The 280,861-nt window shown below is 44.7% G+C and overlaps 5 protein-coding genes and 1 long non-coding RNA gene across 11 annotated transcripts; 4 read left to right on the plus strand and 2 right to left on the minus strand.

Moving 5' to 3' along the window:
- Positions 1–9,498: 9,498 nt before the first annotated feature.
- On the plus strand, positions 9,499–145,557 carry BMP1 (bone morphogenetic protein 1). 2 transcript variants are annotated; one of them, XM_072978866.2, is made up of 20 exons: positions 9,499–9,898; positions 76,631–76,744; positions 81,381–81,539; positions 82,881–82,998; positions 86,286–86,464; positions 88,136–88,241; positions 102,417–102,541; positions 111,491–111,606; positions 118,057–118,159; positions 119,208–119,324; positions 121,292–121,437; positions 122,698–122,893; positions 123,696–123,821; positions 124,753–124,913; positions 125,721–125,901; positions 139,757–139,882; positions 141,321–141,448; positions 142,418–142,631; positions 143,506–143,756; positions 144,789–145,557. In XM_072978866.2, the coding sequence occupies exons 1-20, from the start codon at positions 9,757–9,759 to the stop codon at positions 144,921–144,923; spliced, it is 2,943 nt and encodes a 980-aa protein (XP_072834967.2). In that variant the 5' UTR covers positions 9,499–9,756; the 3' UTR covers positions 144,924–145,557. The 2 variants fall into 2 exon arrangements, with proteins under 2 accessions (XP_072834967.2, XP_072834968.2); XM_072978867.2 differs by lacking the exons at positions 139,757–139,882; positions 141,321–141,448; positions 142,418–142,631; positions 143,506–143,756; positions 144,789–145,557 and adding an exon at positions 138,474–138,941.
- Positions 131,857–135,184, plus strand: LOC144584156 (uncharacterized). Its single transcript, XR_013538243.1, has 2 exons — positions 131,857–131,942; positions 134,950–135,184. It is a non-coding gene; the product is annotated as an uncharacterized LOC144584156 (long non-coding RNA).
- Positions 145,558–159,062: 13,505 nt separating the features above from the next.
- On the minus strand, positions 159,063–203,121 carry PHYHIP (phytanoyl-CoA 2-hydroxylase interacting protein). 3 transcript variants are annotated; one of them, XM_020780300.3, is made up of 5 exons: positions 202,797–203,121; positions 171,702–171,885; positions 166,691–166,865; positions 164,183–164,300; positions 159,063–162,826 (listed from the first exon to the last, which is right to left on the minus strand). In XM_020780300.3, the coding sequence occupies exons 2-5, from the start codon at positions 171,864–171,866 to the stop codon at positions 162,289–162,291; spliced, it is 996 nt and encodes a 331-aa protein (XP_020635959.1). In that variant the 5' UTR covers positions 171,867–171,885; positions 202,797–203,121; the 3' UTR covers positions 159,063–162,288. The 3 variants fall into 3 exon arrangements, with proteins under 3 accessions (XP_020635959.1, XP_072835470.2, XP_020635958.3); XM_072979369.2 differs by lacking the exon at positions 202,797–203,121 and adding an exon at positions 201,414–201,650; XM_020780299.3 differs by lacking the exon at positions 202,797–203,121 and adding an exon at positions 199,892–200,813.
- An 8,340-nt stretch (positions 203,122–211,461) lies between these two features.
- POLR3D (RNA polymerase III subunit D) lies at positions 211,462–225,023 on the plus strand. The gene is made up of 9 exons (XM_020780304.3): positions 211,462–211,601; positions 213,312–213,486; positions 217,057–217,100; positions 218,353–218,504; positions 219,631–219,755; positions 221,454–221,622; positions 222,654–222,916; positions 223,539–223,691; positions 224,406–225,023. The coding sequence occupies exons 2-9, from the start codon at positions 213,322–213,324 to the stop codon at positions 224,526–224,528; spliced, it is 1,194 nt and encodes a 397-aa protein (XP_020635963.2). The 5' UTR covers positions 211,462–211,601; positions 213,312–213,321; the 3' UTR covers positions 224,529–225,023.
- Positions 225,024–227,162: 2,139 nt separating this feature from the next.
- On the minus strand, positions 227,163–238,186 carry LOC110072171 (outer mitochondrial transmembrane helix translocase). Of its 2 annotated transcripts, XM_020780301.3 has the most exons (10): positions 237,945–238,186; positions 235,808–236,013; positions 235,112–235,210; positions 234,288–234,408; positions 233,122–233,322; positions 232,659–232,765; positions 231,973–232,062; positions 230,093–230,143; positions 228,932–229,110; positions 227,163–227,918 (listed from the first exon to the last, which is right to left on the minus strand). In XM_020780301.3, exons 2-10 carry the CDS (start codon positions 235,979–235,981, stop codon positions 227,792–227,794), a joined length of 1,149 nt encoding a protein of 382 aa, XP_020635960.3. In that variant the 5' UTR covers positions 235,982–236,013; positions 237,945–238,186; the 3' UTR covers positions 227,163–227,791. The 2 variants fall into 2 exon arrangements, with proteins under 2 accessions (XP_020635960.3, XP_078235789.1); XM_078379663.1 differs by lacking the exon at positions 237,945–238,186 and having other exon boundaries at positions 235,808–236,392.
- A 3,069-nt stretch (positions 238,187–241,255) lies between these two features.
- Positions 241,256–271,105, plus strand: PIWIL2 (piwi like RNA-mediated gene silencing 2). Of its 2 annotated transcripts, none has more exons than XM_072978882.2 (24): positions 241,256–241,394; positions 242,980–243,175; positions 244,145–244,211; positions 244,336–244,474; positions 245,410–245,592; positions 246,889–246,999; positions 247,260–247,377; positions 248,833–248,957; positions 250,969–251,049; positions 252,267–252,380; positions 253,396–253,584; positions 253,945–254,029; positions 254,435–254,524; positions 254,908–255,048; positions 257,361–257,474; positions 258,953–259,141; positions 260,753–260,854; positions 262,688–262,807; positions 263,557–263,645; positions 264,482–264,587; positions 265,346–265,599; positions 266,895–267,002; positions 268,050–268,215; positions 270,939–271,105. In XM_072978882.2, exons 2-23 carry the CDS (start codon positions 242,984–242,986, stop codon positions 268,204–268,206), a joined length of 2,874 nt encoding a protein of 957 aa, XP_072834983.2. In that variant the 5' UTR covers positions 241,256–241,394; positions 242,980–242,983; the 3' UTR covers positions 268,207–268,215; positions 270,939–271,105. The 2 variants fall into 2 exon arrangements, with proteins under 2 accessions (XP_072834983.2, XP_072834982.2); XM_072978881.2 differs by having other exon boundaries at positions 241,266–241,394; positions 242,977–243,175.
- Positions 271,106–280,861: the final 9,756 nt, after the last annotated feature.

Genomic DNA, 280,861 nt, shown 5'->3' on the forward strand with positions numbered 1-280,861 from the left:
AATATCAGGAAGATGTAATTAAGTAGAATATCGTTGGCAATGGCCTTCTAACCATAGATGACTGTATATACTGAGAAGTTATGGGTGGGGTTTGGGAGGGGTGGAGTGTCTGCCGCTGGTACAGATTTTAGTCACTTTAACATTGAAACTTCTGCCTCACTGAATTCAGGGTTTAATGTACTTGAAGCCGTTTCCATTCTTACTTTAAAACATGTGTTTTATTTATGTCTTTTATGGATTATTGTGAAAGTATCTTTTCCCATCTTATCATGGAATCTAAAATTGATTTCCGTTCCAGTTGCATTTCCAAATGAATTGGAAAGTGTGTGTGTGTCTGTGTGTGCGCGTGTGCACACGTGCGCATGTGTGTGCCCATTTCCTGGGCTCGTAAGAAAGAGTTCCCACAGGGAGACAGCAGCAGCGTTATGACTTTCCAACGTGATTACTTGCAATGTTGAATTAGCCCTTTCCCTTTTTTTTCCATTCCCTTTCACACGTTTCATGAAAAAAAATGCACTTATTGAAACACTCCTGGATGTATGATGAATTGCTGGAGGGGGTGAAGTTGGGCGAAATAGCCTCCTGTGCCATTCTGTTGTGCAAAAAAAAAAAAAAATCCCATCGACGATGTAACTGGTGGCAGAAGCTCACCCTTGGTTCTCAAGAGAGGATAAGAAGAAATGGACGAAGGCTTTCTTTATGCAGAAGCCTAGGAGCACAGCTGATCAAAAACTAGTGCTTTATGCATGTGTTGTTATCACTAGGGTTTGTGCAGAAATTGCATGTGTTTAATTGAGGTGAATGAAGTCCAACACCAGTGCTTCTTAAATTGCAACCTTTTCTCCAGGTGTAACTTCATTTCAAATGAAAGAATACTGCCACCTTGCCAAAGCAGTGCCCCAATTCACTGCTTCCTATTCGTAGTATTAATAGCTGTTGTACCTAGAACCTAATGTGGTGTTTCTGCCAGGTGCTTTTTCTTCATTTGGAAAAGTTAGGTTGGTGTATTGAATCCTCTTCTGAGTGACTGCCCTGCATCCCTAAGACTGGACATCCTTAAAGAATTATTTCTCAATAAGAACTAACTGGAGGAAAACGTCATGTTGGCTTAATATCAATTCATGTCGCTCTGTTATCTAGTTCATGTCATTCCTCTGCTGGTTGTGTTGGGTTTTTTTGTCGTTTTTTTTTTTAAGCAAGTAACTTGTGTTACCATTGAAAATCAAGATGGAAAAAATAGCTATTATGGCTGGCTAGTAACAAGACTGTGTCTTTTTATTGTTTATAAGGGTATGTGCTTATTCCAGGGTTGCTATTAAAAAAAGAAAAAAGAAAATCCATTTGTACCCACATATGTGATATTGCACAAAGAACACCGATACCAACAATTTGTCTTCATTCCTGTGTACTCTTTATCTGTAACAACGACTTTGTAGAATTGTTATTTCTGTAGACCTTGTTACGATGTACCAAACTTTGTAGATTCTGTGAAATGTTATTTTAACAGATATCACCAGAGTCTTTAATAGCAAAATCATTGATATTCACTTAAAAATCATTATCTTAGGAGTTTCTTTAAACCCAGATAGAAGCTCTGAACACTAATGAGTGGTGTTAATTTTCCCTGGGGGTGTTCCATGGGGACGTTACTGTATTATGACTTGATGTTGCTGCGTAGACTTTGAGACTTTAACAACATTTGGGAGGGTTTTGTTGTTTAGCCTACGTTTTCTTGCATAGTGTGAAATCTATAAAGCTTGGTTAACCTGTATATAGATAGCTCATTGTTTACTAGTCACAGTGTATCTAGAATTGCCTGTAATATTTTAGCTTCTTATTGAATGTGAGTGATGGTAGGAACATATAATTTTTGTACATTATATTTACTGAGATGTTGCCTTTTTTATTTTACAAATACTTTGGAATTCAGATGTGTTTTTGCTTCCGTGAGAATTAATTTGGAAAGGTTTTTAAAACGACATTCCACTGATTTAAATCTTTGCTTGAGGTTGACTTCAATAAATTGTTCTGAATGTTCCAATTATGTGACTTAGAGTGTCCACTATCTTTCTGGCATAATGGGTTTTTTGAGAATAGTCATTTATTCCTCCTAACAACCCAAGTGTTGGTTAGCGCTTTTCTTGTGACAAATGAGATAAAATGGCGGGACATCACTTGCCATGCTTGGCGTATTTGGAGTCCAAAAGATGGAACGACAAAGAAAAACCTTGAGCGCAGAGAGTTCAGAAAGGTGACGCAGATGATCAAGTGCTACACTGGGGCATCTAATAGCTCTCAACCTATACTGTACATAATCAATCCCTGGCTCAATTTGGGGAGGCTTTGGCATGCTCAGCTGCCAGATGTCTTATCTGTTAAAATGTCTAAAGCCAAAGTTTGGCCTCCCAGAATCTTAGGGGAGGGAGTGTTAGTTTCTGTTGTAGGAAGGAGGCGAGGAGACCTTTTATCCCAATTTCTGACTCTCCTGTCCCTCCCAATGCAAGAAAGCCTGAAAAGGAGACGATGAAGGGGAAAGTGGATTTCCAGGAAGGGGAAGGGTAACAGCCGCCTTGATAAGAAGATGGAGATTTGGATGGGATGTATCTAGAAGAAAGTCCTGAGGTAAATAATGGGATGCTGTGTGCTCCGGGCATCCTTGGCATCTCTGTTTGTTAGCAGCTCCTGCTAACAGAGAATGTGGAAGTGGTGAGGTCTGAGGGTGGCAATTTTAAAGAAAATTTGTGAATGAGCTCTGTCTGCAGTGTGATGTTTTGAGAGAATGAATGGAACTGTGAGTCGGAAGAGAATGTCCTGTGGCGTTTGGTATCCTGGGGAAGGGATGGAAATTGGTAATAACTGGAGGTCCTTAGCAGGACCACTAAAGAGCTAAAGGGAGAGTCTCTGAAGAAGCCAATGGACATTTGACTGGGAATCCCCTCCTGAGAGACCAGTAAAGTGGAGGAAGCAAAAAAAAAAAAAAAGGATAAGTACACCTAGGGATACCTTTTAAGCAGAATGAGAGACGGAAAGGGTGATTAGTAGAAGAAGCTATTACTTAGGTGGGTGTACTGGGAAGACTAGGAATTGGGGTGGAGGGAGGCAAATGACATAAAATATACAGTAATTCAGGCTTTGGAGAACAATTGCATCCGATGGTCACCTAAGGGAAACCAGGGAGGGGACGTATGTGTGAGAATTTGATTCTCCCTTGCCCCATATTATAATTGGGGTTTGTCCCCGAGTAATACCTTGCCAACAAAGGTCCGCAAAGTCAAAGCTATGGTAGCGAAGTATGGAAGTGAGAGCTGGACCATAAAGAAGGCTGACCTCCGAAGAAGTGATGCTTTTGAACTGTGGTGCAGGAGGAGGCTCTTGAGAGACCCCTGGACTGCATGGAGAACAAACCTATCCATTCTGAAGGAAATCAACCCTGAATGCTCACTGGAAGGACAGATCCTGAAGCTGAGGCTCTAAGATTTTGGCCATCTTATGAGAAGACTCCCTGGAAAAGATCCTGATGTTGAGAAAGAGTGAAGGCAAGAGGAGAAGGGGACGAGAGAGGATGAGATGGTTGGACAGTGTCACCAAAGCAACCAACATGACTTTGACCCAACTCCAATGGGAGGCAGTGGAAGACAGGAAGGCCTGGCGTGCTCTGGTCCATGGGGTCACAAAGAGTCGGACATGACTTAACAGCAAAGCAACAACAATAAGGTAAAGGTAAATGTTCCCCTTGACATTTAGTCTAGTTGTGTCCGACTCTAGGGGGTGGTGCTCATCCCCGTCTCCAAGCCATAGAGCCAGCATTTGTCCGAAGACAATTTCCTTGGTCATGTGGCCAGCACGACTAGACATGGACCACTGTTACCTTCCCACCGATGTGGTACCTGTTCATCTACTGAAATTTGAATGCTTTTGAACTGCTAGGTTGGCAGGAGCCTAGACTCTGAGTGGAAACGCATGTCTGTAGGTGAAAGGGGGGGGATTCTATTTCAAGACAATTAATTGATAGTTTAAACTAAGGTGCAATTGTTAATATGGAATATGTGTGAGAAGTGTTCAGAATGGAAATATAAATTCACATAGAAAATCTGGCAAATTTTGGAATGTGAACATGATGACTTATAAAGCTAAGCTCTTCCTCATATAAAAATTAGTCAAAAGAGTAGAATGTCGTGCCTTTGTATCTACTGACCTTTAAAACAAAGCACCAGTCAAAGCAAGATTTTTATGGCTTTGTTGTTATGTGCTGTCAAGTCGCCTCTGAGTTATGGTCACTCTATGAATGAGAATCAACATTGCCCATAGCTGGCAATGTTGGCATGGAGGAGATGAGGGAGGGGAATGGAGCATTCACACTAGAATGCATATATGACATTTACTTCGAACATTTCAGACTGAGGGGGCATTCTTGCAAATTCCTACATGGAGGCATAGTAATATTTTTATTCCTAAATGTATTCCTAAACATTCATCTCCCACCCAAATTAGTGGGACCAGGACACTGGGTGGTTATACAGTATGAAATCAACCAATCCTGTAGCCCCCCCCCCACACACACACACACAGAGACATATGCAAAGAATAGGAATAAGCCAACAAAGCCTAAAACAAAACAAACAATATCTCAAGAGATCCACCAGACTACCGGCTTATAGAATATGAGGATCACAAAAACTGGGTGCATGCTTTCTAATGTTGTAAGTCACCTTGGGTCCTCCTGAGGAGAAAGGCAGGGAATGGATGGATGGATGGATGGATGGATGGATGGATGGATGGATGGATGGATGGATGAATGAATGAATGAATGAATGAATGAATGAATGAATGAATGAATGAATGAATGAATGAATGAATGAATGGTTGGTTCCTGCTTTCTAGGGATAATTGCAAAGTAGAAAATCACAATGTTATTGTGTGGATTATTTTGTTGCCGTAGATGAGCAATAGCCATCACTCTGACTTCTCCCTCCCCAGAAGAAAACAGAGAAAACCACCAAAGAAGCTATGCTTTCGAATTGTGGTGCTGGAGGAGACTCTTGAGAATCCCCCGGAATGCAAAGAGAACAAACCTATCCATTCTGAAGGAAATCCAGCCTGAGTGCTCACTGGAAGGACAGATCCTGAAGCTGAGGCTCCAATCCTCTGGCCATCTCATGAGAAGAGAAGACTCCCTGGAAAAGACCCTGATGTTGGGAAAGTGTGAAGGCAAGAGGAGAAGGGGACGACAGAGGACGAGATGGATGGACAGTGTCATCAAAGCGACCAACATGAATTTGACCCAACTCTGGGAGGCAGTGGAAGACAGGAGGGCCTGCCGTGCTCTAGTCCATGGGGTCACGAAGAGTCGGACATGACTTAACGACTAAGCAACAGCAGTCTTGACATTGTGTGTTGTTTACTGCTCCACCTAAAATGACACAATTCAACCTGTAGGTGTCACCCGCCATCAAGCTACAGATACGACTCATATTCTCATGGGGCAAATATATTATCTCCCATTGAAATATCTAAACTTGTACCTAGTGTAGGATACGAAAATTGTATCTCTGCTTTCTCTCTCTCTGTCTTCCCAGCCTTGTGCTATCACTCACATCCCCTTTGGCTAGTGTTAAGAGACTCTTGATTCATTTTATACAGGCCAGATATTTCCTGCCCCACAAATGCTGCAGGAGCTTAACTTATCTTTCCTGCACACCTCCTCAATTTAAAGGCAGAATGTCCCTGCTCCACCACGTCCCCCGATCTCGAAACTCTTCAAAAGCTGAAGTTCAATGGACCCATGAGATCTTCCAAAGTGATCACTGTCTTTATGTTTTTGAGTTACAGTGAACCTTTCAAGGGAAAAGTATGGACATTAATCTCTTTCCGCTCAAAGAAGTGAAAACGATGTCCTTCCCTGGCCATAAAATGGTCCAACGTAGACTTATTTATCGCCATTGGTATTGTTTTAATTTACTATCTGACTATCTAATTTAATATCTGGTATGGTTTTCTAAATGCCTGCTTATCACCCTTCCTTTCAACATCTATAACATCTCCCAACTTTTTTCCAAATTTCCCCCAAAATTATTGTCAAGCTTTTCCAAACACACAACTTTGTGCCTTTCCATTCTTCTTTCCTTTACACACATCTATTGATGAGATGTATTATTTATTTTATTATTTGATATATTTGATTTCTATCCTGCCCATCTAGACTAAAGGTCTACTCTGGGTGGTTGATTCTTAGATTCCTAAAGCATTTATGTATTGTTACAATTAATAACCATTAAAATACTATGAAACAAAAAATTCTCTGGAAAATAAGGCTGGAATAAGTAATGACAAACCCATTGCTAAAATAAAATGGGTAAAAACCAAAACAGGCTGCTGGGTAAATGACAGGCAAGTGAAAAGAGGAGAGAAACACAACAGGATTAAGAAGATTTTTAAAAAGAATTCAAGAAAACAGTAGATAGCTATTCACATTAGTTTAACATCATAAATATGAGTATTATTAAGGAAATTTTTTATCTCCCTCTGGAATTTCAAACTTTTTAAGTTATTATTAATTTAATACCTCTTCTGTGCATCAGAGTTTGGTGGCTTTCCTCTCAGACTCAGCTTAGGGTGGTGGCCTAAACAGGTTTTTGTGTGCCTACAAAAACTGAATATCTTCCCAATACAGAAGTAGAATGGTCGTTCATGAGCAGTTTTCTTTCTTTCTTTCTTTCTTTCTTTCTTTCTTTCTTTCTTTCTTTCTTTCTTTCTTTCTTTCTTGCTTGCTTGCTTGCTTGCTTGCTTGCTTGCTTGCTTGCTTGCTTGCTTGCTTGCTTGCTTCCTTCCTTCCTTCCTTCCTTCCTTCCTTCCTTCCTTCCTTCCTTCTTTTTTCAGGAGCATTTATGATTTATATTTATTTACTAACAAAATGCACAATTCCCTCCTATGCTTGAGCTATAGAGAAATAACCACGATGACCGGTCAAATGTATCTTGCACTTAAAAGAAGCCACGGGAGCAGGAGCAACAAGTGCTTAAGAAACAGATCCTAGAATCATAGAATGGTCGGAGGGTTGGAAGGGACTTTAGAGGTCTTCTAGTCCAACCCCCTGCCCAAGACGGGAGACCTCCTACCATCCTGGACAGATGGCTGTCCAATCTTTTCTTGAAAACCTCCTTGTTGATGGGGCACCCACAACATTAGGAGGCAACATCGGGGGGTGGGGGGTGGCCATACAGTAGTTTTGATTATTCCAGTAAACAGCTTTGGACATTTCTACATTAGGACTGCTGGTTCCTATCTGGCAATGCAAATGCGGCTTCTAGGTGAGCAGTGAGCATGATCACCCAATGACTACTAAGTTGTTAACACCTTGTAAGATATTGCTGGCTAGGTTATTGTTGTTACATGCTGTCAGGTCACTCCTGACTTAGGGCGACCTCTTAAATGAGCCATCTCCAAAACGTCCTGAACAGTCCTGATCAACTCTTGCAAAAGAAAGCCTGTGGCTTCCTAGAGAGTCAATCCACCTCACATTGCATCTTCCTCTTTCCTTGCTCCCTTTCCCATTGCTGCTTATGAGCTAGTAAGAAATGCAGCCACGGAAATTTGACGGTAGTCCACATTGTGGAATGTGTCGTTCACATATAAGTTTATTGTGTAATAAACATCTCTAGGAAGGTAAATGTCTGTATAAATGGAAACCCCTTCTTTCATGTTGGGATGGGGTGAGTACTGCCCTACAGAAAACATTCGCCTCCCATTTCCGACCCATAGTGCCAGCAGTTCTCAACTTCTTGCCCCCCAGATGTTTTACACTCCAACTCCCAGAAGCCTCACTCAGCCGAGCTAAGGGCCAGGAATTCTGGGAGCTGAAGTCCAAAAACAGCTGGAAAAGTTGAGAATTGGAGCTTTCTGCTACTGGAATGCTCTCTTTCCACCCGACTTTTATAATGTTTTTTTCGTGTAGCCCGGCGTCTTTCCTCTTGCGTCTCCTTCACCATGTTTATGTGAAGGAGACCCTGATGTTTGTAATTTCCGTGAGACCTTGCTTCCCCCCCCCCCGCCCACGGAAAACGTTTGGGGGCGGCAGGAGTTTATTCGCCTTTTCAAAAGAAGGTTTTCTGCAACGTGTAGGCAGGGCAAACGGCCAAATCCTGATGATGCTCTTTCCCCCAGAAGTCAACGGCGCTTCGCGCGACTCCGGGCCTGACCGGCCGCTTCCTTGGCCACGTCAGGACGTCCTCCGCGAGCACGGTGGGCAGCCTGGAGGGGGGTCGACACGTGTGTACCCCGCCGTGCGAAGGCGAAGCACGGCGGATCCAGCGTTGAAGGGGGGCGCCTGCAAAGCTTAACTCGGACGTGGGTTCCTGTGAGCACCTCCTTGGGCAGGAGTTATTTTAAAGATTTCTAGGGGGGAGGGGACATCTCTCTCCCCCCCCCCAAAATTAACAGAATCCTCTGGGGGATTTTCTCACCCTTCTTCCCCCCCCCCCTTTCTGGGGCATTCCCCCTCCCCATCCCATGCCAGTCCCCTTCTTGGTTCATAGCAATCCAGTCTTTGCGCACCCCCCCCCAACCAAGCCATCTCCGGGGATCCAGATGTTCCCAACCTCTGCATGCAACCCACATCCGGAAAGGGGGCGGGGGAGACAGCGAGACTGCACCGGCTCAGTTTTTTTCCCTCCAGACAACTCGGGGGTCTGGAATCCGTTCCCCTCTCCCTATTTTTCCCCCTTCCTTTTTTGGGTGGAGGGGGTGGCTGGGGGGGCAACGAGCCCTTGGCGGCCCCCCCCAGGACCTGTGCAGGTATCCCCCCTCTTTTTCCCCCCGAAGGCAACCCTCAGCTTGACGATGCCCGGAGATCTTCATGCTTCTCTTCCCCCCCCCCGCTTCCCCCATATTTTTTCCTGAAAAGGTTCCAGGCTGAGCGAAATAGGCTCAGTTCTGTCCTAAAATGCCCTTTCCTGCCTCCTGCCCGTTCGCCAAACTCCCCCCCCCCGCCAACCAGTCAGCAAGAAGAGTTCGTCAAGGCTTCTCTCTACAGAACCCCACGGGGGTGGGGATGAAGGATGGAGTGGGGCAGCATAGAGAGATGGGGGTCCACTATGGGGTGGGGGACAGGCTTTGTTTACATCCCCCATTTCTTGACGGGCAGAAAACTTTGGGGGAGAAGCTCTGATCATCTCTTGCCCAGGCTTCCTACCACCGCCATCTCTTCCTTCCTTCCTTCCTTCCCTCCCTCCCACCCCCCCTTAAAAAAAATCCAGCCCTCCCAAAGGCGATCGCCTTCCCAGCCAACAAAAGCGTGGCGGGGGGGGGGAAGAGAGAGAGAGAGAGAGAGAGAGAGAGAGAGAGAGAGAGAGAGAGAGAGAGAGGAGGCGATGGGTCGCATCTTCCTGCGGGTGTAAAGCTGCCCGGTCTCGGCCTCCTCCCTCCCAGCCTCCCGGAGCCCCCACCCCCGCGGGCTGCCTCCCCCTCCCCGGCTGGCCCCGTTCCTGGAGCTGCGCTGCCATCGGGGGCTGGATCAAGGGGGCTGAACTCCGGCGCTTGAACCCGCCTCCGCCAGATCTCATTTCCCTACAAGAAAAAAAAAAGGAGAGAGAGAGAGAGAGAGAGAGAGAGAGAGAGAGGAGGGGGGGAACCTCCCATCTCTTTCCATTCCTCTTCCCCCCCTCCCCTTTCCCACTCCTGAATTTTTTTTTTTAATTTTTTTTCCCTTTCCCAAACCCTCTTTCCCAGCGCCGTGGGAGCCCTTTCCCGGGACTTGCCAGCATGCCTGCATCCAGGGGGGGACTGCTCTTCCTTTCCTTCCTGGTTTTGGGGCAAACCATGGATTTTACGGATTACAGCTATGTCCTGGAAGAAGAGGAAGAAGACCCCGATCCCATTGACTATAAGGACCCTTGCAAAGCGGGTAAGCTTCGGGGTGCGGAAGAGCTGGCGGAGCGAGCGCCCCCCCCCCACACCTCTGGCCGGCGGTAGGGGACGGACCCCCCCCCCCTTGTCCTCTTGCTAAAAGCTTCTGCCTTTCTGATCCATGGCGAGCGCTCTCCTCCTCCTCCTCCTCCTCGTTACGGAGGGTCACCGAAGGAGAATCGGGGTGGGTGGGGAGGCTCTTTTGTGTGCCTGGAAACCGCTTCGTGGCGCCGGTGGGGGGGGGGAGAAGGGCAAAGGGGGGGGGGGCTTGGTAGAAACCTGGGTCCTGCATTTTGCCCAGCTGGCAGCGAAGCTCGCAGACAAAAGAAAAGAGAAAGTTTTTTTTCCTTGCCTTCTCCCTCCGCTCTCCCTCCCCCCCCAATCACCCCCCCCCCCGATCCCCGCCACCAAGTTCTTTCTCTTCTCTGGGCTTTGAAACAACTCTTGGACTTCAAAAGTTCAGACCGAGAAGGAGAACGGAGCTGTAAAAGTAAAGGACTTGTGGAACAGTCTTTCTCTCTCTCCCCCCCCCCCGCCCTTTCAATCTCTCTTTTTCTTTCTTGCCCCCCCCCCCTCCAAATCACCGCTTCCCCAATCACGGCAAGACCATTTGCTGCGGCTTTCCCTTGAGCCATTATTCTTGTTCCGTGCCTTTTTCTTTTTCCCTGGCCGGTAACCACGTCGCCTGTGGTTAGAGCGGGTCTTTGTGTGCTGGGGGTGATGGCAGGACCGGAGGCCTTAATGTGTGTGTGGGTGTATGTGTGTGTGTGTATGTCCGCCAGAGGGGTTGTTTATGGGTTGCAGGAAAGTAAACAGATGCTCTAGCGGAGAGGAGGGCCAGAAAAGCGGCCGGCCAGCGGTGCGCACCCTCGAGAGCAGCATCTGGTTTGTGCCCGCAAGGTGCCTGAGGGCTGAAGCGAGACCTTTTCACCTCTCCTCTCCTCACCTCACGCGTCCTCTTTCTCAGCAAAGCCCCTGCCCTTACAGCCTCTCACAGGGTGGGAGCTGTCAAAAAGAGGAAGGAAGGAAGGAAGGAAGGAAGGAAGGAAGGAAGGAAGGAAGGAAGGAAGGAAGGAAGGAAGGAAGGAAGGAAGGAAGGAAGGAAGGAAGGAAGGAAGGAAGGAAGGAAGGAAGGAAGGAAAGGTCCTTTGCCGCCGTCCCCTCCCCATCCCCAGGATTGCTAGAGATGACACACTGTGGATCACCTGTAAAGCCCAGCAACGTTAAAACCATTAATATGTGTATGTGTGTGTGTGTTGTACTTAAGCATGCATGTGTTGTAGAACACCTCCAGATGGCAGTTTCCCTTGCTTTCTGTCCCGTGGTTTGGCATGACCAGTCTCGTTCCCCCGGCCATATGGAAACCTTGGTGTGACACATGAAGCTAGGCGGGTTCCGACCTTCTGCCTATGTGTAGGGTCAGGGCAGGGCAGGGCAGGGGGTCAACGTTTTGAAATGCATTGTCTGATCCTCCAGGCCACGTCCTTCGGACCTTCTGTGGCCAAAGGCCCTGGATCACCTTCGTTAGCCCCCCCCCCCAAGGGTGTAATTCGATTGAACCTGAGGTCTGCTGAACAGCATTTTAATGCTCCTCCCGAGACAATCAGCGCTAGGAGTCTCAATGACTTCTGACAGTGCCAGCTTGGCCACGGCCGAAGCAGGGAACAGCCTCCGAGGCTTTTGCTTTTCTCTGCCCCTTCTCCCACTTCATTCACACAAACAGCAGAAGAGAAGGAAGGGTGGAAGAGGACGGGGCCCAGTGTTGAGGAAATAGTGGCAGAGCATCTGTCCTGGAGAACACAGGTTTTTGTGGGTGGTTGGCAATGTACTGTCAGCAGAGTATGGAGGGCCCGTAGCCACTGGCTAAAAATGCCTCTGATATAAGTAGAACACACCCTACCAGTCTGTGATCAATTACTCACCCCCCACTCCTTTTGACACTTCTAATGCGGATGCTTAAATGATGGTAGACAGCAATACGTGATGATCTTGAGAGCATATTCCGGGATGAGTTGCAGATAAGTAATCAGATGCCGGGTAACAGCCAGGAAGTTGCTAGGATGCTAACTCCTCCTTAAACTTATCTGATAGTCAAAATGACAATTGTTCTGTTCATACAACAAAAACATGCCATGTTTAAGGAGCCAAACGAATTCTCTAGTATACCCAACCTATTCTTATTTATTACAACTCTGTGTCTTAATTCCCATTACGACGGGCAGGCAACCAGGCTTTGTCACTTTATAGAGAGGTGCTCTCCCCACCCCGACCCCAGCACTGGGAGAGTGAGAGTGTCAGTGGAGACTGGGCTGAATCCCGCTGCGCCCCTAATATATGGGTTAAAGTTTGTAGTAGGGATTTGCAGAAAACCAGGCTGTTGATTTTCTTCCTTTCCTTGTGCACAGAAGTCCTGTTTTAATCTGAAACTGTTCCGTCTCCTGCGTTTGGGGTTGCTACGTGCTGTGAAGTTGCTTCTCAATGATAGCAACCCTAGTAGGGTTTTCAAGGTATGCGGGTGTGACAAACCCAGACCTACTGGGATCTATCACACAGTTACTAAGCTGCCACCAACCATTCCCTATAATAAGTCACACAGACCAGGGATGGATTTTTAAACAACAAAAGAATAAGGTTTATTTTAAATACAAACAGGGTAAATAAAACAATCAGGTGAATAAAATAAAGTAACGTGGCTTATTCTCACACACACAAGCATACAGTTTGGTTCACCTAGAACCTTTAACTTAAAGCACAGACCCTGAACCCATCAGTTCTGGCTAACCAACAGACCCCTGAACCTTTCAGGCTGGTACTCTGACACACAGTAGTACCCTGTCAGACACCCAGACTCCCACAACAGCTTCTTCTTCCCCAGCTGCTGCTTCGTCCCAACCCAGTGTCTCACAGTCTGTCTCAGCATCACCATCTTCACCACACAGGCATCACTTATTTATACAGTACAGCCCCTCCTCCTGATGTCCCGCCTTCCACTCCCCATAGGATGGAACTTTCCCTCCAAACCCATGACAGACAGGTAACATCAGTGCTGTTATGTAACACCTCCCCTCTTTATAAGTTGTTTTGTAGGGGGAAAGCTAAAAGTGCTTTTCACCAAAAAAACAACCTGCATAAAATACACAACAACATTTATACATACCATATAATACTTACATATACTTACACTCCAAGTTAACCATAGCAAATATGCATTTAAACATTTTACCATATACAGTACATCAATTTACCTTTATTAATACCAACCAAATTCAAAACCAGGTACATTTTAACTTTTTGTTTTCCTTATATACATATAGTCCATGTTCTTTCGCCGTCTTCAGTCTTCAGGTCTTCTTGATAAGGCGTCAGCAACACAGTTCACTGACCCTCTGACCACCTTCACTTCAAAGTCATAGTCCTGTAAGTTCAAAGCCCACCTCATAAGTTTGCTATTGTGGGTTTTCATTGTCTTTAACCATTGCAATGGTGAATGGTCAGTACACAGAATAAAATGTCTTCCCCAGATGTAAGGCTTGGCCTTCTGGATCGCGTAGACTATGGCCAAACACTCCTTCTCCACGGTTGCCAAATGTCTCTCACCTTTTTGAAGTTTCCTACTCAGGTAGGACACTGGATGCTGGTCACCATTCTCATCCTCCTGGCACAGAACTGCTCCTACGCCGCTGTTAGACGCATCGGTGTAGATGATGAACTCCCGGTCGAAGTCTGGAGCACGCAGGACAGGATAGTTGATTAACGCCTCCTTCAACCTCTGGAACGCCGCCTCACAGTCACTGGTCCACGGGATGCGGTCATCAGCCTTCTTCCTCGTCAGATCGGTCAGCGGAGCCGCAATCTCGCTAAACCTCGGGATGAACTTTCTGTAGTAGCCCACCAACCCAAGAAATGATTTGACTTTTTTCTTGGTGTTGGGTCTAGGCCAATCACGAACAGCTTCTATTTTGGCCTCCAGGGGTTTTATCACTCCTCCCCCTACCATGTGACCCAAGTATTTTATTTCTGGGCTACCCAGCTGACACTTGCTGGCCTTTACTGTTAGCCCTGCTGCACTTAACCTCTGCAGCACTAACTCCAGGTGTATCAGGTGATCTTCCCAGGTATTACTGAAGATCCCTATGTCGTCAATGTAGGCCACTGTAAAGTCACTGAGCCCTGCCAAGGTCTGGTCCATCAGCCTTTGGAATGTGGCTGGTGCATTTCTGAGACCAAAGCTCAGGACTCGAAATTCATAGAGACCAAAAGGGCTGCAAAAGGCAGTTTTTTCTTGATCCCTGGGATCAATTCTTAATTGCCAATATCCCTTTACCAGGTCCAATGATGAGATGAACCGACAACCCCCTATGGTTTCAATCAGGTTGTCTAGCCTGGGCATTGGGTAGGCATCAGGAGTGGTTACACGGTTTAATTTCCTGTAATCGACACAAAACCTAATGCTCCCATCAGGCTTGTCCACAAGGACTATTGGAGAGGACCAAGGACTAGAAGAGGGGACGATTATGTTCTCCCTCAGCATCTCGTCCAGCTCCTTCCGCACCTTGTCCCTATAGGGTCCCGTTACTCGGTATGGGGATACTGCCTGCGGGGGTGCATCCCCTGTGTGGATCCGATGCATCACTCCCTTCACTATCCCCGGCTTGTTAGAAAACACCTGCTGATATTTACTAAGCAGCATTTTTAGTTCTTGCTGCTGGTCTTGGGTGAGTGCAGGACTGATCTTAACCTCCTCTGGGTTGTATTTTACTTCCCCTCTACCCTCCCAGAAGGGTAATTCAGCTTCCTCACTCTCAGCTGCTTTTATCGCGAATAAAACCCTCTGTTCCCCTCTGTAGTAGGGTTTTAGGGCATTCACGTGAACCACCCTCCTTGCTTGGTTCTCCTCCTGCTCTATTAGGTAGTTCAGGTCTGACATCTTGGAAATGACCCTATATGGTCCTGCCCATTTGAGCTGCAGCTTATTCTCTCTGCAGGGCCTAAGCCAAAGCACCTCCTCCCCTGGGTCAAAGTGCCTCTCTCTAGCTTTGCGGTCATACCATGTTTTCTGTTTGATCTTCTGCGCTTGCAGGTTTTCTGCTGCCAGCTCTAGATTTCGCTTTAGGTCATTCATCAAGGTGTCTATGTAAGTCACAACGTCTTGTGGGTCATCCTGGGTGATCTGCTCCCAATTTTGTTTGATCAAATCAAGGGGCCCTTTCACCCTTCTCCCAAATAAAAGTTCGAATGGACTGAACCCGGTACTGGCTTGTGGCACCGATCGATAAGCAAACAAAAGGGATTGCAGCTTCTGGTCCCAATTGTTTGGATTCTCTGCCAAGTAAGCCCTTATCATGCGCATCAGAGTCCCATTGAACTTCTCAGTTAACCCATTACTTTCTGGATGATAGGCAGTGGTTTCCTTGTGCTTAATTCCACAGATTTGCCATAAGCGTTTCATGAGCTTTGACGTGAACGATGTGCCCAAATCTGTGATTATCTCTGAGGCAAATCCCATCCTGGACATGTACCCCACCAAAGCATCGGCCACTGTGTTAGTTTCAATGTTAGTCAGGGGTATGGCTTCAGGATACCTTGTGGCATGGTCCACAATTGTTAGGATGAACCTGTTCCCCCTCTTTGTGGCCTTGGGCAAAGGTCCCACAATATCCACCCCTATGCATTTGAACGGAGTGTCTACCACAGGCAAAGGGCACAACTTTGCTTTGGTCCTGTCGCGGTTATTCCCCTGCCTTTGACACACATCACATTGTTTACAGAACTCCCTGATCTGCTTCCCTATGTCAGGCCAGTAGAAATTCTGTGTGATTCTCTGCTGTGTTTTGTTCACTCCTAAGTGTGCAGCAAACATGTCAGAGTGACCCCTTTGTAAGATCATGGGGCGATACTTTTCAGGTACCACCAGTTGACTTCTGATCCCATCTCCCCCTTTTGAGATGTTCCTCAAGGTCTCTCTATATAAAATCCCCTTTTTCTCCAGAAATCTCACTGGGGTTTCAGGTGTTAGCTGGGCGTCAGTCACCTGTTCAAAACACTTTTGGAGAGTGGCGTCTGCCTTTTGCTCCTGTCCAAATCTGCTGTCTGTGGTTAAGGTTTCCACCACAGCTTCTGAACTCCCCTCTGCTTCAGTCTCTGGCTCATCATTACCCCCCTGAACTGTCCCTGTGGTGGCTTGTGAACGTGTAATCACTAGCACCCGTTTCACATGTTCAGCCAGGTCATTTCCCACGAGCACGGCTGCTGGCAGAGTCGATGAAATCGCTATCCGCCAATCTCCCCTCCAGCCTTGAAAGTTGACAGGTACCTCTGCTATTGGCAGAGAGATTACCTGCCCCTCAATCCCTGCTACCTTTATGCTCTCATTTGGGATTATAAACTCCCTAGGGATGATATCTGGATGGCATAGGGTTACTTGGGAACAAGTGTCCCGCAGCCCCCTATACTGACGGTCAAGTATTCCTACGTCCACCCCTGCTGTCTCAAACAACTGAGAATCTGTTTTTATCAGCAAGCAGCGCTTTACCTCCAGAAGAGGACCATTTTCCTCAGCCTGATCAGCAGAGGCAGCTGTCCCAGACTGAGTAGCCATGGCAACAGGCTCCCTCTGTGACACTGAGCCTTGCTCTTTCTGGACACAGAACACAGCTTTTGGCTTGGTCCCACTAGAATTCTGAGGCACCATTCCTTTTAGCTGCTTTAATTTTTCACACTCTGAGATTAGATGACCCTTTCCCTGACAGAAATAACATTTTCTAGTGTATTTGGATTCTCTCTCCTCTTGTTTCGGTTTTCCCTCCAAATTCTGAGGGCTTGGTTTCATGCCTGAGGGCTTCCCTTCACCATGGGCCCCTCCCCCTTGCTGGCTTTTCCCTGGTCCCTGAGAGTACTTGCTGTAGGTTTCTTTGGGTTTACGTACAGATTTCCCCTCACCCAAGGGCTTTCTTATTTGGGAGATAAAATCTGCGATCTCTGCGGCTGCTGCCACAGATTTCGGTTTCCTTTCCCTCACCTGGAATTTCAATTCCCCCTGCAGGACTGAATAGAACTGTTCCAGGGCTATCAAGTCTTTAAGCTGCTCATAGGTCTCTATTCCCTCCTGCGATAGCCATTTCTCAAGCAGCCTCACCAATTGGGCCCCCACTTGGGTAAAAGTCTGTTCTGGCTTCTTGGTGAGGGACCTGAACCTTTGTCTCAGCTGCTCTGCATTTATCCCATGTCTTGCAAACACCAGTTTTTTAAACTCTGCGAAATCTTTCATCCGTTCCTCAGGCATCTCGGCATAAACCTCAGCCAGGCTACCACTGATTAAAGACCGCATGATGGTCATCTTCTCAGTTTCCCTCACTGAGAAGTCCACAAACGCTCTTTCCACTAAGGAAAAGAACACCTCGGGACAATCTCCCTTGTGGTACACAGGGAATTTCTTCAGGTCAGCCTTAGACAATTGGCCTCCCTCAGAATCCCTATTATTATTATTGTTCTGGTTCATCAGTTCCAGTTTTCTTAATTCAAACGCCATTTTCTCTCTCTCCAATGCCAATTCAAATTGTCTCTGTTTCTCCCTTTCCTCTCTTCTTTCTCTCTCTAATCTTTCCTCCATTTCCCTCACCCTCAGTTCATGCTGTTGGGCTAGGAGTATTTTTCTGAGTTCTGGGTCCTGCTCTCCTGTGCTGTCACCTTGCACTGAGCCAAATTCATCCTCAGAACCTTGGTCAATCTGGGGGTCTTTCACCTCACTCATGTCTGCTACTTGGCTTCGAGTCAAGGGCATACCCCCCCTCAGAACAGGCTGCTTTAAAAAGTCAAGCCTCAAAATAAAACGACCACTTTTTTTTTTTTTTTTTCTTCTTGCCTCAGAACCAGCTTTTTCTAGGCTGCTGTTCTTCAGCACTAAAGTTGCAACAGTATCGAGTCAGAGCCTACCCCCCTCTGCTGGGCCTCTCAGCTGGCAAGCTAGCTCGCTGTTGCTACGCAGTTTTTCCTCAGCGTTTTCCCGCCAAAACTAGGCTGCCTCAGAGCACCTTAATCTAAGTCTCCCCAGTTGGCACGTTCTTCTACTAGCGCACCTCCCCGTGAGGTACACCTAGAAGATTACCTACGCGCCTCAGACTGTCCCTGACTAGACCCCCCTTGCTCTGGGCACACCTGCCAAGGCTTTGCTGGACCGCTGGACAACTGGACCAGTCGTATCCCACACGCTGGACACCAATCAATGTGACAAACCCAGACCTACTGGGATCTATCACACAGTTACTAAGCTGCCACCAACCATTCCCTATAATAAGTCACACAGACCAGGGATGGATTTTTAAACAACAAAAGAATAAGGTTTATTTTAAATACAAACAGGGTAAATAAAACAATCAGGTGAATAAAATAAAGTAACGTGGCTTATTCTCACACACACAAGCATACAGTTTGGTTCACCTAGAACCTTTAACTTAAAGCACAGACCCTGAACCCATCAGTTCTGGCTAACCAACAGACCCCTGAACCTTTCAGGCTGGTACTCTGACACACAGTAGTACCCTGTCAGACACCCAGACTCCCACAACAGCTTCTTCTTCCCCAGCTGCTGCTTCGTCCCAACCCAGTGTCTCACAGTCTGTCTCAGCATCACCATCTTCACCACACAGGCATCACTTATTTATACAGTACAGCCCCTCCTCCTGATGTCCCGCCTTCCACTCCCCATAGGATGGAACTTTCCCTCCAAACCCATGACAGACAGGTAACATCAGTGCTGTTATGTAACAGCGGGATGTTCAAGGAGGGGGTTTACAATGGCTATCCCCTCCATGCCCCCAGGGCCAAGCAGATTTCCAAGGAGATCTGACACCAGCTCTCCCGAGTCCTAGTCTGAGTTTCTGTCTACTATACCATGTTGGGCCACCTCATTTGGAAGCCAAATTTTAACTGAATACCAAAAAAACCCTTCTTAACTGTGAGAGCAGTATGGCGATGAGGGAGGCAGTGAGCGCCATTCAAGGGAAAATTGGACCGCCCTTTGTCAGGTCTGCTTTGATTTGGGTTCCTTCCTTGACCAGGGGTTGGACTTGATGGCCTTCTAAGCATCTTCTACTTCCCTTGTTTTATGATTCTATGTGGTTGGACTGATATAATTTCCACTACAATGTAGAATACCACACATGAATGCCACCCACACGAGCTTTGGCAGAACAGCATTCCTTGGTTAAAAGTGTTGTTGTTGTTGTTGTTGTTGTTGTTGTTGTTGTTGTTGTTGTTGTTGTTGTTGTTGTTGTTGTTGTTGTTGTTGTTGTTGTTGTTGTTGTTGTTGTTGTTGTTAACCTCTTGAGGGATTGCTTTCCAAGCTGTATCAACATTAATTTGAAGCTGAACCAGCGCTTAAAAAGAAAAATGGTTTATGGCGCCATTTCTGTATACTGAACTGGAATAAACCATATCCTACTGTATGTGCTTATTACTACTGTAATACAATCCATGTAATACAATCCTTGTAATACGAGGATTTGGTGGAGAGAGTGCCTGAAGAACTATGGGTGGAAGCTCATTACATTGTACAGGAGGCAGCAACAAAAATCGTCCCAAAAGAAAAGAAAATGCAGGAAAGTCCAACAAGGCCTTACAAAATAGCAGAGAAGAGAAGGGAAACAAAATGTAAGGGAGATAGGGAAAGTTAAAGAAAACTGAATGCAGACTTCCAAAGAATAGCAAGAAGAGACAAGAGGGCCTTCTTAAATGAACAGTGCAAAGATATAGAGGAAAATAATAGGAAGGGAAAAACTGGAGATCTGTTCAAGAAAACTGGAGCTATTAAAGGAACATTTTGTGCAAAGATGGACATGATAAAGGACAAAAATGGGAGGGACCTAACAGAAGCAGAAGACATCAAGAAGAGGTGGCAAGAATATACAGAGGAATTATACCAGAAAGATATGGATGTCCCAGACAACCCAGATAGTGTGGTTGCTGACCTTGAGCCAGACATCCTGGAGAGCGAAGTCAAGTGGGTCTTAGAAAGCATGGCTAACAACAAGGCCGGTGGAACTGATGGCATTCCAGCTGAACTATTTAAAATCTTAAAAGATGATGCTGTTAAGGTGCTACACTCAATATGCCAGCAAGTTTGGAAAACTCAGCAGTGGCCAGAGGATTGGAACAGATCAGTCTACATCCCAATCCCAAAGAAGGGCAGTGCCAAAGAATGCTCCAACTACCGTACAATTGCACTCAATTCACAGCTAGCAAGGTTATGCTCAAAATCCTCCAAGGTAGGCTTCAGCATGATGTGGACCGAGAACTCCCAGAAAGTACAAGCTGGATTCCGAAAGGGCAGAGGAACTTGAGACCAAATTGCTAATATGCGCTGGATTATGGAGAAAGCCAGAGAGTTCCAGAAAAACATCTACTTCTTCCTCATTGACTATGCAAAAGCCTTTGACTGTGTGGACCACAGCAAACTATGGCAAGTCCTTAAAGAAATGGGAATGCCTGACCACCTTATATGCCTCCTGAGAAACCTATATGTGGGGCAGGAAGCAACAGTTAGAACTGGGTCCCATCACCTCCTGGCAAATAGAAGGGGAAGATATGGAGGCAGTGACCGATTTTACTTTCTTGGGCTCCATGATCACTGCAGATGGTGACAGCAGCCATGAAATTAAAATATGCCTGCTTCTTGGGATCAAAGTGATGACAAACCTAGACAGCATCTTAAAAAGCGGACATCACCTTGCCGACATAGGTCCGCATCATCAAAGCTATGGTTTTTCCAGTAGTGATGTATGGAAGTGAGAGCTGGACCATAAAGAAAGCTGACCGCCAAAGAATTGATGCTTTTGAATTGTGGTGCTGGAGGAGACTCTTGAGAGTCCCCTGGACTGCAAGGAGATCAAACCTATCCATTCTGAAGGAAATCAACCCTGAGTGCTCACTGGAAGGACAGATCCTGAAGCTGAGGTTCCAAGACTCCCTGGAAAAGACCCTGATGCTGTGAAGGCAAAAGGAGAAGGGGACGACAGAGGACAAGGTGGTTGGACAGTGTCGTTGAAGCGACCAACATGAATTTGACACAACTTCGGGAGGCCGTGGAAGACAGGAGGGCCTGGCGTGCTCTGGTCCATGGGGGTCATGAAGAGTCGGTCACGACTGAATGACTAAACAACAACTAAGAATCTGAAGATTGCCATCTACTGCTAGAAACCTGAGTCTTTAATAACAACTTCTTCAACTACAGTATTAAGTTTCTAGCCCTCATAGTAAACGAAGCATGTGAAGCTTAAAAGTATGTTACGATTTATTTCCAATCTTGGCAACCAGAATCCAAATGAAAGCTTCTAGGTTTAAAGCATTGCCCTTTGACATTGCCCTTTTAAGCTCATGTCCTTATTTTAAGGGTGTGAGTCATCATGATTTTGATTTATGTCAAGCATGTAAACGTGGCACTTTCCTGGGTTATCCTCCTTGAAGGCCAGGTTGCCAGGTTGCAGTGTAATCAGAGGTTGCTTATTCACCAGTCAAAACGTAAGAGCATATTTGCGGGGGGTGGGGGGAGTGCAAGGCTATCGTCAAGTTAGGATTGTCATTTCAGTTTATTTCAAACCAAGCCTAGCATTTTTACTGATTCATCCCTGAAACCTGTGTTAGCTTAATTGCATATATACTAGGTGAAATATTCGTGGCAGTGAACGTTTATAGGAATGATTTTACATTATTGGTAGACATAATTAGAGTATTGTATAGTGTTGACTTGATGTTGCGAAGTATCTAGACACACACTCCCTCACATTCCGGGATAGACATAATGAGAGAGATGTAGAATGCATATGAAGTAACAAACTGAATCCGTCACAGATTTGTCATCACACTACATTTGAACGCAACAGAACAGTTTATCTCCTGTATTTTAGAAAAAAATCATAGACACCCATAAACTTCCTACTGACAAGATCATACATAATTCATTAACATCCTCTTTCCTTTGAAAAGTTTTCTTTCAGTCCTTCAAAGAAACACTTTGCAATGACTTTGCCGGACTGCCGTTCCCATTTTGCTGGCTGCGAAATTCTGGGAATTGTAGTTTTAAAATAAAAAACCAAAAGCTTTTCCCCCTGCTATACCAATGAATTCTTACTATAGTTTCCTGGTATAGTTCCTCCTGCCCTCCTTTTAACCCTTTCTTGAGAAATAGTCCAGGTGGTAGAGAAGGTGTTGAATTCCCCACACCTGAACCCCTGTTTGTGCAAGTAGCTGAGATTTCAGTCTGCTTTCGTAATAGTGGCATTTGATATGTGTGTTGAAAAGACGGGGGTCTTCATTTTTTAAAAGGGAGTGATGAAATATAATAAAGTGTGCTGGCAGAGCACTTTTAAAGCATCGTCAGTTTTGTTTCAGCCACATGGGCACACTGGGCAAAGTCAGCTTCCTTAATGAGTACAGGGCTGTGCGAACTTGGAAGCTCTAAGCATGCGGTAATACAATACATATATATATCCAGCACATCCCTTTCTTTAAACAGGATGCAGGCATGCATCACGGCCCATCTCTGACACTCAATTCTAGCTGCAGATCTATCACCGAGTGTCCAGGTGGCTTTTCAAAACCATTGCTAGAAATTCTACCTTCCTTGACGCATCCACTTGCGATTGTGAACAGCCGTCTCCTGCTGGCTGATCTGCATAGACATCATCATCATCTGAGAATTGCAGGGCTGGTTGGGACCCTATGGATCATTAAGCCAACCTCTGTCAAGAAGGTACAGTAGGAGCATCAAACTCCCAACTTCTGGTTCTGCAGCCAGAGACCTAAACCACTGAATAGCAGTCCAGTTGAGTTGTAATCATACTTTTAACAATCACAGATCAATACTGAGCTGAACGCAGTTTCTTGGCTGGGTTTCTGTGCCAGCATTGCCAGGAGAAGAGGCTCCTCTTCTCCTGGCAATGCTGGCACAGAAACCCAGCTAGTTTCTGCAAACGACCGCTAGTTATTGAAGGTCTTGCCTCTCCACCTCTTCTTCCATGCTGTAACAATTCGATTTCCCCAGGCAGTTATGATTTACCAAGAGAACAAGATTGCTCACAGTCTCTTAAAACACCTGTATTCTCCTGCACAGCCAGCCAGAATAGAAATGGAAAAGGTAGGAATTGCAAAGTTTTGCTTAATCAATGGGAGGTGGTTCGTTAGGATATATTGGGCACAGCCCCCGTGGGCAAGGGTTCCCCTCCCCACAGCCAAACCCTCTGACCTGTGTCTTTACCCGCTGGGTGGCTGGAAAGAAGGACAGAGGCTATGCTTTTGCCTTGTGACAATATGAACCAACACAAAAGGCTATTTTTTTCAGTTCATTTAGATATTAAATGGTAAGGAGTTGTATTGTATTATTGCAAGAGAAGGGGAAAGGAATTAAAATTAAGATTACCTGGCTTTGCTTCACCCTCCATTGTCCAGCATGCTCTGTCAGCCCTGGCACTATTATTAGATTAGGCATCCTTCAGTCTCAAGAGACTATGGTAGCGTGCTCTGTATGGAGGACTTGGAACAGCGTCTAGTGTGGCTGAGAAGGCCAATTTGAGAGTGACCATCCCTTCCACACTGAAGACAAATCCAATCTGTCCCCTGTCCAGCTCCCTGGTTTTGCTGGTTTCGGGACTGCCTCTTTGCCTCGGCCTGCTGGACAAGGGTCTCTTCAAATTGGGAGAGGCCATGATGCACCGCCTGCCTCTAGAGGCACTCAGAGGTCAAGGTTTCCCATCTGTTGAGGTCCATTCCTAAGGCCTTCAGATCCTGCTTGCGGAGATCCTTGTATCGCAGCTGTGGTCTCCCTCTGGGGCGATTTCCCTGCACTAATTCTCCATCCAGGAGATCTTTTGGAATCCAACCATCAGCCATCCTCACGACGTGCCCAAGCCAACGTAGACATCGCTGTTTCAGTAATGTATACATGCTACTCTGCCCTCAAGATGGAATCTATGGTTCTCATATTTTTTTCCCTCACAAAAACCCTGTGAAGCAAGTTAGACTGAGAGGAAGTGTCTGTCCCAGAATCATCAGTGAAACCCATGTCTTGGTAGGAACTTGAACCCAAGTCTTTTCCAATGCTAGTACAGTACCCTGACCCCTACACCACAGGAATGCCCTCTTTTATTTACATCTGCTTTAAATCAAGCATGCGAGATGACTTCTACTTCCATTTTTTTCTGAGTGGAATTCACGCACAAGGTTCCTTCATCATTATTACATGCTTCGGTGTCATCAAAAAAATAATCCCTTTTGGTAAGGTTGCCTGTATTCCAAGTCTAGAATTTGAACGCAGATCCCCTGAGTTCTGCCCCAGTGCTCTCACAGCAATAGGGCACAAACGTCAGGAATGTGTGTGTGTGTGTGTGTCTAAATGTGAAGCCTTCCCTGTTCCTGGTGTTCCCTGTGTAAATGTTTGCAGAGAGGACCTCAAGTAAGAATCAATTTTTCCTTTTTTCCACCAGCTTTGCCTGGCCTTTGCCTTAGGCTTTCCTCCTGTCAGACATAAATCACTCCTAGGTTGGTGAAAGGTTTCCCTGATTCTGGTTACAGCTGCAAAGATCTGCCCTCCCGCCCAGCTTCTGGCTGGCCTCAGACCCACCAGCCGGCTGTTTACGGTGGCAACAGGCGGTTTTGCTCCAGAAAAGCAACACAGCTTGAGGTCGGACCGGCTTTACCCTTAGAAATCCCACATTGCCGCCATGCCCTCGCCCTGGACGGAAACGAGAGTCAGGGTGGAGAAGGGAAGGGAGGTTGTCTTGGGTCAGCAAAAATTATCTCTGCTGTCAGAAGGACTCTCCCCATCCATGAGTGGGAACCACCCAAGTTCCTATAAAAGACCATCTGGCGGGATGAGCCAGCAGGTCCTGTACATGAAGCCACTTGGGCGGCTGTGGGTTGGATCCTGGCATCCGCTCAAAACAAACTCAGCCGAAGAGAGCACTGCCCAGCTTGAAAGCTGTTGCATGAGACCAGCCCAGGTAGTTTGTGAGTTTGGAAAAAAGAGATTTGAAAAATTTTTTACTGCCCCCAGCATGACAAGTACTGTAGTTGACAAGAGTGTCCACACAAAAAAGTGTACACTTTCAGGTGTCTGTTTCACACTTTACATTTTTGCATTACCCACTCAGAGACACATTAAAAGTGTAGTTTGTAAAGAGGAATTCATTCATTCATTCATTTAATAGGCCACCTTTCTCCTGATAAGAGGCTTCAAGGTGAATCACAATATGAAAAAGAATAGATTCAAAAATCTAGAAAGTTAAACATTACAAAACAATTAAACTATATGCAAACTAAAATACAATTGAATAATTAAAAGCCACTTAACTTTAAAAAAAGGCATTCAGGGACTGATTGTTAAATGCCAGCCTGAAAAGATGGGTCTTTAGCTTGGTGGAAGGGTAGAAGGGAGGTGGGCCCGCTTGATCTCCCAAGGGAGAGCCTCCCATAACCTGGGAGCTGCCACCGAGAAGGCCCTGTCGTGTCTCCCCATCTGCTGCGCCCGCGCTGGCCATGGGACAGAGAGGAGGGCCTCCTCCGATGATCTTAAATGCTGAGAAGGGAGGAACTTGGGGAGATCTTCCTGACTGTGGCTGTGAGCTGTCAGCTATATTCCAAATATATATAATGTTATTTGCAGTCTATAATTCAGAGAGGGAGGTGCTGGGAAAGGGTTCATTTGGGCCCGTCTTTCTGGCACAGGAGAGACAGAAGCACAAGAGAGTAAGCAGCTTCTCAGAGCCAGTTGTCCATCAAAGGCACACTTGGACAAAATCATTTTCATTTTCTAAAAGAAAGGAGGAAAACGTAGATGTCTCTTTATACTACCCTAAAGCCCTGATGCAAAAAGACAGTGACTTTCCACGGATGTCACCCACTTGGCTTTTGTAGAGGGCACATCGCTTTCTGGCAATTACGTTTATATGCCATTTTTGTTTGTTTCTTATCTGCCGTTCATCTTCCCAGCTCAAGGGAATAGACATCATTTCCCCTGTCCTGTTTTATCTGCACAGCAATTATGTGAAACAGACTATAGTAGTGACCAGCCTAGGGTCACCTGGTGAGTTTCATGGCTGTGAAGTTTATACCGAAACACACAGTCTTTAGGGCATCTGGCAATCCTGTTTGTTTCAGGTTTTATCCCTCCAAAATATCAATTTTGAATGGGACTGAAAGATCTAGAAATGCACACATGCACGCACAAAGGTATACATATATATATTGTATGAATTCTACATATGGAAGATAAATATTACATTGTAACGGCCAAAATCCTGTTGGGTAGGTTCCACCTGCATAACAGGAACTCTGTCACTGGCGGTAGCAGATTGCCCCTGTTTAAAGATTTCCTTTTGAGATGAAGATGACTTTGGTGTATTGTATGCAAACTGTATGCACCCTGAAAGTACAAAAGGGAGCCTTTAATCAGGGGCAAGGTGCCGCTGCCATCATTCCGGTTATGCAGACAGAGATGCACAACAGGATTTCAGCCATTATGTTTCTGTTCAAAGCAGCTCAAATTGATTTATATTTTTAATCGATGTTTTAAATTTAAATTGGGGGTAAAGATTTAATTAAACCGTTTCTCTGTTGAAAATAAAATGTACATTTAATATGTACCAGCATATTATGGTCTACAGATATAGGCTTCAACCCAACACAGAATTAAGCTTGACTAAGCCCATTGATTTCATTGGGCTTAAAGCGCACGTAATCCTGTGCTGGGCTGGGGCCATAATCCATTAAAACTGAATCATGAATGTCTGTCAGATGCACTGGTTTTAAGGCTGCTTTTCTGTGCTTAAAAAAAAGAAGAAGCAACAGCTAAGGAACAAAATATCTGGCCGCTGAGAATCAGCTCTGTAAATGAGACGGCGGCCAGCATCATTCTGATTATTTATGCATCCACCAAAGGAATCACAGAAGTTGCCATGGCTATTTGACAAGGTGCTGGTTGCGCAGCAGTCATGAAACTCATTGCATGCTCTCCTGCGTCCAGCTAAACTTACCCACAAACCGATGGATGATCTTGTCCTCAAGAAAGGGGGATCTCTGAGGACCAAAGGTGGGGAACCACTGGTATAGGCAAATTACCTCCCATCTCAGGGAGAAACATGGAAGTCACCACCTCTGAGTGGGATAAGAGGAAAGGTGAGGTAGAAGTGACCGATCAGAAAGAAACACAAGGAAATGCAAGAAACTTGGCCGAAGGAAGATGTCTTCTACTTCTACCCTTGGTTCCAAGATCTCACTGGTCATCGCCTCTTATGGGTTACCCAAAAAATCAGGAAAAGTGGGTTGTCATCCATGAAACCTCGCCCTGTAGTAAATGTATGAGTTTTAAAGGTCCTACGGGAGGTTTTGCTTTGGTTATGCCTATTGAAACAGACAGACATGGCTCCCTCTTTGGAAAGGGCCTCAAAACATAGGAGAATTAGCATTGAAATGTTTAGCATCGGGGGCTTGGGGGCACTCCACAATTTCTCCACTGCTCACAAAGGTAGAATACTTACATGCATAGATTTGCTCCCACCTCTATCCAGGTATATCCTTGGGCCGACTGAGAACCGAGGGAGGGGTGCGCATGCCCTATGGGCACATGCTGAAATTGCTCTTATCTCATATCTGCTGAGAAGCAGGCTTAGTCAGTGTTTGGACAGAGCTTTGCATGTGGAAAGCCCTACTAAGCACTAACCAAACACATGTCCCCAGAATGTGTGTACTTACATTGTCCTTGGGAGATTAATGTGTTTGGTTAAGCAACAGAAATGAAATCCCACACATTCCCTGGAGATCCAGAAGGAAAAGAAGCCAGGTGTAAATCAGCGCTGTCCATTTACTGTACCTAGTTTCACATGGAGCTGTGCAAAACATGAGGGAAAACCGAATGGAATCAATTGCAAATAAATAAATAAATAAATAAATAAATAAATTGTATCCTGTTCTGCATTACAGGAATGGCTTGGGAAATCTTCTGATCTTTGACTCTTTATGCTAGATCTTTTCTTCTTCTTTTCTTTTTCTTTCTTTCTTTCTTTCTTTCTTTCTTTCTTTCTTTCTTTCTTTCTTTCTTTCTTTCTTTCTTTCTTTCTTTCTTTCTTTCTTTCTTTCTTTCTTTCTTTTTCATTATTCCTGTGATCTCTCTTCTCCTCTCCTCCCATCCTCTCCCTCCGTCCCTTCTTTTTGGGGAGGAAGGTTGATGACTTTGGGAAATATGGTAGGCATGACTGAAAATATATTCCCGACAAGATCTGGAGGGCATCAGGCTGTTGAAGTTTCTCCTAGGAGAGATACGATCGTTGTGCTCTCAAGAAATAGGATTGCAATGATTAAACCAATACAAAGATAACCACTCTGTGCTGTTGGATGCTTGCTGCCTATCTGAAGTCCCAACTGGACCAAATCCATTCTAGATTATGAGGCCATGTGCCACGATCCTTTTCCATCACTTTGGATCCTAGTCCTTTGGATAATCAAGCTGTGGTTATTCCTTGTTAACTAATCAAGATGACCTACCGAGCAGATGCAGGATATGGGGCCCGCTCAGCGTTTTGTGGTGCTCTGCTTCGCGAAAAGTTTGGAACCATTTTCACAACCCTTTCGTGAGATGATAAACGGTCTCTGGCCGGCTTCTCCACCAGGGATGATCTGCCTGTGACCTTTTGCCAGGCTAGTCGCAATGAGAGACGCACATTTTGAGGCCAAAATTCTGTTGTGCGTTTCTGCCAGCCGAAGGACGAGGACAAGGGAAGTAACTGCCAGAGGCAAATTAGCACTAAGAAATGGGTCACCTCTTGGAGTCTTGACTGTGCACCAAACCACTCAACTTACACCAGGAGGAATCAAAGTGCTGACTTGTTAATTACCAGTAATTTGCTGGTGTAAGTAACACCATAGCCTTTTTGCTGGAATGCTTATGCCCTGGGATTTGGCCTGTGTTTTCCTCCTGGCCATTAATGTGTACCAGGAATGTGCTGCTTCCTGTTGTTGTCCAATCTGAGGATGGCAAAACGGCACACATCCTCACCAGCCTCCTTGGAAAAGTTCTTAAACCCTTAAGTGGAAAACCTATAATTACCGTCGGCCTGTAAACCTATAAATGGGCTTTCTGGGGGAAATGCATCCTTGTTTTGTGAGACACAGGTCCTTGGAGGGAGCGATGGTGGACGTCAGGGTGCAGTTATGAACCACTGCTTCGGAGTGTGCAAATTGTGGCATACAGATTATCTTGGAAGTTCCCAGAGTATCAGCTTTATAGTACTCTACCCTAGAGAGGTACAAGGCTTTTGTTTTGTGCTTGCCAGCTGGGTTGCTCGGAGGAAAGACGAAGCTGACCACCTCTCCCTTTATCCATGTTCTGGCGTCGTCGTAAGGCTGCCTGCGCTGAGGTGGCGAAGCTGCTGTGAGGCGCTTCAGACCTAACACCAAAGCTGGATTCGGTATTCAAGCACCCCTCAGGCTTTACATCAGTGGTCCCCAACCTTGGACCTCCAGATGTTCTTGGACTACAACTCCCAGAAGCCTTCACCACCACCTCTGCTGGCCAGGATTTCTGGGAGTTGAAGTTGAAGAACATCTGGAGGCCCAAGGTTGGGGACCCCTGCTTTACATGGTCTCTCTGCCCCTCTCGCCTCTCAGTGTCCCATCAGATCTTTTTATCCCTTCCTCTCCTCCTCCTCCTCCTCCTTTTCTTTTTATTCATCGTTTACTGGTTTTAGCTTTTGATTTAAACCAACACAGCTGCTTACCCATGAACAGCATCAAAACCAAAGAGAAGTAGAATAACAACAGTAACAAGTGTTTTAGTTATCTGGCTGTGGAGCCAGAGGTTTGGGAGTTTGATTCCCCCATGGTGCCTCCTTGTCAGGGGCTTGATGTGATGATCCATAGGGTCCCTTCCATCTCTGCCGTTCTAAGATCATTACCTCACAACTATGCAGCTCAGTTTAGGTTTCTGGCTGCGAAGACAGAGGTTGGGAGTTTGATTCCCCTGAGGGTGTTGATCCCGAGAGAGGCCCAAAGGGAGAGGACTAGGAGTCACACTTTCTCAGTGGTCTTGCCCAAACTTTGGAATCAACTACCTCCAGACATCCGTCCGCCCCCCTCACTTGATAGCCTTCCCCCCCCTAAAAAAAAACTCTTTAAAACTTGGCTGTCCAGACAAGCATTTCCACCAGTGGAAACCCATTGAAACTCTCAGCCTCTAACTCAATCTTACCACCTTTTAAGTATTCAGTGTTTAATGGGCAACTGTGAACTACATAATTTTTAAATTGTTCATTTCATGATATTTATATATTGCTTTGATTCTGTTTTATATTGGCTTTATGGTCACAATTTGATTACATCGTGGACCACACAGAGCGGCTGTAGGCTAGATGGGTGATTAAACGAATTAAACAGACAAATAAATAAAATCTGTAGGGTCCCTTCCAGCACTCGAGTTGTAAGATTCTTCTTATTCTTCATTTTCCTTTCTCTTTTTTGTTTGAAGCAAGCTGCACTTTGCCAATTTATACAAAGTGGCTGAGAGTTACCTTGAACAACATTTCCCAAGGCTGTTCCTGTAGTGTCAAATCCCAGAATGACATGACTGTACACTTAAACTATCCCAGTGTCTCGTAGCAGGTAATTGCAGAACAGAGCTAAAATGTGAATTTGTCATTAGGGGTCGAAATAAATGGCCTGGCTGAACGGGAGGGGAGGGGGAGATACTTCCTGAATTTTATTGACTACAGGCTGCAATATAAGAACAAGGTCTCCTGAGGCGATTGTAGGTGGGGTAAGAGAAAGCATTTCCTGGGGCTGCTTCCTCTCCGCGCTAGTTGGGGGGAAAAACATATCTGCAGAGGAAAAGCAAAAATAAATCCACTCCACATCCGGAAAAGAGCAAGATTCCAGCAGAGCAGTGGTTCATAAAGAAAATATTTGCATGGCCTCAGTATTACCTGGCTTTTCCAGGGATGCTTCCAGTAATACAGCGCTGTGCCAAACGGAAAGGCTGGATGCTTGCCATGTGTATCTTCTTAATGCATGCAGCAGGCTGTCTCAAGGACATGAAAGAGGATGCTGCGGGTGGGGGAGGCATCAGACCAAAGGCAGCCCTCGTGGGAAGCAACATGAACTAAATACCATAATGGTGGGTTTTGGGAGGGGGTCCCATTAAGTACAGCAAGTTGGGTGGCCTGTCGGACACCTTGAAATGAAAGGCATTTGAACAAATCCCCAGATTTGCTCTGGCCCAGTTCCTTTTCAAGTTAACAAGAGTTGTGCAGGCAAATGTCCTTGTGTATTGGGGTTGTGTGCTATGTTAGCAGAAAAGGGCGCAACCAGGAGTGGGGTGGTAAATTCTGCAGTGCATATGCTTATTATGACATTCCTTATAGCCTCCTCAGCCAGCAAAAATGCATGCAGTTGGGTCGATCTATGTCAACAAACTGGGATCAGATCTTTTTAGAAGTCAATGGCTCTTAATCACCCATTTAAGACCAAATCCTTTCCCCGTGATTTGAATTACAACAGGGATCTCTTGCAACAATATCCTGGGAAAATGGCTTACTCATCACAGTTGAATTAGATGCCAGAGACAACTTGTTACTAAAAGCAGCAAATCATACCTTTCCAAGGAAGTTCAATTGTCATCACACAAGATTTTCCAGCCGCCTGTATCTTGCATATTAAATTGTTCTGTTTTGTGATTGGTTGTCAGGAGTTAAACATGGGCTTCATTTGAATTCTAATTCCTTGGCCAAGAAGTCTGGAGGGATTCTGGTGCGTCCCTGAAACACTAGCATGTTTTCATCCTTTAACATTGCACTGACTGTCCCATCTGATTCAAGCTGTAATGCTTAGCTTCGCAGTATTCGTAGCCATTACCCCTGTGTTCCACAATGCAGTTTGACAGATTCAAGCTTCATGGCAACCTTAATGTCTGTTTTTATTTTTAAAAGAAGCTAAACTTCTAGCTTTTGTGCTTATAATGTGCACGAGTAGGCTCTGATCAAGCTATAGCAAGCGGAGAATTTGATAAATAAAATAATGTTTCCAGAGAGAATGTAAATGCATTCTCTATTGCTGTATACCTCCTGATGGCCAACAGGAGAATATATTATACAAAATAAGAGAAGACGTATGTAAGATGTATAATTCCTGCTATTTTCAGAATGTAGTTTTGGGTGCTGGTCATCTTGGGAGTAAAAATTTTCGGATGTAATACATGGAACCCTAGGCTTGGGTGCTTTTAAAAAACTACTTACGCTATCCTCTGCTCTAATGGGTTTGTTCTGCCATTGTATCTGGTCATTGGCTTCATTCCTTGCTCCTAGTTTAAGATAACAGAAGCAGTTCAGGTGACATCCAAAATATAGAGAATGCACTGAATGGGGTGGAGGAATCTGCACATCACAAAGAGCTTCAAATTCTAGTGTCCATCAAAATGATGCTTATATACTGCTTCATATTGCTTAAAGCAGTGGTCCCCAATCTTGGGCCTCCAGATGTTCTTGGACTACAACTCCCAGAAGCCTTCACCACCACCTCTGCTGGCCAGGACTTCTGGGAGTTGAAGTCCAAGAACATCTGGAGGCCCCAAGGTTGGGGGCCATTGGCTTAAAGGACTTTCTGGGCTGTTTACAATTTTGCAGGCTCCCATACCCAGTGATCTGGTGCTCTGTTTAGCGATGGCTGAGTCAACCTCAAGCCAGCTCCCTGGGCCCATCAGGAACGAACTCAAGTTTTGAGCAGGGTCTTGATGGCAGCATTGCAGTTAAACCAGTGATTGCCTATCACCGTTGAAACCGTGCAAAAAAACCACCTTTTGTTGCATCACACGGCTCTGTTATCTGTACAAAATATGTGAAGAACAGCACGTAGTCTTTAAAAAACGGCAATCTGAAATCAAAGGTGTGTGTTATACTTTGGATGTTTGTACCTGATTAAACTCTCTGGCACATTTCAGCTACTGTTCCTTTCATTATTAACACCAGGATGTGAAGCTTCCCATGTACATCAGACTCTGCAGAGTACCAGCCCCAAATACTTTGGTGTCATTTGGATTACAACAAGCAGCGCTGTGTTTGCACAGTAGTGCACTTAACCAGTGACTTGGTTTGCAGGCTTTAGTGCTGGTGTCTCTATTCCCATTCTCAGATCAAACAAAGGAGAACCTTTTCCTGATGCAAGGATGATAATGATTCTGTACACCTTGGGGCCAGCATGCCAACAGAATGCCCGGGCCGCACGCTACTATTGTTTAGTTGGTAGGGCCTCATTTATGAACACATGTGCATATGGAGGGAGAAGCTCTTGTCTCCGATCATTGTTCAGAGATAAGAGAACCACTTCAGGCTGTTTGTGGGCGAGAGGGTGGGGTTTGGAAATTGTAAATATAAACCTTCCAGAAAGAAATGCCAGAGTCTAGTAAATTATTCAGATTTGCTGCTCACAAATTAAATTCTTAAGAGGAAATAGGGCTCACCTGCGGAGAATCACAAGACAGCAGTAGCTCAGTGAGGAAGTATGATATCTGACATTCTTATCTTTGAGTTTTGGCTCTCCTCGTTTTTACTATTATTTTCCTTGTTTATAGGAACAAGGCCTTTTCTAAAGCAGTGTATTCTGGGCAATCTAAAAATGGCTTCCATGGACAGCTGCCAGATGTTTTGACTGCATATACAACAGCTAAACAAATTTTTTTTGTCCATACACAACAGCTAAACAAAGTTAATAAATTTCTTGGCATACGCTTGCATCGGGTTCTTTAGATGCCTGGCACAATGGGGCTTGGTCCCCTGATTTTCCTACCTTGGTGATGATTAAGTTTAAGACCATGCAAGATTATCTCTCGGATTCATTTGGCAGGCTCCAGGCTTCGTTCACGAATTTTTAAATCAGAAATCCATTGTTAATCTTCCAGATCCCCCCCCCCATTCTCATAATGATGTCCTCGATGAGAAAGATCTAAGGCAGAAGTTTTATTTTTATTAAACTGCAAAAGTGCGGGGAAAATAATCCTAATAACTTTACTAAATAATTTCTTCCCATCCCCCACCGCTCTTTTGGCGAGTGACCAGTCAACCTTTCTGCCTGGTTCAGAGACTGAACTTGCAAACAAAGCATTTTAAAAGGAGAAACTACAGTATTATACAGTATTTTCTATGTTTTGCTTATATATATAAGTAATATAAATGATAAAATCCCTTACCTTTGCAAGTAAGGTTTTCACAACACACACACACAGAGAGAGAGAGAGACTTTTTTTAATCTTATACTTGTTTTGAATAATTGTCACACTTCCCTGCCTCTCACATCCCATTACATAAAAATACCAATATTTTTGCCTGGCTAGAATTTACCATACAGTGGGGTCTCTACTGAAGAACCTAATCTGTATTGGAAGGTGGTTCTCAAGTTGAAAAGTTCTTATGTTGAATCTGCATTTCCCATAGGAATGCATTGAAAACCATTTAATCCGTATCTGCTCTTTTCCGTCCATAGAAACTACTGTATGATGTTCCAGTTGTTAGTACCGAACGGCAGACACTTCATAATCAAAATGTTGGTATTTTCTTTGTATAATGATGCCAAAACAGTACAGATTCTTCCATTTATTTTCAGACCACATCTGTTCATAGGAACATAACTGAAAATAGTTTTGGAGAGAGCGCTGAGAAAGAAAGACACTGCTTGCCATGATGTATATTGCCATTTAATTCACCACGCTTTGTTGTTATGTCCTGCCAAGTCACCTCCAACTTATGGCAACTCAAATCTCCAAAATGCCCTCTCCTCAACAGGCTTGATCAGCAATTGCAAATTCAAGCCTGTGGATTTCTTTAGGGAGTCCGTCCATCTGACGTTGGGTCTTCCGCTTCGACCTCTGGCCAAATAGGCTTTGCAGGTTTTTGAAACCATAAAAAACAAGATAAACCTGTTCATCCAGAAACAAAAGTGAGCTGAACCTTAGCCGGAGTGATTGAGAGACACTCCCTCTTGCAAATGACCATTAATTTTTTTGGGAGGGGGGTTAAAGAGGAATCATGTCTCCCACGCCTAATTGTATAAATTGTATACCTACACTTCTAAGAACTTTTAAAAGTGGTTGTTCCCTGAATTGCAATTTTAAATGCTTGCAGGTTAAAAATAAAAATTCTTTTCAAGCAAAGTAATGCATATAGTTTTGTTTTCAAAAGCAATCATTTTGCCCTGGTTATTTCATATTGTGCCACGGATGTGGGGGCGCTGCGGGTTAAACCGCTGAAGCCTCTGTGCTGCAAGGTCAGAAGACCTGCAGTCATAAGATTGAATCCAGGCAACGGAGTGAGCCCCCGTCGCTTGTCCCAGCTCCCGCCAACCTAGCAGTTCGAAAGCATGCAAAATGCAAAAATGCGCGTAGATAAATAGGTACCACCTCGGTGGGAAGGTAAATGGCGTTCTGTGTCTAGTCATGCTGGCCATGTGACCACGGAGGACAGTCTGCAGATAAACACTAGCTCTATGGGTTGGAAATGGAGACGAGCACCGCCGCCTAGAGTCGGACACGACTGGACAAAATTGTCAAGGGGAACTTTTACCTTTATTTCATATTGTAGCATGATTTTATGTTCTTGTGAAAACATGGAGTGGCTTTCTATGGGATGTGCCACTGAACCTTTGGAAGGTGCACTGCGGAGAGTCAGTCCTTCATGACTGGCAGTGTGGGGGTTCATTCATTCATTCATTCACTCACTCACTTATTCATTCATTCATTTGATGTATATTCCACCCTATTAGTTCAAGCATTACTCTGAGAAGTTTGCAGGTTAAAATTTAAAAACCCACATGACAAAATACATTCAACAATATGGCGATTCACAAGCCTCGAGATAGTAGCAGATACCCTAGCTGGAATGGATAACAGTGCATCTCACAAGTACGCACAAGCAGTTTGAATGGCCATTGAGTGAAACAAACAATCTTTATACATTTCTGCTGCTTACACCAGCCCGTTGAAGCTGTATGTTATGACTTCTTTACGCTCTGAAGAGCGATACAAGCATGTAAACTATTCCCTACTCAGCATCCCGCTGTGATAAGTTCAGGTATGCTTATCTAAAGTTATAAACGAGTTCGTTGGCAGTGTTTGATAAGCACCTCTGTTGTCTCCATCTCCCTTCATTTCTCCAAACATCAGCTTGACCATCTTTGGCTCCATCTTGGAACTGTGAGAACCTTGCTTAATGAAACAAAATGGAAGACAGCAGACGAAAATAAAAAGGCAGGCAGCTCCTCTCAATAATGGGTCCAACAGGATTTTGCCCTTTAGGCCCGTGGGTCCCATAGACTGTTTTCCACAAGCTCCAAATTGTTGCTTTTCGATTGACCGCCCATCACTGTGTCTGATACGGATGTCCATCTTGATTTTGACAGTGGTTTGGACTGTGGAGCGATTTGCATGCCAAGGAATGGCATCAAGCACAGAGACTATGGTGCAAAGGGAATATGGCCAGAGGAGGAAGTGACTAAGAAAGGGAGGCAGGCATTAACCACACTGCAGGCGGAGAGGGCTCAAAAGCCTTGAACTGCCTGAGAGAGAAATGAGAGTAATCTGCCATGAACAGATTGGTCACGAAACTGACATCGCATTCATGAGCTACTGGCGGAAGGTCAACTTATGGTGCAGAAAGTTATCATGTGAATCTTCCAGGAATGGAAATGTAGCTTGAAGAAATGGAATTAATTGTTTTTTCTCATGCATAGCATTCCTTTGCTCATGTGTCTTTGGGCTTGTCAACACTGCCAAACCATGCAAGCCCAATTTGTGCTGGCTGGTAGAGTTACTATCATGTTTCTGCTTGACCATCCACTCCATCTGGTGCCCAAAGAGGGAAACCCTGTATTTATATGGCCGGGGATTATCCTGAATTAGTCCATTTCCTCCCATAACTGTCCATAAACAGAACACCTGCTCCCTCCTTCATGGATATCTGGCATTGTGCTCCCGAGCTCCATGTACCATCCATTCAACAGAGACACAGTTTTGGTGATGATCAGCCTGGCTTCAGGGCTTCTGGGACCTGTCATTTTGGCCTTTTGAGCTGGAGGAGTGACCAGAAAAATTACGGGCTGTGTGCAATGGTTAAACTAACTATTTTGGCTTTGTACTGAATGCCCCCTGAATGCAGAAATAAGAAAGGCTTGGGGTTTGTTTTTTGACTTTTCAGAATCGCATCACCAACAATGGGCTACTGGGCTCCCTGGGCATGGGATACATTTATAAATCCAGGGAAAATATCACTTAAAATCCTCCTTCTCCGGATGCATTCACCAGGCACATGATCTTGTGCAAAAATATCTGATGAACTGCTGGACAGCTTAGTGGTTTAGGCTTCTCCTTAGATTCCCCACTGGGACAACAGCTGGACTTGTTGATCCACAGGGTCCCTTCCAGCTCTGCAGTCCTACGATTACGAATCCTAAAAGGTAAAGGTAAAGGTTCCCCTTGACAATTTTTGTCCAGTCGTTTTCGACTCTAGGGGGCGGTGCTCATCCCCGTTTCCAAGCCATAGAGCCAGCGTTTTGTCCGAAGACAATCTTCCGTGGTCACATGGCCAGTGCGACTTAGACACGGAACGCTGTTACCTTCCCACCGAGGTGGTCCCTATTTATCTACTTGCATTTGCATGCTTTCGAACCGCTAGGTTGGCGGGAGCTGGGACAAGCGACAGGCGCTCACTCCGTTGCGTGGATTTGATCTTACGACTGCTTGGTCTTCTGACCCTGCAGCACAGGCTTCTGCGGTTTAGCCCACAGCGCCACCACATCCCACTCTACGAATCCTACTCTATTACTAATCTAGTTTTTTTTTCAAAAAAAATCTCTTTGTGTAGGGCAGCAAAAAATAGCTTTGTTTCTTTAACTATATTGTCAGAGCAGTCAAAAAATACAGCATTAGTAGCACCTTTTCTGCCCTTTTTCTCACCCACCCCTCTCCGGCTACTGGACCTTGTGTTGTGGGCCAGATGAAATAAGAGAGTCTAACTCATCTGGATAATGCCAACCCTCTGAAAGAAGAGTTCAGAGGGAAAATGAGCAAGAGTGACCACAGTTTTATGTAGCCAGAAAGTGTTCAGCAGTGTCCAACGAGCGCCATTTGATGAGATGAATTATGCCTTCTAGTGGAATCGCTGGTAAAGCTGGGTTAAATGCCTCTAACCATTGTCCCTGTAAATCCTAGCCTTTGGCTATGAAGACAAACTACTGACCAATAAAAAAAAAAGGCAAATTGCTTAGTAAGCTTGACTGCCATCGTTTAGATAGAGGCAGCTAGGATTTGAGTCTCATAACAATGGGTGACTATTAGTCTTTGTAAAAACAGTGCTGGTGCTTGAATTAATTATCAACCTACCTTTTTCTTGAGACAGGTTCCACATTTAAGGTTCAGCAGAAATCTGGGCTCCCCCAGTAAATCCATACTGATGAGCAATTCCATGGCTATCTGCTGAGAAATCACCCATGCTAGTTGAAATTGGCTAAGCCCATGGGTGGGTGCACTCTTATCAATGCACACACTTTCAGGTATGCCTTGAAACATGCTGGCAGATGTGTTTGGGTATGGTCTTTTGAGACCGGGAGACTGGGAAATTTTATCCTGAATCCCCTACTCCAGTGGTCCCCAACCTTGGGCCTCCAGATGTTCTTGGACTGCAACTCCCAGAAGCCTTCACCACCACCTCTGCTGGCCAGGACTTCTAGGAGCTGAAGTCCAAGAACATCTGGAGGCCCAAGGTTGAGGAACATTGCCCTACTCTATGCTCCTACAAACCTATGCAAGGCAAACAGGGCATTATTGGCTCACAAGAATAGGAAGCATGAATGATGCTCTGACTTTTAGCATGGTCTTGCCATCCAAATGACAACTCTCAAATGGGAGGAGGAAGTAAGGGCTGTGTTACCCTTGTCCTTCTTTCCTGTAGTGCACAAAGCAATTTTCTTAATGGTAGGACTGGGATGGGTGGACTAGATAGTTCTGTCGTTTAGGTATCTGGTAAGGGAACCAGAGGTTGGAAGTTCAATTCCCCACTGTTCCTCCTGGGAGAAGAGCCAGCCTGGGTAGCCTTGGGCAAGCTTCACAGGTCCAGAGAACCCACACACTGCCCCCAAAGAAAAGGGAATGGCAAATCACTTCTAAGTACCTAGGAAGCCCTGGAAAGGGGTCACAAGAAGTCAGAATTGATTTGATGGCATGCAATTATTATTATGATTGTGGAGAGCAAATTCTAGAGAGTAACAGCATGTGCCTCCATTATCTAATTGTTGCCATTCTAATGTGCTATCAAGTTGCCTCCAACTTATGATGACCCTCTGAATGAACAATCTCCAAAAATATTCTGTCCGCAACAGCCTTCTCTAGCTCCCATGAACTCAAGCTTGTGGGGTCCCTATTTCATGTTTGGTGTTCCTACTTTCCTGCTGCCTTCCACTTTTCCCAGCATTATTGTCTTTTCCAGAGAATCCTGCCTTCTCATGATGTGCACAAAGTAGGACAGCCTCAGCATTTTTGCTTCCGGAGATCGTTGGAGCTTGATTTGATCTAGGACCTACTTGTTTCTCATCCTGGCAGTCCAAGTATTTGCAAAGCTCTCCTCTAATTAATTATCTCATATTGTTTTGAATCCCTGCCTTGGCTAGTGCTGAGTAAAACAGGCAGTCGCTGCATCCTTAGGCCAATGGCCCGTCTGACCCAGTTTCCTGTTTCGAGCAGCAGCCAATACCGGATGCTTGAAAGGAAGCGGCAGAGCAATTAATGAATGATCCAGAAGTTGCCATCTGGCCAGTTTGTCATGAAGTCGTCAGATGTATTGCCAGCTATGCAGGATTTTAAAGCCACTTTTCCTTGTTTGTCCTCATCTCCGCCTTGAGGTCCATTGTTTAACAAGTTTTTTTATTTACAAAAATAAGCATTTATCGTGTATGCAAACAGTTACTTGCCCAATTGTTCAATCTTCAGTCTGGTGGAGATTAGAGGGCCATGCTGGTAAGAGGTTGCCTACGGCCCTTAAAAACCTACCCCAAATGGGCCGATCCACCACAAAGTGGACTAATTGTGTTTTTGAATCTCACTTGTCCTCTTGGCCTTCACAACATCCTACAACAACACCAGTAAACTGTGCGCTATTGTCCTCTTGGCCTTCACAACATCCTACAACAACACCAGTAAACTGTGCGCTATGTACTTCCAAGTCTTTGTTTAAAGTGTAACCCGTTTTTTGTTTCATCAGATGCCCTGTATAATTCCAGTATAATGAGAGAAAATAAATTCCATTCAGGCTGTTAGATGCATGTTTCCAGGAGCTATTTTGAAGACTGGTTCTACCCAAATGGGGATGTTAGCCAAGAAATCAGAAAAAGACTCAGAAGGGCAGGAAAGAAGGAACTAGAAAAGATCCTCAAGTGTAAGGAAGTTTTGCTGGAAACTGAGATCATCCATACTTTGATGTTCCTGATCACTAGGTAGGGGTGTGAAAACTGGACAGTAAAGCAGCTAACAGGGGAAAAGATGATTTTTTTTTTTTTTGAGTTGTGGTGCTGGAGGACAATGTTTCAGATGCCGTGGACTGCCAGAGAGTAAGATGAGTGGGTGCTAGAACAAATGAAATCACACTAGATCAAATCCAGACTGAATTCTATCTAGAAGTTAGAATTACTAAACTGAAGGTGTTATAACATGATCATAAGAAGAGAAGGCAAGATTAAAATCATCAACCATGTTGGGGAAAAGTGAAGGCAGCAGGAAAACAGGAACATGAGTGAGCGTAAGACAGAGGAGTCTTGATGGCACATGATAACATGCATTGTTGCATAAATATTTAAGATGCTTCATATGTTAAGTTGGCTTGTGTGCCTTGTCTTGTGTGGAACAGCTTTTAAGGGAAGCACCCATAAAAGTCATAGAATTATAGAATGATTGCATTGGAAGAGGCCTCTTAAGGCCATCAGATCCGATCCCCTGCTCAAGGCAGGAATACAAATCAAAACAGACCTGGACAGATGGTCATCCAATTTTCTCTTGACTGCCTCCAGCTCACACCCCCCCTCAAGGGTAATTGGTTCCATTGTTGTACCGCTGTAACAGTTCATAGGATCATAGAATCATAAAATAATTGAGTTGGAAGGGGGCCATTAAGGCCAAACACCTTCTCAATGTAGGAATCTAAATCAAAGCACATCTGACAGATGGTTCTCCAGTTTTCTCTTGAATGCCTCCAGCATTTAGCATTTTCCTAGTGCTTTAGATTAGCAATGCCAACCTTTGGTTCCCCAGAAGTTACTGACTCTCAGAAGTCCCAGCCAGTTTGGTCCATGATCAGGGTATTGCATCAGAACTATTTCTCTAGAACTCAGGGGACTTTGCAAATATGTCATCTGGGGTTAAAGGGATCGATCTGTTCCCAGTGCGGGTCATGTGTTCTGCACCTGATCTAAGTTTGTTCCATCCTAGATTTCGATATACTTTTCCAAATGCCTTCTCAAACGGGAGCAATGCTTATATCCACTGAGCTGCACCTGAAGATTTTATTTACCTCTTGGCCTTATAATTTGTTTGAGCTTTGCAGAACATAAACATTTGCCTGGTATATGGTCTTCCTTCACACTGTGAGCAGGAACAAGGAGAGGGTCGTGTCATATGCGCCTCTTTTTATGAAGCAATAAAAGAGAGGATGTTGAGCCAGATTATTGGTGCCTTCACAGATTGAGAAGTGGGTTGCATTAACTATTTGTTGGCAAATGCAGTTTTTTGGTTAGCAAGTGGCCATTTTCATTTCGTTTTTTAAAATACCTAATTAGGAAGACGATGGGTTCTGCTTGGTCTTCTAGAAGCTTGACTACACTGTAGTTTCAGACTTAGCTTTTGCTGAATGCTTTCATGATATCATTTGGCTTTTGGCATCTCACAGTATCTTATTGTGTCACCTATATTTCATGTATTCCAGGGCCCCCTTCATCAGGCCTGCACCAGTGTCTTGTTGTTAGTGCAGAATATTTAGAGTCTCAAAAGTTCATGGCCGATGGGTTTGCCAGGTGTGTTTCTTAGATTTCATTTAGGAAGGACACCGGCTGCACCGGAGGTGTGGTTTTAAATCTACAGCCGAGGAAGCTGTTGATCGGATATCCCATCCCAGTTCTTCAAACGAAGAAGCACGGACATTATGCGTACTGATAATGGCTCTCTAGTAGAGGTAATATAATTTATTTAATTCTGTGTCTCACTGCCCAGAGAGCAGAAGCTGGAAGAACTGTAACACAAATATTCTTTGTTGGCAACGCTCTCCTGCCCTTTATGGAACAGCCTCTACCGAGAGTGGAGAACATACAGAATTGCCTCCCAAAGAAGCACATGCCTCTTTATCGCGTGTTTCTTTGCTAGGCAGTTCTGCATGTAATGTGCCGTCATGTTAGATCTGACTTATAGCAAATCTAAGAGGCCGTTCATGGTAAATGAGATACTGTACGCATTTAAGGAGTGTTTTTGCCTGTTCCACACACCCACACCCTCAGTGTGTTTCTGTGGCCATGTGGTGATTTGAATTCAGCTCTCCTGAATCAGAGTCCATCACTCTCTCCACTACACTATGTTGAATAGGTAGTTCCACCCAGCTATTATTCCACCATACATTTATCCTCCATTTTAATTTTGCTGGTTGCAGATCTTTTTTCCCCCTGGGTTTTGTGCTAGTTTCTGTATTAATTCTTCATGGTTTTCATTGCATTGGGACTTCAGTTATTGTGAACTAATGGGATGGAGTCTTGAAAACAGTAGATCAACGCTTTTCTTTCTTTTTTAAAAAAATGCAATACATGTACCCGAGGAAAATGAGGCTGAGGGGGTAGCTTTCCTAAGGCTAGGGTTTGAGATTCAAATTGCCAGCTTGGTGACTCTGGATCTGATCTCTGCTGCTTTGCAGCACCGGCGTTCCCAAAGAGCACACGGGGGCCACGGCTCTGCCTGACAGTCAGGCATCTATGATCCAGCATCTCATCGTCAGGGGGAACACACTGAGCTTTCCCGGACGTGCGCTTTGAGTGTCTGAGCCTGGTTGCTAGCCTCAGAGTCTCTCCAGCCCAGCCAAAGCTGCTGCCAGGCAAACATCCCGAAAACTGGAGCCTGCTTGTACAAATACTGGAGAGATCAGCCATCCAACAGAGGAAGGGGGGGTGCGGAGAGGGGGGGGAAGAGAAGGCTCTTCACCAGCCAGTGAGGTGGCTGCTAGGTAACCGGCCACAGCAGGCCATGGAATCTCTGACTGTGTTGCTGTCCGAGAGACTTTTAATAGGAGGATTCGTTCTTCCTGCTCTCCCACCTCCGATCCCCTAAGCAAATTTGGAAAGCTCTCTCTCTCTCTCTCTGTAATTACACAGTGATCCTACCTCAGACGGTGCAGCTGGAGAAAAGTTGGTCTCACTGCGTTAATCCAGCGGGTTGCTTCCCTCAGGTCTGTCCTTGCTCAGCCTCCCGGGCAGGATTTAGAAGGATTTACAGTGGCATTATAAGCAATGCCAGGGATCTAAATTTGGGTAGTCAAGCAGATCCCATTGGTGAGGTTTGGGTTTTGTGTATCACTTTGAACTTGAAGTGCCTTAAAAGACCTTCTCCTTTCCCCCTCCCCCCATCTGTAGAGATTTGCAGCCTTCTTCCCTCATTTGATCCTGTCTAGATATTCCAGGATTTTAGCTCTCGTGATCCCTCACTGTGAGCCCATGAGGTTGGACAGATGAGGCATGGCGTTTAGAAACATCTGGAAGGCAGTGGATAGGGGAAGAGTGTGTGGGATTTCTCCCATGTGAACGATTTGGTACAACCTGCACTCCTAGCTACTTTACAGCTTGGAGATGTTCCTACTTCACTCCTCCCAGCAGATATCCATCAGGGAGAAAACAGCCTCCTTCTTCCACATCTTCTCAGTTCGTCGTAAAACCTGTGCCAAATTCCCAAACATAGGTCCACAAACTCTTCAAAATGACAAGACAAGAAAGGCAAGCAGCGGCTTTGACTCCACCTGTGCTGAGATCCTCAAAATACGACCAAAATGCAACATCTCTAGTACCTGGTGGATTGTCGACAACAACAATGGGGCCCTGACCATAGTCCAGTTTGGCTACACTATAGAGTTTACTCCCCTCTCTCTAACAGGTCATTTTAGACCTCCAAATTCATTTCAAGTTCTGGAAGAGGAGACAGCCACCCTGCTCCTGAAAGATCTCATACAGGAAGTCCCCACTGAGCTTCAGGAGGATGGCTACTTTTCCCACTGCTTTACGGTCCTCAAAAAGGATGGCATCCTGCAGCCTATGTGGGACGTAAGGGAAGAGGTTCAGAAGGGTGACCTTGGAAACCATCCTACCACTTCTCAAAAAGAAGTGACCTCAAAGAGGCTTATTTCCATAGAATCATAAAATAATTGAGTTAGCCCATAAGGTCACTGAGTTTGATCCTTTGCCCAATGCTGAAATCCAAATCAAAGGTGATCTGCTAGATTGTTGCCTAATTTTTCTCGTGAATGCCTCAAGTGTTGGAGCACTTACCACCTCCTTGGTCATTGGCTCCATTGGCATGCTGCTCTAACAGTTAATAAGTTTTTCTTGCTGTTCAGCCTAAATCTGGCTCCCTGTACCTTGAGCTCATTATTACTGTGTCCTGCACTCCAAGATAGCTGAGAAGAGATCCTTCCCCTCCTCTGTATGTCTGCCTTTCAAGGATTTGAAAAGTGCTCTCCTATTTCCCCTCAGTCTTCTTTTCTCAAGGCTGAACATGCCCAGTTCTTTCAACCTTTCCTCCTAGGGCTTGCTTTCTAGTCCCCTGATCATCTTTGTTGTTTTTTCTCCAGTCCCCTGATCATCCTTGCCTTTCATATTGCCATCCTTATGGACCACTGATGTTTCCTACGCTTCCCCCTGGGCAACAAGATCTATGAGTTCAAATTACTCCCTTCTGGCTTATCAACAGAGGTCTTCCTTCCATTGCAGCCAGGCAAATGTGTCCTCTTCACATTAGAGAAGATTTGCCCTGGGCTTGAAGGATTCAAAGCAGGATGTCCTCAGGAATGAAGGACATACCAGACTGTGTATACAGATGATCCAGAACAACTTGTGGTCAAAGGGCCGTCCTTTTTAGGAAGGCAATAATTTCCATGCAAACAGGTCCAGGAATTAGACCTAGTCGGTGGGGGCAGGACTTGGAATGTACATGCTGTGTATTTATGGTATGTTCTGGCACAAATTATGGCTTGGTTTTAATTAGCCACCATCAGTTGTCTCCACTAAACTCTCTTCCCAGCAGTGTGAGAAGAGTCTGCTTCCTCTCAAATTCAGCACAAGGGGAAACATTTGTCACAGACGGTCTGCTTCACATCTTGGTGCGATATGTGTCCTTCAGCCGCACCTCTTCCCAAAACAGGCCCAAATGCCCTTGTACTCATCATGGTCTGACTCCTTCTTCTGTCTCCAATGAACTTTGAAGTAACGCAACAAGAAATTGTTGGAGCAAGGAAGTTTCCCCATAGAGCAGTGCATTCATTGAGGCCCATATGCTGAGCTTTGGGAGGGGGGGTCTTACTCATGTTGCATCTACCGGGGACCCAGGAAAAGGCAACAAGCTAACTTATGGAAGTTTGAATAAGATATAGAACATCTGGTGCAGGCACGCCCTTCAATGCACATTCATTCTGTGGGTTTGCATTCCACATCTGCTGAGTTAAATGCAGAACGTATGCATGAAACATGGAATCGGAAGGTTTGCTGAACAGTTGAAATAGCTCCTTCCACTTTTTCCCCCCCAACCAGGCTTAGTTTCAACACTGATTCTTAGAGTTGATCAGTAGTAACTGTCTGTGCTGGCTCAATTACCGGTCATTGTTACATGCCGTCAAGTCACCTCCGACTTTTAGTGACTCTATGAATCAATGGTCTCCAGAATTTCCCATTCTCAACAGCCCTGTTCAACTGTTGTAGTCTTGAGCCTGTGGCTTCCTTTAGAGAGTCAGTCCATCACATGTCCGGTCTTCCTCTTTTCCCGCTGCCTTTAACTTTTCCCACCATTCTTGTCTTTCCCAGAGAAACCTGCCTTCTCAGGATGACCCCCGAATAGGACAGCCTCAGTTTCAACATTTTGTGATATCCCCTGGTTTCAACAATTGCTGGTACCTCTCAGTAAGAATAAATAAATAAATAGAGCAGCAGTGTGGTGATGAGAGTGCTGGACTGGGGAGATCCAGTATTTTGTTGTAAGAGAGCCATAAAACTGACTCGGTGGCCATGAGCCTGTTCCAGACTCTCAACCACTTTGCAGGGCTGTTAAGGGGATAAAGAAGAAGACAGCCATGTATATCTCTTTGGCCTCATAAAAGAAAAGGGGGCATATAAATATTGCAAATAAACAAATTATTAATTTGTCCTCCAGCACCACAGTTCAAAGGCACCAATTCTTCAGCAGTCAGCCTTCTTTAGGGTCCAGCTCTCACTTCCATACATCACTACTGGAAAAACCATAGCTTGGACTTTGTCGACAAGGTGATGTCTCTGCTTTTTAAGATGCTCTCAAGGTTTGTCATCGCTTTCGTCCCAAGAAGCAGGCGTTTTTTAATTTCGTGGCTGCTGTCTCCATCTGCAGTGATCATGCAGCCCTCTTCTCCAGAGCCCCTTAAATGGTGGGGGAAGTAAGGCTGTGTTTCTTTTGGAAGGGGGTTTAAAGGAAAGCCCACAGAGCCAGACAGCTCTCTATGTCAGTAGCTACAGTAGTTTTTTTTAAAAAAAAAACTTTAAAATAACTTTTGATATAACACTATGCTATTCTGTATCTCAGTTTTTTGTTATTATGAGCCATCAGGTCATTTCTGACTTCCTGTGACTCTGTCACTTCGTGATCTCCAGAAGGTCTTACCATTGACAACCCTATTCAGCTCTTGCAAACTCCAAGATATTCAGCCAAATTTAGGTGGAATGTCAGGAAAAAACTTCCTAACTGTTAGAGCAGTACAACAAAGGAACCAGTTTACCCTTGTGGGGGGAGTGGGTTGAGCACTCCAGCGCTGGAGGTATTCAAGAGAAAATTGAGCAACCCTCTGCCAGATCTGCTTTGATTTGTATTCTTGACTGAAGCGGGGGGGGGTTAGATTTGATGGGTCACTTCCAACTCAATTATTCTATGATTATATGATTCGAAGGATGTGGTTTTCCTTTTGAGTAGTCTGTCTTGTATTTGGTCTTCCTCTTTTCAGTCTCAGTACACGGAGAGGAAAACAGACACTTAGTTTAGAAAGCAAAGCTCTCTACAAGCTAAGAATATACGTAGGAATTGGTCCATTATTGTCAGGGAGCTTAGACTGAAGTCTTGGACTTTCCCGGCTATCGGATACATTTAATTAAAGATGCCCGGGTTGCTACTTGGTGAGTGCTTCATCCTTGGGCTGCATGTAGTCCTTTCCCAAAAGCATATGAGTGGAGGTGAAGTTACCGCATAGATATCTCTCTTTCTTCTTATATGATTTTTCTAGCTCTTTTTGAAGTGGTCTCTGGTTCTTTTGTCTCAAACTGGCAAAGGCTTCCTCTCAGCAGCTTCGTTTATTTATTCCTTACAGCCAACAGCATGGTGCGTTATATACGCTTTGCAGCTGGGCTGGCATCAGCCCGTGTGGGGGAGAGGATGCTGGGAACATTCCTGACATATTTAACAACTTTGGGAAGTAAGTCGAATCTGCTGATCTATGGATTCTGTGGCTGCGTTGTTATTATTATTATTATTTTTGCCGGATAAGCAACTGGCAAAAGTACGTTTTTGCTAAACACATCTACTGTGTTGCAGGAGATAAATGGGAGAAAGGGGTGGTGGTGTTGAGGGGGAGAGGCGACTGTTAGATTTTGATTCATTCGTAGCCATGACTTCTCAGTGAGGAGGGTTTAGGCCCTTTCTGTACTTCTGGACTTCGTTCCCCCTGTAAAATAGATAGATTTTGGAACACCCCAGTCATTATGCCAGGTGCTTACTGAAAAAGCAGAGTTGTTCTCTCATGTTGGTGTATTCTGCTGGCCTGGACATTCATAAAAACCTTCAGCTTACATCCATTTCTCACATTACTGTAGCAGTGAGGGGTGTGTTGTGTGTCATCAAGTCACAACCAGCTTATAGTCACCCTAGTAGGGCTAAGTGAGATGTTTAAGGATTAATTCCACAAGTGCTACCAAACCCCCTAGTGAGCTTACATGTTCAAGTGGGGATTTGACCCCAGGTTTCTCGAATCCTAGTCCTTCACTCTATCCCCGTACACCGCACTGGGTATAAGAACAAGGCAACGGCTTCATATCAGAATCTGGTGGGTATTTGTGAAGTGGTTTTGCAGCAGGAATGTTGGCAAGTCTGGGTCCTGAGCCCCAAATCCCAAATCTCTATTAAAAACAAGCTTTTTCCCCTCAGAAATAAAGGGAGGGAGGGGTGCGTTCCACATCATGAGTTGAGTCCATTGGATTAAAAAAACGAAGCTGAATCTGTGTCAAGTCACCACTGTGACTTTAGTTCAACTTGACAGCAGGTCCCATGACTCCAGTCGCCATCAAAGTGATTTGAACCCACTACGACTGCAGTCCTTCCTTGTGGAGGCTGGCTGTAGGTGGGTGGGGTGTGTGGACACACCGCCTTGATCGAACAGTTAAACTCCGCTGTGTTTGACTGGGAAGCTGTTTCTCGCGAAGGTGTTTCTGAATGCAGTTGTGACTCCCAGTTAGTTAGACCTCTTGAAGCAAAGGAATTTAAGTGCTGACTTCCCATCCAAGTGTTAGTCTTATGGACCTACTCTTTATTGGAGTTCCAGTTGGATATCTTGGTAAACCATATGTACATTCCCTATACTTCAAAACCACTGCTGGATCCCCATAAATTAGAAGTGATGTGCCAGCCACATAACATGCAGAAGGCGTGCGGTGAAGCACCAATGCCCACCTTTCCAGAGGGGAACTCATCTTGGTCTGTAGCAAAACCAACCAAGAATCAGTCTTGTGGATTCCTAAAGTCTATATCTGAGGTAAACATTCATAGATTCAGTGCATTTCTTCTGAGGGATTGGCTATCATCTCTGTAGACAGACACTTATAAATGGTGAGGGGGAAATGTGAAACGTTATAGAAATACTGAAGATACAGCTGAGGATCATCTTATGAGCATTTAACAGTGTTTGGGAGGTTGCAGATAAAGATCTTAATGGTCATCTTACTTCTAACCACCCAGGGATCATTAAATAACCTTTAATGACTACCAGGAGGGACCTTTTAGAATCCTGTTACATTTCACATCCCATCCTTGGTGTGCATAAATGTCCCTTTACAATCCCTGCATGTCTCTGGTGGTCAAAGAAAAATATACCAAATTTTACCAAGAGTGAAATACACTTGTGAGAAGCCATGGCATGTGTGTACATGAACTTTCCTTGCATGCAACTGCTTTGCTCAGAAATCTTGTGTGCACAATCCAACTGTGTATTCATTTCCAGCTGGAAAGTGTGACTGTTATTAATCATTCTGCTATCTGAAGCAGCCCATAGATTACTTCTCAGCTGGGCAAAGAACTTCAGTGAGGATTCTTTTCCTCTTAGGAACATTTCCTCAGAAGGCACGTATTTCGCGTCCTAATTATATTAGTAGTGAGTGAAACGCTTGTTGTTATGGTTATGAGGCAAGCTGTACATCACAGAGATGCATATTTGAACACAGGAATACACTGTATATTACATACACATATCTCATCAGTTCCTAGGATCATAAGCAGGTTTTTCCCTTCCCGTGACAGCATGCCCATGATCCTCTTAGCAGTGGATGGAAATCATGCATTTACATGTAGGGATAGGAGAAGTTTGAATTGAATTCAATGGTGTCAACCATAGTGGTCGTTTCCCGCCCCATGGGACTCATTCTGAGAAAAGGGACACATCGTTTCAAGAAATCACACCACTGTGGATGTAGCAGAGTATTCTGGGGAAACAGGTTTTAAAATCTGACCTGCTAAATACATACAGAATTGAAGAAATGACCAAAATGGGAAAACTATATCCATGAATAAAAATGTGTAGATAGATGACTCCATACATTAGGAAAAATGTGTTTAAATGTTGTGCAAATGTTTTCAAGCCAAAATGCATACAAAGTCTTGTAACCCATTATAGAACAAGGACAGGAATTAAAAACAGGCAGTGGGGCTTGGACTGTAACTCCCAGAATCCCCAGGCAATTCCTTATTTTCCACTTGCTTTCCAGGGTAGTGTACAATGTCCTTGTACACTTGATCGCTCACTGGCGATGCATGTCTTTCTTTCACCAAAAAGAAGGGCATGCATCACCAAAAAGGACAGTTCTTCAAACAGGGGACTGTCCATCCTAAAGGAGGATATAAGGCCACCTTGTCATTGAGACTTGAAGCATAAATCCCATTGCTAGTTCCAGCTGGTGTAGACCCACAGCATCCAGGGGGCCTTGATAAGTCAATGCTTATGTATGTTTCTCTAATGGAGCGGGTCTGTTCTGACTGGATTTAGGTCAGAGGGACTTATATATATATCCCTACCTACATGGAAAAAAACTGAGAATGGAGAACTCCAGGAAACTTAGAAGTGGGTTTCCATCATCTTGTCACAAACACTAGCCAATCAGCATTCAGCACAGCCAAAAATGGGGAAGACTGGAGATGAACTATTGGAGGGAGAGAGATGATGAAGGATGCGCTTTGCCTTTCATGACAACCCCCCCCCTGCTTTTTTTAGACACCTCTGGGGTTCAGGACATCGTTTCACTCAAATTGGCACAGATTCAAGAGTCTCGAGACTTGTGGATCTCCTTAAATGAGACAGGGAATAGAGGATCTGCCATACCAAACCTTGAGAAAGGTGTTCATACGATGGTGCCTAGCCAACAAGAGGGTGGCCACATCACTTTAGTCTAGTTTCCAAGGCTGGCAACGAAATAGCCAATAATTTAATTGGTCCAGAAGGAAGAATCAGATTGTGGGGCTTTGAGAATCTCTTGTTTTGTTTTTGCAAAGCTGATCTGGAACCACTTCTCCTCTTTGGCTGAAGTACCCCCCCCCCCACTTCCCTTTCTGGATCTTAAAATGGTTTCTCTCGGGCCGTGTTGGTTACCCAACAGATGTCTGAAAGGATACTTATTTAGATGTAAATCACAGGTCACCGTCCCAGACAGAAAACAAATACAGAGCAACACTTGTAGTTACAGTGACTACCACTGAAACTTTCATATAAAAAAATCTGGCCGGGGACCATAAATAACAAAGCCCAGGATAAATGCAACTCAGTACCTTTTGCTCTCCCCGGTAGCTTTTAATTATTTGTATGTTTTTCTTCCTCTGATTCCAAATGTTAATCGTTGAATAGCTATGAAGGCAGCATTTCTGTGAAATTCGGGTGGGTGAGTGGGTGGGGGGAGCATTTCAAAGACTGAACTAGTTGAGTGTTCACTAATTCTTTTGCACCAAGAGTAGAATCATACCTGCCTTAGCTCAGTGGTTTGAGGCATCTGGCTGTGGAGCCAAAGGGTTGGGAGTTTGATTCCCCACTGTGCCTCCTTCATGATTCCAGTTCTGTACTGTAGTTCTGATATCATCATCATTGTCGTCATCATCATTATAAGTGGATAAATAAGATGCCGTTTTGTAAAATGGCATTAAGTTAGGCTCTTTGAAAATTCATTGTACCTTTTTAAAGATGGGATATGTGCTGCTATTCTATACAAGACCAAAGGACAAGCGAGGAATTGAAATAGCTCAGTGGTTTAGGTCTCTGGCTCTGGAGCCAGAGGTTGGGAGTTTGATTCCCGATTCCCCATCCTGCCTCCTAGGGGAAGAGCCAGCCTTGGGAAAACTGCACAGTCCCAGAAAGCCCCCAGAAGCAGGAAATGGGAGACCACTTCTGTGTATTCTCTACCTAGAAAACTCTGCGAAGGGTCACCATTACTCAGAATTGACTTGACAACACACACACACACACACACACACACACACACACACACACACACACACACACACACACACACACACACACACACACACACATGCCATATCTAGTGCAAAATCTGTACTATTGATTTATCTGAAAACGGGCCATTTATCGCCAGGCAAACTGCTTGTGCTGTGGCAAAAAACATCTCAGCCTGAAATGGTGTGGGGTGAAGGGAAATGAAGGTTCGTTTGTACTACTCAGACCTCAGCGGAGTTGGGAGGGAGGTGGGTTCTCCCAGGGCCTTCCATTTATATTAGGATGGAAAAAAAATGATTAGATGTTTGCTCCATAATCAAACACTTAGCCAAAAATGTAGACTTCCTCTCATCCCCTGCCCTCCGTATTTACTGCTTAGCCCAATTAAAGAGTTCTGGAGAACTCAAAAGCTTGCACATTGCTGTGAAATTATAGTTGGTCCTAATACCAATGTTGCCTGCTTGCGGATCTGGGGTGTTGTTTTTGCTCTCGTGAACCAACAGCGCGGCCTTCGTTTTTTGTACGTACTCTGTAAAGGTTGTCACTTCTCTGAGTGTGCAAAATCATTCCATATTTACGGCACAGAGCAATGCCCTGTCCTTCTGTGGGGTATGGGTTTATTTGAAATTGGTGGGCTTTCTGGGCCAAGACCCCACCACCCTGTCTTAATGGGTCAGAGCTTTTACATGGTGTAACCCAGCAATTTTCAGACTGCAACTCCCAAAATCTCCCAGCCATCATGACTGGTACTGTTTGGGGGCATTGAGAATCGTAGTTTTGTTTTTTAAGAAATTGTCCGTTTTCCTTCCATGAATAATTTGAGTTCTGGTTAGAGTGCCATTCCTTTCACTGACATTGCACTCTGGGTTATATTTCTAGCAAGTTGTGTCTTCATGGGGACAAAACCCCGGAACCCATACCCATCGGCACCTTACGATTTCACACTCCTTATATTAGTTAAGGTCTCTTGATGTCCTCAAAAGAGGTAAATGTTTTCCTGACAATCTGGATCTTCCTCTGGCCAATGTCACCTCTGCAATCTGTTGTACCTTGATTGTAGAACATTCGGCCGTCAGTTAAGTAAGGCTTCTTCGGTCCTGTTTAGTCTCTCCTGTAATTTTCATCCTGTGGTCATCTTCAGTCAGCTCAGTTTAGGCTTTAGAGGCAGCTGCTGAAATTACCATGTGTGTAGGAAGAATCATCCTGCCGCAGAAAAGAACCAATTCTGTTGCCCTGGAAATCATCTCCAGTCCAGAGCCACTGGGTAGCAACTTATTAAGGCTCAACATCTGCCAAAGCAAACCCTTCTGAGTGACTCAGGAGAGATTGTATCCCTCGCCCCTACCCGCCACCCGGCATTTCTCCATGAGCAGACTATGGGATTTGAAAGGGTTGCCCCAAAAAGGAGGAAAGGCTTTGATGTCTACTAAAGCGTGCCGCCTGGTCTCTTCCTCATTTGGGAATCAGAGCTGGCACTTCAGAAACCAGGCAGTGTCAAAATAAAAGCCTTGTTTCCACCCAAGTCCCGTCCTAGGATTACATCATCTTTCTATGAATATTTGAAAAAGAGAAGAAGTTACGTCAATTGAAGATTAAGCTGTCTCCCAACTGTTGGAAAAAGTCCGTCAGTCCTGGATTTTTTGTGGTTCAGGGGAAACTGCCTGTACTTCTGACACAGCAACTTCTTATGATTCGTTTGTGGAAATACCCATCTTTCAGCAGCAACTGTGTGGAGAGGGCTGTACAGAATGCAGGTAACACTAAGACCCTAGCCATCTGCAGTACCTTCTACAGCAACAGATTATAAATGAACAATTACACTTTATCATGATCATCATAGTTAATCCAATTTCTTTACCTAAAACATAGTGCGCCCCTTCACTGGGACCTGTATAGACACTTCCAGTTTTCCAGTAAATATTCTAGAGACCCTTATTCCTTCTAAAATTGTAATGTTTCTTGTGAAAGTAGATATCCTTTTCCTTTTATTAATACAAATTCTATAAGGTCTTCCCATATGTCCGTCAAAATATTCTTGTTTAACAATCCATTTTTAATTTTTATTTTAATATCACGTGTTAACTTATCATTAATAGCTATATTCCAATCTCATACCACCCAGATACTTGAAAATGTGTCTCCTTAACATTCTGGCGGCAGAATTCCAAAGAATTTTGGAAATCTTCAAATCTTTATGAACTTTCTTACAACACAGAATGCACCTTTCTTGCATGTAGACCATGCACTTCATAGTAAAAGGCACTAAAATGCAGCAAACTTCAATGCATATTAGAAACTGTGTGAAATCCAGTTAAAAACGCTAAAAATACGGATGTATTTCCCCCTTGCATTTCAATATAGCAGTTGGGCTGTACACACTGTATGCAAAATTGTGTTTTGTATTTTATGGGATTTGAAAAGAACAGAGAACTACATTGCTCGTTAGAATAGATAGGGTTCTCCCCCCTCCTTCCTCTGTTTCCCATTCCTCTGATAGATAAGCTTGAAAGATGTGCACACTCAAGATGTTTTTGCTCAGCTTTTGATCCTGTTTTTCCTCAAAACCTTGTCTCCTTCCAGCAGTGTGGGAGATCTCACCCGGCTGCTTTCTCTGGTCAGCCTTCCCTGGCCAGCTGCTCCTTAAGTACACTTAGCTTTAAAAAAAAATCTGTTCTTCTTTTGTTTTTAATAAGAGAAAAGCATCAGCCGTACAAGTGGATCCAATTAGAGGCAAAGTTGAGCCATCTGATTCCTGGCAAGTTCATACAAAGTTTTTGGGTTGAAGATGCGATACTGTATATTCGAGGGAGTCAAAGGTCAATCAGTAATCCCAAAGGGGATGCTGATGTTTTTTTTCCAGAGAGGAAAATGGAACGTCTGCTGCTAAGCTGATGACATTTGCAGGTCGTCTGCAATTTGCATCTAATTTAATCAGAAAGAGAACCCCGTGGATGCAATCTGGCCAGCTGTCAGGGCCTGGCATGTGTCCTCAGCCCCCTTCCCCACCCCACCCCGCGTGTGTGTTTCCACCCCCAACCCCCACATCCCATCACCGCCTTGTCCACAGGCTGCCAATTTCTGCACTAAAGTCAGCTTCCTATCACACTTGCTTGGCAGGTAAAAGAATCACGTTGGCATCATCGGGGGCCCATACTGAGGTGGACTTGAGCAGGAAGAAGGTGGGGGAGGGAGCTACCATTTGCCCAAATCCTACTGACTCCAGTCACTACTGAAATTGGGGTCGTCAGTTGCCATCGTCCCTGCCTGCACACTTTATCCTCTCAGTTGCTAACAGGCACATCACTGTGAAACTTGTAGATGCAACATTTTGATCAGATTTCAAAGGAACGGTCTGTGTTTTTGGAGCCACAGAGCCAGGCTGCTATTTGTCCACAAAACTGCAAAAAATATTTATTTATTTATTTATTTATTTATTTATTTATTTATTTATTTATTTATTTATTTATTTATTTATTTATTTATTTATTTATTTATTTGATTTATTTGATTTATATCCCGCCCATCTGGTATATTCTACCACTCTGGGCGGCTAACAACAAACATATATACAATTAAAATAATATAAATCATAAACATCATTGTTTATGACAATGATGTTGTTTATGACAACCCATCTTATTGCTTTCTGCCTATTTTCTTCCCACCTGTTCCTTCTTCTGCTTCCGTGGCCGGATCAAAAGACCTTGATCAACCCATTTGAAAAACCACGAAGCGGTTAGTCATTAAGACGCTATGAAACACTTTACTGCAGCGGGCTTAACAGCAGAATAAATCTAATGAAAAAGATTAGAAGTCCGTGATACAGGGATGGGGCTGCGCCACTGGTAAGGGCAAAACGGTGCTTGAGAGGGAGGTGCTGAACCCTGCCCAGCTGGCAGTTCTCTGGGACAAATATCTCCTCTTCTGAGTGGTTAAAAGCTACTCATTCAGGCTTGAAACAGGAAGTAAGCCAAATTGGCCGCCGAGGGATATTTCCAGGGATAACTCATAGCTATAGGAGGAATCAGGTGCCCTGATTCTGCTCTAGAAACACCACCCATCAGCACATTCTCCATTAAGTTAGCAAATTTGGAGCCGAGAACATGCCTTTTTCGATACAGTGTTTGGTTAAACTCTGACACAGCTAAGAAATCTGGAACTGTTCACTCTTAGTGTTCACTTTGTCACTCCCATGCAAAGGCAGGCAGATGGGAGAAGCTGCAGGAAAAAGCAGATATAAAAATGCTTTTGGACAAGCTTTGCGAATGAGTCCGCCACGCCTCCCCTTTTAAAGCCCAGAAAGTATCATCGGATTGTAATAGATCACTGACAAGGCAGGTTTCCCGTTCTTCCTTGGCCGATGGCTGGTAGCAGGAGACTCAGCCTTTTGTCGGGCTGTTTCGGAGAGCCACAATTTCTGCTGTTTTTTTTTTTTTTTTTTTAAAGATTGAACTCCTTATTTGACTAACTGAACTCATTGCATTCCAACTGCCTCCTTCTGTTTTGAGCTACCATCAGCCCAGCGTGGCAACTGATCAAGAATGACGGGGGAAGTAATCAGAAACACTGCTGTACTCCGCATTTTCAAAATAGCCATATTAACAATGATTTTTTTTTTTTTTTGGTATGGCACCTTTTCCACGACACTTTGGGCTCAAAGCAGTTCCTAAAAACAAATAAATGCAATAGGTGTAATCAAAGTTACATGATATATCATAATATGAGATCAATTAAATGCACTTAGAGCATTTCAAAAGTTTAATTAAAAAGAACACATACCAATAGGTGAGTTGACAGTATCAAATAACCATGTGAATCACCATTTCTCTTGCATTTCACAATTCAGTGAACAGTTCATATTAAGAGACCCCCCCCCCCCAAAAAAAAGACTTACAGCTTGCATACAATCTTCTCCTTAGGCGGCTTTCTCAGGCATTACCTGCTGCCTCTTTGACACCTGAATCTCAGTCTGGAAAAGCAAACAAGCTACAGCACATCCTAGGTTTTGCAAAACCAGACATCACGGATAAGCTGTCTACCAAAACAGCTCCCGTCTTCTTTCCCCCTCCGATTTGGAATGTAGAACAAGAAAAGGGCAGATATGATATGAACGGGCACATGGCCAAGACATTTCCACCTGCGAGAATAGTTGACAAAAAGGGAGCTCTTCCCGAAGGCAATACACGGGGTCCTGCCCTAGTGAGAAGCTTTATCAGCCCACCAGCAAGAAAACTGTCAGTGAATTGTCCAGGAATCCAGTTGTCAACAAGCCGCAAAACATGCAGCGTCTCAGACTGCTGTGGGTAGAGTTGAAGTCAATGCGGGCAGTCCAACCCTGAGACACTCCTGTATGGGCAGTTAGATTGGTAGGTATTGGAACAGGTCCTTGTTGGTGGTAGCCTCTCATTTATGGGACTGGCTGCCAAGGGATGTGTGGCTGGAGCTCTAGCAAACTTACATAATAGGAGGATCTGACATTTAAAGACTCATGAAGTTATTTATGTGCAACCTTATAAAGGCTTTGGCTGAACATACTAAAACCAATTTTTTATAAGGAAATTTTGTCTGGGTTATAAGAGTTCTCCCTTGGCAGCTACTTGAGTGCATATTCTTCTCTGCTGTAAATCTTTTGAATTCATTTTTCCATTTCCATAACATTCCTCAGGTTTCAAGCCAAGCTGCGAATTTAGTTGCTTCTCCCTTTTCAGCCCTGTGCCACCCTTTTGCATCTTTTTTCAACTGAAAGGGCTAATTGCACAGCAATTGGCAAAGTACTGTTTACTTTGTCAGGTGGTTGTTTGGTTGTTTTAATTTAGCAGGTGTCCTTGAAAGGTGTCATTTTTTACTCTCGAGGAAATCAGAGAGAGAGAGAGTATTCCTCCAAATGTCCCTGGTTTTCAAGTGATGTCAAGAACTGTACAGGAGAGGAGAAAGGAAGAAGACCATCAGAACATTGAATTTAGCCCTAAATACTTCCATGTTTCTTTTGCCAAAAACACATGAGTTATTTTTCATTCCACCCTTTCTATCTGTCTTCTGCCTTGAAGGAAAACTTGTTTTCCTTTGCAGGGATTCTTGGGGTGGACCTTCACAGGTGGAGTTGACCCTTCTGAAGACAAAAAAGAAAGATGCCACCCATCTGGTTTTGCCAAGCTGAGGTTTGGTTCTACAATTCTGTAAATTAAGAACTAGGTCTTCAGATGGAGATATCACTAAACAAAGTTTATTTTCTAATATATAAATTTTGAAGCCACCAAGGAACCTGACAGGAGCAGTATTTACGCCACAGTGTACACAATGAATCCACTGTTTCCCAACTTTAATGGTTGCCCCTCACCAGTGAATTTTGAACCCATGCATCACAAAGATAAAATAACTCAAGAGGCAAGAGCCGACTTCTGTCTCTTTTTGGTTGTTGACGAAGCTGTCGTGGCTCAGTGGATGAAGAATGGAAGGCTGACCTTGCCCCACCTTTCAACTTAGGCTGGCCACTGTGTGTTTCATAGTACCAAATAAAAGATGGCCTCTAAGTTAGCCATTGTGGCATAGCAATTTGACCTGGGACAAAGAAGAAGTGGGGCTTACTCTTCACTGAGTTTCAGATTCACTGGATGATATTGGGCCATTCATTCCCTGTTCATCTAGCCTGCCTCGCTGTGGTTTTATGAGGGTAACGTGAGGAAGTATATATATTTTTTGTTTGTTTGTTTGTTTGTTGTGGGTTTTTCGGGCTCTTTGGCCATGTTCTAAAGGTTGTTCTTCCTTGGTTTTTCCATCTTCCGCACATTCTTAGTAACATGAGAAACAGTTTGGATCTGCGTAATATTGTTCCTTGCCCTAAGCTACCTGCCTAGTGATTGAAGATGTAGCTTCCTCAAGGAAGAACAACCTTCAGAACATGGTCACAGAGCCCAAAAAACCCACAACAACCATTAGATCCCGGCCGTGAAAGCCTTCGCGAATACATTTTTTTTTATTTTGCAGATCAGCAATGTCTTACAGAGGTCCTGCCTCATCCAAGGCTGTCTTTCACATAAAAGAAATAATAGCAATATCATCAATGTGATTCAATTCAATTCAGTTTATGTCTTGCTCTCGCCTCAGGTGCCTAAGACAGCACATGTAGGGTGCTTCCCCTACAATAACCATATGGAAGTAAAGTAAGTTGAGAGATTGTGGCTCATCTGAGGCAACTAAGAGCTTCATGGCTGAAAGGGAATTTGAGCCTGGATCTCCCATACCTTCATTTGACAGGCCATCTCGACAGCACACTGGCTGGCTGCATCATTTTGCGATCTCTGCCACCCACTTTCCTTGCGAACAGCTAAGCAAGTGTTTTTAGACACGTGCTTTCGATCACTGTTCCTTGATCCATTGTCCCTGGAGATTTGCTGGCAAGTATTGGAAATGATCTCAAGAGCTTCCTGTTCTTGCTTCTGAGGGTGTCTCTTTGATAAGGCTGCTTTTGAGGAGTGGGGACAGAAGGTCCATGCATATTCTGCATGATTCAGTTGAGTTCACAAATTGCTTCCAAATTGCTGTCTCTAAGGGCTTTCCAGCTTTAATAAGCAGGTGGCTAGTGGAAGTCTAACAGGTGCAGTTTTCCTCATTACTGTGTGGAGGAGGAGGAGTAAACTTAGAAAGATGTACCCGTATTTTTTGCTCCATAAGACGCACCTTTCCATAAGACGCACCAATTTTTTAGGAGAAGAGAGCAGGAAAATATAATCTGTTTTCTTCGCTCCATAAGACGCACAGACTACTTTCCACCCCCCTGTTTTGTAGGGGGAAAAGTGTGTCTTATGGTGCGAAAAATACAGTAACTCTTAAATTATTATAATTCAGAGAAGGACAGTTGTTGTTACAGGGGAAAGGCCAGTAACTGGAGCATGAAAGAATAAGGGGGGAGGGGACAACTCTGTTCTCCCATCCCATATCTCCATAAATATCGGGTGTTCATTGCTTTGCTACTATAACATTAATTATAATATATCAATATTGTCTTCTACTGATGTAAGCCAACTTGGGTCCTTTTTAAGGAGAAAGGCAGGATAAAATATTTGAATGAATCCATGAATGAGTGAATCAATCAATGAAATTTTATTTTGAAAAACCACATGCCAAGAAATATATTTTAGATTGCAGCAATCTTTTCTTTCTTTCTTTCTTTCTTTCTTTCTTTCTTTCTTTCTTTCTTTCTTTCTTTCTTTCTTTCTTTCTTTCTTTCTTTCTTTCTTTCTTTCTTTCTTTCTTTCTTTCTTTCTTTCTTTCTTTCTTTCTTTCTTTCTTTCTTTCTTCTGAACTCTGGCCTGTCTGTACTAACTTGAACCTGACCCAGGATTTGGTTCCCTGACATACTGGCTTTGTTTTTGAGCTCTCTTTTCTTTTGACTTTACCAGGAGTAAAAAAGGGATAAAGCTTTAGCAGATAAGACGCTTGGTCTGGACTCAAATTAGCTTATTCCAGTTAGTACAAATAAGCAAACTAGATTTTCAGTGTGAGGCAGCAATTGAGGTTAAAGTCACTGCTGCTTTCATGCCGTGTGAATTCCTGGTTTGACTCTTTATATCATGCCAGGATTTTTAGAGCTGTTTTGTTTTATCATCCGGGATCTAACTTTATTTTTTTAATTAAAGGCAAGGGTGAAATGGTGGCCTCCGTTTACACTCTGCTAAGATCTCATGGTTGTCTTGTCTTCGTCATCCATGATCTACTGTTCTTTTTATTAAAGCTCAATGTGTAGCCTTTATAATTAAAATTGTAAACCGCCCGGAGAGTGCTTGTAGCACTATGGGGCGGTATATAAGTCCAATAAATAAATAAATAAATAAATAAAGCTGGGGTGAAATGTTTGCCTCACTGAAATTAGGGGGAGTTTTAGAATTGGCTTTGAGGAAGCTACATCTTAAATCACCTAGGCGGGTAGCTTAGGGCAAGGAACAATATTATGCATATCCAAACTGTTTCTCATGTTACTAAGAATGTGCGGAAGATGGAAAAGCCAAGCGGAGAAGGAAACAGCTGTGAACCCAAACCATCCTGTAAAAAGGACTAGCTTATTTCTATGTGACGTCAAGCACTCTTTAAAAATTTTGTGTGTGTGTGTGTGTGTGTGTGTGTGTGTGTGTGTGTGTGTGTGTGTGTGTGTGTGTGTGCATGTGTGTCTAGCCATAGCTTTGGCATTCATGAAAAAAGTGTAACGTTGGGCCACGACATCCAGGTACAGTGGGGTCTTGACTTGAGAACTTAATCCATATTGGAAGGTGGTTCTCAAGTCAAAAAGTCTGTAAGTCAAGTCTCCATTGACCTACAGTGCCTTGAAAACCGATTAATCCCGTAACAGGCCGTTTTTGTTCCATTTTGGTTTTTTTCTGGTCTGTAAGTCAAATCTCAGTCTGCAAGTCAAAACTAAATTTTGCGGCCAGAGAAGTCTGTAACTCAAAAAGTCTGTAAGTCAAGACGTCTGTAAGTCAAGGGTCCACTGTATATAGCAAATGTGGAGATGGAGGGGGTCATCCTTACACGTTTCATATTACTTCTCACAAGTATAGGTGCCTTGGTTGCCGTTACACAACCTGGCCATTGTTGTGTACATACAATTAGCGGCTTTCCGTGCTTTGTGTGAATGGCAGACACCAATTTGTCTGATAGTCACAAAATAAAGGGAGACAGGCCTGTGTTGATGACTATACTATATTGTTATAATTATTAGGATGTGTTTATGCACATGACTGTGACCAATCTTATTTTTGTTTTGGGCTTCTTTAATCTCGAGCCAGCTGGATAGCTCCGGGAATCGGGCACCTAGCTATAGAGTTAGAAGTCAGGCCTTGGATTCTCCACTATGCCTCTCAGGAGGAGAACCAGCCTGTGTAGCCTTGGGCAAGCTGCAGTACCTAGCCTACATGGCCCAGCTATAGCAGTATGGTACCGCTTTAAGTGTCATGGCTCCAGCCTATAATATCCTGATATGTGCAGTGTGTTGAAATATAAAAAATTCTCTGCTGGAGGACTCCCCAAAACTACAGCAGAAAATTCTTAGTATCTCTGTCATGCAACATTCCCAGAATTCTTCGGGATGGAACCATGACAGTTAAAGGGGTATTAAACTGTTTTCACTGCGTGGTGTAGACAAGCTAAGGCTTCTTACAGGTACAATTATATATTGTAATTCAAGAAATCTGGTGCTGAAATAAATTGTTTACTCTGAAAGGGAGTTTATGGCTCATGGAGTCCAGTCCCTATCAGGGAGGCATGGGGAGGTGGGGGGTGGAATTCAACTCCCAACCTCTGGCAGAAGGAGATCTAAACCACTGAGCAATTGGCTACCAAGATCTTCTGATATATTTCTTTAGAAATATAAATAAATAAATAAAACTATGAAGATATGCAAGAAAAGAGAAAAATTATAAAAAGAAGAAAAAAAGAAAGCAAAGAAGAAACAATCAAACAAAATGCCTAGATAAAATACTGAAATATTGGAACAGGTCCACCCCATTAGCATTAGAATGATGGGCATTTGCTCAGGGTGAATCCGTGTGCCAGGATAAAGCCAGCGTGGATCAGTATTTGCACCGTTTGGGTTTTTTTTTTTCCAGGCTTTTGCGGTATTCTCTGTGATTTTGTTTTTGTTTTGTTAGTGTGCAGATGGACAGGGCTTTGTTCCCTCTAAGCTCAACAGTAATCTACCTCTTTGCTTCCACAGTGGGAGAAACACACATTTATAAAGCAGCCGTCATGTGTAGGATGTATCATTGCATACGTGATGCAGGGAGAAAGTTATTGTCTGTCTTCTGGTATCCTAAAAGAAAGAAAAAATGCTGGTGATGAGAAGAACTCCAGTTAGCTTAGACATAGAGTAGTTCCACTCTTCCCTTGATTTCAGTAGAAAATATTAATAGTAAAAGAAAATAAACTTTTTTAAAAAAAATTGAAAAGAGCAGAAGGAGATGGAGCACTAAGGCAAGCAAATCCTTAATAGATATGGGCACAAACAGGAAAAAATGTGGTTCGTGATGGTTTGTGGTTCGTGGCTATCCATGAACCATGAACTTTTATGAACCACCCCAAAAAACAAACGTGGTTTGTGTTCATCCCAGGGAGGGCATTTCAATTTGTCAAAATAAGTTGCACGAACCGAATCATGAACGAACCATGAACCAGCCCATGGTTCGTAATTCGGTTCATGCCCATCTCTAGTCCTTAACTGTTGAGGGAATGGAGTATGACATGATTCAGTTTTCCAACATGATTTACAAACATTAAAGCTATTTGCTTGCTGGAGCCCCCCCCCCCAGCCCCCAACTTCTTAGTTTCAGGGAGGGTTAAACCCCCATCCCTGAAGCACCCCAGTTTCAGAAGCCCAAGATCCCTTGTGGTGTAAATTCATCTTAAATTTAAAAAAGGCTTAAGCTTACACAGATACTGGACTTCTTCCGGTCTATTCCCTGTTTGATCGTTGCCATTTCTCTCACACATTATAAATCCAGTCTTATTTCTCCCTTTCTCTGCCCTGGGTACTTTCTACACATCTTCTTTATTTATACCTTTTGGCTGCAAATGCAGCATCGATCCTCATTAAGCGAGCTTATTTCCCCCTCTTTCCCTGTGCATTTATAGCCAGGGGTGTTGCACAGAAGCGAAGGAATCCAGCGACCACTTGTGCTTTTTAAAATGTGAAATGTCTAGAAATACAGCTGTTCCTATTCAATGCCGTCATGTTCCCTAGTATGCTCGCATTTGGCAGCAAATATGAATGTTGCGAGACGTTTCTTATTCTGTTGATTTCCTCAAAAAGAACTGTATTCTGGACTCTGTATTTAAAGCTCTTGCAGAATTTGAAAGGAGACAGGGACAATTACGTGAGGTGCCTGGATGGTGGGAAAAGGACTGAAGACTGTGAGGAAGAGAGAGCCCTCAAGCATCTTGTGCTCCTTCTTCAACCTTTTGCGAAGAGCGTCTATGCAACTGAAAATCCAACTCCAGACACAAGACTGTAGACAAAAGTTAGTTAATCAGCAGGAAAGCTGCCCATTTGTGTGAACCAGCTTTGGAACCAGGTGCCCGTTTCAAACTTTCAACAGCACAATGAAACCGCTCTCCCCTGTTATGGGGCAACTGTGTTCCAGGAACATCCTGAGAGGTTCATTAGATGCCTTGTTTCCAGGCCAGAAGGTTGTGCTACATTTTTTAGCAGCCTTTCTAATGTCCTCTTCCTAAATTCCAGCACATTAGACTTGCTTTTTCTTTGCGTGCATCCCCTTGTCATTATAATGGAAAAGTAATTTTGCTTAATAAGTAGGTGTATTCTAGGGCATTGTAAAATTGCATACATAGCAAAAAAAAATGACTTATTCGGCCATCTGTTAAACTCTACAGGGGAGGGGAGATTGTGTTGTTTAGTCTGTTGCAGCAAACAGACAAAAAGAGAGAGCTTGACAGCAAGTACAGTTTGCATTGTGTATACAAGATAAGCACCGTAGCCCGTCACAACAGCGGTAAAGTCACAGGCTGTACTTCTTATAGTTCATGGCCTCCTGGCTCTGATGTTTACCGATCACTTCCTCTGCCATGTGTATCTTTTATGAGCCAACTGAGGATAACCTTCTGCTAATCTGATGAAGTGATCTCTTGTCCGTGCGAAAGCTTCAGCCACAATAAATTGGCTGGTCTTGGAAGCTGCCGTTTCTTTTGTTTACTATGGTGAAGCGCCCTCATTACTTTATTTCGTGTTCGAAAAACCCTCCTAGACACCTGTGTGGGACTAGTTCTCTTCCTCCGAATCCCTTCGCCAATCCTGTAGGCAGTTACCTGAGAGTAAACTCGATAGGATTTCTCTACTGTTAGTCTTTGTGTGTATCTACACTAAAGAGTTAGAACAGTTTCATTCCACTTTGACTGCCATGGTTCCATCCTAAAGAATTTGTAGTTTGATGAACAATTTAGAATTCTCTGTGGTAGGTGAATTAGGAGAGAATTCTAAACATCTCACAAACTACGAATCCCAAAATTCAGTAGAATGCAGCAACAGCAATTAAAATATCAACAAATATTGTATAGTGTGGATGCCTTCAGTCCCCGGCTCAAATAAACCCTGAGTGCTGTTATATCTGCTTTTGCCAAGGATTAGCCAATGTTGCCCTCACCTCTCTATTCTTTGACTTCCTTCTGTTTTTATTCCACTTATTGCCATTATTTAAACTGCACACGCCACAGGGCACGCAGGTGTTCTCTTCTCCACTTATATTATTCTTTCTGTATGGATGGTGAGAATTTTGTGTCTGTTCAGTTTAGAATTCGCCAACCATTGCAAATTTCTTTGGTCCAAGTTTGAAAGAACCTCATCCTTTTTAAAAAAAAAATCATGTGAGGAAAAAGCAAAACAGCCATGTTTGTCCATATCCAAGGCTAGGCCTTGAAGGATTTATGTATTAAAAGTATGGATTTAAATCCCTCAAATACTGTAGGAATCTCCCCTATTCACTTGAATTAGTATCTGTGGATTCACTTATCTGCTGCCTGAAAGTATTAAATTAAAAAAACACATACATACTTGTTTGTACAGATTTCCATGGTGTGTTTAGAAGAACTACCCACTAGAACCTGAGACATTGCTATGTGTAGCATTCTCTACTTCCACATTTTTGAGCGTCCGTGGTGGTTGCTTTGCAACCGATCCCCTATGGAGACCACGGTCCTATTGTATACAATCATAATTGTGTTGAATCAGTTTTTTCTCCCTCTCAGGATTCTCCTCTTTAACACCTATATTTTCCGAATTAACGAAAGTTGCAAATGTCTTCAGGGAAAGAACCTGAGGTTTTAAGGAACTCAAAGGCTGATGAATGTGAAATTGACAAATTTTTGCATACCTGGCAGATTCATGTGGGGAACTCCTGATGGAGGATAATTAACATTTGATTGATACGCACGCTTTGTGATAGCTCTTATGCTCATGAAGAGCCAGTGTGATGACCTGGCTGGAGTTTTGGACTAAGACTCAGAACACATGGGTTCAAATCTTAGTTCAGCCATGAAAACTCACATTGTGTAGCAATGGTAAACCATTCAGTATCCCACATATCTTAAAAAACCATGTTAGGGGTGCCAAAAGTAAGAAGTGATCTGATGGCACCCAACAACAACATGTATCTTCAGTTTGCAACTGTTAAAAAGCCAGATTCCTACAGCTGTAAGATTGTGAGTGGGTTGAGATGCCTTAGATAAGCCGAGAGACGCTCGTTCTTGTGAGGTTTTTTTTTTAACAGGCAATTGCAGGTGTTGGTTCAGACACCGCTTGCTAGTTTCAGCTTGTCGTTGGTGCCTTTTGCTTTTCCCTTGACACACTCATGCTCTACATGAACTTGAATGGTCTGCATGTCTTTCCACCCCTGCAAATTCCCTTCACTTCAAATTAATAAGGAGGTCATTCACTGTGCAACCCAACTGCTTGCCTGGGTACCTCCCCATTCATTTCTTCACACAATTGCTTCTCTCGGAAGAAGAGGCAGCTCCTCCCCAAACTTTCTGCTTAGTTCTGCTTCTCTCACCACCGTGCCTACCAAGTCCTTAAAGTCTGTTGAACTAGGGGACAGGTTCACGCATGCAGCCACCCTGCAAAACGGACAGCATGCAAGAGTTTTCAGGCATCCGTTCCTGGGTGGCCGTTCCTGGCTCTGCAGACTTGAAGCAGGATTTCTGGGCTTCAATGTAAGGCACGGGCAGGGAGTGGGTGACACTCCAAGGACTGGTGGATCACAATTCTCATTGTCCCTAACCAAAGCAGTCAATGTGAGGGACGATAGCCCTGGAAAGCCACACAGTCCCTACATTGCTGGTCCGTCTGCAAAGAGCAGGAACAGCTGATCTATCATTTCTGACTACAATTCCCATCATTCCCAAACATTGGCCTGGGCTGATGGGAGCTAGAGTTCAAACCATTTGGAAGACACCAGCCTAAATCCTGCAGCAGTCTAAGAATAAAGCCTTGTGCAGACATGAATGGTGTGCAATATAGGTATCTGGCTATGGAGCCAGAGGACGGGGGGTTCGATTCTCCACTGTGCCACCATGACAGGGGTTGGACTCTGTGACCCATCGCGCCCCTTCCAGCTCTGCAGTTCAGTTGGCTGGGTCCCAATCTCTGATGGTAACTTTCCAAGCCCTAGTGTTCTTGCTGGTTATAGAACTTAAAGAGCTGTACGTAGTTTAAAAAGGTTCATGTTCAGTACATGCTGACTGAGGGATTCTGTGTGCTGTGGTCCGGCTCTCCTCCTGTTTGTGCCTCTCCAGAGATTTGAGATCTGTGCTGGAGGCCCTCAGAGGATAGCTTTGGTGGGTGTGTGGCACAGAACGTCCTCCATAACAGGGCAAATGATTATGGGAGTCCCTCCGAAGACATGTTAGGTTTAGCTCAGTCCCTACGGTCCTTCCCATAGGCAGCTAAAATGATATTGTTCCAAGGGGCCTTTTATTTCTAGAATTTTTTTTTTCAAAAAAGCTGCTTTTGGAGGGTATTTTGGATCTGCTTTTAACGAATGTTTTGAATTGGCTTCTTTCGCCATGTTTTTAATCTGTTTTTAATAATTTTAATCTATTTGAAACTTCATTGGAAGCCCTGCCTGGCAGAAAAGCAAAAAATAAAAATAAAAGAGAGAGAAGTGCCAGGAATTATTCAGAAGAATTGTGGCTCTCTTGGCGTGAAGGATGTTGGCCAGGAATCAGCTGTGACTTAGAAGAACCAGTCGCCAAGCTGGGCGAATGCACTTTTTCAGACTACGGCTTCTAAAATCAGGGCACATGACTCTGGGCACAGCAATGCCCAGCACCCCCAAAGCAGGATGGCTACTGGTCAGACTGACTGGGTGGTTGTGGGAACTGGGATACAAAAAAGGAATTTTCCCAGACATGACTGCTGGAGTGGGCCTGATCATTTACAGTTCCAAAAGCTGGACCCTCCATAAACAAATGTGCTTGTTTGTTTGTTTGTTTGTTTGTTTGTTTGTTTGTTTGTTTGTTTGTTTGTTTGTTTGTTTGGTTGGTTGGTTGGTTGGTTGGTTGGTTGGTTGGTTGGTTGGTTGGTTGGTTGGTTGGTTGGTTGGTTGGTTGATTGATTTCTATCCCACCCATCTAGACTACGGGTCTACTCTATATTGTATGGCTCATCTAGTAGTCACACAGCACAGTGCCTGAAAAAGTGAACCAGGAAAGCTTGTACAGGAAAAAAAACTATTTATGATAAAGATCCCACAAGATCAGAGTTGTGTTTCTGTCCTTTTTAGACATAATCCATCCCTCTATAAACCTGGTCATGTCTCAAGATCTGTAGAAGCATCCACCTCCTGCATCCCATCATTGGTGAGGGCTAGAGATGGCAGTATTCATATACAAATATGAATCGCCCCCCATCTCTAGCGATGGTACATGCTATGGCCAAGTGAGAGAGGATCTTTTCCTCTTTTCAGCGATCCTTTCCCTGTTTCTGGTGCTTTCCCTACTGAAGCCACATTGGTGCTGACATTAGCTTCACTTTAGCACCCATTTAAGACTTGACTACTTAATGAAGGAAGGAATAGCTTAAGAGTTTGCAAAACCTGATCAGGGCTGTTAAGGATAAGACCTTCTGGAGGGTACTCACTCACGGGGTCACCATAACTAGTGTGTGGCTTTGTCAGAACAAGATTGGTAGTGTAGTAAAAAAAAAATCACTGCAGTATGGTGCAAGCAACAGAGGAAGGAAGGAAAGCTGGAGGGTCAGGTGAGAAGGACAGATAGCTTGGGGCAATTCTTGAAGAGGATTCTTTTGGGGACCTGTCTGATGGCAAGTCCATAAATGTATGCACGGCGAGATAGTGAGGATGGTCAAGTCTTATTCTGCATGTTGAATTTGGCCTCCAGCGTAGTTTTATTTGGTCTTGACCTGTTCCATCCACTCTTAATCATGGTACTTTTCTAAAAAACATAAGCCGGATTTTCAGTCATAAGGAAAGTAAGAGAACTTGCAAGTTAAATGAAACTGGGAGGGTCTCTCTTTGGCTTTTGGACAGGATGAGTTGCGGTGCTTGCGTCCCTCTGCTCCATAGGTAAACAGTGGCACCAACATTGGCATTCCTTGCTTGGACAAAACATGTCAAGGTTTTGTTTCTGTTGAAACGGATGAATTCTCTCCAGCTCATTAGCATCAGTTACAGAGGCTGACAATGTTGTTTAAGTGGATAAATGCACTCCCAAGATTTCCCCTTGTGTGCCTGAGGTTAATTGTCTTGGGCGTGCCTGGGAGACCTCCTGAGTGGATTATGTCCCACGTTAATTAGTGGACATAGACGTGGAAATGCCTTGGGGGCCACCCTGCTCCTTTAACAGCTGGCTCCTTCCAACTGGAGGCGTCCTGTATTAATCGGACAGCAGGCGTGACTCGGATCTATCCTGTGTTTAACAGGAGGAGCTGTTGTCAAACAAGCAGCTCACTTGCAGGGTGGCAAGGAAAAACTGAGCCATAATCAAACAATTCTGATAGCAAAATAAGCTAGCAGAGCAGCTGCAGTTGTAGGTGGCTTTTAATCAACACCATCTTAGAACTACAGGGCCCGAAGGTCATCAAGTCCAGCCCTGGTCAGGGAGGCCCCCCCGGGGGGGGTGGAATCGAACTCCCAACCTCCGGCTCCACAGCCAGAGACCTAAATCATTGAGCTCTCCGGAAATTCCAGTTTCCTTAACATTTCCTTAAGCATGTGGATAAACTGATCAATTGCTATAGTGATATGACAACATGCCAACAAGGATAATGGGCGTTTTAGCCCATGCAGAGAGGTGGGGAAAGTTACCTCCCTTTTTGGACTGCTGCAGTCTGGAGCTGTCGTCTGCCATGCTTTGGCACGGGCCAGGACTATGAGCGTTCAGCGATTCTGTGAGCTGCAGTCCAGATGATTCCCCCCCCTCCCATGGCCATCACCAAGAATCCAGGTTCCTACTTGCTGAGTTAGGAAAGGAGAAGGGTGATGGGGGGGGTAGTTGAATAGAGCAGCAGTTGGGATGGTTCCAAAAGAGGACTGTGAAACTGGGATAGAAGTGGTGCAAGCCGGGCACTTAAGGGGCCTCTTTCTGCCCGCTTTCATCCACTCGGCTGCAGTTGTTTCCATGCTGCTTGCCAGTGACTCTCACGTATCACATTTCTGGGTTGATTTGCCACATTGCCTTTATTTCCATGCTACGTTTTGGCCCGTGCAAGGTTCTGGCTGGCTCTTGTCTTCCCGTCCCCTACCCTGGAGCAGTTTTAAACAGAAGAGCGACAGAGGAATTGGCTGATGGGCTGTCAGGGATGACGCCGGCCCACAAAAGGGTCACGATGAGGGGGAAATCATTTATTCTAATGCCAAAATTGCTATGCCATCATTAGGTTTCCTGTCCTGCCTTTAGCACCATTTTTAGTGGAAAGGTGGACTGTCCCATGAATGAATGAAATCATAAATAAATGAATGAAGTCTAGCCAGGTTTTGTTGGGTAGCAGAGTTTGTGTTTGCACATTTAAAGATAGCCCACTCGCCATGCCCATTCCTGGAAGTGTTTCAAACTGGTGACTCATGTTTCATTCCATCCTGGCTTGATTATTGAAACATGTACTGCATGCCTTTGAAAAATGCTTGGAAACCAAACCTGGTCCAAAATATTATGTCTGGTTAACAGGGCCATGTGTTCGGATGGTTCCATTAGCTGCTGCCCTGTTTCCAGGCTCAGCGGAAACATATTGATTTATTTTCAAATATTCTATGTATTTCATATATTTTAAAATTTGGCCTAGAAATTGCTCTAAGTTAGGCTTGAAGTTTAATTCTTTTTAATAGTTAATTTTGTCTTATGTTTTAATTCTATATATTAAAAAAAACAATTGCTAAACCTAATTCAATCCCGTAGCTCAGTGGTTTCGATATTTGGCTGCAGAACCAGAGGTTGGGAATTTGATTCCCCACTTGTGCTTCCTGGGAGAAAAGCCATCCTGCGTAGCCTTGGGCAAGGTGCACAGTCCCACAGCGCCCCCAGTGGAAGGGAAGAATAAAGCACTCCTGAGTATTTCCTACCTAGAAAATCCTGAAAAGGATTACTATAAGTCAGAGTTGACTTGATGACACATAATTATTAGAATTTGCTAGATAGCTCAGTGAGTGAAGTATGTGGCTGCAGACCTAGAGATTCGGAGTTCGATTCCCTATTGTGCGTCCAGGGAGAAGAGCCAGCCTGGGTAGCCTTGGGCAAGCTGCACAGGATTCAGATCTCCACAGATAACCATATCAGGACCTTTCTGGGGGGAAATGGTTACATGGGGATGCCCATGGAGGAGATGACAATAATTAAAGCGAGCATGTATCTTTTAAAGACATATTCACTTGCTTGTCCATCACCAACGAAGTGAAGCAGCCTTTGACTGTGTGGACCACAGCAAACTATGGCAAGTTCTTAAAGAAATGGGAGTGCCTGACCACCTTATCTATCTCCTGAGAAATATATATGTGGGACAGGAAGCAACTGTTAGAACTGGATATGGAACAACTGATTGATTCAAAATTGGGAAAGGAGTACGACAAGGCTGTATATTGTCCCCCAGCTTATTTAACTTATATGCAGAATACATCATGCGAAAGGCCGGACTGGAGGAATCCCAAACAGGAATTAAGATTGCTGGAAGAAATAACAACAACCTCCGATATGCAGATGATGCCACACTGATGGCAGAAAGTGAGGAGGAATTAAGGAACCTTGTAAATGAGGTTGAAAGAGGAGAGTGCAAAAAATGGTCTGAAGCTCAACATCAAAAAAACTAAGATCATGGCCACTGGTCCCATCACCTCCTGGGAAATAGAAGGGGAAGATGTGGAGACAGTGACAAATTTTACTTTCTTGGGCTCCATGATCTCTGCAGATGGTGACAGCAGCCACGAAATTAAAAGACGCCTGCTTCTTGGGAGGAAAGCGATGACAAACCTTGACAACATCTTAAAAAGCAGAGACATCACCTCGCCAACAAAAGTCCGAATAGTCAAAGCTATGGTTTTTCCTTTAGTGATGTATGGAAGTGAGAGCTGGACCATAAAGAAAGCTGACCGCCGAAGAATTGATGCCTTTGAATTGTGGTGCTGGAGGAGACTCTTGAGAGTCCCCTGGACTGCAAGGAGAACAAACCTATCCATTCTGAAGGAAATCAACCCTGAGCGTTCACTGGAAGGACAGATCCTAAAACTGAGGCTCCAATACTTTGGCCATCTCATGAGAAGAGAAGATTCCCTGGAAAAGCCCCTGATGCTGGGAAAGTGTGAAGGGAAGAGGAGAAGGGGACAACAGAGGACGAGATGGATGGACAGTGTCACCGAAGCGACCAACATGAATTTGACCCAACTCTGGAGGAGGTAGTGGAAGACAGGAGGGCCTGGCGTGCTCTGGTCCATGGGGTCACGAAGAGTCCGACATGACTTAACGACTAAACAACCACAACAACCAAAACATTTTTAACTACCTATGTGTTTGTTCTTTACCTGTCAATTTCTTGTCCATCTGTGTCTCTCTGCTCAACTCTGTTCACTTACCTAGCTGAAACTCCAGTCCTTAAGGCAAGGCCAGGGATGCACCCAGGTACCCCAATAAGGGCTGTACCACTAAATGAAGAAAGACAAGGGACCATGAACCTTATTTTAAAGAAGCAACACCAATTCTTGTTTGGGAGTGCTGCTGGTTTAGAGTTCAGGAGGATCTGGGGATTGGAAAATGGATAAGTAGGAACTAATTTCAGATAACTCATTATTTGTAACTACAGTAGTTACTTCCAAGTTCTATGCTGTGGCCCACCATTTTGTCCTCACAGCAGCTCCTCAGAGTCCCAGGGACCTGGCTTGAACAAAGTTTCAATGTGCCTTGTACACATTTGGGGTGGAGGGGTGGAAGGAAAACATGTTTGGCTTTTAGTTACAAGACTCAAGGTTACTGGCTGAGGAATGAGGTATTGTGTATGGGTGTACAGAAATCTGTGTCCACCTGGTGTTATCCTCCCAAACTGGGGAATTTGCTATGGGACAAAAGGGACTCGGCCCAGGTCCTCTCTGTACGAGCTGTGCTTGTTGTCTGCTTCTTTCGGCAATACCATATGGTTTTGATTCTTTGTGTGGCAAATGAATAGAAGGTTATTTGAAGATCCCTTGGCTATACAAGTTCAGATTGGCTCAGTAGCCTGCATGTGCAGAGGGAAAGAGAGAGAGAGGGAGAGGGAAGGAGGGTGTACTAGAAAGAGAACTTGCGAAAGAAGATTGGGGTTAAAACAATTTGTGTCATAATAATATCTTTAAAAATCTCTCTAAGACGTGCAGCAGTCTTTATGAGAACCAGATGTTCATATGCTGAAGCGGCCAGCAGAACTGGTGGGCTGATGGAGTCCAGAGACCCCGTCGATCATGGCACCTGCTTTCTTTTCGAACGTTGTTGTTGCTGTTGTTTTTTAACTACAAAAGGGGATGAATGAAATTGAAAAGTTGCCTTCTTCTTCCATTGGGGCATCTGAGCTGAAATGAGCCATCTCTTCCTCAACTCCCCATCCAGAGAGGTTGAAAAAAGCTGCCAAACGAAGAGATTCGGGTTTGGGCAAAGGTGGTTTTGCCTAAATGTTAGGAAGAGCTTTTCGACAGCGAGGTGTCAGAGGGCGGTGGCTTCTCCATTGTTGGAGGTCTTTGAACAAGGGGTTAGATGGCGACTTATTGGGGGTTACTTTACCTGCGGATTTCCTGATACAGCAGGGGGTTGGCCTGGGTGGTTCGTTGTGGTCTCTTGAAGTTCCACAATTCTATGATTCAGGATTGGAAGGAAAGAAACTAGGAGGAAGCAAGATGGGTCTCAGAGAAGCAACAATAGTATTTGAACAAAACCGATTTTGTGACAAGAGTACACTAGATCACTAAACCCCAACTCAAATGTTCTTGGACTGCAACTCCCAGAAGCCTTCACCACCACCTCTTCTGGACAGGATTTCTGGGAGTTGAAGTCCAAGAACATCTGGAGGCCCAAAGTTGAGGACCACTGCTCTACAACAGTGGTCCTCAACCTTGGGCCTCCAGATGTTCTTGGACTTCAACTCCCAGAAATCCTGGCCAGCAGGGGTGGTGGTGAAGGCTTCTGGGAGTTGTAGTCCAAGAACATCTGGAGGCCCAAGGTTGGGGACCACTGCTCTACAGTACAGAAAAGATATATATCACCAAATCTAGTATACCCCCAAAATTCTTGATTTTAAACTGTTCTTGCATGTTTTCTTATGGGATAACTGTTGATCGGAGATGTTGTTGATGTAACCTAGCTAGTAATCATACCAAATCCATATGACTTCTCCTAATACCCTATGTAATAATGTTCTGCTAGATCCAAGCCCTGTAATAAAGCAAGAAAAGTTATATTGACAGAAAACTTCATGTGTGCTCAGATTGTTTGAAAGTGGGAAAGAAGTAAATTAATGACATTCCATGGAGATTTAAGGCCAGTCTTATTTCCCATTTCCGCCAACAGCATTACAGACAGTCCAGGGGTTAGTGTGTGCTAATGAATTTTGTGAATAACAGAGTTTAGGAAATATTTTTTAATTCATTATAAAAGAGCTGGGAATTGTACAAGGCAAAATAGATGACATCAAGAGCTAGAGTCATAGAAATGGAATGAAATCGGATAGAGTAACATGTAAGGTCATCCATTTGGGGGCTAATAATGTTATTTTGCTGTTGTCTGGGGATTGTCCAGCTGGAAATGGCAGAAGAAGAATGAGACCCAGAGATCTTGATTGATTGCAAAATGTCTGATCTATAAATGTGAAACAGCTGCAAAAAGAAAGAAAGAAAGAAAGAAAGAAAGAAAGAAAGAAAGAAAGAAAGAAAGAAAGAAAGAAAGAAAGAAAGAAAGAAAGAAAGAAAGAAAGAAAGAAAGACCGATGTGATTAATGGACTTAGGCGGTGGGTCATTTCTAATGAAGACATCAGAAAATGAGAGATACCCTTGATTTTGGGATGCGGGGAGCACATGTGTTCTGTGCTATCCAGTAGGAACCAACATATAGCGACCCTCTTGGGGTTTTCAAGGTACGTGAGATATTGAAGGAGTGATTTAACCAATTCCATTCCCCCAGTGAGATTTCCATGGCGGATCGGGGATTTGAACCCTGTTCTCCAGAATCCTAGTCCATCACTCTGTCCACTACACCATACTGGGCATCCCAGGGCGCACAGGCAAAAGAGCAAGAGAGGCCCCTTATGAGCCACTCCACAACTGAAGGATAGAAATTAGTTGCAACAGCCAAGAACTTTGTACAAGGACCTGAGGTGGCCTAGTATTTGCTCTTAGTGTGGCCAAGGTTGCATGGCAGATACGTATTTTGCCTGCCTTTATGCCAGTTGTTTCCCTTGGCTTGTTTAGGGACAACAATGATTAGACAACAAGGAGAGTTCTAGGCTCAGCCGATTCCTTTAGCTCTGACTTAGACAGGAAAGTCCTCGATGCTTACTAGACAAATGTAATGCTTCCATTTCTTTCTTTAAAAAGTAGCCGTGTAAGTCTGTGCAAGTATAAAATATAACTCTCTCTCTCTCTCTCTCTCTCTCTCTCTCTCTCTCTCTCACACACACACACACACACACACACACACACACACACACACACACACACACACACACACAATCAGTGAGTCTTTAAGTTGCCCTGACATTTTTATCTCTTTTTCTCTTCCTCCCCTTTGCATTGCCTGATTTCCTTTCTCGACCTGCTATGTGGCCAAGGCAAAAACTAGTTCCTTACATGTTAAGATCCCAAAACATTTTGGAAATATTCTGGAAGCAATTCTTCTAGACCAGAGCACTTCTGGTGATGTCTAAGAATGAGAAAATTGCACAGTTGAAATGGCCTCCAAAGGTCATAGATCCCAACCCCTCAATGAAGCAGGAAATCAACTAGACTAGGAAGAAACTGTTCTGGGAAAGTACCTGAACCCTTTCTCCCCTTCTTCTTCTTCTTTTCTGGCACGATGTTCTCAACCCACACTTTCCTGCCACTTACGTTTAATTAAAAGAAGAAGAAAGAAAGAGAGCAGGCGTCCTGATCATACATGCCCTATTGTGCTATTTGGCTGCACCTTAATGACAAGGCCTTCTGGGAGGTTTCTAGCACCAGGACCTCCTTCTGTTATGCAAAAAGCAGAGCGAGGTCTAGGCAACACTGAGGGGTTGCTTCAGAGTGATGGGAAAGGAATGTCCGTCTTTAAAGGGTGGCTTTATTGTCTTCCGACTTGAATCCCATTCCTATGATGGGGAGTGAACAATCCTTGGTAACAGAACATGTGATAGCAGCATTGCATGATCATGTTATCCAAGTGAACAAATAAAATTGGAAGCGGGTGCATTAAAAACTGCATTACGACTACAAAGAAAGCAGTTTACATTTAACCTAGGTACTATTATAAATAAAGTATTTTTTAATCATTCAATCCAAAACATGTAGAATCTTAATAAATTGTTTCTCATTTCTTCGTAATGGTTCCTTCCTTCCTGTCACCCAGGTGACCTGCTTACTCCTTGCATAAATGATATACTGTATAAAGTGAGCTTATGTGCCCTTTTTTCACTTCTGTTTTAAAATGTTCCTTCAGAGGATAGTCAAAACCACCCAGACTGACCTCACTCCTCATAAGTTCTTCTCCTTCCCCCCCCCAGCTGCCTTTTTAGGAGACATCGCTCTGGACGAGGAGGACCTCAAGATGTTCCAGGTGGACAGGGTTGTGGATCTTACGCGACATACAATTGAGAGAACGGCCACCAACTCTTCAGGTATCGTTGCCACTAGTCTTCCCATGTCAGAATCCATAGAGAGAAATCAATCCTGGGACTTAGAGGTTGGATTCTGAAATTGCATCATCGAAACAGAAGGCAAGCAAACAGCTGTAAGGGCTGATTGATAACATTTTTACCTCTGCATCTTTGCTGGTTGTGCCAATTGGCTGTTAATGCTTTTTTTCCCTAGAAGAAAGCATGATTAGTGGAGAAAATGATTAATGGCTTTGTTCTTCGTTTCCTGTGAACTCAGGGGCTCGGATTTCAGAGAAGAACATCACAGAAAGCATCTTCTGAACCTACTCCCCCTGTTTCTTCTGCTTTATAGATCTTTGGCGCAGATTTCCTTCCGTGTCATCTTAGCTAAGAAATCCCCCAGTTAGAACCATCAGTAATCAGTCCAACAGAGAGAAACAGAAGGTGCCTTTCCCCCATCTTGCCTTATTAAAAGCCAGACCCTAGAAGGCCACTAACTGTAGGCAAAGCTGGTGTTATTGAAGGAACAGCCTGAAAAAGGGTGCAGCCACCTTGGTCTGTCTCCCTTGATAATATCGACAGCAACCAGGCCTGTATGGGATAAGACAAAAGCAGCTGGCTTCCCATGGGTCCACTTCTCAGCTGTCCTCCACAAAGCATCTCTGGAACCACCTGCATTTCCTTGACAGAAAGGGAAGGATAAAAAGATTTGTCATTGAAGGACCCCTGTTTCGAAGAAATCTCCCTGGCAGTAACATTTGTTTAATTACGGGATGGGATTTTTAAAAGGCTGGAGAATCCTGTAGAGCAGTGGTCCCCAACCTTGGGCCTCCAGATGTTCTTAGATGACAACTCCCAGAAGCCTTCACCACCACCTCCGATAGCCAGGATTTCTGGGAGTTGAAGTCCAAAAACATCTGGAGGCCCAAGCTTGGGGACCACTGCTGTAGAGAAGATAACGATAAACAGAGAAAGAGAGAGAGAGAGTGTTCAGTCATTAGGCTTTCATCATCATCATCAGAGAACTTCAGAGCTGGAAGAGACCCTATGGATCATTGAGTCTAGCCCCTGTCAAGGAAGAACCACAGGGAATCGAACTCCCAAACTCTGGATTCACAGCCAGATGCCTAAGCCACTGAGCTATCCATCAGTTCTACGTTGTTCACTTTTAAAAGGCCTCCAAAAATTGGTGTAGATCTGGAAAGAATAGCTAGCAAAATATGATGGAAATGGAATAATTTGTTGTTGGGTTTTTGGGAAAGAGGCAGTGGCTAGGAACATGGATTTCATTTTGAAATCTTTTGAAATTGGGTGACCAGAATTAGGACGGAGAGTCCTCGTGGTATGTTGTACTCTGTCTGAAGAAATTGGACTTTCAATACCACCCAGTTTATTTTTGGCTGATAAAGTTGTTTCTGGTTTATGGTGACCCAAATAGGAATTCCCAGTGTGGTGTCGTGGATAGAGTGATGGACTAGGGCTCTGGAGAACAGGGTTCGAATCCCCCACTGGGCCATGGGAACTCACTGGGTGTATGTGTGGAACTGGGAAAACCATTCCTTAAATATGTCAGTTACCTTGAAAGCCCTATTAGGGTTGCTATAAGCACAAAATACACACACACACACACACACACACACACACACACACACACAGAGACACTAAGGATTTCAAACTATACGAGATATTTAAGAAGTGGTAAGAACCGCCAGTGAGTTTCCAAGGTGGAGTGGGGATTTGAACCCAGGTCTCCTGAATACTCGTCTGACACTCTACTCCTTATACCATACTGGCTCATTTCATAAAGGGGCAACAGAAAAGACCAAAATCAAAGCTTCCAGTTCATGCAAGACTTGAAGACAAGCCTTTCGTGTGTCTGCGACAGCAACTCTGAAACCTACAACACCCAACCATGAGCTTTCTCTTGTCAAACAACTAGTTGTGAAGTGTTCGCATTGGCTTTCGGCCCTGGTAATTTTTTTTTCCCTCTCTCACTCACTCCTGGCCCTTTAGGGTAGGATCTTCTGCCAGGTGATATTTTCTTTCATTTTTGGCGACAGCTTGGCTGATAGAGAGCATTTCAAACAATTTAGAGACAAAGATCTTGGCATCCTACAGTTGCACTCCTTCTGATCTTGCGTTGACAAAGCCAGCCAGAAACTTGGGGGGAAAGTGTCCTTTCCCAGCCAAATATGCTGTGCTTGTGAATATACTTGCCCATGACCTATGTCGCTCTAATACGGTCCACCAGCAGAACAAGAAGCAATGGCCTGATTTCTAAATACACCAGCCGCCAAAACAGTTAAATCAGAAGAAAAAGCTGCCAACTTACTGGCTGGTTTTTCATAGTTCCATGTCCACCTCACTTTTCTTTCAAAGCCAGAATAAATACCTAAGCTGCTCTAAAAGACCTTGGAGCCTAGAATAATTTCGTTCTTTCGTTCTTTCGTTCTTTCGTTCTTTCGTTCTTTCGTTCTTTCGTTCTTTCGTTCTTTCGTTCTTTCGTTCTTTCGTTCTTTCGTTCTTTCTCTCTTTCTTGGGGTTTGGAATAAGCACCAGGGAGTAAGCCTTTTTTTAAAAAAATCTGCCTGATTAATTTATGCAAGCAGGCATCGTTAAAGAGAAAGTGGAGGACTGATTTTTTGTGTGAAAAAGAGTCATGCCAGCAAATTCTTGGAGGCAACTAGACAGTGCACAGCTAAAATGGCTCTCAGCTTTGGACCCTCCAGATGTTTCAGGATTTAACCTCCCAGAATCCCTAGCCAAGGCCAGGCTGGCTGGCTGGATTGTCTGGGAATTGGTCCAAACTAGCTAGAAGACCAAAGGTTGAAAACCACAGAGATGATGTTGGTAGCAGTAGTAGTGATGATTCAGGAGCCTTTAGCTCATCTGTCTGAGAGATACTGGGCAGACAGAAGTTCCTCTAACTATGATGAGCTTGACTAATTTTCGGTCTGTGAAGCGCTGAGCATTGAGAAGACCTTCTCACAGTAAGGGGTTTTCCAGTGCTGGCAGCGACTTCTTGAAAAATCCTAGGAAAAGATGTTTTTCCTTTTAAAAATGCCAGACACGAGAGAAGAGGGCTCTTCTGCTTCTCCCACCTTCACCTCCAAATCTGGATGGAGTCTTCTGCTGTTCATGTTGTGAAGAAGAGCACCATTGATTTGCATAAACAGCTGGTGGGCTTCCAGCCGTGTCAATACACGTTCATTGTTTAAATAGTCCCACCTTTCGGTGGCAGTATCCTGCCCCATCTTCACCAGGGAAGGCAAGATATCAACGAAAACACAGGATATTGCCATCAAAAGCTTGGACTACTTAAACAATAAACGTGTATTGACACGACTGGAAACCAACCCATGAGCTGTTTTATACAAACCGTTCGTTCGTTGTGAAAGACTGACATCCCTAAATACAACGGATGTTTCAGTAGCAGGAGTCCCTAAAGGTTCACATTGGAGGACACACCTCATTCCAAAAGCTACATTGGGCATCGCACCCCCAACCCCTCAGATTACTAAATGACTAACTGCACAAATTGTTGCCCTCTTAAAAGAAGGTCAGTTTTTTAAAAAGGATGAGCGAGGAGAGGTTGGAAGGCAGGAATAGGAGAGGATAAGGAAAACCAGAAATGAAAATAACCCATGAAATGGAGCATTTCGTGGCACGGAATAAAATACTAGCGTAGTGATTTGAAATGGGCAACCCAACATCTGTGTGCAGCTCTCTGGTTTTAATATAAATAAATGAATAAATGAATGAATAAATGAATGAATGAATGAATGAATGAATGAATGAATAAATCAATCAATCAATCAATCAATCAATCAATCAATCAATCAATCAATCAATCAATCAATCAATCTTTTGTAGTGGCCTGCCTCAGCTGGTGTGCATGTTATGTTGCAGAGTTCTGATTTTTTGGTAAAAATTCCTTGGGCTACACAATAGAAGTACAGAGATTGACAGGGGAGAATAGCTTCAGCTTCCCCAGATAGTCCACCCCTTTCTCATTAACTGGCACTTAACAGTCTCAATAACTCACTCTGAGACATTTGGAGGAGAAAGGATAAAAAGGTTTCTTTACTTACAGTTGTGAGCAGATCAACAGCATATGAACAAACACAGCAACTGTTTCCAACAGACTGAAGAAAGGGAAAGGAATAGTAAACACTTGAAACAGAGTGGTGGGGCTCTCTTTGAATTCAGAAGCAGGAAGGAATGACTAGTTAGTGCCGAATAGATTGACAGTCACCCCCGAACCCAGAAAGATTCCTCAGAAAACTCCCAACATCTTACATGCAATCTCACTTCTCATTTATGGAAAACCTAGTAGAGTTTTCACGGTATGCGGGATGTTTAAGGGGTGGTTTATCATTTATATACACAGAATCTCTCTCTATATATAAAAGGACATTGCTTTTAAACATTGTCATCTGGACCCTCGCTGACGCACTAGGAAGACCAGTTTAATCCAACTGGAGCCAATAGGCGCATAGGACATCTCGCATTTATAAAGTGTTTGTCACTGGAAGGCCAGTCTTAGCAGTGGAACCGAACGAACCATGTGTGACGAGGAGCTTAAGAGTTTTTCTTCTGGCTCTGACTGGGAGAACAAGATGCGGACAAACCGCTTTGTCGATTGTGCCCATGACAGGGAGCAGGAACAACACCAGCCTCAGGCCTGGGAAACAGCTGAGGAGACGATGGAAGCAAGGCCAAGGGCGCCTGAGGAGTCGCCGGGCTGCCACTTCACATCAAGAACGGGTGTGGCCGGATGGAGTCATCCCTTACGTGATCAGCGGGAATTTCACTGGTGAGTTGCTGTTTCCGACATGGGATCGGAAGTGTTGCACATTTGAAACTCTGGTTCTCTCCTACAATAGAGGGTTGAATGGGGAAAAGGTCTGGTATTCATGTATGGTTTGACTGTATGATGTGATCCAGAAGAGATGGTGGGCATGGAGTGAAGAGGGCGCTATCTGTATTTTTGAAGGCTTTCACGGCTGGGATCTGATGGCTGTTGTGGGTTTTTCGGGCTCTTTGGCCGTGTTCTGAAGGTTGTCCTTCCTGACGTTTTGCCGGTCTCTGAAGAGGCCAGCTACAGAGACTGGTGAAACGTCAGGAAGAACAACCTTCAGAACATGGCCAAAGAGCCCGAAAAACCCACAACAGCCATCAGGTCACCATCTCTTCAGGTTCAGCCTGAGCAGAACCTGGAGAGAAAAAATAATCAATGGGATTCCTGTCTATTTTGCACCCCATGTGTGCAAGACTACATTTAAGAAAGGAACGGCTATATCCCTCTAGTCTTAACTCTGTACGCTAGGATATAGCCATTTGAGTATGCAACTGGGTCTTTGCTTCCTTCCACATTATTCCTGGGCTCATTGCCACTTTGAAATCCCCAAACCTTCATCTGACTCCATGGCAAAGATGTGCAATTGAAAAGGGAGGCAGGCCACATGCTTGGAAGGTGTGGCTATTTGAAGCAGGCTGGGGAGTTATAGATGTTCTGGTCAGCTGCCCAGATTCTAGTATCCAGCTTTAGCAGCATGTTTAGAAATCCCACCCAGGCTTGTTGCTTTGCTTTGGTTTACTGTTAGTTGTAACCAAGTTCATCTTATTCAAGAAAAGGCCAAATGGGATCTTGTGTTGCTCAACTGGGATGTTGTGTTGCTCAAGTGGGATGTTGTATTGCACAACTGGGATGTTGTGTTGCTCAATTGCAAGCTGAAAATCTGGTCAGTTTCGTTCAGTTGCCTCTTTTCCATCCATCAGCCAGTCCTTCTGTGCTAGTGATGTGCCTGTATCCTTAGCTTCACAAGGAGAAATGATGCTGATAGTTTTGCACAGAGAAATTTGGGCAAACGGCAGAAATCTTGAAGGGGTGGATGTCTTCTTCTCCTTCCATGTGGGATGAGAAATCTCACAGAGCTTGAAAAATCCCCCCTGATGCATCTCATTTTGTCAAGAAAGAAAAAGAAGAACCTACAAGAATTAGGGCTTTTCTGCGAGTCCTTTTCACCTCCCCGTTGCCATTGCTCGGTGCTCTCTAGAGGTGCCATGTGTTACTCTGCTCCGCTGCTCACACAGTTCAGAAAGCTGGTCCCTTCCCTGCTCTAGCCCGGCTTTGTCTTCTACCCATTTCTTGCAGGCAACCAGCGAGCCGTCTTTCGACAAGCCATGCGCCACTGGGAGAAGCACACCTGTGTCACCTTTTTGGAGCGGACAGATGAAGACAGCTACATTGTGTTTACATATAGGCCATGTGGGTAAGCAAGGGGAAGACCTTCTTGGCATGGAGCGGTTTCTGTTATGCAAAAAGCCCATAAAAGCTCCTTGACAAGCCGCTGCTCAAGAACTATGGAGGAATGCCAAGTGATTAATGCATTAGGCCCCCCGGGGTCAAAGATAGTTGATTGCTCATCCAACATTATCTTCTCTGTAGGCGTACATACAGAGTCAACCTCTTCTGGGAAAGCAAACCTTTGGGAGACACCCAATCTCTTCCCCACCCAACACCTTCCCCCACTACGATTTTCAAGGACTCAGTCAAAGATTACAGCAATTTGAGTGGATGTAACTCCACCGGTTGATTCACTCTTTTTTTTCTCCTGGGATAATGAGCCGGGATTTTATCTTCTGTTACATGATAGCAAGATTCTTTGTTCTGTTATTTTACTCCGAAGACCCCCGAGGCTCTCTGCTGAGCAGTAAAGAGGCATTTAATCCCAGCTCCTGCATTTGAAGGTATAACATTAAACGGTCACTGGGTGCAGGAAGGATCTCGGAGCAAACAGAGGCTCCAAGTCATTCTAGTTTTGATGCTACCAAGCCCAAGCTTCCTCCTGCATCCAGTGCGCTGCTAGCCATAGGTACCCCTGCAGAACGATGGTGCTTCATTGACACATACATGACCTCAGCTAGGAGAAGGGAATTTCGGAATTATCCCCGTGCCGTGGTCATTAGTTTTGAATAGGATTGTATCACAAACTGTGGGCAGTGTCCAGTTGCTGGGCTCAGCTAAGGTAGACCCACTGACTTAGTGGGATTTACATCAATGCCGACATACCATTGAACGGTTGATCCAGCAGGTCTGCCTTCTAACTGAGACAAGCAATCGCTCACTGGTCTATGCAAATGTTAAAATTCATGTAGTAAGATAGACAAAATAAGACATGTTATGAACTCTTGCTCGCTTTGAGCACAGGCTGTGGAATCCAGCTCAATGCAGTTCAGAATTATGAGCACCTTGATGCAGGATTGCAACCTTTTTAATGCAAAGCACGTGCAGTGAGCTGTTTTCCAGAATTAATGGCTGTGGCCTGTGGCCTGGCCAGGCATAACAGACACATCGGCTCTCTCGTTGATCCATTGGTTAGTAGCCATGTCGTTCCAGAGGGCCTTTGAATAGACCCGTTTCTTAAACTATGGCTGTGATTCTCCTGGTGTGGCCTACAACCACCATTGATCAGCCTTAGCTGCCATAGCTATGGTGAGAGATTGCGCAAGTTATGGACAAAGATTCTCTGGAGGGCCACAGTTGCCAACCCTCCTTGAGACAAATGACAACCAATTTCTCTATTATTGGGGACCACCTTTTTTCCCCCCCAGATGATAGTCCAGATTGTCAGGCTCAATCACAAAGCTGGTGCCATCTACAAGGAAATATTTCATAGTTTTGAGCCCCGTGTACTTGAGCATAGCCAGATAAAGCATATGAAATACAAGGAGATTTGGTGTATCTCTAATACTCCCTTTGCAAACAACTCCAGTATATTTTGCTTGCAATCCAGTCTGTGGACTAGGGATTAATACAGTCTGGGGCGGGCTCCCAAGGGCCCAGGAGATGTTGCAGTTGTGGGTCATATCCTGGTTTAGATGTTTAAAAGGCCCAGACTTTGGCCAGGCTCTGCCAGACACAGTTCCAACCAGTATAAAAAGACGGAGGTACAGAAATGAGAGGAAGGGAGGGCCAAATAATCATCATCATCATCTTAGAACTGCAGAGCTGGAAGGGAATCTATGGATCGCTGAGTCCTGCCCCTGTCACAGAGGCACAGTGGGGAATCGAACTCCCAGTATCTAAACCACCGAGCTGTCCAAATGTCTGCAGCTGGAACGTTTCTTCTATCCAGATGGCAGCTCCTCCTCTGAGCTCCGTGGATTTTTGTTTTCCTCTTCTGATAAAAAAACAGAAGAGCTCTCCTCTTGTCAAGGTCTCGTTTGTGAAGATGGAAGGCCACCAGGGCTAAACTCACACAAAAAAAAAACCAACTCCAAAATAATAATAATTTTTTTAAAAACACTGCACGAGAAGGTGAAAAGGTTCATAAGGCGAAAGCAGCAGGCATCCTTCCAGTCTTAATGGTTTCTGAGAAGACTGCTGTTTTTCCCACTCATTTCAGCCTCCTGTTTGCAGCACATTGCCTTAGTCACTCTTGTTTTTCCGGATGATGACCAGAGGGAAGTGGATCTCTCAAGGTCGTTCTGTAGAAATCTGCTTGTTTCTTACTTATGCACGGCAGATTGACATATTTTTGCAGAGATTTTGAAGAGACGTGTCGTGGCTATCTATGGGCCTCTGTTCTAGTTGGTCATTACAGGTTTCCCTCCCCTGCCAGTATTTTTTTAAATACATAATTCTAGTCAGCTGCAGATGTTTGCTCCATCCTGCAGCTGTTGCTTGCAAGATCTTGCTTATGCACATCTGGGAATCATTTGAAGGCAGGTGGGTCCATTCCAGCAACATGCACCTTATTCTTGGCCCGGTGCGGGTGGCCAGGAGAGGGAAAGAGGCTGGAAATGATCTCTCCTCACCACTTTTCCTTCCCATGGTGGAAGAAACAGGGATCTATGTACTCTCAATTCATGCTGAGAGAGAGCACCCTGACCCTGATTGATTGATTGATTGATTGATTGATTGATTGATTGATTGATTGATTGATTGATTGATTGATTGATTGATTGATTGATTACTTCGATTTCTATACCATCTGACCAATGGTCACGTTGGGCAGTCTACAGCACTGGTTCTTAACCTTTGTTACTCAGATGTTTTTGGACTGCATCTCCCAGAAGCCTTCACCATCAGCTCTGCTGGCTGAGGTTTCTGGGAGTTGCAGTTCAAAAACACCTGAGTAACCCAAGGTTAAGAGCCACTGGTCTACAGCAATGATAAAGAACATATAATACCATAAACCTAGTTAAAAGTAAAAATTTTAAATTAAAGTTTCATTTGAAAACAGGCCATAATTAAAGACGATAAGCTAATCATCTCAGCCGGTTATTCAGAGGGGATAGTTTGGAGAGCCTGCTGGAATAAGAAAGTTCTGAGAGATTTCTTAAAAGTCACCAGAGAGAGAGAGAGAGAGAGAGAGAGAGAAAGGGCCCGGTGAATTTCAGAGGGCGGCTCCTTCCAGAGCAGAGGGGCCACCACCGAGAAGGCCCAGTTCCTTGTGTTCTCCTACCAGGCCTGTCTCAGGATTAAGGTCCTCGGCTGCCCAGCCTAGGATACACAGATAGGATCACCCTGAACTTAATGGTATTGTCTGTACAGGTGCTGTTCCTATGTGGGGCGCAGGGGAGGAGGCCCACAGGCTATCTCCGTCGGCAAAAACTGTGACAAATTCGGCATTGTGGTGCACGAACTGGGCCATGTCATTGGCTTCTGGCATGAACACACACGCCCGGATCGAGATGACCACGTGTCAATTATCCGTGAAAATATCCAGCCAGGTAAAGGCTCCCTTTTCCTCTCCCCTGCCAGTTTTCCTCTTCTTCCTCTTTTCCTCTTCTTCGTTCCCAAAGAGAAGGAGAAGTCTAGCAGTAGCAGGCTTTATTTAATTTTTATTTATTCATTTAAAATATTTTTTACCACGCCTTTCTCCTTCTAAAGGACCCAAGATGGCTTAAAAGGCAGTATTTCATGCTAACAAGGGTGAGTATAGAAATACAAAAGGATCAAACCTATACTGTATGAAAAGACATTACCAACACAAAAAAATGCATTCAAAGCATAAGGTACAACAATCTATTCAAGAAAACCACTCAGGCTGCCAGTCACTCAGGGAAAACTTGCCTGAAGAGAAAAGTGTGTGCTTGCTTGCAGAAGAACAGCCAAGAGGAGGCCAGTCTGGCCTCCAGTGGGAGGGAGTTCCAGAGTCTGGGAGACTTTGTCAAAGGATTCTGGACAAAGCAATCCTACCTCCAGGATATGCTAGTTATAGGATTACACCCACGCCTCTTGACTGGCAGAAATCCCATTCTGCTGGCAGAAATGCCTGTTTGCCAGCAGAACCCTCTTTGGTTGGATGATCTCAGTGGCCTCCTGATAAACCAATCTGCTGGCCGAAGTGCTTTCCTGAGTCAGATTTGGCAACAGAAGAGTCAAAACGGGAGAGAAGAAGAAGAGGCAGGGTGAGCAAGCCATGTTTCATCAGAGGCCAACCTCTTAAAATCCATGGACAGAAAATTAGGTCAGGGCAAAGGTCATCTTAAGTAGCGGCCAACATCCTATTTACCCTTCTTCCCTCATCAGGTCACCTCAACATCTATTGGCTTCCCATCCTGTCACCCTGCCAGTGCTCCCTCATTCCATTTTTGCCCCCAGTGCTCAACCACCTTTGCTGCTACCAACATGTTGGACACAATGGAAATGTGAGAGCATATGGAATCAGAGTAGTACAAATAGGTCTTAAATTTGATGAGTTGGCGCATTTTTCACTCCATAAGACGCACCAAATTTTTAGGAGAAGAAAACAGGAAAAAAATTATGTGGGAATTTCGGCCTGCTGGGCCAGCAGGGGTGAAGGTGGGGGAAGCCTCCAAAGGGTCCGAGAGTGCCTTCTCCCTCACCCCCGCTGGCCCAGCAGGCCAAAATTCCCAGATTATTTTTTTCTTGTTTTCTTCTCCTAAAATTTGGTGAGTCTTATGGAGAGGTCCATCTTATGGAACACACCCTAGGACCCTTTGGAGGCTCACCCTCCCCTCCCCCCGCAGGGCGAGTGGGAGCAAAATCTCCACCTTCTGGGACTCTTCTGAAGCTTCCCAAGCCTTAAAAGAGTCCCTGAAGGTGGCGATTTCACTCCATAAGACACACACCTTTCCCCCTATGGTTTTTTTTTTGGGGGGGAAGTGTGTCTTATGGAGCGAAAAATACGGTATGTCAACAAATAAAAGTTCTGCAGCTCAACTAGGATTCTGTCAGTCACACAGTCAAGGCATGGAGCTAATCCCTCTTCCACTCAGCTGGAACTTCAGTCTGCTGGGAAGGAAGCAGACAGAGCCCCAGCGAGCAAACTGTAGTGTGTAAACAGCAGACATAAGGATGTGGTCACCAGGGGGAAAGATATTTGCTCCACACCCATCTTGCATTTCTCATGCTTTCCCCTCTTTGTCTTCCCACAGGGCAGGAGTACAACTTCCTGAAGATGGAGCCTGATGAGGTGCAGACGTTGGGCGAGAATTATGATTTTGACAGCATAATGCACTACTCGAGGAACACCTTCTCCAAGTGAGATTCCTAGATGTTGTTGCTTCATATGTTTTCCCACCCCCACATTGATTTCATCAAGACCCTCCCAGACACAAATATTGGAATGGGCCCAAGATAAAGAGACATGAACATCACAAATTCCCTGCTCGGGCTTGGGGAAGCAAAAATAAAATTGGCATGTGTAGCCTTGAGAAAATACGACTGAGGGGAGACAGGATAGCACTTTTCAAATACTTGAAAGATAGCATCCAACAGAGGCGGGGGAGGGTGTGTTCTCAATCATCCCAGAGTGCAGGATATGTAATAATAGCCTCAAGATATAGGATGCCAGATTTAGGCTGAGTATCAGGAAAAACTTCTTAACTGTTAGAGCGGTATGACCATAGAACCAATTACCTCGGGAGGTGGTGAGTGTTCCAACACTGGAGACATTAAAGAGAAAATGGGACAATCCTCTGTCAGATCTGCTTTGATTTGGATTCTTACACTGAGCAGATAGTTGGACTCAGTGGCCTTCTAGATCCCTTCCAACCCTATGATTCTACAAAAGGAATCTCTCCCTGTCTCTGTTCTGTTCTGATAGTTTGGTGATCCCATCACCCTACTCCCCTGGTCTTTTAGTAGAGATGGGGAATCTTTAGCCCTCCAATTTTTAAAGGTTATAATGCCCCATCCCCTTTCCTAATTGCCACGCAGGCTATGGCTTTTGGAAACTGGAATCCAAATAATCTGAAAAGCTTTCCTTAGGCATCTGTAGATTTGTGCTTTTGCACTATAACTCCCAGAACTGCTATGCTGCCTGGGCAATTCTTGGAGTTATAGTCCAAAAGCACAAATCTGTACACTTCTTGCTTTCTCCATCCCAGCCTGGTAGCATAATTTAGTGGCTCAGGACATCTGCTTGCGGCAGTTACATTTCCGCAATCCCACAATTTGTTTTTATGGATATAAGCTGAAATCCTCCAGTTTTGTTAGTACTCCTGTAGAAGGCAAACGTTCAGTCCATCTGGCAATCAGAGTGTCTCTGACAAGATTTTGGAGGATACTGTTAGGAGAGAACATGGAGAGACAGAATGGTTTCCTATAGACAAATGTGTCAGATAAGGGTGTTTTCTGTTTCCTTATCGGTTCAATCTGTGTGCAGAGCATATCATACAGAAAGCCAGACTAGATTCAGACGAAGGAGGAGTGAGAATTGTTGGAAGGAACATTGATCATTTAAGATAAGCAGATGACACTATCTTACTAACTGACAGCAGCAATGACTTGAAACCACTTTTAGGGAAGGCAGAAGTGACAAAGCGGGACTGGAGTAGAATGTTAAGAAGATCAAAATCATGACAACAGAAGAATTTCACAACTTTGGTGTTGACATTGAAATAATTAGTAATTTTGTACACTTTGGTTCAATCATCCATCCAAATGGAGACTGCAGCCAAGAAATCAGAAGAAGACTGAGATTAGGAACAGCCGCAATGAAGGAGTTAGAAAAGATCATCAAGTGGAAGGATGTGTCACTGGAGACCAAGACCAAGATCATCCATACTCTTGTATTCCTGAACACCATGTGCGGGTGTGAAAGCTGGACAGTAAAGAAAACTGACGGGGGGGGAATGATTTGATTGAAATATGGTGCTGGAGGAGAGCTTTGCAAATATGCTGGACTGCCAGAAAGATAAAACAAGTGGATCTTAGACCAAATCAAAAATGTTGAAACTAAGGCTGTCCTACTTTTGGTACATCATGAGAAGGCAAGATTCTCTGGGAAAAAATCCAATAATGCTGGGAACCACTGAAGGTAGCAGGAAAAGAGGAAGACCAAATACAAGATGGATCAGTTCCCTAAAGGAAGCCACTGATTTGAGTTTCCAAGAGCTGAGCAGGGCCGTTGAAGGCAGGACATTTTGGAGAGGGCACATTCATAGCGTTGCAATGAGTTGGAAGTGACTTGCCAGCCCATGAGAACAGCAAGAACAAAAACAGCCCCACTGGCTTAGCACATGCTCAAGAATCCCAGCGGGGACTTATCAATTGCCAGATAGGAGTCACCGAATATTAAGCCGTCTGCCTTCCACTTGCAGGACAGAAAAACAGGATTTCAGCCGCCATATGTTAGATCATTGTACACAGAGTATTTGAATTTCGTGGCTTAGTTCTTTCTTTGAAAAGTAACCTTTCCCCTGCTATTGCATCCACTTGGCGTGTATTTGTTTTAAATGTGACAAGGAGGGAAATGACTGTTTGTTCACTGCCTTCGTAGCTTCTGGCATTAGGCGGACAAGTCATTTTTGGTCTTTCAGAGGGGCCTGTAATACATTTAGGACAGAGCGCAGAACGACCCTGCCAGAAATAAGTACGGCAGCCAAACCAAAGTTATGTTCACAATCCATCTTCCCTGCTTTCTCCTGCTATTATAAGGGCGACAGAGCACCCGCTTGGTGCAGGATTGCAGATTTAGAGGAGTAAATTGAAATAATAGGAATGCTAGGCTGGAAGGTCGTTCGGTATGGGCGCCCCAAAGTCTTTGCCCGGTGAAGTGAAAGATGAACACAGAAGCTGGTTGGAGAGGCCGGTAGAAACACAGCCGAGGGCAGAATGATGGCTATGGTGGGATTGTTTCCAAGGACATTTTAAGGGTAAAACCTTTTAATCAAGTGCAACCTGGTGGCCACACACACACACACACACACAACTTCATGAATGCCAGGAGACCTGTCGTCTTTCCTTGATCCTTTGTCTCTTTTCTCGGAGGCTGTAGGAAGGGGATTCGATGTGCCGGCTGCCAGGTCCGCATGGAACACATGTCCTCTTCCTGTCTGGCTTTTGAATAGCACCACAGTGGGCCCTTTCTAAGCCCCGGCGCAATCAGACTCAGCAAAAGCGGCTGAATGCGCTCCTGCGTGTGCCCAAGCAAGAGCCGAAGGGCTTGAGCGAGAAAGAAACAGCTGCCTCATTCATCCGGCTGGGAGGGTGCGGATGCCAAAGGGCATTACAGAAAGGCTGGCGGCGGGGTGGGGAACAACGTGCGTAGCTGGGGGTGGAGTGGGGGCTGGAGGAGCTGCTGTCAGAGCCAGTGAAGAGGAAATGCTGTCGACTCTGCCTTGTGGCTTTGAAGTCCTTTGAAATGGGGAGAGTCCTCTTAGAGACCCCCAAGGAAACCCTGCTTTGCATCCTGCGGAGAAGCCTGTGCCAGGCTTGGGTGAGAAGGGGGTGTCCGTCTGGTTGCAGCGGCTAAATAAGCTTCACCGTACAAGAGAGCCTGTCACGGGACAGCCGCAAGGCAAACACCAGCACCCCTGTCAAAACAGACCTGGCAGGCTTCAACAAGGACCGGCCATGACCGGGCAGCCTTATTGCTTTCTTCAGGAATCAAGATTGAGGCTGAATTGGTTGCCTTTAGAAAACCTGGAGGAGCGTAGTCGTGAAACACCACTGCCCTCGCCTCCTGTTCACCTCTTCTTCTTGCTCTTGGGCTATTGGTTCCATTTTTCTGTTTGACTCAGTGTCCACGCAGCAAATTTTTACACAAAGTCATATTATGGGAGGCATTCCTGTAAAGGAAACGTAACCTCCCCTTTGGGGCAGCCCCCTTCCATTTAAGCACCTTGAGTTGGCAGTGACCCCTTGTGAGCGGGGTGAATGGCTGGGGAATCAACCCCTCCACAGAATGGTTTCCATGGTTTAGAGTGCGAGGTTTGGGTCAGAAACAAGCAGATAGGTTCCCGTGATTTAGTTGGGCAGTATGTTCATCAGCTTCTCCTTCTCCTAACCTAACTTCAAAAATAAAATCCGGCTTCTGAGAATTAAATCCACAGGTCAGAGAAAGCATATGTTCGGTTCCCTTGAAGCAGAATCTCCTTGGCCACTTGTTCTTTACCATCTTGCTTGTGCCAATCAAAAAGTGAAGTTTGTGTCCGTCGTGGGAAGGAAGGTGACCTCACCTGTACTTGGGATGGAAATAGCTGGACTGGAAGTGTTTTAAGAATGTAAAATAAGGACTGGGGAGATCCAGGTTCTGAATGACACTCAACCAAGAAGCTCAATGGAGTTGCTTTGGGTGTGACTAGGAAGGTGTTTTCCTGCAGTTTGGTCTGGGTTGGTTTGCTCCTTTTTCCACCTGATGCCACGAACCAGCCTGCCCCAATTAATGCCTACCTGCATCTTTTTCAGGGGCTAGTACATTGTGGTGGCTGTTTTGGTACGAGTAAGATCACTCCATTTTGTCTTGGTTCCAGTGGATGGGGGATCGAGCCAAAGTGGATGGCTTAAGCTGGCCCTTTGCTTAATCCATTTAGCAAGCTGGAGAAATGGAAAACGTCCTTCCCCCTCCCTTGAAAAAGGGAAGGGAGAGGAAGTTTTCCCATTTAAAAAAAATGTTGCAGACGGCCTTTCAAAGCATTGCTGTTGCACTGTGTCAGTTAGCAACATTTTTTAAAAAAAAAATGGAAAGCTTTGTCTTCCTTCCACTCCATGGAGCAGTGGGAAGGAAGCTTTGAATTTCTCTAGATCGTTAAGTGGCTTAGGCAAGGCATGGAGGAGGAGAAAGAAGGGAGATTCTGTTGTTGTTTTCTTTCATTTTGAAAGGAAAGAAGATTGGTCTAGATCATGCTAAACAGAGTGATTTGAGGGGCCCTATAGTCGATTCTTGCACATGCATGCAAGGAACACCCCAAATGATGTATTACACCTTAAAGCGACCCTGTTTAGCACAATCTGGACTGATCCATGCTAGGATTAGCAGAACTGTGTATACCGTTTTGAACTCCCTGACTTTGTGCACACAGTTGGCAACGATGGACCTGCAGAAAGGTTTTATGAACATGTCCCCCCCTCCAAACCCAATTAAATCAACAACATCTATATAACCATGAACGAGTGGGCGGAATGTAGCGACCATCCCAGCCGAAAGGAGCTATAATGAACTTATCTGTTGTTATTTCCTGCTTGTCTTAGCCCTTTCCCCCAAATGCCAATAGAGAACTGTTCTCTGGAAAATAATATCCAGAGTTCGGATTGCACTACTCTTAAGAGGTGAAATGTTCACCCTTCCCGTGGGAGCCACTGGGCTGGCTGAGGCCCGTTGCTTCACATCTGTTCCCTTGACCCAGCGCTGTGACTGTGCCCTTCTGCTTTTTGCAGAGGACGAGTGCATGGAATTCTTATCACAGTGGCGTAAGAGTGGAATCAACAGGTTTTCCCCAGAGGCGTGTGACTGCAGAAGCCATTCTTGCTTGTGCATAGCAGTCTGTTAACATTTGCCCATAGCCGTGCCGTTCGTGTCCTTCTTGCTGATGGCGGCGTTGGGGCTCTTGATGTGGAAACTGCTCCTGACTGTCGCTTTCTCTCTGAAGAAGAACCAAGGGAGCTAAGCCTGGCTTCCCCGGCCAACGCTTGCTGTGAGCAGGCTTGCACCCTGCCCCAACCTATCTCGCCTTGGATCGTGCCTTTGCTTGTCATTCGGTGATGCTGTCATCTGCTGGGCCCCTCGTCTCCGGATTACCCTCTGTTTTCATTGGGCTCGTCAACCTTTTCACCCTCAGGAGCTTGGACTGGAAAGCAGAGCTTAAGTGTGAGGATTCTCGCATGCTCTGCAGATGCATACGGCCACAGGCTGCTAGGAGGGGCGTGGTCCGTAGGATGATGGTTCTTGCTCAGCGCCTTTCTACCACGGAGCGTGCTCAGGCTGGTATTGTTTTCAACATGATCCAGGCATGCCCCTGGATCTCTCTTCTGGAAGACTGACACAGCCCCCGCTGGGACTAATGGGTGGTTATTGTGTCGAAACTCCTTGTGGCACAAGGGAGGAGTCCCTTCACCTCAGCATCGCCCTCTTTTCTTCTAAACCTGTCCCTTTAGCATCTGACCGTGTACCTCCTGTGAAGGGAATGCCATCAACCCTCAGAGATCCTAGAAAAATTGCATTGGAAGGAGCCTGTCAGGCCATCGAGTCCAACCTCCTGCTCAAGGCAGGAACCCAAATCAAAGCAGGCCTTATAGCTGTCGAATTTTCTCTTGAATGCCTCCAGTACTGGAGCGCTCACCACCTCCTGAGGTCATGGGTTCGACTGTCAACAGTTAAGACATTTTCCCTGATATTCAGCCTAAATATGGCTTCCAATAGCTTGAACCCATTGTTGTGTGTCCATCACTCTGGGATAACTGAGGACAGATTCTGTCCCTCTTCTGTAAGACGGCCTTTCAAGTATTTGAAAAGTGCTATCATACAGTATCTCTCCTCAGTCTTCTTTTCTCAAGACTAAACGTGCCCAGTTCTTTCCTCTCAGGGCTTGGTTTCCAGTCCCCTGATCATCCTTGTTGCCCTCCTCAGAACTTGCTCCAGTTTGTTGACACCCTCCTTAAAGTGTGGAGTCCAGAATTGGACACAGGACTCTAGATGAAGAATAACCTCATATAACATTCATAGTACACCTACGTACAGCTTGATATTCCACCTATGGTGCACTCAAAGCATGTAAGAGGAACCGCAGTGAGATGGCAAATATTCCAGATCCAAACCTGTCCCGTCAGTCCGTGTGATAGACAGACACTATAAAGCCTCTGGTTTGGATAGATAATATACATTTTGAAGCTCTGCTCTTCAACACCTCCTAATTAACAAGGGACTGTCTTCTGTTTCCTGCATTTCTGGGTCCAACTCTGGCAACTGGCATCAGAGACCCCGGGGAGCAAAAGAACACATGCAGTGGAGCCAGGGCTGGCTGGAGCAAAGCACTGGGACTTTCTGAAAAGATTGTGCCAATAGCAAAACTCACACAGCACATATGAGGACCTTCCCTCTTGTATTTGAGCTCACGTGCAGTCCTCACGCTCGCTGGGGGGAGAAATTCAGTGCTGTATGTTGTTGCAAGTTCTCTCGGTTGTAATACAAGGTATTTGAGGACGGGTTGGTCTTGAATGGGCCATTAAAGGCCATTAACTTTCCAAAAGACCTGCTCTTCCTTTGTTGATATAGACCAATCTGGAACTGAATTTTGGACTTCTTTTATGCAGGGAGGGCTCTGATGATGAGTGTCTCTGCTTCCAAAATCATCAATTGACCACCGCACATGAGCTGGACTGTGGGCCCCCCAGTTCCATCCCTGATCTGATCCTGGACATAGATTTCAGCCTGATCCATTCCATTGTGCTTACTCCAAGTCCAGCGAGTGCATAGGGCAGGATGCGCCCAAAGGGGCATTTTTGGCTTGAGTGCGTGCTGATCCTTGACTTTCAAATGCTTTTGCACCATCTTCAAAACATGAATTAAAGCTCGAAGTGTCCGGTGTGAATGGGGAACTTTGCAATTTTGGAATGGGGGCACCCCCTCTGCCATAGATACCTTTGTACATTTTAATGATAGCAGCCCACAAGGCCTGGAATCTTCCCTCCCTGGCATTCCCAGCTTTGCCAGCCCCTTCTCCCGAGAGCTTTGCTTAATCCCACCAGCTTTACAAGCCGATTCTAAGAACAAGCCTGGTATTTTTAAGCCTGCTTGAGAAATCAAGAGCCCATCTGTCAGCTGGGCAGTTGACAGGCTTGGTTCTTTCATGACTCCAATTCCAGAGATTTACAGGAAAACGCCAGGCCTGTTTTATTTGGGAGATCCTATCCCTTAGTTTCCTGGATTAAAAAAAATATTGGCGAGAAGCCGGAGGAAGAAGAGGGATGAGTTTTCCAGATTGATGAGCAAAAGTTTGTGGCACTTCTGGTAGAGGCCATCCTGGATCAGACTCCACCTTGCTAATTTTCTTTTTTAATATGTATTTCAAATTCCATGGCTGCTCTCGGTCTGCTTCAATTGCTGGATGGAGCCATAGACTCTTGTCAAGTAGAGGAAGATGTAACAGGAAGTGCAACTACCCAGGAAAATATTCCTAAAAATCTCACAGGGAAGTTGGACAGAAACTGTAGGTCACTGGAGAGAACTGCTCCCCTCCCCTCTTTTCAGATTTAAGCAGATCCATCTGGGCCATCAAACAGGTGGCAAGGTGTGACTGGGTATCTGTGAAATCTGCCAACACTGAAACAGAAAGAAAAATTGTCTCAACTTTCCCTTTTTATTTTGCTATTTCCCCTTCTATTTTTATTTATTTTATTTATACCCCGCCTATCTGGTCGGTATGACCACTCTATATTCATTTACGTCCCTCAGCTGCTTCTTTGAGTTGTCAGAATCTTGGAGATCCCACATAGCACTGTATTTTGAAAAAAAAAAAATTACAGCTAAATGGTAATTTGATCAGCATTATGAGATAAAGTTCTCGCAATAATTGCCATGACCTACGTGGGCCTAATGTATGTTAGAACTGAGCCCCAAAGCATCTCCTGTTTCTTTCCTTGGAAGTCGTTATCTCTCCACTGACAATAACACAATAGTCAGTTGTGCTTTGACTGGCCTCACTTGTCGAAAATGTTGGCAGTGTGAATTTCTGGCTAGAAGCCTCTAGCTACACAACAGAAGTGCAGGGACCTACAGTGCAGAATTAATTTCAAGTCTCCCCAGAGGAGATCGCCCCTTTTGGTTCTCATAAACTAGCATTTACAGTCTCAGTAATTCACTCTGAGACATTTGGTAAGAGAAAGAATAAAAGGTACTGTTTACTCACAATTCTGAAGATATCAAAAACAGCATTATTGTAGGGGGGGAAATGACTGGTTACACGAACAGACCTTAACTAACTCATAGCTACATGACTGCATACTAACTGTAGCCTAATGGACAGCAGACAGAAAAGGAGAGGGGAAAAAAAACAAAAGCAGAGAGGCATGGCTGTCTTCAAAATCAGAGACACAGAAGGAACACTTGGTTACTGCTGGATTGATTGACAATCACCCCAGCCTAGAAAGGTCAGTCCCAACAAACAGTCTAAAAAGCAACATACAAGGTTGACTATGCCAACCAGCATTGACAGATGTATATATATATATATATATTGCTATAATGGCAATACTTTTTAAGACAACTGAAAGAAGCTTCGTCCTCATCAACAGCATCCGTTCTTTTACATTTTAAATTCAGCCAGCAATCCATTCCGAAACTCAGCTAAAATGTATTACAAAATTCACTGTGATAATATTGAAAAGTCACTTTACCTGACGATAACCAAACGGTTTTATTAGGAGAAATCGAAGAAGAAACAGTCATGAAGTCCATCCAAACATTCACTCACACTGACACTGACTGACTTCAACTCTCTTCCCTTAGCTATTGACTGTCTGAGGAGTAGGAAGAAATGTCACGTGCTGTCTCTCAGCCACTCCACGTCATTCACTCACATGTTCTGACCACGTGCAGAAATATCAAGCAGTTATTTGCTATCAGCTATTTTTATAACCGATTTTTTAACTTTCGTTTGTTTTTAATGGAGGCCATATGTTAGAAAAGCCAAGTTTTACACAAACAAGCAAGGGAAATTAAGAATTTATTCTATGTTTTCTTTTCTTTCATTCATTCATTCATTCATTCATTCATTCATTCATTCATTCATTCATTCATTCATTCATTCATTCATTCATTCATTCTATTTTAACTGCAAAAGATCATTACATTTCTACAAGCCTTCAGAGACCCCACAGGGGTCCGTGGACCACAGGTTAAGAGCCTATAATCCAACTAGACTAGAGATATCATGGATTGAATGTGGATCTCTCTGTCTGCAAACATGCATTCCATCACTAAGTTAGGATCTTTCTGAATTTTTTTCAAAAGGCAAAACATACTTTTTTTTTCATCGTGCAGAATTTTGGTTACTTTAGCTATATCTTTTGGTTTGGGTTCTGTTTAATTTTAAATATATATTTCTTGCACAAAACGTCTTGGAGAGATATATTTCATTTCTCTCTCTCTCTTTGGCTAGCTTTTCTGATGCTGTCTTACAGTTGGCCATGCCCACAGAGAATATCCCCTCAGACTTTTCCTATTTATGTCAAGAACTTCCACAAGATACAGGATGATAGTCCAAGTGGAGGCCTCCCTCAGAAACAACATAATTTTCTGGGTTTTTTTCACTCTTTTGCCTCCCTAAACATATAATTCATCTCCACCCCCTGAGGCCATTCTGACAGGCGGTGTCCATCGTGGGCATAACAAGCTTCGTGCCTCCCCCGCCATCTCACTAAAATAGGGTTATTCTGACATGCTGTATGTTTTTAACTGGTATCTCCATGGAAACATTGCCAGGACTTGCAGAGATACTCCTATGCCTTTCGTTTACATTTTCGTGTGTTTTCTTATTTTGCTTTCAAGGCCATGATGTTTGTCTAATTGTAAGTGAAATAGAAATCTAGCCAGGGCCAGGGCCACCTCCTCCTCCTCCTCCTCCTCGTCTTTGTGTTACTGCTATACGATTATGAGAACAGAATCTTCAAGCTTTGACTTCCCAAGTTCTTGTCTCAGCCCACATGACTCATTTCTTTCCAATAACCTAAGGAGAGAATCAACAAACTCAGGTTCCTACTTATCCAAAGTTTTATTATATGCATCTCCACAGATGTTTGAGGAAAGGTTCAAAAGTACACGCTTGTATTTCTGAGTGCTACGAAGAAAACACACCATAAAATACTGATGTTACTCTAAATCTATTAGGATCCTGGCAGTGAACAAGCAACAATAAAGTTCACGGCCGGTTTTTGGATTCCAAAGATTCTTTGCTCAGAGAATTGTCCATCTATGTTTTCCGTGCTTCCTATTTAGCACCAGAAAAGCTGTCACGCTTTTCGAATGGACTACTTCCGCACTAACGGCAGGAAAGCCAGGATTTCCGATTATCCGGGTGCGTCCCAAAACAGCTTGCCCTTTGGCACCTTTGATACAAGCTTGTCTGTCTGAACTAGCTTTATGCAAACTGCTTACACCGCAGCCCATGTCGTCCAGCTGTCCCTAGTGACTTCACAGTGACTTTTAGGTATAAAGGACTAAATCCAAATAGTAGTTCCGATTAGACCATAATCGTGTGAATCTTATGTCCCATGACCAACAAGATTTGATGTAACAAGTCCTATTGGTTCTATGAGAATTCATCATTGGGTTTAACCCACAAGACCAAGATCCTATCACCTGTAGGATCCACCGGTGTTCTCTACCTTTGCAGAGTGTATACACCTAGGACATCACGCAACTGCAAGAGAGAATTAGCCAAACATCAGATTTCTGGCGATTCTCTCATGAGGCACCTGAAGAAAGATGGATTCCCCTGACAGTGGAGCTTTCTAGCAAAAGATTATAATCCCCGCTAACCAACTACACCAAAATATAAACAACTGGGTCCCATAACATAGCGACATGACAAAGACATGTTAAACCACATAGATACACTCCAGCCAAAATGTACCTCATACCACACAGAAAACTGAGCTCTTTTTTCCCTTTACCTTAGGATGTTCATCTATCATCCCTAGTTTTCTCCCTCTCCCCCCTGTAATGTGAGCTGTCCGACGGCTTTAGGAGACCACTTCTCTCCCTTCCAGAGCGAAGGTGAGAAAGTGGTTGGTGTGGGTTTTTCAGGCTGTTTGGCCATGTTCTTAAGGTTTTTCTTCTTAACGTTTCCTTCTTAACGTGGCCGGCATCTTCAGAGGACAGGAGTCAGAACTCTGTCCATGTTCCAGATAGGTGAGAAAGGTTACCTATCTGGAACACAACTCCGAGGAGGGCCAAAGGGTGTAAGAGTGTGATTCTGAACATTTTAGTCTAAGGACATCTCTGATCTGGGTTCCACTCTACATATGGAGAAATTACTGTATTCTGCTTGGGTGTGGGTGGGATCCCTTTTGCATAAACCATTGGGATGGAGGAAACCTTTTTCCCTACAAGAGTCCTTGAGTCAACAGGAACCCCCCCCCCCCCCGTTCTCCTGTAAGATGGTTCTCCGTTTTCAACTTAATCTCTTTGTTTTTCCTCACTTCAAAGGAAAAGCAATGTCCAAATATCTGTGTGGCTGGTCAAACACCCCCCGGGGGTAGCCATCTTGTGACTCATCTCCTCTTCTCAGCAGCCATTTTGTGGTCGTATCAACAATACCTTTTGAAAAATATCAAATGTGTTCATGGATCTAAACAGCCTGGGGATCCCTTTTCTAGTATGCGCAAGGAATTATGGAGTTGAGCTCGGTTCTCAGTTACTCCCACGAAGCTTCATGGAGCAATGAAGAAATATGGGGCATAGTTGAGGGAGAGCTAAACTTGTCTCTGGGGTTATGCTCTATCATGTGTGTGCGTGCAGTAACAAGGTGCTCCCTCCTCTGCACCCCCAGCCATGAAAACTGGGGCATTTTGCCAGTAAATCAATCCCATCTGTTATAATGGAGGGAGTGATAGCTCAAGGGCAGAGTATAAGCTTGCATAGAGAGTATTGTATTAAGTTCCCAGCATCTCTTTTAAAACTTTTTTTCAAATAAAATAGCCGTAGGTATGTGATATCCTCTCTTTCACTCACTCATTCATTCTTTGTATCTCTGAGTTAGGCTGCCAGTCAAAGCTGGCAGTACCGGGGTATATAGATCAAAGGTGCAGGTTGGGTGGCCAAGGGTCCTCCTCCAGTCATCCATTTGAAGAGCTGCCCTTTTTGGGTGATGCGTAAGTGACCACCCTCTCTCCCGGTGAGCTTTCCTGGCCAATCAAGGAACGCAGAGGTTTTGACTGGTGAATATATCTAATTCGCCCTCTCTCACTTTTTAAGTAGAATGATGCAGGGTGGGGTTATTTTTGTAAGAAAAGACACACATCAAACATATTGACAGAAGTACTGAGGCATGGCAGGAAGAATATGGCATGGCATATCAATTCTGTATGACTTCAGATGGGGGTGGGGTCGGTCCCAGGAGCAGACGTTCTGAAGGCACTGCTCAGACCCTTAAAATAACTGATTGTTGCCTAGCTAGATATTTCTGCAAAACGACAGTTAACATCTTTCTATATATATTAATTTTCAGTGAGCTGCAGGAAATACAATACCTAGGACATTTCAGAGAGTTATTAAACACCTTGCTATATTTATTTATTTATTTACTTGATGTATATCCCATCTTTATCTCAATGCTGCGTCACATAGTGGTTTTTTAACATAGGAACAGTTGCGATCAGTTACATAAATCAACTCTACCAATGTGAATCTGACAACAGCCAGATAGCGTGATTAAAATCCAAGTCTCGGTCAAACAAGCCATCCTGTGGCACCCCAAGATTTCAGACTGTCTGAGCTAGGGCTACCTGATTTTCTCCCTTCTGCTTGTTTAACTGCCAGTCTAATTATAAGGGCATGTGTGAGTTTTCCCCGCAGCAACATGCACCTCTTTTTCTGCATCAGAGTTGACCTTGTACATGTAATTTTACAGATGTGGCACTTGCATAAAGGTACTAGACTCCAGAACTCCAAGGGGAGGAAATGAGCATGACATTCTGATTTCACCAAGGATCACCGGCCAGGTGTGGTTCCGCCACAGCCGCATCTCGATACAGCAAGCTCCCAACGCAGCTGTTACGGGGAAATCGGTTGGCTCTGATTTCAGCTTCCTTGCCCCATCTCCATTTCTGCACAATAATTATAGCAATGTAGACTTTGAGGATTGAATGCTCTGCTTAATGACACCATTGCAGGGCCTCATGCTGCCATGAAACCATGGCGATATATAATTTAACTCTGTGTGAATCTTTTCTCACTTGCTAGATGCCTGTTATTTGTAACGGCACAAGCAGGCAATGTTAATTGATGCAATAAAAGCAGGAGTGTCTCCTTCAGCCACTGGGCTGTTATTTTAGGGATCTGATTTCCCTCCTAATTTAAAATCCATTGAAAGGATCTACAGGCAGGCTGATCAGACTGCTGCTTCAGATATGCCCCTACCCCACTCTTCTGCCTACAAAATCAAACTAACCCTGGTTTTCTGTATGTGAGAACTTTAATGCCATGCACTCCTTCTTAGTCTGGATGCCACCCAGTTCCAATGGGCAAAAGGCATAAGAAAGCAGGGAAGAGTGAGTCCATGTGAGCCCATCACTCACCTCAACTTTCAGTATGCTCATTTTGTCCACTTAAAGGTAAGATCTGACCTGGTCTGTTGTTTCTAGCTATTATGAACCATGGTCTGGACAGCATACCTTTACGTGAAAGCAGCTGAGTTGCTTTGCTTCAAGCGGTGCCCATGGGAGGAAGCTAAGAACCGGAGAATGTTCACTTCCTGTTCTGTGCTGTCATTTCAGGGGGATCTTTCTTGACACCATCTTGCCCAAATATAATGTGAACGGGATGCGGCCCTCCATCGGCCAACGAACCCGGCTGAGTAAAGGAGATATTGCACAGACCCGCAAACTTTACAATTGCCCTGGTAAGTATTAGTGCCTTCCTGCCCTCCAAAAATGCGTCCCCCGGGGCTTCCCGGTGAGGCGGTTACTCTGCAATCATCCTGCTTCATTCGTGAGGAGCTAAACCAATGGGTCCCAACCTTAGGTAACCCAGGTTTTCTTGGACCACAACTCCCAGAAGCCTTTACCATTAGCTGTACTGGCTGGGATTTCTGGGAACTGCAGTCCAAGAACACCTGGGTTCCCAACCACTGTCCTAGACAATAGCATCTTCTTTCTCTAAGCCTCCTGTGTTTCCTTCATGCTCCTTCCGCCATTTTTCTTATGGAGAGAAAGATGCACAATGTCTTTGGATGGGTATTCCTAACATCTCTCGATCTGGAAGCACCCCCAATAGTAATAACAGTGAACATTTCCATGTTTCCCATTGTTGATTCAGTTATATTGGATCAGGTGTTCTCAACTCTTGGTCTTCCAGATATTTTAGACTTCAACTCCCAGAATTTCTGACTATTGACCCTGCTGGATGGGGGGGTCTAGGAATTGAGAACCATTGTCTTGTACGTGGTATGGAATCCTTGACAACCGTGAGACTGTCCAGAGGGTTTACAATCCAAGATCTTTGCCAGGTAGTATGCGTGCAGTGATCCAGATACCTTTCCTCAGAGACTCCAGTTACTGTTTCCATCCCTGTTTGCTACTCAGATTAATTCTGGCTGTTCCCATCCCTTCAAGACCAGTCATTCCCCTTTCTGTTTTTTTTTCTCAGTCAACAGTTCTGAGACATCCTTGACCAGCTTCTGATTTCCTCCCACCCATCTCCTCCTGTCTCTTTACCTTTCTCTCCCCTGATTTTAGACAGCACCGCTAGTTGCAGAACATAGCCGGCTGTTCCACCTGAACCTGCGACATATGTAATCCAACTCTCAACCTAAGAAAAATAACCCAGTCATGCCAGTGAAACCCCTTATCACGAGAAAGGCAGCCTATCAATAAGACAAATGAAAATAAAATGAATAAATGCTTTGGGTTTCCCCAGCCAACAGGAGAGCCATATTTGAAGGTCTTGCCCCACATCGGCCTATGTTCAGCTTTTTTTATCCCCAGGATTTTCTATTTCTAAATATATTTTTATTTTAGGGTACATTCAGATGGCACTTCATCTTGCATTTTGGATCACTTTTGGCATGGTCAGTTTTGATTTTTTTTTTTTTTTTTTTTTTGGCAGCTACATAGCATATTGGTAGTTATGAACCAGCTGCCCTCACCCATAGCTTTCCACACATTTTTAGACCACTGGTGGGAGTACTGTTTTTTCAGCATGGGTAGGATTGCTCCCTTTTAGTTTGGTTTCTTGCATGTGTGATCATTGGCACTCAACCAAAGTGGCAATGGTTGGTGTTTCCCTAACAATTCAGCGCTATGTCACTTGTGTGGCAGGCCAATAAAGTGCTACAGTGTGCCACTTACCAATAAGTGACTTCCCCCCACCAGCTTCCCCCTTCTGCCAACAGAGGCAGCAAAGGAAGCAGAAACCTGTCTCCCTTCCTTTCCTTTACAATCAAGCGCTGTGTCACTTCAGTGCAAACTAATGTAGTGCTATGTCACTTATCAATAAACTGTTTAAATATCCAGCTTCTAACCCACCCACCCCCAGGGGGAGGTTAATGGAGACTAAGAGGGAGGAAAAAGCTAAACAGGGTTGCTCTGAGGTGCGCTGTGTTTTCCTGTCCCGGAACCAACCATTCTTTGTATGTGGATTCAAGGATTGTTCTAAATATCAGGTGGCACCTCGAAGCGTTTACCATGATCGCGCCCAGGATAAATTTTGCTGCCAGGGTGCACCCTTAATCTCTTATTCTCCAAAAATATATTCTGTCTCTTACTTTTGTACACTTCATGTTTCCCAAAACACATCCAATCGTCTTTATCCTTTTGACGTTTCCCACGATTGATCGTCTTCCTTAGTTTCCCATAGTGAGGCAGCTCCTCTGGGGAGTGAGTTACTCAGGGAGGATTCATTGCCTCATGTCTCTTGACATCATCTCATTGCGGCTGGACTAAACCCGGTCTGCAATGTTCCAGCTCTTCCGTTGCATGTTATAATCCCCCTCGGGGTTGACCTCATCATGGTCCAGTCTCCGTTCTTCCCATTGCTTTATGAATGGAAACAGCATGATACAACACGTGGTTTCGGAGCCCGGGCTGGGTGGATGGCTCCCACCTTCACCACGGCTTTGGAGACTCTCCAGTCGACGCCCGCTCTGGCTCTAGAAGCAGAACAGATGTCAGAACAGAAGGCCGGGGACCGGGAGCCAAAGACACGCCATAGACTGTGTGAAACTTTTGCTTCCTCTTTGACTCTCAAGGCCTGCGCTGGCTGGGAGCTTCCCCGGCCTCCATCCCCTACTGGGTGTCTGTTTCCGTGGAGAGGACAAAGGCTTGTAAACAGAACGGTGTTGTTTTTCTAGAAAGGAATGCTGCAATTCCTGCAGGAACTTTTCTGAATGGGCAAATGAACCAGAAGGAAAGGCGGACTGGGAGGGAGAGCAAAGCAGAGGCAGCCATTGGCAGGGAAGAGGAGGGGGTGACAAGATCTGTGGCATGTAGTTTATGAGGGAGATAAAAGATCTGGGGGTGTCATGTATGAGGTGTAGGCTTGGAGTTGAGGTCCTTACAGGACTGAGCGTTGGACACTTCCTATATGTTCTTTGCTTGCTTTTCCCCGACACCTACCTCTGACTTCCCATCCTCTTTCTTCCCCCCACTCTGACCCATTGGATGCCTGGGCTGCAGTAAATCCCTCCGAATTTTTGTCTGTTTGCAAAGCAGGGGGGAGGGAGAAGAACACTTCTCCACCATATCAGGCAACAGAACCCCAGGGTTCTGGACCACTGCCCACATAACATAACCATGGAGATATGCACTTAGTTACAGTTGCTTAGCCTCTTCCTCCTCCCCAGCCAAGGAAAGCTGCTGTGAATTCAGTGTTGACAGAAGGTGGCTTCACATGTTGCAAGGAGCTGCCAAAAAAACGAGGAGGGGAGGGGCGTGACTCCCGAGTGACTTCACGCTTCCTCTTTTGGCGTGGCCAGAGCAACATGTGAAGAGGGGGGAAATCCACATGACTTCCTTGTGCGGGAGATCTTCAGCTTTAGGGAGGCCTGCGGTATTAAACAAACACTTGCAAGGAGAGGCTGGAGGTCTTCACAGCCAGACCCTCCAAGGCTGGGAGGGGGGACATGAGAATCTCAGGGAGGGAACGGCGAGGAGCCTGCAGCTGTCTGGCTCCCTCCCAGCCCACTCATGCCTAGCAGGAAAAAGTTATATTCCTGCAACCCCAAGGTCCAAAGTCTGCCTGCCCCTGGAGGTTTTTTTCATAGTTACCTGCTGCATCCACCTTCAGCATGGCATGTGACCTTTCTCAGCCTTCAACGGCTCTCCTTGAGGCAATCTGAGGCAGCCACGATGTGCCTAGGAGGCTGTTCCGTGAATTGAGAAAGCCTAAGTGAGCCCTAAGTGTACATTCAGAGAATTTATAACCTGAGGGCCGTCTGGGTACCTGGAGAGTGAGCAAGACTGGAGAAAGCTTGAGTTGCAAACCCCTTGCAGGGCTCCACGCCATGTTACAAGGAATCAGATCTTGCACACAGCCAGTGGCAGACCTCCAGTTTCGGTGCCCTGAAGTTAGAACTGTTGTGGGGGCCCCTTTGCGATCAGCCATGGCATCTGGGCCACCACTGTTATCTCCTTCCATGGAGTTGTTCCACAAGAGTTCACCAGTTTTTTTAAAAAAAAATATGTGAACTAAAGTGGCTTCCTTCCGGAGTTAGGAGCCCTGAAGCTTAAACTTCATTAGTTTCATAGTAGATCTGCCCCTTCAAAGAATACTTTTTTGGCCCACCAGCCCCAGAATTTTCCACCCAGCCTCTGAAAAAGGTTTTCAAGCTTTAAAGCCTGTGCATCTCCCGAATGTTCTTTCTGCAGCAGTAGGACTGAAGGTCTGGGGTACCTTTGTGATAATGGAACTAAGTGGGTTCAGTCATTTACCTCTCACGGGAACCGGACTCTGCAACTGGAGGTAGTAGCAAGAGGTGACCCACAGATGGCCTGAATTTCTCCATTATTGACAGTCACACCCCTCACCCTTGTCAGGGTTCTTCTAAATACCCAAAATTAGGCATGCCAGATCCTCTAGAGTGACCAGTGGTTCCCAATCTTGGGCCCCTGGATGTTCTTGGATTAAAGCCCCCAGAAGTCTTTGCCACCAGCTGTGCTGGCCAGGATTTCTGGAAGCTGTAGTCCGACAACATCTGGGGACCCAAGGCTAGTAACCATTGTTCTAGACCAAAGAGACTCATGTCCTCTTCTCTCGCAGACCAGCCTAAGGAAGGGAACATCATGTACAAAGGTGATGCAGCATCCATGTCTGAGAAACTCAGCTTGGAACAAAGACCACGCAGAGATGTAACCAGGCAGCTGTAGGCACCAAAGCCTGTGTTCCTGGTGGACCCCTTCCCTTCGAGACCCTAATTATACAGCTTCATACAAATGTCCGTACAGGAACTAACAGATGATCAAGCAATCCAGGAGGTGAACCATGGGTGGCTTGTAACCAGGACACCTCCCTAAATCTTGGGGTGGCGTACCTTCCATGCCGGTCCATGAGCTGCTGCCGGTCTGAACTTTTAGAAGTGAGAAATATGTACAACTGGAAACTAGAGTTGATTTAATCCTTTGGATTAGCCTTATCCATGCATTGGACTGCTTTGCAAACTCACTGATTTAGTTCTTAAGGAGTTTAGAAGCAGCTCTGGAAAAAAACACTTTTTCTACATCCCTGTATATTCTTATGTATTGTGAAGACTTAGTAGTAACTGCACATGACTGGCCAGGGCCCCATCACTGAAAGCATATCTGCATACTTTCTTGTAGCCTGTCTTACCTTACAGGACTTGCAGACGTACTAGCTGATGTACTAGCCGAAACCCAGGAGTAAGCCACAACTCGAGTAGACCCTTTGAACCAGTGGAGATTTCTTGAATCAACATCCATGACAGTTCCACTGATTCAATAGGCCTACTTTAGTTACGACTAGATTGCAGCCATTGTTTGTCGTGCCCTGATATAATGTGGTAATGATTATGGACTAAGCATTTTCTACGCCTCTGTTCAGTATCACCAGTGGTATTTTGAACGTGGGACTCAAAACAAGCAGGAAAGGATTTAATTTCCTGGAAGATTGGAACAAAGCAAAACACGATCTGCTGCTTAAGATAAACAGATACAGTTCTGTAAACATCACTGATGGTTTAGCCTTTCACTAAACACAAATTTCCATCCTCTGTCAGCCTGGGGCTTTTTGGGAGTCATGCATCCCCTCTTAAATGGTCCGGCCTTTGGCCCTTTTGTGAGAATGTGTGCAGTTTCCGACATGACACACACAAGAGAACAGAAATGATTCAGGCTTCCTCTCAACAAATGTCTGCATTTTCTCCAAAGCCAAGGGATATGCATGGCCACCTTGTACATCAGGAGATGTGGCCGTGTGGTCAACGAACGCCTGAGTCAGTAATACTCATGACAGGACTTATGGTGAAATCCCCCAAACTTCTCAGAAGTTCTCTAGCAGGGTGGTTATCCTAGACCCAACATTACAAATATTATAAACCTCACAGGTCCAAAGGTCAATGCCAAAATGTGATACAACGTGGATGCATGATTTCCCAAGACGTGTACTGGCTTGTTGGTGGCGGGGGGCATGGTAGTTTCTCACAGTTAAACATTAATTTGGAGTAAAGCTCTCTTCTCCCTTTATTACTGCGAAAGATAGCCAAGGCACCCAAGACAACTAGAAAAAGCAGCTTTTTCGAAAGCGTTTTGTCTCAGATCTGACTGAGGCTTTCGAATGCTTCTGTAAAAACGCTTTTAAGAAAGGGTGGTGTTTTCCCCTTGGTTTAAAAAGCAATCATCTTGAAGGCAGAAACAGGCCCAAGGTCATTAAAACAAAAATTAATCTGCAGGTCATATTTTCTATTTCTTAGGAACAAAAGATGCTGCCTTATATATTACATTAGTGGTTGAGGTCTCTGGCTGCAGAAGCAGAAGTTGTGGGTTTGATTCCTCCCCACGGTGCCTCCCAGAAGAAAGGCCAGCCTCTGCGGCCTTGGGCAAGCTGCCCACAGTCCCTTTGCGCCTACGTTGGCTAAAGGATTCTGGGAGTTATATTCTGAAAAAAATTGCTTTTCCAAGGTTCGGGTTCTAGCAGATCGCTGCACAAGACAGAATTTTCTTAGTGATGCTGCTTAAGCCCCGAAGCTCACTTCTAACCAGGTTGTCAAAAACCTGATTATTTTAAATTCCAATTTAATAGAATTCCCAACGCTTGAACCTTTCTCCTCTTAAAGATGCCTGCCTAACCTTAGCTTGGTTGTCTTTTTCTTGAACATTTCGGGTCTGGAAACAAATTTACACGCCGTGTTTGAAGAGATGTCCTTTTTTTTTTAAAATGGAAAATCCCAAAGTTTATTTATTGTATTAGTAACATATTTATACCCGCCCATTCTATCATTCTCCACAGCTTCTCAGCATCTCTGGTAGCACAGCCAAAAAACAAACTGTGGCATAAGGAGGGCTATACTAGGAAAGCATGGATCCTATGATTGTCAAAGGTTACACCAATGAAGCTTATACATACCTATTTCTCTCTGTGATTTATGTCCACTTGTAAGTCGAATAGAATTTGCCCCCAAATAATTGTTTTCCCAGTGTGGTGTAGTGGATGGAGTGATAGACTAGGACTCCAGAGAACAGGGTTCGAATCCCCACTCAGCCACGGAAACTCACCGGAGAACTGGTAAAACCACTCCTTAAATATCTTATTTACCTTGAAAACCCTATTAGGGTCACTATGAGTCAGTTGCAACTTGATAACACAGAACACACATACACACACATACAAAATTGTATACAGGACTGCAGCCCAAGTCTGTTCTTAATAGTCAAGGTAGGAAGAAAACTGGAGGAATCGTGTCCTTCAGTCCTCCTGCTGCGTTTACCCTTCCCGTTCTTTCATTGCTTTCTCGTTCGGCTTTCAGACTGAGTTTGCATTCCATCCATATTTTATTGCTAATTTGTTTCTTGTTGACTGAACATCCTGGGTGGCTGTTTAACAGATAAGCAGGCTAGAAAGAAAGGTGCTAAATAAATACGTGACAGGTGGTCTAGAAATCTGGCTTCTTGGTTGAAGGAAATCCCAAGGAGACCTCTCTTGTTTCAGAGATTTCTCCAGAGTCCTTTGAAAAAAAGAGAGAGAGAGAGAGAGAAAGGACAGAAGATGCCAGGACAACCTGCCAGTTGCAGGCGTTTGTGCATGACGTGTAATTAGGCCCACACTTTCACTTTTATCCTCGTGATGGTGTCTTGTCCTTTCCAGGGCACAGAGTCTATGCAGCCAGCAAACGCGCTGGGTCGTTTTCCTGGGTCTTTGCAAAAGTCACAGTGGAAGTGCATCGCTGAGGCATAAAACCTGTTCTGTGCGCATACGTGTAGTTCTTTTCGTGCGCTCACACACACACACACCCTCTTTGCTTCAGCACATTTTCCCTTCATCCCTGTGCATTTGGTGCCCATTTGGAGAAATATTCATGAGAGAGGAGATCTCGCTCCTTGTCAACCTGTAAGCAAATCCCCGCCCGGCGGGATCATCTGGCCTCCAGATGGTGACGCTGGGGTGGCTCCAGATGGTGCGGAGCAGAAAAGACTGCCGTGGTCCCAGCTGGCCAGCTCACTGGCTGGAGGCCGGACAACGTGGCAGCCTTGGGGGGGGTGACCCAGCTTCCCCCTCCACGGCTGGATTTTAAGAGGGGACGGGAGGCGGATGGCCACCACCTCTGGGCAGGGGTGTGCCATATAAAGGGGAGGCTCTCACTGCCGTTTGAATGCCTTGGGAAGCTGGCTGGGTTTTGAGCCGCTGGCAGAGCTGGGAGAGCAAGGGAGGGGAGGCGGGCCTCGTTCCTAAGCGGATTCCGGGTCCCCTGATGCTTGCATGCAAAAGGAGGGAAGGGCAGCCACAGAAGAGAACACGAAAACTCTTGTAAAGGGGTTAGGCGGCTTGTGTTAAAGGCCTGACTTCCGTCACTGTAGCAACATGGCATCAGGGTCTGGTTTCCATAGCTACCTTCCCAGCTGCAGAAGAAGCTATAGATACTTCGGAGGAAGGATAGAGGAGGTGCAGGGACGGAGGGGCAGACATTCTCTCCAATGCGCTGGTTTCAGGAATAAGAGAGAGGCTAAAAATTAGTTAACTATTTCCTCTGGGATAAGACTGTTCTGAAGTTCCTCTGCGCAGGTACCACAAATAAGACTGAACATGCTCAACATTGATAATTGCATTATCAAAACAGTATCTCTTCCCTTCCCTTCCTTCTAATTTTTAAAAAAGCAGGTTGCTAGTCCTTAAGATTAGCAGAGTGCGTCACTGGTGTTCATCTGTGTTGCCACAGACGGCTCCTTGTTCCTACATAATTAGCAGAGGGACTGAAGCGAAATTCAGGTCTCTAGAAGGGCTCGTTGCCCATCATGGATGTCTGCTGCAAGCTTCCGTTCTTCTTGTTGCAGAGGTTGTGTCCTTTGGACAGAAAAATAAATTGCATTGGGGTGAGGAGTGCCATAAAGGCATATTTAGCGATCTACAGCTGATGCCAGTGCTTCTAGCTGAGCAGGCTGGTTTCAGGGAGCATCCCAGAGATGGGTGGGGGTACCTGCCAACCTTTCAGTTTCCAATAATCTAACTGCAAAGAGGATAATGTCTTGGATGTCCCTCAGAGGTGGAAAGAAGGTCTCCCTTCTTTCAAACTAGAGTAATCTGTGTCTGCTTAAGCCCTAGGATAGCCTAGAAGAAGCAGCTTCCTGGCAGTTTTCTAACTGCTTTATTCTGTGTGTATTTGTTTTCTCTTTGTCGTTCCGTCCAGCTTGTGGAGAGACCTTGCAGGACAGCCAAGGGAACTTCTCCTTACCTCGGTATCCCCACGGCTATACTGCCCACATGCACTGCATCTGGAGGATCTCAGTCACCCCCGGGGAAAAGGTAGGCCAGCCCACCAGTTTGGCTCGACTGCTGGGACGGACTCACAATTTCTGCCCTTTCCAGGTTTCTTGCTTTCTCACACAACTCTCTCTCTCTCTCTCAGGCCCTTTAGAGAAGGTAAGGTTAGGAACCATTACATGTTGGCTTGTACTGTATGGGCAGAGTTACTGGGTTTCTTGATTTCGGTCCCACCGAGAGAAGACAAAAGGAAACATCAGGTTATCATCCAGTCACCATTCGTATACAGTGTTGCCTCGCAAGACGAGTGCTTTGTTTAATGAAGAAATCGCATAATGAAGAAGTTTTTGTGATCGCAAAAGCGATCACAAAACGATTTTTCCTATGGGTTTTTTCACTTTGCGATGATCGGTTACCTGCTTCGCTAACCGATTATCGCAAAACGATTTTCGCACAGCTGATCGGTGGTTTCGAAATGGCCACCGGGTAAAAAAAATGACCGCCCACTGTTTTCTGGGATGGGCTATGGAGGATCTTCGCTGGACAGTGAGTTTGAAGCCCATAGGATGCATTAATCGGGTTTTAATGCGTTTCTATGGGCTTTTTAAAATCGCTTTACGATGTTTTCATTCTACAGCGATTTCACTGGAACGAATTAACATCGTAATGCGAGGCACCACTGTATAAGCATGTGAACAGAAGCATGTTCTCTCTATTCTTCTTTCCTCCACTCTCTCTCTCTCTCACACACACACACACACACACACACACACCAAAGTTACTCCCCCATCTCCTGTTTAATCCCTTTTCAGAACATAGCATTCCCTGTTGGAAAACAACAAGAGATTTTGGAAGGCTAGAGCATTAGCTTTGTGTTAACTTTGCAAAGCCAAGTGACCCGATGCATGCCGTAGGGCAGGAGTCTCTGGGTAAAAGATGATGGGAGCTGAAGGGCAAAACATCTGGAGGACCAAAGATTCCCTACCCCTGCGATTGGGAGATTGAGCTAGAGCAGCGGATTGTCTTCCTAGCCAGTGATCTGGAGTCAGGATCTGAGATGGGCACAAACCGAAAAAGCCAGTGGTTCGTGATGGTTCATGACTGCCTATGAACCACAAACCACAAACTTTAATGAACCCACTCACCCCCTGAAAAATGAGCCAGCTTGAAACCAAGGGAGGGACACAATGGGAGCAGTGGGGGCTGGGTTGGTCAGGCAGCCCCTTTTGCCAAACAAAACGAAGTGCCAAAGGGGGGAAAAGTTCAGCGCTTCATTTCGTTTTGGCAAAAACAGGATCCTTGAACCAAACCACACACCATCCTCTGGTCTGGATTCAGTCCCCCACTACGTCTCCCAGGAGAGGAGCCAATTTGTGGACTAGCGACACATTTCCAGAGCCCTCCCAAAAACTGGTAAGCCAGTTTTCAGTACTTTATACCCCAAAAACCCCTACCCCTAAGAAGGGTTGACATATATTGGAACCACGTTTAATCTGAGTATATCTCCAATACGAGTGTACTCTTATTCTCTCTCCATGGCACTGACTGTCTGCATTATCAAAACAGAATGTCAGTGAAATGACTTGAAAACTATGACAGACCCCCCACACACACACACACACACCACATGCACAAAGCTTGAGACCTTGATGGCAGGTTGTACCCTCATGATTTATTTGACCCACTGTGTACACAACACTGGGACGAGGTGGTGACCTGATGGAAAGAGCATGGCATTGCCATCAATTATCCACCTCCCCAACCCATGCATAGACATCCTTCGGTCTCGAAAGACTATGGTAACATGCTCTGAATCGAGGAGTGTCCTCTCCAGAGCATGAAGCCTGGGTAAAGTAATGTGGAGGATAGGTTGTTACCCAAGCAGCAGATCCCCCCTCTCCACGTTGCTGAAATGGTCCAATGGAAAGGCAAGAGCCAATACAACTGGTTCCAGCAACGTCGCAGGAGTTGGCAGAACGACAAGAACTGCCTCCGGGACTCCAGCTCCAGATTTTGCCTCGAGGTTAACTCCTGAAGCCTTTTCCCATTGTTGGAGTAAAGGAAGTCACTGTGTGTCATATGACACACTCAAGAGAGAGGCTTTAATGGCCTCAGGCACTGGCTTTGCCTTGGGAGTCCTTTAACATGTCCATGTAAGAGTGGTGGACAACACAACGCTCTGTAAGAACCAAGAGGGAGGGAAGTGGACAGAGTAAGACTAGAATGGACGGGACGGGCAATGAGTTGTAGCAGGAACCGTGAGGGAAAGAAATCAGGATGAGGTGCAAGGGAGATTGATAACAGCCAGCATCTGTTTTCCCCAACTGAGTGTTTTTCTGGAGAAGGCTTCAAATCCACATCAGGCCAATTTGGGCCGAGATTCCTGGCACGGAGACGTGCGATCATTTCGAGACTGAGGAGCCAAGGTGACTGCTAGCTTCTGGCTTGGGAACGTCTGTCATTCAGATGTTTTCCATAAACGCAGAAGACTGTGTGCCATTTCAAAAACCAGAGCTGAATTTAGACTCAGATGTTTTCGTTTGAGCTTCAGGGACTGTTTTAAACTGGGAGGCCTAAATGAATCTCAAAAGTGCACACCTGTATTAATAAGAGGACAACGCTGAGTGAGAGCCGGGGGCAAGCCACTTTCGGCTTCTTTGCAGATTTTAATATTGTACACCGTTTCCAGATGGAATCAGAGTGCGGCCTGATTGTGGAACTTGCTCTTTTCCCTTTAATACCAGCCAAATTTGCAGCAAGGAAAGTTTTTTTTTTCCTGGCATTGAGATAAATGACAGGAATAGCGTCATTCTGTTAAACCCGGCTTCGCCAGATTGTTTTTAAAGCAGGCTGGACAGAAGGTGGGCCTCCAGATGTTGTTGCGCTAAAACTCCCAGCAAGGCGGATGCCAGAGCTGATCCACCCCTGTTTGAAAGGTGCAGGAAAGCAGGCTATAAAAGGTCAGCAACCTTAGCATAGAAGGAATGGGCCGTGGTGGCGCTGCAGGTTAAACCGCAAAGCCTCTGGGCTGCAAGGTCGAAAGATCAGCAGTTCGAATCCACGCGATGGAGGGAGCTTCCGTTGCTTGTCCCAGCTCCTGCCAACCTAGCCGTTTGAAAGCAGGTAAATGCGAGTAGATAAATAGGTACCACCTCGGTGGGAAGGTCATGCATTCCATGTCTAGTCGCGCTGGCCACCTGACCACAGAAACTGTCTTTGGACAAACGCTGGCTCTACGGCTTGGAGATGGGGATGAGCACCACCCCCTAGAGTCGGACACGACTGGAAAATTTGCCAAGGGGAACCTTTACCTTAATGTGTCATGCTTGACCAAAAATCAGGGCCTAGAACCCCTACAAAAGCTGACTGTCTCTCCAGGTGATCCAGAAGGAGTGATGTGATCCCATCAAGTAAGAGATTCAGATACCTGATCATTCTAAGAGCCCTATAGAACTTTATAGACCTCTTGGAAAAAAATCAGAAACCTCTATTTATCACAGCTGGCATTTATCCCCACCAAAAAGGTTATTTCTAGAATGAAATCAGGCACTCATTTCTAAACATATCAAAATTCATCTGGGTATCAAGGTATAAGTCTTTTCATTATTGCAATAATTCCAGGCAACATCTGCTTGTCTAATTCTACAAGCTTTATCGAGATTGCTTTTGTATTGCACATGCACAACAATATTTCACAGTCGTAGAAAAACATCAAAAAGTCGTACAGCTATGGAAAACTGGAGGCACAAATGCCTATATTTCATATTTATATGAAAACTGAACTTAAGTTGCAGGCAAATACTTAAGTCAGAATTCAGTCCAAAATACAGAACGGCAAAAAGTACAATAGAAATCTCAAAAAGAATGATTTAATTACATTCTAAAATCACAGGAGCTTATAGCCTAAGAAGGCACATTGAAAAACCAGACAGTACATTTCTTAAAAGACATCATGTAAAGAGTTAAAAAACATGATTATAACTTTGAGCAATATGCAGCCTTTAAGCATAATTTTGGACATACAGAAATTTATTTTAAATGCTCACCCAGCTGACCCAGTTTGTATCAATGGAGGAAAATCCATGTTGTCCTTGTCTGCTGCCACTGTTGCTGCTGCTATATGATACCTGCTGCTCACTAGTATCAGTGATGTTGGTATCTAGGGTGTGCATGTTATGATGCACTTGTGATGCATTGTTGTGTGTGTCTCCTGCCTCCCCATATTTATACTTCCCTAAAATGTTTACATTCCCTTCCAATAGTAAACAACTGACTTTTGCCAGACCAGTAAGTTATAGGGACTTGGTCACACTCAGAAAATGTATAATAAGAAATTCTACTGCTTTTATTGGGATAGAAAAATACAACTCCTGTAAATTAGAATCTGGCAAGCTGCCACTATTACAATAAGTGTTGTTAATTTAACTAAAAGTTACTAAGCAGGTGGGTTACACTGTGTGTAAATTATTGGATCTAATAAAGTAAAGGAGATCAAGTCATGGGATCTGCAAACACCACCCATTGGTTGTGTCAATACACTGCAACTTTCTACAGAATGCAAACCAATTATTTCAATACGCTTATACAACAGTTATTTATTTGTAAACATATTCAGCTGTCAGTCATGAAAGAAATGCTTTCACAAGGCAATGTGTGTGAGAGATGGTTGATTGTTTTGCAGTGACATTTAGTAAACTGATGTTCAAACCTCATTTTTAAATGTATATTTTTTCAAGGTTGCTTTTTCTGTACCCCTCCCTTAATTATTTTAGCACTCTTTGTATTCAAAATTCCATGTAGTGACAGTCCAAACCAAGCAAGAGTCAGGATGCAAGGCAACTACTAGGGATAAAAACTTAAGTAGTAAAATCTTTACTTCCAAAAATTAGTTGCTCAAACTGACAGCTGAATTGCTCAGAGTGGTGGTACAGAAGCTAAGGTGAGCACCGGACGTTGCTCGAAGCAGGTGTGTCTGAGACTCAACAACATGTTTCAGTACAACAGAAAAGTATAGTAGCCTTTGTGTTTCTACTAAAAGCTATAACATCAGGAAGAATGAGAATTTCTTATTCTTTCCAGTTCTAATCTCTCTGTGTGTGTCTGTATACGTGTGTATTTGTGTGTGTGTGATATGCCATCAAGCTTCAACAGATTTACAGTGAACGTAATAGGAGTTTAAGGTAATGAAAACAAACCACTGGCTAGTTCAGTGGTTTAGACATCTGGCTGTGGAGCCAGAGGTTGGGAGTTTGATTCCCCATTTCTGTCTCCTTGCCAGCGGCTGGACTTAATGATCCATAGGGCCCCTACCAGCTCTGCAGTTCTAGGATGCTGGTGATGCTGCTGGTGGTGATGATGAGGATTTAAGGAGTGTTTTTACCAGTTCAACCCCAAGTCCTATATTCTGAATAAGTAACAAATGACTCAGCCAAGCATCATTAAGCTGTAATCTTCAAATAGTCTTAACTTGGCTCATAATTATCGTGTGCCTTTTTGTAGCTATTGACTTTCAAAGCCTAATAAGACATTATAAGGTGTGTTTCTATGTATTATGTACTGTCAAGTTGATTCTGACCTAGGGTGACTCTAGTAGGGTTTCCAAGGATTTGTGAGATATTTAAGGAGTGGTTTTCTCACAGTCTCACACACACCCAGAGAGTTTCTGTGGAGGAATACAGATTTGAACTCCAGGACCCTTGAGTCCTAATCTGACACTCTATCCACAACACTCTACTGGCTCTTGTTAGCATTACAAGGCAGTCTTCCGTATTCCATTTATCCTGCTCCTCCACTCACAAATAAAACATGCAATGTCAATTTTATGTTTCATTTGATGTTCAAACATTAGATTCTAGAAAAAGAAAGGAAAAACAGACAGGGAGATGAGGAACTCTGCTGAATTATGTGGCATTCCTTAATCCTTCACTAAATATTGCCCACATAGATCTATACACTTCTGTTCAAGATGAGGGACAGAAATACAGTGGAGTCTTGACTTGAGAACTTAATCTGTATTGGAAGGCAGTTCTCAAGTCAAAAAGTCTGTAAGTCAAGTCTCCATTGACCTACAGTGCATTGAAAACTGATTAATCCCATAACAGGCCGTTTTTATTCCATTTTGGTTTTTTTCTGGTCTGTAAGTCAATTCTCAGGCTGCAAGTCAAACCTAAATTTTGCGGCCAGAGAAGTCTGTAACTCAAAAAGTCTGTAAATCAAGCTGTCTGTAAGTCAAGGGTCCACTGTACTGTATGTGCGGTTTTTGTTTTGAAGTAAAATTACATCTTCTGGAAGCTTGTTCTCAGACTCCATATTACACATTTCATTAAGAAGTGACCAATGAGTTCTTTAAGGTCTCCCTCTTGACTCATTCACAGCAACTGTTACATTAGCAGCGTTACTGATCTCGGTGGAGAATAGAGGATGTAGAATAAAGAAGGAATGTTTAGTTATTGCTTCTTACGTAGGTTGGTGCCTTTTCTACTTACTTCCCAGATCATTCTGAACTTTACAGTCATGGATATGTACCGAAGTCGGCTCTGCTGGTATGACTACGTGGAGGTGAGAGACGGGTTCTCGAAGAAGGCCAATCTGCGAGGTAACCAATGGGAATATATTAGTGGCCAAGCCATAACGAGTGGCTAGATCCCATAGAAGCATGGATTTTAATACTGGGAGAGCCTCTTGAGTCCCATCTACTAACCTTCTGCAATGCGCCAGCTAACTATCTTCATTCCAATTTGGGTAGGGTCGGATTAAAATGTATTTCGTTTTCTATTTCTCCTTATTCGTAGGATGAGGGTAGCCTTTGGAGAATGGTGATTTGAGATATAATAACAATTTTATATCTTCCTCTTCAGAAATGGAGGCATGAATGTTGGGAAATCTACTCTGGCTGAAAAGAAAAATGGTTTCCGCCTCATTCTGCCACTTTGTGTTGCAGCGCTTGGTCTGGCACTCATTATTTTGCTTGTAACCGTTAATTACGGCTCCTTTACCGTCATTAGCAGCTCTTTCATCCTGGGCTACATTTAGAGATCCAGCAATGGAGAGCTAATTACATATGAATAAAACACACAGCACTCTTCTGTTACATCATCTGGTGGTTTTATTTGGTAACAAGGTGCCCTCTACTCAAAGGCAGAGCACTCTGGACAAATGACGTGTGTGCGTTTGTTCATCTTCCTTGCTGTTCTGTGACCAGTCTGTGCACAATAAAGTCACCTAGATTAGATACAGCTGCAATTTGGCATAGACAGGAAAATTGCTTCTTGATCTAAAGGCTGTGTTTGATTTAAAATCTGCTCCGACACAAGCTGTTCTGCCTTGTGGTTAGCTCGGAAAGTTGTCTCTCATTGGCCTATAAATTTTGCATGGCTTTAGCAACCAAACCTCCCAGTTTTTATCATGGCTCTGTAAGCAAGTGTGAAAGAGCCTGTAAGAACATACTTTATTTCCTAGTTACCGGTTTGTGCAGTCTGCAGACCGTTTTGAGTCTGTAGGGCGTCTCATTCTGGACTTAGAATACAGGGCAAGGCAGATTTTTGTGTGCGTCCAAGAAAAGCAAGGGTAAGGTTTTCATGCTTGGTAGGAACGCATGAGAAGGACCAGTTACATACCCAAGAAAGCATGTGGTTTTTCTCCAGGTAGGTTCTGCGGCAATAAACTGCCGGAGCCCATCATCTCCACAGACAGCCGCCTTTGGATCGAGTTCTTCAGCACCACCACCTGGAATAACAAAGGTTTCTTTGCAGTGTATGAAGGTATGGCACTTCCCCCCCCCTTCTCGATCTGGGCAGAGTAAATTGCGGGTGGGAAAGGGGCAGACACAAATTTAGAGTCCCAGAAGAGAGGATGTTATTTGAAGGCACTAATCTGTTGCATAGACAGTAGGACCGGCCTATCTGCTGAATCGGTATCTGCTGATTCATTTATCCATGGTCTGAAAAATGTTAAAAATTTTAAAAGAAACAGAACAGTCTATAAAATTTGATTTGGAATACTCTGCTGAATGATTTTTCTGAAGAAAAATGCCCTTTATTATAGTAATCTTTGACAGACTGACAGTCGATTAAATATTTTTAAAAAGCAATTCCTATCTTTGGTTGTTGTGGGTTTTTCGGGCTGTTTGGCCATGTTCTGAAGGTTGTTCTTCCCGACGTTTTGCCAGTCTCTGTGGCCGGCATCTTCAGAGGACAGGAGTCAGAACTCTGTCTGTGCTCTGGTGACTCAGTTCTGACTCCTGTCCTCTGAAGATGCCGGCCACAGAGACTGGTGAAATGTTAGGAAGAACAACCTTCAGAACACGGCCAAAGAGCCCGAAAAACCCACAACAACCATCAGATCCCGGCCGTGAAAGCCTTTACAAATAGAATTTCTATCTTTGCTGGGCTCCCAACATGGGAAAATCAGGTATCCATTTGTGTGCCTACAGAAGGAGAGCGAGGAGGCTCACAGCTTCGTAGCATTTCATAACGTTGACCTAACGGGTTGCCCTAAAATACCATAGAACCTAGGAGAACAGAGGCTACAAAAGGCATATCAAAGAATTGCCTTCATTGGTCTACTCTAGTTGGATTAATCCAAAGTAACCCATTCTCGCTGTTCTGCCCATATTTGCCTCTGCTTCTAGATGACCACACAACCAAGCCTTCTGCTGTTTATGAAGCATTGACACTCCCACTAACCTTTCTGTCAGTCCAGACCATTTCTATTCTCATAGATCAAAAATGAGCAACACAGAGCCCTCAGGCTCTATATATACCCCCACCTGGTTTTTTTGGTGCATACTCCCCAATTCACCTTCTACTGCTGCGATCTAGGAGGAAATGGGGGGGCCATCCAAACAAGGAGAACCAACTTTTCTGGAAGCAGCTGTTCTCCTTCTTCGATTTGTTAAAAAAAGAAGAAGAAGTAAATTTTCAAGCCAAAATTGTGTTGAGAAAAAAAAATCTGCGCACAGGGGAAGTCGTGCAAAATCATTTGTGGCTTGCAGGCTGGCCCAACCTGGTGTGTGAGTGGACGTGCAGAGGACTGCACAACTGGAGAAAGCCTGAGCGCACGATGAACAACCTGCAAGAGAGCACTCGCCCCCTTGCTTGATCGCCTGTTTACATTGGGCGATTCTAAGAGAATTCCGGCGTCAGTAACTTCGTTTTGAAAAAATAGATAGTATTGAAGGAGGTGGAGGGGTTGACAATAAGTTTTACTGGGATGGGGGCTAGAAATGGGTCCCCAGACCTGCCCAAAGTGCCAACCCCTGCCTTAGATCCATCCATGGGCAGGAGAGGCAAGAGAAGAGAGAGAAAGCCAACATGTCAAATATTCTGTTGTGAAGACGGCAGGTGGTTCCCAGTTGAGTTTCTCTCTCTTAAACAGCAGAAGGCATTGCTCAGAGTCCCTCGTTTTGTGCTCTTCCAAGGACTGCCTATTCCGTTTTGAAATATTAGGGAGCCAATGAATATGGATCCCTTCGCTTCAGGGCCTTTATCCCTGTTCCAAAGGTAGAAGACCTCTGATATTTTGCCTAAGCCAACTCCCTAACTCAATATTTTGGGTTGTTTCTGTGTGGCGTTAAGGCAACCAAGTCAGCTTCTCTTGGGCTTCTGGCAAGTCTCTCCCTTTTCCAGTGTTACACGTATTTCAGGACGCATCCATGCCCTTTTCTTAAGGTAGCAAACAAGGTTTCTAAGAAGGATGTCTCTCTTGTTCTCTTATGGTCTTTCACCAGCCATCTGTGGGGGAGAAGTGAAGAAAGATAACGGCCACATCCAATCTCCCAACTATCCAGATGACTATCGGCCCAATAAATCATGTGTCTGGAAGATTACTGTCTCAGAAGGATACCACGTGGGCCTCTCCTTCCTATCCTTTGAGGTAACAACCTTGCAGTCCCAAACGTTGCTGTTTGCCCACATGCTTGTAGCATTTCTCATTTAACCAGGTTGGCTGGAACAAAGTAGCCTTCGAGACCAAAATGGACATGACCAGAGATGGGCATGTACCACCAGTTTCGTGGTTCGTGCTGGTTCGTCTTTCAGACCAACAGGTGTTCAGCTGTTCCCAGCCCCGCCTCCTCCAGCAACTGCCCACTCAGGGGCAGTGCCCAGAGGAGGCAGGGCAGGGAAGCCAGAGCGCTGCCTCTGAGTGGGTGCCCACTGGACGAGGCAGGGCTGGGAAGCCCCCAAACATCTGTTTTTTCCTAAGGATGAACTGGGAGTTTGTGCCAGTCTCTAGGCACGATGTTAGATGTGCCTTTGCATTTGGACATGATATGACATTAAATGTGCCCTGGTGTTCGATGTGCACGTTTTGATTTTATAAAATGCCAGTTACAGCTGCTGACATTGTCAGGTTTTTTTTAACATTCTTTCCTCCCAGGCTGCAGCCAGGGAGGAAGGAACCCTCCTCTGAAACTGGTACAGGGAGGAAAGGGCTTCCGTGGCCTGGTTGCTTTTTCCAAATGCATGCAGGGAAGCCTTTGGCCTTCAGCTTCTTCTAGGATCTTTGTGCCCAAGAGAAGGGGGTCAACTGAATTGTATCAGCAGTTGAATGGAGCAGGGAGCAAGTCAACAGATGAAGATTTTGGAAACCATTCTCATGTTTCCGACACATTCTCTGACTTATCAGTTGGATCCTGCTTAGAGCCAATTGAATCATTCATAAAGAGTGCATGATAAAAGTCTCTTCTGGGACTGCATATCTCAGCATTCCATGTGCTATGGACCCTGACGGGTGGGGGCTTGATTCACGAGACTCACTGTCAAGTCAGACTTAAGTCATACCGGTGACTTGACTTGTCTTTGACTCAGTTTCATATTTAAAAATATGAACAAAACAATGGCAGTGTAAGTGTACATATTGGGATACATGATTTGAAAGCAAAACAGCAATGATAGGAACAATAAAAACACAACTGCAATACAAAATACACATACTGTAGCATAAAACAATTAAATTAGAGCAAGTCCATCAAGAACCTCAGCAGGCACCTCAAAAACCTGAGAAGCATTTTAAACAGCCTTCACCTGGCACTAGGAAAAAAAATACAGAGTAGGCACCAAAGGGGGAGGTGTAACCCATCAAGCACAGCACAAATGCTTACTTTTCCATAATCTTTTTCACCCAATTCCATAGATTGAGCGGCATGACAGCTGCGCTTATGACTACCTGGAGATCCGGGATGGTAACACAGAATCAGGCAGCCTCATCGGAAGGTACTGTGGTTATGATAAGCCTGATGATATTAAGAGTACCTCCAACAAGTTGTGGATGAAGTTTGTGTCAGATGGTTCCATCAATAAAGCTGGATTTGCCGTCAACTTCTTCAAAGGTACAACCCTTTTCCTGACCCTCTTGTTGCCCGGGGCCAAGAAAATAACAGATTTCTGTGGGAGGAGGAACGGATCCTGTATTACTATTGAGCTGAGCATCCACAGTTCTCCAGCAGAAAGAAGGCAGTAGTGATTCTAAATTAGATTCAGTAGAACAACTTGACCTGTCTTTGATTAGAGACAGAACATCATGGTTTTAAGTCATGGCATTCCCTGGAGATAGCAGTCCATTCAAATATGGAGCATTTGTCTCAGATAATTTTGGGGAGATTGTCTAGAGATGGTAGAGATGTTCTTGTTTTGGCCACTGGGGGGCGGGTCTGACAAAGGAAAATAGTTGCATTGCTGCTGGGCTGACTAACTTCTTACTCCCAGGATGAATTTCTTTTCTACCTCCAGAGAAGACGTCTCCCTTGGCTGGTCTATCCTGTGGTCATGATAGTTCTCCCTTTGTTAGAAAGGGAAGCTATTCTCTCTCCATACAGACAGAAAGAACAAGGAATAGGCCGTGTGATTCCCCAAGATTACATAAATGCAAGAGTGGGAGAGATCTTTCATTGGACCACTAAAAAAATTAAACACATAGCAAGCTTTCATGGATGAAATCCACTTCCTCAGGCTAAGCACACCTCCTTCACGGAGAGTGCAGACAAATTATAGACAGCTACCTCTGTGACTTACAAGGCCTGAAAATGAAACCAAAAGCAAAGTTGATACCCCTGATGGAGTAATTTGGACAGAATGCCATTTGGGAATATACCCCAGGCATACATTGATACATGGCTGTTTTTGTCATCCTAGAAGTGGACGAGTGTTCAAGAGCAAACAATGGTGGGTGTGAGCAACGTTGCGTCAATACTCTTGGCAGTTACAAGTGTGCCTGTGATCCGGGGTATGAGTTGGCTTCAGACAAGCGTAGGTGTGAAGGTGAGTGTGTGGGCCAGGGGGTCTTCGCAGTCATCCATGTCTTGTACTTACGGAGACGAATAGTGCAATCAGACAAGGAAATAGGTCACCGTTTTTGACCACTTGTGGTACCACCTGGTGCATGTTATTTCCTAGCAATCACATGACGTAGCACAATAGTAACCCAGATGGACCCCAGTCCATGCCCGATGGTCTAGTGGCAGGGCTAAAATTTGGAGACATGTCCTGCAAAGATAGAACAGACAGTTTAGGGGAGATCAGTCCCAGCAAAATAATCCTTTCCAATGTGATCAGGTGCAATCTTTTCTTGCTGTATGATTATACAGTACTTTAAGATGGCTTATACTTATACTTAAAGATTATACTTTAAGATGGCCGGGCAGATTGTATTTAATTTATGAATCGACAAGTGAGTTTCTTCATCAGAGTAAAAGCAAAGCAAACCCAAAGCACCTCATGGTTTAAAATCAGAACAACTGAGAAATTCAAGATACTGTACACAATCACAAGAATCCAAACGAGAATCTCAGTAGAATAAAATTATAATCCCTGTAGAATGAAATTATAGTACTGGATACCAGCAAAGGCTAACACTTAGCTGTATTAATCAGAAATTGTTTGAAAAAGCCAGGTCCTAGCAAAATGTTTAACAAACTATAGGAGTGAGGAAAGGAAAGCCCATGACAGGAATTCTACAGAGCTGGCACCAGTTCAAAACGGCCTTTAAATATCCACAAATCCTTATGTAGGAAAAGCATTCAGAGGAGGGTCCCAAATGGTGAACAGAGTACAGTATAAGTACGGGCTTATATGGGATCAGAAAGTTGCTTCCACTCCCCTTTATCCTACAACAGTGATGGCCAATGTGTAATTTGTTTGGACCACGAGTGGATCCTCCATGACTGATTCTGTTGGGTTTTCTGTCCTGTAGCTGCCTGCGGTGGGTTTCTGACCAAACTTAATGGCTCCATCACAAGCCCAGGGTGGCCAAAGGAATACCCGCCCAACAAGAACTGTATCTGGCAGCTGGTAGCACCCACTCAGTACCGCATATCCCTGCAATTTGACTTCTTTGAGACAGAGGGCAACGATGTGAGTATTCAGCATTATGAACAACATCTTCTGCTGAGACATCAAGTTATTTCTTAGTAATATATTTAGCTGCTGTGCATTGCCAGGGATTAAGAAGCAGAAAATGCCTGTGAGTTTTGTACGCTGTGTGAGTGCCAGGTGTATGGTACATTACAAGACCAAGATCATTCTGCATGTTCAGGGCAGAATGTAGTAATAAACCTATTGTGTGCCTTTATTGGTTTTAGAATTAATACAGACATTAAGGAGATCTCTGAGCCACCTTAGTGTCTGTAGAAAAATGTTTTCCAAATAATATTTGTGTTACTATATCGCCACCATGAAGTGCAAGCTTTCAAGCTCTCCAGAGATCTTCTTCAGGTTAGGCAAAGGTAGTGTTTTGTTGAATTTTAGCTTTTTCCTACTTCAGAAACCTGTGTGTTTTGTTTAAGGCAAGAGACAGCTGTCTGATCTGCTAACACGAAAATATTTATTTTTGCATGAACAGAAGAACACGTCAGCTGATGCATCTGACGATCAGTGTTTTGAAAGCAGCATTTTAATATTATTTTGAAAACATTTTTAAAAGATAAGATGCAGTCCTCCTGCTCAATGTAAAAGTAGCAATTTTCATTCCACTTTGATGTGTTAAATCCAATGCGTTATTTCTAAGATCTGCTTTCCACTTCGAAACGTTATTGTGGGCTGTGTTAAAGGCTGGCACTTGGTGCAGGACAGACTCTTTCTTTAATAATCCCTGTCTGTCTTCTCGCTCCTTCCCTCCCTCCCCAATCGGTGATTAATAATCTCTGCCTGTCTTCCCCACAGGTATGCAAGTATGACTTTGTCGAAGTGCGCAGTGGACTCAATGCTGACGCAAAGCTGCATGGCAAGTTTTGTGGGGCGGAAAAACCCGATGTGATTACCTCCCAGTACAACAACATGCGTATTGAGTTCAAGTCTGACAACACCGTCTCCAAGAAGGGCTTCAAAGCTCATTTCTTCTCAGGTAGAGCTGCTTGGCCCACCATCGGCATGGCTCTCTCTCTCTTTTCTGCTTCCCCTGAACTAATCCCTTTCCTACATTTATCTGTGTTTAGAGGGTGCAGTTCCTAAGCTTTCTCAAAAGGAGGCGCTGTGTTGTCTAAAAGAGAAGTCTGGGCTTAGTTCTATTGATATCCACCACCTGCAAGAAAGATGGTTGGTTGGTTGGTTGGTTGGTTGGTTGGTTGGTTGGTTGGTTGGTTGGTTGGTTGGTTGGTTGGTTGGTTGGTTGGTTGGTTGGTTGGTTGGTTGGTTGGTTGGTTGGTTGGTTGGTTGGTTGGTTGGTTGGTTGGTTGGTTGGTTGGTTGGTTCACAATATTAAAAAGAATAGAATTAAAAACATAATAAGTTAAAAATAAAAAAGTAGTTGACTTTACACTAATTAAAATACAATTGAATAATTAAAAGCAAATAAGCAAATTGTCACTGTGCTAAAAACAAGGTTGCTGGTAAGAAGGATTAGGATTTTTTCAACAAGCTCTCAAAGTGAATCTTCTTTAGCTATTCACTTTACAGTAGCCGCAGACTCAGTCCGGATTCTAGCAGGTGCCTAAGGGGATTAAAAACGACTAGTGGTTATTTAAGCTTTTGAAGCTTCATATTTGGTGCCATTTCATGTGTTTTGTGACATGTTTTGGGTTTTTAAACCCTATTCTTTTTTTTTAAATCCTTTTTAAAAACATTTAATTGACTTCCAATAAAAACTTAATGCAAAATGAATAAAAATCACAACGAGCAAAACATATATCAAAAACAATATATAAAATAGCCAATCTAACCATAATTATGTAAACAAATTGAACTTTAAAAGACAAAGGGAACCTTCCCTCCACCAGGACCAATAAAGCTACTCTGAATTTTCTTTCTTAGATTGGAGCCCCTTATCCAGTTCGAAATTGCAATGTTTCTTGCAATGGTGAATGTGTTTTCTCTTTGATTAATACAAGTTCTATAAAATATAATACTATTATTAATCTGGTTGAAGCAAAAATATATTTAAATCCCTTTAGTCTGGGGTGGAAAACTTTCGTAGGTCCAGGGGCCAATTTCATACACAAAAACACATGTGCCCCAACCCCGCTTTTCTGTCTCTGCATGCCACTGAAACTCAGCAGCTCAACATGAGCCAAAAGATTTTGAGAAGGGGGAAGACACAGTTTTGTGATAAAAGAAGACACAAGGGCAGTGCCTCCACCTTCTTCTACAGCTGTGGTTCCCCACCTTGGTTCCCCAGATATTCTTGAACGAAAACTCCAAGAAATCCTGGCCAGCACAGCTAGTGGTGACGGCTTCTGGGAATTTTAGTCCAAGAACATCTGGGGACCCGAGGTTGGGAGCCCCTGCTCTAGAAGACAATCACACTTCCTGGAAGTTTTTAGGCATGCAGTAGCTTCAGTTTCGCAAGCAAGCAAGCAAGCAAGCAAGCAGGCAAGCAGGCAGGCAGGCAGGCAGGCAGGCAGGCAGGCAGGCAGGCAGGCAGGCAGGCAGGCAGGCAAGCAAGCAAGCAAGCAAGCAAGCAGGCAAGCAGGCAGGCAGGCAGGCAGGCAAGCAAGCAAGCAGGCAGGCAGGCAGGCAAGCAGGCAAGCAAGCAAGCAAAAATAAGTTTGTTCCGTGGCACACAGGCCATTGCAACATATATCAGGTAAAACAATATAAAACAATATAAACAATATAATATAGTCCATTACAATACAATACAAAACAATACATTACAATATTAAAAGCCATTTAAAATCGAATCAAGTTGATTTCTATTCCGGCACAAAGTTTTAACATCTAAGAAGAGGGCAAAGGCAGATGGAGGACATTAAGCCATGCCAACAGAAAGCACTTATCCCAAGAGGAATAATGCTAAAGATACAGTTACTTAAGTATTGACTTAATTGATAGGGGTGGGGGATAAAGATTTCATTTTTAACAATGTAGAGATAAACCGTGCCACTCAGAAAGTGACAAATTTGTCTCTGTTGGAAAGTAGGATCTTAAGCTTTTCTTGTTCAGAATTATTAGAATGTTTTTGTAAAGCATTCTAATAATTCTGATGATTCTAATAATTCTCTAAGGGGGACGTGGTGGTGCTGCGGGCTAAACCACGGAAGCCTCTGCTGCGGGGTCAGAAGACCAGCAGTCCTAAGATCGGATCCATGCGACGGAGTGAGCTCCTGTCGCTTTGTCCAGGCTCCTTGCCAACCTAGCAGTTCGAAAGCATGTAAATGCGAGTAGATAAATAGGGACCACCTCGGTGGGAAGGTAAAATGGTGTCCCCTAGTCACGCTGGCCACGTGACAACGGAAACTGTCTTTGGGCAAGCGCTGGCTCTACGGCTTAAAAAACGGGATGAGCACCGCCCCATAGAGTCGGACACGACTGGACAAAAAATGTCAAGGGGAACCTTTACCTTTACCTTTTGTAAAATAGGGTTGACAAGTCTTTCACGATAGGTCTCTAAAAGCGGACAATAGAGCACTACATGTGTCAAATTCTCCACTGATTTTTGATCACAAGAACAAAGTCTCTCGTGATATGGAATTTGTGTAGCATCCTAATCAACTAGCTAGTGGGTAACATATCAAAACGTGCCCAAGTAAAAGCTTTTCTACAATCAAAAACTCATTAAATCAGTAAAATAAGATGGGAGATTTAAAGGCAAAGGTTAAAGTGTTCTTGTATAACGGAGCCGTTTTTAGGGTGCCTAACAATCCTAAATGGGTTTGAACCCAGTGGTCGAACCGTCTCTGTTTTAGTAAATGTTTTGCAGTGAGTAGGCCAAGGTGTCCCACAGTTTCTCTAGCAAATGCAGAGCAATATTCCACCAGCCACCCAAAATAGGAGCATATTTAGTAAATGCACTTCATCATTTGGTATGGTAAAGTCAATAATGACGGATGGCTCAATAAAGAGTCCCCTGCAGTAGTTCAATTGTTAGAGACTCCCTCTGAAGCAAGAGAAATCTCACTTTCCATTGCTGTGGTGTATGAAGAAGAGGGCATGTCTATAGTTGGGTTCTTTCCTTCACAGACCACTCCTGATTGACTCCCGGTGTATTTTGGCATATGTATGTTCCCTGGGGGTGTCCCTCTCACCCTGAGCTCTGATGTGTTCCATTGAGCTATTTAAAGTCCACTGTTACCAGTGGCCGGCTTTTCTGTAATGTTGAAACGTTGCATTTGGAGGAAGGTTGCAGCTAAAAGATCTCTCCGTTCCCACAGAGCCAACCATCACTGATGATTCCTGCCACTGTGGGAACATAGACTCCCACAATCCACCAAGCTCAAGTACTCATGAACGACCTACCGTATTTTTCCGTGTATAAGACTACACTTTTGTCTCAAATCTTGAGACTAAAAATTGAGGGTCGTCTTATACACGGAAGTAAGCTGAGGAGACAACAAAAATAAGTGGAGGGGAAAGCAGAGATCAAAGCGATCCTGCAGGGCTTTGATCCCTGCTTTCCCCTCCACTTGCTAAGCTCCACTTAGATTTCTTAATTTTGGGTTAGAAAAGTGGAGGAGGTGTCTTATACATGGGGATATCTTATACACAGAAAAATATGGTACGTATTGTTCTTAATGTTCATAAGAACAGGCTAAATGTGATGGTCATGTGGCTGTTAGATGCACAGGGTTTTCTATTTATTCTTCAAGCCCAGGCATTCCTCCTTTGGGTCCTGCATCCTCTAGCGATGATCTATTTAATCTCTGACACTTGCCAGGAATATTAACTCTGCTCCTGGGCTGCTTCTCTTGCCTGTGCTACAGTGTCTGTGTGCCGCGAGCATCTCATTCTGCTTGACGTAATTCTGTTTACCTTTACCAATTCTACCTTCAGTTGCGTAGACACCTGGCAGTCCTGTTGCACACCCCTCTTCTAACGTGGCCTTCATTTTTGCTACCTTGACGGCTTCTCCTCCATCTCTCTACATGCAGCGACAAACGCTGACATAGGACAGGTGTCCGGGAAATCCTTAGTTTTTCTGGATTGATCAGCCCTGATCGCTAGGCATGGTTTCAGTGAACCCTGGAGACTGTCCTCCTTCTTACACAAACCATCAGTGTACTAAGACCTCTTTCCCCGCAGCGCTAGAGTAAAATATCAAAATGTGTAGCCAGGCAACGGTTGTGTTTGCTGGGACCTCAAAAGAGGCAAAGGGATGCCGGGAAACCATTACCTGCTTATTTTGTCTTCTGTTCCATGTTGTCCTGTTGTCTTCACATTATCAGTTGGGGGACAATGATTATTTAAAACAGGCAGCAGCCTATCTGGCAAAAATTCCAGTGAAGTTGTTGTAGAAGAATAAAAGCTACAGACTGTATTCAAAGGTTTACTAAGAAATCAGGTCATGTTCGAACAATGGCATAGGAAGGAAGGAAGGAAGGAAGGAAGGAAGGAAGGAAGGAAGGAAGGAAGGAAGGAAGGAAGGAAGGAAGGAAGGAAGGAAGGAAGGAAGGAAGGAAGGAAGGCTGATAGACTGATAGATGTTGCCTAGCTGAGACTGTGGAAGTTACTAGCAGTTAAAATGCGGATCTCCAGTGTCTTTAGATCATGGGACGCATGTTGAAAGAATAGGCATTCTGACAAGATGGCTGCAACAGAGGGGCTTGCCCAGTTATAAAAGGGTTGCCACAGAAGGACAGTCATAAAACATCCATTTCCCAGGAATTGAGGTTAAAGGAAAAACTGCTGTGCTCACATTCTGAATGAAAGCTGGGGGGGAAGGAGGGGAGACCTCCAGATGACAGATTTGTATCACGAGCCATAACAAAACATCCATTTTCACAGAAAGCAAACTATGGGCAATGCTCAGAGAAAAATTGACTTGCATTTATGTGCAGACAGACACACAGAGAACAAAAGAGGAAAAAAAGGACTGTGTGTGTGTAAAGTACCAGCATGTCAAACATAGTGCATTGGAGAAGTATTCCTAGAAATAAGTATTGTGTTGTAGATTGATGCTTTACTTTGCTGCATCCCAGTCTCCTAATTAAAAAGGTAAGGGAGGCAGCATGTGTAATGACTGCCAAAGTCGCTAGAGGAACCAGTGATCCCACTTGGTTTAAGATATTGTCATATGTACAGTATATGCTTTAAGCAGTACTTTTTCTTGGGATGAAAATCTACCAGACATTATAACATTGTCCATACTAAATTGCCACTCTTTGATTCATGAAAAAACCTTTGAGGGTGTCTGTAGCTTTCATTCTTTCTTTCTGCAGAAGGCTTGCTGTTACAGGTAAATCCCTTTGGGTTTAGCATGTGTGTGTGTGTGTCTACGTCCGCCTATAGCTACCGAGTTATTTGCTAAGACCTTGGTTGTGGGAAGCATCCGTCCATTTTCAAGACCGAGGGATCTCCCTTTTTTGAAAAAAAGGGATCAACAGGATTGATATGGCTGCTTCAAAGACATGTGTGAAGAAAGATGAGATTAAGTGCATAATAACGAAAGTCCTTTCCTGCTCCGGATGGATAAACGCCATCATCGGCAAAAGAGCCACCTGCTACAGAATGCATGCGTTACTGCTCCCAAATGACAAAGGAAAGCTCGCCTTATGTCAGATGGAGATGTGATAATACAGTGGTCCTCTTCTGATTTTCTGTCTATGGAAGTCAGAAGGAAGCCACTTCAGTCTCATGAGACGTGCCTTAGCAGATCTGTCCATCCATTATTCTCCCTAGTTCCTCCCTCTCAAACCAGTCAGGTGGTAGACCGTGTTGCCATCTTGATTTAGAAAATTCCCCACAGTTCTCAGTAAAGTACCCAACATGTCGCCAAGAGACACCTGAATAATTCAGGTTCTGATGAAGATGATGTAGTCGCATGACTGGTGAATGATGTTCTCAGGCTGGTAATTAGAAAAATGTTCAGCTCAAGCAAAAAGCCTGGGGGCAGAGTTATATTTAATTGTTCTTTTAAAATAAAAACAAGGCATGTAAAGCACACAGGAGACCTCCAGCCATCAAGAGGCCAAACACCAGAACAGTTTGCCAACAAGATCCCAGACATAGCAGGTGAGTGCTTTTTCTCTTACTCTTTGACCTGCATTCAGGTGGGCTTACCTGAGCAGAACCCTTATTGACTCTTCAGAATGGAGAGCCTTCAAGACGTTTTGATCATGTTCAGATGAATTGTTTCCGTTGCTTAATCTTTCTACTTAACAGGTCTTGAGGTGAAGTGCAGAACAGATGTGTCAGATGTTTCTTCCTGATTTAATCTCAGTTGTTAAAGAAGTACGCAGGCTTCTGGATAGTGCTGAATTGTAAACAAGGAATATCAGCCACAGAAAAGGCATCGGAGCTGTGAGCTGATCACAGTGCTGTTAGTTTGGCCAAAATCCTGTTGCTTAGCTTAGTAAATCACATTAGAACGGACCCATTGAATCGGGGGCGATTTAGTGAATTAACACCTCTGTCACTTTCATTGATTCAAATGGGCCTATTCTGATTGCAACTTACTTTAGTTGCAATTGGAGTTGACTCGCTACATTCCCATTGATTCCATGGGCCTACCGTAGCACAATTTATGCTAAGCAACAGGATTTTGGCTTTTGTCATCAATAGGTTAGCATTACTTTTTAAAAAATGTATCTCCTTCCAGGGAAATTGGTGCAGAATGTCAGCTTTGTAACAATGCTGAGAGGTAAAGTAGGGTGAGAAATAGTGGCATCCACTTCCATCGCTCCTTTAAAAAGATCTTCCTACTTTGTTTTGAAGATCAATAGCTGGATGTGGTACCTACTGCCATGGTTAGGCTGAATTTCAATCGTCCCACTGACATTTTCCCCCTGAAGATCTTATTTTCTTATGTCAACTCTTTTATTGGAAATGGGACAAAGATACATAACTGAGTAGCAATAATAGTTTTCTTTGGAATGATAATCCACACTGGACACTTCAAAGGAATCTCTACCAGGAAATGAAGGCGGGAGAAATAGGTGTACCAAATATTGCTTGTTATCAGCTGAAATTCTGTTTGTAGGGTTATAACTTTCAATCATTTCCTCTGTGGTAAATAAAGTATACCACCTGCAGCTTTCTGTAGATGTGCTCCCAAGATACAGGAGCACTATGTTTACTAGAGAGGAACAGACTGAAAGTAAAACCTGGCTTAAGGCTGTGGACAGGACTTCAGCTTTTATGTAATTAAATTATCTTTGGTACCGTGTTTCCCCGAAAATAAGACAGGGTCTTATATTAATTTTTGCTCCAAAAACGCATTAGGGCTTATTTTCAGGGGATGTTTTATTTTACAGTCATGTCATCTTCTGGTTGCTGCACAAGGGTGGAGGGTAGGGTTTAACAACTGGGGCTTATTTTTTGGGGTAGGGCTTATATTACAAGCATCCTGAAAAATCATATTAGGACTTATTTTCAGATAAGGTCTTATTTTGGGGGAACAGGGTATTATATTAGCTTATTCCAGACAGCTTAACAACATTTTTATGGAGCATTTCTGGTAAAAGCCTAGATGTGAAGTCTCAAATTTCCTCGGAGTCTAATTTGCAAAAATAGTGTTAAAGATATGGAACCAATTCTTATTTTTTTAAAAAGTCACATTTTGTGTGGAAGCAACAGTTCTTGAGATTATGAATATTTCTATCAGGGAAGAAATTGTATATTTTACAAGCTAGGTCGTATGTGTGTCACATATAATGTCCAATGAATAGCTTGCTACCAAATCAAAGCAAGGAAATCCACCATTCTTTCACTATTTTCTATTCAAAATTTTGTGGAAAAAATAATAAACAAATACAGTAAGACCTTCGTATCTATCAGATCAGTGTCTGCTGATTCACTTATCCACAGTCTGAAAATATTAAAAATATTAAAAGAAAAATCCTAGAAATATATATTTCTAAATATGAAATTATCAGAACTGGCTACTAGAGGGAGCCAGAGACCGTGTTATGTATAGTGTTCACTGTTAAAATAGAGAAGGGGAAGACAGAGGACGAGATGGCTGGACAGGGTCATCGAAGCGACCCACATGAATTTGACCCAACACCGGGAGGCAGTGGTAGACAGGAGGGCCTGGCGTGCTCTGGTCCATGGGGTCACGAAGATTCGGACACGACTTAATGACTAAACAACAAACAACAACAAATTAAAATAGCATTCATTATAACCTGCATTTTCAGCATTCACCGGGGGGGGGGGGCCCTTGGGACTGAGCCCCCGCAGATACATATGGGGAGGCTGCTCTATAGCATTCTTAGGTCACAGGCAATGTTTGAGATACTTCTTGTAAATCTGGTTTGTAGAAATATAGTTAGAAAAGTTTATTTGCTACTTGTGGGTTTAGATTTACCTCCTATTCACCCAGCCTGTCAAAATGAAGGCAATGGGGATAGAAGACAATTTAATTGCTCAATACAATCCACAGAATCGAGATGGCTTTTTAGAACAATTTCAAGATTATCAGTAAACTCAAATCGCAAATGAATTTTTTACAAACTAGCAATGGTATCTTATTCCACATAAATGACTGAAAAATATTATGGCAAAGTACTTTGGTGGAAATGCAAAAATTTCTAGTGCTAGCTTCATATTTTGTGGAAATATAGAGAAATTCAAAAATTCTGGAATTTGTATTGTTGACAATAAACAATCTTACTGAACACAGTTTGTCAAGAGGTGATCAAATGATTACTTCAGTGAATTAATCAGGAATTAAGTGTCGGCCACTTACAACTCTGTGTTTTGCCTGTTGGCTTCTTCATGGAAGACACGCAACCCTACCAAAGGCAAGCCAGTGGCCATGTTTTATTCTGTTGTTGCTTTTTTAAAAGCCCAAAAAAAGAGCTTGAAATGGAAAGCCCAATCCTGGGGCCTCCACATCTGTTAAGACTGAACCCACCACTTTATGCATAAAGCATAAGATCCTGGGTGCTATCATTGAACCTATCTGGCTGAATTGCCTCAATAAGTAAAATAAATCTTGTCTCTGGAAAGGCTGAAAGGCTGACGTGCCGTCTTACAAAAAGCTGTAAATCAGTCTCTTCCCTTCTGTCTCACACAGGCCACAGCAGCATCTCTGCAAATCTCAGGCTGGAGGACAACGCCTTAGTTGGATTCCCTTCCAAAGCTGATTTTCACCTCTGTCCATAGCATCCACGAGCCTGTGTAGCCCTATAACCCTCTGTAACTGAGAATTTGCTCCTGAACACTCTTAAAGTCCTGGAGCTCGTATGGCAGAAGAACCAGACAGTGTTTCAGTTCCCTTTAATCCTAGCAGAGAGAAAAAACATTTCCCCTCACATTTTCTGGCTGCGAAGCCATCTTTTTCTTCACAACAAACGGAGTCAGAAGTGACACTAAAACAGAGGGAGCTGCTGGGCATGGAACGGATGCCTGCCGAGTCTTCCCCAAAGAACAACGGGCGAGTGTGGGGAATTAATCCTATTGAGTAAAACCCACTCATCCAGCAAAAGACACAAGGCCAACAGGATGATGGTGGGTGGGTGGGAAGCAAGTGATGCTATACTGCTTCTGCGGGCCAAGAAATGCCACGAGCTACTGAAAAATCCTGCAGGCACCTAAATCTCTTTGCCTGGTGGTTCATCAGGAAGGAAGCCTGGTCAACACGCAGGCTCACAAACTCAGCCTTGAGGTAAGGTCTCTCTTTAAGTCCTTGTTCTGTCCTGGAATAATGCTTAGGCAGCTGTCAAACTATATGTTTTTCCAACAAGCTTCCTAACTCAGCGCGGGATCAAGGATTATGACGTTGTTGGGGTTTTTTGCACATAAGTCGCTGTATACGAGTAGCTGTGCTTTTGTTTGGCTGTGATTCAGAGACGCAGTCTGCCTGGAGCTTCCTTTTGTGTGCTGCTGTGCTTTGGGATCGAGGTGCCCAATTTAAGAGTGTGTGCGAATGTTAGGTCAGGGTCCTTCTGAGAGCAAAGCCTTTATCCACGGTCTCCTGTATTCAGCAGCTAGAATCCCAATTTGAAAACTTACACTGGTGTACGATAGGCCCCACAGTGACAAATCCAGCTGCAAAATGTCACAAGTTAAAAAGGCAGCATCGGGTTTTATTATCCTGCATCAAGTCACGTAACGAGAGAGCACAGAGGCGCATTGGAGCATCTGCCTTGGAGGGATCTCCACCTGCAGACCTGCTCGCAAAGAGACCTCCTCATCCAAGCAGGGTGGGCCTGCTTGCACATGGCACCCGACCCCACCCCAAAAAAAGCTGGCATTGGGTTTTCAGGGAGAAGGAGGGAGAAGGAAGCATTTCTGCTCCTCCTTGTCCTGCCAAAAAGAAAAGAAAAGAGAGAAGGGTGGTACAAATGTGAATACACCTGCAGTGTGTATGTGATCAGAGGATCGTGCAAGGAGGAGTCGGAAGGGGCAGGCAAGGGGCATAGCAAGACACTTCAGGAGAAACTTCAGGAGAAACTTAGAAGTCAGGAATGAATGGCAAAACTGTAATTGCTCCAGCCTTCTGGCTGATGTGAGCCAAATGTATTGCTCAGATGCTAGATAGGGTGCCGGAGACAATCCCAGTTTGCTTGGTGGATCTGCTTCCAATGCCACAGAAGGTCAAAGAGTATAGAATCATAGAGTCACAGAATCATAGAATAATGGAGTGGGAAGGGACCTATAAGGCCATCAAGTCTAACTCTCTGCTCAAGGCAGGAATCCAAATCAAGGCAGATCTGACAGAGGGCCGCCCAATTTTCTCTTGAAGGCCTCCAGTGTTGGAGCACTCTCCCCCCCCCCCGAGATAACTGGTTCCATGGTCCTACTACTCTAACAGTTAGGACATTTTTCCTAATATTCAGCCTGAATCCGGCTTCCTGTAGCCTTTACTATCACCTTTAGACCCAGTCAGATCTTTTATGGCTTTCTCTTCTTGTCTTGCATTCTGAACCGTGGACTGATCGGAGAGGCCGAATCCGTCTGGGGAGGGAGAGTGTTCACCTTTTTCTGCTGCCCTAGGGTTGAGATCCGATTTCACACTCTCACCTGAAGCTGCTTTTTGCCGCCTCTGGAGAAAACATCCAGCTTCCGTGCATGTGTGGAGCAAGTAACCGCTCCAGGGAGCCATTTACATTGGGAAAAGGAATCCGGCAGAAAGGGCTGAATACCTCGTTCTCCAGCATCCCATCCCAAATCCAGTCTGGGAATGCTCTGTGGCTGTCTTGAACTTTAAAAAAAAATTAATAATAAACAAGGGGGTGTCATAGATCTCTGGTGTCTCATCCAGTGTGGCCTTCGGATTTCATTTTAATTCTCAGATCTGCCCACAGTTTGCTGCACTTAGACCCTTGTGGCATTTCTAGATGATCAGGTTTCTAGGAGATGTAAACTCAGGAAGGTCATCCTAGCCGAACGAATCCCAGGAGGCAGCATAGCTTGCAATTTCAGACACACATACCTCTGACACTGAAAAAGAAGCAAGAAATCCATGCAAACAGGCAGGGGAAGAGGCGAGATAACCAATTCCACACTTCAAGGCTCAGTGGATAGGACTGAGTATATATTATAGGTGAAATAAAGGTACAAATATTTGTCTAGAGTACAGATACAGAGGAAAGTGAGATGCTCCTCTCAGTCTTCTGTGAAAACCTATAAGGTGATGAGAGCAGTTTCATCCATTGTTGAGCTACCGTACTGCCCACAGAGAACTCTAGAGCAATAGTTCCCAACCTTGAGTAAACCAGGTGTTCTTGGACTGCAACTTCCAGAAACCTAGGCTAGCACAGCTGGTGGTGAAGGCTTCTGGGAGTTGTAGTCCTGGGTGACCCAAGCTCTTGGGAACTATTGTTCTAGAGCTACAAACAGTATTACAGAAGCTTTCACCATCTTGATGTTCAGCCTCGTCCCAGTCCATTTTTAAACCCACTGCAACTAGACTTCTGAGTGGAAAGAGACCTACCTCCCAAGTAGCACTTTTTCTGCTTCAGGTTGTATCTGCCTTAACTGCTCGATACTACAGTTAATTCATAGGATCTTGGAAGCGATCTGGTAAGCTCTCAGATGAAACCCTGGAAATCCCAGTTCTCTGTGTGTGGCTAGGCCCGGTTTTGGACATGGACGTCCAAGCTCCTTGGCCAAGACTTCCGAATAGTCTTATAAAGAAATGGGGGACTCTGATGCATCTTTTAAGGAGTTTTCTTGGGGCTTGGATAAAATCCTTCCCGGGTCCCAAGCCTGACTCTGCTCCAAACAGTTAGCTGGGTTGTTCAAACAAAGGTGATCTTGATCAGTTTTCACTCATCTGAAAGTCCTAAAATGATAGCTTACATATCTTGAATCAGGTGATGATGACTCCCCCCCACCAGCTTCTACTTGAGTTTAATGTTGCTTCCTTATGCAGTCTCTGTCCTGCAGCTGCGTCCCTTTCTGTCCCTTAGCTTCCTCTTAATTTGGCTGTTTCTGATATGTATTGTAAAAGTATGGCCTCTCTCACTGCATGCCCCTCCATCTGTTTATTTAAAAAGTAGATTTATTCTCACCCACCCCTGTCCCCTGGTGCAACTGAGTGGCCTCCTTTTCCTCTCACTGCTTCTCCATCTTTTTTCCCTTCTCTCGTTTCAGAAAAGAACCATCTGCCAAAAATACGTCCCCCGGGCTTGAAATTCCGGTTGAAGAAGCGAACCCAGGGCCCTTCCTGAACTGGGCTGTGCTTGCCTTTGATTCTCAGGAACTCTCTCGCACTTCCAAAGGAACCATTCCACTCGTCTCCTTTGGTCCCCCCTCCCCTTCCCAACAGGACAAGGAGAAGCTCCTTGCCTAGGTTCCAAAGCTACGCTTGGAGCTCTGGCCATTGAGGGCACAGCCGGTTCAATTCCCCCAATGGACGTCTCAAAGTTCCTTATTTGACTGAACTGATCGCTAGTCTATTTTTTAAAAAAGTAATAACAATTCCCTGTTTGTTTTTAGATTCCAGTGGTTTGTCATTGACCAGCCGACTTTGTTTTGCATTTTTTTTAAAAAAAAATTGTGTCTGTGACATTTTCTATTGATAAGTAAAGAGGGACATCAGGTCCTAGTCTCTTTCCTGCATCTCCTTCTTGTCTGTGTGTCTCGTTTTTCCACTCGCTCCTCATCTGTTCAGTAAGCAGGTAATGGTTATGCCCACTCTGTATCTGCTGTGTGACGTTGGCTGTTTGCAGAGTTAGAACTGGCCAGCATTATGGCTTGGCTTTCCTTTTTCATGATCACTGCTGCTGTATTGCCGAATCCCTATTTAAGCTACTGGGAGACTGATCCAGAGGTAACGCCATACCTTTGGATGCTGTTGAGCTTAAGAGGAGCCTGTTGCTTCAGCGCCAGTCTTATAAATCAAGACTTAAATATTCTAAGAAAAGGCCAGGAAGTTGCAGGAACCTTGTGGTTCTATTCTAAGACTGTCTGATTTGATCATTAGCTGAGCCTGTCCTCGCCCAAGGAACAGATGAGCACTAATATGGAAGGGCGAGTTTACGTGATCAGCAGAATTAGGTAAGAAAATGATGGGGAGGGGGGGAACTAGACGGAACTTCTCCTGACCTGCTACTTTGCTATATGCAGGGAATTTCTGGATGGAGGAAAGATTCATGCTTTCACTACCTGTACATTAGTAGAGTTGGGGGAAATTCTACCTTTCTGTTTTGCTGATTGCATAAATGGTTCCCAGATCTTACTGAGTTTTATTTTTCAAGGGACTCTGAGAGACAGGTTTTAAAAGAGCTCATACTGTGCAGAAATCATACCATGGGCCGACGAATAGATCTGCGCAGTTGACCATTTCCAAATTAATTAGCTGGTCCAGGTGCCTGCAGTAATGAAGTTTTTCAGTAGGGGGCAGACTGCTCAACAAGTGATGTTTTCTTTCCTAGACATAGATGAATGTTCCAAGGATAATGGTGGATGCCAACATGACTGCCTGAACACATTTGGCAGCTACGAGTGCCAGTGCCGCAGTGGTTTTGTGTTGCATGACAACAAGCACGACTGCAAAGAAGGTGGGTGATCTGGTTGTCTGGAGGAAAAGCTGAGAGCCGCGTAGATTGCCACATGCCAGTGGTACCATCCTTTCTTGAAAGCACACACATACACAGGAAGAGAGAGAGATTGTCATATATATGCATGCAAGTGGCTAGTCTTGCATTGTATGTCTCGAACTAACCGTCAAGATGTGTGTGTGTGTGTGTGTGTGTGTGTGTGTGTGTGTGTGTGTGTGTGTGTGCGTGCGTGTGTGTGTGTGTGTGTGTGTGTGTAACCAGTAGTAGATAATGGGAAAATTCTTCCTCATTGTCAGTCAGTCAAAGGAGATATATATTGTCTCCGAACACAGATGTTGCACTTAGATATTTTGGCTGATAAAAGAATGCCCACTGGCTAGAGCTAAAGTTTAACTCATGGCACAGTGGTTAAACTGCTGTACTGCAGTCAAGTTGAACCTGAGTTCAATCCTGACCAAGTCAGGTGGCCAACTCAAGCTCAACTCAGCCGTCCAGCTTTCTGAGGTTGATAAAATGAGTGCTGTTTGCGTAATAATGTTGTAAACCACCCAAAGAGTACTTTAGTCCAGCGGTACTCAAACTGGGCTCTCCAGATGTTCTTGGACTGCAATTCCAAGAAACCTTCACCACTTGCTCTGCTGGCCAGGATTTCTGAGAGTTGCAGTCCAAGAACATCTGGGGGGGCAAGTTTGAGAACCACTGCTTTAGTGATGTGGGGTGGTAGATAAGTTGAAACAACAACAATAACAAGTTGGGGCGCTGAGGGCAGATGGTATATGAGGGGGGTCCTTTGTGCATGGTGCTTCTTAAACCCCAATATTTAGAGCAAGACTAGGGAACTTTTGCCTCCCAGAGGTTTTGGATTACACCCCCAACCGTCTCTTACTATTGGCCCTTCTGCGTCGGATGGTGGGAATTGTAGTTCGAGACAGCTGGAGATGTTCCCACCCCATGATATGGAAGCACTTATTGTTCTTGTCCAGCTTCCCTCCTATAAAAACAGAGGATCACTGTATAGACAAACAAGGCCAAGACTGATGGCACTTTGCATGTTATAAAAATGTTGGATACTATTTATGAAAACACTGGATTGTTTCACATTACATCTCAGTTTTGTGGAGGAACCATTGTTTAGTGGCAGCGCCCTTGCCTGGCCTGCTGATGGCTCCTGACTTAGTCCCTGGAATCTCCAATTAAAAAAATAGCCAGTATTTTGAAACACCCCTGCCCGAGACTTCAAAAACGATAGAAGGCAATACTAGGCTGGGAGGGTAAATCACCTGAATTTACAAAACAGGCTCCTGTGTTTCTTTGAGACCATATTTCTCTGTAATATCTCTCTATGTTGATCGTACATCGGTTGGAAACAGCAAGTTAAAACAGATTTATAAAGCCATCTTTCGGGCAAATGGGTTTAAATACATCTTGCTTCTTACAGCTGGCTGTGATCACAAGATGCTCACCACCAGTGGTACCATCACCAGCCCAAACTGGCCAGATAAGTACCCAAGCAAGAAGGAGTGCACCTGGGCGATCTCTACCACCCCCGGACACCGTATCAAACTGGTAATGTGTAGGAGAGAAGACCATTACAATGCATATCTTAAGAGGCTTCCAAGCTATATTTTAACCTTTCTCCAATCTCCTCACCACAGATTGATAACTGATACTGCAAAATGTGAACAGAGGGAAGGGGAGCCCTCTGCTGATTGTAACAAAATTAAAATGTAACAAGAAAAAGACCTCTGAAGCATTCCCAGCCCTGCCTCCTCTAGCAGGTGCCCAATCGGAGGCAGTGCCCAGAGGAGGCAGAGCTAGGAAGCGCTGAACACCTGTTCAGCCAATAAACGAATGGGCAGGAACCACCAAACTGCTGGTTCATGCCCATCTCCGATCATGACAGTGACATTCTGGAGTTGAAAGTTAGGTTCCTTGATCACTGGGGTTGCCAGTGTAGTGTAGTGGCTAGAATGATGGACTAGGACTCTAGAGAACAGGCTTAGCCATGGAAACTGACTGGGGGAGTGGAACTGGTAAAACCAGTCCTTAAATATCTCACTTACCTTGGAAGCCCTGTTAGGATCGCTGTAAGTTGGTTCCAGCTTAACAGCACGTAACAACAACAACAACATCCCCAACAGAAGGACACAAGCTTTTTGTGTACTTGAGCAGAATGGGCAACCATGGGCCAGCGATAATGCAGGAAATTAAGTCACCCAGTGTAACATGGTTGAAAAACATACTTTCCAGATGTTTCTTGGAGGGAAATCATTTGTGCTTCTCAAAATGTCTGTCTGATTTCCTGTTTTTAAGTGAGCATGTGAAGCTGTCTGGAGTACTCTTAGCTGTCAGCCTTGGGGCTCCATCTGGTCCTTTACAGTATTTAGGCTTTCCAGTTGAAAAGTGATGTGCCAAGAGGTTCTAGAACTCACCATCTTCTGGATCAACGTGGTTCTCCGGTAGATCCAATTGCTGACCAGGAGAAATCTTGCCTGTGTTTCCTGCTGTTGTTTTTCAGCAAGTTGTCTTTTTCAGATCCTTAGGGAGTTGGACATTGAAGGCCACCAAGAATGCACTTATGACCACCTGGAGGTCTATAATGGAAAAGACACCAAAGCTCCAGTCTTGGATCGGTTCTGTGGAACTAAAAAACCAGAGCCCTTGATATCTTCCAGCAACAGGATGTTCCTCAGGTTTTTCTCAGATAACTCCGTCCAAAAGAAAGGCTTTGAGGCAACCTACACATCAGGTAACACTCCCTGTTGGCTCGTTGCTCTGCCATAGCCCTAAACCACAGCGGTCCCTGTTGGCTGATCGCTGCCTCTGGGCCTTAAAGCCACTGGGTAGGGTGGTGCCTCAGATGTGCCTAGTATTCCAGATAATACTGGCGGTACACAAGGGACACCCCCACACATCTCTCTCCCACCTCTTCAACACAAATATCACAACGACTTAAGGTGCTCGGGTCACTAAAAGCAAAATTAGGAATGGGGAAACTCTCAAGGGATTATATTCGACTTTGGGAGCAACACACTAAAAAGCCCTTCTTCGCATGCCATCCAGGTGGCCTCCATCCTTCTGAAAATCTTAGCACTCCGACCAGTTCATCACGAGACAGGGCAGCCCTTTGAATAATGCACGCACAACATCCCTTATTGAATTTCCGGTCTCTCTGGTTTAAAAAGGCACCATTGACAAGACATTTGCCCAATTGAGGTAGAACAATAGACTAGGCCAGTGGCTCCCAACCTTGGGTGACCCATGTTTTCTTGGACTGCAGTTCCCAGAAGCCTTCACCACTTGTTGCCCTGGCCAGGGTTTCTGGGAATTGCAGTCCAAGAACCTCTGGGGACCCCAGTTTGAGGACCTCTGGGCTAGACAAGAGTCAAAGGGTCTGATCTGTGATAACAATGCCTTCCTATCTTCTCTGCTACTTTCCCCTTCTGGAAACCTAGCCAAGAGGTGACATTAGCAAAACCCAGCTCTTTTGATACAAGGAAAGAATAGTGTCCCTTCTCTTACTGGTGCTCCTTAACCCACCGCATGAAAGGATATGGTTATTTCTCACTGGGTGGCCGAGGAGGAACCCAAGATTTTTCCTGTGTGTGTTTTCTTCTTTCCAGAATGTGGAGGTCTGCTGAGAGCTGAAGTGAAAACCAAGGATCTCTATTCACATGCCCAGTTTGGAGATAATAACTACCCTGGGGGCTCCGACTGCGATTGGGTCATTGTAGCCGAGGAAGGCTACGGCGTTGAGCTCATCTTCCAGACGTTTGAGATCGAGGAAGAAGCCGACTGCGGTTATGACTACCTAGAGATATTTGACGGCTATGATAGCACGGCCCCACGTCTGGGACGCTACTGTGGCTCTGGGGTAAGCGGCTTCTTCTCCATGCTTCTCTTCTTTCTCCTCTGCCTGCCCCCCCCCTCCGCGGGATGCTCTGTTGCAAAGGAAATGGCACAAAGGGGTCCTGGTCATTGTACCTCAAAGCAGGGTCTGAAGCTGGAATGGCAAAAGGGGAAAGCAAAGCAGAACTTTAAAGGGTACTTTATTTCCCATAGCTGGCTGGCTGCCACAGTGGTTTAAGAGCCCAGAGGTTGGGAGTTCGATTCCCCACTTGTGCCTCCTGGGAGAAGAACCAGCCTGGGTAGCCTTGGGCCAGCTGCACGCAGTCCCAGAGCTCCCCCTAGAGGAAGGGAATGGGAAAACCACTTCTGAGTATTCTCTACCTGAGAGATCCTGAAAAGGATCATCATACGTCGGAACTGACTTGACGGCATGCAATTAATACTTACTGTATTTATTTCCAATAACATGGACTTTCTTTGGCCCTTTTTAAGTGGAGAGCCTCAAGACCAGAGAGGGAGAAAGTTACCTTTTTGGCCTACAATTGTTCGGCTATCCCGGTCATTTGTGCAGTCCTTTTTTATTTTTAAAGACCATCTAAGCTGATGCCCACCACCACCCCATCCTGTAACACGAAATCCTATTTGGAAGACTTTGTGTCCTCTGTCATGAACACTCTTTAGGATGCCACCTACTAGAAAATCCCATCCACCACGGCCACTGGCTAAGCGGTGCGGGGTCGTTCAAGGAACTTTCCCTGTTTCTGCTCAGGATGATAGCTGAGTGAGGAGGCTGGGAGCCCTTCTCTTCCCCTCCTGCTCCACACAGAAGCTTTATCGCTCTTCTCGGTCCCTCGGGTCCCTGTTGCCAATTTCGCTTCCTGCAGCGCACCTCATTCCGGGCACCTCATTTTGGTTTTCTTTGTACCAAGTTCTGACTTTGGAGTTGGGGGGGACGGGACAAGCTTGCCTCATCTTATCTCTACAAGTTAAGGGCCCATCCTATCTTCTTGGGTGAGTTTACACTCTTGTCTTTCTCTTGACGCGTTCTTCTTTCTAGCCTCCCGAAGAGTTCTACTCTGCCGGTGACTCCGTGATGGTAAGGTTCCACTCGGACGATACCATCAACAAGAAAGGTTTCCATCTACGCTACACAAGTACCAAATTCCAGGACACACTGCATACGCGGAAGTGATGCCCGGCCGCCCTAAGCCTACCATCATGGAGAACAAGCCTTCGGTCAACGGAAGGGGCAGATGTCTGCTGTTGGCAAAAAAAAATAATAAAAAAATAAACTAAAGAGAGAGAGAGGAAAAAAGACATCCATGGAGAAAATTCAAATAGACTGGGAAGAGAAATACACAGTACACCTCAGAGTGTGAAACACTCGCTCAGAAATAAAGGTGCTGCCAGCCGCTTATACGGACTAGGCTCGGGGGGGTGGGGAGTGTTTGAGTTCTTTCATTTAAAAAAAAAAGTCAATTTCTGTGCCTCTTTTGTTTCTTGAGCAATGTCTCCAGGACTAATTTCTTTGCAGCTTCCATTTACGGTTTGATTTTATTATTATTATTATTATTATTATTATTATTATTATTGTCTTCACTGCTCCCCACCCCTCTCCCCGCCCCCAATCCTGGAGGCTTTAAGGTTTAAAATAATGCTGGGATATACAAATTTATGGCAGACGTTTTCCTTGAGAAACTCCACAGTGCGGGTTGACCAGCACAGAGGTCTGAATGTACAGACCCAAATTTGATGGAGAGACTGCCAAGCTTACAGGAGCTGTCTGTTGTAACGATGTAATAAATACACTTTCTCGTACTTCTAAAGAGATGTCCTTCAGCCTCTTTAAACCTTTACTACTTGTGAGAGGGTGTTTTTTTTAATGCTTCCATTTCTTTTCTCTTTTTTTAAAGGTAACATGAGGAACTTTATGCTGCTTCCTTAATTTTACAGTTTTTTTTAAATTAAAACAATTAAATTGGAATCAATTGGAACAAAAGTCAAACCACTGAGCTTATGATACGGTGGTTAAACTGCAATACTGCAGTCAAGCCTCTGCTCACTGGCTACCTGAATCTATTGGTTCGATTCCAATCGATTCAGGTAGCCAGCTCAATCTTGACCCAGCCTTCTGTCCTTCCAAGGTCAGAAAATTGAGTACCCAGCTCATGGGGGCGATCGTTGTTTGCATAATTATGTTGTAAACTGCCCATAGAGTGCTGTAGCTCAGTGGGGTGGTATATAAGTTGAAACAAGAACAATATAATGCAGTCCAGATTTACAAACAGAGAACATGCCCTTAGATCTAGAAATCCTGATCCTGCTTTACTTCCAACTGCTGGATCTTGATGATCCTGCATCTCCCCTTTGCTTTCTATTTTTGAGCATCTGTATTTTTATGGAGCCCTTGCACAGAACTACTTCTACAGTTTGCACTTTTCCTGTTCTGGCTCCAATCTCCCTGTGGCTTTTCCCCGTGACTTTCCTCTTGGCCAGTTTCCTATTCACCTTTCCTATTCTTCAGACTTTCAGCTGCTGGGTGTGACCTACCACCCTCTTCCGCAGAATCAGCTCAGTTGTGTTGCTTTTCTGGACTGCACAACAAGCTCATACATCCCATGCAAACCATTGTGTGGATAAGCAGCACACTTTGGATGTTTGGGTCCATTGGCATCAATTCTAAGTGGATGCATTCCCAAGCTAATTTTAGGTACCTAAAAATATATCATAGAACAATGGAGTCGGAAGAGGCCTCTGAAGCCATCAGGTCCAACCCCCTGCTCAATGCAGAAAGCCAAATCAAAGGATATTTGATAGATGGTTGCCCATTTTTCTCTTGAAGGCCTCCAGTGTTGGAGTGTCGTTGGTTCCATTGTCGTACTGCTCTTACAATTAAGAGGTGTTTCCTGATATTCCACCTAAATCTGGCTTCCTGTAGCTTGAGCCCATTCTTATGTGTCCTGCACTCTGGGATGATCAAGAACAGATCCTGCCCCTCCTCTGTAGGACTATCTTTCAGGTCTTTGAAAAGTGCACCCATCAATCACAGTGACAGATAATCTCTCCTCCTTATCACAACAATACACCCACAACAAAAACACACTGATCACCATAATCACCCATTCTCCTGAAAAGGACAAAAGCTGATCTCACAGCCATAAATACTCAACTCCCAAACAAACTGCACCAGAGCACAGAGTGCTGTCCTCTGAAGATGCCAGCCACAGAGACTGGCAAAACGTTAGGAAGAACAACCTTCAGAACACGGCCAAAGAGCCCGGAAAACCTACAACAACCATCCTTGTTGCCTTCCTCTGAATTTGCCCCAGTTTGACAGCATCCTTCTTAAAGTGCAGCATCCAGAACAGGATACAAGACTCTTGAGGAGGCCTAACCAGTGCCGAATAGAAGGGACCTAGAACCTGATGGGATTTGGAGATTATATTTTTATAGGTATTTCAACAGTACTGGTTCAGAAGACTCTGCAGTCCTTGGCCATAAATCTAGAGGCCATATCTGTGGGCTGGAAGGAAGCACACAACAGCTCAGAAGTGCTCTGGGGTTTTTTATTACGATAGACGTAAAAGCCTTGCCCACTGTGGTGGGTGAACAGCCGTTGCAGTTAAAAAATGTTTGAAATATGAAGGTACTCTTTTAGCACTAGATAATGGCTTTTTTAGTCCAATTGCATCTTCTGTTTGCAATCTTGCTGTGTTTTCTCTTTGATTCCTCCATGGGCTTTTTTCTTTCACCTGAGATAATCATTTAGGAAAAAAGTCGAGATAACTGCACAGTGCTTTTTAACTGAATGGAAGGAAACCTCTCCCTGGAATCATTGACCACTGGCTTCTCTCTCTCTCTCTTTCTCTCTCTCTCCCCGTCTGTGTTTTTGTTTCCTGGTGCTTCCCCCTACGAACATCCAAAGAAGAGGGACTTTTTCCAGGGAACATTGTCACATGTATTGTTGCTTGGTTACATGCTTTAAATCCCCTCCGTTCTCCAAGGGCCTATGGGTCCTACATGTGATTATTTCCTTTTTTTCCCCCCTTTAATCCTCATAAGACCTCCTAAAGGTAGATGAAGAGCTAAGGCTGTAACTGCAGCAGAGTCAAGGTAAGTAGAAAGGAAGTCTTGGAAATGGCGTATAGGACTTCTCAGTCGGGTGACATTAGAATGGAAAATGGCAAGGGTAAAGCTTCTCCGAGCCCTGGGAAGAATCTTCATGATACAAAAGCCCCACACACATTCGGCCAGCCAGACGGGAGCTGGCCTTGCTGAAATGCCTTGTAATAGCCATTCCACCAATGTAAAAAAAAATTGAGCTGAAATATCTACCCAGCCTCTGGAATGTTTTGGTGTGGTGCACCTACATGTGGGGCACAATTAAGACAACATTTGTTAGGATGTTCTCCTGTTCAGTCACTTGCACATGCGCACCCACACACACACACACAGAGAGAGAGAGAGAGAGCAGCATGACAGTAAATTTCAGTAGGCTTCACTGGAGAACTCGCCAGGATTTTGTGCTCTATTCTGCTGTATCCAGAGATCATTTATAGAATCGAAGCGGCTGGAGGGGGCGGTGGTTCTTTCCCTCACTTGAATATTATTTATTATATTCTGCTTTTCCTCACATTGGTACACGTGGTTCTCCTCCTTATACCTTCAAAGTGACCTTTTGAAGGAGGCCAGATGAAGAGACAGTAGCTTGAAGCCCATGATCGCCCAAGCATGTTCCAGCAGAAGTAAATTCGCAGGTTCCCCTGAATGGTATTGTCGGTCAGCTGGCTTGAGAAAAAGCAATTTCTTCTGACCAAAAATGAACAAGCTTGTGCTGCCAGTCCCATGTAAGTGGCACATGGGTGAATGGGTCACATTGGCATCAACAGAACCTGTTCTATACAGCAGATGGGTAACCCTGGGCCGTGTCAAACAGTTGTGGGGAAGTTTAATGGCTGGCCTCTCTGATGCTTTACTGCAATCCCTTCACCTCTCATGCCTGGATGGTGAACATGCATACAGAATCTCAATTTTGTGTGTCTCTCTGTGTGTACATGTGTGCATGTCCAGTGTACTAGTACTTCCACTATAACATTTGTTGTGTCGATTTTACTTGGGTATATTTGGATGCATATCGCTAAGAACTAAGAGCATGGAACTCATTTGTGCTCTGTCAGTCCACCGTTATCCGCCATGATCTCACAGAACCAGTGAGGGCTTTCCATTCCTTATACCTGATACATTTTGAAGTTTGTCAATGAACAGACTCCAGGGCACACACACACAGAGAGAGAGAGAGAATCCGATCAACACCTGTCACCTAGACCAGTTCACCCTCTTACCAACTGGCACCAAGGTGTTAGAAAGAAGGGTGCCCACCAAGGAAGGTAATTCAGAGATTAGAAGCCACTTTGGAGTACCTTAAGAAAAAAGTTAACTATACATCTAAGAAATAAATTAAGTGCCAGCTTGGCCACAATTTTTTTTTTAAAAAAAAGGCATGTGTTTGTCCTGAGGAGTTTTGCAAGGCATTTAATTATCAAGATTGCAACTATTTAGTAAATCTCAAATCGCGTACCAACAGTGCCAGGCGCTTCAGTGGATGAAGGGGAGCAAACCATGTTTCCATCCATATCTGCAGTCACAGGCCAGAGTCCTTTCTAGCACAGTGGGAGGAAAGCCCACTGCTTGGCAGCCGTTCTCACTCTGAGCGACAGATGGAACTGAGCTGGTTTTTCTCCTTCCTGTCTTCTTCCCATGCAACAGGGCAAAATCCTTCCTGTTCCACCAGTGTAGGTTTGCTTCTGCAACCACTCCGAGAATATTCCCAATATGCATTGACTCAATGATAGGTTATGGCAGCTGCAGTTGCCTTCCTAGAAAAGACAATGATGCTAGGAAAAGTTGAAAGCAACAGGAAAAGAGGAAAGCCAAATATGAGATTGAGTGACTCAGTAAAGGAAGCCACGCCCTAGAGTTTGCAAAGCCTGAGCAGGGCTGCGAATGAGAGTGCGGTTATTAATCCATAAAGTCCTTGTATGTCAGAAGCAATTTGAGTGCACATAATAGCAGAAACAGAACATCAGGGATTCCCAGCCAAAAACTGTTCCAATCACCCAATGCAAGGGACCTGTGGTCAGTGTCTTCCGTGTTGAGGCTCCGAGGACTAGTGCTTTCAAAGCTTTACCCATCATAGCAAGATGTCCTAGGCTTGGCTTAAACAGAAATGACACTCCAGGATCTATGGCCGGCATGAAGGGCAGCTCCTGCTTATGACATCAGCTCTGCAGCTTCTGATGTCACAGAGCTCCTTCGTCCCTGTGGACCCCTGCAGAACATCAAGAGCCAAGGTGGCCATAAAGATGGGGTAACCGCTAAGGAGGCGTACCATGGAAATCGACAAGACCAGGTGGCGGGAACTGGGCCTCACCCCCAGGCAGCTCTCCAAGAAGATCGGGGTGACCCATTCTATGGCTGAGTTCATCACGCAAAGCTACCGCACCCCAGTACGAGCCCCCGGCCCGGCAACGGCTTGCGCGCGTCCCGCTCCCCGGGGGAGGAGAGGCCCAGAGAAGAACAGCTGTGCCTACACAGTGGCATGCAAGAGCGGATGCAGGGAGGCCCCTGGCGTTGCCACCCCTGCCACGTTTTGTGGCCAAAAAAGGGAACGGTCAGAGCCAAGAGACGGTGAAAGCCCGTCGACCTCTTACGTTTGGTGCGAAACGAAAGAGGTGCTTGAAACCAAGGAGGCTCCCAACCCTCCGCCAAGGAGGACTAGCGCAAGCAGCAAGCGGGGCCGTCAAAGCCGCTCCTCCTCCTCCTCTTGTAGCTGCTGTGGGCAAAAGACGGCCAAGGCCAGCTGTTTCCTCAAGGCAAGATGTCCAAAGGGAAGGAAAAGGCAAAAGCATAAACGGAAGAAGAATGCAGGGACCCAAGACCAAAGAACAGACCAGTGTTGCTCCTGCACCGCATCGCCCCGGCAGAAGAAACGCAAAATGTACCCCATCGGCATCCACCTTGACGTGCCTTTAAATATCTTCCTGGAAGAAGAAGATTGCATGGAGTTAGCGAGGGAGGCCCGGCAAGGCAAGAAATGGAAGAACAAGGGTACGGCCACCCAAGTGCCATCATTTCATGAAGAACCCATCCATGAACACCAGGGCCATCAATGCCAGAGACCAGAACCACCAGGGGCTCTGTGGAAGGAAGACACCGAGGATCAAGATGACATTGAGATGGAAAACTGCGTCCCCCACGAGGACCACAGCTCGGACGAACAGGACAACTGCAGAGAGAGGACAAATACCAAAGATGACGGCCACCTTTCATGGTGGGAGAAGATTCAAGAGTGTATGTTTTCCCTTGAGACTGTTTTGTCCTCCTTAATAAATAAATGTTAGTTGTCCTGCCTAACTGTTCTGGAGAATAATGCCTGCTTCTTCTTCTTCTTCTTCTCTTTCTAGTTAATTTTGGATTGATCGGCAAGTTTGGAGTTGTAATGAATGGCTTGGGGATGTGTAGTACAGCTGCATTTGGCAGGACAGTGACAGAAATTCTAGTCCCCGAGTTTGGTGGATCACAACTCCATGGCAGAGCAAAGGTTTTGAATGAATGCAAAAAGCCCCAGATTTTAACTCTTGACATGCCTAGTTTAAGCAAAGTGTGCGTTATTTAAAAGGAGCTCCCGCAGCAAAGGCTAGTGAAGAAGAACCCAGCCTCATCTCATGGGAAGCTACCACCAGTTGAAATAGGATATATGGGTCATCTTGGGGCAGTAGTGTGACTTGGTATACACAGCACCTTAATATGACCATAGGATGACAGCATGGGAATCAAAAAATCTTTTTACAAAAGCTATGAGTCTTCTCAACATGTTTGAGCGGTTGCCTTATAAAACATATTTGCACTGAAATTTTATACATCTTAATAAAAGATATTTTTGTGCCTCCACAAACAATGTTTGTGATAGCCTACCTTATTATGGCCAGTTGGATACCTGGCTGGGTATCTGGCTGTGGAGCCAGAGGCTGGGAGTTCGATTCCCCATTTGTGCCTCCTGGGAGAAGAGCCAGCCTGGGTAGCCTTGGGCCAGCTGCACAGTCCCAGGGCACCCCCAGTGGAAGGAAGTGGTAAAGCACCTCTGAGTATTCTCTAGCTGCGAAACCCTGGAAAGGATTGGCATAAGTCAGAATTGATGGCACATAATGATTATTTTATCTTAATATGGGCTCACCCATTTGAGTTATCCTTTGCAGCCTTGAAACGATGCAATCCATGCAGCTCATCAAACTGGATTCAGCAGTGCGTTAACTAGAAAGTGTATTAAAATCTGAACATGGATGTGATCTGGACAATAAAAATCAAAGTAATCATTCTCCTCCTCCTTTTCATCCAGCAGAACAATAATGCCTTGATGATGTTGTTCTAGCTGTTCCCACGTAGTCTTCACATTGTTTCTGTAGCAACTGGTTGTCTTCTACGTTCTTCTGCTAAAAGCATCTACAAAAGTAGGTTTACAGAAATGTGAGATGTTTGAGGCTATGTCTCTTCTACCTGAGCAAGGAAAGTGACAATTTTACATTTGGGAAGGCTGAACAAGAAGGGGTACTTCCTTCCTCCTGAAAAATGTGTGGTTGTTTTTCTAGCAATCTTGCATCAGATCTGCAATTGTCCTCCTTAATTGAACTTTATTTTAAAACATGCTAACAATTGCTGATGTATAACTGAAGCACTTGAAATTATATACAGCACACATGATGTTGCAGCAAAAGCTGACCTTTACATACACACAAAATCAGATGAAGGCCATGATCCAACAGCCTATTTCAACTGGATCCCACTGCTTCCCCTTGAGAACCAGCACCCTCTTTTCCCAGCAGCTTTCCATGTACCCAATTAGCAGGTTAAAAGTAGCCATATCAATTAGGTGCTGGGTGGATAGTGTCATTCTACAGTTTAGCCACAGAGGGGCAGTACATATAGTTAATTCTGGGTAAAATCAAGAGCTTCCTGCTCTGATTTTGTCTCTGTTGGAGAAACATAATGTTTCCAGCTGGTTTCCAGATTGGTAGGTCATCTAAGTATTAATTAAAAGAATTTAAGGGTTGTTTTTTTTTAATCCATATTGCAGACAGAGGCATGGAATGGCCTGCAGGGGCTAAGGGATGAGTATGTCTCTGGGAAACTATGACCAGATCTGGGGGAGTGATCCTGTGGATTGAGGCTGGAGCAGGGGAGGGACCATAAGTGAAGGGCAGGATACAATCTTTGTTCGCAGAAAGCCCCAGGTTCAGAGAGAGACTTTGCATCCCCAGTGGGAGGACGGATCTGTGTTAACTAGGCATGTCAACTTTCTAACTGTTCTCCCACTCTGAACATCAGCTCAATGCACATGTAGGTTTTCGCAGCACAGAAATGCAATAAAGCATGGAAAACATTCAGCTGCTAGCTTCCTATCTTCCAGATAGTGGCTGTTATGCACCTTCAAGTCGGAGCCAATTTATAGATATTCTAACAGGGTTTTCAAAGTAAGTGGGATATTTACAGGATGGTTTTACCATCGGTCTTGGATTAGCTGTGGAGGCCCTCTAGTGTTGGCCAAGAGACCAACCTTCAAGATGCTTTCCTATAACACTTTGGGCTTGTGCACAAAACTGCAATCCAATTAGTCCAAAGAACAGGGGTCTACAACGAAATGTTCCAACAAGGGGATCTCTCCAGTTCATGGTCTCAATTATGCCCTAAGCCAAGATGCTATGTTTCACATCCTCTCTCACCCCAAGTGTTTGGTGGGGAGACGGGAGGGGACCTTCTCTGTGGCTGTCCACCAACTCTGGAACTCCCTCCCACTGGAGGCCAGCCTGGCCCCATCTTTGCTGTCCTTCCGCAAGCAGGCAAAGACCTTTCTCGTCAGGCAAGAGGGGTGGGGAGTGAAAACCACTCAGAGCTGAGATTTGCATGCTAACAGGATCTCTAGTTTCGTGTTATCAGGAATAACATGACCACTAACATGCTCCAAGCATCAGCTAGATCATAGCAGTATTCTGAAAATAATAATATAATATAATTTATTGTCATTGTAAGTATATACACAGTATACCCATACAACGAAATTCATAATACATAAACCACCACATAACCTAAAAAAGGTTGTGCATTCTCGGTCTGCAAGCTGAAGGTGTGTCTGACTTTCCACAACAGTCCTCTACTTAAAAGCATCCGCTGTTTGATGGTCCACAACCAGTGTAAAGAACGATGAGTGGGCTTTTACATTTGTGTGTGTGGTTTTCATTCGTCTAAGATTAGTTTTTGCACCTTGTTCTTATTTGGACTGCTGCTGGTGAACGATGGATATAAATGCAGCCTGGGCAGCCGTGGTGTCCACTTTTTCCCCAGGCCTTCCCGGGAAGGAACGAACACACAACACAGCAAGTTTTTTTCATTTATTATTGCATACTTAATATTCCAAGAAGGATCATAATGGAGCAAAGCATCTTGGAGAACAGCCGACAAATGGCCGTTGAATCCAGGTCTTCTTTCAACACATTCTCTCTGCAACTTTTTTTTTAAAGGCACAAAGTGTCTCAGTGTGTTGTGCATAGCAACCACAATTGTCGGAGAATAAGAATAGCCTCTGCAGGGGCGGATGTGCTTGGGAGATAAAAATGGCCTGTATTCTAAGCTACCTCCCTGCCAAGGGTCTGGAACGATCGTTCCCCATCCGTGGCCAACGTGTCACAGAGTTTACTAAGTATACTTCCCGGCACGTGCTAAGGCTTGGTGCGTTAAACTGACAAGCATCCTTTCTTAAGTGACTAACTTAGAAATGCACCATTTCAGATGACTCATTTTGAAATCTCTCTCTTATCACGTTGCTGAAAATTGCAGCCATTTGAGCAGCTTTGTGTTCTGAAGAAACTGTGTGTATTTTTAAAAGAAAAGTTCCACTTTCCAGTGAGTCTAAGGGGGTTTAAAGACTTACATGGCTTATGATCGCGAGACAGTGAAAGAACTGCAGGTGCGTTGAATTACTTGCTGGAAGTGACTGGACCCACTATAGCTGACTCTTGAGAAGATGTATGTCCTTGCATGAAGAGAGAAGATGTTCTCAGGTATCCTACCATCCTTTACCTGCCCTGTGTTGACTGACCTTTAAGCTTAGACTGCTATTTTTAGGGTTGCCGTTTGTCACTTCGTTCGTTCTTACCCCACATTTGGGTTTCGTTCTCTAGAGATGAAAGGGGCAGCCACGGCTCTTGACATCACCAAATGTTTAAAGTCAGCTAGAACAAGGACTTCCATCATCTTTCCTATCACAAGTTCTCTCATTTCCTTAGAATCATAGAATAGTGAAGTTGGAAGGAGCCTATAAGGCCATCAAGTCCAACCCCCTGCTCAATGCAGGAAAGAAATGTGTATGTGATTTTATTTTATTTAACAAATGGGGGAAATGTGCTCAGGTACTCATTCAAAGATTCAAAGGGCTAAATCCATAAGTTAACGTCCCTCCTTTACTGCTACATGCAGTATATACTCTTCCATGATATTAAGCTCTTTTTAAAAAAGCTTCCCTCTGTCTGAGTTGTCAATTAGTGGCACCCCCGTAGTAGAACATCCTTTCCAGAGAATCTTATATAGTCCCTACATCATTGCCATATTTCTATCTTCCCTCACATGTTTGATTTCATTTGATTTTGTTGGCATCTTTTGTCCTGAGCCAAGATCTTCTGCAACACCCAGAAAAATAACTTCACTGGCATGCCGTGGTCAACAAACGTTGTCTGTGTGGACCCACGGAAGGTGCCGAGGTGAAGGGATAGAGACTGCTCAGACTACAGATTTGTGATGTTTTATTACAGGCCCCAGAAAAGAACACCCTAATGCGAGGGGGGAGGGGTCCCTCCCTGCTATGCACCCCCTGGCTAAGCTATACACAGATGTGCAATCCAAAATCTTCCAGTTGTTCTCTCTGGTGACGCACAGACAGAGAAACAGCAGAGGCAAGTTGAACACAGGTCTGTAATTTATTGATACACACTGTAAGCACAGCACAGTCTTTGCTTAGGATATCGTTTGTACAGCGTGCATCATACATACAGTCTGGAAAAAGGACCACTTCATACCAGGGATGCTGCTTGGGCTGTCGTGGAGGAAGCTAGAGCCATGCAGAAAGCCTCAGCTGCATGCAGATGTTTGGAAGGCTATGGATGAAGATACTAATCAGGGAGCCAACTTTTTCCGGGGTGGTTTCACCAAACATTATCCTTCTTCAAAGCCCACCCCCCCCCAAAAAAAACCCAGTGCTCTCTAAACTGGATGACCGGTTATCCAAAGTGCTAGATTACATCATCTCCAGGAGCATCATTCCTGTGAAAAGAGATCTAGCTTGGGAAGGGGCCTTTATTCAAGAAACTTTCCCCCAGGTTTCAGAAAGACCCTAGCCCATGTGTCGGAAGAGGGAACGAGTGGCGAACTGACTTACAGCCACCCTTCTGTCTGCCAGGGAATCGCTCCAGCTTGGTCCTGAAAACAAGACGCCCGACAGCTATGGTCTAGCTGGAGGATGGACTGGGGTCAGGTGGGTGCCCGATCCCCTGCAAATTTCGTGATCGCTGGAGGAAAGATCGGACCAGACTGCTCCACAACCAGTCCAAATGGCCATCTATTCCTTCATGTGATCGCACCCCTATTGACCCTCTATTATGATAAGAGATGAGCATGAACCACCAGTTCAGGGGTTCACGCTGGTTCGTTTATCCAATGGGTGTTTGGTGTTTCAAGGCCCTGCCCCCTCCAGTAGGCACTCCCTTGGAAGCACCCGCCTGGCTCCCGTGCTCCATCTCTTCCAGGAACTGCCTCTGAGCATCCTCTGGCTGGAGGAGGTCACACCAAATAGCTGTTTGGCCGACAATCCAGCCAACCCTTTGATCACCGGCAGGAAAAGAATCACAGCTTCATAACGGAGCACGTTTTTGGCATGCAGGCAATCCAAAAGTTTAATCTTGGCATCTCTAGTTAAAAGAATCAGGTAGCAGGGGCCCTGAAAAGCGAATATCGATCAGGTATCTCTGGTACTGGTCCAGAGATGGTCAAATTGCTGTGATACAAAAGCAACTCAGGACCAAATTTTCCCCAAAGGCTAGACTTCTCCATGAAATCAATCAATCAATCCTTCCAGGGCATTCAAATTACTTTTTATTATCTGTCAACCAATTAACCTTCATCCATAAAATATCATTTCTATCCAATTACATGAGAGCCTAGTGTTTTATTCCCATTTTTAAATAAAAGTATTAATAATATCCCATTGTCTTACCTTGCTTTCTCTTATATGAAATTAAATATGTTAAGTTTACACAGGTAACTGGGGACCAACTTTTCGTCTTCCCGTAATTTAGGCTGTAATCCTGAACCCACTGACCTGGGAGCAAACACCACTGAACTCATTAGAGAGGAGAGGCTCAGTAGTACAGAACAGAAGTACAGGATCACTCTCTTAAATGCAACAAAAATACTTGGTGCATCTGAGAACACAGGCGAATAACTGGTGGTCCACTTGATGATGTTACAGTTGGGTGGCTACTTTCACAGACAACAAGCCGTGTTATCCACGTGAGTCGGCTGCAGTCCCTGAAAGCTTATGCCAAATTTTTCAGGTCAGTATCCTGTCACTAGTCTGAAATAGAGTAAACCCATCTGTTCTACTTGGGATTTACATAAGGATTGACGTGCCATTCAGCAGTGGATGGAGTTGGAACTACCCACACGCTACTGGGTTTAGCCTTTAACTTGCCACAAGACAGGTGCTCACTTCTGGTGCAACGGATGAGGGCGGCTTTCCCAGTGGCCACCCGTTAATTGGTTTTCTGTCTGCAGTAAGTGGAGGAATGTGGTAGGTTTTAGACACATTCCGTTATTTGCAACCCTTTCTCGGTATGCCTGTGACACACCGAAAGATGGTCTCGCACACTTTCGAACACTCTCTTATGCCTGCTTGCCAATAAAACAGTTCACACTCAGTACTGTTTCACACCAGAAGTGAAACATGAGAGCTTCTTTATTTGTACTATATGTCACAGGGAAGGTGAAATCCCCCCCAGTGGCTCTTGATTCAACCTCCTTGCATTCCTGTTGAAGAAAGCGGCTTTATAAATCCAGCATCTAGGATTCTTCGTATACATCTACAAAGCTGGGGAGACCAGCCAAGGCCAGTGGGACTTGCCTAGCAACAGCCACACAAGAGTAACACAGCATTCTCTGGGGTAAGTGGTACTTTTTCAGTTGGAAGGTTTGCAACAAGCAGTGTGACAGGGGACGGGAAGGTGGAAAGAAATTAAACACCAGTATAGGAAAAGCCAGGGGCCTTGTTGCGCCATGCTAGCGTCATTCACAGCACGGTACTGCTACGGAACATAGCAAACACTACACATCTGGCTGCACTGAACATCTGGACACTCACGCATTTGGAAATGCAGCTGAGAATAAAATTATGTCTGCAGCCCTGAAGGAGGGGCACGCGCAGACCCCCCAAATAGAGACGTTTTGTCCCCTTTAAGAGTTGCAAAAAAGCACATTCTTTGCAGGATTTAATTGCACCACGGGTTTAACAAAGGGTCACTAAATCCAGGCTCAGGGCACAATTGACCAGCCCTGTGGGTAGGGTAATGACAGAACCCCCTGAAATCAGTCGAGATGGTATGGACTCAGTGGATCGCATCCAGGATGTCCTTGGTACAGCACAGGTTTTACCAGCTTTGCCCTCCAAATGGGTTGGATGTCTGTTCCCATCGTTGTGAGCTGTGCCAAAGGGGGATAATGGGATTTGGAGTCTGTTTGGATGGCACTGGGTTTAAGAAGACCAGGTGTTGTATATTGATCAAGTTGGTACAGCGTATTCTTAGGAGAGAGTCAAGTACAGCTTGCTGAAATACCATGAGGTCCTTTGGAACCAATGGACTATCGTTACTTGAAAGTCAAACATGGGATATTTTGGGAACTGTCAACCCTCCCATATTGTCTGTGTGAGACAATCAGGAAACCACTTCTACTGGTTGCAGAAGAGATTTCTGCTTCCTTGTGGGGGAAGGAAAAGAGGGGTTTATCTCTGCAGGCCCCATCCCTCCACACTGAGAAGGTTTTCCTAGATGACCCTCGTTTTAAGAATGCCATGTGTGAAACCATTATTGAATATTGGCCTCAGTCCAGAGCCACCATATCCCAAACCGACTCCAGAGCGATTCATCAAAATGACCTGGCGTTTGGTGACCAAAAGATGATTCTCCGGCCAGCTGGCAGAAGATGGCAGAGCTAATCGTAGCAACCCACGCTTGTCTTTCTCACTCATGACTTGGTTATAGGATTGCCTCACTCTGGTTCCCTTCTCAGGATTTCTGAGACACTCTGGGTCCCATTTCTGGGAACAATCTCCACATAAATTGGTCAGTAGAGGCACGTTTGCATTCCCCCTCCTCCATGGACCCCCTGTGTGTTGCTTTCTGCCAGGTCTGTAAGGCCTCGCTGTAACCTCCCCCCCCCCCCCCAACAAGCCTATCCAGACATGCATGGCAAGAATTGACTATTAATCACAGACAACCTGCCTTCCAGTCTGCCATTTTGGATTGTCCCTACCAAATTTCTCAGGAATGTAGTCTGAAAAAGCAGATTTACAGAAAGGCAGGACACCCTGGCCCTGAGCCAAATATTCCTCTTCAGTCATATGTGGCAGCTAGGCATGAGGCATTCCTGTTCATCTCCCAGGGGGACATGGAATAGAAATTATCGCCACCACAGGTGGCTGGGCCCTTTGGAGCCGTCCCTCAGAACCGTCCGATCCACTTACTCCTCATGGCATAGCACGCGTGGCCGTTGTCTTTCACGCTGTCCCAATCTCAAAAGTTGCCTGGCTGGCATTTCTCTACTTCCTTGTTCAGTTGGGCTCCCAAGTGGGGGAGACTGGCCATCCTGCCAGATTGCTGGATTGTTCAGCGGCACAGGGAGGTGGGAAAGCGCTAGTTCCGCAATTTGCATGGCGCGAACGACCACCACATGCATGGCACGGCAAGGGGTAAGCGGACCAGCTGGTTCTGGAGGGTGGTCCAAAGAGCATGCCCAGCTGTGGTGATGATATTCGTATTTGCTTCTCTCAGGAGATGAATCCAAATATCCCTGTTCTAAACAAAAGGTTTGATAAAACCCGTTTTTGGATGCTTCCTGTGACGGCAGAAATTGGGCAGGGCATGTTGTCACACTGCTGGAAGGCCCCCAAATTTAATCCAGGGTCTACACTGGGTTTGAGGGGCACCCAACGGTTTGTGTAGATTCAAGGGAAGCCCAGAAACATGTTTCCTGCCCTTCTCCATGGCAAAGTCCTTCATTCGACTCTTGTGTGTTCAGAAATCATCCTAAAGTATGGGATTTCCAGTCATGAAGGGTTTCGTTTTTTTACTTTTCGGTCCCCTGTGGGGTCAAAGAATGCCCTCTGGCACCACACACCTATTTACCTCAGAGCTTCCACCTTGGTGGAAAATGGGATCTCTACACAGACTACAAGAGGCATGTGTCAAGTGAGGAGAAAGACGGGGATGATGACAGCGATGCCCTTCCCTTCCTGGCTGTGTTTTCCTAAGGTGCTCTGCGTACAGGCAGGGCTTGTGTACAGGTCTTGGTAAGTAAAAGAGTCAGAACAAAACCCAAACAAATAAAAAACTGCTTATTCTGAAGGAGGAGACAAAGCCCTGGGGCAGAGAGAGAAAAGGAGGGAAGGTGGGTTTAAGCAGCTGCCAAGATCAGGTCTAGCCTGTCTCAGCAAAGCGCCTTCCTGAAGGATGGATGAAGTCACGGGCAGGTTGAAACTCAACATAGCTGGGAGTGGCCGCCAAGCTGTTGCGAACTCCTTTAAGGACAAGCTAAGTTTCCTGTGTTTTCCCATCCATCTTAAGATGATTCTTATCTCCAGTGAGGGGAGGCAAAACCACAGCCTTCCAGTTCTTGGGACTACAAGCTCCAGCATTCTTCAACATGGGCTCTGACGGCCAGAGTGGCCGGCTCAGCCTCAGTTTGACCAAAACTGACTTCAGATGGACAGCCCTGTCCGGTCAACTTAGCCTTTGATCAAACAAGTCTCCCCTCCGCTGCCGACCTGCTGCACAGCCTCCGTCAGGTTCTGATCTCTTGGAAGTCCAGCTGAATGGCCCATAGCCAAGGCTTGGAAGGGTCACCATACATTTTGGAAGCTGCAGCTGGGGAATGAAGGGATGGAGGTGTGCTGGTAAAGAGCTGCTCAAGACCTTTCCCTTCAGCAACGGGGAGTAAAGAAGGCAGAGAGAGGGGGCAAACTCAAGTAGCCCCTTCTAACCAGCCTTGTTCCTCTGCTTCATGCCACTGCTCCTTCAGCTGCCCCAGATGAAGAAGCAAAGATGATGGCAGTGGTGGGGGGATCATCTCCAGCAGGGTGTCATTCAGCTTCATCTCTCAGCTTTCCTAAGCAAAGCAAAGGAGCAGCTCCCTTCCCCTTCTGCCTTCAGAGGGCTCTCCTGTGCGGTCTAGGACAATGTGGGCCAACTGGAATCCACTTACCCGCCGAGTGCAGCAGGCCGACCAGGCAAGGCTGGGCTGCGTGACAGACACCGGCTGGGCACATCTGTGCAGCCACCACCCACCCACATTCCAGTCCTCCGCTCGGCTGCCAACAGACCTGCTCCAACCTGCCATCTCCATCCCCCCCCCTTCATCTGATCTAAATAAATAAAGGATGTGAAGAAACAGGACATCACCTCGCTCTGAGGAAATGGGAAGGGGGACGTAGCTCAGGTGACTGGTTTCCTCTGGGACCCTGCTAAGGTTCCCCCCGCGCCCCACCCACAAAACCCATTGACAGCTTCCCCTTCCATGCTTGCTTCAATGCAAAGAACAAAGCCACCTTGCAGGTCACAGGTGATAGGGACAATGACACCATTGAGAAAGGCTCTCGGAGTGGGGGAGATGGCCCCTGGTGAGTTTCAGGAAACCCTCCATGTGAGAAATGGGGTGGCATGAATGGAAGGGGGCCCAAAGAAAACAGGGAGCAAGAGAAACAGAAGATGCTCCAGATACAGCTGGAGCGTTTCATCACACTGGCCGGGGACAATTCGCTGTGTACTCAAAGTGAAATGTCCGTTTGAGTTTAAACAGGGTAGAAGGCATGTGGTTTTTTCTTCCTGGGGGAGGGAGGGAGGGAGGGAGAGATCCCAGGACACAGGCGTCTGTTTTTCTTGCTAAAAGAACAGGTCCTGCAAAGGTACCCTGGATTCATCTCTCCCCTAGTTTGGGAATCTTATTTACAAGGACGAAGCAGACATGCAAGACAGAGAAAGAGACCAAGAGAGAGGGGTGGGGAGAGAGAGAGAGAGAGAGAGACTGAGGGAGGTGGGGTGAGATGCCACCAAAGGCCTGCTCCCCAGCCTTTCCCTGGGCTCCCAAACGAGAGCCAGCTTTCCCGGGGGGGGGGACAGAGCGGTGGCCTTCGGCTTCTAGAGACCTCTCCCCTCCCTGCCCTCCCCATCCCCATCCCGCTCCAGTCTCTAGCGCCCCACGCTGATATTGCACGTCTTGCAGCTGGGATCTTTCTTGGCGTTGGCCGTGGAAAGGCTCATGAGCTGGTGGCCGCTGATCTCCCCCAGCACGCCGAGGCTGAGGTCGACCGGCTCTGTGTAGATGATCTCCAGGATGACGTCCTGGGCGTGGCGGTAGACCAGCTCCCCCTCCTCGACACTGCAGGTCAGGAACTTGTTGCAGGCAATGTCCAACTGGGGGAGGCGCTCTTGGCAGAAGCGGTCCCCCGGAGAGCCTTTGGGCGCCAGGACCAGGATGACGTAGTGGTAGGCGGTGTACATGCAGTAGAAGTCTGCGAAATACAGGTTGGTGGTGTTGGGGCCGAAGAGGCGCTGGGCGGGGACCTGGAAGCGGTAGCGCCCGTAAGGGGAGTCCTGGGGGGGCTGGCCCGTGTTGAACTCGGTGTTGCAGCTGAAGAAGATGCCGTGGAGCATCCCGCTGGTGGGCGAGCCGTGGCTGCCGCTGTTGTCCTTCAGGGAGGGCTTCAGGATGTTTCCGCAGTGCATTCTGGCCGGAAGGGAGATGCAGAGAGTCAACGCAAAGGACGTTCTGGGCCCTGAGCTAAGCCTTAAGCTCGGTCAAGCCCGAGGTGTCTATGATTTATTTATCAGCAGTGTTTCTAGCCCACCTTTCTTCCAACGGGTGCACAACTGCATTTATGACTCTCTTATTTCCTGCCATGCTCACAACAACCCTGTGACGTAGGCCTTAGAGCCCATGGTCTTCTGTTGCTCCACCCTATTTCCCAGGATAGCTGTGAGGATTGGATGGAACCGGTGGGGGAGGAGCCTTCTAGGCGCTTCAGATCCCTTAGAGCAGTGGTCCCCAACCTTGGGCCTCCAGATGTTCTTGGACTACATCTCCCAGAAGCCTTCGCCACCACCTCTGCTGGCCAGGATTTCTGGGAGTTGAAGTCCAAGAACATCTGGAGGCCCAAGGTTGGGGACCACTGCCTTAGAGAAGTGGTTCCCAACCTTGGGTCCCCAGATGTTCATGGACCCAGCAATTCTGGCCAGCACAGCGAGTGTGGTGAAGGCTTCTGGGAGTTTTAGTCCAAGAACATCTGGGGACCCAAGGTTGGGAAACCACTGCCTTAAGAGGACGGGTGGGGCAAATGGATATGGTAATGAATGCCCTGGGATGCAAGGCAAGAGACTGCAGGGAACGGATGCCCCTCCTGTCATCCCTTCTGTGGCAGAGTGTTTGAAACATGTTGTACCTCAAAGACAAGTTATGATTGGTGAAGGCGGAACTCCAAAAGGTTGCTTCTTTGGACTTCTGTTTCAGAACCTGGGCCAATGTGTCCGAAGGAGGAACTATTACTGCCTGTGACCATTTCTCCACTTAAGGGCATGGGCCAATAGGAAAAGTCACAAAGATGCTTTGCAGCCAAAGCTTTGAAAAGTTCCTTTTTTTCAGCTTTCACAGCCCCTCCGGCCAATGTGGTAAACCACTACGCTAGACGATGAATTCCCAAACTTGTTATCCTAAACGAGAACCTCTACAGACTCTGAGCTAGCGGAGGTTATGGCGGGATCTTCCAGTTAGTTTAAGTCTTCCCTTCACCCAAATATTAAGAGCTATGACCCCAGACCTGGCCACCTTTGGGGGAGACATTAGACTAGGCAGGTCAGCATCTGGAGGACCCTGGTTCGAATCCAACCAACATTGTTTCCCCACCAGTGCCTTTTTCACTTCAATGGTCAAATAGAGGAGAAGAATTCGGCTCCGTAGCATCTTCTGAGGCCAAGACCTAGCAGCTGTGAGTGACAAGCCATGCTGTTCCCAGGACCTACCGGCCACTGATTTCACCATTTCTTGTTTACTCGTGACCACGGTCTTGGTGGGTTCGAAGTCCCTTACCTGGCATACTGGAAATATTCCTTGGTGTGGTTCCGATAGAAGACGGAGAACCGAAGCATCCTTCCGGCAATGAGTTCAGCTTTCTCCTGCAGCTGGGCCAGGTGCTCTTTAGCGTAATCTGCATGGGGCATTAAGGGGCACAGCAGTTTTCTATGGCAGTTTCTCCCACCTCCCATCACCGGTCATGTGCTCAATCTGGCTCCAGACCATGAATCTCCCCCCCTTTCTCGCTACACCTGGCTGGCTCTCTTCCCCTCATTGCCTCCAGCCAGTTCTCCCTCCCTGTCATCTCCTCCTCTGGGTGCCTTTGGATGGCACGCCCTTGGCCTCCTCCTCCTTCTCCTCGGCAACTCTTTCTCCATCTCGAAATCTGGATTTACTGCTTTTCAGCACCCCTCAGCTTGTTCCAGTTCTCACAAACCGAGGCCCTGCCTTTCAGCCAGCCCAAACAAGTGGCTTGTCTCTTCCATCACTCCTTCGCTCCTAAACATTCTCTTTCCTTCCAAGATGGAACAAAGCAGTGGCTTGCAAGTAAACAGAGAAACCAAACAGCTGGGACTTCAGGATGGAGGAATCTGACCACAATGCATTAAAACAGTTTGTGTAAGGATCCCCTCTCCTCCTTCTTAATGGAACTGCAAATTTTATTTTATTTTATTTTGGTGGAAAGGAAAACAAACAAGAACTGCATGGAAGGTTACAAGTGGAAGACTATATTTCCCAGAGATACCTCTAGCAGACTGGCTAGAGTTTTCTGGGAAATGTAGTTTTTTAAAAAAAAACATTTCAAACTCTGGTCTAATCCATACAATTCTGTAAATAGGGCTGACAGTACAACACACTCTTATATTTCTGATCACCGTGTATAGGTGCAAAGGCTGGACAGTTAAGATAGTTGACAGGGGGAAAATTGATTTGTGTGAAAATGTGGTGCTTTATGAATTCCCTGGGCTACCAGAAAGTGGGTCCTAGATCAAACTCAGCCTGAACTAGGAAAAAAGAGTTGAAACTGAGGCTATCCTGCTTTGGGCACATCACTATAAGGCAGGATTCTCCGGAAAAGACGATCGCACTGGGAAAGGTCGAAGCCAGCAGGAAAAGAGGAGGACCAAATATAAGACGGATTGACTTCTTAAAGGAAGCCACAGGCGTGAATTTGCAAGAGCTGAGCAGGGCCGTTGAGGACAGGACCTTTTGGAGATGGCCCAGACACAGGGCTAGTGTAAGTCAGAGGCGACTTGTTGACATATAACAGCAACAACAATACCACCTCTTGCTCGGAAGCATCTCTGGTTACAGGGGAGAACTATGAAAGTAATTGCTCCAGCCCCATTCTGAGGAGTGGAGAGATGGTCCTCGCTGCGACCATGTCCACCATTAAGCTCTTGGTCTTGTCAGGGTACAATTATCTGAGAAGAGTGGGGAGGATGCAAACCAGCCAAGAAGCTTCACGTGGAAGAGCCTTCTTGAGCCACTTCAGAGTTATAACCAGATGTTTTTAGCGGTGATGGTGGCAAATCCCTGCCGAGTGGCCAGAATATAACACTGGTAGCCAAATACATTTGACACAGAATTGAATATTCAGATAATAACATATTCAGGCAATAAATTAGTCATACAATGGCATTTAATTTTCAATAGGTTTTTTTAAAAAAAGAAGGCCAAAGGCAAGGGAAGGTAGCCTCTTTCCACCCGAGGGCTAGATTTAAAATACATCGCAGGGTGCGGTTAAAGGCGAAAACGTGGGAGCAAAACTATTTTAGCATATTTTAGCACCGACGGTCTTTAGTGAGGTCTGAGGAGAGGCAGGCTTAGTATGAAAGGGGGGGAAAAGGCAAAAAGTGGGAAACCACCGGATGACATTTATCTTGGAGCAAGGGGTGTGGCCTTTTAGGGAACCCCGGAGGGCCGGATTCTGGAGATGGAAGGCTGGATTTGACCCAGAGATGGAAGTTTCCTCTTCCCAGTCTGGGCTTTTGTCTGATAGAGCTTGGCACACACAAAGCTCAGAAAGTAGTGCCAGAGTAGATCCCTGTTTATCTGCCTTTGCTCCTATCAGGTCTCTCTTCATTCATAAGAGGGGAGGGACTTCGCTGAAAGAAAATAAATCTCAAGAATTCAAGGCGACGTCTTGAACCCTTGAAACAGCCAAATGCTGATAACTTCCTTCTGGCAAGGAATCCAAGCAACTGCTGTGTTTTTTCAATAGAGAACCTCACTTTGGATGGTGCCCCAAAAGCCAGACCCTTGTTGTTTCCTACACAGCTGTGCTCGGCAAGGCCCAGAATCCATCACACCATACAGTTGCTTCACCTTGACTCCCTAAAGCAGTGGTCTCCAACCTTGGGCCCCCAGGTGTTCTTGGACTTCAGCTCCCAGAAATCCTGCCCAGCACAGGTGGTGGTGAAGGCTTCTGGGAGTTGAAGTCCAAGAACATCTGGAAGCCCAAGGTTGGGGACCACTGCTCTAAAGGATGACCATCCTCCAGGATTTCTACTGAATACTCACCCCCGGTACAGAATTCGACCGTCTCGCTCCATCCAGACACAAGGTACTCCCCATCGCTCTGCTTCACCGCTGTTTGCACGGCCACGCTGTACTCCGTCCGGGGACTCAGGAACCAGTGGCCCCTCACGGTCATGGGCAAGGCCACTGCCTTCGCTACCAGCTTGGTAGGGACATCCTGCCCAGAGAAAACAGCTCAGCAAAAGTCAGGAATCAAACTGGTTACAGAACCAAAGGGATTCCAGAAGGACTCAGGTGCAAGCAGGACCCAACCTTGCTGGCCCAAGATGGACGTGGGATTGCCACCCGGCCTTGGTATCAACTTCTTTCCAAACTAAATTCTGAGCATTAGCAGCAGGATCATTAATGCCCAGGCATACTTTCTTATTGTCCACACAGTTTGTTGTCTCACCCCTTCGGGGCAGAAAGGCAGGACAGGAATGTTTCAAATAAACGAACTCAGAGACTGCAGAAAAGTCAATTGGAACTGACGCTCTGCTTGAAAGATCTTTCCTTCCTGAGTCTCTGCCTTGCTCTGTAGAACTTCTTCAGAGGCATTTGTGTTAAACTTGAAGGACCCCTAAGAATGCTTTCAACCAGAGTGAACGTTCTTAAAGAGTATCAGAATGCATTGTCTGGGTAATTGCTCAGCACATGGATGGCAGTACCTTCTTTTAACTCTGCAGAACGGAGCTTTCTTTTTTTAAAAAAAATACAACACAAAAGCACGCAGCTCAAGCAGGTGAGTACTCAAAATCTCATGGGCACATGCGAGACCTTTGGTCATTCCTTGAGGATGGTGCCTTCCAAATCTGCTGGATTGCACTTCCCACTGATCCAAGCTCATCGGGGATCGTGGGAGTTGCATTCCAAGACGCCTGGAAGGGACTCAGTTGAGGACGATGGCACTGCATAAAAATCTTAATCGCTTAACAACATGGAATTTTGCAAAACTGGTCCAAATGAGGCACCACTGCCACCTGAGTTCAATTATATGCTGAGGACACAAGCTCAACTGTCAGAGCCATAACGAACTAATGCTGTGCCTGAGGCAAGGCTATAAAATTATGCCCTATACTTTCGTTTCTCCTGAGAACTAGTCATTTCCATCTGTTGAAAGCAGAGAAGGCAAAATCAGGCATTGCCCTCTAAGGATGGTGAGGTTACCTATGTAGGAACAACCGAACTGGGCTATAGAAATGGTCCCTTTTCCTAATAGCAGGGTGTGTGTGGGATTCATATTTGAAACCTTTTCCTACACCCCTCATCTTTCCACACCCAAACTTCTCACTTGCCTCTCCTTCCTTACAGCTCTGCTGACTGTACATGGCTTAATGTATCAAATCTCCATACATTTGTATATCAATAAAGTAATGATTATGTAGAAACAGATTATTTCCTTGCATTTCAGGTGATGTGTATGTATTACAGTAGTTGTCATCTCAAACAAACCATCCTTTCCAGCATCTGAGGGGAGAAATCCCCTTAAGCTGAGATGTACCTGCATTAAAATTTATCACTATTCTAAGAAGCTGCTGTCTGATTAATTGGTGACATCTTTTTAAGATATGGAAAGTTATTTATTAGATTCCTATTGCACGTTCACTGACTAGGCATTGCACCCTTCCTTTAAAAACATATGCTCGTTTTTTACGTGATAGAAAAGAACTTTTTTAAAAAAATGTAGCAAAATCCCATCCTCTATGTTAATGCCTTGTTTATGGCACCAAAGATCTGTTGTCACAAAAAGGTGCACCTATTTTTGGATGACAGCCACAGACAGAGAGTGCTGTAGGAAATTAAAAGCGCAGAGGACTATTGCCTTCGTTAAAAACTGTATTTCATTACTGTGGGATGCTGCAGTATTTATTGCTGCCATTAATTATGGATGAGTAAAGTCATCTATTTTCCAAAATATGGAAATGTTGTAACGGCACTGGTTTGCCTCCTGTTTTCTTCCCTGCACTGGTTTTGCTCTCAAAACAACCAATACAGTTGTTTCTGTTTTTAAAACTCAGGTTTCAAAGTGATTCTTGTGATCTAAGACAGTAGTTTTCAATTTTTAGATTCTTCAGTTTTGTTTTGTTTTGGTTTTGGACTCCAGTCTCAAACCTGAGCCAATATGGCTGAGAAGCAAGGATTCAGGGCGCTGACGTGTAAAAATCTAAAAAGCCAAAGGAGGAGAATCACTATTGACATCTAAGAGAAGTCACACGCAAAACTGGCCTCATGTTGGGACACAAGATCTACAGAAAACCCACCCACACAGACCGGTACCTACACAAAAACTCCAACCACCACCCACAGCAAAAAAAGAGGCATAATCAAAACACTGGTAGACTGTGCAAATCGTAACTGTGAAGCTCAATTTCTCAGCACTGAATTCAACCATCTGAATTGGGCCCTACAAGCAAATGGGTACTCCAAAAAATGAAATCACAAGAGCCACCAAGAAAACAACACCAAACCAAAGAGGAAAAACAGCCACCCACAAATAAAGTATTTCTGCCATACATCAAAGGGGTCACGGACCTCATGGGGAAACTTTTGAAAAAACACAACCTACAAACAGTATTCAAGCCCACCACAAAAATACAACAAATGTTACTGTCAGCAAAGGACAAAAGATACCCCCTCACCGCTGCAGGAGTATACTGGATACCTTGCAATTGTGGCCAGGTATATATTGGAACCACAAAATGGAGCATCCACACCAGAATCAAAGAACATGAGAGACACTGCAAACTAAAAACAACTGGAAAAATCAGCAGTAGCTGAACATGCCCTAAAACAAGCTGGACATGAAATTCTATTTCAAAATACTGAAGTACTGGACAACACCAGCAATCATTATGTTAGACTGCACAGGGAAGCCAGTGAAATCCACAAACACCAGCAGAACGTCACCAAAAAAGAAGAAAGTTTAAAACTCAGCAAAGCCTTGCTCCCAGCACTGAAAAATACAGCCTGCAAAAGGTCAATGGACTCTATCCAGCTACAAGGACTAGTGATCATTGCACACAAATGACCAGCTAATGAAACCCATCCATCACAGTGACAGATAATCTCTCCCCCTTCTCACAACAATACACCCACAACAAAAAACACGCTGATCACCACAATCACCCATCTCCTGAAAAGGGCGAAAGCTGGTCCCACAGCTATAAATACTCAACTATCCCACAAACTGCACCAGAGCACAGACAGAGTTCCGACTCCTGTCCTCTGAAGATGTTGGCCACAGAGACTGATGAAACATTAGGAAAAACAACCTTCAGAACATAGCTAAAGAGCCCAAAAAACCCACAACAACCAAAAGAGTTTGAGTCTAGCTTTCTCTGTCATGCTGTGGTCTGGAGTGTTGCAATCCAGTCACAACCTTGGCGCCTCAGGAAAAATTAGGTCTAAACGGAGGCTAAGGTCATCTTTCCCCTTTTTGGGAGAGGTTAAAACAATCACACAAGCGAGAAAGGTGCTTGTGTAAAATAAATAAATCTTGGCTTTGCCACCTCCACAGCCGCACTGACACCCCTCTGTACTGCAGCACTGTTTCTGTGGCAACGGCAAACGCTGAAGAGCCAGGAGACAGGCCAAAACGGGAAAGAAGAAAAACACCTTCTGAACGGAGGAGATTTTTTTTAAAAAAAGTTAAACACTGAATGCACTGCCATAGCAACCAATCCTGTTAAGCAGCATCCATATTAGTGGCTCCGTTTCAGACGGGACAATCTCATGATTGTCCTGCCTCTGCTAAGTGGCTTTTTTTTTTCTTTTCTCACACTCTTTCCTCATTGCAGGGGGAAAACATTTTGGAATTCCTTCTACACCTACTCAGTCCTTTCCCCCTCCTCCTCCTTTAAACAAACAAACAAACAAAACGGAAAGAAACCCTAAATTTCCAAGGATGCTTTGTTAGTCTGGTGACCATTTCTCTCAAAGTCAGCTTGTTTGAGATGTGACCCTCATGGCAGGTTCATGCGTAAGACATGTCGTTATCGTTTAAGTCTGGACTAGATTATAAATGCTATGAACTAAAAGTATTTTAAAGCTGTATTTTGATCTAAAAGTACTCTGAAACTTTTGATCTAAAATTTTTCATGGAGGACAGAATGATTTTTCTTTCCAAACACCATGAGATTTGCCTGTTTAAAAACCAGTCACTTTGGAACCTAGGCTTGAAAGTGAAATTTCCCAGATCCCCAAAGTTTAGTGGATGTAATATCAAGATTTCCCCCCCCACACACACACACACCCTTTGATGACCTCTTTGAAAAAGACATGTTTGTCTTATTCCTACCTATGGTGAATTACTACCATTTTACTGATTTTATTTGATTTTTTTTTTACAAAGGAGAGACAGTCTGTTCTATCAACCTGTGTCGGTTCTGCAGGGTTAAAATTTCACCCCAAAAATTCTGGGTGCTGTAGTTTGGTGAGAATGCTAAGAATTGTGTTTTAAACATCCCTGGGTCCTCCTCATGGAACTACAGTTCTCTTTGTTCCTATAAAACAATGGTTCCCAAATTTTGGTCCCTAGATGTTCTTGTACTACAACTCCCAGAAATCCTGACCAGCACAGCTAATGGTGAAAGCTTTGGGAGTTTTAGCCCAAGGACCTTTGGGGACCCAAGGTTAGGAACCACTGCTATAAACAAATTGCTAATACACTTTAAGTCACTGCCCCCAGGCTGAACCCTTCTGAACTGTTGGTGTGCAACTCCTCCTATCACCCTCGGTTCTCATGGACAATAACTGGAGAGGACTTCCTAGAAAAGAATAACCCATTGGTTACTGCTAAAATAACAAAAGGAACAGCTGTGCCATGAAGGAATGAAGCCTCCTTCAGCTTAATGCTGCCTCAATGGGTTGAATCCCTTCACTCCATGTCAACAGGACAGGCAAGCGGACTAAGGATAATGTCGCCTGGGGAAAAAACAGGACCTCTTAGTGGTGGTAGGTAGAAGGAGCTACATCTCCTCCCACTATGCCATTGTGCATCACTAGGGTGACTCACCCGGTGTTTGAATTTATTGGAGTTCTTGTTCTCTTTCTTGTTCAGGTCGATGAAGTAATGGGTCACTCTGTCCAAGTCCCCCACGTCCATCACCCAGGAGATCCGGAATGAGTCACAGGTGATGTTGTTGATCTCGATGCTATGCGGGGTGGACAGCAACTCCATGATTCGGCCGGTTCGGCTCCTGTGAGTTGAAGAGATGAAAAATGAGAAGAGGACGGAGGAACAGATCAAGCAGGGTCCAACTTTGGATGAATCAAAACAGGGGCAGCCATTTTAACTAGGCTGCCATAGAGAAAGGGAAAGAAAGCAAGGCAGCTTTCATCTCTGGCTGAGACATCGGCTGCTTTTATCTCCTCCCATCTTTGAACTGTAGGCACTCCAACTGGTTCTTCTAAGAAGATTGCTGTTTGTTTTTCATAAGCTGTCAAGTCAAAACTGACATGGCAACCTTTTTCAAGGGTTTCCCAAGTACAAATTACTCAGAAGTGCATTACCCTTCCCTTCCTCCGGGGGCGCCCTGGGACTGTGCAGCTGGCCCAAGGCCACCCAGACTGGCTCTTCTCTCAGAAAGCTCTATAAGAAGCTAGGGACTTTAAAATAACCCAAAATGAATGCCTGCATTTGCTTTCCCCTCCTCCCACTTTGTGTTTTAAACTATAAGTCTGAGGGCAGGCACTGCTCTCTGTAACCTTTTGTGGGAGCCCCGTATTGTCTGGAAAACAAAATAAAAATCCTTGAAACAAATAAACAACGACTTAAAGCTTCCTAGAGAAGGGAGTTCAGAATATCACAAGAGATCTCTTTGTTTTGGATAGTGAAGAAACAGAACCTAAAAAAAAAAAAATCCATACTGTTACAAATCTGCCCCCTCCAATTCTGCAGATAGCACGGCCACTGGGCAAGAAGGCAACAGGGCTCTTAGTGTTGCCTTCCAAGAAAGTACAGTGGGGTCTCTACTTAAGAACGTCCCTACTTAAGAACAATCCAACTTAAGAACAGCTCCATTTGCTAAATTTTGCTTCTACTTGAGAACAGAAATCCAAGATAAGAACAGGAAAAAAAACCTTTCCTGCTCTTTTTTTAACCTTAGGTCATCTTAGGTTAAAAATAATTCTCCCCCTAGTGGTAGAGTACGTATTAACCAGCTTTGCATTAGTTCCTATGGGAACTAATGCTTCAATGTACGAACGCACCTCTACATAACAAAAAAACAGCCAGAACGGATTAATTGGTTTTCAGTCCATTCCTATGGGAAATTTTGCTTCAACTTAAGAACGTTTCAACTTAAGAACACCATTCCAAAATGGATTAAGTTCTTAAGTAGAGGTTCCACTGTAGTTTCTATGGACGGAAAAGAGCAGATACGGATTAAATGGTTTTCAATGCATTCCTATGGGAAATGCAGATTCAACATAAGAACTTTTCAACTTGAGAACCACCTTCCAATACGGATTAAGTTCTTAAGTAGAGACCCCACTGTAACTTTTTCAAGCGTTGAGTCCTTGCTTTCTCTGAGCAACATTACATCCAGTCAGCTGTGCTGACTACTTGGAACACAGCAATATCAGTATTAATGTATATTTTCTTTATTATTCGAATCAGCATGTTAATTTTGGTTTTTCCTGATACTTGCAATTTCTTCATTTCGCTAATCTTGTGTTTACTGAACGGCTGGTTTCTTTTTGCTAATATGTTTGGTGACAAATTTTCTCCCCAATGCACATACAACTGCTGAGATATCTGGTGCGGAACCGGAGGTTTGGAGTTTGATTCCCCACTTGTGCCTCCTGGGAGAAGAGCCAGCCTGGGTAGCCTTGGGCAAGCTGCATAGTCCCAGGGCACCCCCTAGAGGAAGAGAAAGGGGAAGCACTTATCTGTATTCTCTACCTAGAAAATCCTGAAAAGGCTCAACTTAAGACAGAATTAATGATTATTATGCACATACAATGTGCACATTTGAGTAAGTTAATATTTATCGTGAGGCATTTGGGGTATAATTTCCTACAGGAAAGAAATATATAGGTAAAATATTTATAGCCTAGAAAGTATCCTTCCTGGATCCAAACTGGATCCAGCTAACCATGCAGTCCAAGCTAATCACACAGACCAAGACATATCTTACTCAGGAACTTCTCTGTGAGTCCATGTGTTTGCACTATGGAAACTGACTACATCAATTCAGGAGGTAATTAATGATCACATGGGGAAATAGATTGTGTTTTAGACTGCTTGTGGTGCAATTAATCACATGACATACAGGGAAAAGTGCTCCAGGTCGACCCCAATCCATGCCCAAGCTGGAACTTTTCAATGCAGCTATAGCGCTACTAGTTTGGGGTCCCGGGCTGAAACAATGGCCCAGTGGACGGAAGGATGGCTTTAAGGGAGATTGTTCATAGCAAAGCGACCCTTTCTGGTGCAATCAGACATGCTCATTTTCTAACCACACCTTCAATTGGATCCAGGAAGAGTATTTCTGAGGTTACAGATATTTCACTTATATATTTCCTTGCCATTGGAAACTGTACCCAAAATGTCTTTTGCAATGGATGATCCTCTACTTTCACTTACATCCGTCCACCCTCTTTGAAGCTGCCCCATGAAATTCACGCCAACAATCAGTAATCAAGTATTTCCTGTGATGAAACCAACTCCAAAAAGTGATTGTCCTCCAGTTGCTACCATTTCTCCCCCCCCCCCCCGCCTGCTTGCTCCTGGGCCTCATTATGTTTTCCCTAATCCACAGAGCCATCTGAAGAGTAGCTGCCATCTCACACAATGCCTTGACAGATTCGACAGATCCTCTCAGGTGTCAGGGTGGAGAGAGGACATGACAAACCACGGAAGGGACAGATTTGGAACAGACTACGCTAGGGAGGAAAGGGGCTCGTAGCCAGCAGATTCAGCAGGACCGGTGGGGACGTTTGTACTGAAGCTTCCAGCAGAACAAATGAGCAAGGAATCTCAGGTGAGGAGGTTAACGCATGTGGAGGGAGCCAAAATAAAAACCAGAGAAAGAAGCCCTCTGTGCTTTGATGCGGGGGCTGAAATAGTATTTTTCTTGCCATTTGCAATGTAGCGACGCATTGCGCATGAACGGCATGAAATTGGTGTGCAGGTAATATGGGTCAGTGCAGTCGTGCACGTGGAACGGCTGTTTTATGTTGTGTATATGTCAGTATCCACAAACAGGCTGGGTATGTTTTAACGAAGAGAAGCTTCTCATCCATGCCTCACGAAGGACATATGGTGCGTGTAAGATGGCGTACTGCGTTGGTACCATCTGTGCATCCAGATCCAGTGCAAATGTCGGAATGGCTGCCAAAGCTTCGTAGTAAGACAAGAAAAAATAATTGCATTATAGCTCTCAAGTAATTCTGGTGGCTAGAAGTTCAAGACACAATGGAAGATGGGTCTTACCAGCAGTTAATGCACCCTGTCTGCTTGCACTTTAAATGCTCTGAAATTTAAAGTTAAATACTTCAAATCCCAAGATTGGCAGCTGAGATACTAGTCAGCCCTCCTCCTTCCATTCACCTCTCTAGATGCAGAGAAACAGATAATACCAAAGCATAAAAAAGCTCCAGTAGAAAGACCCCATAAAAGCTGTCCCATGAAATGTCCTTTTGCCCAAACCAACCCCAAGCACTAACCAGATTTCCTAGATGCAAGCCATAGCTAAGACGGACTAGCACAATCTGAGGTCCGTGGAGATATGACCTTGTGCTGCTTTGTTGTGTTTTTGAAAGCTGTTGTGTTGTCAGAATTCTTATGGGCAATCGGCTGCGTGAACCACGATGCCACAGATTGCAGGACATCTCCGCTGTACAGAGGGGCCAAGGAGGAGAGTGGATAAAGCCCTGGACTTTAAAGTTTGGGTGATTCTTAAGTAGAAGCTTCACTCTCACTAAAATCAACAAGCTTGCTATGATGCATCATGGAATAGGCCTCTTGTCATTTCCTAAACTCTGAAGTCGCAAAGAAGCTGCCTCCTTCAATACCCCCCCCCGTGCCCTCCCATTATGAGGGGGTCGGTTTTTATATGTTCATTTTTCCAATTCTGCTTGTGTATTCATGATATATTCACTCCAAAATGAGTGAGGATGTTATTTATTTATTTATTTTTAAAATGTGTTTAGGCATTATACCCTGCCCATTGAGTGGACAAGCCACTACTCTGGGTAGCTTCCTATAGATAGATGATAGATAGATAGATAGATAGATAGATAGATAGATAGATAGATAGATAGATAGATAGATAGATAGATAGATAGATAGATAGATAGATAGATAGATAGACAGACAGACAGACAGACAGACAGACAGACAGACAGACAGACAGACAGACAGACAGATAGATAGATAGATAGATAGATAGATAGATAGATAGATAGATAGATAGATAGATAGATAGATAGATATGAATACACAAGCAGAATCGGGAAAATGAGCGTATAAAAACAGTATATATATAATAACAGTATGTATGTAAATAAATAAATAAATAAATAAATAAATAAATAAATAAATAAATAAATAAATAAATAACATCCTCGCCCATTCCGGAGTGAACGAGACTCTTGTTTTGTTGAGCAGAGGTCAGGTGACGGGTCTGAGAGAGACGGTAGATGGGACAAAGACTGGAGTACCATGGAAGAAGACATGTTTGCTACAGAGAAAATGAGATTTCAAGTTTAGCTCTCAATATCTTTAGATCGGGCTGGGGAATGCTCCTATCTCGAACCCTGGAGTACGGTGGTACTTCAAGGCTGAGAACCATGTGGCCACACATCACCTCCTCCAAGGCTGTTTATTTATTTATTGGACTTATTGTTTCTGCAGCCCTCTTTTATTTTTATGTTTTCGTTGGAAGAAACGTGCATCCAGAAATCTTCAGCGTGTCCTGTTCTTCTCTAGAATTAAGGTTCTCTCTCTCATTCTAGCAAGAACTCTAGGACAGTATTTTAAAATACCTTGTTAGGAAGTCACCTTCTGGTTGCTTCTAGTTTCTCCAGGAGGTTCTGGTGTAGTTTATGACAGGCCTGGAAGCAGGAAGGAAATGTCCTGCAGACCAGACCCTCCAAAGCTGCTCCTTTTGTCCAGGCGATATTGACTTAGATCGACTGATGGCCTGGCTCAAGGTATGGCAGCCTGCTCTGCTCTTAAGCCACCAACTCCAGAATTCTTTAGATTATACATCAGAAGCCTTTTTTGCGGCTGCGATCCGATACATATACTTGCACACCGTGGGGCAGCTCCAAGTCAACAGGCTTAGGATTGCATTGCGAAATGGCTGTAGCTGGAACATGCCCATATTTTACTGAACAGACATTACATTGAAATGTGTGTTTTAAAAAAAAACTTTTGCAGCCATCTGTGCTGCCCCACTGCATTTTAATTACAAACCAAACCAGTTTCCTTGTGAAAGAAGCCAATCAAGTTTGGCACCATTTACTCTCAAGCAATTCATGTTGGCTGCTGGTCATTATCCAATTGTCTTTCATAGATTTATAAATGGATTATTTTGTGTCTCGTCCTAATAACTTGCTTCCCTTCAGGTCACGCTGGAGCAAATTTCCGCATGCGGCCACTCGGAGACAGATCCCACCAGACTGCACCGCAAGCACTCCAAACCGGGATCTGTTTCCCTTTGTGGCCACACCCGCAGCTTCAGATCTGAATTCCAACATAAGCTTAAAGGATGGCATTGGGAAGAATTTCTGTCTCCCATCTGCAGCTGCAGCTGTTGTAGTAGTTGTAAGATGTGAGCAATTGTAGCTATGCCGCTCAACGTGTTGTGGGGATTTATGAGTCACACAGAATTGCCAACTTTTTTTGCTTGAAAAGCTCTTGTAGTTTTAGTAACAGGCATAAAACAAATGCTATTTGATTTAATTTTTTAGCCATCCAGTAAAAGGTATCTCCCTCTCTTACTATTCCTTGTTCTTTTAGGCATAAATTGCGTATTATTATTATTATTATTATTATTATTATTATTATTATTATTATTATTATTATTATTATTATTATTATTATTATTATTATTATTATTATTATTATTATTATTATTATTATTATTATAAAACTCCAGGCACAGTGAATCAAAATTATTAAAACATTGACTGGTATTATACAACAGATACAAGTTTTAACCAAAAATTAAGTACGTATCTGTTAAATATCGATGCAGTATGCTGTTCTTAATATTGCCATTTTTTGTAGCGCTGATGGTGGTGTGATTTCTGAGATCTGCAACTGCTTATAGCACTGTGTGAAATTTCTAGATGTTGTTCCCAAGGCCCCAATGACTCCGGGGACCACTGAAGCATGCTTCTTCCAGGGGTGAGATGTTTCGATTGCCAGGTCTCTGTATTTTGTTAGTTTTTCCAATTCTTTATTTTCAACTCTGGCATCCCCTGGAATTGCAATGTTAATGATCCAGGCACGTCTTTGTTCTATTACTACTATGTCTGGTGTGTTATGTTCAAGATGTCAGTTTGGAACCAGAAATCCCACAAGATCTTGGCTTCCTCATTATCTGACACCTTCTCTATCTGATATTCCCATGGATTTTTGGAGGCCAGCAAGTTATACTTTTTGCATAATGACCAGTGCACTAACTTTGTCACTCTGTCATGTCTAACTTTGTAATCTGTTTGTGCAATCTTTGGACATTTACAGATGAGATGTGACAGTTCCATCTTTTTCTTGGCAGAGTTGATATTTGCTGTTAGCGCTAACTCCTTGGATCTTAGCTTTCATTGTTGTTCTTGTTGTCGTTATGGCACCCTCACATTTTTCTGCCACTTGCTGATTTCTGGTTATTAAGCTTCTGCTAAAATCAGAGGGTGACCTGACTTGTCGACAGCAGGTGATCTTACCGGCAAAGTGTGATCTCATTAGTCTGGACTCTGGAGACAAGGATTTAAAAGGCCATGGCTATTAAAAGAGAGCTCAAATAATACCCCCTTAATAGTGCTATTAAAGGAGGGCTCATAGAAATATTCTTTTACTAGCCCTAGCCTTTTAAAGGAAATTAGGAAAGGAAGTGCTTTTTGTGTGTGTGTGTGGAAGTGCTTTTTCCACACAAAGTGCAACTGTCATATGTAACATACCAGAGATTTAAAAAAAATTCCTGAAAGAGGCCAACAAGTGCAGGTGGAAAGGAGACAACGGGTGGCCGAGAGATGAGAGACGGAGAGGACGCACATTTACTGTGTATAATGTTGAAATACAGATGGTGTAGCTCAATGGGCTGGAACACCACCAGGGAACAGGAATCCTGATCCCCACAGACTCTCCTAGGAGAAGCGCCCGCTGAAGCCACCAGCAGCAGAAGGGGCTGATGGAGTTATATGCCCTGACACGTGTGTGGCCTTAGGCAAGCTGCAAAGTCCCTGAGTACCACCAGAAAGAGGGACTGGTAAACGACTTCTGAGTACTTTACACCTGGAAAACCCGGGGAGGGTATCCTTTAGCTGGGATTGACTTGACGGCACAGGTTTGCTCTGCGATAACCAATGTCGTGCAGCGATAGAAGTGTTAGACGAAGACTCAGGAAACTTGGGTTCGAATCCCGACATGGCCATGGACTCTTGGGAGTGGCTTGTTGAACCTCTCACATACTTTGAAAACCCTATACAGATCATCGTAAGTTGGAAACACCAGAAGGCAAGAGTATAACCCTACTTCCCTTCTTTAAACCTCTGTATTAGTTGGGCCTTGGGTAAAAATCTGACTGCAGCGGTACTTGCTCTCTGGAAGAAGGCATAAATATGTTCACCTAAAACTTTGCTTAGTATATCACTAGTGCTTTGCATGTGCTTTTTCCGTCTCACAAAGAATATATAAGTCTATAGATGCAGTGGAAGGAAACGAAATGGAAGCAGAAGATGCTAAGGCTGCAAAATGAATGATCATATATGAGCCTTTAGGTGAGACATGCAGTTTCCCTACTATTATTGAGCAGCACTATCATTATAGGCCCCACACAACCTGACTCTAGAGTCTTGTTTATTTCCTCCAGAGGACTGGATAAGGAAGAACCTTTTTTTCAAAAAAATGACTTTAATCCTCAGAAGGAGTCCTCCTAGGTGTACAAAAGATGGGGATGTCCGGATCTTTCCGCTTTCTCTCCGATTGCTGAATCAGGACTCTTAACGAGGCCACCCAAGTTGAATTCTCAACTGGGCAGTCCCTTCCAGGAAAAATGCTCAGTTAACACAAGCAACAACAGCACAATCAGCAAACGCCTTGGCGTTCCTTCCCAGCCAGTAAGTGCAGGAGCTATCCCTCCATGGTCACACAAACAGCAGAGCATGCATCACAAAGATGGGTCCCCTGCATGGTGTTGCACGTATCTCTTCAGAGGTACCAACGCTGCAAGGTCAAACTCAACATGGCTTCCTAGTCAATCTTGCACACTCACCAAAGGTCAAAAACAACCTGAAATCCCTTGTGCTTTTTAAACATATATTGGCAAAAAAAAAAAAAAAACATCTACAACAGCCCAATGTTCCTGATAGTTGCTGAAGAGGAGGGTTGAGTAACTTCACCCCCCTCTGAGTCATTCACTTCTCTATATTAGTTCTCCAGACACCCCTTGTGTTGTTTGCTGCTTTCTGTGTTGGAGAAGATGTGACCAGACTTCGGCTCCCCATCACAACCTTGGTGGGAAAGTCACAAACACTGTGGCATTGGTATCTGGCTTCTCTTGACAAACTCCTAGACCAATTTGTAGAAAAGATTCTCCATGGGTACCTTTTCTTCTGTGATGACCCCATGTGAAGAAACGGACAGAGTGATGGACAAGGACTCAGGAGACCTGGATTTGAATCCCTTCTCAGCTATGGAAGCTCATTGTTGAGGTGGGGCCCAACCTTGGGCCTCCAGACGTTCTTGGACTACAATTCCCAGAAGCCTTCACCACTACCTTTGCTGGCCAGGATTTCTGGAAGTTGAAGTCCAAGAACATCTGGAGGCCCAAGGTTGGGGACCACTGCTCTAAGTCGTTTCCGACTGGATGGGACATAGCAAGAGCTTTTATTCTGGTATAGGCAAAGAGTTATTCCCTTCCTCTTTTTCTTCTCGGTTCTCTTTATCATCCTTCTGGACTGTATCAAACCTCATGTTCTTGAATTCTTCAAGCTGTGTCTGGGCCTCCAATGTCATCTATTCATTTCCTCATACCCCTGCCCCCAAATCTCTTGTTTTGCAAGCTTCACTTCCACATGACCTGCATTTTTTTTAAATGCTTGTTACCTGATTCCTCTTGTAACGATGGTCGGTTCAAGTTTGTCCGAACTGATCTGGCCAGCCACCGCATTCTGTATCAGTGTCGTGTCATTCACACTACTTTTGTTGAGCCAGGGTTCCATCTTGGTTCAGCGACTCAGTCCCCCAGATATACAGAGTACACCCTAAGTTCAAGTCCAAGACCTATATTTACAAGTCTCCTTTGTCAGTCAGTTCACATGTCATATTTCACTTGCAATCAAGAACATGCGGCAGCAATAAATAAAAATTGCATGGAATTTTTTAAAGGCTGCTGTATCAGGGACCGGACTTCTATGTAAACCTTAAGCTTGCTGGGCTCATTTTCAGACTGCAGGAGATTAATCCTGGAGGGAAATACTAAGAACGCTAAATAAATACATACATAAAATAATGTATGATCATCTGCATGTATTCTAAATTAGTGGTTCTGTCCATGTTACCACCTTGCTGTCCCATCATCCTATTTAGCTGTAGGCCAAATGTGAGGGATTCCACACAACATCCAAGTGATGGCTGCATCCACACACAGAACCGAGAAATAACCAGTAGTCGCAAACATTACTCTCTTTTTTTTAGCATAGTTCCCAGAATCCGTCAGTCAGCACTGCCAATAGCCATACTAGCAGGGGATTAGAATCATAGAATCACAGAATAACAAAGTTGGAAGGGGCCTATACATTAAGCCCAACTCCTTGCTCAAGGAAGGAAAACAAATCAAAAGATATCTGACAGATGGCTGTCCAATTTCCTTGTGAAGGCCTCCAGTGTTGGAGCATTCAACACCTCCCTAAGTATTTGGTTCCATTGCCATACTGTTCAAAGATTTTTCCTAATATTCAGCCTAAATCTGGCTTCCTCTACCCTGAGCCCATTATTACATGTCCTGCACTATGGGATGATCAATAACAGATCCTGCCCTTCCTCTGTATGACAACCTTTCAAGTATTTGAAATATGCCATCATATCTTCCCTCCATCTTCTTCTCTCAAGGCGATACATGCCCAATTCTTTCAGCCTCTCCTCCTAGGGCTCAGCTTCCATCTGCTTGATCATCCTTGTTGCCTTCCTCTGAACCCGTTCCAATTTAGAGTGTCCGGAACTGACTCTAGAACAGATTCTAGAACCTTTTTAAGACCAAAAAGAGAGAGTGAAAATTCCAACCTCTGGAAATTATCTTCAGACTTTCATACTAAAATGCATGTAGCACTTCCTTATGTAATTTACAGGAAAAGACACCACCCTTTTCCCCTGGCTGATGGCAGTACCTTTGGAAAGTGCAAAAGAGAAAATGATACCAAAGGACAGAGGGGATTGTGGAAGTTTCCCCAACTTTCCTGGTAAAAAAAAAAAAATTGGAATAACTACACTTGTAACCATAGAGACATCGCCTCAAGATCTGTGGTTGCCAGCCCAAATGTTCTTGGACTAAAACTCCCAAAAGCCTTCGCCACTAGGCTATGTTGGCCATGATTTCAGGGAGTTATCGTCTAGGAACACCTGGGAACCTCAGGTTCCCAGTTCCCTGCTTAATTCTGCGGTGTAGTCGCACCTTCAGGTCTCTAGGAATGCACACCGTTTCAGAAAGAATCTGCAAAATTCAGGGAGGCATTCAACTCGTGACAAGGCTTACCCTGTGGGTGGAGAGAAAGCTGGAGCAGAGAGAAACTCTTAACTTCAGTCACATGTGATTTCATATACAGTACGCGTTTTGTTTTTTTTACACCGGCTCTGCTTATTCAATAAAACAAGTAGCTTTGACTCAGGTTGGGGAGGAAAGGTGGTAATTAAAGTGGCTGTTCTCAAGCAGTCACTGTCAGAGAGAAACTGCTGTCACGCCAGAAACCCAGCCAACGGGGAAATGTCTCTAGAGCGAAGGAAGACTCGGAGCTTTCTTGCCTATCTCAACTGGATCTGGGTTTTAGCTCCCTAGTCGTGGGCATGCTGATAGAGAACGTTCCTTGCCTTTGATCCAGTTCGGTGGTCCTCAACCTTGGGTAACCCAGGCGTTCTTGGACTACAACTCCCGGAAGCCATCGCCACCAGCTGTGCTGGCTGGGGTTTCTGGGAGTTGCAGTTCAAGAACATCTGGGTTGGAAACCACTGGAAGCTTTGCCTTTATTTTTTGGTTTAACAAGGCTACATAAAGACACAGGCAGCAGGGAATCCCACCTTTCATCAAATCACTTCGACTGAAAACTATGTAAAAACCCTTCCAAAACTCTCCTGGCAGAAAGTAGGTTATATAGACACCCAGTAGGTTCCAGCAAAAAACATACCTATACCTATTTCACTCTCTAAGGTGTATACCTGAGCATTAAATCCCACTTTTTAAAGTACAGTTTGAATTGTTACCAAAAATAAAATAGCCAAAGGTTGGCCACATGTCCTCCAGCTCCTTCAAGAAAGGCATTTCTGGCTATTTCTGATTAAAACGATGTGTTCCCCAAATTGGTGCGTTTGTTTTTAATTTCCAATGACAGTTTGGTGTTTGCTTTTCCTGGTTGAAATGGGGCGGATGAGAGGGAAGGAGAGGTGGAGAAGAGGGGTCTGGGGCTTTCTCAAAATTGAAAGATGAGGGCATGGTGCTGGAAAATCTGGGAACCCCACTGCTCAGAGATTATGGGAAAGATCTCTGAGACTCTCCAGAGAGAAGCTGCCAGTCAGAAAATACAAAATTAGGGGAAACAGAGAACATTGAGTCCTGGTACAATTCCAGCGTTCCCACAAAGCCAGAACGACCATGCATCATCTTTAACACAGGCCAGTTCTCTTTCTGAAGGTGTCCTTGATTTGAAGGCCTGCCCAGTTGAAGTCTGATTTAAAGATGAAGAATCGCTGGATCTTGAAGTTGTCCATCTTTACTTAGCAATGGGATTGGAGATGCATCAAGCACCTGCTTCCAGCCTTTCCCACTCAGATATAATGTGTTCTAATTCTCTTTAAAATCACACACACAAAAAGGTCAGGTCTTGCACTTAGAAGTTAGCATTTCCCATTTGAAGCAAATCATCTTTGTGTCCTCTTTTCACCTCACTTTGGGTCATATATATCCTCTTTTTTTCCCCAGACATGTTGACTGCCATCCAACATGGTTTACACATATTCAGGGGAAGGTAATGTAAGTTTCAGTTTTGTTCAACAGGTATAGTTCCTGCAGGTTTTTTTTTTATTTTTAAGTAAAAGTGATCCAGAGCAAGACATTGTCCATTGCAACTGAACGTACCAAGAGCTCCGCTTCAGAACTACAATCAGAGCAGCTCTTCCAAAGACAAGCATTCCGCCACAGTCGGGGCAGGTGCGGTGGAATCAACGCCAGGTGGCCTGTTTGGCTCGACCGTGGAGGTTGATTCACTTTGGGTCTCAATGCAAGAGTCCTATATCTCAACAAGAAGAACTGCCATGGGAGGGGCGAGGTTTTTATTGGAGAGGACAAGCCTGTTATCCTTCATTGTCTAGGAGAGGCACCAGATGACTCATGCCCCCAAGTAAACTTCCTTGCTCCTTTTCTTCACTCTTCCAGATTTATTGTGCAGGTGTCAAGTGCGTAGGTGTGGACATTCCTGGCAATTTGTACGAACTGGCAATTTGTACGAAGGGTAAGAGCAAACCTAGCATTGCTATGTTTTGTTTCATTTGCAATGCAAACTTCTATTTTATTTTAATACAGAGATGGAAGAAATTGCATTTTGGGAATACTACCTCCAGAATACCTCAAACAGCATTACCCTTCTGGTTATTTATTCCTCCCACATCCACCCTAAATATCCATTTTACTTGTCCTCCCAGAAGATCTTGGGAACTATAGTTGGTTGAGGTCTCAGAGCATCCTTGATGCCCGTCTGAAGCAGTGGTCCCCAACCTTGGGCCTCCAGATGTTCTTGGACTTCAACTCCCAGAAATCCTGGCCAGCAGAGGTAGTGGTGAATGCTTCTGGGAGTTGTAGTCCAAGAACATCTGGGGGCCCAAGGTTGGGGACCATTGGTCTAAAGAACATCCTAGGGCAGCCAGAGGAACATCCTAGAATTCATATCTAGCTTCCCTGGTTAGCTACAAGGAGCCAATGCCCTGGCAGGACTCAAAGACCATGCCTGCTCTTTCTTCCAATGGAGGATTGGTTCTGCTGACTTGGTTGTTGCTACTGCTGTTGGCTGTTGTTGTTTTGTAAACCTCCATGCATCTGGTCTGGCAGGTCTTTTCATTCTGCACGATGCAGCAGTATCAATGCAGCATCACTGGATCACTGGCATCTCCATGCCCCCTGGAGCTTTGTTGAGCCTGCCATCATTGCCCGTTAAGTGTGCCCTGACCACCAACAGAAGGAAGGCAACCCCACGAGGGCACCTTACTGGGATCACAATCCTCTGGAACTGGCCCAGCATGAACCCCACCCATTGATTTGCAGAGTGGCCATGTGTCTTCTTCTACAGAGGATTTGAAGGGTGGTCACAGAACAGTCCTCTCTTTTAAAAAACACGCTCAGGATGAAGGCTGCCTGGCCAAGAGAGATTTAAACATAAAGAACCATAAAGAGGGAGATCAGTGGCCTTGAAGCTGCCTAGCAACAATGGATAAATAACAAGACAGGATGGAAAATAAAATAACAGGATGATGAAGTCAGCACATGGGTCAGCCAGTCACAGAACTCAAGTTAATTTGGGTGAATTCCAGTTATATTGGCTTTTTTCAAATTTTCACTTCCAACTTTGCATCTCTCTATATACATAAATTACCACATGCTGACTTCTTCTCTCTCTTTTTTTGGTGAGAGATATGTGAATGTCCTATTGCTTCCATCCAGCTTTTAGCCAAGCTACACTCATTATATGGCTTTTAAAAAAAATTAGCTACGGGCCAGGATAAATGTTACAGGGATAAGTACATATCTCTGTTCCTTAATTTTATTAGCAATAATCCCAACCGACCATGTTTTCCTCCAAATATTCTCTATATTGCTCTCCCTTTTTTCCCCATGTCCGCTTGCCTTCAGATACTTTCATCCCCTCATTGCTTCTCCATAGACTTTATTCTTCCTTTTTCTTTCCTGTCTATGTAAACACCTGCTCTTATGGCAGGATCACAGCTCTTAAATCTTTTCCTCCTGTGATAGCTCCTTTTGTGCATGACAAAAAAAAATCCGATTGTATTTATAAAGATCTTGCTGGGTCTCACACACCCTTTTTTTCTCTCTCTCGCCTCCATCAAAATTTGGCTGATTGGAACGTAACACTCTAGTTCAGGCTAATAACTTTCCATCACGGAGCACCAGAAGCCGTCTCAATGATAACAGCAAGGAGCTGCAACAGCAATTTATCTCTGCTTGCACAGGCCCTAAGCAAAACAAAAATCCAAGCCTTAAAAAGAAAAAGAGAGAAACTAAAGGTTGCATTTCAGCAGCATTCAATCAGTAAGAACCAATTGCATACAGCAAAGGTGGGGGGGGGACATTTCAGCTACCAACCCTCTAATCACAACCTCTCATTTACAAAAGTTCCCACAGAGCACTTTATCTTGAGACCTGGGTAGGTTGAAATAAAAACCAAATGTATAAGAAATGAGGAGTATGAAAGTTGAATTCACAGAGGGATTGTGACTTTACCAAGGAAAGCTTCCGCATCTCTTTAGCACTAGTGATTTCTCCTAATTCTCCATCATCATCCTCTTATTACATAAACACTTACAGGATGGTGTAAATTATTTTATCTTGCATTGGGAGTTTCCATGGGACTGTCTAGACGGAAAGGCAGGGGATATTTTGAGCAGAGTAACAATAAATATTAGTTCTGAAGAAAGATACGATAAGAAATTTAGGGTGTGTTCTATAAACAGCGATGCCTCCAACAGAACTGAGTAAGGTCTGAAAAACTGGTTGCTTTTTAATCACCTATAGGTGTATGCCTAGTGCATCACCTTTCGTCTCTGCACATAGTATACACACCAGCTTTCCTTCTTGTATGAATATATTTATTTTACTTTATTTTATTTTTCTACCATCCCATTAGTACAAAGCACTACAGTGGGGTCTCGACTTAAGAACTTAATCCGTATTGGAAGGCAGTTCTCAGGTCGAAAAGTTCTTAAGTCGAATCTGCATTTCCCATAGGAATGCATTGAAAACCATTTAATCTGTATCTGCTTTTTTCGTCCATAGAAACTAATGGGAAGCTGCTATTCCGCCTTCTGCCACTAGAGGGGGATATTTTTTCTTTTTTCCTCTTAACCTAAGATGACTTAGCTTTTTAAAAAAGGAAAAAAAGAGTTTGTAACTCGAATCCAAGTTCGTAAGTCGAGTCCATATATTCCTATGAGAGCGGTTCGTAAGTCGAAACGTTCGTATGTCGAGCCATTCGTAAGTTGAGACCCCACTGTATTCTGGGCAGTTAACACTCAATGAATCCAACCATAAAGCAAACTGTACCACAGCTATCACAAATGAATAAAACAAGTCAAATCTGCTGAAACAAGACAAAATGAGGACACTACAGCATTAACCCATAATAGGGCAGCAGGCAGAATCAGGTAAGGTTGCTCTCAAAGACTTCTGTAAAAAAAAAAAAAAAACAGTGTCTTGAGCAACCTTCTAAATACAGTGGTGCCTCGCTAGACAATGATAATCAGTTCCACTGAAATCGCTGTTTAGAAACATCATTGTCTAGCGAAAAGCATTTCCCCATTGGTATGCATTGAAACCTGTTTAATGTGTTCCAATGGGGAAGAATCGTCGTTGTCTAGCAAAGATCGGCCATAGGAAAGCTGCTTTGCAAACTGCCGATCAGGTGTTTAAATCACTGTCTTGCGAAGCTTAGGTCCCGAAAACACCTGTTTTGCGAGCGTGGAGGAAGCTGTCAAAATCGTCAACTCGCAAAAATTGGTTTGCGAAGCAGGGACCAAACATTGTCCAGCGAAATTCCCCCATAGGAATCACTGTTTTGCAGATCACTATAGCTATCGCAAAAAGTCAATGTCTAGTGAAAAAAACTGTCATGTGGGGTAACTGTCTAGCGAGGCACCACCGTATGGGCAGGGAGGGAGCCAAGCGCAATTCGACTGCTAGCCGTTTCCAAAGGGCTGGTGCCAAAACCGAGAAGGCCCCGCTTTTGGTGAAAGTTTTCCTGGCCTCCCTCTGTGTGGTAAGCCGGAGAAGCATCGCCTGGGAGGATCTGTGGCATGGGGTCAATGTTCCTGGGGCCAGCCTGAATAGGATTTCAAAGCACCCACTCAGCTGGCACATTGCCATATTCACTGGCCGAGCTGAACTGCCTGCTTAAACTCCCCAAACGGAGCTCATGATGTGGACATAAAATGCAGATGGATATACTAGATCTGTTTCCGTTGGAGGTGGGCAGCCTTCAAAACCCTCTCGCTGGCATCTCATGCCAAGTTTTGGCAAATGTGTCGCACAGCCTCCAATAAAACCTGGCTCTTAAGTCAAATTTTAGAACACTGCACCGTCTTCTGTGGCACCCTCCTCCCAGCTTGCTGGAGGACTAGGATGCTGAAAAAGCCTTGAGCTAGTTTTGGATCAGGGTGGTCGTCGTGGTGGGATGCCCATTTCCCCTGCCCTTGGCTATCAAGGAAAAGGTATGGTATGCATAAGATACCGTGCATCACGTTGCCTCCGAGCTTCTATAGGGCATTGGCCAAACTTCAATCAAGAACTTTCGTTTTCAGCTCAGGTACCCCCTGAGCTGCATCAAGATAAAGCGTCTGTTGTGCATTTGGGACAGGCTCCAAGCACTGGCTGGCTGAGCACCAAGGCAAGCAGCAGCACTGAAATGCAGAACAGGAGCAGGCCTGAGTTTTCCTTTGCTCAAATGTTTGGCTCCGTGGAAGGCGACAGAGAACATCCTGCTGCTGAGAGCATTTCCAACCAATACCTCCCCATCTCGTCCCTCTGGAACCTCACTGGAATGAGAATAAGGTGACATGACCTCCCCGCAGCATATCTTTGAAGGAAAGGAGAAAGCCAGCTTGTGGCTTTTGACAACTGCTTTGTGCTTTGCTTGGCAGCTCTCGTTGCGTATGGCAGGTCTTTCCCACGTTGCTAGCCTCTCTCCACCTTCAACAGTGCCACATTTCGCAGCCACATGCTCACCCAGTTGTGCGCCGATTCCTGCTCCTTGCATCAGGCAGGCCTTTGAAGCACCTATCACATCCGAAACGGCTGTCGCCTGCCTCTGGTTGTGAGATCTGGGAGCGCTTCAGGGCAGGAACTTGGTCAGCTTGGAAACTGGAGGGGCACCTTGCCAAGATTCATCACCTACTCATACTGCCAGGTTGGCTGCCTCATCAGAGGGCCTGAGCATCTCCAGCCGTCTTTGCTCTCCTTCCGCTTCATCCTCTTTTGGAAGGCTGGGCCAGTGTTGTAATAATACACTCGGATGGATGGATGGATGGATGGATGGATGGATGGATGGATGGATGGATGGATGGATGGATGGATGGATGGATGGATGGATGGATGGATGGATGGATGGATGGATGGATGGATGGATGGATGGATGGATGGATCAGTTTATTTCTGGTCCATGTGACTTCTGCAAACTTGAAGTTCCTTGAAAAGTTGCTCCTTTGGAATATAACTCACAAGAATGCTGCGACTTTGGGAACTGCAGTTGCCAAAGGTAACTTCATCAAGCTTCTGCAGATGTCTACTAGGAAATGTTTCTGACTTTTAATCTGCAGCGCACATATCATTTTGTAAACAGAGGTGGTGATCAAAACATTTGGCCCTCCAGATGTTGTTTGCTACAACTCCTATAGCTATACAGAATAGGTCTGTTGGAAAATGTAGTCCAGGGAACTGGACTACATTCCCTACCTGTTTTGGAATCCATGTGAAAATTCACATTGAAATATATCTTTTGCTCAAAATGTGTGTTCAAAATATTTTTTTTCTTTCTTCAAAACAACCCTTTAAAAGCGCATTTGGATATATTTTAGAGTCTAAGAACCACATCAAAGCATTTGGAAAGTTCTGGAACCGCTGGTAAACAACCTCTAGTCCACAAATTTGTCCAAGGGGACTCGTAGCTGGATCCGTTCATCTCAGAACTCACAAGGATCTAATTCTTCAAACCTCCCAGATCTCTTGGTGCTATTTTCCTCCTAGTTAGCACTGTCAATTAGTCAAATTCCTCATTGTCAAAGACGTAGGCTTATTTATAGCCCTTGCTGTCTTACAGAAAATTGTTAACAGCGCAGCAGACATTCATCATTATCTCCATAGCAATGGATTTGTTACAGAAATTTTTTCCTTCAGTTTTCACTTGTGCTTTCTGCCAGGTTGCCTTGCCTGGTAGTTAGACAGAGTACGGCTCACTTCTCTGAATACTGCTTGAGTGTGTTGGGGGTCAGCTCTGCAGTGCAGCCACACTGGAATCTAGATTGTTGGAAATGGTTGACCAAGGACGGTGCATCTGTTTTGTTTTCACTTGCAGAATGTTTGGGAGAGAACTGGACTGTGGGAACCTTGATATCCTCTTCCAGATTTAGGATTTTGTGATTTAAGTCCTGTATTTAAATAGTACCTGTGTCCCACTTTCAGTATGAAAGAATGCAATCAAAGTGGTTCACAATGAAGGGAAAACACACATTCCAAACCAATCAAAATCATCACAAAATTATCATTAAAATTTATCCTCAAACCTTTCCTATTAAGCCTCTGGCAATGTCTTTCCTATTAAGCCTCTGGCAATGTCTTTCCTATTAAGCCTTTGGCAATGTCTTTCCTATTAAGCCTCTGGCAATGTCCTCTACAGCACTCTGCTGTAGCCTTTTCCATCTCATGTTCTCTGGACACGTTGAACTATAAATCTTTATTACTCCAGGCCACAAGATGTCTGTGGGTAATGAGACTGCAACATATCTGGGCTCAAGGATTGCTAGGTCAAGCATATCTCCCTCCCTCAGATGTCAGGGTTAAATCTGGAGACTAGAGGACAGGACTTTGTGATGTCATGGAGTAGGGCTGATGGGGTAGGGCAGAAGAGCTTCTGAACTAGCTGATTATGGAAACAGCATGGTGGGAATCTGGGTAAATGAGCCCAAAAGTTCGGTCAAGCCCTGCTAACCTGGTAATAGGGCCCCCTAGAGCGAGGGCAGTAGTGGCTGCATCATTTTTGTGTGGTTGTTTAGGATACGAAATGTGCCCTGGTGCCACATGGGAAGCAGTGAAGGCTTTAAAAGCACTTCACACACTGCTGAATACCCTGAGATTTTTATCCCAGCTGAAAGACCAGGAGACACATAGCAAAGCCCTGAGACTCCACATGCTGCCCGGAGACCTTGGCAGCCCTACCAAAGTCCAACATATCACCACATCAAGAAATTACTTTCCTATTAAAGTAGCCTGTCCTGAACCTAAGCACATGCAAAGGAGACAACTGCATATAACCCTTATACCCCCTGCATCCTTTTGCTCCCTTTCCCCACCCTGCAGCTGACAACATTAATGCCGAAGGCACTTTGACTATGGTAGGGGATCTATGAACACTTAGGTGCATAACAGTTCAATAAGGGACCACCATTACTGCACCTCAGAATCTGCTGCCTTTGGTGGCTGCCACACACTTCCTAGTAGCCGAGCTGCTCACAGTATGGAATAGCAGGTATGCTCAGAGACTAATTTTCAGTGTGAAAACAGGTGATACACAGAGTAAAATACTGGAGGGTATGGGAGTTGATCAGTTTTGTTAGACACAGAGCTGCTTCATTGCTACAGCGCTAAACTGACACAGCACTTATTTCAAATGCTTATAAGGTCTTATCAAAACAGCGCTATTTTGTTTGCTAAACATTAAAGAAACCTAAGGACTTCAGTGCTGGCGAACAAGGTAGGTAAAAGGGCGGTGATAATGGCAGAGAAGTGTGAGAAGGAAGGAAACTGTCAACGTGTGGACACTTGAAACACATTTTCTTGGCCCAATTAACTATTTCAGCAGATATCTTATCACAAATTAAGTTATAATTCTAATGTAATGTAACTATACCTTGGTACGATAGACTAATCACAAGTAACTAGTGTTGTTTGTAAGTAGTTATATGTAATCTCTAGACCAGACAGTACTTCTTAGCCTAAACTACAATCGGAGGATCATATCTGGATTTTAGGGAGAACTGCACTCCATCTCGACCTCCGAATGGGAGAAGGAGGTTAAATGACATCCTGCTTTATAGCCTTTGTCTCCCAGACAGAGGGAGCGAGTATGAGCAGCTTGCATCCTCAGAGACCCCTCAGGGACTTCACAGGTTGATGCTGATTCTGTTCCAGCCTGGACATAACCAAACATGGGTAACAAGCCCCACTTCTCCTCTTTCTCTTTCAAAACATTTGATGTCACCAACAGAGGCCTTCCTAACAAGACTGTTGCAACATTAAATTGGGACAACTGCCATGAAATAAATAAACAGACAAACATCCATACAGTAATTCATATACATGTATTTCATATGGATGAAATATATCCATAACAGAGACCTTTGGGTAGAGTGGGTGGCATATAAGTTAAATAAATAAATAAACCACCCCCACCCCCATATATTTCTCATTACAGCACTGGTTTCCAGCCAGTACCTTTTCTGTCACCTCTTTGCGAACTTTTTAATCAGAAGAGGTGTCAGGAATCAAATTGGGGATCTAATCTACAGGTAGCAATATATTCTATCACTGATCCATCGCTCCTAAACGAAGTGAAGGATGAATGTACGCTAAATTAAATTAGAAATTTTAATTTAATTTGTGCAAAAATATGTATTTAGTTTATTTCAATTTCCTTTAAAATGGGTTTAAGTCATCTCTGGCTCCGAAGCCAGATACTTTTGGACTGCCTTTCCCATCAGCCTTAGCTAGCACAGAAAAGGCAAAGGATGATGGGAGCTGGAATCCAACAGTGCTATTTGGGAGTATCTCAGTAGTGCCATATATTGTGTATCTTTAAAAAAATTAAATAAAAGGAGAACATATTAAAGGAGAGCCAAACATTAAAAAAAAAGATGGAGGAGCATGACAGAAGGCGTATGAAATAAGTAAGATTAATAATAATCTGGATGCCAGTAATGGTGAGGGTGTACTCAAGTCTCCTGGGAAACGGAACTGCACAATGTGGGTGCTGCTACAGAAAACAATCTCTTCCCCCTCTTCAACCACGGCATCTCTGAAGGCAATCAGGATGCAAAGCAGGGCCTCCAGGAGAAAGCTCAGTGTGTGGGCCAGATCAAATGAAACGTTTCAAAAACCCTGTCGGTTTGATCAGAGGAAACGGTGTTCCAAAAAAGCAAACGTACTTTGTGTGCCCTAATAGGAGCTGGTTCGATCGCTCAGTGAGTTGGGTACTGCATCTGGCCACGGAGCCAAAGGTTAGATCAATTCTCCAAGTGTGCTACCAGGGCAAATACCTTTACCTTTGGGATATATATATATATATATCCCAAAGGTAAAGGTATTTGCCCTGGTAGCACACTTGGGGAATTGATCTAACCTTTGGCTCCGTGGCCAGATATATATATATATATACACATATATATACATATATACATATATACATATATACATATATATACATATACACATATATATACATATATACATATATACATATATATACATATACATACATACATACATACATACATACATATATACATATACATATACATATACATATACATATATATATATATATATACATATACATATACATATACATATACATATACATACATATACATATATACATATATATATATATATATCCCAAAGGTAAAGGTAAAGGTTCCCCTTGACAATTTTTGTCCAGTCGTGTCCGACTCTAGGGGGCGGCGCTCATCCCGCTCTTCAAGCCATAGAGCCAGCGTTTGTCCGAAGACAATCTTTCGTGGTCACATGGGCAGTGTGATTTAGACACGGAACGCTGTTTACCTTCCCACCGAGGTGGTCCCTATTTATCTACTCGCATTTGCATGCTTTCGAACCGCTAGGTTGGCGGGAGCTGGGATAAGCAATGGGCGCTCACTCCGTCATGTGGATTCGATCTTACGACTGCTTGGTCTTCTGACCCTGCAGCACAGGCTTCTGCGGTTTAGCCCACAGCGCCACCACGTCCCACTACTATATATATCCCAGGGCAACCTCAAAGAAGAGAACGGTAAACTGAGTACTTCTCTTCCTGGAAAACTATGAAAAGCGTCACCGTTAAGTCAGAACGGACTTGACAACACACCGTTTTGGGGTACCCAGCGTGGCATAGTAGAGGGAATCGTGGGCTTCGACTCAGGAGATCTGCATTTGTTTCCCCAGCTCTGCCGTGGGCACTCAATGTGTGGAACTGGGAAAACCACTCCTTAAATATCTCAGTTACCTCGCAAGCCCTAATAGGGTCTCTATACAGTGGACCCTTGACTTACGGAATTAATCCGTATTGGAACGGTGGCTGCAGGTCAAAAAGTCTGTAGGTCAAGTCTCCATTGACCTACAGTGCATTGAAAACCGATTAATCCCGTAACAGGCCGTTTTTGTTCCATTTTGGTTTTTTTCTGGTCTGTAAGTCAATTCTCAGGCTGCAAGTCAAACCTACGATAAATTTTGCAGCCAGAGAAGTCTGTAACTCAAAAGGTCTGTAAGTCAAGCCGTCTGTAAGTCAAGGGTCCACTGTAAGTCAGTTCTGACTTGACGGCTCGGAACAACAACAGAATGCAATATACCCTTATCATCTTAATTTTGGATACTCTTCCGGACAAGACAGGGTTGCACGGTGGAAAGAAGGCTCACTGCAGAAAACCTGCTGCTGTTAAAGGCAGCCATCCCAGCCCTAGATTTAAAAGTGTTTCTTGAAAAAAGAGAATTGGCTACTAGGTTTTGTTTTGTTTACATCACTATTGAACAGTCAGAAAGTTCTTTTTAATACTCCAAATCCCTCTCATTTGGTCTCCGTTATCTCTGGAGAAAAAGAAAGGAAATTGGTCCTAATATTTAAAGATGGCTATTATTATCACCCCTTAATTGCCTCTTCTCCAGGCTAATTATACCCAGCTAATCATTCTTCTTTCAATCCTTCCTCAAAGGATTCCGTTCCTGAGCCCCATACTAAGTCTCTCTTTCTCTTCTGAATGCATTCCCAATATTCTGGCTTTGATTATAGTATTCAAAGTGGGAACTTGATATAAACGTAACAGTAAATGGACAGGAACATATATACAGAATAACACGTGCTTTTTCCCTCTCCTGAAACAATTTGTTTTGCCTCAATCTCTAGCTCTAAAAAAACTGGAAAAACCCACTCGGGGACATCTGCGCAAATATGGAAGAATGCCCAGAATATGTGGGTGTTTTGTGATCACTGGCTTGTATCTGCAAGCACATGTATGAGAGAGAGAGAGAGAGAGAAGGTGCAGTCATAGCAAATGAGATGCACCACAGAAAGCAAGAAATAGACATATAGCTGCATGCATGTATAAAAATTCCCATTGCCCCCTCTGCTTGCATTCAAAGCAATAGCTACCCAGGCTCTGATATACCAAGATGGGATACAAACACTCTCAGGACATCAGGATCAGACCAAAGGTTCATCTACTGTAGGGGGGAGATGTGTGGCCCTCCAAATGCTGTGCACTGTATCTCCCGTGATCGAAAGCTGATGGAAGTTGTAGTCTACCAGCCAGTGAAAGCGCATGTTCCTCACTCTAGAGATCCGGCTGCAGAGCCAGAGGTTGGGAGTTCGATTCCCCACTTGTGCCTCCTGGGAGAAGAGCCAGCCTGGGTAGCCTTGGGACAGCTGCACAGTCCCAAAGTTGCCCCTAGAGGAAGGGAAGGGTAATGCACTTCTGTTTCCTCCTTGGGAAACACTGAAAAGAGTCACCATAAGTCAAAACTGACTTGAAGGCACATCATCATCATCATTACATCTATTCAATCATCTTATTTCCCAAAAGCATTCATCTGGACAAGATGCCTCTAGGAATTTCACAAGCAGGGCATCAGGGAGATGGCTTTTCTGTTATTTGGCCTTGGCACCCAGTACTTAAAGGTAGAGAGTCGCTGAACCTGGAGGTTTTGTTTAATAGCCATACATGATGGCAGACTTATCCGACTTATCCTTTCTGCGTTTGCCTAACCTTTAAAAACACAGTGATAATTGGTGATTATCTTACCTGGTGGCAGTGAATTCTATGGGTTAATTATGTGCTGTGTAAAGGTGGTCTTCCTTTTAATCTGCCTTAAACCAAGTTAACCCAAAGTCTGGTACTTACGAAAGAGGAAAGAGCAAGCCTAGCACTATGAGAGGGGAAGGAATTAATAAAAAAATTATCGTCCACTAAATTCATAATTTCATAAGCCTCCCAAAGGTTGGGGATGTTAATTTTTGGAGTAAAACTCCCAGAATCTCCCAACTAGCATTGGAATCCTGGGAGTTGTAGTTTGAAAAAAAGCAATTTTTGTAACCTCCAAATCCTTCTGTTTCCAAGCAGAAAAACCCTCCCAACACTTCAGGCTTTGAATCCTCCAGACCTAAACCCTTGTGACACTATAGAAAGTCAGCCATTCAGACAAGCACACAAATTATCCTGAAGGTAGAAGGAGCTTCCTTGGCTGGCGTGAGCCCAATCATTCTCTTTGATGTAATGCCTTAAAAATACCAGGCACGATGAATCCTTCACAGAGGAAAAGCATCCAACATCGCACTCGAAACTCAAATCAACATGCCAGCAACATGAGGAGTAGCAGAATGTGTGTGGGAGGTTGGGGAGGGGAGGGGAGGGGAAAATAATTTAGCAACCTTGGCGCAGAGAAAGATCGCAGAGAGAGAAGGGGAGTTAAAAGGTGAGGTTGATGATGAACTACAGCACAGGAAGCCAAGACAGTTCTCCCAGATGGACTCTCCCCTCCCCGCATGGCTTATTTTCCTCTGTCCCTGGAGAATTGCCCACCGTGAGCTCATCCACACACTCCAAAAGTTCCTGTCCAAGAAAGGGTCTGGTTGCCCATGGATTCGGGTTCATGTCCCTCCTATTTGACATTCCAGACCCTCCTTTTTCAACATGCCTGCACAGCTTCCTTACAGAACCACGTCTTCAACAGCCTGCAGAACCAGAGAGCGGAAGAGATAAAGAGAAGAAGCCAAAGAAATCTGCTTTGACCGTGGAAGGGAGCAGGTGCGCCTCTACGCCACCCACACCTGGGAGGACAAAGGAGGGCGATCTGCCGGTCAACATGACAAAACAAGAAGAAGGTTAAAAATCCCTCTGTTCCATTCCAAGAAGTGCGCAACCCACCTGGCAAAGACGGCACATCCTCACGCTCAACCCCATCCTCTCACATGTTCACAACCACTGGCATCTCTTACTGCCACGTGGATGTGCGCCCACTCACACAACCCTTCCACCTCCTTTCACATTTCTGCAGATTCCTCCTTCACACACACACATATAGCCCCCCACGTATTCCAGTTTTATCTCGGAGGCACATGCAGGAACACCTGAACCTCCAGCTGCTATCCTCCTCACTCTTCCCCACCTCCAGTCCATTTCCTGCCATCTGCTGTATTCCCCAATTCTGTGCACCTTCTGGAAAACAGAAGTATGCAAACCTCGGTGGGCAATACATCTCCCCCTTCAGGGAGGGGTGGGGGCCCTCGGGATATTGTGAGACTCCATCATTTCTTGCCATCGTCTATTTCAACAAGGAACACGCAACAAAAGCACCTTAAACATTAGCTGTTATATTTTGATGTAAGTTTTCGTGGAATATGTTCACCATCATCCATGCTTACTAGTGTGATGGGAGTTGTAGGCCACAAACATCTGGAGCACCATCCTTGCTTTAGGGCAGTGGTTCCCAGCCTTGGGTCCCTAGATGTTCTTGGACTACATCTCCCAGAAATACTGGCCAGCACACCTAGTGATGAAGGCTTCTGGGATTTTTAGTCCACGAACATCTGTAGACTTGAGACTGTGGAAACCATTGCATTAGGGACTTACGTTGGTGCAGTAAGAACTGGGATGTCTCAAGAAGACAGATACTCTTAGCATTCTTAGTACAATTATTCAAAAGGCACTGGGCAAGAAATCCAGATTTTCAAGATGCTTCCAGAACTGAGCCTTCATTGTAGCCTTACAATGTCCCATTCCATTAAGTCTGCTGGGAATCTCAACACTTCAATAATAACCACAAACATTTTTGAGTAATGAGGATGCTAAAAAGTTAAATTTCAAAATTAACTTAATAGGAAGCAGGGTCTGCATTTGTTTCCTGGCAGAAGAAGCAACATTTTCTAGTTACACTCAAAAGTTACCTTTCAAATACACTTTAAGGCAGTGGTCCCCAACCTTGGGCCTCCAGATGTTCTTGGTCTACAGCTCCCAGAAGCCTTCATCACCACCTTTTCTGGCCAGGATTTCTGGGAGTTGAAGTCCAAGAATATCTGGAGGCCCAAGGTTGAGGACCACTGCTTTAAGGCATCTTACATATAAATATTTTCACGTTCATTGTACTTTTAAACAATCCTAATTTTTAAAATAAGGAACAGAAAGTAAGAAACAGCCCAACAAATAATATGAACATTTAGGGGTTTCCCCCACCACCACCATCGTAAGAAGTAACAATAATAGGTTACTTTTCAAACATTTCAACAAATAATGGGAATTACTTTTTAAAAGTAACTTTCCAAAATCTACTGCAGCTATTCCATCTCTTTACCTCGAATGATATCTTTTTTTTTCTGATAAGGAAAAAGGTGGGGGAAACAGTGGAAATCTGAAGGCTGTGAATTGAAGACAACAATATCTAGGTCCCTCTCAAACTTAACTGGGCTGGGGCGCAATCTGTGTTCAAGCCCCTGCTTGGAGTAGGGCTGGTTTGGGGTCAATGTGGCCCTCCAGCTTAGTCTCCAATGGACCCTGAATCCCAAAAGATCACAGAGACATCAGCAGTATAGTGATCCTACCATGTTTGCTTGGAACTACATCTCATCCGAAGGCAGCAGAGTAAGGGTGCACAGAATCAGATCTGCAAAAATTTCCTTTTAAAGACTAATCTCGGAACCTCTCGCCTCTCCGTTCTGGGAACGGCAGCCCCAAAGTAACTCTGCATAGGACTGGAGGCTCAGTGGGCTAAGCCCATCCTGCCTTCAACCTCCTTGGAGAAAGGATAACAAAGTACACAAAAGCAGTAGACAAACAATATTCAGGGAGGAGTGAAACAAAACAGCAACAATAGTCATCTCTGGGTGGAGAGAATAGTTTTCTTTTTCCTTTGCTGTATTTACGATTATCCTTCAGAGGAACCTCTGTTTTTGAGACAGGCCCCCTAGGTGCCTCCTGTAATGAACACTGATATCTCCTTAGGTACCATGTACGTATAAATGATGGGTGAAATTCTATCCAGGGAAAGAGCAAGAGAGTGTGCATATGTAAATAATAAGGAAAAAGAGCAATTTGGCACTATGTTGTTAATACTGCAACGCGTACGGTGAAGTATAAAACAGTTGCCACAAGACTACGCTCTTGAAGCACACTTCCAAAATCTTGGATACATCCTGAAGTGCACACTTTGCCTGTGTACCCACACAGAGGTCTGTGATCAACTCAATGTGACATTTGTCGTGTTGTTCAGCATGGCACGGTTGATGTTGGCTGAATCAGAAGAGGACCCTGGCATGGGGGGGGAGGTTTTAAGGGTGGGTTTTCAGTATGCCCCACTCCATCTGGGGTTGGTGGAAGAGCCGCTGGCACTTTGTCTAACTTGAACATCAGCATTTGATCCTGCTAGATTTAGCCCTGCCTTCCTAGGCGAGCCCAGTAATTCGGGGGTGCTCCCACTTATTCCAGTGACACGTCTCTGCACACTTCGCACCCTAACATTAAGAAATGTACCTTGTTATCCCTGTTCAGAGGGATCCACTGCAGGCAGGTATACTCACCTACACTTCCCTGAGGGAAGTCCTGCACCCCCCACACAATCTTGGATGCACACATATAACGATCCAGAGCTATAGACATCCCTCTGTTCACATCCTGTGACAATCATCCCATTTAATAGCCTTATGCACATGCACTTTCCTATGACCAGATACAGATGTTTCCACTCTTAGCAAAGCTGATCCTTCTGCACAGTTATGGGGCCCTTGTGCATTTGCATATATGATGAACCAGTCACATGCTCCTAGGTCCGTATCCAGAAGACCACTCACATGGATTTTTGCAGTCAAGTACACACATCCAAATCAACCCCCAGCATATGGACTTAAAGAAATCAGATCACTTAAGAATCGATGTTTTCATGTGTGGGAAAGAGCTTGGAATTGAATATTTACATAGGAGGTAGCTATGCACCACTAGTTACTTTATGGACAATAAAAAGGTAAGAAATAATGACAGTTACTGTAGAAGTAATATAACAAGTAGTTATACAGTTACTTTTAAGTGTAAGGAATACTTTTTCTAGTTACTTTCAAACATTGTTTTTAAAGGAAATTTTATAGCATATTTAGAGGTATTTCAACAGGAATTTGTCAGCTTTTATGGCATTGTCTTGTCAATCCTCAACAGCAAAAATGTGCTGCCGGTATTTCATTATGGACTTCTGGAAATATTTACTGGATACAGTATCAGACTTGGCCACTACACAGTCCTTCCCTATACCGTTTATATTAGACGATACAGCAAACTACCAGGAGGAGAAACAACTAAAACCACCACCACCGGACTGCACAAAAGTAAGAGCAACATCAGTTTCTTTTAATAAGCAACATTCCATACTCTGATCTGGGATATTTCTTCTGCTCTGTATTCTATTATAACCAATCTGAACTTTTCAATAGACTAAAAATCCAAATTAAAAAAAATGCACATATGAGTTCACAGGTGCTTTCTCTTTTACCTGAAAAGATGTGCCTCTTACTTCCTCCCTGGACCCAACTTTTTTGCTTTTCAGTACAGGAGAGCACCCCGGTCTCTTCCCCCGGTGTCATTTTTCTTGCACAGCAATTGTGCCAGCTCCTCGTGGAGCTTTGCAGTGGGAGTTTGAACGCAGATCCTCCAAAAAGTACTCCAACACTGTTGTCCTAACACCACGGTAGATGGTCACAGACATATTTCTAAAGCCTCTTCCCACCAACACACACACACACTTGGCTTTGAAATGCACATGCCCCTATGTCTTGCACACTCACTTAGTTGTGCACACGAGGATTTTTGATTCCATTCTCAAGAGGACACACGCACTGCCAGCAAGCAGAGGTATATGTTCATACCCTCAGACACTTTGTCACCAGACATAGGTGTGTACATACATAGGCACATATATTTATGGGCATGGATTGCCACACACCAGAACGTGATCTGTGCGCATCACTGCTTTGCCATGTCCACAAAATGCATCGCCGTGAAACAAAAGTTACGCTGTCCCTCGGCTAAAGACTGGCTCAGGGTTCCCTCAAATACCTCCGCAGCACCTGAGCCCTTGGTTCATGCACCCTCATTTTACTCTCTGCACCTTTTTCTCTTTCGCTAATCCTTTGGCGTCAAGATTTTCGGTTCTGTCACCTGCTTTCAAGAACCCAGCTGAAGTTCTCAGCATTGTTTTTTTTCAGGAGCTGTACAGCAACGGGAAGGTCACGCATCCTCTAGCAGAGAGCGGCACGGAGCTGACAAGTTCCCATTGCCTTCCTGGCGCAGGTTTATTTATTTATTTATTTATTTATTTATTGGACTTATATACCGCCCCATAGCGCTACAAGCACTCTCCGGGCGGTTTACAATTTTAATTATAAAGGCTACACATTGCCCCCCCAGCAAGCTGGGTACTCATTTTACCGACCTCGGAAGGATGGAAAGCTGAGTCAACCTTGAGCCGGCTACCTGGGTTGCAAACAAGATCTGCGTTGTGGCCGTCTAGGACCTGCGTCGTGCGTGTGTTTGGTTCAGATCTTTTCTCCTTGTTCTACCGTGGGGGTGGACTCGTACTGCAGCAGTTCTTCACTCTTACAGCGCTCTCCACTCCCCACCCTGACATTCATCTATTGACTCTGCTTGGGAAATCTATTCCCTCTTCTCTTGGCTTTGCAGATGAGAGAAATGGCCATCGCCTGCTTCCTTAAAGGGCAGCTCAAGGACTCTCTTGGCCTTTATTGTGAAAGAAATGGCACTGCCATTTGAGAGATGGATGAGCCTTCAGAGGAGAGAAGGGAATGTCCTCTTCTCCCAGAGCCCTCGGCAGAGAAGCCCACTCCGAACTTGAGAATAAGTTTACCCTTGGCTCTCTCTTCTTCCTCCTCCTCCTCACCCTACAGGGTCGAAATTAGCTCTGTTTGGACCAAGAAGCTTAGTCTCACCCTCACCAAGGCATTGATTTTGTTTTTAAACGTATTTCACACTGTTGGTTTTCAAGCCCAGACCAGGAAGTTTTCTAGACCCCCGGAAACCTTGGCTGTCCTTCAAATTGCTGAAGGGAGCCCGAACGACCGTCCTGTCTTCCTCGGCCCACCCTGAGCCCGACATGGTCGTTCTCATCACAACCACCCCGCAGAGGAGGACAGGCTGCCAGCTGGCCCAAGGTCATCTCTTGAGTGGAGATCTCAACGGGGCTCTCCTCAGGTTCATGGACAGACATCTTATCCCATTTCTCCCCCCCCCCAATTCTTCTGCTCTCCCTCCTCGTAGGATCACAACCCCATAGAGCGCCCCAATCAACTGGGAAGGGGCGCCCAACTGGGGGGAAAGGCTGCTCTAACTCCTACCCCACGCTGCTTCTAGCCTCTTTACTGTCTGAGAAAAATAAGGATATTGGGGAGGGGGGAGGGTGTTTAAGCGAGCTTCTCGCCTTACCTGGCCCCGCAGGAGCCTCCGGACCTCTGGGAAGTTAACGTGGTGGCGGCTGCGGGAGGAGCGCCCCGCCTGGAAGCCAGGAGCCCCGCGAAGCCTCCGGCGGAGGAGAAGAGATGGAAGGGGGACCCCCGGCCGGGAGCGCTCGCCGGCCGGCGCCTTCCCGGGGCAGAAACTCGGCGGGCGAAGAAGAGGCGCCTCTTCCGCGGGCGAGATCCTGGCAAAGCGATGCGCAAGAGCAGCAAACCACCCGCAGAAGGGGGAAAAGAGGAGCTGGCGCAGCCGGATCCTTGCCCCGCCGGCTGCTTGGCTCTGGGTCCTTGGGAACGCTACAGATCCAGGAGGCGCCCAGCAGAGGAGGGAGAAGGAGTCACCGTCGTCATCATCACCCTCATCATCATCCGAAGAGCCTGCGAGGAAGGAGGAGGGGGTGGAAGAAGGAGGAGACGGGGAGGAGGCAAAAGCGCACCCCGGCGCCTCCCGGCCAATCCCTTCGGAGCCTGCCTGCCTGCCAAGCACCGGGTGCGGAGCCAGATCCAAGCCCAACTCCCCCACCCCCACCCCTGCGCGCGCGCCGGCTGGGCGATCCCGACCGCCCCGGGCAGCCGCAGCGCCTCTCCGGCCGGTGGCGCAGATCGGGGAGCGGGGAGGGGGGCGCGCAGGGGGGGGGGGGGCGCCGCGCAAAGAGCGCGATCCTCCTGCGCGGCGATCTCTCTTGGGGACGGTCAGGATGCGGAGGCCAAAGGGCGCAGCCGGTCCTCCGGCGGGAGGGATCGCTCGGCCGGCGTCCCGAAGAAGGCGCGGGGGCAGGAGCGAGGAGCTGCAGAGAGGCCGGGCTCACCTTCTTCCCCCCCCCCGCACCCCGCTTTCCCTTCCGATGCGGTGGGTTTGCCCTGCGTGGCTCCTCTTTTCCGGAGCTCGATCCTAATCCCAAGAAGAACTAGAGTGGGAAAGGGGATCCTTCAGGACCATCGAAGGGGGGAAATGGGTAGGCTTTGGAGCTCCACAGAACTCTTGGGCAGGTGGAACGCCAAGCCCCAAACACACACACACACACACACACACACACACACACACACACACGAGAAATTGTCGGGACGAACTGTGGCAGAGGAGCCCTAGGGACACTCCCCCCCCCCGTCAGAGGAAAGGTTGAAAAAAAAACAAGAATAAAATAAAAGTGGAAATGGATAAAACAGGTGAGGAAAAGGGTGAAACAGAATGCTTTCGTTTTAAAACAGCCCTGGGTAGGGTCAGAGCCCTCCAGCAACACATTCTTGCAGCCTTTAAATTTCAGCCCGGCAGCTCTGAAGACGCTTCCAAACTTCCCTTTTACAAAAGGCAACAGAAAGATGGGACTTATTCTACAAATGGACTGAGTCAACAGGCAGCGTATGAAGAGCATACATTGAAATGAGAACTTAAACTTGGAAGGCAGAAAATAGTAAAAAGAGTAATTTGGAATTTTGATATGGCAATATGTATAGAATGGACGTTAGTATGTTATTGTTTCTCCTCTTCCCATTTAACCTCAATTCCCCTTTTTCCTTTTTGTCATCCCTTGTTAAAAATAATTTTTTTAAAAAAAGACGCTTCCAATTTAAAGACTCCCTCTTTAAACCTGGCCTTTCCACCAAGCCTGCTGTTTTGTGGGTGGGTACTGGTTTTGTTACGTAAGGATCCACATTTGGAGAATGAATTCAGTTTCATCCCACGGGATTACTCTTACATGACTTTTTAATAATAATAATAATAATAATAATAATAATAATAATAATAATAATAATAATAATAATAATAATAATAATAATAATAATAATAATAATAGCATGCTGTGAAGTCAATTCTAACGGATGGTAACTTTTTCCAGGGTTTTCTAAGTAGAGAGCACACAGAAATGGTTTACTATTCCCTTCTTCTGTTCTTCTGGAGGGCATCCTGAGATTATACAGTCTGCCCAAGGCTACCCAGGCTGGCTCTTCTCCCAGGAGGCACAAGTGGGGAATCAAACTCTCAATCTATGGCTCTGCAACCAGATATTTAAATTACAGAGCTATCCAGCCAGGTTAGACTGATATATGTGGCCTGAATTGCCCTGATGGGACTTAGAGGTGGGTTTCAGTATAAAATGTGAAAATGCAGTTGCTTAGCATTGGAATACCTGTGTTAGCCAAAATGCTGTTGTTGTCGTTTAGTCGTGTCCGACTCTTCGTGACCCCATGGACCAGAGCACAATGCCAGCTCTTTCCTATACTATACTCCTATAACCATGTTCAGAAGTGACATCTGGTTCATAAGAGGTTTTTAGGGCGATTTGTAAAAAGGTCCAGAGACCTTTTCGTCGACCCGTTGCAAATCTATGGAAAAGAAAAATGAATGCAGTCTGTTTCGTAGCCCCTGGTAAAAATCGATCAGTACAGTTTTGACATCCAGAGGTAGCCGTGGGTTTCCTTTTCAGTCTCTCGGGCTGATGTCAAATGAATCATTTTTCCCCCCAGAACAACAAAAAGCCTTTAAGACTCAAGCATAAAATTGCTGAGCTTGAATATTACATTGGGTGCTGCTTGAGTCAGACTTAGCCACATCTGGTGGGGGAGTTTCTTTCCCACTACAGGTATTAAAATTAAGAACATAAGAAGCGCGGATCATGTGTAGCTCAGCATTCTACCAAGAAAGCTTGCAGTGCTCTAGATACCATTTTCAAGAGGGGCACTCTCACCTCCCCCCCCCATCAGCTTATGAGCTCAAGGAGTATGGTGGCGCCATGAATGTGAACAAAAGGATTATTATTATGTTTGGACATGTTACTCTTTGGAATCGTAATCACTTATGCCCATGCTGGCTAGGGTATCCTGGGAGCTTCATATAAATTTTATTTATTTATTTATTTATTAAATTTATAGCCCGCCCATCTAGTCATATAGACTACTCTGGGCGGGTAACAACGTACCCTATAACAAATTACAATTTAAGATCATAACACTATATTACTAAAGACCAAAAAGAGAGGGGACCACATTTTCAGTCTCTGGAAAACACAGTCTTCGATAGTACAGAAGGAAAAGATGGCAAAAAACTTATTCACAGAAGTCCCAGAGTTAACGTCCATGCTTGTGGGGCAGACGTTATGGAGAAGACAAAGGCTACCTGTCTGTAAGGAGAGAAAGAACAAACAGCAAATGTTCTTGGAGGGAGGTAAACCTAAGAGTACCAATCTGTATATGAAGTTAGAAAAGGCAAAGAGGGTTTCGGGCGGGGGGAGAAATAAACTTGGTTTGCCTATCCTTGCCCTCCCTAAGTTCAATACTAATGCTATATCAATTAGTACTTAATTTCCAACAGGTTTTTCTTCAGCAGCCTAAAACAGATATTCTTGTGAAAACAGTTGCCTAGCTACACTGCCAGAGAAATCTAAGGGCAGTACACCCAATATCTACGTGAAGCCGTGGATACAATTCTCAGAGAATAGCTTCTACCATTCCTGGCCACGCTTCCTTACTCCATCGTAAAGACCTCCTCCCACTTAAAAACTCTGGACATAGAAGTGCATCACTTAGACACTTGAGGTGCATTGACTTGCCTGCTGTACCTTCCTCACTATCCTACAGTGACACAAGTAGGATATTGACATATTCAGCCTGCAGCCTAACATATGAGTTACTATACAGGGGTTCAGGATGTATTTTTTTAATATCCAAGATTGTGGACGTGGCTGCCCCTGAGATCCATAAAATAATACCTCATTTAATTTGGGTTTTGCCCTGTAATTCTACCCCAAGCAGCGCCTTTGCAGATCCACACTGAGGAACGAACCACATATCTGGAGCCCTCTGGGGTCAGGAGAGAGCAGTGGCCCTAAGCACCTTATTGAGATAGCTGTCAAGATCAAAAGAAGGTGTGTATGTGTCAATACATGTGAGTACATGCAGAGATCCACTACCTTTTTTAGATCTCATGACTTCTACATCCTTCTCATGATATAATGGAGCTGACTCATAATTTGAGTATTCTGGATTAGCCATTCCAAGGATTCTTAGTCAACTCAGCAGGCTGGAACTGTCAACCGATGATGTGGGAGATATGCACCAGCAGTGACCCAGCATCTACCACATGCATGCAAACGATGTTAATTAAATACAAACACGGCTTGGGGATTTAGACAGCTCTCCGAACTCATTGTGCAATTCCAGTGCGATCTTGAGAACTGGATAAACAGCTGGTCCCCAGATTTCCAAGGGGCTTCGCCCATTGCAAAGGATTCTGTATCCATCCTTACATCACCCCCATGAACTAAGCCTATAATCCAATGCTACACGTTTGTGTAGAAGAAGGTTACCAGTGGCTATCCTATGGGGGCATTTAAATTTCAAAACTATAAGAACCTCACCATCCCTGATCACCTTCTATCTGGTACCCTCCAATCTGGAGTCCAAACAGAGTTGTACTGGATCCGCTAGTCCACTGTCTTGTTTTCAACTGGTGCCGAGGAGAGATTTCTGGGGAGTCCCCAAAGAAGGAATGAGGGCCAAGTGTGTCATGACACATTTTGAAGCCGCCTATCTTGGGCCATTATAAGCAGCAGTGTTTTCCATATTTTGAATAGGCACTATGGAAAGAATTATTTCCCCCCCTCTCTCTTTCCAAAATCAGTTTCATAGGAGAACCCCAAGTTCCATTATGAAAGAAAGGAGTAACGTTCTTACTATAGACACACATGTTTTGTTATTACAGTACTGGCCTCCCTTTTAAGCAGGGCAGCCCCAGAGCTTGGAAAACTGATTTTCAAAAGTAACTTATTTCTGGTACTTTTAGAGTCTTGAAAATAATGCCATTGGCCCAAATCCTGTTGCTTAGCATAGTAAATTCCACTAAGATAGGATAATTGAGTCAATGGGGATTTGGTGAGTCAATTCCATAAGTTCCATTGATTCAAATGGAACTACTCTAACTGCAGCTGACTTCAGCACTGTAAATTACAGTTAGAGTAGGCTCATTTGGATCAATGGAACATAGAGGAACCGTAGTTTGCTTTTCTATCTGAGAAGCTCCAATCAAATCACCACATATCTGAAATATTTTGGAGTAGAGTATGCTTCCCACTCCTCTTTTTAGAAATGACCACTCAGTTACTTTGCAAACACTATAAGATACCATGGCCAAAATCCTGTTGCTTAGTGTAGTCAATTGCACTAGGGCAGGCCCATTGAATCAATGAAGATTGCTTCATCCAATCTCCATTGATTCAATGGACCTACTCCAGAGCAACTTGCTACATTAAGCAACAGGATTTTGGCCATTGTATCTTACAGTGTTTGCAAAGTAACTGAGTGGTAATCTCCAAAAAGAAGAGGGCTGAACATCAGCTTTATTTGGGAAGCATACATCTCCCCAAAATATACCAAATATGTGGTGTTTTGACTGGAGCTTCTCAGGTGATAGAAAATCAAATTGCAACTATCCAAAGAGACAATTTGTTTTATTTATGTGTTTGTTTAAACGTGTACCCCACCCATTTAGTGGACTCCCTTGGGCAGCTTCCAGGAAACAACAAAAATATGTGATACAAGAATTAAAGAAAAAAAATGAGCATATAAAAAACAAAAACCTGTTTGGCGAACTACGGGCTGGCATAAACTCAGTGCAAAATTAACATCACAGAGGGGTGAGGTTTGTAAAGGCATGGGTAAAAAGCCAGGTTTTCACTTGCTTATGGAAGCTCAGGAGGGTGGGGACCAATTGCACTTCCACAGGGAGGGAGTTCCAGGCTGGGGCAGCCACTACTGAGAAGGTCCAGCATCTGGTTGATGATTTCCAGGACTCTCTCTGAGTGGTCAGTCACAGCATCAAGGATTGAGAGGCACCGGTGGACAGCAGGATGACCTGAAGGAGAGCCAATTTCTGCATTTATTCCTTCTGGATCCTAGCGAGGTCCTAAACTATAAACAGCTTTATAAGTTAACATTAGTACCTTGAATCTGGCACAGAAGCATACTGGCAGCCAGTGCAGTCAGACCAGGACAGGTTAAATATGGTCAAATTTAGATGTATCAGTGACCAACCTGGCTGTTGCATTTTGCACTTGCTGAAGCTTCTGAACCACCTTCAAGGGCGGCCCCGGGTAAAGAGCATTGCAGTAGTCCATCCTTTTTATTAGGGACTTCCTGTCAAGAAGGGGGCGGAGCAGTGCCATCTACCTCAGATGGAAAAAGGCAGATTTAGCCACGGCCAAGATCTGTTCTTCCATCGAGTGGGCCGGGTCCAATCTGTTCACCTTTAAAAAATTGTTTTGCCTAAATTTTACGGAACCTGTAATGAAAAATATTTATTAATAGGTTCCATATTTCAAATGAAATTTGAAAAAAGGGACACAGACTGTGCCATAGTAAACCATGCCAGAGATGAATCCTTGGCTTCTCCTGGACCTTCCAGAAGGAGGGTGGGGTTTTTTTTCCTGTGGCTGCAGCAAAGAACTATTTATGAAATGATTTCCTAGTCACCAGAAGTCTGCTTAGTGTGTCACCTAGTGGTAGCAAAATCTCCCCACAGACAAGCAGCTTCCTCTTCACAATTATCTGAACAGCTGGAAGATCTCAGACAAAACCGAAAACGATATTTCCCCACTCTCTGGGACCATGTTTCTTTTCTTTCTTTCTTTTTTACCTCTTTGTAGGAATGCATTCATTTTATCTTGTCAGATGATTTTGTTCTATATGGCACAGGTTGCCACCCACAATTTGCTAACTCCAGTTCTATCAACAGTTTAAGAGGAACTTTGGAGGTACCCAAGAATTGCATATTTCAGCAGTAAAATCAGTTATAGCAGTAAAATCACTTTAGTTCCCTTTACATCTGAAAATTAACTGTCAAAACAGCCCGAGAGACTGTATTAAAAAAAAATTAAGCCTGTTCATCATTACAGATATGAGGGCAGTGTACAATTATAAGTAAAACAAGAAAGAGCAAACACATGCACACAACATCTTTAACAGCGATAGAACGCTACAGTTCCGATGATTCTCTCAAGAAACAATGGATTTATTCCAAACTTGGCTTTTCTTCCTCAACTGTCTGCTAGGCGCAAGGCATTGCTCTTGCATTGGTAGCTACACTGCGGTCACCTATGAGAAATACAAGAGGCATGTGAATGCATGTATGCAATACTTCACATCAGCACATGACTACTATGTTCAGTTATCATTTAATTCCTCCCTTTGGGAAACATCTACCAGGCACTAAATTAAGAATCAGGGCTTACTTCCTGGTAAAGGATACATAAAACATATAATAAAATGGTTTTACGTGATTTAAATGGATTAAGATTGCACCTGTGTTACCTGCTAGAACAATCCACTAAATTAGCAAATCTCACCTTTACTTTTTTTTTTTTTTTTTTTTTGTATCAGAGCATTGCATGATTCAAAGTCATGGATACACATGGAACATAGGCAAAATAAAAAGACCAATTAAAATGCCGAGACAATCACATTGCTTTTCACCAGAAGCAGTCAAAGCTTGAGACCGGTGCAGGAATACTTTCCCTTGACTTTAGCCGTCATCCAGGGGTTCCCTTGCTATTTATTTATTTATTTATTTATTTATTTATTTATTTATTGGACTTATATACCGCCCCATAGTGCTACAAGCACTCTCCGGGCGGTTTACAATTTTTTAATTATACAGGCTACACATTGCCCCCCCAGCAAGCTGGGTACTCATTTTACCGACCTCGGAAGGATGGAAGGCTGAGTCAACCTTGAGCCCAGGTCGTGAGCACAGTTTTAGCTGCAGTACAGCGTTTTAACCACTGTGCCACGGGGCTCATTTATTTATGCCTTTGTCCTTAGCAATACAGCTTGTTGGAATTTTTTTTGAAGTATTTGTGCATTTGCTTTTATTATTAGAAATACACAGTGGCATTTCCAATTACCTTCATTTGGGGGCCAAGGAGGGGAGGAAAAAAATGCCTTGTGACCAACAGCAAATGGGTAGGCTACAGATTGCAGTAGTTTTCATTCCAGAGCCACTAAATAGTGTACCATTTGTCTATTTATGGAGCAACCTTCTTCAATTGTATTCAACTCTCACTGTCTTGAAAGGTGCTTGTTTCAGGCAACTACAAAACGATAGCTTTATTTCAAAAGAACGCAGCCACTTTCTTGGGAGTAACGAGACCCACACCGTGTTTTGGGACATCTGGGGTTTTCCGAATGCCTAGAATTGGAGCATTTATCATAATTGGGGAGATCAAACCACCACATATCTGAGATATTTTGGAGCAGAGTACAGTATGCTTCCCACTCCTCTTTTTAGAAATTCCCACTCAGTTACTTTGCAAACACTGTAAGCTACAATGGCCAACATCCTGTTGCTTAGTGTAGTAAATTGCTTAGTGTAGTAAATTTGGCTTTATAACTTCAAATCAAGCCCCAACTCCCTTCCCTGAATGTCACATTCCTCTGGCGGAGGTTAGTGATATAGTTTGTGTATTGCTTTATTTATTTATTTATTTATTTATTTATTTATTTATTTATTTATTTATTTACATGCCCTTAATAAAAATGGCGGGCTTGCGCTCCGCCCTGTCTCGGGCAACGCTCCGCCCCACGGGACGAGGTGCTGCCCTTGACAAAGATGGCGCATCCATTTATGGAGGGCTTGCTGGGACGGGGCGGAGCCTGTGCCGGTCCCAGCAAAATGGCTGCCTGCGCTCGCGCGCATGCGCTTTAGAGAGACGACCTGCGCCGTGGAGGGGGGGAAATTATATTCGGCTCGTGGTCGGCGTGAAAGGGGTGCCGGAGCCCCATTTGGGTAGGTCGGGAGCAAGAAAAGGGGGGGCGATATCGGGTGGGGTGGGGGGCTGCCTCTTCCGTGGCAAAGGGAGAATCCGTCAGTGCTTTTCAGCCCCCCCATGGAGGTTTCCTACGAAATCCAGCGCCCCCCCAACCCTAGACCCCCAATTGCATGGTTGGGGGGGAGCCCCAGTGGGTGTTTCCCCCCCTACTCCGTCTCGTTTTTATCTCTTAGTTTTTCTTCTCCTTGGCGGGGGGGGGTGCATATCTGTCCTCCCCAGGGGTAGATAGCTGCAGATATGGGCTGTGCAGAAATGCAATTTTCTGGTCCTTTTCCTGATAGGAAGGAGCTGGTGGGTTTGTCGAGTCTTTGCTTTGAAAAAAAGGAACGATATTTGGGGGGGGGGCAGACCAGAGGGACGTTGGGAGCATGATGCATAGGGTGGGGGATGGATGCACAGACTTGGGTCATTTTATTATTTCACATTAAGAAAAAGATGTGCCCGGTTCTTTCTTTGCTCCTTTTAACCTTCCTTACAACCCTGCAAGGTTGGCTGCAGGCAATGCTTGTTGCTGCTAAATAAATGCCTCTTAAGCTGCTTTGGGTGCTTTTAGAGGTGAAAAGCGGGCTTAAAATATTTTAAAATAAATAATATGCATTTATTTATCTTTTCCTTGGGTGAGCTCCCGCCTGTACCTCTTCACAAAACTCTGCTGGGCAGAATCACAAGAGCCGGGCTGAGTCAAGGATTTGAATTTAAATGTCTTGATTTATAATCCTAAAATCCTAAACATTTTATCCTGCTAGCAAGGTCTAGGAACTAATTTGGTCTAGGTCATCTGGTAAATTTTGTGGCCCAGGGAGGACTTGAACCTGTGTCTGTCGGCGCCCAGGCCTGTTTTGACCCTACTAATATGATGCCACGTTGTTCTTCTACTGAAGCCTGTGGTCCTTCAATGAAACTGATGGATAGGAAATTTGGAAAAGATGGGAAAATGTACCAGTACTTCATGTTGTGCATAGCCAAATGATGGGGTTTGCTACTGCAAGATAACAATGTTGGCCCCTGGCTTCAATCCTTTTAGAAAGGGATTAGGTACATTTGGGGAGAATCAGGCTGTCAGTGGCTTGATAGCTAAATGGAACCTCCATGTACAGAGGCAGTGCGACTGAGCATCAGTCGGTGGAGACGGAGCTGAAGAGAAGTTGATAGAATAGGCCTTTGATAGACACATATGAGACACGTCTTTTTTCTGCATTATGTAGTATGAGTGGACCTCGGCTCTTTGTTCCCATTGGCAAGTTTTGAAAGACTGTACTTTGAAATATGAGAAAGGTATGTTCTCCTCCTCACCCTTTTTAAAAAAATTGCACCCTTTGCTACATGGGATCAACCCTTTGCTGTTCTCAGGATCTGAAAACTGAGTGGGACCTTCAAGGACTTTGCCCTCTCTTCGTATCATGGTTGGGGCAGACCGGAAGAAATCATACGGATGGTCAGCATGGAGGGATGCCCATTCCTGTTGCAAACCCCTCTTGCTTCTTGGAGGCATCTCAGTGACTCCTGTGGAAGCAGAAGGCCAAACTGGAGAAGCCTTTGTTCCTGTGCAGCTGTTAATTCTGTGTGGTTTTTACAAGATGTTTGTGCAGGAACGTTGCAAAAGAGCTGGCCTTTTTTTTGGAAAAGAGCTCGGTCTTGTTTTAATCGGTTTTGCCTTGTTTTGGCAGATGATTCAAGATGTCAGAAGGGACTTCGAGCGGTGATCCTGGGAACTCTGGCAATACCCGCTCCACGCTTGGTGCCGCGCGTGGGCTGATCGGGAGGAGACCCAGTGCCCCAATAACACCAGGCCGCCTGCCCTCCATCCGCTCCCGGGACCTTACCCTTGGTGGAGTGAAAAAAGTAAGGGTCTTGACATTTAAGGAATAATACGATAGTATGAGATTTCCCATACAGACACACACACAAAAATTCCTAGGAGGCAATTGTTAGACAAGAACTTAGAAAATGCTCTTGTCTGATCCAAGTTGGACGTTCTGACATTTATGAAAAGATCAGACCAGAGAAGTAGCTGGTGGTTTGTTTGTTTTTTGTAGCTGCTGCTTCAAAAGAAAGTGGGCTACTTATGCTGAGCCTGATTTTTTCATCTTGGAAGACCCGCTAGAAGCATTGTTGTATTTATCAAAACAGACTAAACATGGCATCCCGCTAGCACCCCAAATTTATGGCAAGTGCCGTAACCCTTAATTTTTAATTCCAACTCATTATGCTGATTTTGCTTGTGTCTTTTGGCAAGTTTGTGATGTTTTGTATTTTCCGTCTACAAAGTGGGAGGAATACTTACCCATCTATTTAAGCAGTAAGACGTAATCAGTCCCTAATTTAATACAGCAACTCCTACTCCTGGTATTCTTACATTTCTGATTGTCGGAAGCTGGGAATAAATAATGAAAGGTAACTTGTTTGCTCCAGAAATGCTAAGGTGTTTACTCATTAATTGGTTGCTTTTGCATAATTTCTCTGAATCATGAGATACCAAAGACTGGTTTCTGGGCCTACGCTATCTTATATGTGTTGAAATGAAAATCATTAAAATCCACATGTTCTTCCCGATTTATGCATATCGAATTGCAGGCTAAGCAAAGTAGTGATATCAGCTGACAAAATACAATGTGCGCTGTTGCATAAATAAAAGCTGTTTAATAAGATATTGATTGATCATATGCTGTCAGGTTGATTCCAACTTATGCTGATCCTGCCAAGGGGTTCCTAGGTATAGAGTACTTTGCGATGGTTTGCCATTTCCTCCTTCCGCTTGTGTTGTGGGATTATGCCATTTGCCCAAGGCTATACAGGCTGGCTCTTCCCCTGGGAGACAGAGTGGAGAATCAAACTCCTAGCAAGTCAGATACTCCAACTCACTGAGTCCTCCAACCAGCTTCATGGATAAGGAATAGCTGCACATATTACATCACAATCTTTGTTGCTTTAAATACAAAGGAAATGTTTGTCAAATTACTGTAAAAGTATTGCGTCATAACAAAGTGGTTAAATCCCATTGAGACATTTTCATGGTTGGCCGTTGTGTCATAAATTTAGAGCAGTGATTTACAAATTACATTCCAGGATCTTTGACATCTCTTAGAAGGAAGATTTTGATTTGGGGCTTTTGGAAGAGACAGTTTCCCTACTACTACCTATCCTCCCCTTTCATTGCCTATCTAGAGAGTCTCCTAAGGTGTATATTTAATTTTCATGGAGAGAGGGTGATGCCTAGCAGACCTGTCCGGTACTCTCCGCTGGAAGAAAGGTGGGCTATACATGTAAAGAATAGGTAAAGGTTCCCCTTGACATTTAGTCCAGTCGTGTCCAACTCTAGGGCACGGTGCTTGTCCCTGTTTCCAAGCTGTAGAGCCAGCATTTGTCCAAAGACAGTTTCCATGGTCACGTGGCCAGCACGACTAGACATGGAACACCATGACCTTCCCACTGTGGTGGTACCTATTTATCTACTCGCATTTTTGCATGCTTTCGAACTGCTAGGTTGGCAGGAGATACAATAAAAGATGTAAAGAATAAATTGGGGGGGGGGGATTGTTTAAATTCTTGAGAAACCCTTCCAAAATAACATTGTTATCTTCAGTTATCTGAAACAGCAGGTTAAGTCCACGGTGCAGAATCCAGCATCAAACATATTGGTAAGAACAGATATAGAGATTACTTCCAGATGGAAAAAAAATGGGAAGTGCCAACTAAAATGTAATTGATGGAAAGGTTGGAAGGCTCTCGGAATAAATGGCCTGTTTGGCAAGAGTCTCTTGGGGAGCTGCATGTGCTAATAGCTTCCATATGAAAGAGATTATTATTATTTCACAATTGGGACCCATTTATTGGAGAGCGAGTTGTTTTCCTGGGATTTATTTTCCATCTTTCTTTTGGTTTAAATAGAGTGAAATGGCAGCTGAATTAATTCCCGTCTCCTTCGAATGCTCTTAATTCTATTGTCCTAAGCTTGGAGGATAAAATTGTTTTTATCCTTCCTTATAAATTAAACAGGATTAAGGCCATGACCGTACAGTATGTATTTTCTCAGCCAGAAAAGCAGTTGGACCGGTTCCACGCTGTGCTTTCTTCCCACTTTGCTATTCCTGTTGGTGTGACATTTAAGAGTTAGTCAGATCTTGTCGTCTTTCTGCGGAGGATGGCTGGCAAACGGCAAACTCAATCAGGATGTTTTGGGGCCTGTGAAAGCACGAGGAAGGGGTGCCAAGAAGAACTGGAAGAAGCCCACACACAGGGGGATCCAGAACCTCAATATCTGGAATGGTTTCCAATTTCCATGGTTGAATTCTAAAAACGGGCAGGAGCTTGGATGTTCCGTTAAAGTTCGTGCAGAATTTGAGGGATGCTCATCAAACCATGTTTCCAGTGCAAAAGGCGGGACAGAAAGTCTTCCAACATCAGTGAGAAACTGTAGCCGCTTCAAAGATCAGCTCCTGTTTCCAAACTGCCAGTGAAGAACTGAATATGAAAAATGACGATTTTCTGGGGCAGCCAGCTTCGCCGGCCCAGGCTGGAACACAACGCTAGCCCTTTTATCTTCTACCCATTTGGCACAATACTTGCTTTGCCAGAACAGACCCACGTCACGGAGTCTGGATTTCTGTTTCCAAATGCCTGTGACTGCGGTCGAGTATTCGTGGAAGTTCCACTTATGTATCATAACTAGAGATGGTCATGAACAAAGAGTTATTGATAGCATTAAGAACCTGACAGGAGGGAATCCTGCTCACCTCTGATGTGGGAGATGTATTTCATTAAACCTTCACACACACTCAAAAACTATTGTTACAGAAAGCATGCTAAGAATGCTCAAGATCCCAAATTCTGTGGCTTGGCTCGTTGAGTGGAATATGCACTGTTATTATTCTAGAGGTGTAACTTCCTGAGTGATTTAAGGACTTCTCATCTTGTAACTGAAGCCAGGTAACTGTTCTGTAGCCAGGACTGTTGTGTGCGGAGGACACATGAATAAAGCGCCTACATACTTACAGGTTTTCTTTAATTTTCTCATTAAAAACTGGGCACCATTGAATGTTTCCTCCTGCACGTGAATATTTGCAAATTCTTCAGTTAGGTCTGGAAAGAGGGAAGGGGTGTATCAATAGATGTGCCACCAGAATACATGGAGTAGAAAGCATTACTTGAAGCTATAGAAGGTCTAACAGGCATGCAAAACACAGAAGGACCACATTGTTTTAAAATGCATGTTTTGTCCCTTCTGAAAACTACGAGGGTGAGAATCCTGTGTTGCTTCCTCCCTTCAGATTTGAAAATCTCAAGTGTATGGGAGACCTGAGTTTACAACATTGTGTGCGATAACATCCCAAATGCATTTGGAAAAATGCATGACTTTTGTAGATAAATCCAAGTGGGCTGCTGTCATTCTCTCTCTCCTTTTTTTTTCAACAGAAAACCTTTGCCCCCAACATAATTAGCCGGAAAATCAAAGAAGAGTAAGTGGCCTTTTCATGCTATCTCTGTAAGCTGCAATTGTATATACGAAATGCTGAAGAAGGTGCAGATCGAGGGGCTGGGGGAAATTGTTCAGGGAGAGAGTGTATCGCTTGGTCGGCAACAGCCCTCATTGTACTTTGTGCACCTAAGAGGTCGTAGAATTGTAGAGTTGACAGCGACCCCCAAGTCACGTAGTCAACCATATGCCACTGTAGGAAGTGTATTCCTGCCGTCGTACTGCTGTTCAGGAATCTCCGGACTCCACCACCTTCTTCTGGAGCAGTCTGTTGCTCTGCAGAACAACTCTTACCAGCCCAGACGTTCCTGATAATATTTAGCTTGTGATTCTCTTCCTTGTATCTGGCGAGTTGTGAAAGAGTTGCTCGTGTGGTCGTCTCCCAAACCTATTAGGTTTTGAAATGCAGAGAATGTCTGACATTAAATGGTAACGCCGTACTGGTACTGCTGGACTTTATTTGCTATATCTGTACAGTGGTGCCTCGCTAGACGATGATAATCCATTCCACTGAAATCGCTGTTTAACAAAATCATAGTCTAGCGAAAAAGCATTTCCCCATTGGAATGCATTGAAACCTGTTTAATGTGTTCCAATGGGGAAGAATCGTCGTTGTCTAGCGAAGATCGGCCATAGGAAAGCCGCTTTGCAAACTGCCGATCAGGTGTTTAAATCGCTGTCTTGCGAAGCTTAGGTCCCAAAAACACCTGTTTTGCGAGCGCGAAGGGAGCTGTCAAAATCGTCATCTAGCGAAAATCGGTTTACGAAGCAGGGACCAAACATTGTCCAGCGAAATTCCCCCATAGGAATCACTGTTTTGCGAATCACTATAGCAATTGAAAAAAGTCAATGTCTAGCGAAAAAACTGTCATGCGGGGTAACTGTCTAGCGAGGCACCACTGTACATTTAAATTGACTGCTACTCATGAAATAATGGCCGGATCTTGTTGCTGATTTATGTTCATGTAAGGAAAATCGTCTTACGTCTCAGATGTGGTCCAGAGTATGCAGCCAGCACCTTATTAAGTGGTAGCAATTTGCTGCTGCAATTTAATCTGCTTCACTTACGCAGTTGTACATTTTGCAGTAGGATTCTGGCTGTCGTATGTAAAGTCCTTTTCTCTTTTCTGATGGAACAGGGCTTGAGAACGTTCTGGTTATATTGAAACACATCTTAATAGGAGCAGATAATCTTCACTTCATTTTGATTTGATTTTTCTTCTGCCTTCTTTTAGACCCAAAGAGGATGTTTCCATCAAGAAAGAGAAGAAGGATCGCGATCGAGAACGCCAGAGAGATGGTTACGGACGAGGCCGAGGGAGGCCAGAGGTCATCCAGTCTCACTCCATCTTTGAGCAGGGTCCAGCAGAAATGATGAAAAAGAAAGGTACCCGGAGGGTTCGTGTGAACAATGAGCCCCACACGACCATGCGTATCGCTTCTGGGTTTGGACCTCTTGGTTCAAAATCCACATTTATTTGTCGGCTCACTGGGAAAGCTACCGTTCTGATCAGCAAATATGGGTTCTCTTTCTTACATGGATGCTATTAAATGCACAGTCATAAAATACTTTGTGTCAGCTAAAAACCTTTTGCTGTAGCTATAAATGCCAGTCCTGAAGAATATCGGGAGAAGCAGATAAGCTTTCTTGAAGCTGCTGGGAATCCAGCAAAAGCCGAAGGCATGGTGGCAGGCAGGGTGAGCAAACCCGCCCTGCAGCTGGATGCATGAGAAGGGAATGCAAGATTAGAGATGGGCAGAAACCTTCGGCCTGGTTCCTTTGCCACCACAGCAGGTGTTTGGTGGTTCGGCACCCTGCCCCTTCAGAAGCCGTGCCCGGAGGAGTAAGGGCATGGAAACCACAGGAAGGGGCAGGGCACCAAACACCAGTTGCTGTGGTCAATGAAGCAGGCCGAACCAGCAGTTCATGCCCATTTTTAATCCTTCATTTCCTTCTCAGGCATAGAACGTGAAATTATCAAGCAGTTTCCAGAGGAGACCCTACCTATGCTCTTCTTTTTAAATTTTAAAATTCTTTAAAAAATTTTAATTTTACTGTTCATTATATATAATAGGCAGTCACGAAAGCAGCAAAACCAGGGAGGTGGACAGGGGACAGATGGCATTTGTCTTCAGTGTGGAAGGGATGGTCACTCTCGAATTGGCCTCCTCAGCCACGCTAGACGCTGTTCCAAGTCCTCTATTCAGAGCACGTTACCATAGTCTCTCGAGATTGAAGGATGCCTAATATATTAGACACAATGTGGTCTAGAAACCTCTTTTTCCTAGTGTTCCCCTTGCCTCTTCCTTCCTCTTCGCAATTGACTATACAAAATAACAGATGTGTGACTTGAGCCACTCCTTTTTGGCTTCATTTTTAAGAAATGGCTTGAGGAGGTGATCTCACCATATAGACTGCTCCTAGCCATGGATGCCCGAGCTATAAAAGCTGACTTGCCTGTCTTCAGAGTAGTGAGATGCTTACAGATCCGCTGTTCTTGCTGTCTGTGCAGGGACCTGGGATAAGACCGTGGATGTTTCAGATTTTGGTCCATCCCACATCATCAACATAAAGAAAGAGAAGAGGGAGACTGACGAGGAAACCAAGCAGATTCTGCGCATGCTGCAGAAGGATGATGTGAGTTTTATGGTGGCCACATTTGAGTTCTGGTATTGAGCCAGAAAAAACAAGGTGGAACATGTGACCTGATATAATTATCTAAATCTTTCTTGGCTCTGTTGGAAATACCGTGGTATTTTCCATTTTTGAAGGCTAAAAATGAAGCTGCTTGCTCCCTGGAGTTCTTGAAGAGATCAAGAAAGATCTTGGCAGATCTGAGCAGCCTTTCCAAATCCATCCATCCAGGGACCAATCGTCTCTCCATGTAAAACTGTTCCTTCCACTTAAGGAAATTAGGATGTAAGGGAGAAGGCTAATGGTCTCCTGTTGCATACCAGCATATTTATTGCTTTTTCATTTCCACTCTACATTTCCACTTTAAAAAAAAAATTGAAGTGGGTGAAGCACAAATTAAGTTATTAAGAAACTACCGTTTTATGTATAGATGATTGTATGAGGAAACGTCCGTCTGAGCCCTGACCTGCAATTTGAATTGGTAGAGTGCACGCACCTTGTGGGCTTTCTCTTTGAGGAATTGATTTCCCAGGGAATCCCGCAAGGATTATGCTATCATTGACGATCAGGAAGCTGTGGAAACCCTCTTGTTTTTGGCAGGTGTTTGCGACCTTCAGGTGCTTTGGATGCAGGGATGGAGTAGTTTAAGTTGATTTTTTTTCCTTTGTGTGTTGAGCTCTTTGTAAGCCCCTTTGGGTGGGAGATCCTAGTTTTGGCCTCTCCCAATAGGATACGTGTAATTTTTTTTTTAAAAAAAAAACTATGAGTCCATTAGTTCACTGAAATAAGGCACCCTTCTTTGTAAGGTGGTCTTTATTTCTTTTTCATTTGGCTCACCTATGTTTCCCTTTGAAATCTTTCCTGGGGGGGCAGTTTGTGAGCCTTGTTTCTGTTCTTTTTTGTTAAGGGGTGGGGTGCAAAATGGTCCCCAGGCCCCCTGAGCCTGCACTGATCTGTCTAAGACCCCTTGCGCTTACATTGGCTGAGGTCCTGCTGCTCTGTTGCCTCTTGAAGAGGGCCATTGAATCTATGGAACTGACAGAGAAGTTGACTCACCAAGTCCCTGCGGTTTCAGAGCGATGTGTGATGCTAAGCAACAGGATTGCACTCATTAATTGAAATCTGAGGCCAAAATGAGCCTGTTCACATAATACCCCGTCAACGTGTGTAATTCCATCTCATACAGTGGTGCCTCGCTTGACGACGTTAATTCGTTCCAGCGAAACCACTGCAGAGCGAAATCGTCATCAAACGAAATTAAAAAAAAAAAAACCATTGAAACGCATTGAAAACTGTTCAGTGCGTTCCAGTGGGCTGAATACCTGATCGTCCAGCGAAGATCCTCCATACGGCAGCCATTTTTTTGTACCTGTAATGTGAGGAATCTGTCCCTAACACAGCGGGGAGCCATTTTCTTCAGCCGGCCACTGATCATCGCTAAGCGAAAAAACCCATGTAAACATTGTGAAGCGATCGCAAAAGCGATCGCAAAAACTTCAATGTTAAGCAGATTCGTGGTAGAGTGGGGTAATCGTCCAGCGGGGCATGACTGTACTTTGCGTATCTTATCATGGATTTTCAGTAACCCTATAACGGGGGTCTCCCCCATTCTTTATTACCACATACAGCTTAATGTCTCAGGAGTAAATGCCATTTTCAGGAGTGAGTTCCTTTCTCTATCTGTTTTCCTTCTGCCGGCAGTTCCTTGATGACCCAGGGTTGAAAAACGATATCCGGAACAAGCCCGTTCAGCTGCCGCTGGCCCATTCGGGCTGGCTTTTCAAAGAGGAAGATCAAGAGGAGGTCAAGCTTTTGCACCCGAGCCCAAAGGAAGAGGAGGAGATGGATGTAGACGTATCTTCAGTAAAAGGTAGGTGTATCTCAGAGGGAGGCATCCAGCCAGATACGTGTGGAAGCAGCAAATTAAAGAACTTGGCCCCGTGTTCCAGCTGAGCAGGATTTCTCCTTGGTTCTCATAGGCTTTTGGGAGCTGGAAGAGACCTCAAGGGTCTTCGTGCCCAACACCTTACTCCCTGCAGGAAATCCACAGCAAATCTTAGTCGAGCTGCTTTCCTTCCACGGCTACCTTGCTATGCTTGAACACTTCAGTGACCCCCAAAATGTCATTTGTAAATGTAAATCCTTTCGCCTCTCTGCATCACTGGCCTAGCGCATCTTCCTTGCTCCACCCACATCATGTAATCATCCTGTTTTGCTGTTACCACCATTTTTAATATAAAGAGCACAGGGTAATCGTTATTTTAGTGAAGTGGTTTTATTGCTCAGTCTCTCCTTCATTGGCTTAACTGGATTGTATTCGATGTTAATAACCCTTGTTAGCAGCCTTCAGCCCTTCTGTTTTTAATGAAGGTCATGGTATCGATGTCTTATATCAATAAAGGCTAGAGATGTGAACTGGAAGACTGCCATTCAGAAATCTCAGCTCACACAGAACCTATGAGGTGGTTTCTTAGAAGCCAAGAGCCTTATTTTATTCTGGAAGCTAAGAGCCTTCTTTTAGACACCTTGCAAGGATCATTAAAATACAGGATTTAAGCTAACAAGAGTGAGTATACAGATACTAGAAAGGATCAAACTAATACCATCCTAACAAAACATAAGCAACATCAAAACACATTTAAAGCAGTAAGGTACAGCCATCCTTTTTAAAACCGCTACTCCAGGCAGCCATTCACTCAGGGAAAGCTTGCCTGGAGAGAAAGATCTTTGCCTGCCTGTGGAAGGACAGCAAAGATGGGGCCAGTCTGGCTTCCAGTGGGAGGGAGTTCCAGAGCCTAAAGGAGCAGCCACAGAGAAGGCCCTCCTGTCCCGTGTCACCACCAGACACACCCATGAAGGTTGCCATACGATGACCCTGCTGCTCCTTGTCTTTTGTTCTAGTGAAAGAGGAGCCCCACGATGGAGAAGAGCCACTGCCTGCCCTCAAACCAGCTCCGGCCAAGGCGCCTCCCCCCTTCCCTCCGGACGTCTCCGTGGCTGAGCTGCTGCAGAAACTGAGCCTCTGCAAGGAGGATGAGCTGCTCTTTCTGCAGCTGCCAGACACGCTCCCGGGCCAGCCCCCCACCTGTGACGCCAAGCCCATCAAAACGGAGGTGCAGAACGAGGATGGCCAGATGGTGGTGATAAAGCAGGAGAAAAGCCAGGTATTGGAGGGGTGGGGCTTTAATTCTGCTGGAATGAAAGCCAGTATAAGGTGAATAGGGCCCCATAGTGCAGATGTCGCTGAACTATAGGCCGGAGGGAGGGAAGGGGGGGTGTTGAAAAGCTGCCTATTGCAGTGGAAGGCCCAGGTCTTTCTTTTCTTGCTTTTTAACATTTAAAAAGGCTTTCGGCTTTATGATTGCAAACCTTTATTTGGAGGTGTGTGAGCAAAGCTTAGTGGCAGATCAGAAGCCAGAGCCTTTGCTACTTACGTCTTCTTGTCTCAGCCTGTGGCCAGCAAAAGTCCGAATACGATGTGCAAACGTGCACACACGCCCACAAAGGAAGAAAAACCAACAAGCCCAAACGTTCTTCATTTGCTTTATGTGCCAGTGTGAAGGGCTTTCTGGTTTGCCTTCTGGAGGTGCGCAATTCTGATCTTATTGTATCTTTAGCGCAACCCCTTCTGAGAACGGCGAAGCAAAATCACGAGAGAATTGGGACGGTCTTTACACGACTTCTCAGATCTTGGGGCCTCCGGGGCAGCTCCTGAATATTTGCAAGATGGGGTCCCCCCAAAAGAGCGGGAGTGGTTCCTAACGGTTTCCTCTCTGTGCTTTTCAGGAAGCCAAGGAGGCGGAGCACATCTGTACCCTGGGGGACCTCTCGGAGGGGCAGGTGGGGAAGCTGCTGATTCGCAAATCAGGGAAGGTCCAACTTGTTCTGGGCAGAGTCACCCTGGATGTGACCACGGGGACTCCCTGCTCTTTTCTCCAGGTAGGGGGAGACCCAGGAAGCCTCTCTTTTATAGACTGTGGCAACACCTTCCTTCAAAACATGCCTCCCTTCTTCAGATCATGTGGAACTTCTGTATTCAGGAGCAGTGTACCTTGGAATGCTAGTTGGAGGGGTACAAGACAACCAGAAAGGGCCAGTGATCTCTTTGTGGGCTTCCCAGAAACATCAATCAGCCTTATCCAGCGGGGCTAATTGATTCTATTAACTCCCCAAGAGGTACTGGAAGAATCATCATCAAATTAATGTGGAGGAATAGTGTAAAAAGAATGTGGGATAGGGCCGTTTCTGATAAACTAATGAGGGAAATAAAGATTAGAAAAGGAGTCTTGAGCATAAATTATTTTTAAAGATATGTGAACTTTATTTTTAGTGCATGTATTTGAGAAAGGAAAAGGTTCAACCCCTGGACAAGAATTATTATATTTCTGGAGCGAAACAGGGCAGGTATAAAATGTAAAGAAAAACAAATAAGTAAATTAGTCCTGAGGGTGTTGGGAGCATTTGGGGGGGCGGGGGAATATGGACAATCTATTTTCCCTCTAAATATAAATTTGTCATTTTTTAAAAGTTGTTTTGTGAGTTGAATTGTTTTCCTGTTGTCTTTTAAGTTGTCGCGTTGTTGTGTATTATCAATTGAAAGTTGTAAAAGAATTTTTAAAATAATAATCAAGTTTCTTCTTTGCTTTTTGGAAGGAACTGGTGTCCGTGGGCCTTGGAGATAACCGGAGCGGTGAAATGATCGTGCTGGGCCATGTGAAACACAAGCTCGTCTGCTCTCCGGATTTCGAATCCCTGCTGGAACACAGGCATCGATAAGGTGGTCAGACTGGGACTTCGTTGAAGGCCTGTGTTGGAGGGGGGCCTTGATCCTTCCTGAGGGATCCTTCGAAACAACAGGGATTTTGGGCTAACCAGATGTGTCCTACTCAGAGGTTCCTAAGAAGACCTCTTCCAGACAGGCTCAACTGCCCTGTAGAGGAACGGAGCTGGGCGACGTCTTGGGGCCAAGCTTGGCCTCTAGAGCTATAAAGCCTTCCGTGAGGAGAGGTTGTAAGAACAACAGGAACCAAAGGGTTGAAGATAAGAGTTCTCGTTTTGTTTTGTTGTGGGGTTTGGGGTTGTTGTTTTTTTGTGCGGGGAAGGTTTCTATAGCTCCATTTGGAGGATTCTAGGACCTGTCGTTGGGGAAGTCACCCTTCCAAATTCTGCGCCCCGTTGGGAAGCGGCTTTATTTATAGAAAAGAAAAAACGTGCTGTAATGACGTAACTCTCTGTGACCCTCCCGGACATAGAATAAAAATTTGTACAGGATTGGGTATGTGTGAGACTTGGAGCAGAAATAGCTATTCGGCGGCAGTTTTAGGTCCATGTCGATGCCCTTGTTCCAGATCTCTGCCTAAGAACGTTTCTCTTTTTTTTCACCGGTGGGGGGGGGTGTCTTTATAGCCACATACTTAAGAGAGGCAAAGGGATATGAAGTGGAGGTGGGTGGCTATGCTCCCAATCAGCCAGAACCAAGTTGCTCCCCCATATTTTGCCTGCCACCCCACAGACTCCACCTCCCAAGCCCAGCCTTCCAGCTGCATCAGGCAGATTGTGAAATTAGTCCTGTATGTTTCCTTTATTCTTTGAACCATTAAAATACATGCATGCATTTTCAAGGAGATGCCCAGTTTCCAGGGATCACCGTGCTTGTCATGCCCAGTCCAGGGTTTCCAGAGCATTGAAAGACTTCTTCTTTCACCAATTGATCAGGAAGGGGTGAAAAGAGAGGTTTGTTGATCTCCCACTTCTGTGGGTTCCCCCCCTACAGTCGTGCCCCGCTTAACGATTGCCCCACATTATGACGAATCCGACTTCTCATTGCTACATCGTCTTGTATTTATTTATTTACTTTATTTATACCCCGCCTATCTGGTGCTTTGACCACTCTAGGTGGCTGTATGGATTGAGCCACCCGAAGGACCCTCATGTTCAGCATCCCGCCCTGAACCCCCCTCTCTCCAATGACGATCAGGCACACCGGGTCGACCAGGACGACAGCGACGGCGCGGGTGCAGGTCTCTCCACCGTCCTTGGAGACCTTCGTTTGGAGATCCATTGTGTGTCGTTGGCCCTCTGTATAGAGATGGTCGCGTACGACCATGCATGGGAGGCCACCGAGGGTCAGTCCTTGGGTCAGCAGGATGTTCCTGTTCTGACCAAGAAGAGCTTGAATCTCTGGCTCCGTCACTTTGGCCAGGATGCCCCCCGGCCAGGCACACAGGAGCCGCCATTGAAGAATGGAAACAATCGCTGCATCCCAGCACAGCAAATCTTCCATGAAACTGTTGATGTATTCTTGCCAGATGGCCATTTTTGATCATTAAGAATGTGTGTGATTATGAGTTGCAGTTCGGGACCCCTTGTATCCGGGATAGAAGGCGGAGCAAAGAAAGACTCTCCTTTTAGAGCCAGGCTAATCCTAACCCTTTTCAATCGTTTGGATTTCCTCTCCAGAGCAACAGGAGAGGCTCTCCACCACACGAGGTGTGCCTTCTTCCCCTGGAGGAAACGGGAGTATGGCAGGCTAAGTGAAGCCAAGGATGAGGATGATTCTTTCTAGAATAGTAGGTTTCCTTGCAGTATTGATTGCATGTATTGATCATTCCCCTCATGCCAAATGCACATTCTCAGCTCCTTTTCGCGGCCGTTCTAGCTCTTTGCTCTAGAACTTGGGCAGCAGTTGACGGTGATGTCATAATGCATCTTCCTCCTGGACAAATCAAGTCATACCCCCCCCCTTTGCTTTGTGCTGATGTCATTTTCTGAGAGCCTTGGGCAATGCCTCCCATCCTTCTTAACTACGGAACACTCACTCGTAGTCCCAAACGTTGCTGTGTATTTGCAGCGGATGTATCTGGAGAACATCCCTTTTTCTACTTCATAGGGCGATAGGGTCTAGGTGGATGTCACCCAGATTAGCATAAATGCTAATTTGAGTCCCTTTCCTGGGAGGAAGGTGGCATAAAAGGGCAAAGGCACCTGAATGGGTTCACAGCCCTTCCGTTCCCTGGGGAGGGACCTTCTGTTCCCCTAGACTGCCACGGGACTTAAAACGACAGTTTTCTCAGTCCACCAACTAGCTGCTAAGCTATTTTCTAGCATTTTTCAAAGGCTCAAATGCACATATGGGTCAAAGAGAAAGAAGACTCAACTCGGAACAAAAATGAAGCCGTCTTCCCCCCCCCCCTTCCTTTCTAAAGCAAAATCGAAAGCAAACGTGGCCAGTTTTGGTCTTCAGTTCTATGTTTTGATGCCTCCAGATGAGGACAGGGAAGTTGTTTTCAAATGTACAAGCTGGAATACTTTAGCTCCCTCAGGAAGGACGAAGTCTACTATGAGGAGAAAGCAGCCAAGATAAATAAAATAATTTTTTTTAAAAAAAATGGAAGTATTTCGAGTCCCGTGTTTGTAGACTTGAATGCTTTATTTATAATCTGCCAGCGTTAAAACCTTCAGAAGAGAAGACCTACATTGCGTGGTTTCTCAGCACCAGGTAGGCGTGGGGAGTGAGGGAAAGACATCAGGAAATTAAACTGGCTTAGACAAAGAAAACTTAAGCAGGAAATAGAAATCCTTTGTTTGCCTCAGATATTTGCTTTATAGCCCACCCACCGAAATAGGAGCTGTACTGTTGTATTGGAAGGATGTGCTGCTTAGTCACATATTAATTAGTACCTCTAAGGTGTGTGTTGCTAGTTTTTCTCGTGGTTGTCTTGGCTCATTGGTCGTGCATGTGTTTCCTGTCGTCTATTGGAAAGCTGTGGTGTTTCTGCCTCCCCCCGTGCCCGCCCACCCCCTCTTCTCGTCCATCGTGATTCCCTCTTTCTTTGACATGAGAGTTTCCTCATATTTTTATACCTGTCTTTTTCCTCTCCCACTTTGTGTGGTGGTGCTCAGCCCAGATTCCCTCCCTCTCCCCCGGCCCCCCATTTTGAGCGCAGCCTCCCTTCCCAACGTCCCGCAAAGCGAACGGCTGCTCTGATCTCCCGGCCTTCCACCTTCCGGTTGACGGTCTTGGATCGGCAGACCGTCGCTTAATCTAAAGCGGGTTCCCTCGGTGCTGGCACGGCCGTGGAGGCTCCCTTCGACTCCTTCATCTTCTCTAGGGCGAGCAACAGGTCCAGCTGAGTGAGAGGCCGCAAGCGCTCCTCGTCTAAGTCGCTGGGGGCAAAAGAAAGAAAACCGAATTGTGGGCCACCTTTTGAAAGATGGCGGCTGCGGAGCCACCCCTTTGCCCTGACCTAGATTTCTCTGGCCCTTAAATTGAACGTTTCTTCTGTTGCCCTTTCCTTAAGTTTCAGTGTCTATCCCCAGCCTGGAGAAGGTTTGTCATATATGGTAGATTTACATGTTTTTGGTTTCAAGTTATGGCTGTAGGATCCATAGAATGCCTTTTAGAAGCTTGGCCTGGTTTGCCCACCAAGCCTAGTCCTTGTGTCTCCTCTGAACAGCAGCTGTTTTCTGGGGAATCAGAGAGATGCTGCCTAGAGATTTGGCTACGCTGGCATGTTGATAATCTCCCTAACACTTTCGCTCCAGAAAATCCTTTTAGTCTGGGAAAGGACACTAAAAAGACATGTGAACATAATAGGTCTTCTCCCTGGTTGATTATTCCCATAGTATGTTTCAGTATGCGTGCAATGGCATATTATCCCAGAAACTAAGCTCTCACGTCCCCTTTAGCCCTCTTCCGATTTTCAGAAAAGACCCTCCAACAAACCCAAGTTTTAAGAAGGAATCTTTTCCTTCAAACGTTGTGTCTGTCACACGGAATTCAGTGTCTTTCTAAGCAAAGCCTGTCATTCTCTGGTGCCGCAAAATAAGCTTCTGCCCATCCTAATGTTTCTTCCCCAGCTTGAAGGGTACAGGGGAGAACCCTGCTTTGTTTTGGGGTTCTTTGGTCTTCTATTATTATTATTATTATTATTATTATTATTATTATTATTATTATTATTATTATTACAAGGGCAAAGCTTCATCTCTGTTTCCCCCAAACAGTCATTTTCCTGAATGTCTGCAGATGAGCACGGAGTGGCTCCTTTTTAAGAACCAGGGAGCCTTCACCCAAGAAACTGTGGAACCTGTGGAAATCCATGGGTTGACCAACTAGTTTGGGTCTAGTAAGATTTTGGTCACAAGATTATGACCAGTTAGGGGACGAATTAAAGTCTCACCTTTCCTCGTCGCTGTCTCCGTCCTCGTGGAGCATCTGGGCTATCTGCCTCATTTGCTGCTTTCGCACATAATCCCGCACCCGATACATGGCAGCGTCTCGGCACACTTCCCGCAGGTCACTCCCCGAATAGCCGCTTGTTCTCTCCGCCAGATCCTTCAGGCTAACCGCATTGCTCAGCTGCTCCAAAGACAAAACCGTTTGGGTTTGGGGTTCAATAGGCAGTTTCACGCCTCCCCCTGAGTCCTGCCCTCTATGGCCTAAGAGGCTGGAGGCCATGCAGCCTTGGGCTGGCCAGCCTTTGCTTGCCCTGGTTTGGTGCCAACGGATGGTCAAAGAAGTAGGTGGGATGCTTTCAGATCTTTGCCAACCCTGGCCTATATCTTGCCCTTTGCTGATAAACTGGTGCTTCCCTGCCCCTGACTGATTTAAATTTCTGGCCCTTTCCCCCCTCTTGAATGATCATGCCATTGGCCCATATAGACTGTAAGGGGGGGAGGTGTGGCTAGGACACAGATTCCCGACTCCACTGTATGTACAGTACATCGTTTTTGCCACTTGATACCCCTTTAATTGTCTCATCTTCAACCTCTCATATCTTGATTTTTTGTAGGCTTGAATTAAACTATTTTCATCCCATACTTCTGCCATTCCTAGTGACCTGGAGCCCACATTTGCTCAACTGCCCTAGCTGCTGATGCTGAGATTGCTAGCTAATTTATGCCATTACAGTGTTAATATTGACTCTGTTGTAATGAATGGTAACTAGTAAGGAAACATTCTAATATTATTAAGTAATTTGTCAATCTGCAGTCGTTATGTTTGGAATGAAACAGATTGTTGTGAAACAAAATCGCATGCATTTCTGTTGCAAATTGACATTGGCTGCAACACTTGGAGAAAGGGTTTGTATAAATAAGACGGACTAGGCAAACGTGATAGGACCTAAACTTGGAATAATTTACTTTTCTGGATTAACACTCCCTGATACCAAATCAGATTGCTGCTCTAGCTATCTGAAGATCACCTACAATGTTTTGCCCAGATTTCAGGAAATGGCTTTTCTTCCTTCTACTGATTGATTGCAAGGACTGAATCTGGCACAATAAGCTGCAGTTTAAAAATTTAAAATGGAAAAAAAGAGGTTGAAGGAGAGACTCACATTTTCTCCTGCAAGAATGAGCTTCAGAATATCCTGCCGTTGCTTTTGTGTCTAGAAAGAAGACAGAAAGGGACTGGTTATACTGAGAACTGGAGGCTGACCAAACAAACAAACAAACCACTATGGTGTTGTATAAGAGCATGTGTACCCCTATAGCCACTTTACTGATGGCGGGCTGATCTCAACCGAATTGGTGAGCCAGCTAAGGGATCCAAATGCAAAGTCCGTTGTGTGTGTGGGGTGGTGTTGTGTTTATACATGTCAAATAATTTAAGAGCAGGGGGACTGTTCTAAGACAGAGAGAGCCTAGGGACCATTTCCCACCCATCCCAATCTTGATTCATATTAGGCACCACCAGTGGAAAGGAAAGAAAGCTTCTCAAAATGATTTTGAGAGCTGCCATAAGTGGGGATGGGTGGAAGCTCTCTTTTTTAAAAAGAAGAAATCCTCGAATAGCAAAGTTGGAAGGGGGCCTCTAAAGCCACTGAGTCCAAACCCCTGCTCAAGGCTGGAATCCAAACCAAAGCAGATCTGACGGGGGTTTGTCTTAAGTTTCTCTTGAAAGCCTCCAACGCTGGAGCACTCGCCACCTCTCTAGGTAATCGGTTGCACTGTCCAATTCTATTTCCTTGAGGTCCAATTTCACTTTCTAACAGCCCTTTCCCCTGCCCATGCAATGTGGGGGAGGGGGCTCCAGAAACCATATCAATGGTTGTGGGCCACATTTATCAGGACAAGGCAAAGCACTCCCCCCCCCCAATCTTCCATCTTGTCTCTGGCAAGAACATGGCCTGCATTTCATGATAATGGTAATAACAGCCATAGGGTTGGGCTGCAACGCTGTTCCCTATCTCGAGAGGAGATTAAGAGAGAATTCACAGAGCCACAAACCAGATGACAGGGCGAGGAGTTAATTACATATGGGCTGAAATCCTGTAACACAAGATAAGCACAATTTCATAGACTTTGATCCATAAAGAGCTGTTCAACCAAGTTTTTACCTTGGCCTGATTTAACGGTCCACTTTCTGTGCTTTTGAAAGGGAGATATAATGGGTTTCATACTACAAGTGCATGTTGTGATGGGAGGGATCTGGAAACCGGTGGGCACATTCTGTTATATTTGTGTTGTTGTTTTTACTGCGATTGCACAGCATGTTTTTATTACACCCCTTCCAAGCAAACAGGAAGAATTTTATTGCCTCTCCCTCTTCTTTTCTGACGGCAACTCCCAGATGCCTGACAAAGTGGCCAGGTTTTGTGCTGCTCCTAGTCCATCTCACAGTTCTCTGCTAATCAGTTAATATATGGGGATCTATGTGCTAGTCACACTATTTATTTATTACTAGAATATTGCATTCTGCGGCAATGAATGTAAGATACAAATTTTGCTTACTACCCTAGTTATTCTCCAGTGATCTCATTTTGGCTGAGAATGAGTTTTGCAGATACAGTTTTGGGAACTGTTATCAGAAGCAGGTCTTTGAAGGCACCCTGTTTCAAAAGGCTGTCCTCCGGTCCAAATCCATTTTTAAAGACCCAAGGGGGAAAACAAGGGACTAAGAATTAGCAGCATGACCACACAGATGGAAAAGGGGCATGGATTATTAGGTGTGCAGCACACTGTTTCCCACCTGTGATAAGATGCACTGTATTACCATCTGTTATAGTAACTGTTTATACCTCTGAACACATACCAGCATATGAAATTTTTATGAAGATTTCTCCCCTTGTTTTTGGACCTATAGGTGGTCCTCTCTCTCTCTCTTTTTGGTGACCATGTTTGGCTACCTGGCCTGAAGACCTTAATGAGCAAAGTGGAGGCAACCACAGAGCATTTGTGAGAGGGATGTGCAGAAAGGGAGTTCAGATTTGCTTACAGGTAGACCAATTTGGAAGGTGGTGGGCATCCTTCTCAAGATAGCCGGGTCCACGTCTTGGGGCCTGTTGGTTGCTCCGAGCACCATGACCTGCAACGCAACAAAAGTGTGACAGGACGCTTGCATGGATTGAATCAATCTAGATCAAAAAGAGCAATACTGCACTTTTAAAGAAAAGGCCTTTTCAGATCAGGGTGGGCAAAGTGTCGCCCTTCAGTTATTGTTGGGCTGCAATTCCCCTCTGCCCTGTTCTACATACTAAATGGTGAAGGAAGCTGGCTTGGTGGTCCAATGAGCTGGAGCACAACGTTCACAAGTTCAATTCCCCATTAGGCCTTGCCAGGGGTGGGGGGAGGAATAAGCCAGCCTGTGTGGCCTTGGGCAAGCTGGAATCTACTTAACAGAGCACACTTGGTATATTATTGGTGAAAGAAGGTAGAAGTTACAGTAGAGTACTGTTTGAACAGCTATAGATTCCACACCCATTTATGCCATTGTAAAAAAAAAACCCAATAAGATGTTGGCATATATTCCTGACATGTATATGTAGGTAATAGAAAGGATCTGAGGAGAAGGGATATGGAGGGAAGGTGTACCTTGGGGATGGGGGGGGGGAGAGAATCATATATTGCCCCGTGCTTGCTAACTTTGCATGAGCCGACCCTGTGATTCTGGCTGAGCGGTACCTGACAATTGGGTCGGGTCTCCAGGCCATCCCAAAGGCTCATGAACTCGGCTTTCATCATTGCAGTGGCTTCGTGGTCAGTTTCTGAACGGTTCCTCAGGAAGGCATCTGCCAGATAAAGAGAAATGTTCAGCCAAGAGGCTGGGTGGGGACACTCATGCCTTTGCGGTGTGCCATTGACCTCTGGAACAGTCTCCCATCAGAAATCTGTCTGGCTCCCTCACTGGGTGTTTTTAAGAACCAACTTAAGACCTGGCTCTTTCCCGCCTGCCATCACTTGATTATTTTTATCTTTTCCCCCATCTCGAACGATATTGTTGTTCTCTATTTTATTATATCGCTTTTATGCCATTTTTATTGTTAGCCGCCCAGAGTAGACTTGGGTCTAAATGGGCGGGGTATACATTGAATAAATAAATACATAATAAATGAAAGGATTGAGAAGGAAGAAATGCAGGAATTACCTATTTCATCTATGAAGACGATGCAGGGTTGGATCTTTGTGGCTAGGGAGAAAACGGCAGCCGTGAGCTTCTGAGACTCTCCGTACCATTTGTCGGTCAGGGTAGAGGCTTGTAGGTTTATGAACCTGCATCCTGACGCCTGGGCAGTTGCTTTGGCGAGAAGGGTTTTGCCACAACCCGGAGGGCCATAAAGTAAGACACCTGGTTGCAAGGAAGACATGCATGCACACTCTCTGTTCGCAGTCCCACAGGAAAAAAAAATTCGTTCAGCTTTCTTAAGTTCTGCAAGGAATACAGTACAGTAACATTCCCCTATCCGAGGGATCAGTATGCACCGGTTCACCGATTATCAGCTGCCTGAAAATATTAAATAACAAAACCCAGAAATACCTATATATACTGTATATATATATATATTCAGGACATATTTATAAGAACTAGCCACTAGAATGTATGGAGTTCAGTCCTTCCACATTTTTTGACATCCGTGGGGTGGAGGGGCTTAGAACCAATCCCCCACGGATACTGCGGTTCCACTGTACCTATTCTAAAAAAGTGTTGCTGAACAGAGTGCTAACTTGCAAAAGTACACATTGGTAGGAGAGTTTTAAAACCGCTCTTTCACCTTGCAGAAGGGATAGCCATGTTTCTCTATGCAGTCAGTATCTCTTCCTCTAAAATCCCTACATTGACCCGCCCATGCCGGGGTTATTAAAAAAAGAAAGAAAAGGGAGGGTACCATAGTAGGAATGCTTAGATTTTTAAGCTCCTAAACAGAGGAGAGTAAATGGGGCTGGGGGGACAGAAATGGGAATCAGGCTAAAACCTCCCCTACTTGTGTGCAGGGGACCCAATCCAGATCACAGCCCTTCACGCTCACTTATAAGTGAAAGCACTTCGTAAAGGCCACTACATACTTAACACAGGGCATTGTTTAGCCCCAGAGGGCACATTCTGTTCTTGTCTTGGCTGCCCCATGATGAGGGATATAATTCTTACCCCACCCAGCAATTTTCTACATGAAAATCAGATAAGGATGAGCCCCCCCCCCATAACACTGGGAAACCAGGCGGGTAATGAAAGGAAGCCCTTTTCCAGAGTCTGAGCAAAACAAATGGAGAGGAGAGAAGGGGGTTTGTGAATGGGGCTTGGGCTCCACCGTATACCTCTTGGGGGCTGGCAAAGCTTGGAGTGCTGAAACAGGTGCCTTTGCTGGAAGGGCAGGATCACAGTGTCCTGGAGTTCGCTGACCATTTCATCCAGTCCTGCGATGTCCTTCCAAGTGACCTGTGAAGGGAACAAACCTTGAGAATGATATTGTTGTTGGTAAGTGCCACCAGGTTGCCTCTGACATGCAGTAGTCCTGTGAGCAAGCCATCTCCAAAAGGTCCTGCCTTCAACAGCCCTGCTGAGCTACTGTGAACAAAAGCCTATGGCTTCTTTTAGGGAGTCAGCCCATCTCCCATTTGCTCTTCCTCTTTTCCTGTTGCCTTCAACTTTTCCCATCATTATAGTCTTTCCCAGGGAATCGTGCCTTCTCATGATGTGCCCAAAGTAGGACGGCCTCAGTTTCAACATTTTTGCCTCTGGAGATAGAGTTCAGGCTTGATTTGATTTAGGACCCACTATAGAGGGCTCTGGGCTATCTCGAAAGGAGTGGGGTTCCAAATGTGACCATTCAGATGCCACAGGATGAAATCCAAATGGAAGTGCCTCATTTATTTTTCTGTTAACCAACGTTTCCTCCTTTCTCTCTGTCCCTTTCTGTGCTGTCATTGTTGACACTGTAAGCTCCACTGGGCAGTAACTATTTTCATGGGCGTATCTTATTGCTGTGTGAAGCAACATGTGTAGACAGAATCTAATTGGGATGCAAAAAATAAATTGGTGGAATTTTGAAAAACGTGATGAAAATGAAATGGACAGATTTCACATCCCAGCTCTAAGTTGTGCAAAAAAGAGAGAGTTAATAACAACCTCCCCAGTTCACCTTGATGTCCTTTGGAATCACCAAGTGAGCAGCAATATTCATCTCATGCTCCGTCAGCTTCACCCCTTCCACTCCAATCTGTTTCATCAAGTGTTCAGCCTGCCCACAGAAAAAGAGGATCAGAGTTCCAGTCCTGCCCCAGGGCCCAGAGTTCAGAAATGACTCTTAACTAGTAACAAGTTGCATTGATGAAAGAGTAGCATAACTAATACTTGCAGCATTACTTAGATATGTATCTAATAAAGCACACTTTATGTAATCGTCCTTACGCGATGGGATAAGTAAACAGACTTCTAGCCACTGCTTCAAAGCATCTACACTGACAGTTCCACTGACAAAAGCTGCAAATCATAATTGTGTAGCTGGATAGGAGTCTGGATCCCTTTAGCAATAAGCAGACTGGTCTACAAGGGATCCCTAAAAGGGCACTGAAACTAACTTATAAAATACCAATTTTTTTAATCTATTTTAACAAGGGTGAAGCAAAGGAAGAGTAGAAGAAAAAGATAAGAGCAAGACAGGACACTCCGTCCTTGCCTGCTGGAGGGCTAAAATGTGCCAAAGCAATTCATAGAAATCTCTAGATTATTGCCATGTGGATGAAATCCTATAAAAGAACATTTAATGGTGGTCATTTAGGATGGCTGCTTATTACCGCCACCAACCTACACACACCCTGGTATGACCCAGGCTTACCTTTTTCTTTAACTGTATCCTTTGCTTCCGAGAAGGGTCCAGAGCGTCCGATACCCACTTTATGCTGAAGTAAGTGGCCGCTCCAAAGACAGTCAGGCGGAGAAGGGCCATGAGCATATCATTCCGGGTCAGTGGGCGGGTCAGGAGTTCCTTTGAGATTTCCCCGAGCATCATCTCTGGACTGCTTCTAGCTCCCTGAGGTGACACTAGATGGATTTTTTTAAAAAAGAAGAAGGGGTACATTGAAATTTGAAATGATGACAGAGAAAATGCTGCAAGAGCTGTATCAAAATTTAGCACTGCTCTCAAAACATGTCACTGAATACGATCATCACAATCGTGGCTTCTGCCACCTGGGCAGACTAAGTTGATGGTTACCTGGAAAAGGGGTTTATACGGTAGCAGCCCCTTGACTGTACAATGAACCGGGAAGGAAGAGTAGATGGGCTCCTTCCTTCTTCTGCTTTAAATCAACAAGGTTTTATTCTGTTGGGATTTTAATGCTTTGCCTTCTCTCACCTTTTGATCTTAATGCCACCCATTACATTTTGCTGTATCAGGTTGGCTCCTCTCTTTTTTGGTCTCTCTCCACCTCAAAAAAAAGTTTACATTGCTTTTACTCTATATTGCTTATGGTAGGTGGTGGGTGCAATTTTAAATTTTGCTAAAATAAATATTAGTCTAATAAGTTTACGCTATACTTCTGGTGATAGGATTTCACATCTTTTTTTTAAAAAAAATCAGCATAAAATCCAAAGCTCAGCTTCCCAAAGGGTTTATTTCAATAGACACTTCAGTTCTTTTTTTAGTAAGAGCACCAAACAGACGTTACAAACCCGTCAAGTCTGTTGCCTTGTATGTGTTTTACATACTCCCTTCTCAATTTGTCCAAGATTATCACTGATTCATTGTTTACTATGAATATTGATTTAAACTGAACCACAGAGCCTATTCATACTTCATTTAAAAAACAAAACAAACTCAAGTATAATAAAGTATTGCCGTTTTTAATACAATACGTGTTCAATTTTTTTTTTAAAAAATGTACACTTACTGCTTTTAGCTTTTAAATGTTGTTTTTTAAAGGATGTAAGCCATCTTGGGCCTTTTTTATGGAGCAAGGTGGGGGGGAATATAATAAATAAATATAATATAATATAAAATGGGAAATGGGAAAATAAACATATACGGCCATCAGAGAGCAGGTCGTTGACTCCTCCCACCTTATAGTAATAATTACAGTAGGATAAATGGGAAGCCATTGGGAGTGAGTGTATAACCTCACTCAACAGAAGGGTTTTTGATGCTTTGCTGCCCTGTAGTTCCCTAAACGGAACTTCTCAGCCTCCTCTCCTGCAGCATCTAATAAGGGTGTCCCCCTTGGACCTTCCGCTCGTGAGCCTGCGGGCAACTTTTGAGAGCCAGCTGATCGCTCGTGACTCTGCTAGCAGCTAGCTAGCTCAACGGACCCGGTTTTGCAGGCTAGACGCCTGCGGGACTCGCCTTCAGACGTGCGCCCGCTGGCGTCCGCCTCGGAACCCGCAGCTTGAGAGATATATAGGGCGCCTCTCCTGACGTCACCTGTCCCCAGGTGAACTCATCCCCATTCAGAGATCCTACATACAACCTTTAGCTCAGATCCCCTGCTTCCCGACCTTGGGTCTCCCCCCCCCCCAGGCATTCTCGGACGACACCTCCCAGCCATCCTGGCCAGCACAGCGAGTGGGGAAGGCTGATGGGTGTTGTGGTCCAAGGGACGCCTGGGGACCCCCAAGGTTGGGTGGGAAGCACGGGCGTAGATGCCATAAGGTTGCCCCCCTCCAAAAAAATAAGATGGGAACGTGTGGGTCCGGGAATGAGGGCGCCGGATTCCCCCCACCCCACCCCGCCCTCGCCTGGGATGGAGCAAGGCAGGGTCTATGGGGTCGCTGCCGAACAACGCGCCCCTCCGCTCGCTGGGGAGCCGGGCGCTGGCCGTGGTGCTGAAACCGCCGCCGCTCCCGCCTCGCTTCCCGGGCCAGGAGGAAAGCCTGCAATGGGAGGGAGGGAGGGAGGAAGGAAGGAAGGAAGGAAGGAAGGAAGGAAGGAAGGAAGGAAGGAAGGAAGGAAGGAAGAGGAATTGCATGGAGAGACTCACCCACCCCCTCTGGCCGCCGCCGCCGCCTCCTCCGCCTCGGTCTCCAGCTGCCAAACCTCCCCGCGCAGGAACCAGAACCGCGGCACAATCCGTCCCCCTTCCTCCTCCTCGGCAGCGGCGGCGGCGGCGGATCCCGCGTGGATGAAAGGCCGCCGGAGATCGGCTGGTCCTTGGCCCGAAATGGAAGCGCCCTCGGAGGGGTTGGGCTGCCTCCGGCCAGGGTGGTTCCAGCAGGAGGAGGAGGAGGATGATATCATCGCAGGTGGAAATGGGAACCCCCTCTGGCGAGTAGAAATGCCATCCTGTGGAAGGAAGGCAGAGTCCTGGCTTCCAGGCACATCCAGGTTCAGCAGCATTCCCGTGTGGAGATGGGAATACGTGAATCCCTCCAGGGAGGCTGGGTTGGCAAAATCCGCAGGCAAGCGATGCCCCTTTTGTTCCTTCCCAAGGACCAGACCTCGCACAGAGGCAAGCAGAAGCTGTCCTTCCTGAAGCTGGGACGGTCAGGAGAGGATGATTGCACTCGCTTTAGTGTTGAAGCCAGTTCTGCTTCTAACTGCAAAGATACCTGATTGGCTGCTTGGGCCACAAGGGGCTTAATAATGGCATGCCCTCAAGTTAATAACTTGTGGTGTCCCTTCTCAGGGTTTTCTTGATACAGAGTGTTCAGAAGTATGGTTGTTGTGGGTTTTTGGCTGTGTTCTGGGGTTTTTTTTAAATAGAGACCTGGTCCCATGTGAGCTGGCTGGGTAACTGAGTGAACTGGAGCACCTGGCTGTGGAGCAGAGGCCCTCTTGTCTTTCACTGCCTCCCGAAGTTCGGTCAAAGTCATGTTGGTCACTTCGATGACACTGTCCAACCATCTCGTCCTCCATCGTCCCCTTCTCCTCTTGCCTTCACACTTTCCCAACATCAGGGTCCTTTCCAGGGAGTCTTCTCTTCTCATGAGATGGCTAAAGTATTCGACCCTCGGCTTCAGGATCCGTCCTTCCAGTGAACACTCAGGGTTGATTTCCTTCAGAACGGATAGGTTTGTTCTCCTTGCATTCCGGGGGATTCTCAAGAGTCTCCTCCAGCACCACAATTCAAAAGCATCAATTCTTTAGGGTCTAGTTCCCACTTCCATATATTGCTACTGGAAAAACCATAGCTTTGACTATTCGGACTTTTGTTGGCAAGGTGATGTCTCTGCTTTTTAAGATGCTGTCAAGGTTTGTCATCGCTTTCCTCCCAAGAAGCAGGCGTCTTTTAATTTCGTGGCTGCTGTCTCCATCTGCAGTGATCATGGAGCCCAAGAAAGTAAAATCTGCCACTGCCTCCCTATCTTCCCTTCTATTTCCCAGGAGGTGATGGGACCAGTGGCCATGATCTTAGTTTTTTTGATGTTGAGCTTCAGACCGTTTTTTGCACTCTCCTCTTTCAACCTCATTTACAAGGTTCCTTAATTCCTTCTCACTTTCTGCCATCAGTGTGGTATCATCTGCATATCAGAGGTTGTTGATATTTCTTCCGACAATCTTAATTCCGTCTTTGGATTCCTCCAGTCCGGCCTCTCGCATGATGTATTCTGCATATAAGTTAAATAAGCAGGGAGACAATATACAGCCTTGCCGTACTCCTTTCCCAATTTTGAACCAATCAGTTGTTCCATATACCAGTTCTGACTGTTGCTTCCTGTCCCACGTATAGGTTTCTCAGGAGGCATATAAAGTGATCAGGCATTCCCATTTCTTTAAGGACTTGCCATAATTTGTTGTGGTCCATACAGTTAAAGGCTTTTGCATAGTCAATGAAGCAGAAGTAGATGTTTTTCTGCAACTCTCTTAGAATACTTAGCACTCATCAGAATTTATTTTGAAGCTGGAACTCTGTGTTCTGGTGTAGTGTGTGGCATTGTTGAGTATTTGTAGCTGTGGGATCAGGTTTTTGTTCTTTTCAGGAGATTGTGTGTGTGTGTGTGTGTGTGTGTGTGTGTGTGTGTTTCATGTAACAGGGCTCTTGAAGAAGGCTGAAATGGGTAAGCCAAAACACACTGGGATTTTAATTTGGAATAAAGAACCCACTATATTTTGCTGTTAAGAGCCCTCAAATCGCTTTAGATTTAAGGAGACCCGAGGAATGAGCAACCTCCAGAATATCCTGTCCACAACAGCCCTGCTCAGCTCTTCCAAATGCAGACCCATGGTTTCCTTTAAGGAGTCAGTTTCCTCTTTTCCTGCGGTCTTCGGCTTTTCGCAGTATGATTGGCTTTTCCAGCAAATCTTGCCTTCTCACGATGTGCCCAAAGGATAATGGCTCGTCTCGCCATGTTTGCCTCTAGGCACAGTTCAGGGACTAGGGTCTCTTCCTGCATCCCATCTTTGGTGTACCAATTCCTTTTTTGTTATTATCCTTCTCCTACAATACACAGCGGGAATCAATCTCCCAGCCTCTGGCTCCACAGCCAGGTGCTCCAGATCACTCAGTTACCCAGCCAGCTCAGAAGGGACCGGGTCTCCATTAATCACGCAAGAGCAGACCATATTCGACAAATAAATGGGTCTTAGATGGAATGAAGCCTGAACTGTCCCCAGAGGCAAACATGGCGAGACTGGAGCCATTATCCTTTGGGCACATCGCGAGAAGGCCAGATTTGCTGGAAAAGCCAAAGACCGTAGGAAAAGAGGAAGGCCACATATAAGATGGACTGACTCCTTAAAGGAAGCCACTGGTTTGCATTTGGAAGAGCTGAGCAGGGCTGTTGTGGACAGGATATTCTGGAGGTTGCTCATTCCTCGAGTCTCCCTGAATCTAAATACTGTAAAGTGATTTGAGGGCTCTTAACAGCAAAACTCTGCTCTACCGTTTTAAACCAAATTAAGCTCCTCCCACCTCAAGAGGAGGAGATTCAGTTTGAAAATAAAGCGTCAACGCCCAAAACCGATTTTCCCTGCGTGAGCCACGCCCTCCTATTTTGGAATGTACCATCTCTGGGCGGGGGGGGAGGGTAGGCGAAACATTAAGTCCAGGGCTTAAATTCGCCCGAACGCATCTCGACTGCGCCCCGTGGACTTCAGGGGTGGCTCCTGCTTGATCGACCGCCACCAAGTCGCGCTGGTCCTTCCCTGCCTCGAAAAATAAAATTTAAACTCCCCCCCCTCGCCTATTTGTTTGATAGAATCCGGACCAAGCGAGGCAGCTCTGAGGGGATGGGGTGGGGTGGGAGCGCTCCGCCAATAGCAGGCCAGGTTTTGGGGTTGAGCCGCGGAGGGAGAAACTCTTGGCCAATAGAAAAAAAGAAGCCGGCGGCAAGTGACTGGGAAGTGGGCCAATGGGGCGCGGCGGGGAGCGGAGGAGGCGGAGCTGTGAGGGTGTGGCGCTGCGAGTCGGCCGTGCTCTGCGAAGCGAAGCGTGTGAGGGGACTTTTGGCCTGGTGGAAGCTTAAGTTGTTTGGGGACGCCCTTGGAAGGCGTAAGTGTTCCCTTGGGGTGTAAGCGTTGGACTCCCGATCGTTCAAGCAGCGAAATAAAGAGAGCGAGTCTGGAGAGAGAGAAAAAAGTGTATTATATAATAAATATAATATTTATTATATAATATATTATATTAATATTATATTATATTGTTATAATATATTATAAAAGTATATTATATTAATGTATGCGTGTGTATACTATTTAATTTTATTTTATATTAATGTATAGTGTATGTATATGTATACATACACACTCAGGAGTAAGCCCCATTGGATTCAGTGACGCTTACTCCCAGGTAAGAGATTTCAGGCGAAAGAAGGGAAATATGGGGCAATGTAGGCATCTTTCAGTCTTGAGAGACTATGGTAAGAATATTTTTTGGGGGGGTGGGGAGGCGGAGATCCAGAAAAGTGGCTGTGTGTGTATTGACAGGTTAATTCGGATTGCAAGCCTGCCTTGCCCAATGTTCCCCATCAATTCCTATTACAGCGTTCTGCCATTTAACTTGTGATGGGTAGATTAAAAATAGAAACACTATTCAGAGAGTGTTAAACAAATGTCAGTATGAAAATGTAAATGAGATTGCTTTGGAGGTCAGTGCTTTTGCTAGATCTTCCTTTTGTGCAGGTGGGAGAGCAGGAATGGCAGGCAGGTAAATAAATGCGGCAGAAGAATGTCTTGGAAATGTCTGGATGAATGAGGACCAACTTCAAGTAGTGGCTCCTAGGAGGAGAGCTCGCTCTTTCACAGACATCTCACGGCCAGCTGTGAAATGGTTTCTAAAAGTTGAAAAGAAAAACTGCTGGCTCAAGACTCCCTATTAAACAGGGTCTGAGTGGCAGAACACAAAACCACTCTTTAAAATGCTTAGTTTCCTTCCTTAGCACTAATTTTACAGAAGGCAACTGGTGAGGTTTCAAATCAAGTAATTTAGCCCAGAAGCTGAGGATAGGTCCGAGGTGAGGTCTGAACTAAATGATATAATGTACTGTAACATAACACATATTTAATAAAAGGCAAAGTGGTATAGACACACTAGGAAAGCAGCCACCACATGGCACACCGGACCAGCCGGCAAAGCACGCATCCCCATCTCACTCTTCTCCCTTACAACAAAGGTAAACTACTGCTTCATAGCCACAATCTAATCCCTAGGATGCTCTCTGTCACCCTTTAGCCTGTTTTCCCCCCATGGATATAATTCAGAACAAAGCCCTGAGCCACAGCCATCTCTGATTCGTATTTTGAAAGACTGCCTCTTCGGCCAGTGTGTATTTCCAAGAAGCATTCTTGGAAATAACGGTAGCTCTAGAGTGCCTTTCTTCGGAACCTGCCAGTCCCCTGTTCATTATTATTTTTTTAAATCAAGAGAGGCTTGCACACCCCAAAGAAAGTATGCAGCATGTGTGTGTTTCCTTAGGGAGTAGGAGAGGAAGATGGGATAGATTTAATAAATGAATCAGCTACAGCGTTGTAGACTGGGTTGGGGGTGAGTGATTTAGTTGATTCGAGGTATGCTTTCTGGCACTCTTGATGGTTCCTTAATATATGCCTCTGAAATCCTAATTTTTCCCCCTAAGCAGTATCATGCAGCCCACAAGACCCCCTTTTGGGGGCAGTGGTCCTGTCCGCATGCCTCATGGTGACTATGTATCGGAGTCTCCACTGCAGCCACGTGGGGTTGAAGATGCTGTTTACGGTAGGGGAAGAGCTTTGCCTTCAGCTGGCAGGATGCAGGCAGTTCCGGAGCCATTACATCGGCCAGCAGGACGTGGACAGGTAAATATGCAACATTTACAATAGCAGTTTCCAGCACAGGTATTTCCTTTGTAAAAGAATTGGTTGCTACAGGCTGGGTAAGCCATTGTTCTTTATTCTGTTGGTTCAGATGCTGTGTACACGGTTGTTTCATCAGGACTGCTGAGCGCGCTAGTGGAATGGCAAGGGATTTGCTTTCCCAAATCAGGGAGTTGTATTATTAATATTACTGTTATTATGAATATTATTATTACTGTTAATATTAGTAAGAACTGTTCAGCAAACACTTACAACACAGGGAAGCAAAAGCAATATCAGCCTGAATATCTTGTGTGTTTTGTAGACCAAAAAGGCTGGGACTGGTTAGTACTTGGCTAGGAAACCAGTGGGGAAAACTAGAGATCACCAGTTTAGGCAAGGAAAAATCCTACCTGAATCCCTGGAGAGCAGATGCTAGTTCGAATCAATAATCCTGTGCCAGTCAGTCATAATAAACTTCAAATAGGGCTGTTGTCCGGAACAGGCAGGAATGTATTTAAGGTGTGATCCCAAAATGGCACATTGCTCCTCAAATCCAATTAAGGTCAAGGCAGAGAAGACATGGCATCGAGCTCATAGTTATAAGGTATTTTGTTTGTCTTACAATTCTTTCTGTCTCAGATTTTCTGTTGTGTTTTTCCAGTTATCATGAGCGCCTGCCAAAATTCCTTTTCCTATTGCAGTCAATTTGATACAGAATCACAGCTGTATTTGTTGTCAGCTTTTTGTCATGTCTGAAAGACCTCATTTGTGTGCACTTTGCGTTTTGGAAACAAAATGGTCTACCGCAGTGTTCCTTGCTGCATTTGAGAGATGAAGAAATTCACTTGCTAAATTGTGTCCTTCAGCAAAATTCTGTTTCAGTTTTCAAGAGTGCATTTTTCTCATGCCAGTTATTCCAGCTGATATTGCTCTTAACGAAAACTCCACTGTGTGTGTCTTCTATTTTAGGAGTCTTCCAGTCTACCTTCCATGTTCCGAGGACTTGGTTTTGAGACCATTCCTAGGCCTCTTTTAGGTGAGTTAATCTGGTTGTATGGGAGATTGTTCCACGTGGTTCAGTATCTATATTTTAGTGACATCTGAGTCTAAGAAGAACTTCAATTTTACTTTGACCTTCTTGTAAAAAACTTTTTGATCAGGTCCAGGAGTTTTTGGCAGAGGAATATGCGACATAGTGACCAAACCTGGTATGGTGTTACCAGCACAGCAAAGCCCACAATCCACAGTCGGGCCAGCCGGAGACAGCAAGGTGGAGAGGACAGTTTTGGGACGTGCCAGGTGAATAAAGTGGTTCAGAGGTGAACATTTAGTTGAAGGTAAAGGTTCCCCTTGACCATTTGTCCGGTCGTGTCCGACTCTAGGACATCCCCGTCTCCAAGCTGTAGAGCCAGCGTTTCTCCGAAGACAATCTTCCGTGGTCACATGGCCAGCGCAACTAGACACAGAATGCCGTGACCTTCCCACCGTGGTGGTACCTATTTATCTACTCACATGCTTTTGAACTGCTAGGTTGGCAGGTGAACATTTAGCCGTGTATTAATTATTTGGTGACATTGAGTTAGGTTTGTATATCACTTGGCCTGGCAGCCAAATGAGCTTAGTGATTTAGGAGGTAAACATTTTCAAGGAGAGGTTTTAATCTCAAAATAGTTGTGGCCGTTGGTTTAAACAGAAAGGTGGTGTGGCCGTGAAGTGATGATCTGCAGGTGAAGCCCATGCTGGATCTGAGGAAGAAGGCTCTGATTTGAGTCTCTGTTATGATGAAAATGTGTGTTGGGCTGTTCACCTATATTCTTCCACCCCCAAAGACCACTGTTTTTTAAAGCAAATGAGCCAATGCTGGGTGTAGAATGCCGGTTAGGCTCCTTAAGTTTTCCAAGCAGCAAGAAGGTACATAGTAGCAAGCCGACTCTGTTTTTGTTTTTGTTGAAGGTCAACAAATAATGGTGTTCTGCACTTCCTTTGTATTGTGCATTTGAAAATCTTTTTTTTGTAACATTTTGGTATGCAATGCATTTAACAATTCTTCCCTTATTTGTTTATAGAATAGTGCTATGTGGTAGATAAGGTACACTGCATGGAGAGGGAGGAGTTGCTATCGAACAATAATCAGGCTTTTTTTTGCTTTACAAGCAAGTCCCTACGCAGTTTGAAACTTGGTAAGGAAATTTTTCTGTTTCCTTTTTCCTTTCCTTATTAAAATGTGTGTACAGGATACCCGGTCGTGGGGAAACTGGAATGTCTCCTTTGGGGCTTGGAAGAGCAGCCGTCGGGCTTGGCAGGGCCTTTCCAAACTTCTCTTTCTTGAATTCAAGAACACTGCAGCCAGCATCACCTTTGGAGCAGCCCAAACAAGAGATTCCTTCAGCAGTGTCTGATGAGCAGATGGAGAAAAGGCAAGTGAGAAATGATGGGTGTTTTTTTTAAGGAGTCAGAGTTAGTGGTATGGGTAGTTTCTGATACAACAGCAGTTAACTCTGGGTATTTTGATAATGTTATATGTGTTTAAGGGATTTATAAGCTGCCTTTCAGCGTCATGCCATCCTAGAGCAAAGTACAGGGTCAGGCAAAAAGAACCTCCTGGATTTTGCTTAACTATGGGTCCAGCCCTAGTGAAATGGAGCAGGTCGTAGTGGGGTCTTTCAGTAGCCTGTGTCTTACCATTTTCAGTTGCCACCATGGCTTGGACGAGTGTGCACCACGAGTTTGTCATTGAAGCGTTTATCGAAAAAAACGAATCTGATTGTCATGCAGAGGGATTTTCATATCCACTTTGCGCTCGATTGAAATGCTCCTGTTCTAAATCAAAAAACCGTATTGCTGTGGGTTGAAAATTTCAGGCCCCCAAGTTCTCTGGGGCAATCTGAAAGTGGGGGTGTACAAAAATCAACCAAGAATTAGTGATGAATTGAAGGTTACTATATGCCAAGATATTGCAGCAGTACCACCGCAGGCGACCCACCACGTGATGCAGAGTTTCAAAAATTGACTACAAATGTGTATTGCAAACGAAGGCCAGAATCTGGACAATGTCATTTTCAAACCTACATGAAAACAAACTGTATTCCATGCACTTTTAGATTACGTAATAAAATTTTGAATCACATTTACCGTACCTTTTTTTTCTTGATCTTTAAAATTTGAGAGTTTTTTTTTACCTCACCCTGTACTTTACAAGAATAGTAAATTAGAACACAGCAATATGTGGACATTAGCAGAGGAAGAAAAAACTGATATCCTAGTTCTTAGCATGTGAGCCGTTTTGTCAGTTAAATGCAGTGTTAAATGAGGAGGATTTAAAGACATGTCTGGATGATTTGTGCAGTGGAAGAGAGGTATAATTCCATCTGGATAACATTTCAAATTTGAATGATCTACATCTAAATGAATATTCATACATTTGGGCTGTATGACCATTTAACCACATTGGCCAAAATCCTACTGCAAAATACCACATGCATATAAGGTCAGCATTGCAAGTAGTTTTCACATTTTGAAGGCTGACTGCATGTGCAGTTGGTTGCATAAGCTGGGCTTGTCTGTGCCTAGAAGAGGCAGCCAGCAAGATTTCACACACTGCTTGTGTGACTGCTGATTTACCCAGTGCAACTCCAACAAGAGTGTTGTCAACATTGTTTTGCTTTGAATGAAGCTGTAGCCACGTGTTCTAAGAATGTGTTCATCCTTTCCAGGGAACCACTAATAAAGCTAGGCTCAAAAGGGGTAACTGTCCCATTGGCATTGAACTTCATTAAAATACGCTGTCAAAATGAAGCTGTGTACCAGTACCATGTGACGTTCAGGTAATAATGCTTGAATTTTACCATTCCACTCAGCTTTTAAAAGGCTGTTTTTATTTATACACGTAGAGACATTTTGTGTGGGTAACAAGTGTTTCAACATTGAAGAAGGGCACAATTATTCTTTTTAATGCATAATATATTTATTCAAATAATGGTTCCTATAAGACACTTTTTTTGCTGCTTTAGGTTTCTGTGAGCTAATATTTCAGTTCAAGACTGCCATTTAACTTCTCTCTCTTTTTTTGAATCTTGTCTTCCAGCCCTGAAGTGGAGTGCAGGAACATGCGTTTTGGGATGTTAAAAGAACATAAATCTGTGACAGGAGATGTTACTGCATTTGATGGCTCTATTCTTTACTTGCCTGTCAAGTTGTCTCAAGTAAGGCTTGATTAAAATGCTTCATGATTTACTAAAACAAAACAGGCTGAAATCCTGTTGCTTAGCATATTAAATAAAAATTAGGGTAGGTCCACTAAATCAGCAGAAATTCAGAGTGATTGACACAGCCACAGTATGTCTCATTTTTTTTTACTTCCCGGCATGGAACTACAGTACATGTCTTCATTGGGAGGAGCATCTCTTGCAGTTTTTTTTTATAGGTATAAGAAAATAGATGTGCTTATTTTAGCTAGAGAGTAAGGTTCTTGAAGAGAATAAATGTTCACTCCAAAAAAGGTCTGGGTGATTTGTTTTGTTTTGTAAAGAATACTTATAGGTAAAGAATATAGGGAGCATTCTGGGCAAAAGTATCCTTACAGATTTGAGGTTGTCTGTGTTGCTGGCCCATTTGAGACACTTTCACATCCTGCAGGACATTTGTGCGTTCAAATATAAGTGTCAAAACTTTTGTTCGTTGTTTTGCACAATGCTTGAGTAATGAAAAGACATCTGACAACATGTATGGAGTGACAAGCAACTCCAAGGGGGCAGTTTTCTCACTCAGTTCACAACAGATTTTGTGGTGACGGTGCTGTGAAGTATTGTAATAAGTAAAGGTAAAGCTTCCCCTTGACATTTAGTCCAGTCGTGTCTGACTCTAGGGCACAGTGCTCATCCTAGTTTCCAAGCCATAGAGCCGGCGTTTGTCTGAAGACAGTTTCTGTGGTCACGTGCCCAACGCGACTAGACACAGAATGCCGTTACCTTCCCACCAAGGTGGTACCTATTTATCGACTCGCATTTTTACATGCTTTCGAACGGCTAGGTTGGCAGGAGCTGGGACAAGCGACGGGAGCTCCCTCCACCGCGTCAATCTTAAGACGTCTGGTCTTCCAACCTTGCAGCACAGAGGCTTCTGCGGTTTAACCCGCAGCGCCATCGGGTGCCGAAGTATTGTAATAGTTGACAGTAAAATCAGATTTCCTAAACAGATGTGTAGGTCTATATCTGTGAAGATTCTCAGTCATTCAGGTGATGTAATCTGGAAGTTGAGTCTTGGCAACTGGACTTCTTTCTTTCTTTTTGTACAGAAGCTACTTGGATGAGTAGTGAAACATTTCAGCCTAATAAGAAAGGAATCCAGTTGCTATGACTCAACTGCTGCACTCAAAAGACAAATGTTCTCTGTGAGGCTGTTACGGACATTGGAAAGGAAGTAACCTTTGACCTCTCAGGGGAAAACTGTGTATGTATAAGCCAATACAAAGGAATAGGCAAAGTATAAGACACATCTATTTTCAGAACAGGGTGTGTCCGCATAAAATTTTAAATGGTGATTGGCTCATCATATCTCCTAGAACTTCTAGAGATTTATTCTGTCAAACAGGATGTTTGCTCAAAATTTATATAGGTGTGTTTTAGCATTCTGATGCAAAATGTTGTCTTCTGGTTTAGACTGAAATTCTAAAATGTCAAAGGAAGACAGATGGTGGGGAAGTCACTGTAAAGATACAGATGACCAAAATTTTGGAGCCAAACTCGGACTTGTGTATTCCATTTTACAATGTTGTTTTCAGAAGGTAGGTAGCTGTAATCTCTGGCCTTTGCTGTTTCAATTTGTGAGTTTTTGAGTTTATTAAAAATAAGCTAAGTTTATAATAAGTGAATTTGATACAGATGTATGCAGGGAAGCCAACACAACCAAATCCCTTAAATCTAAATAACAGATAGATTGAGTTGAAGTTATATTTGTAATGTAAAAACAAATCAAGGACAAATATGTGACGTTTGAAGTTGTGCATCTCAAATATGGCATATTAGGACTGTTTTGAATTCATAATTTGTATTATAGTACAGTGGTGCCTCGCTTAACGATTGCCTCGTTTAGCGATGTTTTCGCTTAATGTTTTTTTTAAAGAATTCTATGCATCATTTAACGATGTTTCCTATGGGCGATTTTCGCTTAGCGATTTTGGGACCATGCTTCGCATAGCGAATGCATTTTTAGGTCCCCTGTTTCACTTAACAATGTCCGTTTTTTCAATTTTAAAAGTGTCTTAAAATGTTCAAAAATGTTTTAAATGCTTGGAATCGTTAGTGCACCTTCTAAAATGTGTGCAAACTTAATTTGGCTGTGATCTGACTTTTCGTTAATTTTTTGTGAATTTTTTCCTCCCCATAGGAAACAATGGAGCCCAACTTTTGACAGCTCCATTGTTTCCTAGGGGGAGAAAAAAATTCACAATAAATTAACGAAGACTCAGAAACTGTTTTAAATGCTTGGATTCATTAGAGCACCTTGCAAAACCTGTACAAAGTTAGTTTGGCTTTGTTCTGAGTCTTTGTTAATTTTTGTGAATTTTTTTCTCCCCCATAGGAAAGCATGGAGCTGTCAAATTTTGACAGCTGTCAAAAGTTGGTGAGGGAAAAAAATTCAGCAAAAATTAACAAAAAGTCAGATCAAAGCCAAAGTAAGTTTGCACCCGTTTTAGAAGGTGCACTAACGATTCCAAGCATTTAAAACAGTTTTTGAAATTCCCCCATTTAGACCATCGTTTTGTGATCGCAAAAGCGATCGCAAAAATGTCATCGTGAAGCGGATTCGTCACAATGTGGGGTAATCGTTAAGCGGGGCATGACTGTATTAAGGTACCATCAAGAGTGCCAGTAAGCACACCTCGAATCAATTAAATCACTCACCAGTCTACAACGCTGTAGCTGATTCATTTATTAACTTGAAGAAGATCTTAGTTCACTCAGAGAGGGTTAAAGGCTTATATATTAGAGCAGTGGTCCCCAATCTTTTCCAAACTACGGACCAGATGGAGGGTGGGTTCTGTGTGCGGGTGAGCAGGGCACCCCTTCTCGCGTGTTAATTTTTGTGAATTTTTTTCTCCCCCATAGGAAAGCATGGAGCTGTCAAATTTTGACAGCTGTCAAAAGTTGGTGAGGGAAAAAAATTCAGCAAAAATTAACAAAAAGTCAGATCAAAGCCAAAGTAAGTTTGCACCCGTTTTAGAAGGTGCACTAACGATTCCAAGCATTTAAAACAGTTTTTGAAATTCCCCCATTTAGACCATCGTTTTGTGATCGCAAAAGCGATCGCAAAAATGTCATCGTGAAGCGGATTCGTCACAATATGGGGTAATCGTTAAGCGGGGCATGACTGTATTAAGGTACCATCAAGAGTGCCAGTAAGCACACCTCGAATCAATTAAATCACTCACCAGTCTACAACGCTGTAGCTGATTCATTTATTAACTTGAAGAAGATCTTAGTTCACTCAGAGAGGGTTAAAGGCTTATATATTAGAGCAGTGGTCCCCAACCTTTTCCAAACTACGGACCAGATGGAGGGTGGGTTCTGTGTGCGGGTGAGCAGGGCACCCCTTCTCGCGTGTGGGTGGGTGGGGCACTGGTCTTTGGGGAGAAAATGATGGACATTCATTCCAAGGCATTTCATCTATGGGTATCTCTTGTGAATAAACAAGAATTCATTTTTGTGTCATATATCTTGATCTTAAGTAGCAGACTGCATTTTCAGCCTCTTAATTATCCTGAGCCTCTTAATTAACCCGAGTTTCTCTTCTAGGGTGATGAGGATTTTAGATATGAAGCTGGTTGGAAGGAATTTCTTTGACCCTACCAGCACTACTGTGATGCAGCAGTATAGGTCAGTATGCTTTATTGGGTTTTTATTTTCGGCTGAACATCCCATTGCTTTACTAAGTCTGAATAAAAAGGCCTTCTCTTAGTGTAAGAAGAGGGGAAAGGGGGTCCTTCTAGCCCCTAGTTCAAACGTGTGGGAGAACCAGAGAGAAGGCCCTCTCCGTGCGTCTTCACCGAAGTGTCCTCAGAAGGTGGTGAGACTGAGGGAAGGGTCTCTGCAAATTGTCCTCAAAGGTTCTTGCTTGTAGTAAAAGCCTTACATAGTTGTCTTCAGTTTTGATACAGTTGTATGGTATGTGTGTTCTGGAAAACCATATTGCACTATGCATAGCTAAATATTTTTTATAGCTGAGAATTACGCCTAGTACTTTACCTCTAAAAGTTCATCTTTACATAATAAAAACACATCAGGGAAGTAGCTGGTGTGGCATTCTCTAGTTGCTGTCTTGGTCCTCTGTATGATGACTGCATTTTCTAATACAGGAGTTGATGCCATAGTTCCCCATGGATTTTGAAAATGTGTATGCCAGGGTGCTAGAGCAATCTCGAGATTAGACCATTGTAATGCGCTCTACATGGGGCTGCCTTTGAGGCTGATGGGGAAACTTCAGGTGGTCCAGAATGCGGCACCCAGGCTTCTTAGTGGGGTGAGAAAATATCAACACGTCTCCCCCACTCTGGCTGCTTTGCACTGGTTGCCCATCCGTTTCCGCATCAACTTCAAAGTGTTAATGATTACATATAAAGCCCTAAATGGTTTGGGACCTCAATATTTGGCAGATCGTCTTCTCCCACCCAGATCTACCTGAATCACCCGACATAGCCAGCAGGGACGGCTGAGGGGCCTGATGCCGAAGGAGGCCCGGAAGGAAAAAACAAGAAACCAGGCCTTCTCGGCGGTGGCCCCTCGGCTGTGGAACACTCTCCCTACTGAAATTTGGCTGGCACCCTCGCTGGGCATTTTCAAAAGCCAGTTAAAAACTTGGTTATTTAAACAGGCCTTCCAGCCAATTAAGTGATTTTTTCCTCTCTCTTCTTGAGTCTTGCCATCTTGGAAGTGTGTTGTTTAGAATTAATTGTAAGAATTGTATTTTTATATATGTTATTTTGATGTGTTTTAACCTATGTAAGCCGCCCCGAGTAGACGCTGTCTAGAGGGGCGGTGTAAAAATCGAATAAATAAAATAAATAAATATATCCCTTTATTTTCCCCCCTCAAAGATTGCAGATATGGCCCGGCTATGCAACCAGTATCCGGAGGACAGACGGAGGGCTGTTTCTGCTGGCAGATGTTGTTCACAAAATTATTAGGAATGATTCAGTCCTGGATTTCATGTGAGTAAGAAATTTTATCTTAGCAAACATTGCACAGACCTTAAAGAGGAACATGAGAACTTAGTTCCAATAATTTTTATAGATCTGTAATTCTCAGTGTTGTCCTCACTAAAGATAAATATTGTATTAAGTCTTCAGACGGTTCCACGGAAGACCCAGGTTTCCCTGTAGTTTTTAATTTAGAGAAGGCAAACACTGGGAATTTTTGTCGGATGACTCTTGGGAAGAAGGCAGTTTCTCTGTTACGTGCCCACGTGTACTATTAATTGAAAATGCACATCCCTCTTGTCAGAGAGAGAACCTCAGGCAAACTCTGTGCATGAACTGTCTGCAGGAAGCTGCCTCTTCTGAGAAGTGGTTTTCATCTTATATATGCTGCCTTTAATTTGTATCTCCACAATTTCCTTAACCTAGAAAGATAGGTGCAATAAAGTTGTAACAAGAACTAGGGAAATCATTTCTTTTGTTTTGATAAAGACCTGGCACTAGGCATGGTGTTTTCATATTTCTTGGACTAAAAATCCCATAATTGGTTGCCTGACATAACACACCTTACAGACACCTAAATGGGGCTCACTGGGGAGAAGAGCCTTAACAAAGGCTTTGAGGCTTAGCTATCCCTACCTTCGCCTAGCTTAGCCTCAGAGCCTTCCAATTGATGTCCTTTTTCCCAGATGAGCCACAGAATGGGGGAATTACAAGATTTTTAGTCCAAGACATTAGAAAATCCCATCCCTAGCTAGTTTTGTTTCTTGATGTTGAGGGGTGTGGATGGTTCTTTTAAAAATACACAGTATTCCTGTACAACGCACACAACTGTTTAAAGGGCATTCAGTCTATTGCCTAGTTGTAATTCTTGCAGCATTGTTGCAGGGCTAAGTCGTATTTGCAGGTGGTGGAGACTGGGCTGAGAAAAATGGAAGGTTTGAACAGGGAAAGATTTATAGCTCATTCCATAGTGCCACCTCTTGATATGCCAGGTCAAAATTCTTTTTCCCCATGGTTTTCTCCAAAGGCATGCAATTTACCAGCAAAGTCGAGAGAATTTCCAGGATGCGTGTATGAAGCAGCTTGTTGGCAATATTGTCATAACTCGATATAATAACAATACTTACCGTATTGACGACATTGACTGGAACAAGACACCCAAGGATAGTTTTACCATGTCTGATGGCAACAAGATCACTTTTCTAGAGTATTACAGGTAAGAGGTGGTGCTCAAACATGTGCCAAGGTGCTAGAGCAATAGAGGGAAGCATAGCTCAGTGGTTTGGATCTCTGGCTACAGAGCCAGAGGTTGAGACTTTGATTCCCCACTGTGCTTCTAGACAGAATCTGGACTTGGTTGTCCAAAGGCTCACTTCCAGCTCTGCAGTTCTAAGGCCATTATTATTATAAGTGGTGAATAGGAGAAAATTCATTATCTTTGTTTTCTTTAAGACTAAAATATTGCCTACTGTGGCCCAATGTAGCTATTTTCTTAGTCCTGCATGCTTGCTGTTTGTATTTTGTAGCTTCGAATGAATTATTTTGCTCTAGAATTCATATGACATTCCTTTTCCAGTAAAAACTATGGGATAACCATTAGGGAAGTCGACCAGCCACTGCTGATTCACAGACCCAGGGAAAGGAAGAATCCTCCAGGGAAGGTGAGCCACTGACATTGTGCATGAGATGCAGTAATGGTGCTAATCTGAATTCAAGCATCCATAGGATGCTAGTTTGTAAGAAGCAAAACTGCACATCCAGTTTTATGGAGACAGGTCATGTGATACCTAGTTGTAGAATGGCCAGCCTGTGACCGGAAGATCCTGTTCAGCCTTCGCCCCATTTCCACGCTAATGCAGGGAGCTCAGAGGAGGTCAGGAGGATTAAGAGAAAACCAGAACAGGTTGATGAGGAGGAAATACTTGCTTAGCTCTTGGTTTTGCACTCTAGTTAGCAGCCTGCCTCTCCTATCAGGACTACACCGTTGTCCTGTGTCTCTACCCCAGCTTCTGATAATAGGACCTTTTCATGTTTGCTGATAGACCTTGTGTTTAATTTCCCTCCAGCTACCGAAGGGTGAGATCCTGCTGGTGCCAGAGCTGTCTTTCTTGACTGGGATTCCTGAGAATATGAAGAAAGATTTCAGAATCATGAAGGTAGTGTGAGTTCCACTCCTGTCCCATGCAAAGCTAGGGCTTCCTGGTAGGCCTCCCAATGTCTTTCTTGGTCTGAGGTTGAAGGTGTATGAACTGAACTGGCCATTAGAGGGAACCAGAGACTATGCTGTATGTAGGCTTTGCATATCCGCAGCTTTCAGCATCCACGGGGCGGGGAGATTTCGACTCAGTCCCTCACAGATACTGTGGTCCTACTGTAGTTGAAGCTTCGGAGGAGTGATGCTTTCAGTTATACTTAATACCCCCACCTTCCATCCTGTCTCTGTGCTTTAGAAGTGGAGCTTCAGTTTATAGATGCCTCTTTTTCAGTCCAAGCTGAAATATTGCATATTCCTTTCTCCCCCATTGTGGCCTCGGGTTAGGAGCTTAGCCAGAAGATCAACCTGAGCCCTAAGCAGCACCACATTGCTCTGAGCCAGCTCCTGAGCAGGATTGAGAAGAACGAAGCGGCGCGTAATGAACTGTCACGGTGGGGACTTTATTTGGACAATGACATTTGTAAGGTAATTGAATCGAGAACGGCTACTTGACCACAATTTAACCTTGTCTGAGGGCAGAATCCCGAATTCTTGATTGAATCATGGCCTCCATAGCCCTGCTTTAGGTCTGTCTTTGATTCTAGCGTCTTGCAATTCAATTGATTCCAGAGGTCTGACAGAAGACTTAAGGGATGCCACATATCCTTTCCACCATTGTATGACCATCATCCTCTCTTTAAGGCGGTTTCCAACCAAATAGAAGTAGAATTTATTGTCCAAATATATCTATATTTCCTTTCAATATTTGATATTTTAACCGCTCAGGGAAACTAAAATCACAACATTACTCTGATTTGGCATTTGTTGTTATAGTAGAGAAGTTAGTTATCTCCTTAGTAGAGAAGTTTCCCATTATAGTGTGGTTCACTGTATAGCAGGAATTGACCTCTTTGGTGGGTCTGGAGCCAGTTTTCTGCCTCAGAACCCTCTGAGGATAGCACAGATCTCTGTGGAGGTGGGGAACCCAGAAGAAACAAAATGAAGTGGCCAGAGGTCCATTTGCATTTATTTATTTTGTTTGTATTTATTTAAAATATTTTTACCCTGTCTTTCTCCTTTAAAAGGATCCAAAACAGCTTCCATTTTAAAAGACCATTGTTATTATTGTTTAGTCGTTAAGTTGTGTCTTACTCTTTGTGACCCCATAGAGCACGCCTGGCCCTCCTATCTTCCACTGCCTCCCAGAGTTGGGTCAAAGTCATGTTGGTGGCTTCGATGACACAGTCCAACCATCTCATCCTCTGTCATCCCCTTCTCCTCTTGCCTTCACACTTTCCCAACATCAGGGTCTTTTCCAGGGAGTCTTCTCATGAGATGGCCAAAGTATTGGAGCCTCAGCTTCAGGATCTGTCCTTCCAGTGAGCACTCGGGGTTGCTTTCCTTCAGAATGGATAGGTTTGTTCTCCTTGCAGTCTAAGGGACTCTCAAGAACCTCTTCCAGCACTACAGTTTAAAAGCATCAATTCTTCGGTGGTCAGCCTTCTTTATGGTCCAGCTCTCACTTCCATACATCGTTACTGAAAAAACCATAGCTTTGACTATGTGGACCTTTGTCAGCAAGGTGATGTCTCTGCTTTTTAAGATCTTGTCTAGGTTTGTCATTGCCTTCCTCCCATGAAGCAGGTGTCTTTTAATTTCGAGGCTGCTGTCACCATATGCAGTGATTATGGAGCCCTAGAAAGTAAAATCTGTCACTGCCTCCATATCTTCCCTTTCTCTTTGCCAGGAGGTGATGGGACCAGTGGCCATGATCTTTTTTTTTTTTTTTTTTTTTTGATGTTGAGCTTCAGAGCATTTTTTGCACTCTCCTCTTTCACCCTCATTAAGAGGTTGTTTAATTCCTCCTCACTTCCTGCCACCAGTGTGGTGTCATCTGCATATCTGAGGCTGTTGATATTTCTTCCGACAATCTTAATTCCGGTTTGGGATTTGTCCAGTCCAGCCTTTCACATGATGTATTCTGCATATAAGTTATATAAGCAGGGGGACAATATACAGCCTTGTTGTACTCTTTTCCCAATTTTGAACCAATCAGTTGTTCCATATCCACTTTTAAACTGTTGCTTCCTGTCCCACGTATAGGTTTCTCAGGAGGTAGATAGTGTGGTCAGGCACTCCCATTTCTTTAAACACTTGCCATAGTTTGCTGTTGTCCACACAGTCAAAGGCTTTTGTGTAGTCAATGAAGCAGAAATAGATGTTTTTTTGGAACTCTGCTGATTTTTCCATAATCCAGCACATGCTAGCAGAAGACCATATTGAAAGCTAAAAGACCATATTGAAAGCTAAAAGACCATATTGAAAGCTAAAAGACCATATTGAAAGCTAAAAACACTTGAGTATTTTTTGTGTTAAAGTGTGACATATTTAAAGGGCAAATTGCTCCTCCTGAAAGCTTCCAGAAGTGAGAATTCTATCTTAATCTATTTTATTGGGGGGGGGGGGAGGTGACCAGAGACAGCACAAAAAGCCTTGGGAAACACATGTGGCTGTACAGTGAACAGTCTTAATTGCAAGCTTCTACTTCTTGGGTTGCTGTTGACAAAATTCCCTTAGATCCTAAAAATTGCCAGAAAATAGGGCTTCTCTCAGGCTCAGTTATCGATTTTGCCAATTCGCAACTTGGCTTTGGGGAGAAAAAAGTAGCTGGAGATGCTCAGGGAAAGCTCATTAGAGTAACACATTTGTTATCTGGCCCCAAAGGAAAGCAAAATCTGGGGCTTCGGCCTTATCCTGATTAAGTCCTGCACTTCTCCATTTTGCACCTTTCGGTTCAGGCTGAAGGACGTGTTCTGCCCATGGAAAGAATCAACGTAAAGAAGAGCTCCTTCGTCACTACAGATGATCTCAACTGGACCAAAGAAGTCAGTAGAGAAGCCTGCATTTCCTCTGTAAGTATGGCCCCCGGCATGGGCACAATTCTAATAGTCGAGCCACCCTTCTCTGCAGTGTGCAGGGGGAAAAACTTAAGCCTGATGCATCTGGGGCTTAACTTTAAGCTCTGCACTGACATGCATTTTCAGGTGAAAAATGAATTCAGGCAAAATTTCGGTGTTGCTGTGTTGATAACATTTATCTATCCATAATCTCTGGCCACGTTGTCTGAAATCCAGTAGTAGATCACAACTAGAGTGGGCCCATTGAATCATTGCGGATTAAATGAGTCCGTTCTTTGGTACATTCCATGGATTTGATGGGCCTACTTGAGTTGTGACTTCCTCCTGGATTTCAGCCATCAGATGACACATTTTTCTTATCCTTGTTCTCACCTGTGAGGATGAGGAACCACAGAATTATTCTCCCTATGCAGAAAGCGGAGGTATATTGTGGATTTTCCGACAAGGGAGGAGAATGATAGAGTTGTCAATTCAGCAAAAATGGGTTGCAGTGGGTGGTCAGTTCAGCAAAAATGCAAGAAAAGCAGTTCAGTGCAAACGACACAAAGTAACAATGCCTGGTGTTTCATTGCCTGGAATTTTTAAGGATTAGAAACTAAGGAAGGTGTCTGCATATTTTAAAAGAATCAGCTAGCTAGCTGTTTTCTATTTTTGCCATACAGACAGGCAGCTTCTCAAAGGAAAGGCATGGTCCACCCTGAGTCTGGTTGTGGAAGTTAAGGAAACCTTGAGGGAGGAGGAGGAAATGGTGCTTGTCTTGTACTGATCTGGATGCAAGGAATCTTGCGGGGCTCGAACATTCTTTGTTAGATACTTGACCGTGTTGAGACTGCCCAAATCAGACGTGGGCAAAGTGGAGCCTCTTGGGGACTTGGGTTCTGCTCACTAATCCCTGCCTCAAATTATTATACTTTAAATCATGCTCAGAAATCCACTTGTGTCCTGTTTGGGGCGTCAGAGGCATCTCTGCCATGTTTTGGCCATAGCAACCTCTGCCTCCCTCTTTTCAAACCTTTGTGTAGTTAAAAAAAAAAGTAGCCACTCGAGGGCCTAAGGGCGCTGTTCCATTTGTAATAAGCCCTTTTAAAGAAAAAATATATTGCAATGGGCAGGGTGTGAGAGTAGGTGTGACCTCCTTAGGTGCCAGGGGTAGATATGCAGCACTCTTGGACTTTGGAAGTTCCTGACCCCTGTCTTAAAAAATTAGAATTAAGCTTGCAGGTTTTGCAAGTAGCTTTTTATTCTGTTTATTCATTCTAAACCTTGGGCATTGCTTTTTAACATTGCTTTGGGAGAAGGTTAGGAAAACCAGAGTAAAGCGAAGATTTTTAAAATTCATTTTTAAAATTAAAGGATTTAAAAGACTAGCAGTGACAAACAGCATACATAAAGCTGGGGAAAGATGCAGCTTATCATTGAGTGGTCTGTGTTTTGGAGCATCTGTGAATGGGAGTCTCTGCTTGGCTTCATAGGTTCCGCTTCATTTCTGGGCCCTGTTTTATCCAAAGCGAACCATGGAGCAAGCACGTGAACTGGTAAACATGCTGCAGAAAGTCTCTGGTCCCCTTGGTATCCCAATAAATCCACCTGCTTGGTCGGAATTGAAGGATGACCGCATAGATACTTATGTCAAGGCCATCAAATCATTGCTTAGTAGACAGGTACGTGGTTCAGAAGCTTCTGAATATGAAAACCTTCTCATTTGTATTTTCAACAGCTGTCAATAAGACATGGTTTATGTCGACAAGAGGAGTTAGTGGTTATACTCAAAGGTGGCAAATGATTTCTGGACATCCACCGTTGTATGCAACGCAGTCATAGAATAGTGGTTCCCAACCTTGGGTAATCCAGGTGTTCTTGGACTGCAACTCCCAGAAGCCTTCACCGCTAGCTTTGCCGGCTGGGGTTTCTCGGAGTTGCATTCTGCGAACACCTGGATTACTCAAGGTTGAGAGCCACTTTCGTAGAGTGATGGTCTCAAGACTCTGTATTTGGTAAAGCTGACTTGCTGCTCCAGAATGTGAAGGGTTTCTGTCCATATGAGATCCTTTGTTTCTGGCTGTTCACCAACTGGTGAATAGCTAGATAATTTCACTCCTGTAGGATAAAGTTTCCTTATGAGCCCAAGCAGGTGTTCAACTAGTGCCCAGACAAATCCAGAGATCAGGTTGCCAGTGGTGGCGTGATCTTATGGTTGTCTTTTGAAGGAGACAGGTATGTGTGTTCTCCATCAGTGATTTCTCCCCACTGATCCGTATGGTTGATGAAGTAACCATTGTGTCATTGTCCTTGGCCTGAAGAAGGAAGACACAACAGCAGCTATAGCGTCTTTCATTCCCACGTAGCTAAGTAAAAGAATTAACTATTCGGAGAAGGAGGAGATTGACAACAACATTCACTTCCCTATATCAAGTTTTGTGCTTTTCCTTTACAAAGAATACAATTCTTTCCCCTCAGCTGTGAATTTCCTCACATTTCCTGAGTGGCGGCTGGTGATAGTGGAGTGGAGAAATGCACATTACATGATGTAGTGCTTCACACTAGTGCTATAGCAAAATATTCTACTCGGCGGTGGTGTTTTGGGTTGTCACACTGTGTTAGGTTTAATACCCTCATTTTCCAGATAAAACTGGTGTGAGCTGCAACAAGCATAGTGGTGGCCAGATAACAGCTTTTTGGGGAGCATTGTGTTACCCCTTTCCTGTTTTCGGAAACTGGCCACAAAGAGTTGCCGTCACTCTGAACTGTCTCTATGGCTTCATCACATGGCCCGGCTGTGACCCAGTGTTGTCTTCACACAGATTACTTGATCTCTCGTTGGTTGTTGGGATCATGTAGTTTGGAGTACGAACCCCTGACTGACCAAAGGAAAGAGTTTGGTGGGAAGCTTGGTGAAAAGATGTAAACAGGGCAAATATTTAGTGCACCCTGAAACCCCATCTTTTGCATTGCAAAGATTCAGCTTTGATCATTCACTGCTGCCTGATATTAACTTACTTGGTGGCCAGAAGACGAAGCGTCGGTTGAAATCCCAGAATTGACATGTTTCTGAATGGGTTTTTGTCACACAGCAGCCTAGTATTGAATACTTTGTCCAGTAATGGTGGTTGTGCAACTACGAACGTCGACTATAAAAATTCAGTTCTGATGCAGTTATCTGTGACATTTAATGTGTCAATCTGTGTTGTGTGCCGAGGTGACCTTCATTAGAAGTCGAACCAGTCATGTGCTTCCCTCCTGAATTTTTTTCCCTTCTTTTTTTGGGGGGGCAGGATTCCATACAGTTGGTGGTTTGCATTATCACAGGGTCCAGAGATGATTTGTATGGAGCCATTAAAAAACTATGCTGTGTGCAGTCTCCGGTCCCTTCCCAGGTGAGTCGAATTATTGCCTATCTACCCCTTGAGCCAAGGATGCTTTAGGGCAATTTATGCCATTTATTAAGACATTTGAAACAACTTGTTGTATATAAATATTCCTTGTGTTGAACGTTACTGGTTGTGTTGCTATACATTTGATAGCTTCCAGTTGTTAACACAGAGTAACATCTTAAATTTCTTAATGACTCTGATTCATCATTGAACCCACGATCATCTGTAACAGAAAATACATCTCGTTTGCTCCCCCTTAGTGATCATTTATTATTTATTTATTTAAATTTTTTATTATGATCCTGCTTTTCTATCCTTATGCCGACCCAAGGTGGCATATGGAAATTTAAAATCAGCAATTAAGCCAGATTAAGATTTTGAACTATAGTATATGTTTATGTAAAACATTCTTTAGAAACAATACATTTTAAAAGGTTTTTCCACCTGTCTCCTAGTTTCCCAAAAGAGGATATGTTTTTGGATGTGGATGGAAGAAAAGAGAAGGAAACAACCACACTTCCCAAGGGGGGGGGAGGTTTCCATAATTTGGGGGCAGCCATAGGAGAAGTGTTCTCTTGGGTCCTCGCCAGATGTACTTGTGAAAGCAGTGGGAGCAAGAGAAGGCACTCCCTGAGGATCTTAATCTGTGTGGGTGCTCAGTACAGGGAGACATGGTCTGTCAGATGGACCTAAAGAGCTTTAAAGCTCCTGACCAGCTCTATAAATAAGGCCAACACAACTGTTGTAACATGGGAGTCACATGATCACGGTAAACAGCCCAGTCAACAGTGTGGCTTCAACATATTGCCCAGTTGACATTTCCAAACCGCCTTCAGAAGCAGCCCCACACCGTACCCAGGTCAGCTTCTCAAGGAGCAGAGACAGCTGGAGCACTAGTTTGAATTTTGTAAACATACTTTTGGCCACTGCTGAAATCCAGACATCCAGGATCAGAGAGGAATCCAGAGGTTGGTCAAGGTGATAAACAGGTATCTCTCAGTGCTACCTTCTGGGTTTGCTCCCAGGAAGGACCAAAGACATTGCAACACCGTGCATCCCAGACGGATGGCCTAGAAGCATACCATGGTTAGAGGTATCAAAAGCTGTTAAGAGATCCTGCAGAACCAACAAAGACGCACTCACCTTCTCTAATTTCCAGCAGAATCGGGCCTAAACCCCAATGGAAATGTAACTTAGGTCATCCATCTCATTGAGGTACCTCTGGAGCTAAGAATCCACCACTCGCTCCATAAACGTCCTTGAAAGTGGAACTGAGTTGTGGGAAATAAATGTGTATTTTATGTTGTAATTTTTTTTAAAAAAAAGTTAAAATAAAAAAAGAAAGAAAATGGAATATTAGAGACTGGCCTGTATTTGTCAAGTGTTGGGGGGGGGGGTCCAGAGAGGGCTTTTTTATTTAAGTAAAGGTCTCCTTAAGACATGGCAGGATTATATCCTGCTCCAAGAGGGGTCAACCACTCTTCTTACTCATTCAATCTGAGCCCTTGCAGCTGCATTTATAATGTATGAAGGGGAGGGATCAGGAATATGTGTAGTGGCTCTCACCTCTTCCAGGATCTTGTCTGCATCCTTGGGATCCTCAAGGATGATGGGATTTTTGGATGTGTATTGAATGTGAACTGACAACTAAATAGTCCTGTGAATGCACGGAGAAAGAAATCTTGTTTTTTTGTTTTAAGGACTGATACCTTGTAAATATTCTGAAAATGTGTTGAAATAGATTGACTGTTTAGAATGGCAAGTGCAGAGTTGCTGAAGGATGGATGGTTAATATCTTGTATTGCATTCGTTCTAAACATTTGTCTCTTTCTGCAGGTTATTAATGTCCGAACCATCACCACCCAACCCAGCAAACTTAGAAGCATAGCGACAAAAATTCTGCTGCAGATTAACTGCAAACTGGGTGGGGAACTCTGGGGTGTGGACATCCCTTTGGTAAGTTAAACCCAAACTACAGATGGGCATGAACTACTGGTTCGTCAGTTTGATTTTTGGCAAACAGGTGTTCAGCAGTTCCCGGCCCTACTCTTCCAACAGGTGCCCGCTCAGAGTTAGTGCCCCCGGCTTCCTTGCCCAGCCTCCTCTGGGCACTGCCTCTGAGTGGGCTGCCTGCCAGAGGAGGAGGGGCTGGGAAGCCCCGAACACCTGTTTGGGGACGATAAACGAACTGGGACACACTGCCGAGCCAGAAGTTCATGCCCATCTCTAACCAAACCCATTTCTTTTCAGAGAGGTTTAAACTTAGAGTTTTCTGCCTCTGCTGGTTCAAAACATTCCCTTGTCCTGCTTACCACCTTTCTGTGTTTTGTGAACCACACCATTTGTTCCTGGCTCTTGTAGTCTCCCCCCACCCCGACCCATCGCTGTTAACTTCTTTAATTTAATGCCGAGTGAGGGCACCACAAAGGGGCGCCTTCTGGGTCCTTCATAGAGGCAGTATATGAAGCCATGAGCAAGAGCAGCGTAGCTTATGTGCCAATTGCTTTTTAACAGCTGGACTTTTAGGAGCACCTGAGTGTCCCTTTGTAACATCTGTCACTCTCAATTTTACCTCTTTCCGGACATATGGTTGTGAGACCTGCAGGAGATCGTAGAAGGAATTTGCAACGTAGCTTTTGCTAGGTGTAATACTTTCTCCGCCACAGAGTTAAATTCTGCTTAACAGGACGTTTTCTGCCTTCCAGAAACAACTGATGTTGATTGGCATGGATGTGTACCATGACGCCAGCAGAGGAAAGCAGTCGGTGGTCGGATTTGTGGCAAGCATCAACCAGTAAGTGTGTCCTGCTCTCAGTCAGTGAGTCGGGGCATCTAGGTATGCAGGAATGTTCCAGTGTTACTGGCATGACTGCTTTCAGAACAGTCACCTCTGCTAACATCCAGGGGGAACTGACTTTGCCCTCCTTTGGAAGGAAGACTCAGGATGGAAAGGTGCTGTCATCGGTCAGAAATTGTCACTGGATCGCTATGGCCAGAATCGGGAGCAATGGCCACAATCCAGCAGAGACTTCGGGCTGCTGAAGTTTCAGTACCCTAACCCACCCCATTCTGCAGCTTTAAAATGCTTCCTGGGGCAAAAAAGAGCCCTGGAACCTGAAAAGGGGGTGGGAAACATTAAATTAAATTAATTGAACTTAAATTTTACCAGCACCAGGTGATAATATCATTTGGCTTTTACTGGTGCAAATTTATGGCAATAGGATTTTAGCCAGTAAGAAAGCAGTTTAGACCAGAATTTCTTTTTAGTTTTGTTTCTAGGTGTGTTCAGTCATGTTATTACAGGAGTATTAAACTGCCAAAACATACTTGGTGTGTATGATTCCTGCCACTATAACACAGGCAATTGGGAAGAAATGTTTACCACCAAAGTCAGAATTTAGTGTCGTTATGAATATTGAGATTTTGGCCAAAATCCTGTTGCGTAGTTATGCCTGTGGAATTAAAATAGCATCATTTGCAGGCCCTGCTGGAACGTTCTGGTGTGCACCAAGCCTGGAGGTGGCCCCAAAAATCCTAGCAAGGACCTGTTCATTAGCAGCCAGAAGGCGTAACTAAGCCACGGGGTTTGGCTGTTGTGTCTCAAATTAACTCTTAACCTTCTGATACCAGGACTTTGACAAAATGGTACTCAAGGGTTGTCTTCCAAATACCTCAGCAGGAAATTGTGGACAGCCTGAAGGTTTGCCTCGTGGGTGCCTTGCAGAAGTTCCATGAGGTAAGGAAGACCAAAAAGTTGTGTTTCCCTTGATGAACAAAGTGTGTGTGTGTGTGGGGGGGAAGTGTGCTTGGTTTTAGATCGCACAATTGCACTTTTAAAAGATCTGTTGTCTTGTTCTTCAAGGGATTCCTCTTTTCCACACCCACACCCATATTTTCTTTCTTGCTACCAGTTTTAGAAGGGAAAGGACTGGAAGGCGGCCACACCTAGTGGGGCCTCCTGGTGCACTTCACATGCTACTGCCCACCCCCAGTGTCGATTTTTGGAGACCATTGCAGGTAGTTCTTCATTGCAGTCCACTTTCCCAGTGGATATCTGCCTTCCATCATCTGCGAGGCAATGGCAGGGGGAGAGCCACCTCAAAGAGCTGATGCATGTGGTGGATTAAGACAGACTCTTTGGTCCTTTTCCATCTGCAAACCTGCACTTGTTTTCTGTTGCTGACGCATGTATTCTTGTGATGCTTCTGTCATATTGTCCCCTTTGTTATTATTTTTTATTCAGATCCCACTTTTCCCACAAATTCTGATGTAATGAGTTGCGACATGTTATATCTACATTGATTCATGTACTTTTTAACATGTTTTTGGGGCCAAAAAAGTAATCTTGTACGCCGGCAAATACGGTAATAAATGTTATGTTTGTGTCTTTCTGTGGAATTCCTTTAAATTGTCCAGAGAATGTGTTGAGCTGAATTATCCAGGTCTCCCTGTGTGTCTTGCTGTCTCTTATCTTGTATCTTCGTTCCTGTGAAGGTCAACCACAGCCTCCCTGAAAAGATAGTGGTTTACAGAGATGGGACATCCGATAGCCAGCTGAAGATGGTAGAGAACTACGAAATCCCACAGCTAGAGAAGTGCTTTGAAATTTTTGACAATTATGACCCTAAAATGGTAGTGTTTGTGGTTCAGAAGAGAATCAGCACCAACATCTACTCAGCATACAGTGACAACTTCACAACTCCTCCTCCTGGCACGGTGGTTGACCACACAGTCACCAGCCGAGACTGGTGAGTGAGAAAGGGCTCAGCCTTTGAAGGGAGCACCTCCCACAGGATCAGAGAGATCTGGGAAAAGCCTTACTCAGATACTGTGGGGATAAGACATCAAGAGGGCAGATCAGATTGGCTTGTCGTTCTGCTGGCTGGGCTTCCAAATCATGGGATGACTCCCGGGTGATTCACAGCCAGGCTTAGCTCCATGTCAGCAATCTATGGGTCAAATACACAGGGTCCGTTTATTTAATAGAGAACTTGAGAAGCAGCAAGATGAGGACCACAAGCTTTCAAACATTGCAAAGTGTATTGGTGTAACATCATCACAGCCCTACCATTGGTACTCGCAATGTGCTGGACCATTTATTTAGCATTGGCTGCTGGGGCTTGTTAAAAGCAAATGAGTAAAAAGATGGTTGAAATTTCCACTCAGCTGAAGTGATTTCAATGCCGAAATCAGACACACACAAAAGGTTTTAGTAATTAATAGCCTCAGATTTCCTCAGCAACAGCATACTGGGGATTCTTGATCACGCTTTCCAGTCTAAGAAAGCAGCCACAGATAGGACCAGTGCCCTCAGCTGTGACATTACAGTCATGGCTCAAAAGAGGTGTAAGCTTCTGGAAAGAAGGACTTGTCTTCTAATGTTTTCCTTCCAATAAGTAGGACTATGGTATCTGCAGGAAATCAGTTCTAAGCCCCCCCCCCCCCAAATGGATACTGGAAAATGTGGAAGTATCAAACCCCCACATATTGTGTGGTCTCTGGCTCCCTCTAGTGGCCCATTCTGCTAAATATACCATAGAAATATGTATTTCTGGGAGGGAGCATTATTTAGTATTTTCAGGCAGTGGATAAGTGAATCAGCGGATACTGGTCCTGCAGAGGGGGGAGGGAGGGTTCCTGCTGTAGTCTCATGTTTCTTAGACTGCACAGGACCCTCAAAGAAGAAAAACCAAGTTGCTCACTTGTTCTCCTCATTTGGGTGGATATTGTGTCCAACCGGACACCCCATCCTCTCTTCCCAGTTGCCAGAGCATCCACCAGTCACCCTTTTGTTATCCGGTTAGTGGATAGGGCTCCATGGGGAGATGTTGTTTGTGCCTCCCTGCCCCATCCATCATAAAGGGAGGAGTCCTCACTGTCTTGCCAGACTTGGTTTGCCCAGCTGCTTGTCTACCTGTGAATCCAGTGGAAGCTCAGTCGTCGTGGGTGGGGCCCCCGTTGTCCCATATTTGCTTTGAAGGCGTGGGAAGAATTTAGCCGATCTATGAAAGGGTATTGACTGAGATTTGTGCTCTTTCGTTAGGGTGGATTTCTATTTGCTGGCTCACTCTGTCCGACAAGGCTGCGGCATCCCCACTCATTACGTCTGCGTAAGAAATACGGCTAACCTCAGTCCTGATCATATGCAGAGGTGGGTTTATTTTGCATGGTATGCGTATTTGTCATCTTCATGGTTCTGTTTGCTGCTGCTTTATTTTTGTATGTTAGTTGCTTTGGCATGAGAAAAAGTGTTTTTCTTCGTGTACAATGGAAGTGAGGGGTTTTGCTCTTTCCGGGATGCTACACCGTCTCTCAAACAGCAAGGTAATCATTTTGATAAAAGATTTTAGTGCCTTGGGGTTTGGGGTCACTGGTTCCCTTAGAAAGAGGGCTTTTGAGGATCTGATGTATGATTGCAATGCCTCACTTCCTCTATGGCCATCTCTTTGAAAAACCCTTTACAGTGGTGCCCTGCTTGACGACGATAATGCGTTCCAACAATATCGCTGTACAGCGAAATCGTCATCAAGCAAAAAAAAAAAAACCTCATTGGAATGCATTGAAAACCGGTCAGTGCATTCCAATGGGGGGAAATACCTGATCGTCCTGTGAAGATCCTCCATAGGGCAGCCATTTTCCGATGCCTGTAAAACGAAAACAGGTCAACAAAACAGCGGGGAGCCATTTTGCGAACCGCCGATCAGCTGTTTTTAGATCATCGTTAAACGAAAAATCGGGAAGCAGGGAACTGATCGTCGTAAAGCTAAAAAACCCCATTGAATCATCATTTTGCTCATCCAGCATATCACTACTCTGAGCAGTTCACAACAAAAATAAACAAAGACTCATAGAATAATGGAGTTGGACAGGGTATAGAAGGCCATCAAGTCCAATCCCCTGCTCAGTGCAGGATACAAATCAAAGCAGATCTGACAGATGATTGCCTGACTTTCTCTTGAAGGCCTCCAGCATTGGATTACACACCACCTCCTGAGGTCATGCGTTCCAATGTCAAATTGCTGTAACAGTTAAGAAATTTTTCCTGATAATTCAGCCTAAATTATACAGCTTCTATAAACATTAGACTTTCCTACACATAAGCACATGTAACTGAAAACAACATTGTCTCGAGGATGGACAAAGCACTCTCAAAAGATCTTTTTCTTTTTCCTTTTTTTCCCCCTCCCATTTTGAGTAGGCTGACTTTCAAGCTCTGTCACATGTACTGGAACTGGCCAGGAACGATCCGAGTGCCGGCCCCCTGCAAGTACGCTCACAAGCTGGCCTTTCTCGCAGGGCAGGTTCTGCACCACGAGCCGGCGATGGAGCTCTGCGAGAAGCTCTTCTTCTTGTAACTCGTCCAGGTAAGAGGCTTCAAGGGAGCAGAGCAAAGGCCGCTGAGTCTCAAGGCAGGAAAGGAAGAAGGAAGCGTTCTAGCGCCTGCGGTTGGGTAAGCCACATCGGCAGCCTCGAAATCGCTGTGGCAGATTCTGGGGAGGGGGGCTTTCATGATCTTAAGCGGGTCTCTTCGGAAAAGAATGCCCAAATAACACCTCAGAATTCCACATTTTATAATAAAGAAGAAATAATAACCTTTTTAAAAGTAGTATCTAGACACTGGCAACGTCTCGGCCTTGTGAAAACTGAACCGTCCAGGCAGGGTTGAGATGGGCTTCTGTTTTTCTCTTAGGTTTTTGCCTCTCCCCGTATTCAGCAACAAAGCAGAGTAACATTTTCAGTTTAAACAATGGATTCGAAATGGCATTCCCATCTTTTAAAAAAACCCAACCCTGAAAGAAGTGCCTAACAATTTTTTAAAAAATTTAGGATTATTTAACTTTCTTATGGTTCTACACTTTTATACCATCATGCTCTTGAAAGCAACTGGTTTTGTTTGTTTGTTTGTTTTGGTCTCTTTCAGGTCAAGGTTTGTTGTTCTGTTTCAGGTCAAGATTTTAACAGATCGGGGATAAGAAGAAAATGTCCCTCCCTCCTCCTGTGGCTTAACTAACTTTGCGTTGCTTGTCAGTATGTTTTGAGGGGGTAGCCAAAGCGCAGGAATCCAGATCGAAGTGTGGCCCTTGAGCCCATGTGCCTCGTCCCACTTTGCTGGCTCCGGCTGATGGGAGTTCCAGTCCAACAACATTTGGAGGACTGCACTTTTGTCCTCCCTTGCAGACATTCAGCCCAGTCCTCATCTGCCATTTTTGCAAATTGCTCTGCACTGGGTATATCAGTGGTGGTGTTTGACATACGGCGAAGTCTTTGCTCTGAGCCATGGCTCTGGCCAGATTTCTTTCCAAGATCCAGAATATCTCATCTCTTTCCTTGGGACAGGCAGGGCTGCAGCAGGCTTACAGCACTGATTGACCATACCATAAACATTCAAATTGACTGGATAATATTTCTAGGAACTGGCCGTTGCCGTTGTTACAGCAGGTGGCAGGATAGTGCCAAAAATGTCAGTAAGGCACTGGTTATGGGGGCGAACTTTTAGCGTAATCAGGCTGTTTATAGGCAAGCCAAGGTTTTTCCCTTTCCTGACTGCTTGGCAGCCGTCCAACTGGCTCCCTCTAGTTAACCCAAGGCAAGCGCTCAGTGAAAGAGGAGACCTGCTTTTGTTGAGGGATGTGAAATTGTCTCTAGCTCCAGAAATAGGGTTTAAGCTACCTGCTGTGCCTAATAAACATTCTCTCCGTGCATGCATTGGGTGGGTGAATGCTTAGGGTTGACATCAGTGCAGGAGGGTCCTCCCTCCAAATCCAGACAGAACACAAAGGGAATCGCCCCCCCCCATACCTTGTTGGCCTGTATTATGACTGCTGGCAAGAGTGAGGTTATTATGTTCCCCAGCTCTTTTTTTGAGCCAGGGGCGGGGGGAGAGAATCCCAGTGATTCTGCTCAGAATTACCAGGATATAGAAGTCTCTAAACTCTTGTCTGGCTTGACTCAGAGCGGTGTGCGCATGTGTGATCAACTACTGTATTTTTTCCAAATCCTGACACACAAAAGGGCATTCGGGACTTTTCCCCCCCACTCCGACAGCTCGTGTGCTGTGATATTAGCACTCAAAATACTTCCCTGCCAAAGGACTGCTACCCAGAATGAAAGTTAGTCTAGTTCATTTTACATCTTTTTTTTCTTTTTCTTTTTTTCTTGGACTGGGCCAGTACAGTGGGGTCTTGACTTGAGAACTTAATCCGTATTGGAAGGCAGTTCTCAAGTCAAAATGTTCTCAAGTCAAATCTGCATTTCCCATAGGAATGCATTGAAAACCATTTGATCCGTATCTGCTCTTTTCCGTCCATAGAAACTAATGGGAAGCTGCTATTCTGCCTTCGACCACTAGAGGGGGATATTTTGTTTCTTTTTTTCTTAGGTCAAGAAAGGTTCAGGGAAGGCAGGGAAAATACAGTCCAGGCAGTACCAGGCAGTCCGAAGACTGTCTCCCAATCCAATCTCTAAACGCTAGGAGGAGTGAGGAAGCAGACAGGCACCCTTTTCACTGGCCAACAGTTAACTGAAAGTTCAAATTTTGCACTTTCCCTGCCTCCCACGTGGTTTTTTTTTTCAGTTCTTAACTAAAATCTAAGTATGTAAGTCAAGTCAATATTTTCCTATGAGAGTGGTTCTTAAGTCAAAATGTTCTTAACTCAAGCCGTTCTTAAGTCAAGACCCCACTGTACTTCAGGTGTTTCTGTAACAGTGGCAGACTTAAAAAAACAAATGAACAGGGAGTGCTGTGCTTATCGAAGGTAAAATGTTAAACCCAGGTTTATAACATTTCCTGGATAAGAATTTATTTCTCCAATTTCCTTGATGCTGGTATCTAGAATAAAAAAAAAAATCACACGGTTAGGTTTAATGGAAAAGTTAATAATTCACCTTCTCTGCCAACATTGATCTTCCCATATGCCACTGATAGTGCCTTACTTATCCTGCTTTTGTTTCCCAGTCCTGCCACAACCTGTTTGGACTTTGGGCAGGCTTAACCAAAATATTTTATGGAGAAGATACCTATATAGTTCAAGTGAGGGAGTAAGGAAGGTTTATCTTCTTTTTTTTTCTTTCCTTTTTCCTTTTCCAGAAGTAACAGAGTTGGCTCTGAATCGGCTGCAAGCCATGAGTGGTGCAGATCCTACATGAGAAGGAATTTGCTTCCTCAAAAGAGCGCCTCTTTTTTTTCCCTTTTTTTCTTTTGCCTGTATTATGCTGTCCTTGTCTGTTTGTGAATAAAGTTCGTGTTATAAAGTTGCCAAGTCTCCAGTGCTCACAGTCAGAAGAAACTAAATCCAGTGGCCTTGCCCTTCGATTCTCAGAGCCTGAGGAAAGGGAGAGCAAATAACACAAGGGCCTCTGGCAGGCCTTCCAGGTAGAAGGCACTGAAAGGGTGGTTTTTGTCGTGGTGATGGTGGTTCTTTTGTGTGCGTTTTTGGCTGTAGGAAGTTTTGGGATTCATCGTAATGAGTTGAACTCAGCTTTACTGGTTTTCAGTGTAGTCAGCCTTTAGATAATAGTAGAATTTCGGAAACTACCAGATGTAGCTTGCGGAGTCTTCTGTTGCCCTTTGGAACCAGTTTGTGTGTGTGTGTGTGTGTGTGTATGTTTTCAGGAGTGAGGCGGAGGTGGAAAATTGCCGGTCTTCCTGCTATTTATCAGAAGCTCTCCTTCTGAAACTTTGCCAACATGAACTGGACAAAAGTTTTGCTTTTTTTTTCTTTTTAGTTTGCAAGGACAGTGAAAGAGATCTTCCCGATGAGTTCTGCCTTCCCGATTGGCGTGGCTGCCTTTATTGGTCTCCAGAACCAGCCGTCTCAAAGACAACCTTTTCTCTTTACTTCATGGGCCAGAATTGAAGGCATTTGGTTTATAGGCACAGAATTCTGGACTTCATCTCTGTGTCTCCAGCTTCTGTACCAGTGTCGGGAAAGGCAGACGGTGATTGGGTTCTGGTTCTAAACTGAGCCCGTTACTCTTCTTTGACGGGATTAATCACAGGAGACATAATCCTGTTAACAGGATTTTTGCTTTCGGGGGGAGGGGCTCTGTTATACCGCCCACTATTGAAGACTTGGACCACCTTGTAGGAAGTCCATTCAACAATCCATTGTCCTTTAACATGGAGACACTCCAAACCTCTTGCGGGCCGTAGGCTTTCTCAGAGGGTTGCTCCTCGCCACGATCTACAGCATGGGTGTCGAGCTCATTCTCCCTCGCGCAGTGTTTGAGTCGCAGGAATAGTGTCAGATCACACCACCCTCTTCCAGGGACTCTTCTCCCTCATACATACACGGTCCATTCTAAAGGATCTGTTTTCCCCAACTGTATCTCTAACCCTGGATTTCCTCGTCCCTGCACATATCCACTTCCTCTCTGTCTCTCTTTTCCTCGTCTCTGAGGAAAAGAGAACACATACGTTTTTTCTTCCTTTTCTGGTCCCATGCTACTCTCCTCCTTTCTCCGGACTAATCCATTCTTCCAAACGCCAGTTTCTCCCTTTTCCTGTCTTCCCCTCTCATGTCATCAAGAAGCCTCCTGTCACCGCTCCTCTCTTTCCTGCCTTTTCTGCTCCCTCTCTTCCGTCTGCCCTCCCCCTGTTGTCAAGCCCTCCATCCTCGTGAGTAGGGTGGATAAAAGGGTGCTGATTCCTTCTGCCCCAGATGATCAGCTCATTTTCAGTTAATGGGTTCCTCTTCACACAGACCTTCATGTTTAAAGAGCTGCTGTCGGAGAGAACAGGAATGGTGGTGTGAGCTACCTGCAGGTAACTGCCACTTGACTCCAGTACTAAAAAACCTCACATAGTTCCTGGAAATTCCTTTTTTTAAACCCCAAAGGTTTGGACATGTCCCAGCCTTGATACTTCATATTTCAGTCACAACCAACAACCAGTATTCCCCTTATATGTCTGATAGTTGCATGACACTATTGCAAATCTTGATATGTTTCCCACATGCCAGCAAATGAGATCCTTCAAATGATGTCAGCAAATTTGGCATTCGTGTGAAGCTCTTGCTGCACTCGCTTGTTTTGCTCATGTGTTGTCTGAACTTGGGAGACAGGAGCAAGGATGGATGTTTTATCTCCACTAACACCTAGCAGCCTCAGGCCTTTGTGCATCATCAGGAAAGTTTGAAGGAGCCACCACTGTCTGAACACGCTTATCCTCTATAGCAGTGGCCCCAACCTTGGGCCTCCAGATGCTCTTTGACTACAACTCCCAGAAGCCTTCACCACCTCTGCCGGCCAGGATTTCTGGGAGTTGAAGTCCAAGAACATCAAGGTTGGGGACCACTGCTCTATAGGCAAACAAGATTGAAACTGTCTTTCCATTGAATCCTTGAAGATTCCCCCTCCTGACCATCCTTCTCAACGAGCGACATGGGACAGGGGTGTATGCTGCGCTTTGTTCTTGTCTTCAGATATTCTGACAATGCAAGAAGCAAATGACTGTCTAAGGTTTCCATTTTTAACCCTGCAACAAGATGCAGTCGTTAACTACAGTATACTACCAAAATACTATGCGCTATGATATTCCCAGTTCCTGTCCGTGGATATGAGGCCTGACAGGAAGACAAACATCAGCGGGATACAGCGGGACCCTGGAAGGACCCATAAATGGGCTCAAGAAGAAAACAAGCCTGAACTCTCCACAGAAGTGAAGATGACTAGACTCGAGCTATCCTACGTTGGGCACATCCTGAGAAGATACAACTCACTGGAAGAGAGAATAACGTTCATAAAAGTAGAAAAGAGAAAGACTCCACATGAGATGAATTGACCCGATGAAGGGAGCAAGATCTGAGCAGAACCAAATATGAGTGATAGGAGGCCATTACTGTAGTTCACAGGGTTGCCGTAAGGTGCAAACAATTCCAAAGGCACACAACACTCAGTAGGATTAAAATAACATTTTGCGCTGAGTGAGCAACGGATTCGCTCTGGTTAGTTAGGGTGAGGTTGGGTGCAAATACAGTCTGTGTACTGATATTTCCTGAACCTGTTCAAAATGCCATTGTCCCTTCTGAATAGGTCCAGCCTGGCAACCAGAGTATTTCACTTCTCAACATCAAAATCCTCAGAGAAATAGCATGGGAATCTTTTTTTCCACTCCAAAACTACATGGGGGGGGGAGAGAAATAACCCACTGGCAAAATACACTAAATTGGTTGGCATTGTGTTTATTATCCCAGTGATCCTTATCTGTTAAAGAAGAGAAAGAACTGTATGGCGAATGGCAACGTGGAGAAAATGTAGGGACATCATCTGCAACTCTGTGTGGGTGACTGTGCAGCTCTAGTTTGGGGTGAATTCAGCAACAAAAGATGACCCTCTGGGACTCAAATGTCCTGTATAGATAACTTGAGGATCAAGTGAAGACTGATGCCCCTACTATGGGTGGCACGATATGGTCTAGTTGAAGTAGGAATCATTGAATTGGACAAGGGTCGCCAATGGGTTGAGTCTGGTCTCTGAAGCAGCTGGGATCTGGCCTTCTGTGCCCTGGCCAAACATCTAATCAATAAGAAACATAGCTTTGGTTCGGAACGACAAAAGGAAAGAATCAATGCAGCCCCAGGTATGTTTCATAGAACTATGTTCTCTAGGTTTCATTGAAGAATAGCTCCGTGGTTTATGTATCTGGCTGTGGAGCCAGAGGCTGGGACACTGCTGTGCCTTCCATGGTCACATGGCCAGTGCGACTTAGACACGGAACGCTGTTACCTTCCCACCGAAGTGGTCCCTATTTATCTACTCGCATTTTTACATGCTTTCGAACTGCTAGGTTGGCGGGAGCTGGGACAAGCGACGGGAGCTCACTCCGTCACGTGGATCCAGTCTTACGACTGCTGGTCTTCTGACCCTGCAGCACAAAGAGTTTCTGCGGTTTAGCCCACAGCGCCACCACGTCCCTGGAAATTAAATAAAGAGAGCTCTTTTTTCCACCCTATTAACCTCTATCTTTACCAGGGATAGGCACTCAAGTTGTAGGGGTCATTGTCAACGTGGACTTATCGCACCAGGGACTACCCGGTTCCTCCCCTCCCCCAATGACTGGGACTCAACTCACAACTGGGAACCCACCCTGTTTTTTTTTTTCTTGAGGGGAAACCCCTTGTTTTTTCAAAGGGACTCAGACTTGGGACTTGATACTTCAAAAACTCAGACTCGGACCCAAACACTTGCCGATATCCCTGATTCTTACCATTTTAACGCCTTATTTCTAAACTTAAAAAGGCCTACATTTTCTAAGCTTTCCCAGAGGAGATGTGCTCCGTCCCTAAAATCATTTGGGTTGCCCTTTTCCACACCCTTTTCAGCCTTGGTTTTTTTTTTTCCAAGTGCAGAAACGAAGAGCCTCACAGAGTGTGTCTTGTACGGCTGGCCGTCTCCTGCTTTGCTCTGAATTCTAGAGCGTAATTAACGGTTGATGGTGGAGTCCAGCCAGCGGCTCTTTCCATATGAGTCACTGTTCTGACCTGAAAGGTACATTCAGAGCATCGAATCACAGAGTGATACAAAAAAAGGCTCCTTTTGTCATGTGTGATGGGGGGGCATGGGATGCTTTTAAGTATTTAATTAGTTGTCTGTTCAAACATGCCCCTCAGGAATTCCTTGTGTAGAAACTGGAGTGGCTTCCGAAAATGTCAGCCAACCCTGGACAAGATGAGGGTTTTTTCTTCATTGGCTTGAAAGTTAAAGGAGCTTTAAATCTCTTTTGTCACTCCCTGTGGTTCACCTACTTTATTTTTCGAGAATGAGCACAGGGAAAGCCTTTAAATATCTTTAAATGAATGTTAAAATATATCTGAGTTAATATATAATGGGCCTCATTCTTTCCCCTGCTTCCAGGTTCTATAAATATCTATGTTTCTGTGCATTGCGCATGCAACCAATATGCTGTGCTGTCTTTGTTCTGGAGTAATAAGGTAAAAAGGTACATTGGCAGAGAACAAGCTATCCATAGCGGTGAACACTGGGCATTGATAGGACGCATAGCCTTCATTTGTTTTCGCCACTGATGGCTAACTCTACCGTTTACATAAGTTTCAACAGACAGCACATTAGGGTATCTATTGGGGCGGGGAGGGGGGATAAAAGGAAGGTGCCTTGTCCTTGAATATTCAACCTTTTCAGGGCAATGCCTCGATCATTTATTTCAGTACAAGGTGGCCATAGCTGAGCCTTTACCTGTGTTTGAAAGCTGGCAACTAGAACTTGATAGAACTGGGGGAAAGAACAGTTTCCTGCAATTCTGGGCACCTCCGTTTTAAACAAGTACACCAGCTTGATGCAACACCACAAGATCGGTCTCCGTGGAGCGGTGCCCCAAGTTGGCATAAACTGCTTTACAGGGATACGGTTGGCTCAGAGGTCATTTATCTGTCGGTAAACTAGGAGCAATATTCCCAGCTGTCCACATCCATTCAGTCTGGGGTTTTGTAGTGTAGTGCAGGGGTTTCCCAATCTTGGGTCACCCCGGTGTCCTTGGACGGCAATTCCCTGAAACCTCAGCCTGCAAAGCTGGTGGTGAAGGATTCTGGGAAGCGAAGTCCAAGAACAGCTGGATTCTCCAAAGTGGAGGACCCCTTAGTGTAGAGCAAGTGCTTCAAGTCTTTGCTAGACTCTTTGACCGTGCCAACAAGGAGGCCACCAGAGATCAAACCACAAGGTCATAGTATGAGTGATAAGTGCACCCTTGTATCACGCCTGTGCATAATGAACCACCTCAAACGGCTTGTCCATCTAACTCAGTTGTATCTGTTCTGACTGGCAGCAGCAACCCATGTCTTTAGGTGGAATTTTCCTCCCTTAATCCTTTCAACTGAAGCTTATCAGTAGCCAAAACATGGGCTCTCTTCAGGTGCTTTGCCTGTAAGTGACAGCTCTTCCTGGCATAGTCCCTTCCCCTGGTGTTCTCCATGCACCTACAGACTATTCAGAAAACTCCTGAGCATTTCCTGTCCTTGGAACTTTGCTACGGTATTTTCTACACATTTTGGAAGAGCCTTGTGGTGCAATGGGTAAGCTGCAGTATTGCAGTCAAGACTCTTGCTCACAACCTGAGTTTGACCTCAGGGGGCTCAGGTATTCCGCTCAAGGTGGGCTCAACCTTTCCATCCTTCTGAGCTTGGTAAAGGGACTACCCAACTGTGATCGGATGGGGGGGGGGATAATGTGTCGCATGCATAATTAAATTGTAAAGTGCCCAGAGAGTGCTTTAAGCGCTAAGGGGTGGTATATAAACAGCACGCTTTTGCTTTGCATTTGTGTGTGTATGTGTGTTTTGTTCTTGACAGACCCTGGAATTACAAATTACTCAGGGAAATTCCACCACCCTCATTGGAGGGAACAGAGTTGAAGGGGGAAACTTTGGCAGGAATGATTTTGGGTCGGTGGGCTGACAAACGGACAAGTGCGTGTCCACCTGGTTGCCCTTTCCACTGGGCAAGCACTTTTCAGTGGAAAACAATGAGCACAGAGTATGCGAGAGCCGCACTGGATCCTGGCGTGAGAAGGAGACCCCTGGGCCAGCATTCCTGCCCGGCTGTGACTTTTATCTTTTGCCTTTCTAGCTGACGTCCATCAACGTTCCCCCTCTTGGATTTTCCTCTGTCACAAGACTGGAGGTGGAATTGCTGATACTGCCAAGAACCAAGTGCACAGCAGTTGCTGGATGGTTCTCGGTTCAAATCTTGCTTCACCCGTTGACGCCTTTGATCCACCTGTTTTTAAAAGGGGCCTTCTCCTTCCCCCCCTTCTGCTCTGCAGCCACTTAAACAACATCAAACAAGTCAGTAATGAAACCAGAGCGCTGTTGCGAGGCTTATAGTTGAAACAGACAGGCTGCACCTAGAAAAGGAGTCGGGATGAATTTAGTTATGCAAATAGAATTGCAGAATAATGGAGCTGGAAGGGGCCTCTTAAGGCCATCAAGCTCAACCCCCTGCTCAGTGCAGGAACCCTAGCTAATCTAAACACCTCCCACGTTGGAAGACTCACAATACACGGATGCTGCGTCTGACTGCACTCTTAGTGATCTGCTCTGCGCTGGACCTTTTCCTCTGCGCTGCCCTGTAAGTTTTGTAGGCAAGTCAAGGATCTCCCAGCCCTGATGTCAAAGTTGGACCGAAGCCACTTCACTGCCTGAGGCAGAGCAGCAAGCGGTCTGCCCACTTCGCTGAACTAAAGTGACATGGCATCCGAAACCCGTTGGCCCATGAGGCAAGAAATCCCACAAGGGCCTCTGCTCATCCCCGGTAGTAAATCTTCATCAAAATCCTGTTGGGTATACTATGCCAGCATAAGGATAATGAGGTCCCCTGTAATGGACCAATTGCTCCTAATTTAAAAGGCCCCACTCAAGGGCACCCAACTTACATGCGATAAGATTACACCAAGAGCAATCATAGTGGGCACCCTTCCATGACCAGCCTCTGCTGTTGTGGGTGATTCTCCCCTTGCACCAACCAGCAGAGCACACGCAAGAAGAGTTTAGCCATCAATAACAAAACTCCCCAGAGTTTGGCTGCCCTTTCATAACAGAGGCGATAGTCTTGACTCTCTTGGAAGGAGCGAATCATCTTGCCAGAGCTGAGGACGTCCCTGAAGAATCTTAGCTTTAAATTTTGTTCAAAAAAAAAAAATCAATGAAAGCAAAGTTGTTACTGATACTCAGGGAAGTTAGGTGAGGAATTACTTGTTTCAGCAAAGCTGGTGGGAGGGAAAGCTACCTCTGTTCCCCCTTCCCTTTCAGGCAGCAATGATGAAGGGCGATGAAGGGCAAGTTTAACAAAAGAAGAGTCTGGGTTTTAAATGCATTTCCTATGTTTTCAGGTTGATGTGGCACAATCTGTTTTACCACTTGAACCGTCCGCTGCCTTGTTTTAAGGTCTGAGCATCCTAGACCTCACGTGGATTGCTGATAGTGAGTGGTAGAAGGGGGCCGTTTCATCATCATCCCCATTGGTCCACAATGTCTGAAGTTCTTGGCCTGTCAGATGCTAGAGGTTATAATAATAATAATAATAGTTTATTTACGGTCCTTAGACCAGTCACATAAGTATAAAACCTTAAAATTTCTAACTTTCAGTATTCCATTAGAACATGTTGGCATACACACAACTGGGAACTGCAATCTAATTGGTATTTAACTTCCGCAGTCGAAGTATTGCTACACAGAACCTCACGACCCGACAGGTGTTCTGCACATCAGCATCTGAGAGAAGGAACTCAAGCCTATTTCCCTCCGAACATCCTGGGAATCTATCTATTAAGGGGGTTATAGTCTCTTTTCGCACTGCTTCATACAATGGGCAGGTGAAGAACATATGCTGTGTGGTCTCGATCTCCCTCAGGTGGCAGGAGCATAACTTTTCAGCAAAAGGGGTATTTTTATACTTCCCTTCTAGTACAGCAGAGGGGAGGGCCAAACACCTTGCCAAAGTAAAGGCTCTTCTAGTTCCTTTAATTTCCAAAGACATTAGGTATTTGGACGGTTCCATACAGTTTTTGATACAAGTCCTTGCTGCCATGTTTGATGATAGAGGTTGTGGATCAGTGCTCCCAAAATATTTCCGTGGCACAGGGAGATAGTAGTTCACTAAACAACAGGGGTTCACAACGTTGAGTAACCCAGGTGTTCTTGGACTGCCACCCCCAGAAACTGTCACCCATAGCTGTGCCAGCTGGTGTTACTGGGAATTGCAGTCCAAGAATAGCCGGTTTACCCAAGGTTGGGAACCACTGGTTTAACTGATCTGCCTCCGTCTCTGTTGCTAAACTCTTCAGGGACACCGAGCAAGGCTCCCCTCTCTGCTTCTCCCCAGCGCCATCACCACCACCCCACCGCCGATAACAATGGAAATGCATTTGGCACAGTCCCACCTTAACTTGTCTGGAGCGGAATGCCTTTGCTTGCATCTGCTTTTCCTCTAGCTCTAGCAAATGGCTTTTGGCAGCTGGTCTGGGCCGCAGGCTCTGTGTCACCTTTCCTTCCCCCCCCCCCTCCTCCCTTGCCTTTTAAAATAGGCTTTAATAGATTTGCTGGGATGGCCGTTTACCTCTCTGTTTGTTTCCAAAATTAATTAAGGAGTGCTGCTAGAAGTTGTTTTGCCCAAGTTAGCTGGCTTGGCCTGGCAGAGCGAAGAGCCGGACAGAGAAGGGGACGTGAAAATCCTGCAAGATGCTGGAGTCCTCTTGCCAGTTCATTCAGGGTGAGACCAGTAAGAAATGCAGTTGTTTGAACTTGTTTGAATGGTGGGTATTTCTTGCTTTGAGCATCGTATAGCCACAGTGTTGGAACAGAACAGTCTCGTGAACATCTTCCTTCTTTTCTCAGGCAAAGAATATTTGCTCCTTCGGCATGTTTATATAGCCTGTGCACAGATACACAGAATAGACTTATTACCGCGATAGCTTGTTCTCCAGGTAGACTCGGGAGCCCTGCTGAGCCCGAGGGTCCGAGGCTGGTGGAGGAGGTGAAGCCGGGAAAGGTGGCTAAAGAAACTGGTGCTGCTGAAAGATACTGTGGCCTGATCCAAGGTGCATGCTACCTGTGGGCAGGAGAGGGCAGCCGTTTAGTCACTGCCCAATATATGTGTTTTATGTACCCTTTGATCTCTCCAACGGCATGAGAAGGCAGTTAGTCGTCTCCTACAAATGCCGCAACAGACTGTGGGAAGCGTCTCTGCATCTTATCCTGGACAAGGGAGGGAGTCAGTCTCCAGGTTCTAAGGCCAAGCCTGGCTCCCCTGAGTCCTGGATCCAGCCTTCTGGGGTCCTCAGACGGCCATTCCCTCTCCCCACAACACTGCAGCCAATTCCTATCAGGAAGCATCCACCACATGTCGGAGGGGGAGGCCTGTCATCCGGCTTCCTCCATCATCACTTTGGTGGCCCTGATTGCATATGGAAGGGGAAGAGTCTGGACAGGATAGTCTGCACTTTCCCCGTTATCTCTAGAAAACCCGGGTCCCCATTCACGGGGACGCTGGCCATGGATCGCGC

Source organism: Pogona vitticeps, chromosome 8 (genome assembly GCF_051106095.1).
Source record: "Pogona vitticeps strain Pit_001003342236 chromosome 8, PviZW2.1, whole genome shotgun sequence".
Taxonomy (NCBI): domain Eukaryota; kingdom Metazoa; phylum Chordata; class Lepidosauria; order Squamata; family Agamidae; genus Pogona; species Pogona vitticeps.

Coding starts and splice junctions, on each gene's coding strand:
- BMP1 (XM_072978866.2), top strand. CDS start 9,757: ATGCCTGCATCCAGGGGGGGACTGCTCTTCCTTTCCTTCCTGGTTTTG. Junction 121,438..122,697: donor TCTCCTTCCTATCCTTTGAG/GTAACAACCTTG, acceptor CCAATTCCATAG/ATTGAGCGGCATGACAGCTG. Junction 141,449..142,417: donor CCGGACACCGTATCAAACTG/GTAATGTGTAGG, acceptor TGTCTTTTTCAG/ATCCTTAGGGAGTTGGACAT.
- PHYHIP (XM_020780299.3), bottom strand. CDS start 200,022: ATGTGCATAAGGCTATTAAATGGGATGATTGTCACAGGATGTGAACAG. Junction 171,886..199,891: donor CTTCCCTCAGGGAAGTGTAG/GTGAGTATACCT, acceptor TTCAACTCACAG/GAGCCGAACCGGCCGAATCA. Junction 164,301..166,690: donor GGTCGAATTCTGTACCGGGG/GTGAGTATTCAG, acceptor TGCCCCATGCAG/ATTACGCTAAAGAGCACCTG.
- POLR3D (XM_020780304.3), top strand. CDS start 213,322: ATGTCAGAAGGGACTTCGAGCGGTGATCCTGGGAACTCTGGCAATACC. Junction 217,101..218,352: donor AGCCGGAAAATCAAAGAAGA/GTAAGTGGCCTT, acceptor GCCTTCTTTTAG/ACCCAAAGAGGATGTTTCCA. Junction 223,692..224,405: donor CTCCCTGCTCTTTTCTCCAG/GTAGGGGGAGAC, acceptor GCTTTTTGGAAG/GAACTGGTGTCCGTGGGCCT.
- LOC110072171 (XM_078379663.1), bottom strand. CDS start 236,050: ATGTACCCCTTCTTCTTTTTTAAAAAAATCCATCTAGTGTCACCTCAG. Junction 234,409..235,111: donor TGATTCCAAAGGACATCAAG/GTGAACTGGGGA, acceptor TTCCCTTCACAG/GTCACTTGGAAGGACATCGC. Junction 230,144..231,972: donor CCTTCCAAATTGGTCTACCT/GTAAGCAAATCT, acceptor TCTTCTTTCTAG/ACACAAAAGCAACGGCAGGA.
- PIWIL2 (XM_072978882.2), top strand. CDS start 242,984: ATGCAGCCCACAAGACCCCCTTTTGGGGGCAGTGGTCCTGTCCGCATG. Junction 251,050..252,266: donor ACTGTGATGCAGCAGTATAG/GTCAGTATGCTT, acceptor CCCCCCTCAAAG/ATTGCAGATATGGCCCGGCT. Junction 254,525..254,907: donor AAGATTTCAGAATCATGAAG/GTAGTGTGAGTT, acceptor GCCTCGGGTTAG/GAGCTTAGCCAGAAGATCAA.